This window comes from Nyctereutes procyonoides, unplaced genomic scaffold (assembly GCF_905146905.1).
Source record: "Nyctereutes procyonoides isolate TBG_1078 unplaced genomic scaffold, NYPRO_anot_genome, whole genome shotgun sequence".
NCBI classification, from domain to species: Eukaryota; Metazoa; Chordata; class Mammalia; order Carnivora; family Canidae; genus Nyctereutes; species Nyctereutes procyonoides.
In genome coordinates this window covers 13500037-13706783 of record NW_026575037.1, presented here as the reverse complement: position 1 = coordinate 13706783, position 206747 = coordinate 13500037, and the positions used below count along the sequence as shown (strand labels likewise).

Below are 206747 nucleotides of genomic sequence, written 5' to 3'. Positions count from 1 at the left end.
ATGCCATGGGATACTGGTTTTTTTCTGGTGGAAGCAAGGATTATTAGTGAGGGATCCCTAAGGGGAAGGTGAGTGGTAAGAGAGAAAACTGGGAGGCCATGAAGTCTTTATGCTGAGATTTGGAATTCGAGTTTTCTTCGAAAAGCTAAGTTTCCTTACATCTTTTCATATTGCCTAAGAGGGTAGTATCATCCAAATAAGAGATGGAGAGAAGATGGATAAGAAAAAATATTGAGGTAGAAATAACAAATGTGGTTAATTGAATATGTAATGTTAAGAGAAAATACCTCATAGAGGACTTTTCAAAATGCTGTACTGCTAAAAAATACCTCTTCATTGAATTTAGCTCAGATCTTCTGTCCCCCAAATACTAAGTACACAGTGGTAGACTAAACTCTTATCTCTGCATGTCTTTGTTGACTTTTAGCAGTTTGAAGTAGAGATAGACACGTATTTAGTCAGGAATTGTTTGATTGTAAAATACCCTGTCTAACCAGAAGAGGAAAGGAGGGGAAGGGTGGGTGTTGTAAGAATGCATTTCAGCCTCCATGACAGGAGACTGGGAACGAGTGGACTGCTGATGACAGCTCAGCCGCCATTCCCTCTGCTTCTACTTCTGGCTTGCTTCACCTTAGGAACCTTGCTGTTGTGACTTAACCACACCCAGAGGGTGAACTTGACTGGCTCAACCCAGTGTATGGATGATCCCTGAAAATAGGTCACTCCTTTAAAAGGGGCCACAGGATGGGGCTGGGGAATGGCATTCTCCTGAAGCCAGGCCAAGAAGTGGGCAGATCTGGTTAAGGGACAACTAAAAATATCTTCAAATTTATAAAGACCTTTCTATGACATGATGCTGGTTATTTCATTTTCACTTTAAAAAATGAAATAAAAGATGATGGAAACATTGTGAAAAGTTTAAAATCTGGGTCTTGATCATGGCTCTGTCTAGATAAAATTGACCTAAGCAATTCCTTTGTGTAGCTCTGCTACAAATGTGTTCTCATTTCTTCCCACTGCTTCTGCGTTTTTTATGCTGAAAAAGAACATTTACCAAAACTTCAGGTACTACATTAATATATAATGGCTATTATTAGTGATAAGTCCCTCAAAAGAACACTGAACTTTCTTTAGTTTTCAGGCTATGTCTTGGGCAAGTGCGGTGGTAGGAGACTATGTACCTGATTCAAATTTGATATTTTGAGCTCCTCCCACCCTCACCTCAATTTTAGAGCGTACCATTCTTAGGCTAAACTTGAGAATCGACTCCATGCTATGTAGCCCTTTACAGAGAATATTCACTGTAGTTATTCTTGATGGGCAATTTAAAAAAAAAATAAATCTCTCAGTTTAAGTGGACTTAACTCTCATTTTGTCTACCATATAGATGGAAAATATCTACATGAAAGTCTTTATATTTGAATATGTATTATCTGTCACCCTTTCTTATATTTTGTCAGCTACTTACTATTTATTATTGCTCCCAACACAGTTTCAAGTGCTTCCCATGTATTAACAGGCTCAAGTCTTACGATAACCCTGTGACATAGCACTGCTATCCCAATTTAATAGACAGGAAGCTGAAGCACAGAAAGGTAAAGTGACACTCAAGCATATTCAAGTAAGAAGTGATGAAGCAGAGATTGGAATTCAAGCAGTCTGGCATTAAAACATCTACTGTCAACCACTATGTACATAGTCTCTAGAACCCCCAAATATGGTACTTCTCCCCAACCTCCAAGTTGAAATGTTTTTCTATTTTGTAGGTCCTTATTGTGGCTCTCCTTTAGGCCCCTGTCTTTCCTCCTTGCCCAGCTTTGTGGAATCCAATATTGCACACACTAAGAGTCTGAAGAATTTTGAGTAGGGTGAGACAGTCATCACAGTCCTACCTGTTGACTCATCGTTGCTTACACTGGCATCATGCTTCTGTAACTGAAGACCTGCAGTGTAGACTCACAGTTGATCTGTTTTGAAATCCCTAAATGTGACCTAGGTGTTAGCTATCCCTGCATACTTCTGTGTTTGCCCTCTCTCAGTTTTGATGCAAAACGGCACCTCTTTGAATTGCTGAAAAAGAGTCCGTTTGCATAAAAAACATTGGTAACCATCCAGAAAGAGAGGGGAAAGTATGATTAAACCCAACCCCTACAGTCTGGAGTCTGAAGCCTGAGCCCAAATCCCAGTTCCACACCTTTCTCAATGACATGGGCAAATTACTTTGCTTCTCTCTGACAGTTTCCTCATCTCTAAAATGGGGAAAATTATGTAAATACTATCTTATAGTGTTGTTGTGATGATTAAGTCGGTTGATCTATGCAAAGCACTTAGAAAGTACTGAGGACACCAAAGGGTACAATGTTAGCCATTTTTGTTCACTTAAATTCTTACTATCAATTCTCTCTTCTCTGTGACATCAACTGACTGGCTTCTATTTTCACCTTCCTAAGCGACCCTTATGCATAGTACTTGGGCTTTTTCCTAGGTTACACCTTCATTACAAACCCCAACCCATCACAGTTCATTAAAGGGCTTCTAGTTACCAGAATCCATCCTCTCTAAGAATCTGAGGGATTCTAAAGAATGGGAAAGCTTTCTGTAACACAGAACCCCCCTTCTCCTATGGCTTGTTCAGCTTCACTGTCCTACTTTTATCCTTAAAGACCTAACTTTTATTCAAGAAATTGTAATTGGTTGAGATGATTTTCCAAGATCTACCCAGTATTGAATGAAAGATGTACCATCTAGATCCACTTCAAGGAAGACTGTGTTGCCCCAAATGCTGGCCATGTGGGTCAGTGAACAGCTGTCACTATTACCTATTACCTACTTCATGGATTACTTCACCTGCAGAGAGTCATTTTGCCCAAAGTCATGCCAGGTTATGGGGAGAGCAGTACGTATCCGATGACTGATAAAGAGAATATAAAGGCTCGGGCTTCTCAGCCCAACACAGTATAATTTAGATGGACCATTTGCATTCCAGAGCTTTCCCATGGGGTTGGCTGAGGCTATAGGACCTCCATTATTATGTGATTCCCCCCTCAACCCCATCTTGCTTCCTTGGCTCCTTTCCATAGGTGTTCATATCAGGAGCATTCTCTAGTAAACATCCAGCACATTAAATTTTGTCTGAGTCTGCTGCTCAGAGACCCCAACCTGTGTCACAGTCTAACCTTAGTGTAGTCTATAAATGGAGTGAATGATATCTAATGTTTTTTGAGTACTTAATATGTGCCAAGCACCACAATTGGCACCATAAATATAGCATCTCATTTAATTTTCACAGTCTTTTGAAGTAAATACTATCTCCCTGTTATAGATGAGAAAACAAAGACACCAGATTATACTTTGGAGATAGAATTCGAACTCAGACCATCTGACTCCAAAACCTACATTCTTAACCATCATACTACAATCTATCCCATCATAATATCTACTTCTTAAAAGTTATTTTTAAGTAATCTCTACACCCAACATGCAGCACAAACTTACAACCTTGAGATCAAGAATCACATGCTTTACTGACTGAGCCAGCCAGGCACCCCAATAACATCTACTTCTTAAGTGTTAAATTACATCTTATAATAAACATATACTGGATATAATTTAGGGAAACAGTACCTGACTTACAGAATCACTTCATTATCTAACGAAATTCACACCTCTCTGTAGAGATAAAATCTGGCAAACAGGTTTGGAACTCTGTTAGGATACTATTCTAATAACAAAGGCAGACTATGGTTCTGATTTCCTAACTTAAATGTACATTGAACTGGATATTTAAAATCTTGGCCAATGCTGGTTCTATAAAATTGGTAAAAGTTCAAATATCTGAAAATACTGTAAAGCCCAAAGTATTTTGCTTGATGTCTCCTCTGAAAGAGTCTTTATCTCTGGCAATCCATAATCTGTCCATTCATTGTTCAACAGATGACTCAAACTGTGGTTGTATATACTGTAATACTTCTGTTTGAAATAGAACATCTTCGTGGGCAGATTCCAATGAAATCTTTCTCTTTGGAATTAATCCCAAAGAATTAACCGGTAGGTCCAAAGACCAAAGGTTTGCTCCTCTGGAATATTTTTATTAGCCTTAGATATGCAGGTTGACAAAGGGAATGAAGTGCTTTTCTGTTCAGGAAATGAAGCCAACTTTCTACCTCTGACTTTGACTTCATCTCTAAGTGCTAATTGTTGTTGAATCAACAGCCGTGCCTTTTGAGTCATGTGGTTATTCTTTAAGTAACTATTTGACCTTTGCCATTTTTCCTGAGGAGATCAATGTGTATTAGATGATTAGACTATGGGTTAAGCTCAGATTTAGTTCTAAGCAACTAATCTTTTGCCTTTATATCATGTTACCTCATTCCTCTAGGAAAGTGGCACAAACATCAAAATTTACAGCAGTCTCAACATCTGCCTTCAATCTTTCACAAAGTGTTCAGGGAGGAATATAAATATATATTCCTAAAATACATACATCCTAAAAATTACCTTTTAATATAAAATAAAATATAATTAACACAAACAAGAGGGATGGATGGATAAGGCCAATACAATTCACATAGCTATAGGTGTCTACATAATTAGAAAGTTGTTTAAGTGCTATATGTTTCAATATCAGAAAGGGACACAGAACATAAAGACTCCTAACTCTGGGAAACGAACTAGGGGTGGTGGAAGGGGGGGAGGAGGGCAGGGGGGTGGGGGTGAGTGGGTGACGGGCACTGAGGGGGACACTTGACGGGATGAGCACTGGGTGTTATTCTGTATGTTGGTAAATTGAACACCAATAAAAATTAATTTATTAAAAAAAATAAAAAATAATAAAATAAAATAAAAAACAAATGTTAAACATATGCATACGAGCTTAAACAAACAAAGAAACCCAAACCAAGCAAACTGAAGCATCGTCTCATGGTTACTTCAAAGCATCAACTCTCCTCAAAACAATACAAACAGCACAATGAAGTCAAAATATGTAGAGTATAAACAGAAGTGAGTAAATCCAGAAAGCAGTTGAACAGGAAAAGTTTGGAATTAAGGTGCTGAGATAATCAGCAAGCCTGGTAAAGTCCATTTTTCAGACAGTATGAGGTCATGCTTAAGATAACGACTTACTTGTGGCGCCTTTCATCTGATGTTCTCCAAGTACTTTGCTGACATTATCTAATAGCAAATATTATTAGCCCCATTTTGTAGGTGGAGAAACTAAGATACCAAGAGATTAAATAACTTACTTGAGCATGCACAATGAGTCGGTGATGGAACCAGAAATTTATTTCAGGAATCTAATCTACTTCTCTGTTCATATCACATATCAGCTTTCCAGATCCAAAGACATTTATTAGTGTAAATTTGTATTAAATGTACTTTTAAAACCGATATTATCTTCTGTAAACAATTAAATGAAAATGCTTTTTTTTGGAAGTCATGAATTTCATGGGAGAAACTTAAGAGGTGACTCAAAAATAAATTATCCCAGATTCAAAAAAATGTCCATATTAGGTTTAGGTTATTTAGCAGAACCTATTACGGTATGTAATATAGAACCATATGAAATTATATCAGTATTCAATGTTCTAATGGTTATTTTGTGTGTGTGTGTGTGCCATACATTATTTTTGGTAAAATAGGCATGAACAGGGATTATTCTATACTTTCTACTCCCACTCAATTCAAAACCATCCCTGAAAATTCTGTAATTTCTATGAGAACAAATTATGGGTTGTTCTTGTTTGCTGTCCTTTCAAGAATGTTGCTCTGACTTTAGTTCTAGTCTCCAAGCTCCTTTAAATCGTTTATAGTCTGCTTCATGAACACAAACTTTTTAGTGCATAGTCAGTATTACTACTTCTGACAAAAAAATGACAAATACAGGGGGGCCTGGGGGGTGTAGTGGTCAAGTGATTCTTGGTTTTGGCTCGTCATGATCTTAGGGTTGTGAGATCAAGACCCATGTCAGGCTCCATGCTGAGCGTGGAGTCCACTTGAGATTCTCTCTCCCCCTGTCCCTCCCACTTGTGCTCTCTCCCTCTCAAATAAATAAAGCTTTTTCAAAAATAACAAATATAAATATATATACTAATATTAAATTCTTGTGCTAAAAGTAAACTAATCATAGAATAAAAACAAAGTTTGATTATATTAACTGCATGTGAACTCTAATTCTATTTCAAAATGGAGAATCAATAAATTTCTCCTTCATTTTGGCCTAAGTTTAGGATTGAGGTTCCTGATGGGAGATTAGGTTAATTTAGGGCAGAGAGCTGTATATAAACACCCACAGATATACACATCCTTTCTTTTATCACCTGTGTGGACCAGTTAAAAGGTGACCAGACAGTTGTGGAAAGAGAGGAATCACGAACCCAGCAAACAGAACTATTTCTCATTTAGTCACTCCTGTCTTCTTGGATTGGCCAAAGCACAGCAATCCACATCCCAGTGTTCTTTCTAAAGAGACCCAACTGCTTTGAGCAGCCACACTATGTGGTGGAACAGGCATGCCTTCCTGATTCAGAAGATGGAGCCTCCACATGTAACTCTACCACTCATTAACCTATGACCAAAAACGAGCCACGTCATTGCTCCATGTTTCAGCTTCCTCATCTCTGAGAGAGTGTGGTGATACTGCACAGATTTTTGTGAGAATTGAACAAGACAATGTCTGGGAATAAATGAGGTTATTAAAGGTTGTACAAGAGTGGGGCACCTGGGTGGCTCAGTGGTTGAGCATCTGCCTTTGGTTCAGGTCGTGATCCTGGGCTCCTGGACTTGAGTCCTGCATCAGGCTCCCTACAGGGAGCCTGCTTCTCCCTCTGCCTGTGTCTCTGCCTCTCTCTCTGTGCCTATCATGAATAAATACATAAAATCTTTTTTAAAAAAAGATTGTACAAGAGTTATTTATATATATGTGTGTTATATAAAATTAATTATATAAATGCATATATATTAGTTATAACCACTTATATATGTAAAATAATTATTAGCGTATGTGAGAACAGTATATATGTTTGCACAAACTTTTTCCATTCATACTTAATCTATGCAATCACTTCTATTTCCAAAACCATCTCTCTCTTCACTACCTCTCTTATTCCTCCTGCCTGTTGGTTTTTCTGTCAGGCAGTTCCAGCTGCTTTTGCCCCCTTATAGAGTTTTGTTAATGCAGGAGGATTTGTAACCAAATGCTCACATGTTCTCATTTCTTGTTTCAACAGGTGGAGAGCACCCAATCCTGGGATTCCAGGAGTTTTTTTAGTGGCTGATAAGCCTCATTAAAACCTGTGGGTCTTCTTCTAGGCTGGGCACCCAGCTGCCTTTTTCTATTTTTGGAAGGGCCACAGAAAATCTCCTGTCAAGAGTTTAAAACTTTCCACAGCCTGTAAATCGGGTGGTTCACCCCTTGTAAAATATAACTTGGTTTGGTTACATGTAACCTTATTCTGACTTATATTCTTCAGCAATTTTTAAAAATTGCAGCTGGTCTTGCTATGCGATGTACCCCTGCACATTTCATTTGTGTTATTGGTCCATTAAACAGCATCGAAACAGAGAGATGCCCTAAAAAGAGACATTCTTTAAGAGTGTTCTGAGAAAAAGGGTTGCTTTTGTACAGTAAAGGGATTACCATGTCTGTCAGCTAAGCTATTTAAAAGAAATGCCAGTAGGGAAAATACTAAAAAGAAGGCACTCAAAGTTCAAAGAGACTAATCTTCGAAGGTTCACAGAGATAAAAATAGGAAAATATAATTTTTAAAAAATATTTTATTTATTCATAAAAATATATATATATTTTTTATTTATTCATGATAGACAGAGAGGCAGAGACACAGATCCTTATGATAAAACATCTCAGGGGATCCCTGGGTGGCGCAGCGGTTTAGCGCCTGCCTTTGGCCCAGGGTGCGATCGTGGAGACCCGGGATCGAATCCCATGTCAGGCTCCCGGTGCATGGAGCCTGCTTCTCCCTCTGCCTATGTCTCTGCCTCTCTCTCTCTCTCTCTCTGACTATCATAAAATAAAAAAAATTAAAAATAAAATAAAATTCCCATATAATTAACATAGTGTTATATTAGTCTCAGGTGTACAATATAATTATTTAAAATTTATACATCACCCAGTGCTCATATCACAAAAAATGTGCTCTTAGTCCCAGTCACCTATTTCACCCATCCCCTGCCCACCTCCCTCTGGTATTCACCAGTGTGTTCTCTATAGCTAAGAGTCTGGGCTTTTTTCTTTTCTTTTTTTTATTTTAGAGAGAGAGAGAGAGTGAGAGAGAGCACATGAGAGAATACCAAGCTGACTCCACAATGAACATGGAACCCAATGCAGGGCTCTATCCTAGGACCCTAAGATCATGACCCAAGCTGAAATTAAAAGTGGATGCTTAACGAACTGAGTCACCCAGGCACCCTTGTTTTGTTTTGTTTTTTTTAAACAGGTTTGTTTCATTTGTGATCATGAAGAAGGGGCGTACCCTTTGTGAAGGACATATTTATCCTTCTCATGTTAATTTACACAATACAAGATGTACTTCCTAAATTCTAGCTAGCTTTACCAATCAGTATGAATGAATAACTCAAAAATAGGGTGGGAGAAAGTGTAGACCCTACTGCTGATTTAACTACAGTCCCATTACATCTTCAAACCGTACCATATGTCTCAAGAAAAAGATACCTACCCTAAAATCAGAATCCCTACTAACATTAGGTCCTTCCAGGTTAAATTCCTAGAGTCATAGTGTAAGTCAGCGTGAGTAGAGGGTTTGGAATCAGATCTGGGTTGTATCAATAATGCTCTGCTACTCAATATGAAAGTTTCAAGCCATTGTAAACACTGAGGTGTTTTTTTAAGCTTTTATTTATTTATTCATGAGAGACACGGAAGGGGGGTGCAGGCAGAGACACAGGCAGAGGGAGAAGCAGGCTCCATGCCGGGAGCCTGATGTGGGACTCCATCCCTGGACTCCAGGATCACACCCTGGGCTGAAGGCAGGTGCTCAACCGCTGAGCCACCCAGGGATCCCCTGAGATGTTTTATCATAAGGATCTCATTCTCACTACTTGGCCATCAAAAAAATGAAATCTTGCCATTTGCAAGGACGTGGATGGAACTAGAGGATATTATCCTAAGAGAAATAAGTTAATCAAAGAAAGACAGTTATATGATCTCAATCATGTGGAGTTTAAGAAACAAAACAGATAATCACAGGGGAGGAGAGGAAAAAATAAAGCAAGATGAAATCAGAGAGGGAGACAAACTATAAGAGACTCTTAATCCTAGGAAACAAACTGAGGGTCGTAGGGGGAGGGGGAGAGGCATTAGGAGGGCATGTGATGCAATGAGCACTGGGTATTATGTAAGACCGATGAATCACTGCCCTCTAACTCTGAAACCAATAATACATTATATGTTAATTAATTGAATTAAAATAAAATAGAAAAAAATTTTAAAAAGGATTTCATTTTCAGCAATTGGTTTGTGTAGTAAAATCAATATTAATTGTATTTATAGATTATTTTGAGTGGGTTTTTATTTTATTTTAAATTTTATTTTATTTTAGAGACAGAGAACGTGCACATGCGGGAGTAGGAAGGAGGGGTAGAGGGAGAGAGAATCTTTTTTTCCTTCTTTTGGAGAGAGAAAGAATCTTGAGCAGGCTCCACACTCAGTTCAGAGCTGGACATGAGGTTCAATCTCACAACCCTGAGATTATGACCTGAGCCAAAATCAAGAATCGGACGCTTAACCAACTGAGCCTCTCAGTCACCCCTGGTGTGGAGTTTTAAGATCTTTTTTAATGTTAGAAAATAAATTCCCAGGCCATCTAAATATGTTTGTGCTTACTTAGGCTTTTTTGATTGAAAATATCTCTGATCTCTTAAGAGTGATATCTTGGCTTTCCCAGATAAGGATAAACCTTTGCCTAGCAATAAAGCAGAACCAATCTGCTTTAATATTTACTCAGGAGTTTGTAAGTAAGTTAAGTGGAGTAAAGGGTTCTGTTTTAGTTTTACTAGACCTCGTTTTGTTAGAATTTCTTTTCTTCCAAGCTATGGCATTTTGCAATGGTCAGGTAACTTTTTACATTGAAGAGGAATGAGATTCTGAGCCACTAATGAGCTCACATCCCAAGTTCCTCTTTTTCAGTGAGGTAGACAAACACTACTTGCTGCCTTATTGGTATATTTTATCTGTGACTAGGAATGACTGAATCCTCAAAGAACTTTCAGGTGCATTCCACATTATGTATTTCTGGCAGCAATAGGCTTCATCATGTACCATCTTACACAATCTCAAAATCTCAGTGCAATTCTGCTGAACTGAGTCATGGTCTCAGGACCCAATGGCATCAAGCATGAGAAGCACAATGTTGTTAAAGCATAGACTTATACCTACAGGTTTGTCCAGTAAAAAATAGACTGCTGAGATGGTCCAGTGTGTTCTTATCAAAGACAAATTTTTGCCATGTTTTTCATCTAGTGCTCTAAGGATGATTAAACCAGTGGGCCCAACACTTGCAATAATATCATAACATTCTCAGCTGACATCCAGTCTGCACTGGTTGTTTGTTAAAATGTTAAAAGTTCTGCATTAAATGACATATCTGCTAAAGGGTTAGTAGCCAAAATATATAAAGAGTTTATAAAACTCAACACCCAAACACAGTAATAGATAACCCAATTAAAAATGCACAGAAGACATGAATAGACATTTTTCCAAAGAAGACATCCAGATGGCTAACAGACACATGAAAAAGTCCTAAACATCACTCATCATCAAGGATATACAAATCAAAAGTACAATGAGATAGCACTTCACATCTGTCAGAATGACTGAAATCAACCACACAAGAAAGAACGGGTGTTGGCAAGGATGTGGAAAAAGGGGAACACTCCTGCGCTGCTGGTGGGAATGCAGACTGGTGTAGCCACTCTGGAAACAGTATGGAGGTTCCTCAAAAAGTTGAAATAGAACTATCCTATGATCCAGCAATTGCACTACTAAGTATTTACCTAAAGAATACAGAAATACTAATTCAAAGGGTTATATGCACCCCAATGTTTATAGCAGCATTATCTACAGTAGCCAAATTGTGGAAACAGCCCACATGCTCATTGATTGATGAATGGATAAAGAAGATGTAGTGTATATATACAATGGAATATTACTGAGCCATCAAAAAGAATGACATCTTGCCATTTGCAACGCGGATGGAGCTAGAGAGAACTGTGGAATAAGTCAGTCAGAGAAAAACAAACAGCATATAATTTCACACATATGTGGAATTTAAGAAACGAGACGGATGATCATAGAGAAAGAGAGAGAGGCAAACCAAGAAACAGTCTCTTAACTACAGAGAACAAGCTCATGTTTACCAGGAGAGAGGTGGACAGGAGGGATGAGCAAAATAGGTGATGGGAACTAAGGAGTGCATGTGTGATAAGCACCAGGTGTTGTATGGAAGTGTTGAATCATTAAATTGTACACTTGAAACTAATATTATGCTGTATGTTAACTAACTGGAATTTAATAAAAACTTAAAGAAAATAGTTCTGCCCTGGTTGCTAAATAGCTGCTATCCCTCAGCAAACTGATTCCAAAGATCTAACAACTAAGGCATTTATTCTGGCCAAAAAGGGAAGTCTCTACCCCTGCTACATTCGGATTGGCTCCCAAACTTACTGGTTGTTGTAAAGTTTTAGTATCACTCCTGCCTAAAACAAATGTAGAAATAAAATTGAATGACGTAACAAGTGTGTGTGTGTGACATAACAAGAATGTGTGTGTGTACATGTACAAAGAAAGAGCCACAGAGAGAAGATGTAGGTTGGATCAACGATCTCTGCTACTCAAATATCAGAGTTTCTTTTCTGTCTTCTCGCAAGGTTTTCATTCTTAGCAACTGGGTTATGCAAAATAACCCAGTGTTAATTGTATTTAGAGATTATTTAGAGTGGGAATTTTAAGACTTTTTTCAAAATAGACTTTTTAATATTTTTAGAAGCATATATACTCATAAAAATATGATATATTTATGTTACAGTGTATATTTAACATTATATTACATATTATATTGCACAAATTATAATATTACATAGGTATATATTTCATTATGTATTTTGATGTATACATATATACATGCTTACACATCCTACTGCTTCTTTTTTTTTTTTTTTTTTCATCCTACTGGTTGTATTAGACCTTGACTAATACAGATGGGAACCAGAATTATCTGGAATTATCTCTCCTTCATGTGCCTGGAAAGACTTAAACAGTTTGGAAGAGGAATAGCTGGGGTTCTTTGGGCATTTTCATCTCTATGTGGTCTTCCAGCATGGCAGCTTCATGTCAGACAGGACTCTCTCAAGGCAAGTGTCGCTAGTGACGGAACACCAAGCAGAATTATATTGCTTTTTATAACCTAAACTCTGAAATTACATTTTATCACACCTGTTGTATTCTCTTGAGGCAGTTATAAAAGTTCACCAAACTCAAGAAGAGAAGACACAGACCCCATGTCTCAATAAAAGAATATTTATATCATGTTATAAGAAGGGCATGTGGGATGAAGTATATTGGTGCTCCCACTCTGGAGAAAACTATCTGCCACATTAACATTTCAACTTCTGAAATATATTTTCTAGTGCTCATTTCGGCAGCACCTATACTAAAATTGCAGTGAAATACATTTTCTATTTATTTAGAATTACAAATACTTGATGCTCTACTTTTCAGATGGGTCCACTTTTTGACCGTTCTTTTATTTTCTCTTATTTTTTTTTTAAGATTTTATTTATTTATTAGAGAGAGAGAGAGAGAGAGAGGCAGAGGGAGAAGCAGGCTCCATGCAGGGAGCCTGACGTGGGACTGGATCCCAGGGCTCCAGGATCACCGCTTAGGGTGAGGGCGGTGCTAAACTGCTAAGTCACCGGGGCTGCCCCGTTCTTTTACTTTCTTGACTTGAGATAGCTATTATCAGAGAAATGTATACATGAAAGCTTTACTTCCAGTTTTAGTTTCTTGATTTTCTTTTAAAGTTACATAAAATAAGTCTCTAGTGTAACTAAGGATTTGTATGTGACCTTTAGGCCCAGAACGCTTTTGACGAAAGAACATGTAATAGGAATGCAATTAATAAGTGTGATAGAAGATAATTAAATTGGCTTGAGTTAATCAAAATTTGGACAATGTTAGTATTAGCTTTGGGTTTCTTTTTATTTAGAACCAGCCATACTACTTTTCCACTGACCTATCTTCCTCCCCTAGGAATGTGGGTAGAGGAAGGCTGGGTTGAGGGGAGGAGATGACCTCTCTTTGCTGGTCTGGAACAGTGGCTTGGAGGCAAAGACAAGTTGGACTTGACTCTGCTCAATAGTGGTTTGTTCCTTATGTGATCTGATTTACTCCCAAGGAAGTTGCTGCAGCTTTTTCTTGGATATAAACTCTTGTCTTGGCTTAAACTCCAGTAAAAAGAGAATACTTTTCTGTTCAGTGTTACAAAGTTGAAAAGTTTCTTGAGCCCCAAATCAGTAGGATATCCTATCCTTTCTACTAAGTAAAATTACACTCTTGTGTTCTTTTACCCTTCCATCTCAGCCATTCTTCCATGTTTTAAAAATTCTCATTTATTTTTTATGTATAAAATATATTATTAAATATTTTGGAAATATAAAAGCTATGAAGAATACCAATACAAGCATCCATAACTAGCTTGAGAAATAAAACACTACCACCGATGCCATTGAAGCTTCTCACGTTCACTCATACCACATGTTAATTCCCCTTCTGCTCCCTCAGATGTAATCATATTTCTGAGTTTACTCCTTTTTATTCTTTGGCATTTAAAAATATTTTGCTACAGGAATGCCTGGTTGGTTCAGTGGTTGAGTGTCTGCCTTCAGCCCAGGGTGTGATCCTGGAGTCCCCAGATCGAGTCTCATGTTGGGCTCCCTGCATGGAGCCTGCTTCTCTGCCTATGTCTCTGCCCCTCTCTCTGTGTCTCTCATGAATAAATAAATAAAAATATTTTATAAATAAAAAAGAATTTGCTATATTTTTATGTATTCCTAAATAACATTTACCAGTATGGCACATGTTTTTAAACTTTATGGAAGTGGCATTATACCATATATATCCTTTTGTAATTTGCTTTTTTAAGGCAATTTTTCACAAAAATATTTGTGAGATTTATTCTTTAACTTATTTTCATTGCTGCTTAGTGTTTCATTGTGTGAATTTTCCTCTGCTTACTTACCCATTCTCTTACTGATGGACATATTATTTTCTATTTTTTTCTATCATAAATAATGCTTCTGTAAAAATTATTGTATTTGTCTCCTTTTGTACCTGGGTTTCTTATGTTAGTTAGCTATTAGATACAAATCTGAGATGGGACAAGGAGCTTGGGTCAGAATATACATCAATATACCATCTCCTTCATCAAGAAAATCTTACCTCAAAAATAAAAACGTCAGCTTACTTAAAGTGTGCTTAGTGGTACATTTGATTTATATGCTTGAGCAAGCTCTTCATCTTATTATGGTCCAGTAACGATGAGTTTGAGAATGTGGACCACTTTCAGTGAATTGTTGGGTCATTCCACACTACTACATATTTCCAAACTGTTTCCCAAATCATTATACCAATTTACACAGCTATCAGAAGTGCATAAAAATTCCCATTGCTTCATGTCATTGCCAACATGTGATATTATCAGACCTTTAAATTTTCGCTGAACTGGTGGGAGTGAGATGATTTCTCATTACGGTTTTATTTTCTTTCCCTGATTGCTAGTGATATAGAACATCTTACAATTAAAAATTTTTTAAATTATTTTTTATTGGGATATAACTGACATAAACATATTAGTTTTAGGTGTACAGCATAGTGATTTGATATATGTGTATATTTTAATCATACAGTATTTGTCTTTCTCTGTCTGACTTATTTCACTTAGCACAATGTCCTTAAGTTTCATCCATGTTGTGCCAAATTATTGCCATTTTTAAAAATTGGTTTTTAGTTTTTCTTAAAAGATTTCATTTTTAAATAATCTCTACTTATGGAGCTTGAACTTACACCCCCAAGATCAAGAGTCACACGCTCTACTGACTGACCCAGCCAGGCACCCCAGTTTGGTTTTTTAATCACTGAACTTTTCTGAATTGTTGATACTAATCTACAATTTTTTCTGCATTTGCTGATTTTTTTAAAATTCAATTTTCCATAGGTGGACCATGTGGCCTTACGGCTTTTTCTTTATTATTATTGTTATTATTTTTTTGGTGGTGGTATTTTTATATTTATTTATTTTAAACCCAGTATAGTTAACATAGTGTTATATTAGTTTCAGGTGTACAATAAGTGATTCAGTAATTCTATACATTACTCCGTGCTCATCAAGATACATGTACTCTTAATCCCCTCCACCTATTTCATCCATTGGCCCCCTCACGCACCTCCCCTCTGGGAACCATCTCTTTGTTCTCCATAGTTAAGGGTTTTGTTTTTTTTTTTTTGGTTTTCTCTTTTTTTTTCCTCTTTGTTTTGTTTCCTAAATTCCACGTATGAGTGAAATCATATGGTATTCATCTTTCTCTGACTTATTTCACTTAGCTTTAAAGTCTAGATCCATCCATGTTGTTGCAAATGGCAAGATTTCACTCTTTTTTTATGGCTGGGTAATACTGCATTGTATGTACCCCACATCTTCTTATCCATACATCTATCAATGGACACCTCGGTTTCTTCCATATTTTGGCTATTGCATGTAATTCTGCAGTAAACATAGGGGTGCATATATCTCTCAAATTAGTGTTTTTGTATTTTTAGAGTAAATACCAGAAGTAGAACTACTAGATCATATGGTAATTCTCTTTTTTCATTTTTTACTCTTTACTACAGTACTGGTTTCCTTATGGTTTTTAAAAATCCCCTCCTCCTTCCCTCCCTCTCCCCATTTTTGACCATTCCATTCTTTCCTGTGGAATGTTATTGATGTTCCTGTGACTGCCCCTCCTTCAGCTGGCTGTTCCCAATGTCCCCTCATCTTCTGCCCCCAGCCAAATACTCTTCTTTTTCTGTGTTCCACTCACCCTGGCAGGCTACCCTTCAATTCAAAGGAGGATTCCTTCAATTTTAATTAATTTCTATTATTATTTTTTTAATTATTTATTTTTAAAGATTTTATTTATTCATGAAAGACACAGAGAGAGAGGCAGAGACATAGGCAGAGGGAGAAGCAGGCTTCCACCAGGGAGCCTGATGTAGGACTCGATCCCAGGACCCAGGATCATAACCTGAGCCAAAGGCAAACCGCTCAACCACTGAGCCACTCAGGTGCTCTCTCTCTCTCTCTCCCTCTCTCTTTTTTAAAGGAAAATGACCTAATCTTTATTTAAAAATACTTATATTTTTAAATGGCTAGTATTTTCACATGGTTCAAAATTCTTAAAGTACAAAAGAGTACAACTGATAAATCTCCCTCTTATTCTTGTTCAATTTCCTTCCATGCAGCCAGTGTTAGCAGCGTCTTCTGCATTAATGTATAGATGGCTCATACATGTACAAGCAAATATTATATATCTCTCCACTTTTTCTTAACTCAAATAGTAGAGTACTATCTACATGGGTTCAGTTACCTCTGACTCCTTTTTGGAGCGGGAACACTTAACGTGGTGGGTACCATTCTCACTTGGCTGGTAAGGCTCCTGTATGTTTTTCAGGCTGAATCCAGTGTCTGGTTCCTCTGGCTTCCAGATTCTGATGCACACATCAAGCTTTACATGTTGTCTCCTTAAAGCCCTTCTCACCCCTCTGTCTATTCCCTTCAGAAATCTTCCTCTCAAATTCTGTGAATCTACAGTCTCTCAAGCCTTTCTATATCACTGACCAGGTTGTAGAGTCTTGGGAAAGGGGCCAAGAATTACATAACTGGTGTCATATTACCTCTTTGCAAATTGGCTACTTGGACTCCTGTCCGACAATTTACTTGCTGCTATCCATTTGTCTTAAGCTCTCACTCAAAAAATTGCAATTTAGGGATCCCTGGGTGGCGCAGCGGTTTGGCGCCTGCCTTTGGCCCAGGGCGCGATCCTGGAGACCCGGGATCGAATCCCACGTTGGGCTCCTGGTGCATGGAGCCTGCTTCTCCCTCTGCCTGTGTCTCTGCCTCTCTCTCTCTCTCTGTGACTATCATAAATAAATAAAAATTTTAAAAAAATTGCAATTTAATATTCATTATAGTAAAATATGATGAAACGCTGCAAGAGTCAATGTGTAGGGTACAAACAACAGTTATGGCATGTCAAAATGGAGAGAGGTGGCTGTGTTTGAGGTATTAGGGGGGTGAAGGAGAGGCAGGGATCTGCACAAGGTAGGACTAGTGGAAATCGCGCATAGGCTGACATGAGGATAACATCGCACTCCACACAGTGACGGGAACTTTTGGTGTTTTCTGTTACCCAGGAGGCAGCATGGGGGTGGAGAAGCATAAATAGGGTTTAGCGAGACCTCAAATCTTACATTTGCCTTTTGCTTATGGTATAGTATTGGGCAAACTACTTAGCTTTTCACAACCCATTTCCTCTTCTAAAAAAAAGTTTTATAAATACTAAACAAGGTGGTTGTATAATGGATGGGGGAAATAATTAAATAACTCTTTCCTTATGTTGTTTTTCGTGCCACCGCTGGCACCACTGGGATACCCACATTTCCTGTTCTCTCCAGCAGTTTCCTAGAGACACAATACATACTTTACATACAGGATTTTATACATCCACGTAGGTCTTATCCAGGCACAGCCAAAGGCCCTGCAAAGAGGGAGCAGTTACTGCCTCCTGCTTCTACTGTTGAGGTCTACCCAACAAGCAGGGATCGAGCCCCTAAAACGTCCCAGTTACCGACCTAGGCCCTATTGGGGTAGAGAGAGACAAAAGGGTCTTCAAGATACTTAAAGATGAGAAACAGTCTCTGGATAAACAGCTATCGGAGTTCAGAAGGTGGAGAAAAGGTGATGGGCAGAGAGCTTGTGTGAAGTGAGCACCTAACGGAAGGTGGCATTATTTGCAGAAGAGGTGTCATTTAAGCTAAGTCCTGACACATGTTAGAATTCACCATACGGAGACTGGGGAAGGAGGATAAAGGTGTCAGAAGACCTGCTGATCACAGACTGCACCGTTCATCATCGATGCCTATACCCAACGGGAGGAAACACCGTTTTACTCGCTCTGGATTAGCCGTCAGGCTGCAGGCTGAGCACGACTCCAAATCTCCAGAATAAAACCGCCACAGTGACAGCAGCGGGGGGAACTGCAGCAGCCGCAGAGCTGCAAAGACTCTGAAACTGACGCGGGTAAAGAAGATTTACTTGGACGACAACTGGTGGGAACGCCGTAAATTCTGAGAAGCTGCACATTCTGACTCCTGAGTTCACCCTGGTCAACCCCCCACCCCCACCGCCCCACACCTTGTTTTTTTTTCGCCGGGGTGAAATGCGCAGCCAGAAGGCCCAATTAGCGTCCGAAGAAGGAGGGCGGGGGAGGTCTCCGCTGCGGATCTGCTCTGGCTCCTCCCGAGTCCCGCCGGGCACCAACTCGCCACGCCAAACATGGCGCTCTCGAGCGTCCTTTCTTCGTCTTATCCCTGCCCGTACATCTTAGCCACACTCAACATGGCCCCAACTAAAGGCTGTATTCCTGTGGAGCCCACTCGGGACAGTTCTCGCGAGGTTTGCCTGCCCCCCCCGCCCCCCCCACCTCGACCGCTCCCGCCCTGCCTCGCGCGGCCGCCACCGCCACTGCCGCCGGCGCCGCTCCTCCTCCGTGTCAGTTGTTGGGCTGTAATGGCGACTGGGCCGCCGCCGCCGAAGTGACTCCCGGGCGGGGGAGCGGGGCCGGACCTGCGCCAGAGGGAACTGCAGAGAGCCGCAGCTCAGGGGGAGGCTTGCTGTGGGGGAGGGGAGGCAGCCTTTCCGCCTCTCCTTCCTTCTCTGCAGCCCGGCGGATCCGGGGAGCCGGTGCGAGGCGGGCACCCGGTGCGTCCCCGGAGCGGGGAGGCCAGGCCCGGCAGCCCTGGGGCCGGTCGGGGCGGCATCGCTGCACCCTCCGCCAGGCCCCGCGGGATGCACCGTGGGAGCCGAGGGCGGAGGCGACACTCTCAGGTGAGCTGCGGGAGGACGTGGCTGGGACCGCAGACGTTCGCTTAGCTTCTGCCTCTGTCCGCGGTCCCGGGTCCCCGGTGGCGGCGAGAGAGGCGGGGCGGGGCGCCGGGAGCCCTGGCCCAGGCTGGCGTCCCCCTCGGGGACCCTCCCTGGGCCCCCCGCTTCTGCGGGGAGGGCTGTCCTGACACCTCGATTTCAGGTCCCACCGGTGCCTGCCCAAGACGGATTTCCTTCCTTACCTGCCAGGGCGCCCCCCCCCGTCCCGCCGCCTCCCCCCTCCCCCCCCCGCGCCCTGCTCCCCCGCCCCTCCTCTCCTCTGCAAAAGATGTAAGATACCTCTCGCCTTTGGTCTCCGGAGAACTGCTCCTCCTTCACTTGCAGATCAGGCGTATTTTAGGAAATTCCGGGCAACTGGCTCCAGTGGCAAGGATGACTGGGTTTCTGTTCCTTTTTGGTGGGGATAAACATTCTCAAGTATAGGGGAAAACTTTGATCTGCTCCAGTCAAGCAGCTGCTGAACGTAGTCTACCGATTTATTTCACAGATGGTTTAGTGTGTGTTTGTGTGTGTGTGTGTGTGTGGGGGGATTTCTTAGGCTTTAAGCTTTGAAAGTTTGTCAGTATTTCTCCCCCTCCCCTCCCCGCCCTCTTTTTAAATGTGGCCCAACATGGTAAATAATATTTAACCGGTTTCACAGATACGGTTTTGGAATTTCGCTGGGTTTTTAGTTTTCAGATAGGAGGTTGTACATAGGTATGAGATTTTAACATGGTTGTTAGTGTAGTAGCAAATCTTTCCTAAAGGAAAAGATCCTTCTTATAGGACAGGTTGTCAGGAGTGGTAATCGGTATCCGTGCACTCCCATCTGATTGTTTTTTTTTTTGTTGTTGTTGTTGTTGTTTGTTTTGAATTTGGAAAAGTCGTTAATGTTATGTTGCCATGTTAGCGATGCCTCCTCCTGTCTTGTGCTTAAAGGTTTTAAAGGAAAAGGCTATCTTAGGCAGACCTAGCAACAGTGCGAAACGGTTTGTAAAAGCGATGATAAAATACGGAAAGCTGCTCTCCACTTTAAGCACTTTAGTTTAAAATGCTGCTTTTAATTAAACAAGGGAGTGTGTTGCTTATAACATGAGATTGTGACTTTGGGGGATCGGTTGTTAGGCCAATGGTACAAGTTGCTTCAAACCCATGGATGTGTAACATGAATTAATTTCGGTGTGCAAAATTGAGGAACTCCACCTAGTGTAATAAAGTAAATCTGAAGCGTTGAAGCGTCATTGGATTGAATTTAAGGTGCTTTAATCAGAAAATAAACATCAAGCCAAAATACATTGTATGTGTGGATAAATAGTATGTATCTCATTTTTTCACGGTAGCAGGGGGGTTGGGTTTGTAACGATGGTGAAGTCCAGTAACTAAACAATTTCATACATGTGTGAGATAATTTCTCTGACTCTCTGATATTGTGTAAGGGTGTTACTACTTAACCAACCTCCTGTGGGGAAATCAATTTATGGATTATGAAGTTTAGAATTTTTTCCTTATGCTTTTGATTGCCAGTCTTTTGCCCATTTGATAATACTTCTGTCATATCATGGACAGTAGAAAGGAGATGGAGTCCCTATCTAACCAATTTTTATTTGTTGAATTACTTTGTTATAAAGGCAGCAAAAAAGAAGGAGCTGTTTAAAATAATTTACATCACTTCTTTTGGTGTATCTCCACATATTTTATTTAGTCTTTATAGCTGTACGAGGTAGGTTTGGCAAATATTTTTGTTTTGCAGTTGTGGAAATTGATACACAAGGGAGTTTATTTATATGAATGATGGTCTTATTTCTGCAGATCTAGAATTGTTTATTTTTATTGAGGTATAATTGACATTAGTTTCAGGTGTACAGCGTAATGGTTCTGTATGTATTGTGAAATGATCACAAGTCTAGTTAACATCGTAGAATTATTTTTATTTTTAAATTGAATATATAGATACTTCTGGACCTTAGTTTTTTATTTTTTATTTATTTTTTTTTTTTTTTATGATAGTCACAGAGAGAGGGAGAGAGAGAGGCAGAGACACAGGCAGAGGGAGAAGCAGGCTCCATGCACCGGGAGCCCGATATGGGATTCGATCCCGGGTCTCCAGGATCGTGCCCTGAGCCAAAGGCAGGCGCCAAACCGCTGCGCCACCCAGGGATCCCTGGACCTTAGTTTTTTAAAATCTAAAAAATTGTTTTTGCTCCTTTTGACATGCTGTTAGCTCCTTTATGCTGATGGTTGTCGTTCTTTAAAAACAGTACTTTCAATAATTTTTGTTAATAATGAGCAAGTCATGAATTATTATAATAGATGGCTTCACTTCTGTGTGTACTTTTTGCTTGAACAGTGTTCTTCAGAAATTGTAGTTGACTGGTCCTCTCTCATTTTGTTTGGATACTCACAGTTATGTCGTCTTTGATAATTCAAATGATTAATACTCTTGGTTATGAAAACCAGTATTTGGGCCACATAGTAGCATAACTGGAAAGTAGTAACATCTTGGTGATTTTATTGTAGAACTGATGATTTAAAATGTTAACTTGCCATCTATACTTGTGATTTGTCTTTTTGCAGCATGGGACAAGTTGTGAAATAATTTTCTTTATTGACGTTGTCTTCCCATGTCAAACAATTTCTAGTGTCGCAAATAGTCCAGAAACACAATCAAAAGATTGTATAGTGTATTTTTTTTCCTGCACTTATGGCTTTTTGTTTATTATCACAAGTATGATTTTACATTTACTACTGGTTATTTTGGTTGGTTATTTGCCTTTCTCATTTAATCTAAGTTCCATGATGGCAGAGATCCTCTGTTAACTATTGTACCCCCAATGCCTAGCATATAGTAAACTAATCAGTAAATATTAGTTGAATAAATTGACTAAACAGTGGTTTTGGCATAATGTATAGAAAACAAAACAAACACTAGTTCATGTTCCTAGGCACACATCAACTCTAATTAAGAATATACTCCAGAGATATGTTCAAGTTTGTTAGGTAGCAGGGAATGACAGCCTGGGATTAAAAACCACTGAGAATAAGCCACAGGTGGATCCTGAAAACTTTATTGGATATTTTAATGATTTGCTTAGGTGTTCTGGCAATAGTTATTATAATTTAAAGAAAATAGAAGGTTTAAGACCCTGACCTAATTAGTACTATAATTATAGGCTCTTAATAACCTTAAGTCACTTCTTAATTACAGCATTGGGAGTTTTAAATCTTAAAGGCCAGCTAGTCCAATTCCCACGTTTTGCACATAAGTGAACAGTATCATATAGGGGAAATATCTTACGCAAAGTGGTTTTATAACTGGATGAAGAATTCATTATACAGTTGCTAAGTCTTCACTGTTTAATGACAGATAGTTATCAAATCAGATGATGATTGTGACCAACTGGGCAATCTATTCATTCTACATCAGGGTAAGTTAAAAAACTCAAAATAGACCTCTCCCTGAATCAAAAATATTTGTTAACTTAAAGATGAACCTCAACCTTCCCCTCTGCCATTGGGACTATAAATTGGTACAACCAGGACAATATTCTGGAAGGAAATTTGTTGTTACTTATCAAAACTAGGAGTGCATGAATTTGATGGTCATTTTGTTTTTAGGAGTTTAGCTTCCACAAATTTTGGCATAAAAGCACAAGAACAAATCTACAAGGATGTTCGTTTTAACATTATTATAAGTAAATGCTGGAAGTATTTATAAATAAAAAATATCCTAAATGCCCCATTGGTAGAGGAATAGTTGAAATTATAGTATATTTATGCTGTGAAATACTGTGCACTTGTTAACAGGTTGAGGGATACCTCCATTTACTTCATGAGAAACAGCTGAGTGTATCATCAAGTGCAAGGACCATGCAGCTAACTTTCTGGGTTCAAATCCCAACTGCATCATTTATTAGATATAGCCATTAGCAAATTACTTAAACTCATCCATAAAGTGGATATAATTATAGTTCTCTTTTGACAGGGCTGTTGTGAGAATTAAATGAGTTGCTATTTAAGCTGCAAGTAAGCATAGTAAACACTAATAAATGTTTAAGTGTTTGCAATTACTATTATATACTGACATTAAAGAACGTTCATGATATAATATTGAGTGAGAAAAATAAGTTGCATAACACTGTGGAATATTCAGTTTTGAAAATGCACATGGGCAAAGAAAGAAATTTGATTTTATTATGATTTTGTATGGGAATAGGAAAGAGTCTGTAAGGATAGATGTTAGACTATTAGCTATGTTGTCCCTGGGGGAGTGGGTGACTTTCCTTTTTTTTTTTTTTTTTTTACTTTAGATACTTTTGTATTGTTTATTATAAGTCCCACTTTTACAGTTTTTGAAACTTTTTTCTAAAAAAACTGAAACAATTTTTTCTATTATACAGTCATATAAATGTATTTTTTAATTTAGTTTTTCAGAGATCTGTAGATTTCATCAATATATCACAGATTATATTTCAAAACTTTTGTTGATGGAAGATTAAACTTAAAAGTGTATTTATTTTCCACTAGCTTAGTGACCTTAGGTGTCATTTCTTAATTTACAAAGTAAGTACATACATAGCTCAATCAGTGTTTCTTAAACTCAGGATTACCAGACTGTGCCAGGAGGTGCCTTGGGGCACTGTAGTGATCTCACACAGGCACTGTGGAATATTTTAAAGTTTTCGAGGGAAACAACATAATCTTTGACATCTGTGGAATATCTGTGTGATATTTGACATCTGTGGGACACTGCTCCAACTATTATTAGTTTGAGGTAGTGTCTATGAAATTGTGTTACATTACTTTGGAAGACTGGATGTCTTCAAAAAGCTGGGTTTGGGGGTGCTGCTATGATAAAAAGCAAGTACTGTGCAAAAATCAGTATGAATGTAAAGGATAGTGGCAGTGTCCAAAGTGATTTCAAGGTTTGAGAAGTTGTATAATGTATAGTAGTTGCATACATCCCATTAATAAGTAATTGTGGTTATATAGTAATAAAATATTTCTTTTAATATATATGTATTTTTCAAACTGCTACTAAGTTGTTAGGACACAAATACTTATTAGATTACATGAATCTAATAAATGTAACTGGTAGGTATTTTTTTGGTGCCTGGGGGCACCATGAAAAAATTACCGAAACGCTGAGAGTTCTCTTAACTGAAAAAGCTTAGGAACCTCTCCAACTCTTTTGACTAGGACACTCACAGTAAGAAATATATTTTTCATAGGGATATAATATATACATCTATGTATATATCTGTATATAAATAAAATGTAAGTTGCGCTAAGCTAATACCCTTACTACTTCCATTACAACGCCATTTGGTTTCATTAAAAAATGCTAGCTTCAACCCACCAGATTGGGTTTTTAAAAACGATTTATTTAAGAGAGAGAGAGAGATGGAAAGAGTGCACATGATTGGGAGGGGCAGAGGGAGAGAGAATCCCAAGCAGACTCTGCACAGAGCTCAGAACCTGCTGTGGGGTTCAATCCCACAACCCTGAGACCACCATCCAAGCAGAAACCAAGAGTTAGATGCTCAACTTACTAGGCCACCCAGGCACCACCCCACCCCACCCCCCAATTGTTTTTTTTTTTTTTTACCTACTATTATTACATATTTGAAGAACATGTGATTGGATGACCTCTGATTTCTAGCTTTAATATGCTTTGTTTTCTGATTAGTTATAAATGAAGTTGGACTACACTTAATAGGTGTGTTTCTGAAAATTTGTATAGGTACTACATTTTTGTATGATGAATTATTTTAAATGCTATAGAGAAATAACGAGGTAAAGGAGATGTTTTTACAAAGAGAAGGATATTTTTTCAGACAGAAGAATATGATAAGTTTGGGTTTTGATGATTTTTTTAAGTTAACCACTTTAAGTTTTTGTTCTAAGTGAACTTTTGAAAGCTGCTTATGGAATCCCTTCTTAAAACTAGATTTAACAATCATTCACGAGTAAGAGTACTAGGTATAATAGGCTTCATTTTCATGATTTTCATATCTAAATCTATAAAATAAAAGTTAAAGAATTGCTGGGCTTGTTTTAAATTATAAAATGCATATGTATACATGTAATTATTTATCTTATATGTTGCCATAAAATACATTTTCTGCTTAGGAATGGTTAACCTCTTCATAGTATATGAAACAGCTGTATCCCTTTTCCTACTTGCATTTAAGAATTGGATTCTGAGACTTATCAATGGGACCATCAGTCAGCAAACAGGTCTGGTGTGTGTTGTGTATGGTGCATGGACTAGGGATATGTAGGGGACTAAAACATGTAAAACTAGAGTTCCATGTAAGAGACATATATAAGTAATATACAAGTTGGTGAGAGGAATGATAAAATACTGTGGATACACAAAGTGGGATCAACGGACACTGCATTAAGGAGTCAATTTAGTTTTCCAGTGAAAGAAAAGTAGTTGTCTTTGTTTCTTTTACAGCCGTAGCTTAAGTTAGCTAAGTTATTGAATATGGAAGGAAACTTCTCAGAAAAATTTTTCTCCCTCAAATAGTGACAAGCACATATGCTTTTAAAATATTCAAAAACATATCCATGGAAAAATCTGCTTTCTCTCCTGGACCCTTATTCTCTCTTCTCAGAGTTCATCAGTGATAACAGTTTCTTAGGTATCAGAGAGGTTTTGTCATAAAAATTTTATACTTTAGGGCAAAAAAATAATCCTGACTTGCAAACTGGGAGACACTTTTATAGACATATACTCCTTGAAATTAATTTGAGAGAGTAAGCATTCAAGATAAGCAAAGTCTAGACTCGTATTTGTAGGACTTCCCCCCCCCCCCCATTATTCTTGATCTTGTTCATTGTCTTCTCCTTATGTAAAAGACTAGGGACACCTGTAGTCAATCTCTAGTTTAGCTCATTTCTTGTCAATGGGGGGATATGTTCTTTGTGAGCCTCTCCCTGTTACTTATGTTCCAAAGGCCAAACTGGCACCAAATGTCACAAAGTTGTCTTCTGGATTTCCTAGATGACAGTAGATCAGCCTTGTATTTGTAAAAGTAGTTGTTGGGGTTTTTGTATTTTAAATGTGAAAAGAGGTGAGGCTAAGTTCTCAGGTTATTTGTGTTTATTATATTGTGAGAGTGTTGGTTATTCTGAGAATTTACTTGGAACAGTATAGTAGATCTGACCTAGAGCTGGAATGTTTTCTCCTTTTTTCTAGCTTGGTCCCTACTAAATTCGTCCATTTTATATTTAGGTGAGATATTATGACTATTGCAGGGTTGTTTTTTTCTCATTCTTTCAGGCAGTGGTTGTTACATGGGATCCAAAGAGATGAGAGAACTGAAATGTAGCAAAGGTATGGAAAATTTCCTTTGTGAGAGCCAAAACAAAGTAATTTCTTTAATCTTTATCCCTAGGGCCAGGCACATAGTACCAGCCCAGTAAATAATGGAGCCAAATCTATGTGACTTGAGAGTCTTGTCAATAAAATGTAAAGGGCAAATTTGCCACTAGAAGATACTTGAAAATTGTCTATTTTATAAAATGTCATCTTGTATCTTATTTGTGTACATACCATTAGTATAGATCAGCATTCCTCAATCCTTCTGGTATCCAGACCACTGCATACTCCTTCAGTTATTAAAAACTTAAAGAGCTTTTGTTTATGTGGGCTATATCTGTTGATATTTACCGCATTAGAAGTTTTAAATGTATATATTTTTAAAAATTTTAATTCCAGTGTAGTTAAGTGTTATATTGGTATCAAGTGTACAAAATAGGGATATAGTAATTCTATACTCAGTGTTCATCATGATAAGTTTACTTTTAATCCCCTTCACCTGGGCAGCCTGGGTGGCTCAGCGGTTTAGCGCCACTTTCAGCCCAGGGTGTGATCCTGGAGACCTGGGATCGAGTCCCATGTCAGGATCCCTGCATGGAGACTGCTTCTCCCTCTGCCTGTGTCTCTGCATCTCTCTCTGTGTGTGTCTCTCATGAATAAATAAATACAATCTTTTAAAAAAAATAATCCCCTTCACCTACTTCACCCATCCATTTGTTCTCCATAGTGGAGTCTGTTTTTTGGTTTGTCTCCTTTTTTCTTTGTTCGTTTGATGTTGTTTCTTAAATTCCACATATGAGTGAAATCATATGGTATTCATCTTTCTCTGACATCACTTAGCATTATACTCTCTAGTTCCATCCAAGTTGTTGCACGTGGCAAGATTTCATTCTTTTTCATGGCTGACTAGTGTTCTATTGTGGGCGAATGTGTGTGCACACACCTCTCCCCCCCACACCCATATCTTTTTTATCCATTCAACTATCAGTGGACATTTGGGCTGCTTCCGTGTTTTGGTGATTGTAAATAATGCTACTATAAACATAGGGGTGCATATATTTTTCAGATTAGTGTTTTTGTATTCTTTGGGTAAATAACCAGTAGTGGAATTATTGGATGGATCATATGGTAGTTCTACTTTTAATTTTTGGAGGAACCTCCATACTGTTTTCCACAGTAGCTGTACCAGTTTGCATTCCCACCAACAGTACAGTGAGGGTTCTTTTTTCCCACATCCTCACCAACACTTGTATCTTGTTTTAATTTTTTGCCATTCTGACAGGCATGAAGTGATAACTCCTTGTGGTTTTGATTTGCATTTTCCTGATGATGAGTGCATCTTTTTATGTGTCTGTTGGCCATCTGTGTGTCTTCTTGGTAGAAATATCTGGTTCATGTCTTCTCATTCTTTAATTTTTTAATATTTTTTTTTAGAAAGAGAGGAAGGAAAAGGGGGCAGAGACAGAGAGAGAGAGAGAATCTTAAGCAGGCTCTATACCTAGTTGGAGTCTGATGCTGGGCTCAATCTTACAACCTGGGGGTCATGACCTGAGCAGAAATCAGGAGTTGGACACTCAGTGGACTGAGCCACCCAGGAGTCCCCTCTTCTGCCCATTTTTAAATTATTTGTTTCTTGTGTGTATTGAGTTGTATAAGTTCTTTTTTTTTTTTTGAGTTGTATAAGTTCTTTTTATATTTTGGATGCTAACTCTTTTTTTGAATATGTCATTTGCAAATACCTTCTCTTATTCAGTAAGTTGTCTTTTAGTTTTGATGGTTATTTCCTTAGCTGTGCAGAAGCTTTTTTATTTTGGTGAGTCCCAATAGTTTGTTTTTGTTTCTCTTGCCTTAGAAGACCTACCTACTAAAATATTGCTATGGCTGATTATTCCTTGTGCTCTCTTCTAGGATTTTTATGGTTTCAGGTCTCATGTTTAGGCCTTTTTTTTTTTTAATTTTTATTTATTTATGATAGAGAGAGAGAGAGAGGCAGAGACATAGGCAGAGGGAGAAGCAGGCTCCATGCACCGGGAGCCCGATGTGGGATTCGATCCCGGGTCTCCAGGAGGATCCCGCCTCCAAAGGCAGGCGCCAAACCGCTGCGCCACCCAGGGATCCCCCTCATGTTTAGGCCTTAATGCATATTGAGTTTTTATTTTTGTGTATAGTATAAGAGAGTGATCCAGTTTTTTTTCTTTCGCATGTAGCTGTCTAGTTTTCCCACTGCCATTTTTTGAAGAGACTTTTTCCTATTGCATATCCTTGTTGAAGATTAATTGACCATGCAGTTGAAGTGTTGGGTTTTTTTTGTTTGTTTGTTTTTTTAGGTTTTCTATTCTGTTCTATTGATCTGTGTGTCAGTTTTTGTGCTAGTACCAAACTGTTTTGATTACTACAGCTCTCTAATATATCTTGAAATCTGGGATTGTGATAACTCTACTTTTGTTCTTTTTTGAGATTGCTTTGCCCATTTGGGTTTTTTTGTGCTTTCATACAAATTTTAGTATTATTTGTTCTAGTTTTGTGAAAAAATACTGCTGGTATTTTGATGGAGATTGCATTCAATCTGTAGATTGCTTCAGGTAGCATAGACATTCTAACAGTGTTTGTCCTTCCAATCCATGAACATGGAATATCTTTCCATTTGTTTGTGTCATCTTCAGTTTCTTTCATCAGTGTTTTATAGTTTTTAGAGGACAGGTCTTTCACCTCCTTAGTTAATTTCATTCCTAGGTGTTTTATTATTTTTGTTGCAATTTTAAATGGGATTGTTTTCTTAATTTCTTTTCTGCTGCTTCATTATTATTGCATAGAAATGCAACAGATTTCTGTACAACAGATTTTATATCATGCAACCTTACTGAATTCATTTATCAGTTCTAATGGTTTTTTGGTGGCATCCTTAGGGTTTTCTGTATATGGTATAATGTCATCTGCAAATAGTGAAAGTTTTATTTCTTCCTTACCAACCTGGGTGCCTTTTATTTCTTTTTCTTGTATAATTGCTGTGGCTAGGACTTCGAGTGAGAAGTCCAGTCCTAGTCCAGTGAGAAGGTGAGAGTTCCTTGTTTTGTTCCTGATCTTAGAGGAAGAGCTCTTGGTTTTTCTCATTGAGTATGATGTTAGCTGTGATTTTTTTCATATGTGACCTTTATTATATTGAGGTATGTTCCCTGTAAACCTACTTTATTGAGGGTTTTGATAACATGGATAGTTCTGATGAATGTATATTGTACTTTGTCTAATGCTTTTTCTGCATTTCTTGAAATAATCATGGCTTTTATCCTTTCTCTTGTTGATGTGCTGTACCACATTGATTTGTGAATATTGAACCACCCTTGCATCCCAGGAATAAATCCTGTTTGGTTATGGTGAATGATTTTTTTTAATGTATTGTTGGATCCAGTTTGTCAGTATTTTGTTGAGGATTTTTGCCTCTGTGTTCATCAGAGATATTGACCTGTAGTTCTCTCTCTTTTTGTAGTGTCTTTATCTGGTTTTGGCATCAAGGTAATGGTAGCCTCATAGAATGAATTTGGAAGTTTTCCTTCCTCTTTTATTTTTTGGAATAGTTGAGAAGAATAGGTATTAACTCTTCTTTGAATGATTGGTAGAATTCAGCTGTGAAGCCATGTGGTTCTGAACATTTGTTTGTTGGGATTTTTTTTTTTTTTGATAACTGATACAATTTCATTGCTGGTAATCGATCTGTTCAAATTTTCTGTTTCTTCCTGATTCAGTTTTGAGAAGTTATAGGTTCTAGGAATTTATATCTTCTAGGTTGTCTGATTTGTTGGCATAACATTCTCTTAGAATCCTTTATAGTTCTGGGGTTGATTGGTATTTCTCCTCTTTCATTTGCGATTTTATTTGAGTCCTCTCTCTTTTTTTTAAATAAGTCTGGCTAAAGGTTTATCAGTTTTGTTGATCTTTTCAAAGAACCAGCTCCTAGCTTTATTGATCTGCCCTATTGCCATTTTTGGTTTCTATTTCGTTTATTTCTGCTCTCTTTATTGCCTTCATTCAATTGATTTCAGGTTGTGTTTGTTGTTCTTTTTATATCTCCTTTAGGTGCCAGGTTAGGTTGTTTGAAATTCTTGATTCTTGCAATAGGCCTCTGTTGCTTTGTACTTCCTTCTTAGAATACGTTTTGTTGCATCCCAAAGATTTTGGACCATTGTGTTTTTTATGCATTTTTAAATTTCCTCTTTCATTTCTTGGCTGAGTCATTTAGTTTTTAGTAGCATGTTAATTAACTTCCATGTATTTGTGTTTTTTCCAGATTTTTTCTTGTGGTTGATTTCTAGTTTCCTAACATTGTGGTTGGAAAAGATGCATGATATGGAAGTTTTAAATCTATTTATTAATTTATTTAAAATAACAACAAATCCATATTTAAATAAATAATATTTTTAATGAAAGATAATTATATTTTCCAAAATAAAAAGGTTTAGTGAAAGGAGTGACATTGTTTGACATTTTTCAAATCTTTTTAATGTCTAGCTTAATAAAAGACATCTGGGTTCTCATATCTCCTTCTGTATTCAATCTGTTGTGGTATCACATGTCATGTAGCCTTTGGGAGACTATAGTATATGTTCTCAGAATGAAAATGAAAAAGAGGAATTATGTCTTAATGTTATGGAAATAGTTTTGATTTCAAAGACTCCTCCTGAAAGGTAGGCCATCAGAGATCCCTGGAGCATCGTTGGGCTTGGTGGTATAGATTGTAAATTTAGAGTAGAATAAGACTTTAGAAGACATATAGTTATAATCACCTCTCATGGATATTTCTGGCTTGTACATCTGAACTGTGATAGGGAATACCTCAAGTTTGTTTTTTGGAAATGATCTTCAGTTGGCTTTTGGAGATGTTGAATAAGATGTGCCTTTGAGGTTCTGAATAAGCAGCTTGATGTGTGGGTTAGCATATTAGAGATATGGGCCAGAGTTTGGCAGTCTTTGGCATATACATGGTATTTGAAGCCTTGGGCATAGTCACGTCCCCCAGAGTAGAGTGTTAGAAAAGAGCCCATGGTCAAACCTGCTTGAACCTCTAGATTTAAGAGAGAAGGACTAGCTAGCAGAGAAGACTAATAAGAGAACTAGAGAGAAGATGGAAAATCTAGAGTGTAGTATATGGAAGTCAAGGGAAATGAGTGTTTAAGAGAGTAGTTAACTGTGATGAATGCTGCCAAGAGGCCAAGCAAGATGAGGACTTTTTATTTGGAAATGCCTGGGGGCACCTGGGTGGCTCAGTCGGGGCTAAGCATCCAGCTCTTGATCTCAGCTCAGGTCTTGATCTTAGGGTCATGAGTTCAAGCCCTGTGTTAGGAGAAAAAAAAAATGCAATTGCCCATTAGCTTGAGAGATGAAGAAATCTTTGGTGATTTTAGTGAGAGCTGTTGTGGAGAGATGGGGAAGCCAGCCACATTGGAATTGCTTGAAGAGTGAGTGGAAAGTATCTCCAGAAAGAGACTGAGTGTATTAGTCAACTTTTTTTGAGAAATTTGTAAAGGAAAAAAAGAGCAGTAGTGGAGAAGGGTGCTGGGTTACGGGACTTTGGTGTTGTTTAAGTAAGAAGATTAAGTGTAAATGCTGATAGGAAGAATCTTGGTGGAGAGGTGTAGAGATCACATTAAGGGAAATGTAATTGATAATTGAAGTTTCTTGAAAGAACTTGGAGGTGGGGAGATCTTAAAATAGATGAAGTATTCGTATGGCTCCTTTCCTCTAAAAGTTACTTTTTGTGTTTTTTCCCCGCATGCTCCCTCTTGATGAACTCTTAGCCTGCATAAGTAGGGAAGTTAAATGGTAAATATAGTTCTTTTAAATTTCTTGACTATCGTTATTTTCCTCTGAGACTTTGTGGTTCTCTTATGAGGTATTTGCATGATACTTTGAAGTGAGGGCTTCAAGTAAATAGTTTTTGCTATCAAGTAAATAGTGTTTTTTTTTTTTAAGTTGCATACTTATTTGTTAGAAGGTGCGTCTGCTTTTTATATGTTTCATCTTAATCAGATTCTTTTATGTCATTTTTATAGCTTTATTGAAATTCTGTTTCTGTTTTCTTTTGGCAAGATAGAGTCATCCTTAGCTAACTTTTGGAAGTTGATTATTGTTTTGAGTTTTTCATATTTTGTGTGATGTAAATAGAACCATGTCAAATATAATTTCTTTTTTAGTCCTTGTGATATTTGACTTTGGTCTGAACAAAGCAGCATTGTTCATTTATGCTTTGACTTTTGCATGAAACAACTTGCTTCTCTACAAGATGCTAGTTAAACTCACTGTAAAATGGACACTAGAATGAATTGAGTCACTTAAATGAGTAATAAAAGTAGTCTTAAGTTTGGGGCTCCTGGATGGCTCAGTTGGTTAAATGTCTGACCCTTGACTTTGGCTCGGGTCATGTTCCTCGGGGTTGTGAGATCGAGCCCTGTGTCAGAACCTGTACTGGGCATGAGCCTGCTTGGGATTCTTTCTCTCCTTCCCCTCCTCCCCTGCCTTCTGTCCAATTAAAAAAAAAAAAGTGTTCTTAATTTTTCTGAAATTTAAGAAGGTTGCAGTATAGTAAGGAGACAAAATGAAATGGAGTGACATAGATTCTATGTTATTGGTTTCTCAAAACTGTGGTCATAAGAGAGGAGTGGCCAATAATTGATCCTTTAAAAACAAATCATGTTGGAGAACTCCCATGATGTTCCTTTCCTTCTCCAGCTTCGTCTCTTGACATTTTTTTTCTTTCCAACACATGGAACTTTTTGGTTTCTTAAAATGTGTCCTGTCTTTTTTGTCTCAGGATTGATCCACATATTGTTCCTACTGCCTGGAAAGTTCTTTCTTGACTATTTGTGTTTATCCTTTAGATCTTGATTTAATGACACCTTCCAGATTAGATGAATTTCATTTTATTGTATGCCTCTATGGCATTTCCATTTTTTTCCCCTTAATTATTTTCATCCCATTTGTAATATTTGTTGAATATCAACCTTTTGAATAAACCTTTAGATTTCTTTAGAGTGGGGGCCATGTTTCTCTTCACTGCTCTATCCCTGGTTTTCATTCCTACAACATACATGGCACTCAGCAGATTGAGGGAAAGGTTTTTCATGAGTGTGGAAGAATACAGTCTGGTGCAACACCAAGGAAGTTGCTGCAACATCTTACCTGCCCTGTTTAGAATGGAGGGTGGAATAAAATGCTTTATCTGTAGACATTTGTGAGGAAGCCCTGTCCTTTCTGGTGAGTTTGAAAAACAGTCAAGACGTGTGGGTTAAATGAGTATTCTCTAAAGTTAAAGTGGATTGAAGTTAATGGAACAGAGGTTCTAAAGATGATAGAATTGAGGCGAGAAAGCCGAGTGCCTGGTGATGAAATTATGAAAGAGAATAGGGGATAATGATGGGGGCTGAGTTTGAATGAGAGGCATTATATGGATGCCTTTTAGAAGCTTACAGAGTATTGAGAGATCTAGGTTTAATTTCTACATCTGTCACTGAATGACTTTGGACTATGTTCATAGTCTTTCTGATACTGTTTCTTCATCACTAAAATAGCTATATAAATACCCCCCCACACATTTAAAATACTTCACATAAAAAACTCATTTGTTTTTAAGAACATTAACAAGAGAGAAAGAAAAGTAGAAAAAGATACGGAGCAGAGTGTTTGGTGGGGAGGTAGTATTTTTGGTTCTATGCAATTGAATGTTTAGTGTTTTTATAAACGAAGGAAAAAATTGTTAAAGGCCCCCAAAAGCCCATGGCTGTTCTGTTACATACACCCCACTGAGAAAAAGAGCACCAGGAAAAGAGCAGAAGTGGACAAGAGAAACCCAAGAGTGGAGCCAGGTCCAGATGAGGGCAATTTTCCTGAGCAATATGTTCTTAGAGTCACAGAGAGGAAAATACTCTTTTTTTGCCAGAAAAACAGTGGGAAGAAATAGGAGGGGGGAAGAGGGTAAATAAGGATTTCAATGCATAGGGGAAAGGGTAGGGGGTGGTGTGTTATGGACTTTTCTCCTATCCTGTAGCCTCAACATATAAGTGAAGGGGGACAGAGAAGAGAAAAGATTTCCATTTGCATTGAACAGAGCTTTAGGTTAAGGGGAGGAGTAAAAGGCAAATAAGGAAGAGGATTCTGGGTTGTGATGGAGACTGAAAATAAGGTGGAAAACAATACAGTTCTTGGTCCACAGAGAAAGAACACAGAAAATGGTAGGTAGGATGATTAACTATTAACTGCCTTCATGGTCGCCATAGAGGTCTGTAACTTAAGCTTCTGGCTTAAAGATATTTTTTTTTGCTCTCAAGTATTCTGGAACTTCAGAAAAGAGATGGTCTTAGGTGGTTGGGGAATAGGATTAGTTCTTTCCATTGATGCTCATGTTTATGGAATCATAAAATATTTTTGGAAGTTTCAGGCCTCAAAGAGTAGAATTGAAAATAATCTCTAGAGCTGCAGTTCTGAAAGCTGGCAGTATACTGGGATCCCTGTAGACCTTTAAAAATACAGGTTTTGGAAAAAAAAGAATACAGGTTTTGGGTCTCTCCTCAAACCTACTGATTGACTCTCTTGGGGGTGGAGCCTCAGCGTTTCAGTTTTTAATGTTATTCAGGTGATTCTCCTCCTAGAGTTGGTTGAGAAAGTAGCTCAGGAGACAAGAACTCTGTAGCTGCTTGGAGGAGAGCATTAAGTAGCTACTCTCAAAGTCATTTGCAGTGGGAATGATTGGGAATGTATATGTGGGTTATTTGGGAAAGAATTATTTTTATAGGCTTGAAGACTAGCTACAGAGGATAAGTAGAGGGAGTAATGATTTTAAAGTATTGTATTTAAAAGCTGTTTAAATACAAAGAATGTTTTCCGAGTGCTTCTGTTTGCTATGGATTAAACAGCTATGATGACTTTATGAGTAAAGGTACATGTTAAGACCAATATTTTGTACATTATCTTTAATAGTCATTCACATTATGTGCCTACATTTTTAAAAAAGAAACCAAATATATTATCATCATATGTTTAAATAAATGTGTATTTGTGTGTATGTGTGTTGTGTATCTCATTCATTGCAGTAATGGTCTTTTTTGAGTTTTGAGAGATTATGTTGTAGGTTTATTCATACCTTTTTTCAGATTTAGAGAAATTAATTGTAAGTACGTTGGTAAAAATATGAATAGTAGATATAAAAATAGGGAAACCAAGGTGAGAAAGGGAGGAGAGGAAGTCAGATAAGAGATTAATATGGAAAACAGGAAAGGAGTAAGATGGAAAAATATAGAAGAAAATGGGAGATAAATGGGGAAAAGGGAAAATATACTACTAATATTTGAAGAGAATATAACAGATTTGTTTTTTAGTGAATGAATATAGATGTTTCTCTAATTTTAAGCAGATTTTAACACTCTACTAGTGAGTGAAAGAACCAGAGATGATAATAGGGAAAAGTATTAGGAAGCCCATTTTTCCCTTTCAGCTCACTTTAGATTTTAGGATTTTAGAAGGAATGTTATAGTATGGGTTTTAAGAGAAAGAATATGTTGTTTACTGATTGAATTAATCATATATGATTTAGGACAGTGTGCCTAGATTTCTAATTCTATTTAATTCAATTTCTGTGTTAGGATTCTGGCTTCTTACTGTCCATTAGAGACTCTTGACATCTTGGAATCTTTGGTCACTAGATTTTACTATAAGTCAGAGTTCAGGTGTGTTGAAGATAGCACTCAGCAATATCACAATATTTCCAGAATCAGGGAATGGGATTGCTAACAAAGTATTCTTTTTTTTTTTAAATTATTTATTCATTCATGAGAGACATAGAGAGAGAGGCAGAGACAGGCAGAAGGAGAGGCAGGCTCCCTTTGGGCAGGAGAGCCTGATACAGGACTCGATCCCAGGACCTCGGGATCATGCCCTGAGCCAAAGGCTCAACCGCTGAGTCACCCAGGTGTCCCACTAACAAAGTATTCTTAATGAGGTAGATGTGTTTGTCAAGTTGTAGCCTGGTAGTTAATGGTACCCTTCTGTTCATTCCCACAAAGATTGTTCAGATGGGGCCATCTCATTCCCCCTCTGAGAAACACTAAGACTTTATATGAGGTTGAAGCCATGGGTCTAGTGATTAATCTTTGCACTGGGTGAGTAGCTGGGAGAAATGCCTTCCCTTTCTGAGTAGTTTCTGCTTTTCATGGGCTCTACAGGGTAATGTATTACTGCTCCACTTTAACTGCTCCTTACTTTGTTCATGTCCAGAGTGAATAAATGCACTTCAAATACGGTTTACATAATTCTTGTACTTTTTTTTTTAACCTAATCATAGTAAGGCTTTTACCTGGTTTTATAGACAAAGCAAAAGCATTATGTTTTGCTTCCGTCATCTGATTGATTCCATATTAATGATATGCTTTTAGCAAGTGACTCCCACTGTTTACATATCATGTATTTAGTTTATTATATGGTCCCCTGTAGCCCTCTTCTTTACACTGTTATCATCAGCAAGGGCAATTATGCTTGTGTGGCTTGTAGTTTATTTTACCATATATTCTTGTAGGCTACTTGCAAAATAGTATATGGATTTTGTTCCCTTGTTTTACATTTCTTTTTTTTTTTCTTTTTTTCCTGGTTTCCTTGCCTAGTGATGTTTGTTAATTGTGTTACTTTTCTTTCTTTCTTTCTTATGAGTAGTTTTCCAGCCTGGCTTTTTAAACCATCTCTTCTGCTTCTCTGATCATGTTTCTTGTTATTTCTGTTGATTTAACCCACTCCTTTCTCTGGTTGTCCTTTTACTGGCAGCCTTGCCTTTGATTCCTCTATTCTTTTTAAGTTAAAATTATAACAAGCTTTCAACGTTGCCATTTGTTTTTCTGTTCATAGAAGGTCTCTTTTGATGGGAGGGTAAATAAGATATAGTCCTTAAGGACCATACAGCCTTGTGGAGAGACTGATAGACATGTGCTATTTGTAACTTTATAATTTTACCACATTGTATACTATTTGTTGATATGCGTGTCACTACATTGTGATCATTAAATGCTCAAGGAATATTCATTGAAGAAATGAATGATGTTTGTGTGTGTCTAATGGTAAGGGCTCTAAAAAGTTAACAGTGCTATTGGGGAAATATATGATGTGGTAATTCTGTTAAGGAACAGTGGGAAAAGATTTATAGTAGATGGCATTAACATTTGGACTTGAAGAATATTATTGCCAGAGAAAATTTAGGAAAAGAAGATATGGAGGTAATGAAAATTTCTGCATGTTTAGGGAATGCACTCTATGGCTTTTTTGACAAGAACAACTGGTATACAGTGAAGATAACAAAGAGGCCAACACTGTAAATTAAGGTTGTGAAGGTTTCCAAGTTCTGTCAGGCTAAGGAATTTGGAATTTTATCCCATAGGTAATAGTCTTTGGAGAGCTATACAAGCAGAATTGCTGGGTTCTGTTTTTAGAAAGATAATTGTGATTGTAGTATGGAGAATAGATTAGGAGCAGAATAATTTTGGAAGCTTTTACCACAATTTAGGCTAAAAATAATGCTCTGAACAGAGGTAAGAGGGAGAGAGAGGGGAAGAGAGAAGTTAAAAATATCTTAAAATTTTTTTTCAACATCTTTATGGAGGCTATTTTATGTATCATAACAAAGAAACGTCTTTAGGATAGTATTGACTTGTTAACTCAGTAAATGGTGGTGAGGAAGAGGCAGAAATGGCAAAGATGACAACCCCATTTGCTAAGAGAAAAAGAAGGAACAATTTTGAAGATAGACAATACTGAATTTGGTTCTGAACTTGATAAATTAGAATTGTAGCAGGCTTTGGAGGTAGACTATCTAATAGACTGAAAACTTGGGTCCAGAGTTCAGAGAAAGACCTAGGGCAGAAATAGGATGACTTTTAAGAAGTGATTTGAAACCAGGAAAGTGTGTGCGATTGCCTGGGAAGAAGGAGCTGTAGAAGATGGGCCTAACAATGGAACTTTTGAAAATGTTACTGTTGATGAATTGGACAAAAGTAGGGAAGCCATCAGTTAAGGAAAACAAAATCAAGAGGGTAAGGGAAGTAGGACAAATATGTTTTACTAAATCCCAAGAGTAATGAGTATTTCAGAATGAAAGCTTAAAACCCCAAATGTAATAATTTTATAATACCCAACTGGAAAATTGTGTTACTACAAAGGTGTATTTTAGATTTTCTGGACAGATGGACTGTCTGTATATCTATATCTACATCTATATCCATGTATATAATGTTTAAGCTTAGTTTTAGGATCTTCATAAAAACAAACATAAGTCAGGAAAAATAGTTTTTTAGACTTTAGAAAGTATGGGCTTTTTGGGGTGCCTGGGTGGCACAGTCGATTAAGCATCAGACTCTTGATTTTGGCTCAGGTCATGATCTGGCATTGTGAGGTCAAGCCCTGCAGTCTCCATACGCAATGTGGAGTCTGCTTGAGATTTTCTGTTTCCCTGTGCCCCTTCCCTCCCTGCTCATGCTGTTTTTCTCTCTTAAAAACAAAACAAACAAAATAAAACAAAACTATGGACTTTTTAGTTGAAGGGCTGTTTACGAGAAAATGAATTTGAAGGATAAAGGGAAATTTTCTCACTGGATTAAAAAAATGTTTTCTGGTGGCCAGAGATAACCTCTCAAAAAACTGTCCTAGAAATTTTCTGTATTTTGTTGTTCTTTTTAAAAACAATATATTTGACACATTTTTTCCTGTCGTATATTTGAAATATATTTCACATATATTTCTCTTAATAACTTACTTCCTCCAGGTCTATGAGTTAGAGGTTTGAAATGATTTCATAGGATCCTCTTTTTCTGTAGGGTTTTGTCCCCTTTTCCCCTTAAATAAAGAGAAATAAAAGGAAGTTTGTTGTAAGACTTCACAGAGGCCTCAAGGAATTCAGGGACAGAAAATGAGGTAGTGGTATTATGGGAACTGGAAAATTGTTAAGAACAAGGCCACTTTTTCCCTTTTTTTTTTTTTTCAGAGGCTATGTGATCTCTCCTTTGTTTTTCTTCGATCTTCATCTTGCTTTTCATCATGATCTTTCATCTTGGCTCCTCACAGCTCATTGACTCAGTTGCTTAACATTCCATTTCAAAATTCTTAGCTCTTTTCTTTCCAGGGACTGGATGAGGCACTCCTCCAATCAGCTATAGTGGGGGTGAGGGGTTGTGGATGAGAGTGGGGATGTTCTTCAGAGAGGAGCTGTGAGTGGGCAGACACACTGATTGACGTCTGTAATACATTCATACACAATTTCATTTAATAAATCTTTTGGGAACATTACATATATATGTATGTATGTATATGTAGTTGCCACACAATGTTATATTAGTTTCAGGTGTACAACATAGTGATTTTAAAGGAACATTTTAAAGGTATAATTTGCGATCAGTGTTTTGTGCTGAATAGGAAGGATTGCCATTTGTATTTTGGAAAATATTCAGAGTCCAAAGAGGACGTATATGATAAGCATTGAGTTTGGGATAGTGATTCTTACTTCTGAATAGGGGGAAATGGATATGAGTAGAGATACACGGGACTTCAGCCGAATTTCAGTAGTTTATTTCTTAAACTGAAAGGTGAGTACATAGCTGTGTATTATTATTTCTTAAATATATGCCTTAACTATAGGATATTAAAACACAGTAAAGAAGAAAATCTACTTCGTGGATGACTAATGGTCATTTAAATTTAGACTTTGACAGATGACAAGTCTCAGAAAATAAAGCAGTCTGACAGGATGTCGCAGATCTGTTAACCCTCTCCTGAATGTCAGAGATATTAACAGTATGACACTAATACAATTCATAAAATAACTTTTAAAATATCAACTTAATGAGATGGTTGAATCTAACTCTTAGAAGCATTTGTAAGAAAACCATGGCTATCTGCCATTGTAGTAGTGAAAGATGGTGACAAACTTATTACTAGATAACAGAATACTTTTATGAACATGGTATGCTGATGCCATTAGGGCTCCTGATGCAAAAATTGCCCCTGTCTCTTCTTTCTCCTTCATATCAAACATATAGTAGGCATGTCCTAACTAACGTGGTATCTTTAAGGATATACTCCCAAGAAGCTTTAACAGGTCTCTGCCAGTAGGATTAATGTTTCCTTTTGTGATATATGTACATGTATTATGGTATTGTCCAGATTGTTATATTTCTCAGTTATATATGTGTTTACTTCACCTACTTGTTTACTGGATTCCTTTCAGAATGTCATTAAGGCCAGGACTTCCCTCTCTGGAAAAAATGTATAGAGATGATAGAAAATTTTGCGTACAATTTCAGAGAGTTTATATATTCCTTGAATATCACTCATGGATCCCTAGATTAAGAATACTTATACTAGATGGTGAGATAGATCAGGTCATTTCATCTTCCTTTTCTATAACACACAATACTTTGCAGTAGGTACTCAAAAATGTAGGTACTCAAAAAATGTTATCACAAGGTTATTGATATGCAAGTTTATTTTCCCTGTTCTTAGTCTTAACAAAGACTTATTACACTGGACTAAAAAGTTCTAACTATTTTCTGTATACAGGATACATCTTAAATAAAATGTTCCAGAAAGCTGAGAATTGAAAGGGTAGGGCAAGTGCAATAGAATAAAGCAATTCTTGCTTTATATTAATAGCATACAAAATAGAATTGAATATTAAAACATAGTTTTCTAGGGACAGTGATGGTCATTTTTTATTGAAGAAATATAAAATCCACATGACAATGTAACAGCCATGAACCTTTATGTGTTAAATAATATTATCAAACTATATAAACATGAATTTATAGAAATACGAAGAAGAGACAAAAGTAGTTTTGGTAGCTTTTGTCCGCCTCTCTTTAATTCTGGACAGATTAAGTAGGCAAAAGAGAATACACAAATGTTCAATAAATAATCCCAAAATTCCTATATGGCTATAGAATAGAGTTGTCATGTTGCCTATAAAACATTTAACTAGGAAGATAGTTTCATTATTCCCTAATAAATGATCTTGAATAAATTTAATCTGTTTGACTTGGTCATCTTTAAAGTGGTTGGAAAATACATTTTGCAGATTGGGATTTATAGTTTAAAGATAAGAGTTTTGACAGATTCTCTTCTTTCTATAAGGAGATTTTTTTTCAGTGTACTTTTTCCTCAATTTTTTCTATTTCTATAGAAAATAGTGGTATTTTACATATATATTCTTACATAAAGAACTGTCCTACTTAAATAGATTCTGTTAATAATACTTATTAGATATGGGCTAACCAGGGATTTTGAAAGGTGAATTATTGAAAAACTGACATTTATGAGACTAGACATATTATGGAACTGAATTAAAACTGAAATTATAAACCTAAACCAGGCATGTTACCAGAAAATACTTTGAATTGATGATTGAAAAAGCATGTAAGTGCACAGCTTGGTGGAAGTCTCAATCTGAACGCACTCATGTAATTAACACCTATATCAATAATATTATCAGTACTTCAGAAGTCCTCCCTGCCCCAATTCCAGTCACCCACCCTCCTCACCACTATCCTCACTTCTAATGCCATAGATTACTTTTGCCTGTTTGATACTTTATAAATAGAAATATACAGCATGTACACTTGTTTCTGGCATTCTTTACTTAACATATTTGTGTTCAACTATCTTGTTACAAGCACTTGTAATTAGTTCATTTTTATTGTTAAATAGTGAATATACTCTATTTACAAGATGAAACTTTACATATGTCACACTCCTGATAATTGGATTATTTGCATTTGACGATGATTAGCCATTAAGAGAGTTTTTTTTTTTTGAAGTAGATAGAAATGCATTTCTTTTTACATCTACTTTGTTTCAGCCTTATCAGTACTAGCCTTTAAATTATGGACATATATATAATTTTTGATTTTTTAATCTATTTCTCCTTCTCTTTGGAAAATTGATAATTACTATATATTTTAGCATTTTAGTTTTAAAGCAAAGGGAAGTCTGTCCAGAGAAAAGTTTTGTCAAATTGTTGGCAAATCATTTAGTAATATAGAATAACTTATGTTTGTTACCATTATTTTGATAGTTAGCTACACCAAAAGTATTTTTATGAGAAGGAAAGTAAAGTGAGTTAATTTTTTGAACTATGTTGGTATCACTGATAGAAGTTTTTATAGTTGGACGAATTTTAAGCTATTGGCAAAATATAGTGATCTTAGTTTTTCTATCATCCCTGTATATTTTTAAAAACTTAGATTGGCATTTCCTAGAGATGTATAATTTATAAAAAATTTTATTTTTACAACATTTTTGAATTTTTAAAAAGGATTTTCAAGCAAGAAAAAAATAAAGCAAGAATTATTTACTGTAGGTGAAATTAATTCCCCTAAAAATTAATTATGCCTTCAGTTTTATATGTTTCTATTTTAGTAGGTAGGTTTTTCTTTATAATTTTTTTCAAGATTTTATTTTATTTTATTTTTATTTTTTTAAAGATTTTATTATTTTATTTATGAGAGACACAGAGAGAGACAGAGAGAGGCAGAGACACAGGCAGAGGAAGAAGCAGACTCCATGCAGGGAGCCTGACATGGGACTCGATCTGGGTCTCAGGATCACGCCCTGGGCTGAAGGCGGCTCTAAACTGCTGAGCCACCCAGGCTGCCCAAGATTTTATTTATTTTAGAGAGAAAAAGAGAGAGAGAGCACAAGCATGTGGAAGAGCAGAGGGAGAAAGAGCATCTCAAGCAGACTGTGCTGAGCACACAATAGCTCACAATGGGGCTTGATCCCACAACTCTGAGATCATGACCCTAACTGAAAACAGGAGTCGGTGGTTTAACTGACTGAGCCACCCAGGCATCCCCTCTTTTCCTTAAATTTAAATTGGATTCTTTAATATACAACAGACTGAACTGCCTTTGCAAACACTAGTTGAAGAATATTATTTTTATCAAATGTGACAAAGGTCATATATTCATAATGTAAAGAACTCATCAAATTGATAAGAAAAACATGATCCTGGTAGGTAGATGGGCAAAGGACATGAAAAAATAGTTCATGCATGAAGAACTAAGGTTAAGATCTATGGTAGAATGTTTAGTCCTGCTAGCAATCTATTGAATTCAAGCTAAAACAACCATTTTATTCCCATTCTATCAGCAAAAGTAAGCAGAATAGATATATGCTCAATATTAAAGATGTTAATGAAAACTAGTAGGCTCATTGTAAATGAAAACAGTTGTATCCAATAAAAAAAAGTTGTGAATTTTAAGTTGGAAGACAGTTTAACATTGCATGTCAAGAGCAGCATGTTCTTCACATTCTTTAGTTCAGTTTTAGTATTATACTTTGTAGATCTTGTTTTAGATAAATAATCCAAATAAGCAAAAATTCACAGATACACAAATATGTTCATTTCAGTGTTATCTGTAATAGAGAAAATGAGACATAATATTGTACTGGTAGTCTTTTGCTATGTAACTCCAGAGAAAAAGCAATGCCTTTTGTGACCTAGACTTAAAAGTCACTCACTTCCACCACATTGGATTTGTTAAAAGTATATTGCTAAGCCCAGCTTACCTTCAATGTTAGAAAAATTAAACTCTGCTTCTTGAAGAAAGGAGTATGAGAGAATTTGTGAATATATTTAAAAACTACCACAAACATCCAGCAGTTAAGTAAGACACAAAAATGAAAAATTTTTACTTTTTATACAAATTAGAGTAAAAAAATAAAATTATAAAGAATAGAAGGTACTATGCAAAATAACTTAATGATCATTTTAAGGTTTGGTGAGTAGGAATGCGTTTTACCCTCCTGTGTTTTCTAAATTTTCAGTGTTATATGAGTTTTATAACAATAATTCTCTCTATATAGGAAAATATGACTATTATCAAGCTGTCAGCATAAGCAGATCATGATCGTTCTGATTCATGATATATTTTTTCTTTTTTTATTGTGATGAAATACATAATATAAAATGGACCACCTTAATCATTTTCAGTGTATAATTTAGTGATGCTAAATACATTTATAGCATTGTGCAACTATTATCACCATCCATCTTGTATTACTTTCCATCTTACAAAACTGAAATTCTGTACCCATTAAATAAAACCTCCTATTCCCCCCCTTTCTATCTCCTGGCAACCATTATTTTACTTTTTGTCCCTATGACTTTGACTACGCTAGGTGCCTTATATACAATGGATTCATATAGTATTTGTCTTTGTAACTGGTTTATTTCACTTAGCCAATGTCCTCAAAAGTTCATCTGTATTATAGAATATGTCAAAAATTCACTCATAATGCTGAATAATATTCCATTGTATATATATATACCACATTTTGCTTACCTTTTCATCTGTTGATGGACATTTTGGTTCCTTTCACTTTTTGACTATTGTGAATATGCTGCTATGAACATGGATGCACAAATGTCTCTTTGAGACCCTATTTTCAATTCTTTTGTGCTGTATCATATGGTTAATTCTATTTTTTTTTTTGAGGAACTGACATACAATTTTCTATAGAGGCTGTATCATTTTACATTCCCACAAACAGTTCAAAAGAGATCCAATTTCTCCACACCACGTTGTTGTTTTTGTTTCTTTTTGATAATAACCATCCTAATTGGTGTAAGGTGGTCGTAATAGATTTCTTAATGGTTTAGTTTTCCAATGGGGAAAAAAAGTTATTAGATTATCAGGGCATAAAGATAACTTTTAGAGTTGACAAAGTCCTTTTCTGACTTTTATGAAAGTTAAGATAAATGAGAGTATTTTCTAATATTATAATATTGATGTTCAATGAATGCTGATGGTATGATTGTAGGTAAATTGGCAGGATGAAGAGCAGCAAATCAAAAGAGGTGCCTTTACCAAATCCAAGGAACTCTCAAAGCAAGGATACTGTTCAAGGTATGATTTGTTTTCTTTAAAGTTTAGAACTTAATGCCTTGTTTAGGTCATGTGTATAAAATTATGGGCTAATTAATAAATGAAAATTATATGTATTTGATTTATAAAAAGTGGATAATTTTTAAAATTCAATTTGTTTTAAATATACAAGTTACCTTACCCTCAAAAGTGTCCTATGGTAAACTGTCTTATAAAGGAAAACATCTATTTTAAGAAGGAACCAGTATATGTAAAATTACTTTACACAGTTTTGTGGAAATTCTGATTGTCAACAAATGGTATAATATAGCTTCTAATATAGTTTTAGACCTATATAGTACACAGATAAGAAAAGGAAAAATCTCATTGAACTCTTTTTTTTTTTTATGATGCATTGGAGGTTACTTTAATTTACAACATGATATATTTTGAGGTGCACTGACAACCTGTAGTACATCAGGAGGAAGATTATTTGGTTTATGAGGGATCTGGAAATTATGTCACATGAGGACATTTGGAGGCAATGAAATTGTTTATTCTAGAGAAGGATGATTCAAGGATCTAGGTGGTTTTGTACTATTTGAAGAGCTGTTAGGTAACTAGATTTTACCTTTGTTTCTATTGGTAGATTGAAGTCTGGAGTAATTTTCTAATCTTTTCAACATCATAATGTGAAATACACTCCAATACAAAATTTTGTGTTTAGATCATTGGGGAAAACTGAGGATACTGCTTATTGTTGGAGATGTCTGATGTGGCTTTGAGCAAGGAGGTTGTCGTAAGAACTAATAGGATCAGTGTCTAATACAACTCTAAACCATATATTAGGAAGCGTGGCTTTACAGAATGGGAAAAGAACCATGTTTTGGTTCGATATGATAAAGTATTGCTGAGAAATAGTTCTGCCTAAGAAAATGGTTCTCACACTTTTGAGTGCATTTAGGAGCTTATTAAAATACAGATTTTGAGAACTATTTCAGAGATTCTGATTCAGTAAATATCAATGTTCCCCAGCAGATATAACCACATCGTGGGATGCACTTTCTCAGACTAAGGCTGCTGTAAGTAGTTAGAGCTTCTATTTATTTCTTTCTGGTTTAAAATTGATTTCCTGTTACGATTGAATAGATGACATTTTTTTCTGTAGTACTTTTTTCATAGGGAAATAAAGATTTTGGTAAGAAGTACCATATATTACAAAATTTAAAAATAAATTATATATTACAAAATGAACATTAATGATGACTATTAAATAGTAGAGGGATAATCAAGGTACTTCTTTAGGTGTCAACATTAATGCTATGGCATATAAAATATTAAAGTGACTTGTGCTATTATTCTCCTATAATAAATTTATTCATTTGGTATATTGAAATGAAGATTTAAAACAAAATGAATTTGGGAATGTGGGACTATGTCTATGTAGAAGGCTCAGGGTCAGAGAGGAAATGACAGGAACAGCTTCTTTAATAGACTAGGAGTTACCTCTTTTGTGGCACTGTTTTCTCTCTCAGTACTGCTGAAGACTGACTGTGGGCAACTTGTTTTCATTTGTGTTCTGTCCAGGCTTGTGTGGAGTTTAGGAATCCAAATTTGACAAGTGATACCTAGTCCCTTCAAAGGGAAATTCTTTGCTTTTTCATTTGCTCTCCAGGAAAATTACTCTTCTATATGTCCTTCTTTTGTTTTCTTTTGTATCTTACCTGAATGTGAGTCACCTATTTCTTTACTCTGTGAATATGGTATTTTCTGTCCCCTAATCTTTTGAACTAGTTTGAAAATGCATCTGGAAAAGGTGCTATAACCTAGATTTAGTCATAATGTAAGGCCAAGTACAACATTATATATTTTCTCTCCTACATGAGTATCATATATCTACAATGTAGGAATAATTTTTATTTCCAGTTTAAAGTTAATGTAATTTATTTATTTATTTTTTCAAAAGTTAATATAATTTTTTTTTTTTATTTATGATAGTCACAGAGAGAGAGAGAGAGAGAGGCGCAGAGACATAGGCAGAGGGAGAAGCAGGCTCCATGCACCGGGAGCCCGATGTGGGATTCGATCCTGGGTCTCCAGGATCGTGCCCTGGGCCAAAGGCAGGCGCCAAACCGCTGCGCCACCCGTGGATCCCAAAAGTTAATATAATTTAGAGCTGGACTGTTAATAGTCGTTTTTTCAAAAACTATTGTGTTTTTAGAAATAACTTTTAAGGATGATAAGGGGCTTATAATATAAATACGAGAAAAAGCTTAATACAGATTATAGAGGTTTATTCCAATTTGTGAGTACATAGTGCCACAAAAATCTGAGAGAAGATAAATCAGAATTCTACAAAGTATTTACCTCTCTGTGGTAGAATTTTGATGATTTTAGTTTCATTTTTTATGCCTTTTCTGTGTTTTCCAAGTTTACTCTTGTAAGCATATAATTAGGGGAAAATGCTTTTTATTTTTTTTATTTTTTTATTTTTTGAAAATGCTTTTTAAATAATTGAGAACATTGGTGGTCTTACCAGAAGTTGACTTATATTGTAAAGTGTATGGAAACCTGAGTTTTCTATCTTCTGAATTTTATCTTTATTGTGAAACTTATTTTATAGGCATAAGACTATTAAAAAGTTTGAACAGTTCTAAATTTTAGTTCATCTGAATTGTTCTTTCCTAATTTCCCACGTAAAATGCATAGGATGTGTGACATAATGGTATGTGCCATATAATGTCAGAAAATGTACTGCTTTAAAAAAAACTCAACAATAAAAATGTAAGTTAACAAGACAAACGTTTCGATATTCTTCAGAATCGTTTTTGGTTTTCTTGTCCAAAAATGGGCAGCATTGTATCACTTGTTACTACAGCTGAAGTAATAAGTAATTAAAAAACTAATATTGCAAAAAATCATCCCTGAGTTGTTTTGAATTTGGAGAAAGGTATTGGACAACATAGGTTAAATAACTTTGTAAATTGGGGTGTCTGCCTGGCTCAGTCAGCAGAGTATGCAACTCTTGATCTTAGGGTCATGAGTTCAAGCATCACATTGGACACAAAGCTTACATTTAAAAAAAAGGTAAATAAAAAATTAACTATGTAAATCAATGGTAGGTAAATGATGGTGTGTATTTACGGAATTAACCCGTTTGTTGTGATGCTGTTTAAACTTTAGCTGAGACACATTGAAAACAAATTAGAAGTAGCCCCTACAGGTACAGCTGTGTTTGATTCTGTCATGGATACCAAGAAATCTTCTGCAAGTGCTACCAGAAAAATAAGTAGAAAAGGTATGTATAAAGTTACTTCCAAAGATACAAATATATTAAATACAAATTTTTGATGTTAGTTTTGTTTCACTTTAATTTCACCACCTCATATATTTGCTAGCTCTTGTCAGAGACAATACCTCATCAACATTTAGGGTTTTTTGTGTTTGGTACTAAGCAATTATGAAGCAGCCTCACATTCAGTGACTGGAGATGATGTTTTCACCATCTCTGTCTCTTTTTTTTTTTAAGATTTATTTATTTTAGAGAGCTAATGAGCAAGGGCAAGAGGGGGGAAGGGCAGAAGAAGGAGGGGAGAGATTGGATCTCAATCAGACTGTCTGTTGAGCATGGAGCGCATTATGGTGCTCGATCTCACACCCTGAGATCATGACCTGAGCCGAAATCAAAAGTCAGATGCTTAACCCACTGAGCCACTGGGTGCCCCATGTTTTCACCTTTGGCAATGGGTCTTCATTGCTTTTTAGTGATGAGAATTTGATTTTAAGCCTTTGGGATTATATAAGTCTTTAAAAAAATTCGTAGATCTATCAACTTTGAAATTTAGTTAGCTTCATGAGATGTATGTATTTTTAAGGGGGTTTAAATCATAATTGGAATAGCTAACAGATACTGTCATAAATTGACAAAATGCAAATACTTTCTTTGGTTACCTTCATATATGTAATTCTGTGGTTTCTTAATTAGTGGGCTAAAACCTGGAGGTTAGTACTTTCCATTAAAACCATTTTTTTTTTTTTTTTTTTAGCCTATGTGTCTCTTGGGTTTTAGATGAAAAGTCTTTTTTTAAGTGGGTGAGAGCCTTCTGCAAAAAAGACTTTTATATGTAGAGTTTTTCTTTTTTTGTTCAGAATAGTTTTTTTCTGTATAGATTGAGTTATTATAATAATTTAACCTGAATTTTTCCATCTATTTATATAATATCCAACTAGAGATGCCAGAAATAAGAGACACCTAAGTTATTTTCATAAATACTAGCCAAACTCAGAGGCAATAATATGTTCTTACAGATTTTCTTTTTCTTTAGATGGTAGATACCTGGATGATTCTTGGGTTAATGCTCCAACCTCCAAATCTTCTAAGTCATGGAAAGAGAAATCTCGGAGTCCTCTCAGAGTTACCACCCTAGAGAGTAATGTAAAGAAAAATAACCGTGTGGAGTTTCGCGAACCTTTGGTTTCTTACAGGTTTGTGTTTAAAAATAAATTATCATATAGGATTAGCCTGTTAAGATTATAGTTTATTTTCTGAGTTTTTCATAGTACTCTGACTCTAGTATTATTACTTTTTCATTTTCCAAAAAGATAAAGCAATAATCTTTTATATTATGAAATACTGACTTTCTACTCTTTAACAGATTAAATATCTGGGGTGGGGGGGGGAGGGAGGAGGAAGAATGAGTGGCCCCAGGCTACCAATATTGTAATATGTTTTCTGTAGATAGATTACTCAGTCTCTGAAAGTATGGATTTTTTCTTTCTTAATGTCTCAGATTAGGTGTTGTGCATAATGAACCTTGTATAGCTTAGTTTTCATCTTTTTTTTTTTTTTTTTGGTGGTATTAATCAGTTACCTAAAGTTTCTTCCCTGTTGAGAATGTGAGTTGGTTTATTGTTTTTCACTTTGTTGTTCGTGGCTCCTTTCAGCAACTTAAACTGTCAGATAGATGTTCAGGACTAATATATGAATTCTGATAGTATGGATAATATCAAGTAATGTGTATTTTTATTAGCCGATAATTTAGGATATTCATTAAATAAAGTTATAGAATGTTTTATTTGAGGAACATTTTACTAAATATATAAAATATGTGTTAATGGTCTCAGTATAGCAAATAGTAATAGGTAATAAACATTGGTCCTTATATTTCTTTGTTTCATTTATTAACATTTTTAGTGTTATAAAATGTCAGTAAGTCCAGGAATTTCATGATGGTGCTAGACACTACTGGGTATATGTTTGTACTCTTAAATTTGAGAAAAAGAATTTGGGAGATGGAAGTAGATCAAGAGTTCGTATCAGTTCATAATATCAATGTTTGATTTGATGCAATTTTGAAATATTTAGGTGAAAATAATCAGTAGACATTTGAAAATTTGAGCAGGAATGTGTGTGGAAAGGTCAGGGCTGGGAATATAAATTTGGGAGTTTATACTAGTTTTGAAGTGATAAAAATGGTGAAGAAGATATAGAGAGAAGGCCAGGGAATTAATCTGGGTAAAAGTTTATAGTTTAGTAAAAGGAGAAAGAAAAAATAAGAAAAATAATCAGAGTTCAGAAATCTTTAACCACACAACTATTCAGCAACTTGCCTATAAACATATCACAATTGGAATTGAAACTAAATTACTCTTTTCATATTCTAGTATTCTTTTTGCAAAGAATACTGCTTGATATTTAAAATTTTGTAAATAGTATATCTTTTAAGGTAAAAAAAATACCCATAGGATAGCTGTGAATAGAACATCCTTCATCTAGCTGACTCTATCATGTAAGACTCGTCTTTTAGCACCTTTTTTATGAAACCTTGCCAGATCTGTTTCTATCCCACTCCATTCTTGCAGCCTATTTAGCCCTTCCTGTATGCTCTTATAATACTGTATAACATCCTCTGTTAAAGTATATTCATCTTACTTTATATTTTAATTCATTATCTACCCATTATATTAGTTTAGGGCTGTAAAACTGTCTTATTCTCAAACATTAGCTTAATGACTGTCATTTACTAAATATTCCATAAATATTTTTTCCTAACATTTATTATGAAAATTTTCATATTTACAGCAAAGATAAAAGAATTGTGTGATAAACACGCATATATATTCAGTAAATATTTAATGAATGAGTTAATGAAAGACTGTGAAATTACTTTTTTCTTTTTTTGGTGGCACAGATTGTGACATAATCTGTAAACTACCTTTTTGTGCTTTATTTTATTCTTTACATGTGTTAATTTTATACCTAAATCATTTTAACTATTAATTATTATGGTCTGGTAAAGGTAGTGCAAAATAACTGAATTTAGTCTTGATCTCTAGTAGAAGCTACATGAGTCAGTTCTCAGCCACCGTCTTTTTTTATTTATTTATTTTTATTTTTTTATTTTTTATTTTTTTCAGCCACCGTCTTGTTTAATAATCAACCATTCAGAACAGGATCTAATATTTTTTGGGTCATAGTTTCTAATGAGAATTTGATAAAAACCGTAGACTATCTCCAAGAAAAACCCACATACTCATAGACTTACAATAGATATAATTGCCATAGTATGCTGTAACAAAAAAAAAAAAAATGTATGCTGTAACAGAGTTATGGCTTTAAGAATTTTTGTGGTATTTAGAGTTTTATGCCCTTACATGAAACATCTAGATACATGCTATATAGTAGAGTTGTTAATGTGAACCAAACATATAATTTAAACTTTTTTAATAGTCACATATCTAGACACATGAGGATGTTTTATATTCTTTTTTTGTTGTCATTCTAAGTCTTTAGAATCTGGTATGTAATTTACATTGTAGCACATCTTCCATTTGGACTAACCACATTTCAAGTGCTCAGTAGCCACATGTGGCTAATGTCTACTCTTTCAGACATTGCAGATCCAGATTGTAATGTTCACTTTTATAATTTTGTTGAGTATTTTTTCATAAATCATGTGCTCTTACTGCTGAGGCTTGTCTTCATTTACTTCCCTTTTAATAAACTGTTTCTTTTCCTAAAATATAATTTATTAGAATGATAATATAAAACAAGTATTAAATAGTTAAATAAAATAAAAATCTCAGGAGGAAGACTTTTGCTAATGTTTTTATGAATAGGGAATATAGACTTTGTGATATGTACTTTGGCAATGCCTAATCTTTGCTTACTCCGCGATTTCTAGATGTGCTTTACAGAGTTTGAAGCTACCAAAAAAAAGTGGTCTGTGGTTCAGACAAATTCAGCTTTACTAACTACATTTATTTGGAGGAAAATATTTATTATACCTCTATTTTATTTCTACTCCCAATCTGTTTGTTAATTTGGTACATTATTTAGAAGTTACAAATACAGAATTTGAGAACTTTTTTCCCTGTATTTAGGATTTCATAGAGAAATAAAATATACATTTTGGTAATAGATGTCAAGTGAATATCCAAAGTCAGATTGTAATCCTATTTTCTGGGATTTCTTAAGGAAATTTCTCTATATATCTTTTGCATATTTTTTATTTTGTAATATGCAGATTAATGATTTAGGTTATTTGCCATCTAACTTGATAGAGAGGGGGCATTGAGCTTTAAATCTCAATATTAGTAGTGGTTATTTTGTTACTAACCTACTGGAATTCCTAAACTTTTTTGGGATCTCTGATGTTAGCTTAGCATTCTCTCTTCAGTTTGTATGACTGGTTTCAATTAGGTTTTTGAAATCTTGATTCAAAACGTATTATTTTTTAATAATAGGGAGATCCATGGTACACCTTCCAATATAAGTCCTAGCCATCTAGAGTCAAAGCATGTTTACGTGGATATTAATGAAGAAAAGCCTGAGAGCAGGAACCGGATGATATATAATCGAGAAGAACGGAATATACATTGCTGTGATTTTGAGAGCTCTCAATCCTCTGTCATCAATGATACGGTGGTTAGGTTTTTAAACGATCGACCAGCAATTGATGCATTACAAAATTCTGAATGTTTAATTAAGATGGCAGCTCCTGTGAGAACTGAGGAAGAAAATTCTAATAGAGCAAAAGGAAATGAGAAGACTTCTGTAAGTAACATGGGCCATGAGGTTGATCCAAAAGTGTTACGGATAACTGACTCTTCTCCATCCTCTACTAGTACTTCTAATTCCCAAAGGTTAGATATCTTAAAGCAGCGACAACATGATGTCAAACTGGAAAAACTCAAGGAGCGAATTAGGAAACAGTGGGAACACTCAGAAGAAACAAATGGCCGGGGCCAGAATCTGGGTCATATTGACCATCCAGTAATGGTTGTTAATGTTGATAACTCAGTGACAGCAAAAGTCAGGAAAGTGGCAACAGCACCACCTGCTCCAACATATAAAGGTTTGTAATCAGTCTTTGTATTTTTCTGTTTTCTTGTCCCCCTTTCTCCCTAGGATGTATTTGAGTAGAAAGGCTCATCTTTATAACAGGGTGTGATTCTCAAATCAAATGCTTAAGAAATTAATTCAAAGTGCAGGTTAAAAATGCAGATTCCTGGATGCTACACTGTACCTAAATCAGAATTCTGGGTATAAAGTCCAGAATTAGAATTTTTAACAAGTCACTTAGGGGATTCTTATGGTTTAAGAACCCCTATCTGAACAGTTAATAAGGTGAACAAAAGAGAAAATAAAAGAATTAGTACTATTTTCAGAGAACTGAAAGAATATTACCCTTATTCTGGCATTGTATTTGAATTGCTGTTAGGAAGTCTTTCAGAAGTAAATATTTAAAAGCTAATTTAGTCAATTCCAGTTACATTTAGTTACAAAATATTTTGGCACTGATAATCCTGTTACTATTTTAAGCTTTGAGTTTTGACAGTAACTGTTTCTCCCCTATGTTTGAGAATACAAATATTTAAATCAGATTTATACCCTAAAAAAAGTTAAATCAGATTTATACCAATATAGATAGATTTTCATTGGGAAAATACTTCTACGAGAGAATTTCTGTTTGTTTATTTATTTATTTATTTATTTATTTATTTATTTATCTGTTTATTTATTTATTTATGATAGTCACAGAGAGAGAGAGAGAGAGGCAGAGACACAGGCAGAGGGAGAAGCAGGCTCCATGCACCGGGATCCCGATGTGGGACTCGATCCTGGGTCCCCAGGATCGCGCCCTGGGCCAAAGGCAGGCGTCAAACCGCTGCCCCACCCAGGGATCCCCGAGAATTTCTGTTTTGTAGGCAACTCAAGTTTTTATATATGGTGGTTTAAGAATTTGTATTTTTTTGTTCCTGAACTTGTTTTCAGGTTTATTCGTATTACGTTTTTAATATAAAGAGTTAATTTCATTGCTCAGATTACTCTCTGTTAGGCTTTTGTCATTAAACTTTCTGCTACTGTAGCCTTTCTTTTGTGAATACTTTTTAAAGTTCAGTTTTTCAGGGCACCTGGGTGGCTCAGTGGTTGAGCATCTGCCTTTGGCTCAGGTTGTGATCCCACGTTCCGGGGGTCAAGTCCTGCATCAGGCTCCCCACAGGGAGTCTGCTTCACCCTCTGCCTGTGTCTCTGCCTCTCTCTGTGTCTCTCTTGAATTAAAAAAAAAAAAAAAATTCAACTTTTCTAGATAAGTGTCTAAAGATCAAAATATTAAAAAGATTCTTTTTTTTTCCTGTGAATTTTAAGTTGTTAACAAACTAGGACAGTTTTGGCATAGTTAATTTTGTTTTGTAATTTTCTACCAAGTACTAACTTTTCTCTGACCAGCTTTGCAGTTCTTTGTAGTCCTAAGGTGTTTTAATCTTTTTCTCTAGAATAAATTTTATATGTAGAGTTAGAGCAATTTTCAGTTTTATTTTGTGTTGCTTATTATGTGTTAATAGTGATATTCATTGTAAATTAAATAAAAGATGGGTAATTTACGACAATTATTGGATGGATATTAGCAACAATTTTATCCTTGCTAATTTGTGATAAAATTATGAGCAGTTCCCTTAAGAATACTGAAAACTTGCTCTGTTATCCAGGATTGGTCTAATGTAATATTAATTAAATTATTTCATATCCTTCTAGTCATTTGTGTACCATGTAGTTATCCATGCTTTTAACAAAACAAATAGCAAATGGTGGGATCAGAATGTTCTTGTTGGTTCTGAGATAGTGATTATCCAGAACTTTTGCTATACTAATGTCAGATCCATTAAATGAAGATTGTACATTTAAGGTTGTCATTATTTGCTATATTAATGTCAGATCCATTAAATGAAGATTGTACGTTTAAGGTTGTCTAGAAATTTATTCTAGAAATCAAAGTTCTGAAAGTTATTCCAATAAGGGAAAGTTAAGATGGCCAACTTAGATCCATATTTTATTTAATAATTTATAAAAATCTAAAAATTAAAAATAGAAAAAAAACAAAACACAGCTCTAAAGAACTGGAATAAAAATCTTCAAATCTTAACTTCTTTTGAGCTGGTGACTGGATTTCCCATATGCCTTTGACTTACTAATTTTTTAACCTGTTTTTGTATTAAAATATTTTAAATTCGAATGCTTGGGGACTATTTTATGAAACATAGCATGCATTTGAGAAATCATAATATGGTTTCCAATGTCCTGAACAATGGATTTATTTTTCTCAGTAGTGAAAAACTTTTTTGTCAACTTTTTGGCAGTGTAAATGAAAAGGATCTTAATATACTATATATATATTTTTTAATATGCTATATTTTAAAGTGACATTTTAATTTCATTTGTTCAAATACATAATAATTCACTTGGTTCACAATTCAAAAGATGAAAAGGGTGTACCTTGAAAAGCTCCTGTGTTCCAACTACCTGGTTCCTTTTCTGATTACTTGTGTTAACAATTTGTATATCCTTCCAGCAATAATTTTTACATACACAGAGTGTGTGTGTGTTTATTTTCTCTTTTTATACAGTTGTTAGTATACTAAGCTCATCCAAACCTTGGTTTTTCTTTTATGTATTTTTTTCTTTAAAGATGTAGGAAATGTTCTATGATTCTACTTCAAAATCTGAAGAAGTAAACACAGTGTGTGTGTGATTTTTGTCTCACACAGTTGTTTGCATATTGCATACATCTTTCTTCCTGGTATAAATGCCTTGAAGTTTAAGATCTTATGTTGGTCATCCTTATTTTATTTCAGAGCCTAGTACAGTGTCTTGAACATAAATGCAGTAATTTTTAAATTCTATTTGGTAAGTTGAATTAATAAGAAAAAAAGAGGGACAAAGAATGAAAATACAGTAGTTCCCCCTATCCTTGGGGATACATTTGAAGACCCCCATAGTAGATGCCTGAAACTGGACAATACTGAACCCTATAAATACTATTTTTCCCTATACATATGTGCCTGTAATAAAGTTTAATTTATGAATGAAATACAGTAATATGTTAACAACAATAGCTAATAATAAAATAGAGCAATTATAACAATATACTGTAATAAAAGTTACGTACTGTCCTTATCCTTCTTGTGATGCTGTGAAATGATGGCTTGCAGTGTGAGGAGATGAAGTGACTGATGTGGGCACTGTGATGTAGCATTAGGCTACTACTCTTGACCTTCTGATGATGTGAGGATCATCTGATCCTGCACCATGGTTGGCAGTGGGTAACAGAAACTGCAAAGTGTAAAGGGGGAGCTACTATAAAATTGGGGGACGGAAAAAGAAACTATTGGAAACTATTGTAGATATTGAAAGCTTCTTAAAGTTAACTTATAAGTAAAGATGCAACAAGGAAAAAAGGCTTCTACAGAGATAAATGTTTCCTCAAGAGTAGAAAAAATAATAAGAGTTGAATGTAGAGACATGAATTGGAGGTGATTGTGATGAAAAGTTGAAAGAGAGAGAGATTGTCATGGGATTGCCATACTTTCTTATTACATACTATAACTTGCAACAGACGACACTACATTTATAAATTTTTTACTTGAATAGGCATGATCACATGTCCCTTGTCACCAATGTCCGGTGAAATTAAGTTTATGCTATTGCACTGAAGAGCTGAATAGATTAATTTCTATTAGACATTTGATCAATTTAGTATATTTAACACTTCTAAGTGCTTTTACCAATTTTTGACTCTAGTGTTCTCGATTCAATTTTACAAATATTTATTGGCTGCCAATTCTTTGGTAAGTTGAGCCTATCTGAAGATATAAATCTTTATACTACTATGGTTACCATCCATATTCATTATTTTATTATTTTGTAAAATAACATTCCAAGTTCAGTGTATTTCTTAAAGAGCACAGATAAATTCAAAGTAAGAATACTAATCCCTAGGAAATAGCACATGTATATAATGTTTGTTGAGAAATTGAACAAATATGTTTTAAAGACCTGTTTTCCACACTTTGGGTGCATTTTGTTTGTGTAGATAGCAACTTGTCCGTTTGTTCAGCCATAGGCAAAATCAGACAGATGGTGGCAATTAATGTCTGTCTTCAAAGATAGAAGAATTAGTGTTGTTTCTTTCTTAGTCCTGAGAAGAGTAGTTCTGTCTCTGAAATCCATAATTTATGATTGACATTCTCTTGTCATTTAGTTTAGTGCTTGCTTCTCCATTTCTAGTCTTTTTAAACAAATGTATATTACTTTATCTCACTGAAGCTTACTTTTTCCAAACAGTATTTGTCAACACATTATGTGGTTGCTAATTATGCATCCTTCTTTTAAAAGCTTTTATAAAGCTGCTAAACACCATTTGTTATCAGAGAAACACAGATTAAAACCATAGTGAGATACCATTCACAACCACTGGTTCTTACAAAAACAAGAGACAATAACAAGTGTTGGTTCTTACAAAAACAAGAGACAATAACAAGTGTTGATGAGGAAGTGGAGAAATTGGAACCCTCATACGTTGCTGATGAGAATGTCAAATGGTGCAGCTCCTCTAGAAAATAGTTTGGCAGTTCTCAAAAAGTTAAACATGGAGTTACAATATGACTTAGCAATTCCACTCCTAGGCATAATACCCAGGAGAACTGAAAACATATGTCCACTGGATAACTTGTATGTGAGGGTTCATAGCAGTGTTAATACTAGCCTAAAAGTAGAAGCATTACAAGTGTCATCAGCTGATGAGTGGATAAACAATGTTGGTATGTTATTACAATGGAATATTATTCAATATAAAAAGGAATAAAGCTTTGATACGTGTGATACAGTCAATGAAAACATTATGTTAAGTGAAAGAAGGCAGACACAAAAGGCCATATATTGTGTGATTCTATTTATGACATGTCCAGAATAGGCAAATCTGTGAAGATGGCAGGTAGATTAGTGGTTGCCAGAGAATAGAGGGAGTGATAGAGGAGTGGCTATTAATGGGTACAGGAAATTAGATAGTGGAGGTAGGTCCCTAACTTTGTGAATATACTAAAAACCATTGAACTGTGTACTTTAATAAAAGTGAATTTTATAGTATGTTAATTATATCTCACTTTAAAAAGTATAACAATTTATAAAGCAGCTTTGATAAGAAAGTTTTGTATTGTTGGTGTAAATTAGGCTTCAATCCTTCAGAGACCAAGATTCGAACACCTGATGGGAAAGTGTGGCAGGAAGCTGAATTTCAAAGCATGAGTAGAGAACTGTATCGAGACTTAGCACTTCACTTTGCAGGTGAGAGTAAAACTTTCTTAGATTTTGTGTATTTTATCATGTATGCTATCTAACGTCAGTTTTTAAACATAAAATTGTCACCAAACTAAAGATATTTCTCTTTTTTAACTGCATGGTATACAAAAGTAATTGTGGTTTCAGTCATAAGGCTTTCTTAGCCTCTAGGCTCTGTTCCAGAATTAAAATTAGCATACATGGCTGATGAGACAGAAACTAGGCTATTATTAACCTGAGGGACTCTTAAGTCAGGCCTGTCTGATTTGAAGGAAACATAGCTGAGTCTAATTGAAGTTTACCTCTACTAGACCTCTGAGATCTTTCAGATGGTCAGTAATTTGGCAGATACAGATAAGATGATACTAACATGAGGGTAAGATGCAGAATGAAAAAGCATTGTAGGAAGGGAATACATTTACAGAACTGGAAATAGGAGGGACTTCTGGAAGATTGGAAGAAGGAAATAGGAAGGTTATAAAAGAACGTCATTAGTTATTGAACACTTGGTACAATTTGGGGCAAGATGCTGCATTCTTAGACTTCTGGGGTTTTTTGTTTGTTTTTCTTTTTACAGTTGTGGAAATGGAGGCTCACAGAGTAATTTTCCCAAGGTTGTATAGGGTAGTTGAGAATCGAAGCCAAGATTCAAAGCCAACTCTGGCTGACTCTAAAGCCCAAGATTTTTCTACTAAGCCCCTGTAGAGATTTTACTAGTAAATTTTACAGTATTAAGTGTCCAGTCCAGTTTTCCTACTATTATTATTGGAACACTATATTCAGAATTTTTTTTCCTCCGTGGAAAGGAAGTATATAATATAATAGTTAAGGGCAAAGATTTTGGAATCAGCGTAAAAAGAATCAAATTCTGGCTCTGCCTCTTACTACCTATATATACTACCAGTGTTACGTAACCCCTCCTCCTTGGTTTTCTCATCTGTGAGATAGGGATAATAACAGTATACTTTAATACAGCAGTATCTTTACAGACTAGAATAATGGCATATGTCAAAGAATTCTTCAAGAGGTCTATTAAGACTGCCTTCTTGGGGTGTGGAGCCTGCTTAAAAAAACAAAACAAAAAACAGCCTTCTCTCTCACGATGGTTGAACTCTGTTCTTCTAGCTAGGACTGACCCATCTACCTGTGTTTCAGATTCCATTTACTCTTGTGTATTTAAGGGCATTATTACTTTGTCCTTATTTCCTTTCTTTTGCTTCATGTAGTTTTCCCTCTCTACAGGGTCATGCCCATTAACAGAGTGTTTGATCACGTGATATTATCTCAGCCATCATAAAGGGCCTCTCTTTTGGCCCTGCTCTCTTCAGTTACTGCCTTGTTTCTCTTTTTTCAGCACAATCAGAAAGTTGCCTTATACTCACTGTCTCCAGTTTTTCTCCCCCGTTTCATTTTTGAATCCTTTCTATTTGGTTTTTGCCCCAGCTTTTCTGTGGACTGCTAATATTAAGGTCATTAGTGACTTCTACATTGCTAAATCCAAGGTTTAATTCTCAGTTTTCTCTTTATCTCTTTGCAACATTAGGCATAATCAGTCACTTCTTTTTTGAAAGTTCTCACTTGACATCTAGTATATCTTAAATGTTTGATTTTCCTCCTGAGTTTAGGTGTCCTTTTCAGTGGTTGGTGGTGGTGGTTTTTTTTTTTTTTTTTTTTTTCCCTAATGAACTCCCTGATACCTAACCATAGTCATACCCTGGTCTCAGTACTTGAATCTATCCTTTTTTTTTTTTTTAACCCCACTTTTTTTTTCTCTTCCTCTATCTCTCTTTCTCCTCCTCCTCCTTCTACTATTACTACTACTACTGTTTGTTTATATACACACTAGGCAAGCTCACCTAGTCTCAGGGCTTTAAATATTTTCTGTTGCTGATGATTCCCAAATTTATGTCTCTGGCCCAGACTTCTCTGAACTCAAACTCATATCTAGTTGCTAACTCCACAACTCCCTTTGGATATGTAATGGGTTTCTCAAGCTTAATATATCCAAAATGGAGCTAATTAAACGGGGTCATGATATACCCCTTAAACTACTCCGCCAGTAGTCCCTCCATCTCCGTTAATCCTCTTTCTACTTGTTCACGCCCCAAATCTTGAGTTGTCCTTGACTCTCCTATTTTTCTTAGACCTTATTTTTCATATTGTCTAAAATATTTCTAAAGTATAACCACTTTCTCCACCTCTGTCACCACTACTCCCTGGCTCCAAGCCACTATGTGTCTCTTGCGTGATTTTTGCAGTAGCCTTCTCCCTGGTATCCTACTTCTGTCCTTTAATTAATTTGTTCTGATCACAGCTGCTAGAGTAAGCTTGTTAAAATTCAATTTAGATCATACCATTTGTTTGCCCCCAAACTTCCAAAAACGTCTCAATCTCATTCTTAAGTAAAACCTGAAGTTCTTAAAATGACGTGTAAAGCCCAGCACTATCTGGCCCTCAGTTATGTCTTGGACTCTAGTTCTTTCTACTTTTCTCTTTGTTCATTTCACTCACACTGACCAGCTTGCTGTTTCTCAGGTATGCTCCTGCTTTATGGCCTTTGACTCACACTTCCACTTTACCCAGAATGCAGAACTCTATATGTATTTTCAAATTTACACTTTAGATCTGTAATTGAGGTTGATTTTCAAATTTATATGTATAGCTAACATGTTCCCCCAGATTGGAATTTAAAAAATTAGTGATTAGTAATTTATGTGTGAAATACCTTGACATAATTTGAGAATATTATATTGAGTATTTTATAAAGTTTTATTCTAGAAGTTCATGAATATCTTCAGTTACATAAGTGAAATAGGAGTCTATGAAAGTGCTTACCTATGACATTCTATAAATGATATGACCCTGGCTTGGAAAGCATTACTTTTGTAACTTCTTCCAGTTTGTGAAAATGAGGTAAATTTCTCAAGGGTTTTCTGAAAACAAACAAACAAAACAAAAAATAAAGAATTTGAATCTAACAGTGGGGGATAGTGATAATCTTTAGACCTTTCTGTATGAGGAGTTGACATTCATAGCTTATGGTTCGCAGAAGTAGCCTCAGTGAAGGGTTTTTTCCTCCCTGCCGAATCATATACTTTATACTGATTTTTTCATCCTGGGGAGAGGATGAATGGGTAGAAATCATTATAATATTTACTATAAATATTTCTGCTTTCCAGATGATATCTCTATGAAAGAGAAACCTGCTGAAAAAAGTAAAGAGAAGAAAGTGGTCAAGCCAGTAAGAAAAGTCCAAAAGGTAACACAGTTGTCAAGTCCAGAAGGCAAAACAGGTTAGTTTTCTCAATATCATGTCCACCCTAAAATTACACAATGCTGAAATGTCATTCTATATGGAAATAAATGTTTGTTAACCAAATGGCACATAGAAAAAGTCAGTACATTTTTACGTATCATTATTTTGCATATGTGTTTTATTGAGATATAATTAACATTAGAATAAGTTGTATAATATATATTTAGAATGTTAGTTTGATAAGTTTTCACATCTGTATATACCCACGAAATCTTATGTTCACCATAATACTGAACACATTCTCTCCCATTTTTATATCATTATTTTTAATGGAAATTAATCAGATTAGGGGCACCTGGGTGGTTCAGTAGTTGAGTGTCTGCCTTTTTAAGTTCCAATCTGGGGGAATATGCTAGCTATACACATAAATTTGAAAATCAACCTCAATTACAGATCTAAAGAAGTGTAAATTTGAAAATACATATAGAGTTCTGCATAAATAAATTTATTTATAAATAAAATATTTTAAAAAATCAGATTAAAGGTAATCTGTATATTATGTATTGAACTTTTATATATAAAATGACTGCTTATAATTGTCACTTAGTCCCTTCACTTATTCTCATAAGAGAATAAATGTTGCATGAGAAAGCCTGGCAGCCCGTGCCAGTAGTGGTCAGTCCAGACTCTAAATAGATCAGGACTGGGAAAGAGAGAATTCCCTAGTTTTATAGTAATTAACACTTCAGGCTCAATTCAAGTTGCTTGGATTTATAACCTAGTTTTGTCATGTCTAGCTTTGTTCCTTTGGTGAGTAAGTTAATTTTAGTGTCCCTTGGTTTCCCCATATGTAAAATGGGAAAGCAGTAGTACTTCTCTCACAGGGTTCTTGTGAAAACTAAAATAGTTAAAACCTAAAAGCATTCAGTATTTGACACATAGTAAGCACTCAAATGTTAGGTATGATTCCATTAATAGTAATTATTTCTGGCTGTCCTGAAAATAGCTATTTAGCTGTCCTATTCATGTTACTTGGTAATTTGGGCTAGAGAGTAGAGGAAGTTGGGAATTTGTCACTCAGTTTGGAGACATTCAGAACCAATCACTCTTACATTCATTCACTATGCAGATACTTGTGAGCACTTGCTGTATGTGAGGCACTGTGCTATTCTAAATTGGGCAATACAGTAAGCAGGATACACATGGCCCCTGCCCTCTGGGGTCTTATAATCTTGTCAGGAAAATAGTAGATACATAGTTACAATAAAATGTGAAGAATGTATCATAGGGACTTTACAAGGTCTTATGGGAATATGGAGCAGGAGTGATGGGACATGGGATTTTAACCGGGCGCTTGCTTTTCTGGTCATAGGCTAATCGATAGAATGTCAAATAATGTATTTTGTGACACTCATTAATTCTAGATGTCAGAATGACCTGGCTGTATAAAAATAAAAAACAACTTTTTAAAAAAGATTTTATTTCTTTATTTGAGAGAAGAGGAGAGAGAGCACAAGCCTGGGTGGGGGGAAAGGCAGAGAGAGAAGGAGAAGCAGACTCATGGCTGAGCAAGGAGCCCAGTGTGGGTCTTGGTCCCAAGACCCTGAGATTATGACCTGAACTGAAGGCAGATACTTAACTGACTGAGCTACCGAGTAAAAAAATAAAATTTTATAAGAACATGAATGATCAGAATATAAACTAATTTTTACATGAAAAAAATATGACAAACTATTATTTTTCATGTAGCATTATGTGATACTCTTGTTAGGGGCATAGTTTGAAATGAAGCTTTGGGAAAACTACCAACTTACAAATACCCATTTTGGATTGTATTTATTCAGCTTTGTGGTAGGCTAATTCCTATGTATGCACTGTGCGGTGACCCAGAGACAGAGTCATTAAATGTGCTAAAGCTGTATTAATAGTTTATCTATAGTGAAAATCCTCTTTTTCTACCAATGACTGTTTGAGACTATTTGCGAAAGACAGAATTTAGAAATAACTGCACGGCATATTCAGAAGCCAACATTTATAAATAACTATCCAGTATGTTCATGGTTGCTTGCTTTTGATTTGGAAAATTAAGCTGAAATCAAAGAGAAGCCTGTTCTCTCATTTTGCTTAAGAACATAAAGTTTCTTATAAATAGATTGAACAATAAACTTAAAGCCATTTAAATATTTCAGATCATTTAAGGTTAATAACAAGATACAAAAACATAAACATACACAGATTTATAATTCATGTTTTTCATACTGGGTATTTTCATTAAGCTACACTTTCACTTAAACCTTTTTTTAACTTTTTTATTTATTTTTTTAAGATTTTATTTATTCATGAGAGACACAGAGAGAGAGAGAGAAAGGCAGAGACACAGACAGAGGGAGAAGCAGGCTCCATGCTGGGAGCCCGATGTGGGACTCAATCCCGGGTCTCCAGGATCACGCCCTGGGCAGAAGGCAGGTGCTCAACCGCTGAGCTACCTAGGGATCCCCTTGCTTAAACTTTTAAATTGAAACCTTTTTAAAAGAGCTTAGGGTGCCTGGGTGGCTCAGTTGGTAGAGCATCTGCCTTCAGCTCTGGTCATGATCTCAGGGTCCTGGGATCGAGCCCCACTTTGGGCTCCCTGCTCAGCAGGGAGTCTGCTTCTCTCTCTCCCCCTGCCTGCCACTCCCCTTGCTTATATTCTCTCTCTCTGTCAAATAAATCTTAAAAAAAAAAAAGCAACTCTAAATAGTCTGTCTTGTATTATAAATTTATTAAAATAGCATCATAGCTTAAAAATGGAAGAAAACCACCATCATTTAAAGTACCAGTATTTTATTTCCTTACAGCAGTTTTAAAATAATAAATGATTGTTATCATTGTATTCATAAAATTTTATCTTTTTCTCTTACCGCAAGAATGTTTCTCATATTTCTTATGGAAATTATAATTTAAAAAACGATATGCAGTACTGCACCTGTGTTGGAGTATGATGGTCTGATTTTAATTTCTTTATAATCTGAAAGTAGTAAATGAAAAGTTTTTCTCTTAGTCATGGACCATACTTTTATTTTTATGAACTTTTATAATGAGGGCAATTTAAAATGATATTTGCTTTTTGAGTATCATTGTTTTATGCTTAAAAAGGTAATACGTAATAATGTATCTGTAAAATACAATGTGAAATTCCCTATGATACCATCCCCTTCAAAGGTAGTCACTGATAACTGTGATATGTTTCTTCAGATTTTTTTCCTATGCTTAAATTAAGTCATTTGTTCATTCAACAAACATATATTTTACTATGTGCCAGGTACTGTTGGTATACCAAACATTTATTATAGTTAAGACATATTTTTGTTCTGTGCCCACACTGTTGGATTTGGTGCTCTACTTCTTGAGATTTTGGGAATTGTCAATATTTGGTACTTAACTTTCAAAGCATTTTATACTTATTTGAGTGAAATATATGGATAAATCAAGATTTAAACAAACTGATATTTGGGGACATTATGTTAAAAATTAGATTGTAATCCTTTTGACTTTGGCGTAAGATAAGCATAAGATTAGTTACAAAATCTGTGTGGTTGTCTAGATATACTTGTTAGAGATAAACTTGAAGCTTTAAATTCAACCCAGTATATATATATATAAATACATACATATATATATATATATATATATATATATATATACACACACACATTTTTTTTTTTTTTTTTTAGGTAGTAGTCGCCTGATAAGTACATCCTCTTGGCGAGATGGACAAAAATTAGTAAAGAAGATTCTGGGGCCTGCACCCAGAATGGAGCAAAAAGAGCGAAGAACAGTGTCAAGTGACAGAAGTGGAAGAGAAAGAACTACTAAATCTGGTGAGTAATTAAATTATTAAATTGTTTTTCAATAATTAAAATTGTTGAGAAGAGCAATTAAAAATTGCTTGTGTAAGTACTTAGAGGAGGTGAAAGTACTCTTTTGAGAATGCTTGGTTTATGGGGCACCTGGGTGGCTCATTGGTTGAGCGTCTGCCTTTGGCTCAGGTCATGATCCCAGGATCAAGTCCTGTATCAGGCTCCCTCTGGGGAGCCTGCTGCTCCCTCTGCCTGTGTCTCTCCCTCTCTCTCTCTGGTCTCTCATGAACAAATAAATCTTAAAAAAAAAAAAAAAAAAAGAATTTGGTTTATAATTGTGAATGTAGCTCTTAAGAAATTTTCTATTGGGCTTCTCTGTGGATAATTTCCACATATAGATGTTATGGTGACTTTTATTAAGAATTCTGTTTGTTACATTAATTACATTTAGCTGCCATGTGACTAGAAAATCATCATTTAATTAGATTTTATTAGACTTAAGGGAATTAAGTCCAATCTGTCTTATCCCCGTATACAAAAACACAGGCACACATTCACAATATTGGGTTTATTTGACAGATTAGGACACAGGCCCTAAGAGAGAAGTGATTTTCTGCAAGGGTATATACAATAAGTGAGTGGCAAAATTTGATCTAGGTTCTATAACTCTTTGGTTTGACCCTCAAGTCCATTGCTTTTCTCTTTTTGAAATCTCTTAAATGCTCTTTGAAATAATTATTTTTTTCATGAACACTAATTTTGGGAAATGAAATATAAGTACCTATAGGTCAGCTTTCCTTTTCAGTAACAAAATTTGCTTTGACTAATTTGAACTTGAATGGATTTAGTAAGAAATGCAATGACAACTATAATTTGGTACGTAGAAGTCAATATATATATATACTTTGCATTTACTCCTCTTCACTCTCCTCTAGCTTGTAAATAAACTCACATACATTCTTAGTTTAAAATTAACCATATCAACAAACACTTAGATTATAAAACAAGTTTCATATATATGTTTGATTTTTTTTTCGTTATTTGTTGGAGAGTTGTGGCCCTTTAACATTGTTGATTTTTATTTTTTATTTTTATTTATTTATTTTCTTTAAAGATTTTATTTATTCATGAGAGACACACAAAGAGAGAGGCAGACATAGGTAGATGGAGAAGCAGGCTCCATGCAGGGAGCCCGATGTGGGACTCGATCCCAGGTCTCCAGGATCATACCCTGGGCTGAAGGTGGCGCTAAACTGCTGAGCCACCCAGGCTGCCCAACATTGTTGATTTTTAAACACCTGTTTTAGGGCTTGGGAATGGAGAGAGATGGTAACATTAAATATGCACATGGGAAATAAATAGTAATTCTCTATTAATATTAATAGTTAAATATTCATGTCAACAATAAGATCTGTATTTCAGAAATATTAAAAGTGCATTTTTAAAATACCAAGTAAGTATAGTTTTTATAAAGATTGAAATTCTTCTCTTCTATAAAAAAGTATTTTTCTTTTCTTCTATAATATTCTTTAAACAACTTCATAGGATATTTGAATTTGAGTTTAAAATAAAGTGAAATTCTCTAATTTTCTCCTCACTGCAATAAATCTTAGGAATGAATATAGGATTTTAATATATCACTAATAGTTCATACTTTGCAGGCTGTCATATTGGAAGAGCAGAATCTGATCCTAGATTGGATGTTTCACATAGACATCTTCCACGAAACTCAGAACGTTCGAGAAGTAGAGCTCGGTCTGAAAATAACACAAAGAAATTAGCTCCATCTCTTCCAGACAATAAACAGGAGGAAAATACTGCCTTAAATAAGGACTTTTTACCTCTTGAAATTCGTGGAATTCTTGATGACCTACAGTTGGATTCTGCAGTTCAGGCTGCAAGGCAAGAGACAGGAGAGTTACAGAATCAGAAGTCATCAGCACCAGGGCAAGCTGCTAGGAGTCATAGCCCAGTAAAAAGAAAACCTGACAAAATAACAGCTAGTGAAGATCCACCTGTTATTTCCAAAAAGCGCCACTATGACACAGATGAGGTACGGCAGTACATCGTTAGACAGCAGGAGGAAAGGAAGAGGAAGCAAAATGAAGAGAAAAAGGCTCAAAAGGAGGCCACTGAGCAGAAGAACAAACGATTACAGGAGCTCTATCGGAAACAGAAAGAAGCCTTTACTAAAGTAAAAAATGTGCCTCCCTCTGAGCCATCAGTAACTAGGCGACTGCAAGACACTTACTCCAAACTGCTCCTAGAAAAGACCTTGCTCGAAGAGCCGCCACATCAACAAGCTACCCAGGAAACACAGGTAACAGTAGTGTCAGAGATGCAGAGGGAAGTCATTTGTGATTAGAAAAGGCTTATTTGCCATTTCATTACCCTCATTCCTGATGTTCAGACAATATTTGTAATAATGTTGACCTTTTCATGAAATTTATTGTATGTGGAGAATACTTTGATAAACATAATTGAAAACAAGTGCGCAGCATTTCCCAGAATGACTGTTACTGATCTCTGTTCCTCTCATCATTGCTATTAGTTATATCCTTGCCTAGTTTTCACTGTATTACTAAGCAAAAAGATTGTTAATAAAAGCCTAGTTTTGTGATCTGTGCTGAAATTAGAGGATATCCTAATGTATGTGATAATTTTTTGAGTATTGCTGTTGTTTTTAAAAATAACATTGAGTGTACCACAGACTGTTTTAAAGGCTTTAAACTTTCAATAAATCCACATGGCCTGGGGCAGCCCAGGTGGCTCAGCAGTTTAGCGCTGCCTTCAGTCCAGGGCATGATCCTGGACACCCGGGCTTGAGTCCCGCGTTGGGCTCCCTGCATGGAGCCTGCTTCTCCCTCTGCCTGGGTCTCTGCCCCTCTCTCTCTCTCTCTCTCTCTCTCTCTCTCTCTCTCTCTCTCTCTCTCATAAATTAAAAATAAAAAAAAAAGTCCTCATGACCCTGAGAAGGTAAATGCTACTAGTATTTCTAGGTGAAAAAACTGAGGTTTAGAAGAGTATTATTTCCTTTAGATGATGCAGTTAGTATTAGGTGCCTTTCTTGAATATCAGATGTAATTTTGCTGTTAATTGTAGTGGCTGCGTAAGACAAACTAAATATGAACTGATTTTATTTAAGAGAAAAAGCCCCCATATTTCACTTAATATTTGTCTTATGTACTCCCTGAGTATATGTTTGTGATTGGAGTCACGTAATTTTGATATCCTTTTCTCTTAGACTAAACCCGGGTATCAGCCTTCTGGAGAATCCGACAAAGAAAACAAAGTACAGGAACGTCCCCTAAGTGCATCTTCCAGTAGTGACATGTCTCTGTCAGAGCCTCCACAGCCTCTTGCAAGGTAAGAAGGGGAGAATGAAAGATGATTAAGGTTCTCTTTTCCCGTGTGGTTTCATACTTAATGAATTTTGTTGACTGACCTTGTACATGAGCAAGAAGTTTATTTAGAAATTGGTTAATATCTTCTGGTGGATATTTAAGCATGGTGTACATCTATACTTATTGCATACCCTTTTACCTGTCTTTTTATATCCAGTGTAAATGTAAGTCCTTCCAGAGATCCTACAGTTGGAAGCACTGTTGCTTTCTCTGAACTAAACACACAATAAAACTTTATTGGTTGAAAATCACGGTGAAATTAATATTTTAAAGTATTTGTGGTGAATAATTTTCAAAAGGCATATCTGCATTACTAATCAAAATGTCTTCATGTGACTCATTCCAGTTTATTATTGTAACTGATATTTGGATATGCATGTGAACGTATGAACAAGGGCTAGATTGCTGATTGGGGACTTTTTTACCTTAAGTTCTTTTCTTTTCTTTTTTCTTTTTTCTTTTCTTTTCTTTCTTTTTTTTCTTTGAGAGAGAGTGGAAGAGAGCACAAATAGGCAGAGCAGTAGGCAGAGGGAGCGGGAGAAGCAGGCTGACCACTGAGCAGGGAGCCCAATGTGGGGCTCCTGGGATCACGACCTGAGCTGAAGACAGACACTTAACTGAGTGAGCCACCGAAGCGCCCCATACTTTTAAGTTTTCTTAAGAAAATCTTTTTTTTGCTGTAATATGTTGTTTGCAATAAAGTAAAAGTAAATTATGCATGGAATTTGAGGTGGTTTTGAGATGATATGGTTTTAAATACTTTAACCATTTTAGAAAGAGAAAGATTTTAAAGCCCTTCTTTGAGAACACACAAATAAAAAATCACTTCTCAATTATGGGTTAATACACATGGTCCTTTCACCCCATCCTTCCTCCTCCGAAAGAATAAGAATACTGATAAAGTTAGCTAACATTTATTGAGTACTTGTAGTTTCCAGGCACTGATCGAAGTACTTTGCATTTGTTATCTTATTTAATTCTTGTAATTTCTTGAGTTAGGCACTCCAGTTATTCCCATTTTACAGGAAAGACAATTGAGGCCTAGAATTTAACTTTCTCAAATGTCAAAACATTAGTGGTGGAGAGGGATTTGAACTTAAGCAGTCTTATTCCAGAAACCTGTGCTTTTAACCACTCTACACAGTGCCTCCCAATAAGTTTCATATGATTTATTTAAGGTTGTAAATACCTTTCAAATTTCAAGCATAAATAAACTTTAAAAATGTTTTGAACTTGAATACCTTTAGGTAGGTATACTCTGTAGTTCATCTCAGTCCCATTATTATTGTCAGACATTCTGCTGGCTTCCTGTCTTCTGTTTTACATTTCCCTGAATTTCCTTCTAATTCTAAACAAATTATCCAGTGTTAAAAACAAACCAAATGTAAGACAGGTCTACTATTACTACCTTACACATGTTCCTTTCCTTTTTTTTTTTTTAACCATCAGGTTTCTGCAACAACCTGTGATATATAATCTGTTGCCTCCACTTCCCCTCTATCCATTTCTTAGGTTCCCCATTTCTGTTAGTAGTTTCAGCATATCTCAGTTACTTTATGCTTGGAAGCATGACATTTCTTTTCCTTGCCCTTCATGTCCCCTATTCTTCCTTAGGTACCTGGGAAACTCCCAGTTACATATCTGACCTTGAAGACCTTGAAGATCTAGCTCAAAAGCCATTTTCCTTGGCTAGCAGACTTTATGTTTTCTATCCACACTCTTTTGAACTTTATATATATTATATTAGTACGTATGACATTGTATTTTAATTCTTTTTTTAAATTCTTTATTAGTCTCTTATCCCTGCTAGATCTTGAGAAACTAAAGAGTAAAGAATAATTTTTAACTGGATTAAATTTTTGTCTGAAAAAAAATTTTGACTGAATTTTTGACTCTCCTGTTCCTCTAGCATCAGCATAAGGCCTGGCACATAATTGGCGTTCTAAATACTTAAATTTAAAAATCTTGGATTTTGGGGCACCTGGATGGCTCAGTGGTTGAGCATCTGCCTTCGGCTCAGGTTGTGATCCCAGGATCCAGGATTGAGTCCTACATTGGGCTCCCTGTGGGGAGCTGCTTCTCCCTCTGCCTTTGTATCTGCCTCTCTCTGCGTATCTCTCATGAATAAATAAATAAACTCTTAAATAAATAAAATTTTAAAAAATCTTGGATTTTTACTCAGCAGTATCTTTTATATTTATAACTTCCTTTGTGTTCCCATTACTACCAGCTTAGTTTGAGTCCTAATATTTCGTGGCATAGAATATATGCATTGGTTTTCCTTCATTCCATTTTCATAGCAGTCCCTCAATATGAAAGACTGTACAAAGTAACTTCCAACCAGACCTTGCATGACATGCTTTTCAGTTCTCTTATTACTCTGGTTACTCTCCTCCAGATGATTCTTTTGAATTTAATTGGTAGACCTCACATTTATCCATACTAGTTTGCAGCCTGTCTAAATAACTTTAAATCATAATTTGATAATTTGTTGGGTTAGCCATGCCTCCTAGCTTTCTGTCATCTGCATATTTGATAAGCGTATCTTTAGTCATCATCCAAAAATTATGGACAAGACCAAGGACAGAATTTCATGTTATTTTTCTATAAGCATCTACTTAATAGTTAACATTGACCTTTAATTTTTTTATAATACCCCTTAATATACAGAGTGTCCATGGTCTGGAAACATAGACGAATAATAATGTCATCTGAGACATCTTTATTCTGTTTTTAGACTTTATGGACTCCCTACTCTGTATTCTGTATTTATAATTGGTATTCATAGTTTTGCATTGATACTCATTGATATTCATTAAGTTTTTTAACCGGAGATAATAATCTCCTTATTTCTTCAATATGTACAGTGTTAAACGTTTATTAAATATCTGTTGATTAGAATAATGAATATCATGCCTATGTTAGTATTTAGCAATCTTAAGCATTTCTCTTTTATATAACATTGTTTTTCTTAAGAATTTTTAAAATATTTTTTAAAGATTTTTATTGAGAGCATGAGTGAGAGAGCACAAACGGGAGGCGGGGGGAGTGATAGTAGGGGAGGGAGGATCAGGCTCCTGCTGAGCAGGGAGTCTGACACAAGTCTCTATCCCAGGACCCTGGGATCATGACATGAGCCAAAGGCAGACACTTAACATACTGAGCCACCCAGGCACCCCTATATAACATTATTTTTAAGGGAAACAGTAGAACCAATGTTGTAAAGAATTTTGTTTACAGAGTTTTAAAGGTTATGAAGCCTTCTCTTTAATAATAGTTTAAAAATATGTGTTAAAGAAAGTTTGAATGATAACGGTCCGTTTTTATGAAAATGACATCAAAAAACTCTCATCACATGTAGAAAAATATTTGGAAAGTTATAATTCTAAATGAAATATTAATAGTGTCTCTTTCTCATTGTTTAGCTATGAGTGATCTTCATCTTTTTTATCCTCTTTGTCTTTCTTTTGTTTTTTTGTATGTTTGTTTGTTTTGGTGGTAAGTGTGATAAGAAAAAAAAGTAAAAAAAACTGATGGGTTAGTCATGAGTTACTGTGTTAACTAACATACTGTGACTTTCATTTCCAGAAGGGACTTGATGGAACCTACATGGATGCAGCCTGACAGATTGAGCCCACGAGTCCAGAATACTCAACCACAGCCTCTTATTGGAACAGCTGGAAATTTACTTTCCCATCTCTTGAGTCTAGAACATGCAGGAATTTTGCATAAGGATCTTGAATCTATTTTACCAACCAGGAAGAATCATACTGTGGCCTCAGGGCCATTAACTTTTACACCTCAACCATACCTGACCTCACCAGCTGCTCATCCAGATGCCTTGTTAAAACCTAGTGCCAGCCAGTATAAGAGTAAACTGGATCGTATTGAAGCCTTGAAAGCAACAGCTGCTTCTTTGTCCAGCAGGATTGAAAGTGAAGCCAAGAAATTAGCTGGGGCTAACATAAACTATGGGTCAGCATGGAACACTGAGTATGATGTACAGAAAACACCCCAAGAAGATGAACCTTGGACCAAGGCTATAAGTCCACCTGTGAAAGAGGATACTGAAGATGTTTTCTCTGCCCGAATTCAAAAGATGATGGGAACCTGTGTATCTCATGCAACTTTTGATGATGATCTTCCTGGTGTAGGCAACCTCAGTGAATTTAAAAAGCTTCCTGAGATGATAAGACCGCATAGTGCCATATCAAGGTTCAGAATCAGATCCCCTGGTCCTAAACCAGAAGGGCTCCTGGCACAGTTGTGTAAGAGGCAGACTGACTCTTCCAGCTCTGATATACAAGCTTCTCAAGACAAAGCTAAATTGTCTCTTGGTTCCAGCACAGATTCAGTCAGTGAAGGGCCTCTTCTTAGTGAAGGGAGTCTCTCTGAAGAAGAAGGAGGACAAGATGTACAGCCTCCGTTGAAGGTAGCAGAAATCTTAAAGGAAAAGGAATTTTGTGCTGGAGAAAGAAATGGTTATGAACCCATCAAAGAGTTTCAGAAGGAAGCTGAAAAATTTTTGCCACTTTTTGGGCACATAGGTAGTACAGAAAGCAAAGGACCATGGGAAGAATTGGCAAAGGGAAGTCCACATAGTGTCATTAATATTTTTACAAAGTCATATCAGCTGTATGGAAAAGGTGAGAAAAATAAGTAAGCTTTGTGCTAGTTGTATGTTAGGTTAAGATAAATCATTTAATAATTCTGTACAAGATAATACTTAAGTACAAATTTTCATTGTTCATTATGAGGATGATAGAGACTTCTCTAAATTAATCTAAGTTATTTGCAGATTTCAACTAAACTATTACAGTTTCATCTTTAAAATTTCATTTTTTAGTTATTGTCATGAACCAGTAGTTGGTAGGTGTAGAAATTTTGGTCTAATTTAGAGATATTCATTTCTGGTGTTCAGAATTGGTCTGTACCAAGTGTATGCTAGATTTTCTGTGACTGTCGGTATGTATTTAGATAGTAAATAACGTGTATTTCTTTTTTTTTTTTAAGATTTATTTATTCATGAGAGACACACACACAGAGAGAGAGAGAGAGAGAGGCAGAGCACAGAGTCCCTCCATACAGGGAGCCTGACATGGGACTCAATCCCCGGTCTCTAGGATCAGGCCCTGGGCTGAAGACGGTACTAAACCACTGAGCCACTGGGGCTGCCCATGTATTTCTTTAATACCATGATTTGTGAGTCTTTGGGAATGTAGTGGTCAAGAATTGAGAGGGGAAACTGTGGTAACATTTCTGATATGTAAACCATTACTGCTTGTCAAAACTAATTTTAAAAATAGTCAGACTTTGGAATGCCTGGGTGGCTCAGTGATTGAGCATCTGCCTTTGGCTCAGGGCATGATCCCAGGGTCCTGGGATCGAGTCCCTCATTGGGTTCCCCATGAGGAGCCTGCTTCTCCCTCAGCCTATATCTCTGCCTCTCTCTCTGTCTCTCATGGATATAAAATCTTAAAAAAAAAAAAAAAAAAAGAGGACGACTTTGCTCTTGATCTCAGGGTTGTGAGTTTGAGCCTAATGGTTTTAGAGATTACTTAAATAAATTTTAAAAAATGGACTTTGAACAGAAATGTAGCTACATATATTTGGCTCATGAAGCAATTGACTTCTGAAGTTTGTTTCTTATCTTTGAAATTCTGCAACACAATTTTCCTTTTCTATGATGAACTCAATTCCTTCAAGTCCCTCTTTCTTTTCTTCCTACTATAGGTAGATTCTACCCATCTTATGCTAATATAACTTTAGAATTTCCAGATTAGAGAATGAAGCCGAACTTTAAGTCAGATCAGTACCCTGTGGGTTTTTATTTCCATTCTACATAGTGAACAACTTACTTGATAAATGAGTTGATTTCATCTGTTCATTGTATGCTGAACTGGATATCACATTGCATTTTCCTAGATTTCATATTTAGCTACTTGTTATGATCTTGTGCAGACCTCTGTATGCCATTGATCTTTTATTAACATTTATTTATTCCTGTAGGTGGTAATTTTGAAGGTTTTTTTTTTTTAATGAAAGCGAGGTGCTTTTAAATCAACATTCTCTTTTTTTTTTTGGCAAGAGAATTGTGTTTTTTCTTAAATCCTATTAGATTTTCATTAAAATTTTACCGTTATATTGAAATACTTACGTTGAAATGGTATGTGTTCTAGGATTTGCTTCAAAACAGTCTCAGAGGAGAGTGAGAAATGGGGAGAATAGGAAGTTTAGTTGAGACTAGATTGGTCATATATCGATAATTGTTAAATTGGGGGGTGATGGATACCTTAGTTTCACTATGCCATTTTTTCTACTTTCTTGTATGTTTGAAAATTTCCCTAATAAAAAGTTATAAATATATTGTTAGTTATAAAGATGGATTGGAAAGAAACACTAATAAAGCGAACTAAAATGTTTCTGAATCCATGTTGTTAATCCATATGTCATGGAATGCTTTGCTTGTAGTTTGTTTTTGTTTTAAAGCACATTTCAATGACTATTTTTAACAGGGTTTGAAAGAGGAACCTCAGCATCACGGCCTTTAAATGCCATCACAACACCTCTAAGCAGTGTTTCATATGAAGATGATTTTGTCTCCTCTCCAGGGAGTGGGACTTTGACAGAAAGAAAATCAGCTCTCGAACCTAAGTAAGAATATGTTGGTAATATGGGATAAAATCCAAAGAGAAAATTTTACAGTGAGAACTGTGATGTGACTGTGAGTCAATTTTGTTGGTTTAAAGATACATGTAGAGGCTGCATAGCACAGAGCTTATTAAGAACATGGGCTCTGGATCCAGACTGTCTGGGTTTAAATCCTGGCTCTCCTGATATTAGTTGTTCGTCTTTGGGCATATTACTTAACTCCCTGTGCTTCAGTTTCCTTCTGTGTAAAATGGGGAAAATAACTGTACTGCTTCATAGAGTGTTGTGAATATTCAGTGAAATACAAACTACTTAGAACAGGGCTCGGCACACAATAAGCACAATATACGTTGTTAAGTTGATCTGTGAATCCCTAGTAGAGGATGGTATTGGGAAACTCTTTCATGGTATAACTAATATAAGTTAAAGGTTAATTAAGTAATGATTTTTTGTGATAGAATTGAGGAAGGATGACCAGATAGATCATTAACTGCATGATGCTAGTAAATAAGTACATTGTTTTTTTTTTCTAATTAGGAGAATATCTAAGCATTTGCAAGGCTTTGATAAAGAACAATATTACAATATTAATATTTATTAGACACAAGGTGCAAGGAACTGAGAGGACTGAGGCGGTTTTGCTTGTATTAACTCATTCTTTTTTTAATTAATTAGTTTAATTAATTTTATTTATTTTTAACTCATTCTTAAAATAGCGTGATATGATAAGTATTTTTGTACTGTTCCTTCTTGAGGGAGGAAACTGAAGCATCCAGGTTATGTTGCTTGTACAAAGCTATACAGTAGGTGAATCAGATTTTGCCAGAGAGAATTTCCTCCCTAAATTTTGTTACCATATAAAATAATCCGTAATTACTCATATTCAATATAATTTTCTTCACAAATTACAAATTTTAATCCACATAAAATTATTGGGTGATCTTTTGAAAATTCTATCTTGTTAGACCTATGAAAATAAGAACTATTAAAATTAAAGTAGGCAAAGTAGTATAGTTTTAAATTTTGAACTCTAAAGAAAAGATTAAATTTTTAAATCAAAACTTACAAAGATTTAATTGTGATGATATTTAATAATATCACCAATAAGGATAATTTATTGCATTTTATTTCTAGGTTGAAGAACATATCAGGAGGAAAATAATTATAATAAATGATGAATTTCAGTAGAAATCGAGGCCACATTTTCCAGTATCCAACATTATATTTTTTCTTTTATGTGTCTGAATTATCCATTTTTACTAGTTTTGCTTCAGTAGACAACTCCCTTAAAATTTTCTTAGTAATAAATTGAGCCAAAGGGAACAATCCAAGCTTATGGTAGTAAGAAAACAAAAAAAGAAAGTGGAAGGCATCTTCGATTATAGTTATATTCTCCTTGTGATTAAATAGATTTAAAAATATCCATAGTTTTAGCTATATCTTAAGACTTTTTATTTCATTCTTTAACCACTATTGCTTGTTCTTTGACAGTATCAGTGGTAGCAATTTGGGCATTCAGGAGGACCATTCTAGCAGGAAGTCTGCCTATGATCTGTCCTCTGTGGAAGTTACCTCCCAGCATTCATCAGGGGCCCAGTCTGCTACATCATCTCGTTCATCTACTTCTTCTAAAGGGAAGAAAGGAAAAAAAGAAAAGATAGAATGTAAGTGGAATTCTACGTACTGACTTTTTCTCTTATCATTTTGTGGTAGTAATCTAAAGTTACAATTTGATTTCATAAGATGTTAGATGAATTTTTTTATGATAAAATGTAAAAAATCATTACAACATTACCATTTGCTATATAACATTATAAATCCTTTGCTTAATACAGAAGGAATACATTTGCAATGATAAGAAATTAAGGATTATAGATAAACAATTATAAAAGAAGTGTAAGTCTCCATTAATCCCTCTGCTCAGAGATAACTACTGTTAACATTTTTGGTGCCTATTTTTCCAGTGTATACATAAAACCATGCACACACACCTCTTTATTTAAAAAATAGAAATGAAATCATTTAGTTTTGCAACTGCTTTTTGAAAAACTGTACAGTATATCCTGTACATCTTGAGTATAATTAAAAATACTTAAATTTTCTTGTCTGTAAAAGAAAGATATCAATAAATCATATCAGTAGATGCTTCATATGATAATTTTTGAAGCATATGTGAAATTAACAGATATAACGTATACATCCCCGTATGTGGCCACAGTAGGTGTCCTTTGGCACTGAGTGTTTTTGAGTGATTGAGGAGAACAACTATCATTTCCTTCAGTTCTACTTGTGGGTATAATTTGCACTGTAAGCCTAGAGGTAAGAAGATACAGTAATTAGGCAAAGCCTCTTAGACTCACTGGATGGCTGCTAGGGAATGATTTTGCTCCCCCAATTTTTTTTTTCTAATTGTAAAAATTGCTGATTGACTTAAAAACAAAACAAACCAGAGCGGGAGAAGTCAGTAAAAAATAGAAAACTATTTAAAAATTAAAATTGCCTGTAATCCCTCTACCTGAAGATAACCAATGCTAATGTTTTTTTTTTTAAACTTTGTTTTAACAATTTTGGTGAAATAGACATAACACAGACTTAACATCTTAACCATTTTCAAGTGTACAGTTCAGTGCTGTTCTTTTTCTTTTTTTTTTTTCAGTTCAGTGCTGTTAAAAAACATTCACACTGTTGTGCAACCATACCATCCATCTCCAGAACCTTTTCATCATCCCATACTGAAACTCTGTATCCATTAAACAATAATTCTTCCTTCCTGCCATTCCCCAGCCCCTGCAAACTATTGTTCTACCTTGAGTCTGTGAATTTGACTACTCTAGGTACTTCACATAGCCACATAGTGGCATCATATATTTGTCTTTTTAGTGTTTGGCTTAGTAGCATAATGTTTTCAAGTTTCATCTGTATGGTAGCACGCGTGAGAATGTCCTTCCTTTTTGAGGCTGGATAATATTCATACCAGCGTATGTATACCACATTTCATTTATCCATTTATCATTTGATGGGCATTTTGGTTGTTTCCACCTTTTGGCTATTGTGAATAATAGCTAAACATTTGGTATACAAATAACTGTTTGAGTCCCTGCTTTTTTGTATATATAGTCAGGTATGGATTTGTTGAATCAGATGGTACATCTCTGTTTAACTTGTTGAGGAACTGCCGTATTGTTTCCTTTGGTAATTGTGGCATTTTACATTAACACCAGTAATGCACAAGGGCTCCAGCTTCTTCATATCCACATCCATGCCAACGCTTGTTTTCTTTTTCTATTTTTTTATAAGTAATAGATATTCTGATGGGTATGAAATGTTAAGATTTTTAGTAAGAATTCTTCCACATAATTGGTAGGTATATGTAAATAGGAAATGTTACATGTAAGGGACCACGATTTTTTAATGTTCTTTTGTTCTGTCAATGTGTTACAGATATCTTTGTCAGTAAATATGGATCACCCTTGTAATGACTATCTAGTGTTTTATTATTTTAACATATTGTAGTTTGTTTAGCAAATTGCTGGACGTTTAGGTCACTCTGTTTTTTTCCGTTATGAACACTGCTATATTGAATATCCTTATAAATGTGTTTATACATTAATCTAGTTCTTTCCTTGAAGGTAAAATTCTAGAAGTGACGTAATGGAGCAAAGAGTATGTTTAGAATTTGGATACATTTTGCCAAATAGCCCCTCAGAAAGCTAATGTCACTTTATACACCCAGTAGAGAATGCTAGGAGAAATTATTGCTTAATCATTAACCTAGTATAACTCTATTCCAGATTGTTCCGAAACTTTTTGGTGGGAACATTAGACATCATTTTACTAGCACTTCCTAATGTCTGCCTTTTCTTATAAATACTGTTTCAGTTGGATAAGCTGTTTCATAAGTGTTTTGAGTATAAAAGAGCTCCATGGTTCCATAAATTTGGGAAATGCTTTTAGAGTGAAACAAGCTTCTTTTGTACAAGATTAATCAACACTTTTAATATGCTAACATGCATTATTTATTTTAGGATAAAGATGAGGCTGCAGTTTGAAGTATTTTCCAAATTTATTTGACCACAGAATCATTTCTTCCATTGGCATGTTAATACATTTGAATACAACTGAACATATTTTGGGAAATGCTGAAATTAGTTCTTTTATTTTGCAAGTGTTTTGCTTTGTTTTATTAGTATCTCACCTTTTTATTGGAAAAGCCTAGATTATGACTTCTGACTCCCAAATCCAGTTTACCTTCTACTATAATATTCTGTATGACTTAAAATATGATATATTGAATATATGAGTATAAGCAATATGATTCAATACAGGTTTTTAAAAATGATTATTTAAAACATAATTAGATAGGGCAGCCCGGGTGGCTCAGTGGTTTAGTGCTGCCTTGAGCCCAGGGCGTGACCCTGGAGTCCCGAGATCCAGTCCCACGTCGGACTCCCTGCATGGAGCCTGCTTCTCCCTCTGCCTGTGTCTCCGCCTCTTTCTCTCTCTTTCTCTTACTCTCTCTCTGTGTCTCTCATAAATAAATGGATAAAATCTTTAAAAAAAAATAAAATAAAAAAATAAAACATTATTAGATAAAGTATAGGTAGTGTTTTGTGGCTTTCCATTTCTCTGATCCCCTCTCGCAGTGCCTTTAAAAACCTCTATGTATTGTACTTAATACAGTGTTATCTAAAGCTTAGTTTCTCCTTTATCCCCAAGTTCTAAAACTAGTGTAATTTTGGTTGTATATGCTCCATCTGGTGGTGACAAATAGTGTCTGCTTGCTCTGTACAGAAACTTCCCAATGTGATTGAAAGTAGTTGGTAGATTAAAGTGGCAAGCAGAAGAAAAAAAATTTTATCTTAATTTTAAAACCTATAAATATACTTTCGATTGCCAAATGAAAAGTAGGGGCGAATGTTTTCTTTGTGTATGTGTCTCTTGGCTGGAGTTTATAGTTTGTTCTGGCGTAGACCTTTGTATTGTCTACAATTTCTGTTTCTTTGAAATCAAGAGCAATTTTTAAGTTGTGTATTTATTTTTAAAGACTAATGTTAAATGTGTAGAGAAATGCATTTTTATTATGAAAAAATTAGAGATACAGTATTAACCACTTGCTTTTAGTCTAGGGATTATAAATAGATTTTAGATTTTAGAGTCCATTCAAACTGATTGATAATCCTTTAGATTATTTGTATGTTCCCTGCCCCTCCCCATCGTGGTAATGCAGTCAGTATATATAATTCATGATACACATCTTTACATAGCTTCCTAGGATGAATTATTATGAATTCATAATATGAGGTGAAATTTCTGTGGCAAGGGGATCAAAAATTATTTTTATGCATATTTTAAGTTGTTTTACAGGAAGAGTATATCAGTTTGCACTCCCATGAAAACAATGTATGAGTATCTTTTTCTGTGTGTACTGAATAACACTCAAGGCTTTATTATTTTAAAAATATTTGCTAATCTAGTAATGAAAAATGGTGTATCTTATTTGAGGTGGTTTTCATTTCTTTGATTGTTAATATTTTTCATATGCTATGTTTTCATTTTGCCTTTTTTAAACTAAAGTTTTTTAAAGTTTTATTTATTTATTTGACAGAGTATATAAGCAGGGGAAGTGGGAGAGGAAGAAGGACATCTCACTGAGCAGGGAGCCTAACACGGGACTCAGTCCTAGGACTCTAGGATACTGACCCAACCCGAAGGCAGACACGCAACCGACTGAGTCACCCAGGCACACACCCCCTCCCCGCTTTTTAAACTTTAAAAAAAAAATAAACTAAATTTTAATGAAAAGTTGTTCTCCTATTACTATCACTACAGCAAAGTATAGTGTAGAATACTTATTTGTTAATTTATTTTTTATGTGGTAAAATATACCTAACATAAAATTTGCCATCTTAAATATTATTTTCTGTATTTCATTTTCTACTTTTTAAAGTTTTTTTTTTTTTTTAAGATTTTATTTATTTGTTCATGAGAGACACACACGCAAAGAGGCAGAGACACAGGCAAAGGGAGAAGCAGGCTCCATGCACAGAGCCCGATGTGGGACTCAATCCTGGGACTCCGGGATCATGCCGTGGGCCGAAGGCAGGCGTTAAACCACTGAGCCACCCAGGGATTCCCGCCTTTTTAAAGTTTTTAATCCAAAATGTGTTCATTGGGCTAGTATCCCACTCATCTTGATTCAGGGTGCTTTTATTGCTGCTCCTGTCTGAAGGAGCATCCTTCTGTAATTCTTGCTTTTCCTCCTGTAGACTGGCAGAGGACAGTAGAGCAGCCAATACACAAAACTACCATTTTGCTAAGTGTATAGTTTGGTGGTATGAAGTTCATTCATGTGCAGCTGTTACCATTGTCCATCTCCAGAACTCTTTCCTCATCCCAAGCTGAAACTTCATTCCTCTTAAATAATAACTCTCATTTTCCTCTCCCCCTTGCCTTTGGTAATAAATGTCTACTTTGTATCTCTATAAATTTGCCTACTCTAGGGACTTTATATAAGTGTATGATCATATAATTCAGTCCTTTTGTGATTGGCTTATTTTAGCTTAATGTGCTTTAAGATTCATCCATGTTGTAGTATGTGTCAGAGTGTCCTTCCTTTTGGATGTCTGGGTGGCTCAGTCAGTTAAGCATTGGACTCTTGATTTCAGCTCCATTCGAGATCCTCAGGGTTGTGAGATGGAGCTCAGCTACAGGCTCCATGTTCAGCGCTTCAGCTTGGGAGTCTCTCCTTCTGCCCCTCCCTCCCTCACATCTAGCATACACACTCTCTTACAAAAAATAAAAAGAATGTTCTTCCTTTTTAAGACTGAATAATATATCATTGTATGTGAATACCACATTTTGTTTATTCATTTTTTATTGAAGGATACTTGGGTTGCTTCCATCTTTTGGCTACTGTGAATAATGCTGTTATGAACATGGGTGTATAGCATAATTGTTTCCTTTTTCATTTTTTTAATCTTTATTTTATTTATTTTTTAAATCTCTAATCATATATCTACATTAGAAAACTTTTTGCTGCCATTAAAATGTATATGCAGTTCTTTTTTCTGCTTTTTTTTAATGTAACAAATATAGTCCCATGTTGCTATTGAAACACACCATCAGGATAGAGTCATGAGGGCTGTGTTTATGTTTTATTTCTCCTCTGTGACCATGTATCCTCTAGCAAGTTATGTGGCTTCATAGATTTCTAGTTACCCCATCAGTAAATTGAGCATATGGTATTCAATTCATAAGATTTAAGAGCAATAAGATAATACATGTGGAGTGTATTTTAAATACAAAGTGTTAGTTAATGTTCAGGTTACTATTAACTATGTAATTTAGACAATTCTTCAGTTGTTGAGATTTAGGTAATTTTTTAAATTATAAAATCATACACTGGGGGCACCATGGCTCAGCTGGTTAAATATCTGCCTTCTGCTTAACTTAGGTCATGATCCCGGGGTCCTGAGATCAAGCCCTGCATTGGGCTTCCTGCAGAGAAGGAGCCTACATCTCCGTCTCCTGCCTCCTGCTCCCCCTGCTTGTACTCTCTTTCATTCTGTCAAATAAATAAAATATTATTAAAAATAAAATTATATATTGAATATCATGCATAATTTTTATTTATTTCAATAATCTTTTTAGGATACTCCTAGAAGTAAGATTATTCTGAGTCAGAGAATATGAGCAGTTTAATGAATCTGGCAACATAGTTCCTTATCATAAAGTTTTTCAAAATGATTCTGTAGTTCATTTGGCATTTGATACTGGTTTTCTCCCAGCTCTTGATTTTATCCTTAAAAATCTTCTTTTTGGCTACTTTTTCATAGGAATAGAATAGTACTTCATTCTTAACATGCTTGTCTTTTTTTTACCATATGATTTAAGAACAATTTTTTTAAAATTAAAATATGTATTTGTTTATTTTTAAAGATTTTATGTATTTATTCATGAGAGACACAGAGAGAGGTAAAGACCTAGCACAGGGAGAGGCAGGGTCCCTGCTGAGCCAGCAGCTTGATAAGGGAGTTGATCCCAGGACCTGGGATCACGACCTGAGCCAACGGCAGATGCTCAGCCACTGAGCCACCCAGGTGCCCCAAAAATAATTTATTTTTTAACAGCAAATGGGGGGATGTTAATGGAAGAAACTTTATTCTCCTTAAATGGAAACAGAAGGATGAGCTACTTTATTTTATATATGAAAAATAACTTCAAAAAGTCTGATCTGTACATTTTATTACTTTATTGAAATATAAGTATCAATGATTTTTCAGTAGCTTTTGACATTGGGGATCAGTTTTATAAGAGATTTTCTTTATAGGGCTGGATTCACTCACTGGAAATGTTCAGAACTCACTTCTTGATGAGGAGAAAGTACATTCTGGCTCAGAACGTGGCTCTCATCAAGGAAAGAAATCTGGGACCAGTAGCAAACTTTCTGTTAAAGATTATGAGCAGACCCTTGACAGTGATAGCATTTTGGAGGATCTTTCTGGGCATTCTGTGAGGTAAAGTAATATATGTTTTATAACTGTTATTCATATTTAATTAAAATTATAATATCATTGGTGTTCAGGGAATCCATTCAATAAATTGCTGTATTTTCTGAAGAGATTTTGTAGTTTTGCTCATAGTTTGGGTCTTCATATTTAAAATATAGTTGTCTTTTGCCTAAACTATTGCAGCCTCTCTCAGGAATACTCTGCCTCTAGCACAAGCCACCTCTCTGTTCTAAATGCCATTGCCACTGTTGTTATCTTGAATCAGTCCTTTGACCAAGCTTGTTCTCCTTAGGGTACCTTGGGAGCTCAGAACTCTGTAGATGAACTCCCAAGAATGTAACTTTATTTGAAGTGTTTTCACTAGGCGCTCACAGACTATCTCATTTCCTTTCTCTATACATTTCTTCTTACCTGTGTTCATCCCCTCTTACAGCACAACTACTTAGCATCCTTTTGTCTCATTATTTATGTCTTCCTGTGAATGTTTCTCTCCTGCTCAACTTATTGATGACTCAAATAGATTTTGAAATTTCACTCTTATTTTGATTGCAGATAGCTTGCATACTTTTTTTCCTTGTTTTTAATAATACAGTATACACTGAGCCTGTTGCTTCTGTGATTATCCACATGGCTTTTATCTGTTGCACTTCTTTCTGGAAATTTAAGCTCTGAGAAGACATGGATTTATTTTTTTTCTTTTAAAGCTGTTTGCTTTTTCTAGTGCAGTGTCACATACAGATAATCATTTTTAATGCTTTCAAATCTTACATCGTTAATACCATCATTGCTATATTTAAAATTGAAGTTTAATTTGTCAATGATTTTGGAATTTAGAGAATTTTACCTTTCTTTAGAAATATTCTGATGATTTATTTAACAAAATCTACAAAGTTAAACATTTCTAAAACAGAATCCATAGCCAAATAAGTTTGATAAATGCTCCATTCTATAGAATAGACACCCCCTGCCCCCCCTTTGATTTGAGGTTTTGATGAAGAGGTGCTCAGATTTAAAAAAATTATTTAACCCTTTTTTTTGTTTGCTTATTTGGCTGTCGTCATTTTCTTTACCTCTCTGTCCTTTGGAAAATTGATTAACATTGTTGGAAGCTTAGTTTTGGAAATGCTAGTCTAGGTCAGTCTTCCTTGCAGAGCAGATACAAATATAGCTTGTAAAAACCGCAAGGTAAGATTCAGGCATAGTACTTGGTTTTGATATTGTGCTTGAATTCTTTCTTGGAGATCTATTAAGAGACAGAAGTAATAAAATTCTTTTTGTATTCCATAAATGAAGTTGTCAGACTATTAGAAATAGTATTTCTCTAAACCACCAATAGTAAATTAAAGGACACTGTAAACAAGTGAGAGCCTCTCAAGACTGCTTTTATTCAAATATTTATTTACTGGGTTTAAGAGAAATAAATGTCTTCTTTTGAAAACTATTTCCTGGTTTTACTGAAGCTAAAAGTAAGCTTGTTTTACTATGTTAGAAATATGTTAACGTGCTAACATGCTTTATGGGGTATCTTTAAGTAATTTATTCAATAAATAAATGTTTAGTGCATGGCAACATCCTTTTGTTCTGAGAAACAGTAACTTTAATGAGCCTAATTTCTCAGAAGGGCTAGACATGTGCTTTGTGTTGAAATAAATACCATTAGAATTATTCCAGTCAGACTGCTTTTGAGAGGTTACTTCCCTAGTTCGAGAAAGAACTATAACATTAAAAGGTAGATGGAAACAAATGATTTCATACAAATGAGTACTGAGAGGTGATTAGTAGGAAAAACCAATTTTTTGCTGTGACTCTTTGGGTTAGGAGGAATAACAAAAGAGTGTTTTTTGTCATTTCTTAATTTTTAATACAAAATGATACTTTATTCTCTTTCAGAGATATATTTTAAGATTTTTTTATGTGATAGGCTTGACCTTACCTTTTATATGTGGCTGTAGTTTTATTGCTATATGAGGTCTATGTAACTTAGGTTTTGCCTTGTACTGTAATAAGTGATTCGTTATATATGTACATTTTATTTTATTTATTTATTTTTTTAATAAATTAATTTTTATTGGTGTTCAATTTACCAACATACAGAATAACACCCAGTGCTCATCCCGTCAAGTGTCCCCCTCCGTGCCCGTCACCCATTCACCCCCACCCCCCGCCCTCCTCCCCTTCCACCACCCCTAGTTCATTTCCCAGAGTTAGAAGTCTTTATGTTCTGTGTCCCTTTCTGATATCTCCCACACATTTCTTCTCCCTTCCCTTATATTCCCCTTCACTATTATTCATATTCCCCAAATGAATGAGAACATACACTGTTTGTCCTTCTCCGATTGACTTACTTCACTCAGCATAATACCCTCCAGTTCCATCCACGTTGAAGCAAATGGTGGGTATTTGTCGTTTCTAATGGCTGAGTAATATTCCATTGTATACATAAACCACATCTTCTTTATCCATTCATCTTTCGATGGGCACCGAGGCTCCTTCCACAGTTTGGCTATTGTGGACATGGCTGCTAGAAACATCGGGGTGCAGGTGTCCCGGCGTTTCATTGCATCTGAATCTTTGGGGTAAATCCCTAACAGTGCAATTGCTGGGTCGTAGGGCAGGTCTATTTTTAACTCTTTGAGGAACCTCCACACAGTTTTCCAGAGTGGCTGCACATATATGTACATTTTAGAAGAAGGAGTTAAATGCCAATTTAATCGAGACTCCTTTTCTATTTCATAATTTTGGTCAGGGTTTGTGCCTAGCTCATTCACCACTGTAAATCTAGCAAATGAGAGAGAGACATACTCATTCATTCATTCAGGATGGCGACTATGTTGAATAATTAAATGCCTGAATCACAGCCTTGCAAAAATGTCAGTGAAGAATGTAATGCATACTGTTCTTATGAGTTGTTTAGCTGGCTCTTGTAGTAGTTTTCCTTTCTCTAATGTCTTTGAAACAAAACTTCTAGTGTCTCATCAGACAAGGGAAGATCTCAGAAAACTCCAACTTCTCCCCTGTCTCCAAGTTCCCAGAAGTTTGACCCTCCAGGAACTTCATTAGAAAGATCTAAATCCTCGGTAATAATGCCTCCATCTATAACAGGATTTAAGCCTAATGCACCTTTTACTGATATGAACCTTGCTGCCAGTCGAACAACTACAGAGATGGCCTCAACATCAGGCAAGTAGATCCATACAATTGTAATTTAAGATACTACTTTTGTTCCTTAAATCCCCTTTCTTTTAGTCAAATTGTAGGGAAATGTTATCCATCAAGTGAATGTGATTACTTTTTGAAGTATTAAAGATTTTGTAGGAAAGGAAATACTGAAAAGCCTGACAGGTTCAACAGTGGTGATTTTTCCTGTTTAGCCAGCATGAGTCAAAACAAACCTGAAAAATATATACTGTGCTAATAATAAGTCACTGTCTTTCCTGCAATGGAAAGCAAACGCTTTTTGGTTCTTAAAATGAAAAATGAATTTCAGAAATCTGAGAGGTTGGTTCATGAGAACTTTTACATTTGACAGTCACTTATGCCTTCCAGGTTCTAAGCGCCTTTCTCCTGCTGGTCTCCAGCATCGCATGGCAGCAGAACTCAGCTACTTGAGTGCCATTGAGGAGTCGGTGCGCCAACTGTCCGATGTGGAAAGAGTTAGAGGCGTATCGCTTGCTCAGCAGGAGAGTGTGTCTCTAGCTCAGATCATAAAGGTATTTGTGGAGTTTTCTTCATTAGCATTCTGTATTTTTTTCTCTTTTCTTTGCTACTTAAAGTCGTTTCAGTGATGAGGTCAAAAAAACAAAGGAAAACACACAACTTTAACCTGCCAGATAGAGAAAAGCCTGCCAAATAGCACCTATAAACAACCCTGCAGAAAAGTGTCATAAAGAGCACTAAAAAAGTTACACATAGAATATTTGGCAGCAGAACAATAATTCAGTCATTCACTCTCAAGTATTTCATTTTTCTCAGTCTCTCTTTTTTTAACTGTCTCTGAAAAGAGACTATAATCAAGCAATTCACAATTTTTTTCTCTTTTCACTGACAAACTAGAGATAGATAGTTCATTGTATTTATTGTTTTCTTTTTAACACTTTATTTGTACCAAAAAGAAAAGTTTCTGAGATCCAGGTATCTGATAAAGCCAGCATAATGTAGACGTCTCCCTAGCTAACAAAAATCCAGTAAAGGTCTAAGCAGTGTTCTTACGTGGAGTTGCTGTTGCTGTCTTTTTAAAAAAAAAAAAAAACAACAAATTAGTATTTACATGTAATAAAACATACAGATTTAAATCTAATGAGTTTTGATCAATGTAACTACAATCCTAATCAAAATATAGAACACTTCTGTCACTTCAGATGATTCACCCATAGACCTTTTCAGTTAATCTCCTCTCCCATAGGCAGTTAACTATTCTGATTCCTAATCGCCATTGTTTATTTTTGCTTGTTCTGCAACTTCATATAAATGGATATATACTTTGTACTTTGTCATATTTAGCTTATTTAATGTGTCACAATGTTTTTAAGATTAATTCGTGTTGTATACATTGTTTTGTTCATGGTTCCATTGATCATTATAACACAATGTGTTTATCACTTCTCCTGTTGATATACATTTGTATTGTTTCCAGTTTTTGGCAATTATAAATATTCTTGTTATGAATGTTTTTTGCAACTCTGTATTCACCATGTTTTCATTTTTCTTGCTTTAATACCAGGAGTGTAATTGCTTGGGTCAAGTAAAAGTATATGCTTAACTTTTATGAAACTGTTAAATTATTATTATTTTTTTAATTTTTTAAAATTTATTTATTTATGATAGTCACAGAGAGAGAGAGAGAGGCAGAGACACAGGCAGAGGGAGAAGCAGGCTCCATGCACCGGGAGCCCGATACGGGATTCGATCCCGGGTCTCCAGGATCGAACCCTGGGCCAAAGGCAGGCGCCAAACCGCTGCGCCACCCAGGGATCCCTGTTATTTTTAAAAGTAGTTGTAGGGCAGCCCTGGTGGCTCAGCGGTTTAGCGCCGCCTTCAGCCCAGGGCCTGATCCTGGAGACTGGGGATCGAGTCCCACGTCAGGCTCACTGCATGGAGCCTACTTCTCCCTCTGCCTGTGTCTCTGCACCTCTCTCTCTCTCTCTCTGGAATAAATAAATAAAATATTTAAGTAAGTAAGTAAGTAAGTAAGTAAGTAAGTAAGTAAATAAATAAATAAATAAATAAATAAATAAATAAATAAATAAATAAATGTGGTTGTATTATCTTACACTCATATGACAATCTGAGAGTCCCAGTTGCTCCACATTCTTGCTGTCATTTGATATTCTAGGCATTCTAGTGAGTGTGAAGTAGTATCTCATTGTGGTTTGTTTTTTTTGTTTGTTTTTTGTTTTCTTTAAAGATTTTATTTATTTATTCATGAGAGACACACACAGAGAGAGAGGGTGGCAGAGACACAGACAGAGGGAGAAGCAGTCTCCATGCAGGGAGCTTGATGTGGGACTCGATCCCGGGTCTCCAGGATCACACCCTGGGCTGAAGGTGCCACTAAACCGCTGAGCCACCTGGGCTGCCCCTCATTGTGGTTTTGATTTGCATTTCTTTTATGACTGATGAGATTGATAGTCTTTTTGTGTATTTATTATAAAATTTATTACATCATCTTTTGTGAAGGTCTGTTCAGATTTTTTGCCTATTTCATAATAGGGTTGTATATCTTTTAATTATTGAGTTGTAGAAGTTCTTTAAATACCCTAGAAACAAGTCCCTTTCAGATATATTTCAAATACTTTCCTAGTCTTTAGCTTACCTTTTAATTTAAAGAAATTTATTTTGTTTTTTCATTTTTAAACTGTATCCTGTTAAGTGCAGAATATTTTCATTGTAGTGAGGATTTCATTTTTTCTTTTATTGTAATGAAGTTTTAAATTTTTTTCTTAAAATTTTTTTTCTTTTATGGTAGTGCCTTTTGCTTTCTAAGAAATCTTTGCCTACTCTAAGATTTTAAGATACTTTAACAAAGATATTCTTTTATGTTTTTCTAAAAAGCTTTATAGTTTTGACTTTTATATTTAAGTGTTTGACCATCTCCAGTTACTTATGGAGTGTGAAGGAACCAAAGTTCATCTTTTCCCCACCTGGATTTTCAGTTGTTCCATCACCATTTTCTTAAAAAGACTTAAATTACCTTGACACTTATATCAACAATTAAATGGTCATTTATATAGAGCTCTATTTCTGCACTCTCTTCTTTTCCATTGATCTATGTTCTATCCTTAATGCCCATACCATACTGTTTTACCATGTCTTTAGAGTGAGTCATGAAATCAGGGTGTAATTACTTCAACTTTGTTCTTTCTTAAGGCAGTTTTAGCTATTCTAGATTATTGCATTTCTGCATAATTTTTAGAATTAGTTTGTCAGCTTCTACAAAAAAAAAGGCCTAGTTTTAATTTTTATTGGTTTTAATATGACTGCCATTGAATCATAGATCAGTTTGGGGAGAGAATTTATATCTTAACAATATGGCATTTTCTAATTGGTGAATATGATACCTTTTTCTGTTTGGGTTTTAAAAATATTTCTCTCAGCAGTGTAATTTTCAGTGTAGAGATCTTACACATTTAAAATTTTATTCTGAAGTATTTTATGTGTCTTGATGTTGTTGTAAATATTTTTTTAAATTTTATTTTGTATTTGTTTCTCCCAAAATATCTAAAGACCATTCTTTGTGTGGAACTGTCCATACTTTGCAAGGAGTTCAGCATTTCTGCTCCTCTCCCAATAAATAACAGTAGTGCCCGTCCAGTCATGACAGCAAAAACTCCCCAACATTTCCAAGTACTCCCAATGGAGACTGAGGAGGGACTGATAACCACTTGGTTAAAAATCACTGGATGGGGGAAATGGTCCCATTGCAGTGGCCATGCTTACCTTGAAATCCAAAAAGCACTGAGATTTTCTACCATTTTAGGAATACATTATAATTCTGGGCTTCCAGATTTTTACAGGGCATTATGCAACTTTGTATACAGATTTTTCACCTTTAGAAAGCCTGTATTTAGCACTATTCCAGAAGAAATGACAAAATATAAATTGATAGATAGTATTATATGGAAGAGTGGAAAGAAAGGGTCCTGGTGAGAAGGAGACCTTTTCTGGGGCAACATTTTTATGAAACCACTTGTTTAAAGCCAAAATAAAGGAATCATAAAATGCTGAGGTGTGAAGAATTTTTATATGTAGAACATTTTATCTCTTTTTAAGAGTTAGGTACTATAGCTTTTGCTTTAAAACCAGCTTTTTGGTATGGGTTCTTAGCCCCATATGCCTTGAAAAAGTTTTATGTTACTACATTATTTGATTCATAATAGGTGGTGATTAATATTTTAATAAATGATTTAGGGCTATCCTGCTTACTGTCTTTCCTTTAAGCTCTAATTGATTGCTTCAAAAATTATATTAGAAAAGTAGTCATTACATGTAATATAGTCACTGTATTAAAATGGTGTAGTGTCTTAGAATTAATAGTTGATCATTTTTTTTATTTTGAAGGCACAGCAGCAACGCCACGAAAGAGACTTGGCTCTTTTGAAATTGAAGGCTGAACAAGAGGCTTTGGAGTGTCAGAGGCAGTTAGAAGAAACCCGAAACAAAGCAGCTCAGGTACTTCTTTTTGCAGCAGGCACTGGTTCTTTAAATTTGTTATCTTTGAAATCACTTTAGTATTTTTGTACTTACATAGAAGTAAAAAAGAAAAGATACAATAATGTTTTAGTACATTATGCCATATGGGTTCATTTCATGTCATTTGACTCTTGTAGCAATCCTGTGAGTCAAGTTAGTCAAGATTTATCCCCAATTTAGAGAAATGGAAGCTGAGGTGTATAGTAGTTACTTGTCTAAAGAAATATCGACTCATGAACGATGGAGTTAAAAATTAAACTCCAGCAGTAATTTTAAGACTCTATAGATTTTAAGGCCGGAAATCCGGATAATAGTCAAGTGTTTTGTTTTACAAGGCATTTGATCCATGAAACAGTTTTAAAATTAAAGCTAATTTGGGGTGGGAAGAGACTGAGACATAACATAAGTTCTCTGTTTACTCCCTTTTATTTTCAGGTCCATGCAGAATCCTTACAGCAGGTGGTCAAATCACAAAGGGAAGTAACCGAAGTCCTGCAGGAAGCAACTTGTAAAATAGCTGCTCAGCAAACAGAGACTGCTCGTCTCACCACAGATGCAGCTCGCCAAATCTGTGAAGTAAGAGCCATTGAGAAGCCCTTTTCTTTTTAGTCAGTTTGAGTAGATTTGGTCTTAGCAGTAATGAGCTTCTAAAGTCTAGCAAATATGTACTTAAGTGACTTTTCAGTGGGAGCCATACAGTATTGAATTAAGAGGCACCATTCATTGCAGTATGTTGTACATACGAGTGATATGGCAGCAGAAAGAAAGATGGAGAAGAACTCTAAATGTCTGCCCTTGAGTAAACTTCTTAAAAACTATATTGATTTTATTGATGTATAATTTACAAATAATAAAATATATTTACTGTAAGTATATTGTTTGATGAATTTTGACAAATATATAGATACAGGTGTCTAATCAGATATAGGTATCTCTACCTACATATTTCTGTGTCTTTTCTTACCTGTCCATCCCTATAAACACCACCATAACCAAGAAATAGAATACAGTTGATTCTTGAACAACATAGATTTGAACTATGAAGGTCTGTTCATGTGCAAAATTTTTTGAAATGTGCTCTAAGTGTAATTTTTCTTTCTTAGGATTTTCTTAATAATATTTTTTCTTCAGCCTACTTTATTATAATAATAATACGGTATGAAATACATATATATAGTGGAGAAGATCTGTGTTACTCACCTGTTTATGTTATGGGTAAGGCTTCCTTCCAGTCAACAGTAGGCTATTTAGTAGTTTAATCAGAAGTTGTCCACGGATTTCGAATGCTTGTGGATTAGCACCCCAACCTTCATGTTGTTCAAAGGTCAACTGTTTTTCCAACACTAAAAAGTGTCTTTGTACCCCTGTCTTTGGTCTCAGGAAGCCATTGATCTGCATTGTATGAAAATGGTTCCTTTTCACCTAGAGTGATGTTAGTGTCTTGTCTTTTACTGTACTAAGGATAAAGCCAGAAATAGATTTACTATTGTCTGTATATAGGATGTGATAATCTGTAGATATAGTTTCAGTTTATTTTAGCAGGTACAATTTAGGATTGTTTGTGAAATGATTTTGTTATTAATATTAAAAAGCCAGGAACCTACTGTGTTAGATACTGTGGGATTGTGCAAATAAATATAGATTCTTTTAAGAAAATTTTAGGCAGCATTAACAAAGATTTCAAAAACACTTTAAGTTGTTAAGATGGTGATTGAATGAACACCAAATATACATACAACAGTTGCAGTAGTGGCTAAGAGTAGGGAAAATACCTCACATTGTAGGTCAGAAAGCAGATAGGCAGATAAGAAGTAGTAATTGAATTGATTCTTAAAGAAGATTTATTTTTGTTTTTTTTTTAAATATTTTATTTATTTATGATAGACATAGAGGCAAAGACACAGGCAGAGGGAGAGACAGGCTCTATGCCAGGAGTCCGACGTGGGACTCGATCCTGGGGCTCCAGGATCACACCCTGGACCAAAGACAGGCGCTAAACCACTGAGCCACCCAGGGATCCCTATTTTTGTTTTCTTATGGCTTATTATATGACTTGAAGATTTTGTTTTAATTCGTCGATTGCTATAGCTAGGTGAAACCTTAGAAATCATGTGGTCCATCCAACTCTTTATTTTTATAAGGAAGCTGTTGAGAACTTAATGTAAATGACTTGCCCACAGTATTTTACCTATTATGGTAGATCCAGTGATCTTTCAAAGACACTGTGCTCCTTCTCAGTTTTTTTGTAATTTTTTTTCATAACTATTTTTGCCTTGTGTGTGTTCTTATTTAGATGGCAGAGTTGACTCGAACTCATATCTCAGATGCTATTACTGCTTCAGGAGCTCCCCTCGCCACACTGTATGACCACCAGCGACAACATGCTCCAGACTTTGTGAAACAGCTGAGGACCAGAGCTGAAACGGATAGGTTAATAGTTATTCATGCAAATATGCAAATATGGAATATCTACTATGTCCCAGGCACTGTTAAGGGTACTAGAATATAGTTATGGACATATGGTGGAGTGAGAGAGATAGGTATTGTAAGCAAATATTTACCTTAGTGAATAAACACTTACAAACTGAGATAAGTGTGAGGAGCAAAGAACATATATCCATGGTATCGATATGTAGCAAAGGAATTTGGATAGCCTGGGGTACAGTGATGTCAGAGGTTTTCCAAGGTAGTAAAGCTTAATGTTGAGATCTAGGGGTTCAAAAGTGATCAGTGGTATAAAGCAGGTGAGGCCAGTCAGCGCATACAGAGGTAGAAAAAGAAAATGAAGGAAGACTGATGTGACTGGAGGCAGAGAACGAAGAGGAGAATGGTAGGAGATGATGTGGGATCACGTGATGGTAGGACATGGCAGACCTTGAGGACTTTGGAGTTTATTCTAGGAACAATGAAAAGTCATTAGAGTTTTTTAGGCAACCTGGGTGGATGTGATCATAGTTTGTGTGTATTTTTTTACATCATCTTTGATCCTCTCTAATTCATAGATTTTAAGTCCTCATTCATATTTATTTATACTTGGGGTGATTTGTGTTTATTTTTCATAAAGCAAAAGATATTCTTTTCTATGAGTGAATGCCTTTCTTAAATACTTTGTCATGGCTATTTCATAATTTCTGTTTATTTAAGATTTTATCTCATATTAATGTTAAACGGTATTCTCTTAGACTTTAAAAGTTTAATCAGTTTTTATTGTACTTGCAGAAAAAGTCAATCCATTTCACTATCTCAAAGTAAAGAAGGGACTCTTGACTCAAAGCATCAAAAGTATTCCCCTTCATATGAGAGTTACTCTGAGTCTTCAAGATACAAGAATCATGATCGAAGGTAAAAACACTTTGATTTAGAAAAAATCTGATAAATGGCTTAGACATTGCTTTTTTTTTTTAACTTCTTAATGTCATTTCTTTAAGTGAAATAGAATCTTCGCCTTCAGAGTTCTGACTTTCCCCATTTGATTAGCTGATTTGTAAAATTGTTCTATTCCTTGAGACCCTGCCTTGTGCTTGCACTGTGTCGGTTGTTTTTCCTACATTTAATTTTCACAACTTTCTAAAACAGATATTGTTCTCATTTTATAGTAGGGAACAGAGCCTCATGGAGTTGCCAAGAAATTCACCCAAGTTCACACCAAGGAACTGAGCCTTGGCTTATCTGGCTCTAAGGCCTATGCTTATTATAAATTGCTTTACTAACATCCATATTTCTTGACATTACTGTATGTATAATTTTTATCATTATAAAAGAAGATCGAATACTTTGTCATTGGTTCTTGCCTGGTATTAACATCTATAGTTTTCAATTACGGTTCTGTCCTTGGATTAGAAGATTTTTGAAGCAACTTTCCAGCATTCTTAGAGGTGGGATAACTACATTGTCAAAGTAAAACCTCATTTTAAAAAATTAAATCAAAATAAATAAGTAAAAAATTAAATCATGAGGGATGCCTGGGTGGCTCAGAGATTGAGCATCTGCCTTCAGCTCAGGGCATGATCCCAGGATCCGGGATTGAGTTCTGCATCGGGTTCCCCGTATGGAGCCTGGTTCTCCCTCTGCCTATGTCTCTACCTCTCTCTCTGTGTCTCTCATGAATAAATAAATAAAATATTTGAAAAAAATTAAATCATGAACCTAAAAAACATTAATGTGGGGTATTAAGTACCTACCACATCCCTGGAACTATATGACTTTGATTTAATCTTCAGTGACCCTTAGTTCATTGAGACTGTCAGCTGGGTCACTGCAGGGAATTCCTAATAGGTTTCCCAGTCTCTTCCCAAACCATTTCCCAATCTCTTCACTAGCCACATGGTAACTAGAGGGATTTTTCTAAAATTTGCAGCCAATTTTTTATTCACCTGTTTGAAACCTTCAGTATTCCTATAGAGCCATTCAGTAGGTCATGAAAGTTCCCTAATTATTGAGGCTTTGGTCCATCTTCAGCCCTGTCTCTTGGCATTTCTACTCGTCATATTCCACTAATTGTAACTATTCTAATGCAACTCTCTAAACGAGCCAAGCTCTCTGTGTCTTTTGTGCCGTTATACATGATATACTTTCTTTCTAGACCTTACTCCCTCTGTTTCATTTAGTTTACTTGTATTTCCCCTCCATGAGTCAGTGTTACCCTAGTCTGCTTTACGTGTCCCTTCTGTGTTCTCCCATAGCACGCCAATCATAACTGTTACAGCTTTTACCACCTTCTATATCCTTTTCCTTTACTTGTTAGTTATGGACTAGACTAGAAGTTCTTTTGAGGTCTTCATTTTCATCACCCCAAAAAGAAGCCCCATACCCTTAGCAGTCACTTCTTATGCTGTCTCTTCTCCAGCTTCTGGCAACCATTAATCTGCTTTGTATTTCTGTTCTCTGTGGATTTATCTGTTTTGGACATTTCATATAAATGGCATCATACAACGTGAGTCCTTGTGACTGGCTTCTTTGACTTAGCATAATGTTTTCAAGGTTCATCTATCACATATTAGTATGCTGTTCCTTTATATGGCCAAGTAATACTCTGTTGCATGGATATGCCACATTTTACTTCATCAGTTGATAGACTTTGGATTGCTTCTGCTTTTTGACTATTACGAATAGTGCTGCTACATACATTTATGTGCAAGTTTTTATGTGAACATAGGTTTTCATTTCTTTCGGGTATACACTTGAAAGAGGTGTTGCTGGGTCTTTAATTTTTTGAAGAGCTGCCAAACTTTTCCAAAACAGCTGCTCCCAGTAAAAATACAAATTTCTTTTCACATCCTCATCAACATTTGTTTTTCTCTCTTTTTTGTTAGAGCCATCCTAGTGAGGACCATGCTATACTGCTATCCCCAGAACTTAGTAAAATGCCTAGCACACAGTAGGCAGTCTACTACATGTTTACTAAATGAATGATAGGCACATAACCGCTAAGTGGAATAATTGAGTTTAATCCCTTATCCTTATGACTCCAAAGCATTTGCTGTCTCCTGCATTATATCTTTTACATTATAGCTATATTATATGGTTTATACTTTCAAAAACATCTGCTAAACCAGACAAATAATTGCACAATATCCTGATAAATACTATTATAGAAACATACAAAAAAACAGTATAAACACAGATACAGGGGTGAACAAGCCTTCCTTAGGAGTGGGAGAAGGTATCCTCGAGCACTTTGCAGAAATGATACTTGAATTGAGTCTTAAACTAATAGTTTCTTAGGCAGGGAAGGGAGGGCATTTCAGAAAAGGAGATGGCTTATGGAGAAGATGTCAAAACATGGCTTGTGATAGGCTCTCTCTCTATGTATGTTTACATGAATAAATAAACTAAGGAAAGCAAAGAGGAAGGAAGGAGAACATTGACCTTAAAAACAAGTTCACTAAGCATTTGGAAACTTGAGGCTTAAAGTCAGGGTAAGGGCAGAGCTAGCTGATCAGACTTGAGACTCCATCTAAATGATAGTAGTTAAAATTACAGAGATGCATAAGATTGCCAAAAGGAGAGTATGTGGCACAAATGAGAAAGTAACCAAAAACAAAACACTGGGAATCACCATCATTTTAAGGAAGCCAGGAAAATTCAAAGGATGTGAAAGAAAGAGAAAAACGAATTCGGGAGATAGAAAAGCAGGTGAGAGTAGAACCAGAGAATGTAAGGAAGGAGAATCTTTTTCTTAACATTTAATTTTGATGTAATATCAAGCTTACAGAGATGTAAGAATAATATAAAGTTCCTGAATATCTTTTATACACATTATACTGATGTTAGCATTTTACTACATTTGCTTTAGCAAGTGGAGCTTTTAAAGGAGATAGAGACCAACACCATATAATGTTGCAGAAAAATTATCTGTCAGATTTGGCAATTCAAGTTTAGGTAGAGGTTTTAAGAACAATTCCATAGAGTAGGTGGGATTGAAGCAGATTGTGATAAATTGTAATGATGAAAAATAAGGAGGTTGAAACAGCCAAATAGAAGCCCCTTTTCCTGGTAACTTGACTTTAAAATGAAAGGAGATAAGAGAGTGATAGCCTGAGAATAATGGTGACCTAGCGTGACTATTTAAGAGTGAAACCTTCCTCTTTTCTAGAACAGTTTCCTTTCAGACTTCTATCTTTAGCATTTTATGTTTTATGTTACATATTTCATCATTTTATATCTTGATCATAAGGCACATTCCCCTAGCCAAATAAATTTACTTTGGATTTATGACCTTATTTTATCACTTTATTTATTTATTTATTTGGATTTGTTTCTATAATACCTATAAATAGAAGTAGTAGTGGTAGCAGCCGTCAAGAAAGTCCCTCAGTACCATCTTTTAAGGAAAATGAGAGGAAACTTCATGGTGAAAAGATGGAGAGTTCTATTGATGAACAAATTCAGACTGCTGCAGATGATTCTCTACGAAGTGACAGTGTACCATCTCTTCCTGATGAGAAAGGTAACATTCCTTGCACGTGTATGTATATTTATTTGTTTAGGGAGGCTTCCAGAACCCTTTGAGATATTTGTGACTGAGCTAGTTAGTATAATTGGAACATGGTAGTAACTCTGTGTATCTGAATCTGATATTGTGTCCCAGTGAAATTATTTCAAGGCTATATACTATGCCAGTAACTCTTGCTAGTATTTTAAACATGATTGTGTGTCTTGATCCTAAGGGAAGGCAAAGCTAAACCTAGGAGAGCATGTATGTGAATGGAAATTAGATGTTCAAAAAAATTACTTTAATCCTATTATCGATATACAGCATAATAGTAAAGAGAATAAATTATAAACAATATAATAAGGATACAGTTTCTTATAAATAATGATAACATCTGATGTAGTAATTAGATTAAAATTTGTTAGTTACCTCTTCCTAGATCATAAACAAAAGCTGTATCCCTATCAAATCATGGGTAGTAAATAACATAATGAAGAAAACAGAGTTTGGCAACAAATGACACCTTTAAGAATTTTTTTTAAGTGACTGACTCTTAAGCAGTGTATTTGATCAATGGCCTGGAACCGTAGTTTTCAGAGCAGGATGGGCAAGATAGTCTTTAGAGTATAAGAAGATGTTTAAATTTAGATTTTTCTCTTTTTTTAAATGTTTTTGTAAATTTATAATGAATGTAATTCATGGATGTAGCAGTTTGTAGTTAATGAAAAATTAACAATTAATATGGATCTTGTTACCCAGAAGTAATTAATTAATACAGTCTAGCTAATGAATATAGATCCTGTTACCTAGAAGTTGGGTCTTGCTATAACAAATGCCAAATATGTGGAAGTGGCTTTAGAATTGGGTAATGAATAGAGACTAGAAGAGTATTGTGGCACATGCTAGAGAAAATCCACATTGCCTTGCAGAGACTGTTGGCAGGAATATTGATGATTAAAATATGGTTAAAAATGATTCTGATGAAGTCTCATGAAGATAGAAATTAGGAATATATTATTGGAAACTGGAAGAATGGCAGTCCTTTTTATAAATTGACAAAGAATTTGGCTGAACTGTGTTCTAGTGTTTTGTGGAAAGTAGAAGTTAAAAGTAGTGAACATGGATAGTTAGCCAAAGGAATTTCTGAGCAAAGTGTTGAAGGCATGGCCTTGGTTTCTCTTCTTACTACTTTTAGTAAAATGTGAGAAGAGAGATAAAGGAATTGTTAAACAGGAAAGAGAACTTAAAGATTTGAAAAATTCTCAGGCTATCCTTGTTGTGAAAAATGAGAAAGTATGTTCTGAACAGAACACCAAAGATATGACTGGACACTCACTCCATAAAGAGATTATCCATGAATCTAAGCAGCCATCTCAGCTGAAGCCAGGAATAGAGATGGGATTATACTAGCAGAGATACTGCCAGTTTGGATAAAAGAGCATAGAGATGGGATGAAATATGGGAAGGCTTTCAGACTTGTGGGATTTCACAAGATGAGACAGATGAGACAGATGAGACAGATGAGACAATAGAGCTAGGCTGCAAATACGCCTTATCCTTCAAATAAAGGGAAAAATGACCCTGAGGGTGATTCAGAGATCAGCAGGGCAGCCACTGCCACCATAGGCCCAGGCATAGTGGCCCAGGGGACAGGGCTGTCCTCTCATTGGTTTCAGAGCATATGGCCACCTCCTTGGTTTCATTTGTTCACGTTGCCTTTGCTTACAGCCTCAGGAGCAAAGCACTGCCAGTGGCTGAGGGGATGCTGCTGACACACAAAACTGAGAAAGCAAGGTCACCCCATTGGGCCTGAGGGCAGACCATCCTGCCAGAGGATCATTCTTGAGCCTTAAGACCTAATGGAATTTGCCCTGCTAGTCTTGGACTAGCTTGACACCCATCACCCCTTCTTTTTGATTTATTCCTTTTAAAATGGGATTTTTTGTTTTATGCCTTTCCCACACCATTGTGTTTTGGAAGCACGTAACTGGTCTTGTTTCACACGATTGCAACTAAAAAAGGAATTTTGCCTCAGGATGAATCATACCTCAAGTCTCACTGATACCTGATTTAGGTGATACTAAGATGAGACTTTCAACTCCTAGTTGGTGCTGGAATGGGTTAAAACTTTTGGGACTATTAGGATGAGGTGAATGTGTTTTGCCTGCAAGAAGGAATTAATTTTGGGGAGCTAGAGGGTGAAATGTTGTGGACTTAATTATATCCCCTCAAAATTGAGGGGATTGTTTAAGTCAGTAGGTTGTGGTTAATGCTAGCCCAAGCAGACTAATACAGTAGTAATAAATATTGAAAGGCATACTCATATTTTTATACTGATCGATGAATGTTTTTCAGATTGTTTTCAAAAATGTTTTATGGATTGCTGGATTAAAAACTAATGAAATTCATTCTAGGATCAGACTTCATAAAGACAACTTCTATGTAAAGAGAGAAATAAAGGACATAGGAAAACAAAGAAATTATCCGTTAAGTTTCTCCTACAGGATGAATTTAATCTCTACAAAATCTTACCTTAATAATAGTACTTGTAATTAAAATAGTGAAAGCATTGGTTAGCCTGGGTGGCTCAGCAGTTTAGTGCCGCCTTCAGCCCAGGGCGTGATCCTAGAGATCCGGGATCGAGTCCCGTGTTGGGCTCCCTGCATGGAGCCTGCTTCTCCCTCTGCCTGTGTCTGTGTCTCTCATTCTCTGTGTCTCTCATGAATTAATAAATAAAACCTTTAAAAAAAATAGTGAAGGCAAATTTATTTATTGAAAGTGTGGGTCTCAGAAGGAATAGATAGTAACCATCTGTGACTTGTTTAATGATGTTCTCAAGTGTTTGCCATGGTACCTGGCTCCAATAACTGCAAATTTCTAATTTTCTAGTGACTAATCTGAAATATCATGAGCCATGACTTTTTGATATATTTAACTTCTTTAAGCAATATAAAATTAAATTACTTGAACTTCTACTTCTGGTCACAGTGGAAGAACAGGACCAGATTTGTCATCCCCGCCAAACAAATATCAGACAAAATAATATGAAATAACCATTTTCAAGACATTGAACATCAGGCAGTGAATGCTATTGATTCATGAGATGAAAAGCAGATGAGGTGAGCTCTATGACTGTTCCAGCTTACTGCCTGAAGGTAGTCTCCAGGTTGTACAGCATGGAGCCCAGTAGTCTTCCCAAGTTGAGGAAGGGGAATTAGGAGTCCAGAGAGATGAAGGTGACTGATATTCATAGGATGACCAAGATCCAAAGAAACAACACCATTTTAAAAATTTGTATGTAGAAGAAAAGAGGAGAAAATTCAGGTTACATTTTGTTTAGCAGTGACTTCTTAGATCCAACACTAGAAGTACAATCAAAAACCTCTCTGTGAAAGATACTGTTAAGAGAATTGAAAAAAATAAGCCACAGACTGTTAAAATATTGTAAATCACATACTGGATAAAGGACTTATATCCAGAATTATATAAAGGACTCTTAAAACTCAACAGCAAGAAAACCAACAACACTATTTAAAAATGTGCATAAGATCTGACCAGATACTTCATTGAAGAAACTATACAAATGGCAAGTAGACTTAGGAAAGGTGTTTAATATCATGTGTTATTAGGGAAATGAAAATTGAAATCGCAATGAGGTGCTACAATATGCTTATTAGAATGGCTAAAATCCAAAATCTGGCAACAGTGTGGTGGCAGGAAGGATGCTGAGCAGCAAGACTTTGAATTCATTGCTGATGAGAATGCAAAATGGTATAGCTATTTTGTAAGACATTTTCACAGTATCTTAAAATGATCCAGCAGTCACATGCCTGGGCAAACGAATTGAAGACTAAGGTCCTCACAAAAGCCTATACACTACTGTTCATAGAACCATTTTTCATTTTGCTAAAAACCGGAAGCCACCCATAAGACATTTATTAAGAGAATGGATAAGCCAACTGGTAAATCTGTACAGTGGAATACTCTTCAGTGATTAAAAGGAACAGGCTATTATTGATTCATGCAACGTAATGGATGAATTTTAAGTGAATTTTACTAAGTGAAAGAAGCAAGCCCCAAAAGGCAACATATTGTATGGTTCTGTTTATATGATATTCTGGAATAGTCAAAACTTTAGGGAAGGAAAACAGGTTAGTGGTTCCAGGTGTTAGGTAGAAGAGGAAGTGGTTTACTACAAAGTGGACACACAGGAGAACTTTTAGTGTGAAACAACTGTTATGTAAGAGATGTCCTGTATGATTCTTTGTGTACTGATGCTGGTGCTGTGCATTTATCAGAACCCTAGAGCTGTACATCACAGAGAGTAAACATGTGCAAACTAAATGCACACACACATCAACCAGGATGTTGGGGGATCCTAGAATGGAATACAGTCTGTGACAGATGAATCTATCTTTATTACCAGTGTGTGGCATAACCACACTTAAAGAGAGTGGAAGGAAAAGGAGCTGACCTAAGTAAATTTGGAAGATAGCATTTTTGAGTGGAAATTGTAAGCCTAAATATAAAAAGAACAGTATATAAACACTGTATTCTCATTGGTAAATGAGCTTTTCACAGGGTTACAGGTAAATGGTGCTTACATATGTGTTGGGGTTGAACAAGTAAGTAAATGGATGTTTGATGGTAGGAGCCAGGTTTCTCAGGTTTCTCTTGTGTTAAGATACACAAGAAAGGAAGACTAGAGTGAACCCTATGGTGCCCATAATTGTAGTTTCTAAATATTCTCCAATGAAAGCTGTTAGAGCTCTTTGGAGAAATGACTTGATTCTAAGACTGGGCAGGGAATATACAAAATGAACCTAGAGCATCTTGTAGTACTAGAAAGTAAGGTTGGCTAAATAAAAGAATTGGGAGAGAGGAGTGCATGTCAGAGGCACACAAGAACCAACCTAAAAGAGCCATCGTGTTTTAATTACCATGGAAATGATGAGTTCTTAAAAAATTTTTAATTTGCATTTCTTTGCTAGTAATGTTAAACTTTTTTTGAACTTTATTTTGGCCATTTATATTTTCTTCGTGAAGCATTTGATCAAGACTGTTTCTCATTTTTCTATAGGAGTATTAGTTTTCTAATTGGTTTGTAAGAGCTCTTTATATATATTACACTTTTGCCATATTTCCTGTACTAGTATTTTTAGATAATTAAGTGAATTTTTATTATTCTATGCCTATTAACTGTTAGCAATCAATTCTATGAATATATGTTAGATTGTCCCATAAAGAGGCAGCAAGGGCTACTAATTGAATACCTACTGAAAACTGTTATAATGAAAAAATCTACTTGTTCCAAATTCTTTTAGATTCCACTTCTATTGCAACAGAATATTCCCTGAAATTTGATGAATCTATGACAGAAGATGAAATAGAAGAAAAATCATTTCGATCTTTATTACCTTCTGAGAGTCATCGCAGATTTAACATGGAAAAGAAAAGAGGCCATCATGATGACTCTGACGATGAAACCTCTCCAGAAAAGACAACACTTTCTTCTACCAAGGTGTGCTTCAATTTACCTGTGGAGATTACTTCATAAATAGTTGTGGATGTGTTCTCTTTCTCAAAGATATGGCCATATGTTTTGTGCTTTAACTCAGATGTCGTCTAGTAGAATGATTTTCCTAAGATAGTAATTTTATATTATATTTTTGCTGTAGAGTGTGGTTTTGCTTTCCTTACAGAAAAGAACACAGACTTACTCCTTGGAATGATTCAGAGGGCCATGAGGATTAGAGCTAGTGTAATGTCTCTAGTGTTTCATTTGCTTCACTCTTATAACACTTAATCTCTTTTAAAAGTTTATATCATTCTTGCCAAATTGTTAGCCTTTTGGATAACAGGGACTTTTCTTACCCTGCTTCATACTGCTGGGAAAGTACCTGGATTATGCAGTCATTTGTTAGTTAGCTAAATAAATATGCAGTCATTTGTTACAATTTCGTTAGCTGAATAAATTAGCTGAATGAATGTTACTCTCTCTCATGTGCCTTTTTTGAAGTGTTCTGTGACATGGTCAGCAGTCTTTATAAGTGCATGCCTTAACAATGTTAATTAAGTTCCAAAGGCTTAGATAATAATAAACTTGAAATAAAATCTCCATTTTAGGAGCTGAGTATGCCATTCTCTGGAGGACAAGATAGTTTTTCTAAATTTACTATGGAGATGGTTCGACAGTATATGAAAGAAGAGGAAATGAGGGCAGCTCACCAGTCGTCACTCCTGCGTCTCCGTGAGAAGGCCCTGAAGGAGAAAACAAAGGCTGAATTAGCCTGGCTAGAGCATCAGAAAAAGTAAAATGTTTCAGTGAATGTAGTTTTCTCTTTCCAGTTTCTTCTTTCACTGAAAGGAAATGCTTTGTTTTTAAAGATACTTTTGTTTCCTAATTTAATTTGTTTTGATCAATTCAGTTTCTTGACTTAGAAATATGGCAGTCTTCTTTGAATCCTGTTATCAACTCATAACATTTTTTTCACATTTCTCTTTTATCACCTGACTCTCATGTTGTTATTTAATACTTAATTCCTTTACTGTGTTGGAACTCTCTCTAAGCAATTTTATCTTTAAAGGACACAGTCTAGGGGTTGTATATAGTATATGTGCAATAAAATATTTGGTGGGGTAGACATTGCTGCATGTTTTCCACGTTTGAAAATAATTAAATTGTTTTTAGAGACTTTTTAGTGGTTGACAATCCTTGTCATTATCATAGAAATTTAATCTCTTTGTCTCAATGTGCAATCTTTGCAGACATCTACGAGACAAAGGAGAAGATGATAAAATGCCCCCTCTTCGGAAAAAACAGCGTGGTTTACTTTTAAGGTTGCAGCAAGAGAAGGTATGTTAAGAAAAATCACTCTTTAAGAGAATTTCTCCTAAGGCAAGTTAGATGGTAGAATATATTATTTTACTTGATCTCTTTTACTTGCTATCAGCTTAAATTAGATTTAGTTGATATTTACTACTGTTTTTGCTGATAGTTATAACTACAGAAATTGCTTGGTAGTCTTCTATATTTCTAATTTTGTGTCACTGCTACTTAATACAATATAGAGTCAAACCTCCCTTCATTTGTTAAATAAAATAGTATTTGAAAAGCATATTTTAAAAATTAAGATATTTGTGAAAAGAGTCTATTTGAATTAATTTTTTAGTCACTATTTTCCCAAATAGACTTTCAAGACACACTCGTTACAAATTGACTAATATTTTGGCTTATTGAGCTCAGAAACACCTGGAATTTGAGTCCTGGAGAAGTAACATGGTATAGTGGTTAAGAATTCAAGTTTCAGAGTCAGATTTCCTGGGTTAAAATTCCAAATCTACCAGTTATTAGTTTTATAATCCTGGACAAGTTACCTAATTTCTCTCTGCCTCAGTTTCCTTATCTCTAAACTGAGGATAATGGTAACAGACTTAGTAGGGTTGTTGAGAAGAATGAGTTAATTAATACATATAATCTTGGCACAGCTGCTATTATCTGAATTCCAGCTTTGTCACTTGCAGCTGTGTAATGGTCAAGTTTAAGTAACTCTCTGAGACTTAATTTCATCTATAAGAGTAAGATTATACTAAGATTATGCTTCATATGGTGGTTGTGATGATTAAAATGAGGTAACATGTATAAAATGTATTTCACAGTGCCTGGTAAGTATTCAGTGGATTCTAGTTTTTGTTTCCCTTATTGTCCTGTTGCTAGGTGTACTAGCTATTATGTTGGATAATCTGTGTGAATTTAATCAGTTAGGTTATAGATTGGATTATTACTCAACTAGGTTTTTTTTTTTCTTTCTTAAATTTGCCCTAAGAAAACATCACTTACTGTATGAACTTTAAAAATTTGGAATTTTGGGGCTGCCTGGCTGGCTCAGTTGATTAAGCTTCTGACTCTAGGTTTCGGCTCAGGTCATGATCTCAGGATCATGAGATTGGGCCCTGCATCAGGCTCTTTGCACAGTGTGGTGTCTGCTTGAGATTCTCTCACCCTTCCCCTGCCCCTCCACTCCCTCGCGCATTCTCTCTCTCTCTCTCTATTTGAAATAGAGAAATAATAAAATTTATTTTATTTTAATTTATTTTGAAATAAATAAATAAATCTTTAAAAAGATAAAAGTTTGGAATTTTTTTAAAAAAGAAATTATGTCTTTTTAATCCAGAAAAATTGGTTTTCAGAATCACCTAAAATTATCTTTTAGTTAAAATAAGTAAATAACTTTTTAGAATGTTACAGTAGCTTTCTGTTTATAAAGTAGAATAAAAGCTAGATTTACCAATATTTTCTCATTCTATGGGGTTGTGTTTTCACTTTATTTATTTATTTAAAGAGAGAGAGTAAGCAGGGATTGGGGGTAGTGATGGAGAAAAACTTATACAGCCTCCGTGCCCAGTGTGGAGCTTGATATGGGGCTTGATTTCATAACCCTGAGATTATGAACCTGAGCCCAAATCAGGACTCTGATGCTTAACCAAACATCACCATCTAGGCATCCCATCTTTTCACCTTTTTTTTTTTTTTTTTAAGATTTTATTTATTTGAGACACAGAGAGAAAGCACAAGTAGGGGTAGGGACAGAGGGAGAAGCAGGTTCCCCGTTGAACGGGGAGCCCAATGTGGGACTTGATTCCAGGACCCTGAAATCATGACCTGAGCTGAAGGGAAACACTTAATCGACTGAGCCACTCAGGTACCCTGTTTTCACTTTCTTAATAGTGTGCTTTGAGGCACAAACATTTGGATTTTGATCAATCTAATATTTTACTGCATGATTGCTGATAGCCCATTCAGTTTTTATTATTTTGAAAATTTACTTGCTTCATCTTCATTTTTTTTCACCTTCATTTTTGAAAGATATTTTTACTGGGCAGAGATTTATATTCTTTCAGCATTTTAAAAGATATTTTCCATGTCTACTAGTTTCTACTGTTTTTATGGAGAGGGCAATTGTCTTAATGTTTTTTGAAGGCTGCTTTTAAGATTTAAAAAAAATTTGTCTTAGATTTTTTCAGTAGTTTTACTAAGATGTGCTTAGGTATGGTTTCTTTTCTATTCATATTGCTCAGGATTTGCTAAGCTTCAATCCATTGTTTGTTAGATTTCGGTTTCCGAAAACTCTCTCTTCATGTATTGCTTCTGTCCCACTCTCTCTCCTTTTCTTCAGAGACTCTAAATAGAAATATGTTAGACCTTCTGGCCATTTACCACATCTGTCTTCTGCTCTGTTTTGTTTTTATCTCACTCTTTAGAAACAATAAAAACAAACCACTGTGCTTCAATTTGGAAAGTTTCTACTGATCTGTCTTCAAATTCATTAGTTACATATTCTTCACTGTCATGTGTCCTGTTAGTCATTCAGTGAGTTCATAATGTGATTTTTTTTTTAGTTCTATAATATCTATTTTCTTTTCTCTATAGATTTTTTAAAAATTATAGATTTCATGTATTTTTAGAGAGAGAATGAGAGTAGGGGAAAGGGCAAAGGGAAAGAGAGAGAATCTCAAGCAGACTGCACTGAGCATGGAGCCCAATGTGGAGCTTGACCTTGATTACCTGAGCTCATGACCTGAGCTGAAACCAAGAGTTGGACTGTTAAATGACTGAGCCACCCAGGCATCCCATCTTTTTTTTTTTTTTAATAGATTTTCTTTGTTTACCTTTCCATCAATTTTTCCATTTTTTCCCATTTTTTTGAACACCTTATTCATTGTCATTTTAGCTTTCTTGTCTGCTAACTAGATAGTTGGACATGTGTGTGTCTGCTACTGTTTTTTTCTTTATATTTTCCATTATGCGATTCTTTGTGTGTTTAGTAGTTTTTTTCTTCAAATTTTTATTTACATTCTGGTTAGTAATGTATAGTGCCATATTGGTTTCGGTAGTACAGTGATTCATCACTTAAAATATCCAGTGCTCATCACAACAAGTGCCCTTCTTCATACTCATCACTCATCTAGCCCACCCCCACCCTCCTCCCTCCATCAACCATCAGTTTGTTTGTTCTCTATCATTGAGACTCTCCTATAGTAATTTTTTATTAAATGCTGGACACTGGGTAAATAACTGCAAAGGCTCCAGATGATGTTATCTCCTCCCAGAGAGGACTTATTTTTCCCTCTGCTATTCAGTTAAAGTGCTTAGCTATTCACTTTAATTCGTTAAGGACTGAGCTCGGTTAGTGTTAGATGGCAGAGTTGGTAGGCCTCAGACTACTTCTGCTTTGCATTGACCCTAGGTTGTAACCTAGAAATTTCAGTTGAAAGCCAGGTACACCTTTTTCACCAGCACAAGAGACTGGCGATTTCTACTGTGCTGTTGAGAGGTTTCTTTTGTGTAGCTCCTTAGCCTTCTGTCTGTACTGCTTAAGAATCAAATGCTTTGAGGGAGGCACTGAGTTGGAAGCCTCTTAGGTTTTGTCAACTTGAGATCTATATACCTGTGAGAGTGGTGACAGGTATAACCTCTTTGAGAGCAGTTTGACTTTATCTAGTTATGTTGACAACACATTTAATCTGTGACTTAGCAGTTCTTTGTCTTGGTATATATACTAGTGAAGTGTTCACACATGTACAGGGGAATTGGAAACAGCTTAATTCTTTAATTAAGAGAATAGATGAAGCAAAGCATCTTCCTGGAAGAAAGTACAATGCTGCAGAAATGAATACATTACATGTCAGCACTATTTAATAGAGATTTCTGGAATGATATTAACATTCTGTGTTTGTGCTAATACAGTAGCTACTAATCACATATAGTTTTTTTTTAATTTTTTTTTAATTTTTATTTATTTATGATAGAGAGAGAGAGAGAGACATAGGCAGAGGGAGAAGCAGGCTCCATGCACCGGGAGCCCGACGTGGGACTCGATCCCGGGTCTCCAGGATCGCGCCCTGGGCCAAAGGCAGGCGCCAAACCGCTGCGCCACCCAGGGATCCCTATAGCAGTAGATCTTTATAAAAAATCATAATATTGGTTTTTATGGAGAAGCAGGATTCAAAAAAATATAGTATGGTACCATTCTTGTAAAAAAAATTTTTTAAGATTTTTAATTTATTTATTCATGAGAGACACAAAGAGAAGCAGACACACAGGCAGAGGGAGAAGCAGGCTCCGCACAAGGAGCTGATGTGGGACTTGATCCCGGATCCCAGGATCACGCCCTGAGCCGAAGGCAGATGCTCATCATTGAGGCACCCAGGCATCCCATTCTTGTAAATTTTTTAAAAGATTGTTTATTTGAGAGAGAGAGAGAAGGAGTATGCAATCTGGGGGGGAGGGGCATAGGGAGAGGGAAAGAGAATCTTTAGGGAGACTCCCGACTGAGTATGGAGCCTGACATGGGGCTTGATCCCATGACCTGAGCCAAAATCAAGAGTGGGCCACACAACTGACTAAACCACTCAGTCGTTCCTGTAGTACTTCAGAATGTTTAAGTAAATGTGCAAAAAAACACTCTGTCTACCCCTGGAAAGCTGCCCTACAGAAATAAAAGCACCAGTGTGGAAGGTTATATTTATTGCAGTTGTATCATAAGAATTATTTTGAGGGGATCCCTGGGTGGCTCAGTGGTTTGGCGCCTGCTTTTGGCCCAGGGCGCGATCCTGGGGTCCTGGGATTGAGTCCCGCGTCGGGTTCCCGGCATGGAGCCTGCTTCTCCCTCTGCCTGTGTCTCTGCCTTTCTCTCTCTCTCTCTGTGTCTATCATGAATAAATAAAAAAAAAATTTTAAAAAAAGAAAAGAATTATTTTGACTGGTGGTGGGGATAGATAGCTATAACCAATTGGGCTACATATCCTTGCACACCTGTATCCAAAAGAAGAGCATATTTTCCTATGTCGTCATCGTCGTCTTTTTTTTTTTTTTTTGAGAAAAATTCACCTAACATGAAATAACCATTTGAAAGTGTAATTCACTTATACTATTAACCATTTTAAAGCGAACCATTTGCTTGTACAATGTTACGGCTTACTCTGTGAAAACAAAAGCAAACGTCTTCCCCCAGAATCCTCTTGAAACAGTTTCTTTACCCTTCTGGTCTTAGATTAGGTAAATTTATACATTAATTGGTTAGAAGCTCAGGCCTAAGCTAATAGCAGTTTTTCAAAATGTGCTGTGTGGAACTCGGAGGTCCCTGATACCCTTTCATGGGTCAGGGAGGTCTAAACTTTTTTTCTAATAGTGGGATATGAATTTGCCCTTTTCATGGTTTGACATTTGTACTAAGTGGTGCAAAAACAATGGTGAGTAAAACTGCTGATGCCTTAGCACAAATCAGGGTAGTGGCACCAAACTGTATTAGCAGTCATCATATTTTTCAGTGCCACATACAGCTAAAAAGAAAAAAACAAAAAACCAAAATTAATTTCTCTGAAGAATATCTTGATTAAGTAGTGACAATTATCAGTTTTGCTGAGTGTTGACCTTTGAGTATTTTCATCTTCATATTCTGCATGAAAAAAATAGGAAACCCACAAGTAAGCACTTTTGCCAGATAACAAGAGGACAGTGATTAACTCAAGGAAAGGCATTTGTGCAAGTGTTTGAGTTGCAAGCTGAACTAGCCTTTTTTTTTTAATGGAATACCATTTTTCCTTGAACAAATTAGCAACAATATGTTTATTCAGATTTAGATATGTGACAGTCATTTTCTCAAAAATGAATGAAGTGTGTCTGTCACTTTATAGAAAATAGCTGTAAAAGTATTTGTTGCCAATGATGAAATTTGGCCTTTCAAATCAGAATTTTGGAAAATTTCTGTCCACCAGAACTTTTCTTTTTTTCTTTTTTAATTTTTATTTATGATAGTCACACAGAGAGAGAGAGAGAGAGAGGCAGTGACATAGGCAGAGGGAGAAGCAGTCTCCATGCACCGGGAGCCCGATGTGAGATTCGATCCCGGGTCTCCAGGATCGCGCCCTGGGCCAAAGGCAGGCGCCAAACCGCTGCACCACCCAGGGATCCCCTCCACCAGAACTTTTCTTTTGAGATCTGTGGTGATGTGAAAGAATGCGATTTTTAAAATACTGTAAAATGAAATGTGTAAACATTTGGAAGATCTGCATAACTCAGTGAACTGACATTGTCCAAATGTCCAATACATGATGTTTCAAAAAATTAAACCAGACAGAAAGAGATTTGTAAAAATTTAAATACTGATTATTTTTTTTTGTTTTGGAGGATATGGTTATTTTCTTTAAAATGCATACAGTGCCATATGATACTTATGAGAGAGTAAGAATGAACAAGGGCAAATAATGTCTTAGTATTATGAAGATAGTTTGACCCTGAGAGTCCTCTGAAAGAACCTTGGGAATCCTCTACGGGCCAGGGACCACACTTAAAGAACTACTGTTCCAGAGAAATTCATACATCTGCCAAAGACAAAAAGTATAAGGCTGTTTATTGTAGCATTGTTTATAGTAGTGAACAACTTTATCCAAAGGTAGGGGTAATGGATAACATGAAATATTATATGCCTCCAGTGTTACATAGTATGTAGGGGTTAAGTCAATGCAGAGAAGTATCAAAAGCAATGTCTAGTAAAGCAAGATTGAAAATATGTATGTGTGATATTCTTTATAAAATATTTTAAAACATACAAATATGTTATTTGTAGATAAGTACAAATATCTGTAGAAGAATTTTAAAAGAATGTGCAAAAAGGATATATATACACCATGGTAGTGATTACCTCTAATGACTTGGAATTGCATACTGATTTTATCTGTAGTGTTTTATTTCTTCACAAAATAAGAACTAGGATAAAATATGACAGAATATTAACAATTGTTAGTATGAGATTTTAGAAATTAAATGTTTTGTTTCACTTTTCTGCATTTTCAGATAGTTTCCAAAAATCAAACATGATTAAAAGAAGTTATAAGTTGCAGATTATTACTGTCTTTATTATGTTTACATTATTGACAGAAACACAGGTTAAAACAAATTTATGGGGGGAAAAGGACAGTCTTAAATTTTAACGGTTATTAACAGTGAAGTGTATTATCTTTTGCCCACTTCATTAGTAACAAAAAACGTAAAGATACCCTGTGTGGAGAGAGTTTGGTGCAATGTAGTCTTGTGGCATTTTAAGTGAAGATTATTCTTTTTTGAAAGCAATCTTTAAATGAGTTTAAGGGCCATAATATGATTTGGCCTCTTTGACTTGTTTGTCCTACATTTTGGAATCTCTCCTAAAGAACAAACCCATAGTTTGAGACAGTTATAGGTATCAAAGCATTATTTGGGTTGGTAAAAAATTACAAGGGCCCTAAGAATTTAGCAGTAGAATAATGGTTAGTTATATTAACTACTTTACTTGTTATGCATCTATTAAACAAATAAGAGTAAAGACCAAGTAGCACTATGGAAAAACGTGAAGGATGTAAGTTTAAAAGGAGGATAGGAACTTCTCAGTCTATTGTAATTATAGTTATTTAAATTAAGGGATCATGTTACGTTATTTTAGCATGATGGGTTTATAGGACTCTTTTCCTTCACTACTTTAAAATTTTTCAATATTACTACTTTTATCTTGACAACTATGTTTTTATTCTTGATATATGTGATGATTGGGCTTTCTTAAAATACTCCTTTGGACTTGTAGCCTCTAAATCTCCATCACTCTTCTCTTTAAACCTTAGGCAGAAATTAAACGTCTTCAAGAAGCCAATAAGGCAGCTCGGAAGGAAAGACAGCTAATTCTAAAGCAGCAGGAGGAGATAGAAAGGATACGACAGACCACCATAAAGTTACAGGAGAAGTTAAAGTCAGCAGGGGAGAATAAATTGGTAAGTTACATGAAATTACTGTTTGTTTTCTACCTCATGTTGCTTGCTAATATCTAATCCTGCCTCACTTTCTCATAGGATGGACTGTGATAGTTGATAGATGAACTAGAAGAAAGTTCTACGTTTGTGACTTTATGTATAGTGAGATTTTTAATTTTTTTTCCTCATGGAATAGTCAAGTTTCAAAAGAGATACATGGTTCAAATAATAGTTGAAAATGTTTTCCATATATAAACTCACTTGGGACAGAGAACCTTGTTCTTGCTTATCAATCCAGATATGTTCCTCAAATTGGACTATTTTTGCTCTTGATACTTATTTTAGTTATCCAGTGTTAATATAACCATAAAAAAGTCAAAGAAGGTATTCAGACAAAAGCAAAATTTGGATCTATTCTGAGATTCTGTAAAGTGCCAGTGTAGTGTTGGAGAACCCACACTGGATAGCTCTGTAATGAAGTAAATCTTGGCATTTTCTGCCTTTGATTTTTAAAATTCAGTTTATATTTTGAAACAATCTCAAATTTATAGAAAATTTCAAACATGATAAAAAGGACTGTCTTCCTGAGTTGGGAGTATGACAGTTTTCTAATTGTCAAAATAATGTGCTTTATATCAAAAGGTAAGTTCAGAATCACATATTGCATTTAGTTCTCATGTCTCTCTAGTCCCTTCAGTCTGGAAAAGTTACTTGACTCTCATGACCTTGACACTTTGGAAGAATTGCATGCCAGTTATTTGGTAGAGTGTTTCTCAACTTGGATTCATCTGATATTTCCTCATAATTAGATTCACGTTATGTATCTTTGGTTGGAATATCATGGAAGTGATGTGATGTTCTCACTGCATTTAATCAGGTGGGGCCTGATTTTGATTTATCCCAGCTGAAGATGTTGACTTGATCACTTGATTAAGGTGGTGGCTATCAAACTTCACTATGAAGTTACTTTCTGCCCCTTTGTGAATAATAAGTACTTTGCATGAATTATTTTGAGACTACATAAATGTCTGTTCTTCATTAAATTTATTCTTTTATTTATACTAGTGTGAACTTACAGATTCCTATTTTACTCAACATTAAATCTGTTACTATCATTTGTTTTGATGTTTGCTTCGTCCCAAGTCAGACCATTAAAAGTCTTTTCAAATTTCTGTTCCCTTTTGACATGTCTGCATCAATCTTTGAGCACTTCCATGTTCTCTGCAACAAGATGTCCTAGGGTCATCTTGTACCTTCCCTGCCCCAGACTTGGAAATGGCTGTTTCTCCAAGGAGGAAAGTTATTCAGAAACCGAGATCTGGTGCTAGGCATGCTCATTACTATTCAGGTTTTGGTCCTCCTTTTTTTTTTTTTTTTTTTTTTTTTTATAAATTAATTTTATTGGTGTTCAATTTACCAACATACAGAATAACACCCAGTGCTCATCCCGTCAAGTGTACCCCTCAGTGCCGTCCTCCTAAAAGCAACTAATCTAGAGAATATATAAGTTTATGTAGAAGTAGTAAAAAATACATTTTACATGTATGTTTATTTCTATATGTACATATGCATATGGTATGTATGTATTATGAGTTCATACTGATTCTTCCAGTTCCAATCCTGCACCATAAGATTCCATTCTAGTTTTTTCTTGTTTGAAACTTCCTTTTCTGATAGACAACTGGTTAACATTTTCCTTAATATAGATTAGTGATTTGACCATTCTTCTATGTAACCCATCTCTCCCATAACCACTGCTACCCCTTTCCCCATGTGGATATCCTCACCACCCCTGGATTCTGACTCCCAAGTCAAGCTATTCCCCCGTGGACATCCCTGCTTGAGTTAATACCTGTGTTAGATGCCTTCTTCATCTCACTCCAGTTGGGACACCCCAGTCTTGGTCCTCTTGTCTATCTCTACCTTTGCATGGACCCTACCTTGCTCTGTTCCATCTAATGGCTTTAGGACTGAATCATTTAGGAAGCAGAAAAGGAAGGAGAAGACCTCTGCTTGTGTGTATTGTTCACAAAATAAAAATGGTCAGAACTGTCTCTACTCATCATCCTGAAAAGTTATGAGAATAAATGACTGTGGGAAAGACTTACTTAAGCATTTAAATTACTTTTTGGCCATGAGAACTATCAATTAAACCAACAGTTCTAAATGTTTTCACTGTAAACTTTTTAATTGGGGAAAATGCTGTGTTTCCCACTAGAATTGGCAAAAAAGATCCATCCCTCAATATTATTAATGTTTATGTATTCTCTTCATTCTTATATCTATCTATATATAGTGTTTGTATTCCTTTTGAGTGGTTCAATTTAAAAGAAATTAGGACAAATACTAGACTGACAGCAGAATATTTTTAAATTTTTTTATTATACTTTGTGATTATATATAAACATATGTAAGATAAATGTAACAAAATCTGTGCTGTAGCCACTTCTAAATGTGATACAATTTTGTCTTTTAAGTAATTACCTTAATTGCAGCTATTTTTTATAAATAAAGTTTTGAGGATAAACTTAATTTTGAAACAAGAATGTTTAGGGTCATCTTGAGATCTTAAATTCCAGTAAAATTGTAAAACTTTTGCCCTCTTTTGTTTGCAGGATTCTCATAGTGATGATGATACAAAGGATAATAAGGCAATCAGTCCTGGTCCAACTGACTTGGAGACCCGTAGTCCTTCCCCTATTTCAATCTCCAGCAGCGAAACTAGCAGCATTATGCAGAAACTAAAAAAAATGAGAAGCCGCATGGATGAAAAGTAATCTATTTTTATAAATATCTCCTGTTCACATTGCAAATGATAGCAACAAATATTTTTAATGTATTTCATTAGATTAGATTGATGCAAATAATATTTTATAAATTCAGGAGCATTTTAGCAGAATTATTAAATAAACCTAGAGGTCAGTTAACTATAGATCTTCTTATAAAACAAATTTTCTTGTTTTTAATACAGTCAGGTTTCTTATTTTAAAAACCAACATAGGGATCCCTGGGTGGCGCAGCGGTTTAGCACCTGCCTTTGGCCCAGGGCGCGATCCTGGAGACCCGGGATCGAATCCCACATCGGGCTCCCGGTGCATGGAGCCTGCTTCTCCCTCTGCCTATGTCTCTGCCTCTCTCTCTCTCTGTGTGTGACTATCATAAATAAATAAAAAAAATTTAAAAAATAAAAAAAATAAAAAAAAAAATAAAAACCAACATAGTAATTGCACATATACCCATGACAATGTGTCCATCTTTCTTTATTAAAAGTTAAAAGTAAGTGTGAAATTTATATCTTCTCTGAAATCTGAGGATATGTCTATTGACTTAGGGAAGCATTAATGATATATCCTGAGATCTCATCCTGTGGCTCTTTGACAATTCTCAGGCTTATGTCAAATAGAAATTTTAACCTGTGAGGAGGTGTGGATTGCTCAGTTGAAACCAGAAAAACTGAAATTTTCCTGAGTGATTTGGCAGTCTACCATTCTTCTAAAACATTTCTAAGTATTATTTTTTTAGAGGCTCTTTTAAAAAAAAGCTACTTCTATTTAAATGTAGCTCAATTGTATGTCAACATTGACTATATAAAGTTACATTTATGTGAGCGATTACACTTGTGGGTGTACATTTCATTAAATAGGCTTGTAAAGTAGCTGCTTGTGGACCCTGTCCTTGACTTTATAACCTCTACCTTTAAATATGAGAGACTCGTTAAAATATTTGATCGACTGCTATTTTATTTTGTTAATGGTTTGAACCACAGATTGAACTTAAGGTGTATCTTGATATCCTTTGTCAGTGTACCACACATTACCAAATTTAATAATGGTCTATATTTATGTGACATCAACCTGTGATTTAATTAGTTTCTAAATAGTCAAATAGTTGTAAATCAAACCTTACTTACTGTAGATAATGATGTTATACATTTGCTCTTCTTTGCTTAGTTAAATTGCGTTTCATAACTTTAAAATACCTGAATGGGTTATGAAAATAATTTTTAAAAAATCAACACAAATTTTTAAAATAAATACAGTGAGGTTAAACCAAATATTTATAAACATGTCAATATTCCTTTTTGGATGATTCCATGTGATAGACTAAAGTAAGACTTTTTCATTGAAATGTAGACTAAGATGCTTTCTTCCTTTCCTGATAATATTTCACAATAGTCTGTATAGGCATACTATTTTGCTTCATGGATGTTTGAATTTGGAGTAATCTCTCTTGTGAATTTCTATGACTGTCTTGACATTTTATACATGCCCCCATTATCCTTGAGTGGTAAATGTTGGAGGAAAGACAACTTCAGGGGTAATTTCTTCATTGATCCCTTGCTCATCTATATTAGTAAGGTCTTCATTGCTAATCTTTGTAACTAGTATTCTAATCATTTTAATCACACTTGTAGAAAATCCTAAGTCTATGAGATGAGTCTGTTTATGTGGTGCTTATTTCAGATTTGGTCAGAGCTTTAAAAATTCTAAATAATAAATTGAAGGTTACACTTAATTGATTTTGTTCCAAGTTTTATTAATTATTTTTTCAGAATCCAAAATATTAAACGCATGGAATTTTTGTATTATTGTTCTACCTTCCTTTATCAACTACTACAGGAACCATTTGAGAAATTTATCAAAGAAATAGATCTTTTGACCTATTGGAAGGAAGCACTCCAGTGACTTGATTTGTTTGAAGCAATGCAATTGTTTTTGTGGTAGGGATGTAAGGACAGCAGTAGCAAAGGAATTAGTTTTAATATTTATGATGATGCTGAAATTTGAGGATGACTTGGAGTATTTTTCAAAATTAGCAATGCACTATAAAGGAAGATTATTGTTATGTGATTTTTTTTTTATGTCTAGAACAAAATTATGTGAAAACTGGTTTTTAAATACCATTCAGGGATCCCTGGGTGGCGCAGCGGTTTGGTGCCTGCCTTTGGCCCAGGGCACGATCCTGGAGACCCGGGATCGAATCCCACGTCGGGCTCCCGGTGCATGGAGCCTGCTTCTCCCTCTGCCTATGTCTCTGCCTCTCTCTCTCTCTCTCTCTCTCTCTGTGTGTGACTATCATAAATAAATAAAATTAAAAAAAAAAATACCATTCAGGTCACCAGAACTTTACACTTAGATTTCCTTTAACAATATTGTAATGTCAGTAAGTAAATGTCAGTCAATAGAATGAGTTAATTTTATTGTCATTTGCTACAGTAGACACTTAATAACAAAATAATTTGAGACTTTGGTACTAGACACTAATATTTGGTAGATTTGCAAAGGCAGTCTTCCAAGAGATTACTATTTTATTGATATAAAATAGCTGTCAAAAAGCAATCCTCCAAAAAAATAAACAAACAAACAAACAAATAAATAAATAAAGCAAGCAAGCAAGCAATCCTCCCTCACTAAGTTTAGCTAACTTTTGGGAACTTTTTCATTATATGTCATTGCTTATTGTTAACCTTCTGAATTCTGATTGTGTGACAAATATTTTTCTGAAACTGTTAAACTATTGGCTACAGTAAAGGATTTCCTTCTTTAATGTTTCATTAAGACAACAAAGCTTTTGTTAAAATTTATATTTCTAATCTGTGGCTTTTCCTGACCTTTTTATTGATCTGACATTATATACATTCTATTTCTCAGTGTAGTGAAAAGCAAAAGAAATTTAAGTTGTGAAAAAGATTAGTTACAATAAACATATGTTTGCAAAAGCCACAGACTGCATAGCCTTCTGTCTTTTTGATACTGTTGCTAAATGAGATCTGAGTTTTGTTTATTACTGTGAGGGGCATTATTTACAATATAGGTACATTGCCTGGAATCCTGAAACATGTTCATGAAGAAAACACCATGCAGTGGACTTTTTCTGTTAATTTGCCAATTTCATCTCAGGAAAATTTTTTACTGAGCAAATAAAACACAAAAAGAATGAGGATATCTTCAAGTTTAAAATAGGACACAGGGCATTTTTTTTTCATTTAATAGCAGCTGTTCTTTCATATTATTTATTAAATATATACTTATTCTTAGTAATAAATTATTGGGAATTGTGTGAATGTGTGAGGCTCTGAGAGATATAAAGGTCAATCAAACATAAATGGTGCCCTTAAAGAACAGATAGTCTAGGTGGAAAAGAGCAAGTATCAATTCCTGTAGAGAAATAGATATAAATTGACTTGTAAGGAAGTTCAGAGGAGGAAAAAAATTTTATTGAAAAGAATATATGAAGGCAATTTTCAGTGGATGAGTGTTCTGAGTTTAATAAACTTTTGAATTAGTAAGTACTTTATAGTATAAGAAAAAGCAAAAAAGAATCCTACAGACAAGTTATATTTTGGTTTGATCATTGCAAACCATGTTAGCACGGAAAAATGAAGTCACAAAACTTCTCAAACGTTCATTTTATTATTATTATTTTTTTAAAGATTTTATTTACTTATTCACGAAAGGGAGAGAGGCAGAGACACAGGCAGAGGGAGACACAGGCTCCATGCAGGGAGCCCGATGTGGGACTCGATGCCTGGACTCCAGGACCACGCCCTGGGCCAAAGGCAGGCGCTAAACCGCTGAGCTACCCAGGGATCCCCTCAAATGTTCATTTTAAATATTGAAATACTTTTTTACTTAAAATTTAAATATTTAAAAATATTCCCAGTTAGCTTAGAAACTGCTAAAAGAGCAAATTAACTTACTGGGTTTTAAATAATCATAAAGTTAAACAGATACTGTATGACATAGCCCTAACAATATTTGCGGTATTGTCTGGTCAATATTAAAATCTTCATTAATCTGCTGAGTTTAAAAAGTTACAAATTTGTAGGGGAGACTTTTACTATTCCATTAAAAAAGATATTTTCTTTATAAGTCTAAAAAATATATTAAATATCATTAACTTAAATTAGAATTTGCCAATATTTTTTAAAGTAGGCTCTACCCCCAGCATGGAGCCCAAAATGGGGTTTGAATTCATACCTCTAGCTCAAGACTTGAGCTGAGATCAAGAGTCAGACACTTAACTGACTGAGCCACCCAGACACTTCTGCCTTAAATTAGAAATATAATTTTCTTAGACCAGGTTCTAGTCTATTCAGGTAACTGAATAAATCCAGATAGCCTGATAATGGTTTTTATTTTCTTTACTTCCTAAGTTAGGAATAATATACCTGCATTTTGTCTAAGTATATTTGCAAATTATTGGACAATTTTAAATAATAGAATAAATTTTGCTTAAAAAATACAAGGCTGCATTTTCTTTTTTCTTTAAGATTTATTTAAAAAAAAGATTTATTTTTGAGAGAGAGAGACAGAATGTGCATGCTTGCATGGGCGTGTGTGAGCAGGGGGAGGAGCAGAAGGAGAGAATCTCAAGCAGACTCCCTGCTGAGCGTGGAGCTGGATGTGGGGCTCAATCTCATGACCCTGAGATCATGACTTGAGATGAAAACAAGAGTCAACCAACTGAGCTACCCAGGTACCCGAAGACCAGATTTTCATTTATGGTAATAGTATCCATGTCTTCATATTCCTTTTTGAATGTCGTTAAAAATGCTTAAGGACTTGAAGAATTTTATTCATTTTAAAATTTAAAACACTGTTTCATTTTTTCTTATCACAATATAGAATTAGTTTTTGGTCCAGAAAGAATTTTAAAATACTAGGTTTTTGTTTGTTTTGTTTAGTATCTTTCAGAGTCAAAGGATTATACAACTGAGAATTTCATTTAAAATGTACATCATAAAATAAAAAATAAAATGTACATCATAATTTTGCTCTTTCAAATGATAGCATGGTTTTATAATATGTTGCAACATAGTTTACAATTATATTAGCTCAGTGGGAAAAAAATGTTTTCATTTATGTTACATGGTCTAGCAGTGTGTTGAGATATTTTTTTAAAGTGTGAGGAGGTACTTAAATGGAGAAAGAAAGCATTATAGACTGCTGGAGCTAGAAGGACTCTTAGAGAAGTTATTTATGTATAGTCCCTTGGTTTCACAGGAAGAAATTGAGGCCATGGAAATAAGTTACTGGTTCCAGATCACACATACCACATAGTGGCAGAGCTAGAACTAGGACCCTGCTCTCTGGACGTCAAGTTGAGTCAAGTTAGCATATCTGCTTTCAACGTCATAATTTTTTCAAACAAAACTACAGTGATGACTTAAAGTTATCGCAGTAGAAATTGACCCTCGTAAATAGGATTTGTTTAAATTGGAAGAGTATTCAGTGGCTGATTACTAGGCTTGAATAGCTGCACAGTTCAAGTTTACAGTATGAAGTGTGACTTTAAAAGGGACTTAGGGGTGCCTGGGGTGGCTCAGTCAGTTAAGCATCTGACTCTTGGTTTTGGTTCAGGTCATGATCTCAGGGTGATGAAATCGAGCCCTGTGTCGGGCTCTGTGCTCAGCATGAAGTTTTCTTGTCCTCCTCCCTCTGCTCTCTCTCTGTCTCTGTCTCTCTATCATAAATAAATTTTAAAAGGAACTAACTACCCATGAATTTCTTAAGATAAAACATTATATAAGAACACAATGATTTTTTTACCAGATTAGATCTATTTTATGTTTCATCCTACTCAGTCCAGTGTTCTGTTCCCCTTAGAAGCCTTGCTGGAGGATGTCTTGATACCAACCATAAAGCATGTTGGTAGGCACTTTCTGTTAGTAGGCATTCGTCTCTATAATTCACAAATTTTACTTCTTATTTGTGCAGCATCTTGAAGGATTATTAACTCTAAAGTGAAGTACTACTTCTTTAATTTCAACTTTATTTGGCTTAGCTTTTAAAGGACACTGTTTCTAGATTATATATAAATAAGGAGCATATATTTCTGGGAAGAAGTTTTAACTTTTAAGTTAAACTTTTCTCACACTAATAAACTTTTCTTTCCTTTTTCTGTTAGCTGTATCTTTTGTTGTTCATTTCTAACCTATGACTTTTGAATATGCTTAATCCTTATAAATGAAAAATAAATGGTCAGTACTTGTTCTAGTAGAGAAAATTATTATTCTGTATATCAAACTGGACAAATTTAAATTGTAATTTTTTTACAGTTTATTTTATATGTTCCAATATTTACTTTTTGTACTAGGTCATGCATGCATTTAGCAGTTATATGCTTAAGAGGGTGGGTGATATTTGAATATTATGAATAGATTTTTAGGACCTTTTGTCAAGTACATTTGTTTTTGCGTACTATTTTGATAATTAGCATCAAAATAAGTTTATTATACATTCATAAAGAATGGCAAGGAAGATTGCAGTGTCTTACTAAAATTTGGCAAAATTGTTTTCCCTTGAACTTCAGTGCAGAAAATCAAGGCAATCCAGATATGAATGTATATGTATGTATGTGTGCATATAAGTAAATGAAGGGGAGGTGAAATATTAAGTTGTGGGGAAACAGACATTGAAAGTTTGTGTATCTGAAAATACATGTATAGGCAAGATTGTACATACTTTTTAAAATCCAAGTGAATAGCTGGATTTATACCTAGATTTTCTCACTTCTCTGTGACATACTATTATTCCTTGCCCTTCCAAGGCAAAAAATGTTGCCTTGCTCTAAAGATGATTGTTGGTGTGCATGTGAACAGGAGCATGCTCTGTCAAAGAGAAATAACCTTTCAAACTATTACTAGACTGACTTATACTCTTAAATATAAAAATATTTATATTTAAATAAAAAATTATCTATTTACTATATAAAAAAGAATTTCCTACTTTTATAACTTTAACATATGAAAATTTTCTTATTTTTAAGCTTATGAATGAGCTATCCATAGTATGATTTTTTTTAACCAGGAGTATTTATTGCAACTAGCTTAGTTTATTCTTAATTATAAATTATAATATTTTATAGAATAGATATTGTATTTCAGTCTTGTTAAAGTGGGCCTTTGTTAAATATAAAGCAAAATACCTCCAGTAGGTCCTATGAGCAGTAAATTTTATGTTGTGTAGAGGTGAACAAGGTATTTTTACTCTAAATTTGTTTTCTAAATTATTATTTTCAAACCAGATCACAATGTTAACATTGCCTTATGGGTAAGTAAGGCAAACACAGTGCTTTTTATTTAATTTCAAGCTTAAAATAGATAACAAGATGCAGATAGAAAAATCATTTGCTCAGGATTATATATGTATGTAGAATTGCTAATGTCCTAGGTTCACAGCCATAATTGTTGTTCTTATGGGAAAACTTATTTAGCTCCATACTGTAGTTCTCATAACTTTACTTACAAACAAATAAGTTTACCTGAAACTATAGATGAAGATTAAGCAACATCTGAGGAAAAAGACATGTTTATTCAGAAATCATTGGTAAGATCTATAATAGTACATGTTTTATATGTCACACAGAGTATAACGCTTGCTTTAAGTGAGTAGCTTTTAATGTTATTCAGGAAGCATATTAAAAGTTCTCCACTCAGCTCTTTTGCTTTCCCTTTCTCATTCTTTCTGCCTCTTGATCTCTTGGTTTTAAAATCTTCCTCCTTATTTTGTAGACACTGCTCTCCTGTTCACTACTTCTTCTCTGTCTTTACGTCTCACCACTGGGCCTCTCTCAGTGTCTGTTTTCCCAACCTTCATCCCAAATTCCAGCTGTATATCTACAACCAGTTGGTCAGGTAACTTTGCACCTTTTTCAGTGCACTCTTTGATAGAGCATGCTCTGTTCTTTTTGTTTGGTTTGCTTTTTCTTTCTTTCTTTCTTTTTTTTTTTTTTTAACAGCCTGGAGGCTTCTTGTCAAATGTCCCATAGATTGTACCTTTTTGTTTCCACATTAATTTGATATGCTGATTGTTCACAAAGTGGAATGACAGTTTTTGTGTTTTTTATTAAGTGTTTGTTGAATGTGTGAATGCATTTTTGTTGATTAGTTACCAATACAGATCTAACATCAATAAATGAGCAGCCCACCCTTTACTTAACTTTGGCATCTACATATAAGGAGAACTTAATAGTAACTTTTTAACTACTCAGATAACTTTTCCTAAAGCTGTAATTTCTCTTAACCCTTCGGAGCTAAGATACATTGGGCTATTTAATTTCAGAGATTGGGTTAAATTGAGAAATTTGAGGCATTTGGTGCATTCATTTCCATAAGTAAATAGTCATGTTTATATGCAAAAGGCATCTGACTGTGGTACTCAGTTTTCTCTCCATAATTACCACCTCTAGGCACCTCTTGTGTCTCTTAGGCAATGGGAACCAAAAAGTGGTATAGTGATACCTGAAATAAAACCAGACTGAATTTGAAAGTAAAAGTCAAAAAGGGACATGGATATGTTTTTATGTTTGCTTGCTGGTTTGGGACTTTGAACTTTGTTTTTGTTGTTGTTTTGGTCGTTATTGTTTTGGGTTTGGGTTTGTGTGTTTTCTGGTCTGAACCTTCAGAATAAATTTCTTGTATCTTCTGTTATGAAAAAGAATCACCTATGAGAAGTGAATATGTAAGTATTAATCAGTCATCATTGTCCAGATATTCTAAAGATTTTCTTTTCTGAATTTGCCACTGTTTTTTCTTTGCTAATCTTTACAAACGATTACAAGTAAAACATAAATTTTCATTTTCTGAATGAGTTGACTCATCACAGCTTCTGTTATTTCAAAGTTTTTCAAAGAAGTAGTAGGAATGTCATGTTTTTACACAGCTTGTTGATAAGGCAATGAATGGTAGAGCCCTGAGTAATTTCTGCCTATAGATTCATTCTGACTGTTCTTCATGGTGTGATCATAGGTTTCTGACAAAGCGAGAGCAAAAACTAATGCAACGACGACAACATGCAGAGGAGCTGCTAGAGTGGAAGCGACGTTTGGATGCAGAGGAAGCAGAAATCCGTCAAATGGAAAAACAAGCTTTGGCTGCTTGGGACAAAGAATTAATAAAACCTAAAACTCCTAAGAAAGAACTTGAGGACCAAAGAACAGAACAGAAAGGTAATAAATACTACCCCTGTTCAGACTACAAACCAAAGCCTAACATAACTGGAAGGTTTACTTCATTATTTTTAAAAAGGTGAATGATTAAGTGTGAAGAAGGCAGAATTTATTTTACTCTAGTAAATTGCAAGTGCCACAAATATTGGAAATATGAGAATATTGTGAATAATCTTTATGCTAGTATACTTGAAAACTTAGAAGAAAGGGGTAAATTCTATGAAATGGAAATGGGTTTTTCCATGACCAAGTAGGGTTTAACACATTCAAAAATACCAGTAATGTGGCAAATTACTTAAACAGATTAAAGGAGAAAAATTATATGACATCTTCATGGGTTTAGAAAAGGTACTGGATAAAATCCTAAGAGGATTTGTGATAAAACGAATTTCAGATAAAGTAGCAATAGAAGGGAGCTTTCTTTATCTAAGATATGCTAACAAAAATGAAAAAGCAAACATACAACAAAGTACCATACTTAATGATAAAAAAAAAAAAACTTTCCTTTTGAATTTGGAAATAAGACAAAGATTTTCATGTAAGGAGTAAAAAGAAGCAAAACTCATTATTAGAGATGATAAAGTTGTGCACATGGAAAATCCAGCATTTACAGGTCAGTTCTTAGAATTAACAAGTGAGTTTAGCATGGTTGCTAGATATAAAATTTATAAACAAAATTCAATTACATGTCTATAGAGCAGCAGAAATTGGTTAGAAAATCTAATTTTTAAAAGAGATACCACTTATAGAAAAAAATATGAAGTACTAGGAATAAATTTAAAAATAACCAAGATCTTTCTGGCAAAAACTTTAGAATTTTATTAGGAGACATTAGAAAAGATCAAAACATACAGAAAGCTTTTCCATATTCACAGATTCAGTGTCATGAAGATGTTCATTCTGCCTGAACTTATTTATAGATTCAAGACAATTTAAATCAGAAACCCAGCAAGACACTGGGTATTATACTATATGTTGGCAAATTGAATTTGAATTAAAAGAATGTAAAGAAAAATAATAATAAAAATAAAAAGAAAGAAACCCAGCAAGATTTCTTTGTAGGATTTGACAAGCTTATTTTAAAACTTGTATGAAACAACAAAGGACCAGAAAACCAAGACACTGCTAAAGAAGAACCACAAAACGGAGAACTTACTTTACTAGATATCAAAATTTATAAAAGTATAGTAATTAAAACAGGATTATTTGTACAGAGATAGACAAATAGACTATGAAACAGCCAGGGAAAATACCCATGTATATGACAAATTGACTTCTGACATAGGTAACTTTGCAGAGCAGTGAAGAAAGGAGAGACTCTCCCAAGAAATTTTGGGCACAGGAAAATACGAAATCAGATCCCTACATTGACAATCTAGAAAGATCCAGCTGAAGGGTTAAAAAGCGGGGGTGGGGGTAAAAATTAGAAATATAGAACTTTTAGAGGACATATAAGAGAATATCTGACATCAAGGAATGGGAAGATTTCTTTAACGTGGTAATACAAAGCAAAACCATGAAGGGAAAGATCAGTAAATTTGACTTTAATAAATTAAGAATTTCTGTTCATTAATACACCATCAAAAAGGCAACAAGAGTATTCATAACACATATAACTGGCAAAGGAATAGTATGAGAATATGCAAGAAACTCCTGTGAATCAAAAATAAAATGACAAACACATTTTTAAAAAATGGGCAAAAGAGCAGGCAATTCATAAATGAAGAATTCCAAATCATCAGTAAACATCTGAAAAGATGTTCAACTTTATTAGTAATTAGGATATTAAAACCATAAAGAAATACTATTTCATACCTGTATTCATTTCCTAGGGCTGCTATAACAAATTATCACAAATTTGGTAGCTTAAAAAAATGTTTTGTTCTCTCCCTTCTGGAGGCCAGAAGTACAAAAGCAAGGTGTTGGTAGCACTGTGCTTCCTCTGAAGATTCCAGAGAACAATCTTTCCTTCCTTCTTTGAGCTTGTGGTGGCTGTGCTGTAGGCATTCCTTGTGTCTGGATAACTGCAGTCTCACATTGTCTCTCCTCCATGTCTGTCTGTTCCTCCCTTGTCAATTAAGAGAACTTATCAGTGGATTTAGGGCCTACCCACATAATCCAGGATGATCTCATCATGAGATACCTCCATTGTTTTAAAAAGATTTTACTTACTTTTTTCGGAGTGAGAGAGAACACACAGGGTTGTGAGCAGGGGCAGGGGCAGAGGGAGAATCCACTCAGACTCTGAGGTAAGCACAGAGCCCAATGTGGGGCTCAGTCCCATAATCCTGAGATCATGACCTAAGCTGAAATCAAGAGTTGGTCACCAAACCAACTGAGCCAACTCATCATGAGAACCTTAATTACATCTACAAGGACCTTTTTTTGAAATAAGATTACATTCATAGGTTCTGGGGGTTAAGACATAGACATATCTTTTTGAGGGCCATTATTCAACCTGTTCAAATACCCATTAAACCTGTTGGTGTTTAGGTAGAACAAGGAACTGCTCTACTGGTATTATTAAACCTATTTTGAAAAATAGGTTGAAAAAAAGAGGCATTAAAAATAATCAAGGGGCACTTAGATGCACAGTCATTTGGGACTCCGACTATTGATTATGGTTCAGGTCATGCATGATCTTAGGGCCATGAGATCAAGCCCTTCGTCGGGCTCGACTGGCTGTGTAGCCTGCTTAAGATTCTCTCTCTGCCCCTCCTGCCTCTTGTGCACATGCTTGCTTTCAAATAAATAAATAAACATAAAAACAATTGATAAAAGAGTAAAAGTGAGCTACACATATCCTACAATTCAGTTGTTCCATTCCCAGGTATGAATCCTAGAGCAGTGGTTCTTAAAGTATGGCCCATGAAACTCTGAGGGAATCTCTGAGATCCTTTCAGAGGGCCTGGGAGGTTAAAATTATTTTTATAATCCTAATATGTTGTTTGCCTTTTTCACTGTGTTGACATTATACTGATGTAGCAAATACAATGGTGGGTAAATTTGCTGATGCCTTAGCATGAATCAAGGCAGAGTGGCACCAAATTGTTAGTAGTCATTGTATTCTTCACCACTTTGCACTAATGATAGCATGCCAGTTTTATATTAAAATGTTCTTAAATAAGCATTTGCAAATACTAATTTTGTTGAGTTTCAACCTTTGAGTACCTTTTTTTTTTTTTTTAAGATTTTATTTATTTATTTGAGAGCCAGTGAGCACAGAGAGAGCATGAGCTGGGGGAAGGAGAGGAAGAAGCTGACTCCCCTGCTAAGCGGGTACCCCAATGCAGGGCTCTATCCCAGGACCCTGGGATCAGGACCTGAGCTGAAGGCAGACGCTTAACTGACTGAGCCATCCAAGTGCCCCTGAGTACATATATTTTTAATATTTGTGTGACAAAATAGGAAATGCGTATAGCATTTGCATGTGCCAAAAGATGATGGTCTTAAAGAGAAGTGCTTAATGCAATGATTTGAATTGCAAGCTGAAGCCTTTCTTTTCCATGGAGTACCATGTTCACTTAAATGGTTAAAAACCATGGTTATTTATACTTGGGTATTTGGCAAACAGTTTCTCAGAAATAGATAAAGCACCTCTGACACTTCAAGGAAAACAAGTGAGTTTTTACTGCCAGTGATAAAATACAAGCTTTCAAGTGAAAGTTTGGAATTTTAGAAATGCTCTTTTCCCTATTGTGAGCTGGACCACTTTCCAGTACTTAAAAGACTTTCCTGTTATAATGGGTGATGATATTAATCAGCCATCTTTTCATATTGTATGATGAAATACGTCAACACTGGGAAGATCTTCATAACTCGGTGAACCAATGCTTTCCAAGTGACCCGTGATGATTTAGAAAATCATTCATGAGTAAAAATATCCATTGAAAGTACAAAGATGACCGAAGGATGTAACAGATCACAGAAAGTTTATTGATATGATTTCAGATTCCACGTGACAGCTAACATGGGAGAAACTACCAATTGTCAAGTTTTGGTGTGACATCAAAAAAGAATATCCACAATTATCCATAGAGACTATTAGAATACCCTTCCCTTTCTAATTACATATATTCTTTGTGAGGCCAGATTTTCTGCATATGCTTCCACCAAAACAACATACAGCCACATATTGCAGACAGAAGGAGATATGAGAATCCAACCGTCTTCTGTTAAGTCATTAAAGATATTTTTAAAAATGTAAAACAATTGCTCTCCTTTCCACTAAGCCCTTCTCTGTTTGCATCAGCCAAAATTCTTACTTAAACTAACAGACTTTATAGTAATGTGATTCACTAAGTCATGAGATTCAAAATTGTATCTAAATGCAACAAGTGAAATTATATAAAAACAAATGTAAATCGTAACAGTTAAACATTTCTTTTGACCCAGATGGTGGGCTTTTTCTTGTTTTTACTCTCTCTAGAAATAGCAAGTGAAGCAGAATCTCCAGTACCTTCCTACTCTCACCTACACAGTGAAAGCTCTGTTCCAGAAGAATTGGGCAGCCCTGCTGTTGGATATATACAGTCTGAGTCTGTAGTTCAGGAGCAGCCAGGGAGTCCAGATCATAGTGTACTTACTGAAGAAATGGTTTTTTCACAAGAACTGGAATCTTCTACCTCTCCTAGTAAACATGTAAGTTAATATATGTTTATTCCTCAAAACTTCTTTAGACAAAAGCCTGTCTAAAAGGTATATTATTAACAGTTGTTTTCTTTTTTCTTAACAGTTATATTCTTGCAATTCATGACAGTGTTGACTATCACCCATACCTGCAACATGCAGTATGTGATATTTGAACAGGAGTAAAGCTTTTTATTGACTTGTAAAGATTTATAAATATATGAATTTTAGCTTTAGTGGCAGTTTTAAATTTTATATTATTAGGTCTATTAATGTTGAAAGGCTAGAAACTTCTAAAATCTTTAAAAGATAATTTAAGATTGGGGCACCTGGCTGGCTCACCCAGTAGAGCACATGAGTCTTGATCCCACGGTCATGAGTTCGAGCCCCACGTGTATGTGGAAATTACTTAAATAAATAAAACTTTTTAAAAAAGATAATTTAAGTTTAATTTAAATTTAAAGATAATGTATAGGAACAATACAAGTTCTTATTAAAATCTGTATTCTAGGGATCCCTGGGTGGCGCAGCGGTTTGGCGCCTGCCTTTGGCCCAGGGCGCGATCCTGGAGACCCGGGATCGAATCCCACGTCGGGCTCCCGGTGCATGGAGCCTGCTTCTCCCTCTGCCTATGTCTCTGCCTCTCTCTCTTTCTCTCTCTGTGACTATCATAAATAAATAAAAATTTAAAAAAAAAATCTGTATTCTATTATATAATAGAAACAAAGAGATCTTAAACAGCAATGTGCCTTTTCTATAATTTAGCTAATAACTTCCCTTATAAATCAGAATAAAAGTAGTGGTTTCGTCTCTTTAAAACAGGTCTGAAATGGTTATTGACTCTAAATTAGAGTAATGGTCACTGTTAGAATAAGGTTTTCCATATTTCTTTAATTCTATACTTCATTAAAAAAAACCTGATAAAAGCTTAAGCTAGAAGCTTAATTTTTTTAAATTTGATTTTATAAGGTATATAAAGGAATTAGCATAATATTAAATATGAAGTGAATACAAACTTTGTTAAAGTCTTTCTTTGTCTAAAAAATACACTTAAATTCAGAAGGGAATATTCTTTGGTAGAGTCTTCATTTTATTGTGGGTTTAAAGAATGAATTGCATTTCCCCTGTTGAAAAATCAGATTCGTGTGTATTATGACACCTAAAAGATTTGGGGAAAAAAACATTTTTTATCCAGTAATCCAATAAAAAACCTGTTCCGCGCTATGTTGGAAAAGACTCCCGTGCCTTGGGCACAAACCTGAAAACAGAGGTTTTAGATTATAAAAGGCTTCTATTTAAGTTATCATGTTAGCAAATTCTTAGTTATTATGTGAAAATAGGCTTGTATATAATTGTATGTGGAATTTACAAAGCAAACTACGTTTTTTGCCCCAATCGTATTTCCTGTGAATTGATTAGATCCTACCTAGCATTGTTATTGAGATTCAAAATAGCCACCACCTGATCAAACACTAAAAATTAGCTTTTTTTCCTCACAAAAAAAGTCAAATAAAACTAGTGTGCCTTAGAGTGATTTTTAAAATAAAAACCAATATTTATTGATTGCTTATTACCAAATGCCAGCTAATATGCTAAATGTCTTATGTGGATTATCTTTACAACAATTCTGTAAATACTGTTTTAAGCCCCTTTCTGAAGCTCAGCAGGCTAGGAAGCTTTCCCAAATTCACAGATGCAGGAAGTGATGATAGCTAGGAATCAAAGTAGGTGTTCTCAGGGTAGAAATTATGTCCTTCATAATAATCTATGGACATAATAATCTTGTGGACAATCTTCTTATGTCCTCTTTTCTTTCATTCCTCCTTTCTTCTCTTTTTCCCTTCTTTCCAAAAAACCAGTACATATTTAGTGTTTTTAAGATTTATTTTTCAGTTTTATTGAGATAAAATTGAGACACATCACTGTATAAGTTTTGTGTACAACATAATGGCTCGACGTACATATATTGTGAAATGATTATTACATTAAGTTTAGTTAATATCCGTCACCTCATATAGTAACAAAATAATGTCTTTTTCGTTATAATGAGAACATTTATGTTCTTCTCTTAGCAACTTCCACATAATACCATGCAACAATATTAAGTATAGTCATCACATTGTATATTATATCCCTAGGACTTGTGTATCTTAATGACTGGAAGTTTGTATCTTTGCCTACCTTCACCCAATTCCCCCCACCTCAGATAACCACAAACCTGATCTCTTCTGTGAGTTTGAGTTTTTTTAGATTCTACATATAAGTGAGATCATACAGTATTTGTCTTTCTCTGACTTATTTCTCTTAGCACAGTGCCCTCCAGGTCTATCCATCTTGCAAATGGCAGGATTTCCTTCTTTCTTTATGGCTGAAGAGTATGCCTGTGTGTGTGTGTGTGTGTGTGTGTGTGTGTGTGTGTACACGCATGCACGTGCACGTGTGTGTGTGTGCAAGTGCACATAAATGCACCGCATTTTCTTTATCCATTTATCTATCAGTGGAGAACTACCATATGATCAAGCAACTCCACTTCTGGGTATATATCTGAAAGAAATTACTATGTCAAAAAGATACCTGCACCATGTTTAGAATTCTTTTAATTAAAAATTAAGATGGTAAATATCACTTAAACAGTAACCACTCCTACATTATTACAAACTTTTTTAAAAAGTGTGCTTCTTTATAACTTTTTTCTGTAATTTTAAAAGAATTGAGGTTTTATCCTTTGTGTAATTTGTAGACTTTTTATACCATAGAGTTATTTAAAATTAAAACTCTTGGTAAATATTATCTTCAACTGTTTGGTATCTTGAATATTAAATAGATTTTACAAATATATCACAAAACAGTTCCCACTTGGTTTTCTGTTTGAACAGTCACCTCCTAAGAGCTGCACATCTGTGTCAAAGCAAGAGTCTAGCAAAGGAAGTCATAGGACTGGAGGACAGTATCGTCTACCTGTCAAGTCCCAGCAACACTGTTACAGTTGGTCAGATGAGTCACTGTCTATGACACAGTCAGGTAAGACTGATAACAAGGAGTTAGTGTTCTTTGTATAATACGTTTTGTTTATCCATATGTTAGTATCATGTTATCCCTCATTGCATTTGTAAAGGCTTTTTGCTTGCCAAGATTAAGTCACATAATTTCATGGCTTTTCATTGATAATCATTTCCCTAACTACATAAAATACGACACACTGTTATATTCTTGGGTTGTTAATAGGCAGTCATTTATTCATCAGACATTGTTGGATTTTTTTTTTCAATGTGCCAGATACTGCTTAAGTGTTCCCTACTGCTCTGTGCATAACCTGTGAAACCAGACAGCATATTACTGTAATCAGACTTTACCCAGTGGGTCTTCCTAACTAGCATAGAAACTCCTGGAAAGGAGAGTCCATATCTTGTTAACAGGTGTGGCACCAGACCTAGCAGATACTTTACATTGCACATGCCAGGTATTTATTAAATGTTTTTTTAATGAATTAATGATGACCATGAGGAGAGGTAGCAGGAGGTAGTGCAGGATAGTTTAAGTTTTAAAGGAGAAAAGGTAGAGAATAGATTGCAAAGGGCAGTGGGGAACATTGTCTATTTTCCTGTAACCTCTATTCTATAATCTCTATGGTGTTAGATTTGGAAGAATGAACAACCTCTATCTATAAGACTTAATCTTGGGAAGCATATCTATATAGGCAGTGTTCAGTTTATATAGTTTATATCCCAATCTTCCTTGGAAGATTAATACTGTACTGAGTGTATGCCTTTTGAGCTCATTTTTAGTTTGCATTTGAGAGTAGACATTTAATAAAAAAAAATGAAAATACTATTCTTGTTTTGGTCTCTGATTCTATTCTGTGCCCCCTGTTTTCAGTGTTTCAAATGATAGTAAATCATGGGATATTCTCACATTCGTAATTATAAACTACTCTTTTTCTTTGAATAACTGCATAGTATTTCAAATAATAGATATTTTGCAACTTAGTTAACCGTTTCCCTAGTGATCATTTAGATTTTCTCAAAATTGCCAATAATGCTGTAATGAACATCTTCTGTATATTGTTGAATATTTCAGTAAGAATACATTCTTAGAAATGGAATTACTTAAGTCAAACCAGTTGAAGAATGTTGTCTACCATATTTATCTGTTGAAAATTATTATTATTATTATTTTATATATTTGTTTTCATGTGCTCTGGTGAAGCGTTAGTGCCAGTGGAATAACATGTCAGTAGACATAAACTTGATACTTGGAAACATGGATTCTTTTCTTGGCTTTATTACTCACTGGTGACTTTTTCCAAGTTTCTTTTCCATATTAAGCATCATAACCATCCTTGCATGAGTTATGGACCAACAATTAATGCTCATGTTAATAAGATACTATTTTATTGGTAAAATGTAATTGAAGTAAGAATGGTTTTAGAGAAATAGCTCTGAGATTTCTAAACTATAGATCCCATCTACCTATTAATGATGATATTATAGGCAGTGTTTGTGGTCAGTTTTAGTGTATTGGAATTATATAATGCTTTTCTCACTGAGTGATGGAGAGTTTGTTACTAGCCAAGTACCTATTGGCTGCGTGTGTCAAATAATCAGGAACTTAATTTTTTCAATTAGAGTATTCTGTCCATCAAGTTATTCTGTCTTGACATGTTTAAACAAATCAAAACAGCATTTACTTGTCTCCTCCTCTCTCCCCCACTACCCAAAAAAAAACCCTGTGGGAGAGAATTCCATAAAGGCAATAAATTAGAGTTGCTTGGGTAAAAAAAAAAAATTTCTAAAGATTCTTTTAGACGCTACTAATGATGTACTATGCAGTAATACTATATTAAGGCAGATATATAATATATTCCCATTCGCTCTCATAGACTTTAATTTCTACCTTTCATTTGTATACTTTTGGTTTCTTTAGTACTTAAAAGTAGAAACATTCTCCAAGGTCTTTCATCTAAAAGCTCCAAGTTTTTCATCAACCACTGTTAAATCTTCACAACCATAGATGATAAATATTTTTATTAGAAAAATCACTGCTGGGGGGCGCTTGGGTGGCTCAGTTGGTTAAGTGTCTGTCTGCCTTTGGGTTGGGTCATGATCTCAAGGTCCTGGAATTGAGCCCTGCATCGTGCTCCCTGCCATGCTTCTCCCTGTCCCTCTGCCTGCCCCTTTCCCTGCTTGTGCTCTCTGTCAAATAAATAAAACTTAAAATCGCTGCTGGTATATGCAATTTTAAAAATATATTTAAAATAATCATTTTGGAAGGGGGACAAAGTTGAAACTAAATCTGTGGGAGTATAGTGGTCCTGTTTACAATTTTATCAAAGTAATGTCTCAAGTTTTGGAAGCACATAAAAGTTTATCAAGCTAAAAGGAACACAGTTTTAAAAGATGCAAAGGTATGGGTTTATACTTCATTTTAGAAAGGTTTTAATTTTTAAGTCAGCCTGCAGTCCTGTTCCTAATCATTATACTAGAATCATCAATTGAATCTCTACAAAGCCTGTCACTAAGGATTCAGGGTCTTTTAACCCTGAAACCAATTGATTAATTTTTTTTTCAGAAATTAAAACAAAAAACAAAAAAAAAAAAAAACAAAAAAAAAACAAGGGACATAGTTGCTCTTTCCCACCCACCACCATTTTTAGTTTTAGACCAAAAAGTATATTACCTAAAGTGTAGCTACATAAAATGTTTGTCTTAAGTGAGAATGAACCCTACCACCGTTTATTGAGCTTTTATGGTAGTCGTGGTGCTGTGCTGTATACTTTATCCACCTTACTTAATCTTCATATCAATTCTAGAAATTGGTAGGGGTCAAACCACCTTATGGACTACCAGTAGTAGATCTAGAATTGAAAATGGCTTTTACTACTACATTATTTTGTGAGTGTTGATCAGTAAATAGTGAGCTTTGCCCATATGAAGGGCTTGGTATGATGCCACCATGGTATAAGATGGGTATAACTTTCTTGAGATACCTTAGGTCCGCAACATAGAAGTGACAGGAACTTGGATTTCATTATTTCTAATCCAGATACTGGGATCACATTATCAAAAAAGACTATCCTCCTTTTGCACTTAAATAAATTCCATAACTAGTTCTTGTGCAATTTAATCTGAAGTACCTGATAAACACCTGGTTATTTACAGCATAATGTTGTAGTATACATCTGAGTCTTCAGATATGTATACATAGTATTTCTATTTTAATAGTACTTCTATTGCTGTTAAATGTCTCACTCAACATTAGTGTCTGGAAATAACACCATTGTGTGATTTTAGGAAAAGGTGTGAGGAATAGTCATTTTTATTCTATGTAATTTCCAGGTGAAATGAAATAAGCAGCATCTTTAAATAATACTATTTTCATATCAAGTGGCACTTATTATAATGAAATGTCTTTTTCATGATTTTGTTATGACTGGACATCTACTTTGTGTATGTGTGTGTGTAGGGAACTATTGGGAAGAAAATAAGATTTAACTAGCTTCATTTCAGTTATTTTAAATATTTTAAGAGCTTCTAAAGAAAGGTTACAGCAGAGTATATTTCTTTGTAATTTCTCTCTTTCCTTTTATGTGGTATTAAGACATCATCTGATGATTCACAATCAGTTTAAAATGACAGAATTTCAGGGCGCCAGGGTGGCTCTGTTGGTTGAGAGTCTGATTCTTGGTTTTGACTCAGGTCATGATTTCAGGGTTGTGAGATCGAGTCCTGAAGTTGGGCTCCACACTCAGTGGAAAGTCTGCTTAGGATTCTCTCTCCCTTTCCCCCTCACTCTGCTTGCACACTCCCTCTCTCTTTCTTTCAGATAAATAAATCTTTAAAAAAACAATAAAAATAAAATTACAAAATCTCAGGGTGTCTGGGTGGCTCAGTTAAGTATCCAACTCCTGATCTAAGCTCAGGTCTTAATATTAGGGTTGTGAGTTCAGGCCCAGTGTTGGGCTTCATGCTGGGCATAGAGCCTACTTTAAAAAAAAAAAAAGAATTTCAATTTGATTTTAATATGACTTAAAAACAACTAAGGGGAGGGACAGGTAAATATTAATTATCTTATCATTAGGGAATAATTCCTTACAATTTCCAAATTTCTCTAACCTAAAAGTTTTTCAACTTCCAGTTGCTTGTCTCACCAAGACAGGATACCTTGAGAGATTTATTTGCAATTTCAAATAGTACAATTAGAAAGTGAAGATAGGGATCCCTGGGTGGCGCAGTGGTTTGGCGCTTGCCTTTGGCCCAGGGCGCGATCCTGGAGACCCGGGATCAAATCCCACGTCGGGCTCCCAGTGCATGGAGCCTGCTTCTCCCTCTGCCTGTGTCTCTGCCTCTCTCTATCTCTCTGTGACTATCATAAATAAATAAAAATTAAAAAAAATTTAAAAAAAATAGAAAGTGAAGATAAATAGGAGGAGACTCCCCTCCTCACCCAACAGAGATTTAAGGGAAAAGTGGGGGGATGCAAATCACTAATAAATTTTTTTCAAAAGCTCAAATTCTTTAATTTTAAATGATAGATTGACTTTATTTAAGTGTATTATTTGCACTGCTGCTTTTCATTAATAGTTATTGAATTAACTATTTTTAAAAAGATTTATTTACTCACTTGAGAGAGAGAGGGAGTGAGGGGGACTAGGGGCAGAAGGGGGGGGCGAGAGAGAGAGAGAATCTCAAGCAGACTTCCTGCTGATCTGGGAGCCTGAATTAGAGCTCAGTCCCAGGATCACAAGTTCATGACATGGTCCGAAATGAAGAGTCAGTCACTTAACCAACTAAGCCACCCAGGTACCCCAAATAAACTATTCTGAGTTAGGGATCCCTTGGTGGCTCAGCGGTTTGGCGCCTGCCTTTGGCCCAGGGCATGATCCTGGAGACCCGGGATCGAGTCCCACGTCGGGCTCCCTGCATGGAGCCTGCTTCTCCCTCTGCCTGTGTCTCTGCCTCTCTCTCTCTGTGTGTCTCTCATGAATAAATAAATAAAATCTTAAAAAAAAAAACTATTCTGAGTTAAAGCTAAATAAAAGATTCTGTATCTCTTTCAGAAACAACATCTGACCAAAGTGACATTGAAGGTAGAATCAGAGCCCTAAAGGATGAGTTGCGGAAAAGGAAATCAGTTGTGGACCAGCTGAAGAAGGAACAGAGAAAACGGCAGAAGGAAAGATTGAAAGCCCAAGAAGCCAGTCTGATCAAGCAATTAGAGGTTAGACACAGTAGGAAGAGGGTTTAATATCAAGGCTAATGTATATGTAAAGTCTAAATGTTTTTAATATTGTTAATAAAGTAATGGATTAGAAGTTTTCAGTATTAGTTTGGTACATATTTTAACCTCTTTTTAAAAAATCTGAGGCTGGCTATCTAAACTCTTGCTTAAAATATTAAACATTAAAATAATAAATCTTATGAAGTAGTAAGTAAATATTAAAATCAAGTATTAAAGATTTTTTTCCTGAATAAGAAAGGTTATTAGGCCTATGAAAGATTTATATCCATGCCCTCTAAAGCAAAGAATCATTAGATAAATAATTTTATTTTAAAAAAAGATTAATAATTCTAGCTATTGAAATTATTACTGCCTTTTTAAAAACAATTTGTTTTTTAAGCAGAGTGTTTTTTTAGCACTTTATTAAAGTGATTCTGTACTACTTAAATGGCTCCAAAATGATGATTATAAACTTGACTCTTCTCCCAAGTTTTAGCAGCCTTTCCTGATTCTATCCCAGGCTGGAAACCTGGTTTTGATAAGTTCCTTATTCTATTTTCTCCTATCCATTTGATCACTGGGTCCCATTAATTCTTTTCTTTATAAATCTTCTTGCTTGTCATTTTCCACTCCAACTGCCATTACACTATTTGGAGCCTCATGACCTCTCTGTATAGCCTCTTGAATGTCCTTGTCTCTGGTTGCTTCCCTGTTGCTTGTATACCTTCTGCCAGCCTAGTGTTCCTTAAATGCCACATTCATCATAGAATCAATTTAAACTTCCTGCTCCTCACAAGGTTTCCTTCTCATGGCGTTACCAGGGAAAACCATTCAGCTTCTATATGAACACTTTCAGTAATCAGAAATTTCAAATTTTGAAGGCAATTGATATCATTGTTGGACTTTAGGTTCTCCAAATGTTAGAAAGCTTTTGTTATGTTTAGCCAGTATTTCTGTCCCTGTAATGGTCCTTGTTGTGGTCACACCAAATATGTGTTCCTCTTACCTATATTAGTTTAATCATCAGATATTTAAGTGCCTATTTGTATACCAGGAACTTAGCTAATAACGTCACACATATTCTTCATTTATCCTCAAGCAACAAGGTATGGCTTTACTATCCCTTCTTACAGATGAGGAAACTGAGTTTCAAGGAGATTAGTGGTATTCAGGAACACAGCTCTTAAGTGGTAAAGCTAGGATTTTAATATATCTCTAATTCTGAATTTTGTACCCTTACCATTATGCTACACTATCTTCCACATGGAAAATAAGGCTGTTAACAGTTGTGGAGAAAATAGACATTTACACAGGTACACGATACAGAGAAGGGAACAGGGACTGTAACTTGCACAGATGTTTAGAAGTAAGAAAAGTGACTAAGGTAGAATGGCCATACCAGCAAGATCATGTTGGAAAGTAGTGGGAAACACAATTTAAAAATAAAGATCATGTTCAGGACTTTAGAATCAAATGAGTTTGGACTTCAGGTCAGCAGTCTTCAACCTGACCACACATTAGAATTAACTGAGGAGCTTTTTGAAAAATATGAATATCCAGGCTCACTCCCAGAAGTATTGATTAGTCTAGGATGGGGCCTAGGATTTAAAAGCACTAGTGTAGGTAATGAGGTGCCATTGAAAATTAAATGAAATGCTTAGATTGAAAAGCCTTGCACAAAAATGTTCATTAATGGATATGCCAACCAGAAAGATCTCTAGAAAAGTGCCATAGAATCCATGTCATTCAGCATTTTATTAAGTGGTTTACAGACAAGAGAAAGTTCTGTATTTAGGTTTTAGAATTACAGAATATGTTGGAGAAATACATAATATATAGCATTTCATATACAAAATCATTTGGATTTTATATAATCACAAACATAATGAATCAACTACATTCATGTAAGTATAGCTCTTAGATCAGAATTCAGAGGAAGATAATATGGATAGTGAAAGTTATAAAAATAGGGATTTTAGCCCAAGTTTTAGGGATCTATAGCAATTGAGTAGCATGTGTATATTCATTCATTCATTCTTAATATTTAGTGATAGCCGGTTTGGGACCAGACACTGAGTAGGTATTGAACATACAGCATTGAACAGAACAGATGTAGTCTCAAATAGTGATGTAAAAGTAGGAATTTTAACCCAGAAAACTAAGAAATATAGTAGATGAATTATTGCTTCATAGGTATTAAATGTCTGTAGAGTGGAGACTTTGTCATTTCCTAATTGATTTAGGATTATAGTCACACATTTTGCTTATTATACATAGACTATTTTAAGAAGGATCTATGAGTAACTATTGATAACACTCTAGGGAATGATATGATATTGGGAGAAAGATTTTTTACATTATATCTTCTTCACTATTTGAATATTTTATCATAAAATATACTATTTTCTAATTTAAAATAGTTTTTTAAAATTCTGTATAGTGACTCCTCTGATTTTTCTAAACTTAGTCATATGATGAATTCATTAAGAAAACTGAAGCAGAACTTAGCCGAGATTTGGAAACATCACCAACAGCCAAGCCTCAGATTAAAACACTCTCCTCAGCTTCTGAAAAACCCAAGATCAAGCCCCTCCCATTACACAGGTAGAAATTTGTGATAACTTATCTATATTCTGCCTTCTTTGAGAAAAGTTTGTGAAAAGCATAAGACTTTTTTAGTAGAGCTATCTTTTAAGTAACTGTGAAATTGTAGAAATAAAAATAATGGTTAATATTTTTATTTTCACTAAAGTAAAATTGTTATGTATGATATAATCAGATCAAATGATATAAGGTACAGATTTAAAAATATATTTTGAATTCTGAAATCTGGTGGTTGCAATGAAAATAGTAGCATTTTAAGTTGTTATAGACCTTTTGAAAAGCAGTTTGTCAGTGTTTCTTTTTTTTTTTTAATTTTTTTTTTAATTTTTATTTATTTATGATAGTCACAGAGAGAGAGAGGGAGAGAGGCAGAGACATAGGCAGAGGGAGAAGCTGGCTCCATGCACCGGGAGCCCGACGTGGGATTCGATCCTGGGTCTCCAGGATCACGCCCTGGGCCAAAGGCAGGCGCTAAACCACTGCGCCACCCAGGGATCCCAGTTTGTCAGTGTTTCAAAAGTAAAAGACAATCTGTGACTTTTGACTCAGTAATTCCACTTCTGGAAACCTACCTTGAGAAAATATGGGCTACCAAAAATCTGTGTTATCTAACATCCTTTATCAATATAACACATTGGAGCTTGCTATATCATTGAAACCAAGCATAATAGGATGTTGCTAAAGTTAGAATAGACTGGAAAAATAAAAACTAAATTGTGAAAACCTTGAACTCAGTCATTCTTAGTAGTATCCACTTTACTTTTCAGAAGAGGTGAAGCCTTTGAAGGTTTTTAAAGAAAATATTTAGGAATTTTTTTGTCTGTTACAAAAGTAATGTATACTCATTATAATTAATTTCACATTACCTGAGTTTGAATCCTGACTTCAATACCACTTAGCTATTTAACTTTGTCAGGAAAGTTATTTAATCCCTCTATGCTTTGTTTTTTTTTTTTTTTAGTAGGGATTTATATCCCTATAATAACACCTGGCTAATTAACTTGTTATGAGGGTTAAAAGACAACTTAGAACAGATCTTAGCATACAGTTAGCACTACGTATTAATTACTATTATTATTTTTATTAGAATACTGAAGGAAGCAGTAAAAAGAAGAAAGGCTTAAATTATATACCCGACTACCTCAAAATTGCAAATGTCAACAGTATTTCCTTTTAGGACTTCTTATGCTTAGATTTTTATGTGTATTTTTTCATTGTTATAAACTGTACATTTTGTTTTTAGATTTCTACATAATATACTATTGAATGGTTTTATAGTTTTATTTTCTAGGCTATTGGAGGATTTTAACCAGGGAATGATACAATCACATTTGTGTTCAGAGAGATTTTTCTGACTATTCTATGAAGGAAAGATAGAAAAGAGTAAGCTTGGAAGCAGGGAGAATAGGAGTCTAAACCAGACCTCAAATAATCAGTGATAATAAGAACAGAGGAGATAAATTTAGAAATATTTAAGAAATAGGGGCATCTAGCTAGCTCAGTGAAGCATGCAACTCTTGATCTTAAGGTCATAAGTTTGAGCCCCATGTTGGGAGTAGAGTTTATTTTTAAACAAAAAGAATTTATCCTTAAAAACACTTAAAAAATATTTAAGTAGACTTGACTAATTAAAGTTCTAGATAGTGAAGCAGGAGAAATCTAGAATGACTTACAGATTTGTCTTAGGTAGTTGCTTGAGTCAAAGTTCCATTAACCTAAATGGAAAACCAGAGATATTCTTTTGTGGGAAGTGTATAATTTTCATTTTAGACTAATTGTGCCCATAGTTCACTTAAGGGGAATTATACAGGAAAGAGGTCAGGGTGAGATATATGGGGATGATCAGCATAAAGATGGTGGTTGAAACCATACGTATAACAATATCACCCAAAGAAGATACACATTCAGAGAGAATAAAAGGGAGCCAAGTACTAAATAGGATAAAATAGCATTTAAAGGCATTATAAAGAGAGTAGAAGACAAATACTATAACTTCACAAATAAAGAGAAGGCAAGAAAATGAAGAATGTAATTTTTCCTGTTAAAGAATAAGAAAGGGGCAAAATTTTGAGGCTTATGGCATAATTACAAGCTAAGAGGAAAAAATTAGTTGAAGGACTAAAGATGATAGGAAAGAGAATATACATATAATTGAAGAGTACCATTAATGATCGGTGGAACTGTGTGAGATTTTAGGCAGAAAGAGGTTCAAACAGTCAACTTTGAATAAGGGTGAAGGACCCCCTTTTTTCTTCTTCCTGCAGACAAGGAAAGGCAATTGGGATAGCTATGAATATAGATATATTTGTAGATGGAAAATTTGACAGTAAGAAAGTTCATGCTGGTGGACTCTGTTTTTGTCACTAAAGAAGCAAGATCATCTACTGAGAATGATGAGGGCCAGAAATAGGCTTGATGAAAGTGACAGGATGGGACACCTCCCGTGAAGCAGAAGTAGTTGTCTAAGACTTGACGGCTTTTTGTTACTAGTTAGTGTAATGTCAGCAATACATTTGTTTCTGCTCATTAATTTTTCTGTTTCAGATCTGAAACAGCAAAGAACTGGAAATCACTAACAGAATCAGAACGCTCCAGAGGATCGTTGGAGTCCATTGCTGAACACGTTGGTATGTAACTAGAAAAAAATAATTCTGTATCTACAAAGACTATGGATTTATGCAAATGCCTACACAATTCTACCTCTGTAGTTTTTTTTATTAAAAAATGAATTTCTGGGGATCCCTGGGTGGCGCAGCGGTTTGGCGCCTGCCTTTGGCCCAGGGCGCGATCCTGGAGACCCGGGATCGAATCCCACATCAGGCTCCCGGTGCATGGAGCCTGCTTCTCCCTCTGCCTGTGTCTCTGCCTCTCTCTCTCTCTCTCTGTGACTATCCTAAGTAAATAAAAATTAAAAAAAAAAAAAAAAAAACAAGCTTGTTCAAAAAAAAAAAATGAATTTCTTGGGGATCCCTGGGTGGCTCAGCAGTTTAGCGCCTGCCTTTGGCCTGGGGCGTGATCCTGGGGTCCTGGGATCGAGTCCCACGTCGGGCTCCCTGCATGGAGCCTGCTTCTTCCTCTGCCTGTGTCTCTGCCTCTCTCTTTCTCTCTCATGAATAAATAAATAAAATATTTAAAAAAAATTCTCTACAGGGCAGCCCCGGTGGCCCAGTGGTTTAGCTCTGCTTTTGGCCCAGGGCGTGATCCTGGAGACCCGGGATCGAGTCCCACATCGGGTTCCCTGCATGGAGCCTGCTTCTCCCTCTGCCTATTTTTCTGCCTCTCTCTGTCTCTCTGTGTCTCTCATGAATAAATAAATAAAATCTTTAAAAAAAAATGAATTTCTTAAAGATAGTAATTATTGGGATTTTAAGTTACTTTGATATTTTAAAGTGATTTGGTTATATATAAATTTTGTTAATAAGTCTTTGTTGTCTCAAATTCATGATAAAAACTGAAGCATAAAGGCATTACTCTAAAATGGCTGAATGTATCATTGGTTTCATTAATCAGATTTTATAACTGATTATATATTTTTTAGCCTATACTGTTGTTCAGAATTAAGTGGTCATATATATTTTTTCAATTTAATCCAAAGAAATATAAGAATTATTGAAAATAAAGTATAATTCAATGAGGAAATAAAGCTGAGACATAAAAGCAATGACAAAACAGATTTGAATTCAAAACTTTTAATTCTTGATTTGTTAGCTCATCAAATCTTTTTTTTCCTTCATTTTAACTCTTAAGGTGCTTTATTTGAGGTACCTGGGTGGTTCAGTTGGTTAAACAGCCAACTCTTGATTTCAGCTCAGGTTAGGGTCCTGGAGTGGAGCCCCACATCAAGCTCTGCGCTCAGTGGGGAGTCTTCTTGAAGATTGTCTCTCTCTCTCTGCCCCTCCCCCTAGACTCGAGCTCTTTCTCTCTCAAATCTTTTTTTAAAAAATGCTATATTTGCAGAAATAATTATCTTTTTTCTTGTGTTTTTTTACATTTGAGAGCTTAATTGAATTCCTCAGGAAAATTCATTCTTTTTGAAGTACATATAGAATACTTCCCTTCCTTCCTTCATTGTTTTTCTATATGAAATACGTATATGATATCCATCGTACAGTTCTGATTTTGCATGGTTGAGGATGATCATGCAAATCAATGTCTCCATAAACTGAGAGACATTTTTCTACACTTCATAAGTTAAGACAACACTTATGAAATTATTTCAAACTTTAAATTTTCAGTCATTCTACTGTTCTGGATATTGTTGGTTTAATATATTCTTTTAAAGGAAAAACTTACCTTATACAGTAACCAAAACAGATTATATTTATTGACCAGAGTTTTTCCTAATGAAAATTTAGCTTTTATTTAACCTTTCATTCCTGAAGTTAAAAGATTGTGGTTAAATAATTTTGATATGATTTTTTTTCTTTTCCTTTAAGATGCTGCATTGGCAGGTTCTGAGAGATCAGTACCAGAAAGGTCACTGTCTGCATATGCAAAGAGAGTGATTGAATTGGATAGACAAACAGAAGAACATTTCCAGACTTCGTCTCCAATTCTTAGATCATCAAGAACTAGAGCAGAATCTGGAGATTCTCTGGAAAATGTACCTTCCTTACCTCTTCTCAAAGAATTGAATGTCTCTAATAGAATTCTGGATGTGTCAGATGCCAAGGTTGAGGAAGACTCTAGTCAAAAATCAGAAATACAAGAAGTAGACTATACAAAATTGGAAGAAAGTGTGATTGAAGAGGCCTATTCGAAACAATCTAGGAAGTCTGATGTCTTACTGAAACTAGACCTAGAACAGGGAGACTCATCTGAAATTCTTTCAAGGAAAGATCTTTCTTTAGATTCTATAAATGTTCAGAAAGACTTAGTTAGATTAGCCATTGAAAATCTTCATAGAAAGGAGTTGAAAGAGTCAGATCAAGATATGGATCATAGTCCAAACATCCAATCAGAAAGAGACATTCAGGAACAAAAGAACATAAAGGAAAGGGACTTGTCTTTGTTAGAACATCTTTTTGCTCCTAAAGAGATTCCATACTCTGAAGATTTCGAAATGTCTTCCTTCAAGAAAGACATTTCAGCTGAATTGTACAAAGATGACTTTGAGGTGTCATCTTTGTTGTCACTCAGGAAAGAACCTCAGTCCTGCAGAGACAAATCACAGCCAACCAGGAACTCTACGAGTAGAGCCATTAGCTTTGGCAGTGATGATGAAATCAGTGAGTGCCTCAGTGAGAAAAGCCTTTCTGTTCAGAGCAGTGTCCACTCTGAGAGGCTGTTAGAACTCAAGTCCCCTACTGAACTTATGAAAAGTAAGGAGCGCAGTGATGTAGAGCATGAACAGAGAGTTACAGAAACCCCTTCCTTGGTTTCAGTTTCTGTGGCAGATGAGTTACATGATTTCCACATTGGTGATAGGGTGTTGATTGGCAATGTTCAGCCAGGAACTCTTCGATTCAAAGGTGTGACTAGTTTTGCAAAAGGATTTTGGGCTGGAGTAGAGTTGGATAAAGCTGAAGGAAATAACAATGGAACATATGATGGCATTGTATACTTTGTGTGCAAAGAGAAACATGGTATTTTTGCTCCTCCTCAAAAAATATCTCACATTCCAGAAAACTTTGATGACTATGTAGACATAAATGAAGATGAAGAGTCTTACTCAGATGGACAGTATCAATACTATAATCAAGAACAAAAAGATACAGTGGATTCCAAGTTTGATAAAGAAAAGGATGCAGTTGATTATTTTTATGAGAATTCTCCATCTAGTATGCACAATATAGAAGCCTCACTTGGTAGAAGCCTTAAAATAGAAACAGACAACATTCAGGACATCTCCGGGGTACTTGAAGCCCATGTTCACCAGCAGTCTTCAGTGGATTCACTGATCTGTTCACAGGAAAACAAAAACCTTGTTTCTAGTGCCACAGAAAAGATCTCCATTGCTGTAGAAGACGATACTTTAGATAATACCTTTTCTGAAGAATTAAAGAAGCAACAACAGTTTACAGAAAGGGAAGAGAACCTATATCCCGAGGTGTCAGAGAAGCTTTCTACTCCACTTCTGGATCTTTTAACGAGAGAAAAGAACCAATTGGAAGCCCAACTGAGGTCAACTCAAAGTGAGGAAAAAAAGTCAGAGCAACAGCTAGAAAGAGTCTCTTTACTGACAGACAGTTTACTAACAGTCTTTGTGAAGGACACAGTCAATCAACTACAAGAAATCAAAAAATCTAGGAATGAAAAAATCCAGCTTAGCAATCAAGAGCTTCTTGATGATGATCAAAAGAAAGTTCTATCCCAAGCCCTATCCCCAGATCTTGAGGAACAGTCATCAACTGTTCCAGGTTGCTTCTTAAGGTCTGAATTGGAAGATGAAAAAGAAGAGATTTCTTCACCAGATATATGCCCCAGACCTGTAAGTATTTTATCTAGACAGAATGTCAATTTAACAGCTCTTGAGAGTTTTTTTTGTGACGTGTTATTTGATAAAAATCACTAGTACTAGTTTTTAAAGGCCTCATCGCTGTTTTCCTGTCTGAAGTATAATTGTCCTCTGTTATGTCATGAGTGGTCACTATAGGGTTGTCACAGACACTAGCAGCTTTATGCTGGATTGATGACCCTTGTTTGCTGTCCACAGGTTAGAGTCCCTTCCAGGATTCACTGAACAGATTTATTTCCTGGAGCTTTCCAGTGGTTCTCAATCCAGTTCATTTTGCCTATGAAATAATTTGTCCACCTAGCTACTCAGTCATAGTTACCCTGCAGATATTAGCAGTTGTGATGTTGATTCTGATAAAACTGAAATATATCCACTATGACATATACTCAGACCATCAGCTTACTTAGGTGCCCATGGACATTTGAACAAAAGTAATGATTTTGAGTAACTTGAGATAACAGATAATCACCGAAGGTGAGAAATTTTGTATACCATTAACATACCCCAAAGATAAGAAAGTCCCTCAGAAAACAATGATAAATCAAAAAGAAAAAAACAACTAATCAATAAACATTGTATAAAAATTCAAGTATAAGGCTTATGTAAGCACAGTTATGGGAAACCAGGTAGTTTTTTCTTAACTTGTTAATTGGCAGCCACCATATTGTTTTTATTTTGCTTATAATAGAGAAGTAATAAATATACAAATAATATATTTGCTTTGTCTTTAAGAAAAAAAAACCCAAATGAGTGATCTGAGGTCACTAAATGGTGGTCTATCTGAATGGTTCCAATTCTGTAGGAGAGTCCAGTATTTGGTGCCAGTGGGCAGGAAGAACTTGCGAAGAGACTTGCTGAACTTGAGATCAGCCGGGAGTTCCTGAGTGTGTTAGGAGATGATCAAGATTGGTTTGATGAAGACTTTGGTTTGAGCTCTTCTCACAAGATCCCCAAAAATAAAGCAGAAGAAACAATTGTACCTCTAATGGCAGAACCTAAAAGAGTTCCCCAGAAGCCATGTGAAACACTATTGGCAGTCCCACATACTACAGAGGAAGTAGAAATTCTGGTACATAATGCAGCAGAAGAACTCTGGAAATGGAAAGAATTAGGTCATGATCTTCATAGCATCAGCATTCCTACAAAACTGCTTGGCTGTGCCAGTAAGGGTCTAGATATAGAAAGCACTAGTAAAAGGGTCTACAAACAGGTATGTAACATGGAACGATAATTTAATCTTTGAATTTATTTCCGTTGTCTGAACTTTGGATTCTCAGCCATTTTGTTTTACTTTTCTCTTTCAAGGCGGTTTTTGATTTAACAAAAGAGATTTTTGAGGAAATATTCGCAGAGGATCCCAACTTGAATCAACCTGTCTGGATGAAGCCATGTAGAATCAACTCTAGTTATTTCCGACGAGTGAAAAATCCAAATAACCTTGACGAAATCAAGGTAAACTGCAAACTAGACAGTATCTCCTCTTTTGACTTGCTATTCATTTATGCAGATCTATAAATGCCATGAAAACAGATACTTTTCTGTGTTATTCACCCTCTGTCCTCAAGGCCTGTCGCATAGTGGGTATTGAATAAATGTTTGTTGATTCATTGAATCCATGAGCAGTGGAGGGACGGGGTGAGAGGGAATCCTGAATTCTCAAGTTTTTGCAAAGCATAGTTTTAACAGTCATTTCCTGTGTGTGTGTGTGTGTGTGTGTGTGTGTGTGTATAATTTATAAAATTTAAGTTCTAACATTTAAGAAAAAATTAGGAAATAGGGAAATAAATTATTGTGATTCATTGGAGTTTTAGGTAAATTTTTGGTGACTTAGAAATAGATATTCTAGAATTACACGTGAAAAGATGTCATATATCAAACATGCCAGCCCTAGACAGGTGTTACCTTTTCATCTTTGATTTTGGAGGTTTCAGATTAGTAATGTGGTTTTGAAATATGTGGGATAGTAATATGATATATAAAATATATTATTATCTAAGAAGCCTCTGAAAAGATTAAGTACCCTAAAGCTACAGTAACTCCCAACAAAACTTTAGAGTCACAATGATAGCAGTTCTCTGCCTCTTCACATGTACAAATATATATATAAATATATTTATATATTTATACCCACAAATACTATATTTTATAATGCAAATTTATTTTATTAATTTATTAATAACAATGAATAAGCTGAAATAAGATAAAATACCTAATATTATATCTATATCTGTAATACCTGTGTATGTATGTGTGTGTGTGCGTGTGTGTATACACACACACACACACACAGGTCATATAACAAACAAAGGTTATATTTCCAGTATAGTGCCTCTCAGACTGTAATGTGAGTATGAATCATCTGGAGATTTTGTTAAAAATGGAGATTCTTATGCAGCAGATCTGGAGTAGGACCTGAGATTCTGCATTTCTAACAAGCTCCTTAGTGATGTAGCTTCTCTTGACCCTAGAACCACTCCGAGTTGCAAGGGTCTGGAGTTGTATTTTGCAGACCTTATTTGATCATGGAAAGCTGATTTTTTTCCCTACAGATAGTGTACCTCCAACTATAGTTGATCCTTGAACATTGTTGGCGGTTAGGGATGCCAACCCCCTACTCAATTGAAAATCTTTATGGAGAGTCTACCAGAAAGCTTACAAGTAACAGTTAACACATACTTTGTATATGTATTATATACTGTATTCTTACAATAAAGTAAGCTAGAGAAAAGAAATGTTATTAAGAAAATCTCAAGAGAAACTACATTTATGGTACTGTAATGTACTCAATTGAAAAAAAATCCATGTGTAACTAAATGGACCCACAAGAGTTTAAGAGTCAACTGTACTCATCTTACTGGTATATTTTTCTTAAAATCATCAAAGATTAGAATACAGTAAAGAACATATACAATATTCTGGTGTATAATGTGGAGGCATTGCCTAAACAATTTAGTCTTTTTTTTATTAAAATGTAATTACCATATAACATTAGTTTCAGATGTACAACATAATGATTCAGTATTTGTATATATTGTGAAAAGATCACCACAAGTCTAGTTAACATCCATCATCACATATAGTTACGAATTTTTTTGTGTGATGAAAAGTGTTAAGATCTATTCTCTTAGCAACTTCCAAATATACAGTAACACAGCATTAACTATAGAAAGCTTTTGAAAATATTTTGTACTCGTAGAACACCAGTGATGTTTATGAGATGCATTATATGCTTACATTGAAGTTAGGCAAACTATGGCCCACAGGCCAGTTCCAGCCTACCACCTGTTTTTATAAATGAAGTTTTATTGGACCACAGCCACACCCATTTGTTTAAATATTGTCTATGGCTGCCTTCCTGCTATAAGAGCAGAATTGAGTAGTTGTGACAGAGACCCCATGGCCCATAAAGCCTAAAATTTTTATAGTTCGGCTCTTTACCAAAGCTTGCTGACTTCTGCTTAAATTGAAGTAAGTAGCACCAAAAAAAAAAAAAAAAGTGCAAAGATTAATTTTTTTAAAGATTTCTTTATTCATGAGAGAGAGAGAGAGAGGCAGAGACACAGGCAGAGGGAGAAGCAGGCTCCATGCCGGGAGCCTGACGTGGGACTCGATGCCAGGACTCCAGGATCGCGCCCTGGGCCAAAGGCAGGCACTAAACCGCTGAGCCACCCAGGGATCCCGCAAAGATTAATTAGATTTTTAAAAAAAAACTAAAATGATTTTCAGCTTTAAGAAATAGAATATCAGAACCACCTGGAGAGTTTTTGTTTTTGTTTTTGTTTTAAACACAGGTGTACTCCATTTCTTTCAGCCCTCCAAAGTTAATACATCCATTAGTAAGAGAGTGTATGTGTATAGTGGTAGAGTTCGGAGACTCATTGGTTTGAGAATCTTCTCAAATTATTCTGATTCTTAAATGTATCTTTTCCTCCATTAAGGACATTGTTTTTTAACAGAACTGTAAAAAGTAGTAAAAACCCAAATTTATTAATAACAAAGAACAAATAAGTTGAAAGAAGGCAAGGCACATAATATATATCAACCATCATCAGAATGCATATGTCAATATAACACACTGTGATGCTACCCACCAATATTCATACTGAAATAGCGTTTTGTAAAGTTTTTTCTAAGGGTGATAGTTTAAATATTGTTAGTAAAACTATCATGTTTTTTATACTGAAATGTTGATTAATATTTTTTTAATTCAACAAATTCAGTCATGGTGCTTTAGAATAAACTATCCTAGCCAAAGCCTGTACTTTGCTCACATGGCATTGCCTCCAACATTTATATGGAATTTTTCAGATGCAGAGATTATTTTATGCTTCTGTTAGTAGTTTTCCCAGCTTGAAGTTAGCCAGTGGTAGTAGTTCTTGGGTAGAGGGGACTCTCAAGTGATTTTTCTTTGCAGATTCATCAATGAGTTTTACTTTTATATGTTGTGTAAAAACAAAAATTCTTTAGTGAATAAGTCTGAGCATTTGGAATGCTTGTGTCTTCAAATTGCTAAGTGGAACTGTAAGTGGGAGAAATTCGTATGATCTTTTATTATAAATTCTATATTCTTAGCACAAATCTGCATCATAAGCACTAAATCTCAGGAACTTTGTTGTTTTTGTTTCATTCCCTCTTATTTTCACAGAACTTCATAGCCACAGAAGTACTCAAGTTGTTTAGTCTTAAAAAGGAGCCAAACCACAAAACAGATTGGCAGAAAATGATGAAATTTGGAAGAAAGAAAAGAGACCGAGTGGATCATATCCTGGTCAGTGTATATAACTGAAATATTTTTTATTTTGACTGTCTCTTCTAAAATCAGAATGTGATTAGATTCTAAAAAGAAAGAGAAGAGGTGGCTGGGTGGCTCAGTTAAGTATCCTCCTCCTGGTTTCAACTCAGGTCATAATCTCACAATTGTAGGATCGAGCCCACCCACATCAGGCTCTGTGCTCCGCGCAGAATCTGCTTCAGATTCTCTGTTCTTCACGTTCTCTCTGTGTCTCTCAGATAGATAAGTGAAGTCTTTTAAAAGAGGGGAAATACAATTGCTTTTAAGTCTATGATAGTAAAGCCTTAAATCTTTCATTTGCTGCATTTCTGCCCCTCAGTTTTAGGACTTGCTTTCTTTTGAACTTGATAGATCAATATTTAACTTAACAGTATTTTGTGGGTGTGGAGAATTTGAGAAAAAGTTGAGTGGATGCAAAGTTTAAGGTACTAAATTAAAAATAGAAAGAGACCAATAAAGATTCTGGGGCCAGATGGCCTGAGTTTATTTATTTTTTTTATTTTTTTGATGGCCTGAGTTTAAATACTTGTTCTGCCACTTACCTGATGTGTAATCTTGGACAAATTGTCTAACCTCTTTATGTCTCATTTCCCTGTCTGCAGCCTACCAATACAGTTATTAAGGAATTAAAATGAGTATTTATATATGTGTGTATAGAAGAATTCCCTGTATATAATACTCAATAAAAACTAGTTGTTACTATTTTGCCATTATTATTATTATCCAGAGCTTTAGCTGGATAAGATTTATTCCATTTTGCAGTATATTTCTCTAGCACTAGAAAAATGTTTATCAAGGTGCCTGGGTACTCAGTTGGTTAAGCATCTGACTTTGATCTCAGCTTAAGTCTTGATCTCAGAATCATGAGTTCAAGCCCCACATTGGGCTCCATGCTGGGCAGGGAGCCTACTTTAAAAAAAAAAAAATGTTTATCACACCAAAAAAAGAAAAAGGAAAGTAAAAAAAGGACTTTTATTCTTTTCTTTCTTCCCTAAAAGAATGTTAAGTAGTAGCAAACTTTAGGAAATGCATTACTTGATTCAGGTTTATCTCTAAACATTTTAATTCTGAACTTTCAGTCTTGTTTATATTTATATTCATATGATGAAAAACAAGTTTAATCCTTAAATTAATCAGTTTTCCCCAAGTATATGTCTTCCCATTGCTTCATTGCTCAGTAACAACTATACTAGATAAACATTTATTTAATAGCTTGCCATTCTTTTTCATGCCTTTTTTCATGCATGAAAAGAACACACTATAAAACACAGTAATTATATGAGGTAGGAAGGAGTCATGTTATTCTGTTTTATAAATGAGGAAGTTTAAACTCAAAGATATTAAGTGACTTGCCCAGCAAATGAGAGCCAAGATTTTAACCAACTAGTTGTTCATAGATCTTTGCATCTCAAGAATGTGAACTTGTTCTCATATTTCAATAGTGGCTTAAAGTTTGAGTTATTGTTAATTTCCAAGATGTTGCTTCCAGCACTTCTGTAGTAATTAAAGGGCGCCTGGGGTAGTTTGGTCGCTTAAGCATCTGCTTTCAGCCCAGATCACGATCTTGGGGTCCTCAGTTGGAGCCCTGCATGATGCTCCCTGCTCATGCTCTCTGTCACTCTCTCAAATAATTTTTTAAAAAAGATTTTATTTATTTGAGATCAAGAGCACAAGCGGGGGTGAGGAGGGGCAGAGGGAGAAGGAGTAGCAGATTCTCTGCTGAGCATGGATCCCAGCCCAGGTCTCCATCCCAGGACCCCAGGAGCATGACCTGAGCTAAAGGCAGAGGCTTCAACTGAGCCACCCAGGTGCCCCTCAAATAAATAAAATCTTAAAAAAGAAGAAGAAGAAGAAAGCATGTCAAGAAACGTTCATTTATCCTTCTTTTTATCCTTTTTTTATCCTTCTATCAGTTAACTTGATAACATCCTCTACCATCATCTCAGTGTAAACATTTGAATCAAGAACTGTACTAATTAAGGGCTAATGTGACAGTAGTAAGCAAGACAGGTATAGATCTTGTCTTCGTGGATTTACAGTTTGCTGTCAAAAACTAGCCATTTGATATATAATTTACACAAGTGTGTAATTCTAAATTAAACAATAAAAATAAAGGAATACAGAGCTGTTGTAAAAGCATAAACCAAAGGAAACTGATCTAATAAGGATGGTCAAGGTAGGCTTCCCTGAGGAGGAGACATTTGAGCTGAGATCTTAAGGATGAGTAAGCATTACCTGAGTTCTAAGATAGAAGAGCATTTCAGGGGGAGCAAACCACATTTGCCAAGACCTGAAATGAGGAGGAGCTTGGATTTGATCTGAAATGTTAGTGGTTGGAAGTGGCATAAGATAAAACTGGAGGGGTAAGATCTGCATCCTCCAGTACTTTGTAAGTCATGTTAAGGCTTTTGGATTTTATGATGAAAACAAACTTAAGCTAGAGAAACTATAAGACCAGATTGGCAGTTTTAAAAATGCAAGGTGAGTGGGACACCTGGGTTAAGCATCTGACTCTTGATTTCAGTTCAGGTCATGATCTCAGAGTTGTAGGATTGAGCTCCCCACTCAGCAGACAGTCTGCTTAAGATTTTCTCTCCCTCTCCCTTTGCCCCCCCCCCTAAAAATAAAAATAAATCTTTTAGTTGTGTATTTTTCTAAATATGTATATAATATATGTATGTGTATGTATGTATATACTGGGAGAATTCTTCAAAAGAACCAAGTGTGTGGAGGAAGAAAAACCAGGTAGAAGGATATTAGCCTATACAGCACAGGTGGCTGTTGTTTATTAAAGCAAAACTTCTTAGATAAGTTTATCTTGAGCATGTCAAAGCAAATGAGGAAACTAGCATAGTGTGCCAGTTCAAAAGGACACAGAAAGTGAAGACTTACTATATCCAGCTTCCAGCTAGTTACAGACAGCTTTTACTTCACAAGTATATAAAAATGTCATCTTAATAGTCCAAGGATTAAATATATTGGAGGGAGAGGCAACAATTTGGAAGCATCCTCAGACTTGAATTATTAATCCGAAATGACAAGTAATATATCTCACAAGTGAAGAGTAAGCAGATTGGTTTGTGACCCTTTATTAGATGTACCAAAAAACAAGAAACTGTCCTTGGACAGCAAAGGCTTTCAACAGTGCCATATAGGATCACTTATATAGAAACATCTGTCTCTCCAGCAGTTCTCAGAAAAGTCTCAAATAGCAAACAAAAATTTCTTTAGCTAGTATAAGATTATTATAACTTTGTTGAAGGTGACATCTGTATGTATAACAATTCAAGAGATTTAGGAGTTGGGAAACAGTAACAATATATATTATGTGTATGTCCCCTTTGCTGGTCATAAAATACTTTTCACTTTCCTGCAGAGAGATGTAATTTGTTTCATGAGTTCACTCTTTTTTTCTCCCACTCTTCTGAATGTGTAGCTAAATGGTACTGCTAGCTTCTTGAGTTAATTATTAAGAGATGCTTAATAAACTCCTCTCCCACAATTATATAGCCAACCTGGCATTTGGAGATTCTAATGTTTTTGCACTCAATATTTTTTTAAAGATATGTTTATTTATTTTGGTGGGAGGGCAAGAATGGGGGAGGGCCACAGGCAGAGGGAGAGAGAAATTTAAGCAGACTCCATGATGAGTGCGGAGCCCATCTCAAGACTAGATCTCATGAGCCTGAGCCAAAACCAGGAGCCATTTAACCGTGCCACACAGGTGCCCCTCAAAACAACAATTTTTTATAACACTCATATGAACCAAAAGTTCTTCCCTTAGTACAAAAGAAAAATCGTGTTTATTATAAAATAATCATGCTCATTTTAGAGAATTTACAAAATATTGATAAAAGAAAATCATGATAATCTCAACATCTAGATAACTCCTAATATTGTGATGTATATAGACTTGGAGTCCTTTTATACACAAAATTTTTTTAAACAAATGAGATCATTGTCTCTTTTTTTGTGATCTGATTCTTTTTACTTAATAAAATGAACATTTTTTATTCTCACTAAATGTTCCTCTATTTTATATCACTTTTAATAACTTTATGCCATTTTATTTTCCTGGAAATAAGTAATCCACTAAATGGATGTACCATTATTTTAACCAATCAATAATTTTTTTGCTTTTTTAAACAACAGTGTTGTGATAAATATCTTGCAGTATGAGATTTTTGTACTTATTGTCAATAATTTCCTTAGAGTAAACTCCTAAAATAGAATTACTGATTAAAAATATATGCAGAATGTTAAGGCTTTCGTATGTGTTATCAAAGTGTTCTCCAAAAAGGTTGTACCAACTATACATACTCACCAGCAAGATAACAAGAGTAGAGTTTCTCGCCTTTGCCAATACCTAGCTATTACCAGTTTTTAAATCTTTATCAAAAGAATTAGCTGATTTTGCTCTTTATAATTTTATTATTAAATGTGATTAACTTTTACCTGTTTATTAGCTATTCTAAATCTTTTGCATGTTTAATTATTAAATATTAATATTAATAGTATATAATGTATTATATATTATTAACATTCTTAAATATTCCAAAATTACAAAAAAGAACAGATAATGGTATAGAACCCCTTCCTCCTCTTCCACTGAGTCCAGTTTCCACCATCCTAAAGTATGAACTCATAATCTCATTAACTTAATGTAAGCTCTGTCTTTGTCTGCAAATGTCTTTATTTCAGCTCTTACTCTTGAATTATAGTTTACTTAAGTATTGAATTCTAAGATGATAGTTCTTTTACTTCAGCAATTTGAAGGTATTCTTTTATTGTAATCTGACCTCTCTTGTTGGTCTTGAGAAATCTGCTGACAGTCCTTTATGGGGAATCTCTTTTCTTGTTAGTTTCTATTGAAGGTTATGTGTGTGGTGTTTGTGTGTTCATTTTATAAATTCTCTGGATATGTCTAGATGTGGATTTCATTTTATTTTTCCTGCTTTGGACTCACTGTGCTTATTAAATCTGTGGATTCAGGGGGGATCCCTGGGTGGCTTGGTGGTTTGGCGCCTGCCTTTGGCCCAGGGCGCGGTCCTGGAGTCCCGGGATCGAGTCCCATGTCGGGCTCCTGGCATGGAGCCTGCTTCTCCCTCTGCCTGTGTGTCTCTTTCTCTCTGTGTGTGTCTTTCATAAATAAATAAATCTTTAAAAAAAATAAATCTGTGGATTCATATCTTTACCCAATTCTGGAAAATTCTCAGCTATTGTCTCTTAGAATATTGCTTCTCCTTAAGTCTCCATTTCCCTGTGGCACTTCTCTGGACAAGTTCTCTTTCATGGCTCTTAATTCTTCCCCTAATTAGATGCAACACTTGCTGCTCTTTTAAATTCCTATTTGTTCTAGTACTTAAGATTTTCCTCTTTTTTCAAGATTTCTTTGTGCATTGCAAGTATTTTTTGTTACATTTTATCCAGTATATCTGTGTTTATATGAGAACTTTTTTGCATTATCTTACTCTCCTGTTTTTACTCTGCCAGTCTTGCCATCTAGTGGTGGTGGTGGTGTGGTGCTTTAATGCACTCCAGGAGTTTTTCAAATTTTATTTCTAAATAAGATTTGGATATTATAATTTTTTTTAAAGATTTATTTGTCAGAGAGCACTAGCAGGGGGAGTGGCAGACAGAGGGAGAAGCAGGCTCCCCACCGAGCAAGGAGCCCGATGCGGGACTTGATCCCAGGACCCTGGGATCATGACTTGAGCTGAAGGCAGATGCTTAACTGACTGAGCCACTCAGGTGTCCCTGGATATTATAATTTAAAAGAGCAGGGGAAGACAATGGTTAATATTTTGGTCAGCCCAACACTATAGATAAAATGAAGCCATCTGTTCTTATAAAATTGATGGGTATTATTGTTTTTCTAGAATTTTGACTATTGGTAATTTTGCTTAGGATCTTTAGTTTTTAAAGGTCCTGAAACTTCCTGAGCCTCATTTAATATTTTTGGATATAATGAACCCCCAAATACTTCCATGGATGTTAGTGAGAAAATATGGCTTAGCAGTTAAGAGCAAGATCTGTGGAATCAGACCTCTTATAAGGTTCCAAACTTGTCTCTACCACTTACTAACAATGTGACTTTGGGTAAGTTACCTCTGTGCATCTCAGTCTCCCCATTTGTAGAGTGGCAGCCTCATAGAGTTGTTGTAATGACCAAATGAGAGACTCTTTGTGCTAAGTGGCATATAAGAAGCTCTCAAAAGTATGAAGTTATTAATATAATAATTTTTATTGATTTATAATCATTTTCTTACTTGATCCCCACCCTTCCTGTCTGCAAACAGCAGAGTCTAAATTATGTCAATTAGAATATGGGTCAGAAATTTGACTTTGTGCTATGAGATATAGAACTATGAAGATTTTTGGCTTTTCCATCTTTTTATTAAAAATGTACATGCCCTGGGACGCCTGGGTGGCTCAGTGGTTGAGCGACCGCCTTCGGCTCAGGGTGTGATCCTGGGATCCGGGATCAAGTCCCACATTGGGTTCCTTGTGGGGAGCCTGCTTCTCCCTCTATGTTTCTGCCTGTCTCTCTGTGCCTCTCATAAATAAATAAAATCCTTTAAAAAAATGTACATGCCCTTCAGCTATGGTGGTTTAAATCTGCCACCTATGCTTGATTCTTGAGGATAAAGATATTTTGACTCAGAACAAGCACACGCTGTCACCTTTGCCTAAAGATCCTAACAATACTAGTAGATTTAATTCCCAGAATGTTGTGGCTCCATCTTTCTATATTAGATCATATAATGTGTCAGCCATATTGTCAGGTTTTTCAGTACAATTTTCTGCCAGTTCAGTATTTTCTTTCATCACGCTGGTTTGTCACCACGCAGTCCAGTGTGATTTAAAAAAAAAAAAAAAAGATTATTATTAGCACAGAATTAAATCATGTGAAAACAGTTTAATTAGAAAAGGGACTCTGTGTGTATGCATAAACACTGTGCTTCACAACAGTTAAGAAAGAACTAGACAAAACTATTCCCTATTTGCCTATTGAATTATTGAAAAGGATCCACTGAACTCCCAGGGGCATCCTTGGCCAGTTCAAATTAACCCAATCAATCAGTTATTTCTTATACACCTGCTATGTACTAAGCATAGTACTCTAGACCCTGGGAATGCATTAATGAACAAATCAGACGAAATGCAAGGAGCTTTCATTCTAGTGAGGGAGATGGATACACAAGAAAAATAAGGTAAATATATAGATGCAATAAGGGAATATTGGGGGTTGCAGTTTTAGATAGGATGTCTGGGGAAGGTCTTGCTGAGAGATGACATTTGCTTAAAGGACTGAGGGAAAGACAGCCAAGCACTCACCCAGGGGAAGAACATTCTGGAAAAGATACATTGGGCCTTGATTACTAGGGGAAGGTCACTAGGTGTGGAGCAGAGTGAGAGGGGTCAGAAATAGTAGGAGATGATGTTCCAGAGGTATTGGCGTGCGCGTGTTTGTGTGTGTGTTTGTGTGTGTGTGTGTGTGTGTGTGTGTGTGTGTACAGACGGCCAGATCATGTAGGGTCTAATAGGCCCTTATAAAGACTTTAGGTTTTACTCTGAATAAGATCAGCAGACATTTAACAATTGAGAGGAAGAGTGATGTGATGTACATTTTAACAGGATCACTATGGCTGCTGTGTTGAGGATAGATTGAAGGAATGGTAGCAAAGATGGGAGCAAGGAGACCAGTAGGATATTGTGATAATCCAGGCAAGTGATAATAATGGCCAGATTGAGGTGGTGAGAAGTTGTCAGATTCTAGACATATTTTCAAAATAGAACAGCAGAACTGCTGATATGTTGGATATGGCATATAAAAGAAAGAATGATATTAAGAATAATTCCATTGGATTGCTGGGAGCAACTGGAAGGATAGAATTGCCATTTGCTTATTTGAGAAAGATTGAGAGGAGTGGGTTGGGAAGGAATATCAGGAATTCTGTTTTGAACATGCTAAATTTGAGGTGTCTGATAAACATTCAGATGGAGATACTGAATAGGCAATTGGATATATCTGTCTGGAGCTCAGGCAAGAGACTTAGGCTGGAGATAGGAATTTGGGAGTCCAGGACATAGCGATGGCAGGCAGAGCCATGAGGCCAAGAGAGTGCAAACTAATAGAGAGGGGAGGTCCAACAACTGATTCCGGACACACTCCAATGTTTCAAGCATTCAGAAGATGAGGAAGAACCAACAAAGGAGACTAGAAAGGAGCAGCCAAAGAAGTAGGAGAAACCCAAGAGAGTATGGGGTCCTGGAAGCCAGGTGAAAGTGTTTCCAGGAGGAGGGAGGAATCAACTGCATGGAATACAGCTAACTGGTCACGTAAAATAAGAACTGAGGATTTACCATGGGATTTAGCAATGTGGAGGTCTTTACTATCTTACATTAATATAAATAATCCGGGTGGCATGCCTGAGGTCAGCACTGGATTTCAGTAAGTTTCAAAAGAGAATAAAAGATTAGTGAGAGCAAAAGTGGACATTTCAAAGGAGTTTTTCTAGTAAAGTGAAAGATGGAGAGGGGCATGGTGACAAGAGAGGGTTCTTGTAACTTGAAAGAAATAATGCTGAGAGGAAAAGTTCACTAGAGAAAATGTGATGATGCAGAGGAGCAAGGAGGGGCTGTAGGAGCAGGGTCCCTGCGGTGGCACAGGCGGCATCCACACTGTGGAGAGGTGCCCTCAAATGGAACCTTAGCGCTTATAATTTGAGAAACTATTGTATTAAACATTTCATAATAAACAGTTGCTTCCTCCATACAAAAATGTGTAATTTAGGGGCACCTGAGTGGCTCAGTCGGTTAAACATCTGACTGATCTTAGCTCAGGTCTTGATCTCAGGGTCGTGAGTTCAAGCCCTGCATTGGGCTCCGCATTGGGTGTGGAGTCTACTTAAAAAAAGAAAGAAAGTGTATAATTTAGCTGTCATTGCTCAGACCAGGAAGGTCCCTAATCAGTCTAACTGTACATCTGACTGTGGCATTATTTGAGGTGAGTAAAACACAAAGAATGTTTTTTTAGGCAGAAAGGCCTCCATTAGCCAAAAAAAGAAATATTTCTTTCAGCTGCAGTTCGCATTCACTGTCCCTTTACCACTTCATAAGGACATTGGTGAATTTGTATCTTAGGTGAGCTAGAAATATGATGAGCTATTTTTAGCAATGCATTCTCAAAGTAGATGTGATGTGGAATGAATGACAAATTAGACCAACTTTTGTATGTCCTTTATACACAGTAGGCTTGGAGAATCTCTCTACTGTAGGTAGAATTGCACTTAAAATGACAAATCCTGTAGTGAAAGCCCCTAGCTAATGATTGAATCTCCTTCACTGCTTAAAATCTGATGAAATACTAGCTAGATAGCTCCTGAGTTTCTACTTACTGTTGATGAGTGCTTTCTCCTAGTAAGCCTGAAAAGTTTTTCATATAATGAATTATAATTGACTTCACTCACTTTTGGGTTTTATATGACAATTTTCATTCTTCCTGCATGCCTTTGAGACAGCTGTCATGTTGTACCTGAGTCCCTCCCTGTTAAATGTGGGTATCCTCTCCCCTTGTCTGATAGTGTTTTTAAGTTCCTTTAACATTTTCAGCTTTACCTCTTTTTCAGTTTCCCTCTTTAGACACCATACTCGCAATTAGCCATATAATATTTTGTGTATTGATTAATTAGTACAGTCATATAATCTCCTTTTTCTATTAATCCAGTTTATAATCACATTTATTTTTAACATCATTCACATGAGACTCACAAAAACTTAGGAAAACCCCAAAACCAAAGGCTCAACCTATGCCTTTCTAGTTATTCTGGGGGCCCAAATACAGGATTTTATTCTCTTATTCCATCATCTTATTGAATTTGGCCCTTTGTTCCAAGCTACCAATACATTTTCAAGTACATTCTTCCAATGTAGTTCTGTTTTTCGACCTCATGTTACCTCTAAAATTCATCCACACCATTACCAAAAATGATGAACTGGACACAATCCAAAGACAGCCTTTTAGCACTCACTAAAAAACCCACATGCCAGATATTTATTTAACATTCTATTTGCACTGTCCTTGTCACTGGAAAATTAAAAATGAAAAATCTTGAGGAGCTCATAGCCTAGTAGGAGAACAGATACATAGAGTACAATTTCGCCAAATAATGAAATATGAGCAAGATAGATGAGGGCACAGAGGAAAAAGCTCCTGAGTTGTTCAGGTGGAAACATCCTTGCAGGTTGGTAGTTGTTTTGTCCTTTAATCAAAAAGGCACAAATCCATTTAATTGACCTGTTTCTGTTTCCTCATCTTATTCACAAGGATATAGCGAAAGACCCTGCCATATGCTTGCTGAAATCTGGCCATATTTTATTTCCCACCTTTCTCTTTTCCACCAGCCTTATACCCTGTCAAAGTAAAGGAAAATGGAGTTATTAGACTGACTTTTTAATGTAATTTAATTAACTTACATAGTATATATTAACTTGCCATATATGCCTAATACATGTGTAGGAGGAGGGGAAATGTGTAATAAAATAGAAGAGGCTCTAAAAGGGAGCCTCTTTCCAGAAGGAAAAAAATGGAGGCAGATCTGCAGGCTCTGAGATCCCTTGGTTGCCATGTTGAAGTTCGAAGTTGTGCTTTTGGATGGCCACAGGGAAATGGAAAGCATGATGTTGGTCATCACCATCTGAAAGGAAAGTGGTTCTTACTCTGAGGAGGAGCAAAGCTTTTGCTAAATCTGACAGAATGCTGTGGGGGCTTATCGTCTCTGTGCTGAGATAGCACATGTCCTGAGCATATATTCTACTGTAAGGCCACAGATGATTTCATCAGGACCGTGCCTCCTAAATTTTGTCACCAGGGAGGAAATTGCTCAAAGAAAAGGTTTAATATTAAAGGCTGAAAAACTTAGAAAAAAGAAAGCTGTGCAACTTTGTTTGGACAAAATTCATGGGAGATAGGAAATCTTTTGTGGGGGCACACCTGTTAGTTCTCCCAGAATATGTTTTTCCCTCAACACTGGTTTGAGAAGTGTTGCCTCAGGCTGTTGTTTTTACAGCATCGTTCATGAGAAGAATACCAGCTCCTTGGTATGTGAATAATATTTCTTACACATCAATACAAAATGATGCTTTGTTGAAATAAATATAGGAAACTCTGAATTAAACAAGTTTCTTTACTGATGGACTTCTTTTTAATAGGCTAATGTACAATGTGAACCTCCAGAGGGAGTTTTCTAAAACTTATTTGACTTTTTGGTGGCAGATCTGTTCATGGATCATAAATTAGGGAACAGATGAAATGGATATTTTGCAAATCCTTCAAACACCCTCCTCAAAGAGAGAGAACATGACAGCCACTGTGTCATATATTTGTTAGCCCTGACCAAGGTCATAGATTGGGAAAGGCTCTTCTTCCTTCATGTGCTCTCAAACTCCAGGGCGATATGGTCTCTCTCTCCTGAGAGTCTTCTTGTTTGCTCATAACAGGAACCAGAGTACAAGTTCCTGTTTTCACACCCTCTACCTTTTTCGAGATGAAGTTATCATGGCAAGTCAGGCGTTTGTGGTCGCATGACTTTTTCACCAAGTTAAGACTTCTGGTTAGAGAACCCCATCACTGCGGTTGACTTCACTGAATTCCTCACTAGATTGGGGGTTACAGTCCACTTTCTCCACCTGGCCTCCATGCCACACACAGTATCATTGCATACTATTAAGTCTCATATGTTTCTTTTCTGAGTATTTTTTTTTAAGATTTTATTTGTTTATTTGACAGAGAGAGAGAGAAAACACAAGGAGGGGGAGTGGATGACAGAGGGAGAGAGAGAAGCAGGCTCCCAGCAGGACAGAGAGACTGATGCGGGACTTGATCCCAGCACCCTGGTATCATGACCTGAGCTGAAGGCAACCGCTTAACCAGCTGAGCCACCCAAGTGCCCATGAGAAGTCTTTAAAAGTTATAAACAAGCAAAAAATCTTGGACATTTAGTTCTAATTTGATTAGTTTGGGTTTACCTTAGGAATTTCAAAACTGTAAAATGTAATTAATATTATAATAACATTGTATGGGGACAAATGCAAGCACAGCATAATATATGGAGTTGTTGAATCATTATGTTGTACACTTGAAACAAATATAACATTGTGTGTCAACTATGCTTCAATTTTTTAAAAAAGCAAGTATTACATAACTGATACTTTTCAAAATGATTTATTTTAGAGTGAGAAAGGGGACAGAGGGAGAAGTTGAGAGAGAATCCCAAGCAGACCTCCTGCTGAGTGTGGAACCTGACACAGGGCTCCATCCCATGACTCTGAGATCATGACCCAAGCCAAAATCAAGAGCCAGTCAGTCAACCAACCGAGCCACCCAGGCACCCCACATGACTGATTTTTAAAATAAACTTAAGCAGGGATCCCTGGGTGCCACAGCAGTTTAGAGCGCCTACCTTTGGCCCAGGGCGCGATCCCGGAGATCCGGATCGAATCCCACGTCAGGCTCCCGGTGCATGGAGCCTGCTTCTCCCTCTGCCTGTGTCTCTGCCTCTCTGCCTCTCTCTCTCTCTCTCTCTCTCTCTCTCTCTCTCTCTCTCTCTCTCTCTGACTATCATAAATAAATAAATAATTTAAAAAATAAAAAATAAAAAAATAAACTTAAGCAATAATATATTTTAAAAATAATATTAAACTTCACTTATTTATAATACTCTAGAATCACATTCAGTATTTTCTTTGGATATATGTATTTTATAAGTGTAAATCCATATATGTAATAATTTACATTCTTCTCTTCCCCTTAAATCCTTATACACATTCACTTATGTTGTCATAGAAAACATACTTGTAATTCTTAATATCTATAAAATCCTGGAATACTGTCAAATTCCATTTTGACAGATTTGAAGCCATTTCGACAGTTTTGAAGGCACTTTTATTTGGCAGTTGAGGTTTTTCAAACTTAAAACTTTTAAAGGAGTATTGATATCATCATATAAACAACCTTTTTCTCTGACTAACTTCCTTGGGCTGTATTCTCATGGATGGGAATATAATTAATATGAATATATAATAGCAGTACAATTAACTTTCTAGCTTTTATGTGACAGTGACTTTTTAACCTTTCTGTTCTCTAAATTCTAGGTCCAGGAGCTCCACGAAGAGGAGGCACAGTGGGTGAACTATGATGAGGATGAGTTGTGTGTGAAGATGCAGCTAGCTGATGGGATCTTTGAGACCTTGATCAGAGATACTATTGATGTTCTGAATCAGATCAGTGAAAAACAGGGGAGAATGCTACTTGTGTGACATCTTGCAAATAAATCGAACACTGAGTGCTAACATGAGTCCTGGGCCTTTCTGCCTCCTGATACACACCCCATCTCCATCATAGCAAGAGCGCTTCTGGACTTGTTACCTTTTCTTAAAGACTACTGGTTTGGAGTTCATGGGACAGTGCGATATATCTGGTATGACAGCCTTTGCCTTTAGAGACTGTCCACTGGATTAGTTGGTTATTTTCAGTGGGCAGGGTTGCACTCCTGATGTTGACACACAGTATAATCCTACACCTCTTGTTAACACCCCTACTGGGTCTCAGCTGTGGGCTGAAAACACCAGACTGACCTCTTAGCTTAGACTAGGCTATTACTTTGTTGAGGCTGAAGTCAGGCAGGAGAGGTATATAGAATTCTGCATCTTACCAATTTTGAAATGTAATCCTGGTCTTACACCGTGAAAGTCATAAATGGACATTATAGTCTCTAAACAGTATTAAACCCCTAACCACTTCTACATAGGCAAGCCTAATAACATGTGCCTATTTCACATTCTGGAATTCATTTCATTTCTTTTTGAAGATCATTTTCTTCCATTATTGCAGTTGAGCAGCACCAAGTGGACTGTCGAGTTCACAGAAATCCATGGTAGCCTTGCTTTCTGAGCACCATCTAAAGAATTTTAAACCTTTGCATTATTTTGAGTTTTTTCTCTGTGTGGGCATGAAAACAAAGAATGCCCCCACTGAAGACGGGGCTCAAAGGACTGATGCAGGGCTGGGTCTTCTCCCCCTTCTTCTCTCCCTGCACTTTTCTTACTCCTTCTGAACCTCTACCAGCTGCTCCTAGAATCACGGATCCTCAGGACCATCTCAGGCATCCAGGCATGGCAAAAGTGGAAATAATTCATTTTGGCCTTCAAACTTTCAACTCCCATCTCTCCCCCAAGAAGTCAGAGACGCTGTTACTTGAATGATTTAGGAAATGAGTGTGTGCACCAAAGACAAAAAGATATTGTCTATCGTTCATGTGCTTGTTTTGCGCTATGGAACATTTTTTAATTTATTCTGAGATAAATTATTAAGTTGAAAATGTGTGTCCCCATTCAGAAGTGAGAGATTCTTCTTGTAATAGTTAAACCTCTGTCTTGAAGTTTCTGTGGTTCATAGTCTTTGCACAGGAAATCTACGGTTTTAAGAAACCCATACACATATCGAAGAAGGCAGTTTAATTCAATGAAAAGAAGATGAGCTTTTACAAGATCACCTGCAATAGCAGGAATGGAATAAGATGATTAAAGACACTGTAAAATTCAGTTCTGCCTCTCTTGCAGCATTGCTTCTCACAACTATTACCTGTACCTGAAAAAAATATATATATAGACGCCAGCTGCTACATTAGAGCATACGTGATGCTCTCCAGGACCTCAGTACCCTGCCTTCTTGACTGGTTTCTCTTAATCAGTCCTGTCCTTCTTCAAGTAATCCAGAAGAATGTGGATAATCTTAGGCGTGAATGTAAATGCCTTAATATTGAAGGTCCTGATTAGAAGCATGATATAAGACATCCACTGGATTCATATTTACAAATATCCCGGAATGTTAGTAGCTTCAAAATATGTTAGAAAAACCCCAAAGATGGTATAATCTTTAAGTGCGCACGTTCGTTCATTTCTGCATCTTTCCTCCCAACCTGCCTTTGCGTCTCAGATGTTTCACTATGCACACTTCCATCCCTCCTTGGTTTCATCTTGCCATCATGAGAAACTTAGCGAAATAATCATTGGAATATTTGCATTTTGCACAATGACTGGTATGATAGCTCTTGACAAATAAGGAAAGCACTGAAATGTGGTGATTGGGTCTCGGGAAATGCGCAGATTGATGTATCGCCAGCATTTCTTCTGGGCTTTTGATGTTGAGCTCTAGTCTTGTAGCCATATGAGCAGATCCACTAAGAGAAGCTAGGGTTTCTTGGGGTTATTAACCAGTAGTGTGGAGATAGTGTTTTCACGTTGGCCAAGGAAAAGCAAAGGCCTTTCTTTTTAGTTTGTGTTATTTGGAAGACAGAAAAACATCTTGTCTACACCCTTTGGCTGTTTGTAGGATTACATTGTCCTTATGATACTGAAACTTTACAGCTGCTATAAATTTTTTATAAGTGAATATGAAAATAATATAATAGGAATATAGGTTGTTTTTCTACATTCTCATTATTTGGACCTAAATCAATTTTTAATAAGAAAGTTAATCTTTACTCTTTATGACATTATGATTCCAGAAAAGGAAAAAAATAGATAAGTGTGTGGAGTCAGCTCTCCGGACTTGGAGTTCTGTGGTGAGGATGCGGCCGGGACCATGTGTTGGCCCCCCTCGTGCACTCCCGCTGTCTCCACTGTCTTCAGAATCCCAGGCTCCAGATGAGAGGCAGCAATCAATCCGTCTTACTCCTTGTTAGAAATGGTTGTCCGTAATTTGGTAGAGAAAACAGAGGAATCTATAAGTAGCAGATTTCTTATTATTTTAACTATTGGATATAATTGAAAGGTGTTTATTGTTAGCATTAGAATTGGTGACTACGGATAACCCAGCCACTTGTTCCATATTGGGATCTTTTTAATCAAGCTCTGCCTCTTAATCAAGAATCTAAATATTCCCTCTTTATAATCTTTGTTCCTTCTCCCCATGCTCCCATCCTCTTTCACTCTTTATTCATAATTCCTCTAAGAAAAAGATCTTTGCATCAGCAGTAATATCTTTTAGAATAGCACTATCAGAATTTAGTAGTAAACCAACATAGAGGCTTCAGATTTAGTTCTGAGTCCAAAATAATTTGTGCTATCCAGGGTTCTGAACTCTGGGTTACAAGTACAGGGTATAGATTCCCTCTTCAGGTCTAAACAGGAATTTTTATTCTAGGGAAAAGTGGGAAGAGCTCAAAAGTAGTTAATAAGGAAGGTAATTGGTTTTTCTTTTACCCAAAAGAAAAGAAAATTCCTTCTGTGACTACAGGTCTCTGAGAAATTATCTTTCAAAAGAGATTTCATTGCTCATAAGAGTGTTGTGGCCTATTGATAAAAACAATTTTGTTCACTTTCTTGTCTTGAAAAAAAGTGGCCTTAGCTTTTTGCAATACTTGAATAAAGTGTGTCCTCGCACAGCATTAGAGACTCATAACTTTTCTGCAAGAAGTTCAAACTTACATCTTCTTTTACTACCTTAAGAATACTAGTGAAGAAAACATTAATTCAAAGAGCAAATGATAGAAACTACAATGATGTTTAATGCAAATTGTAGGAATTTACATGTTTACAAATCATCTTGAACTGGTTGTGCAGCAATTCAATAAAATATCTTTGTATTATAAAATGTGAAGAAAACAATGTAAACTGATGTAAAGGAGGTACTGTCATTTTAATTAACCTATGTTTAATAGCTTTTCCTTCCGGACTTTGCAAAGCCTTCTTGGGAAACACATTGCAAAGCATTCTCTGGGAGGCCTGGCCTCCGTGTGTGTACTGTACTGTGCAGACATGAAAAACAAACCCGTTTACTGTGTACGTGTAAATAGCCTGGGCTTCAGGCCATTTTCAGCCAATAGTCACATCCAGTGCAGCTTTGCACAGAAGACTTGGGGTGTGGTTTGTAAGTATGATCTGTAAAATAAGTGGGATGAATTCCCATGTATACCTGTGTAAATAGATTTGTTAACTGAAATGTACTTTAAGAAAAGATAAAATCTGTAAATAAACTGATTTATAAATTAATTTTGTGTCACGTTGTCTGTTTTTTCACCTTTTGAGCTGAGATCAGAGAGCCAGTCCCTGTGAAATTGCGTATTGGATAGAGCACGTGTGCTCGGGCCGCGGGGGAAGGCACGCTGTGCGTAGGAGCTGTTCCCTTGGTTTCTAAACGCCATCGCCACATACGTCTGAGCAGCCTGGGCTCTAATATTCATCACTCGTGTGTACCATCCTCGAGCACACCTGCATGTTCTGAGCACTGTGTCGAGTGCTGGGGCAGAGGCGACAGAGATGGTCCCTGAGCTCATGGAGCTGGAAGTCTAATGAAAGAGTCATCAGAAAAGAATTTCAAAAACAAGACATAACAAATCTCAGTTAAGTTCTGCAAATGAAGGACACACAGGGTTTGAGGCTATATGATAATAAGAACCCAACGGGTGGGGATGGGTTAGAGAAGGGCTCCCTGGTAAATTAGAACTTGGTGTTCTATGGGCTTCTTCCCTGTAATTCATGGCAAACATCTTTTCTCCCAGATGACTTGAATTCTGAGCACCCTTGCAAGATAACATACAGAAAAGTCGCAATTAAGTGGGCCACAAAAGAGCGCAACCATCTGATGACTAGGTGTGGGGGCTATAATTTATTTCTAGAAATACAAGCGTGGAGAAAAATGGAGCTAGAGATCTAGAATAATACAAGAATTTCCAAGATGGAAATGTATGGCATTCAGGGTAATGAATCCTCTCTGGCCCAACAGATTAGAAGTAACCACCACGGTCTCGCCTGAATTCCTCTAGGAGCCTCCTGATGACCATCCCTGCTGTGCCTTCAATTCCTACACAGCCAAGAACATTAAAGGAATTCTCAGAAGAGGACTGGCCCCAAACTGCTGCAGATTCTAAGAAATCCTTCTGACTTGTAGACGAGCTGTATATGTGCCCACTATGTGCCACATACTGTGTCTGGTGCTAAGTAGACACTGTAGTAATGACAGGTTGAATGGGGAGAAAACCCCCCAGATATCTTTATCCTTGACTCCAAATATGTGAAAATGGCAGATAGTGCTGGTAGATGGCAGAGCAAAGAATGGTGAGACCAACATGGATGAGATCTACGGTGGTGAGTGAATGCTGGAGAACCAGCCAGTGCCCTACAGAATCCCAGAAAAGCTCAGAAATTAAACACAATGACTGCTGCTGCTGCAAAACAAAAAGGTGTGAAACATGGGGACTCTTCCACCGTTCACTGGGTGGTCAGGCTACGTGTGGCCAAGGTTAAAAGGCAGATGAGTGGCATCCGGGGAAGAGACCAGGACACGAGAGGAGCTCACTGAGCCCAGACACCATGCACCCCCGGCCCACGCGGTACAGCGTTTCCTTACTGCCAGAGAGGAAGTGCACAGGATCCGGCCCCTGGCGATGCCCGGGGCCCCCAGGGCCAGCAGGTCCACTCTGCAGAGGAGTGGGAGGTGTGGCTGTACGCACCCCACGTTGTGCCACGGTGGACAGAAAGCTGGGGCTGTGCCTGAGGGCTACGGACGCAGGCACTTCAGCAGAACAAAGCACAGGTGTGAAGTGGGGACAGGTATCCCCACACAAGGTGATGAGCAGCCCAGCATGGGGTCGCCCGGGTGGCTCAGCGAACGAGCATCTGCCTTTGGCTCAGGGCATAATCCTAGAGTCCCAGGATCGAGTCCCACATCGGGCTCCCTGCATGGAGCCTGCTTCTGTCTCTGCCTATGTCTCTGCCTCTGTGTGTGTGTGTGTGTGTCTCATGAATAAATAAATAAAATCTTTAAAAAGAAGAAGAAAGAAGAAAGAAGAAAGAAAAGAAGAAAAAAGAAGAAGAAAAGAAGAAAGAAGAAGAAGAAGAAGAAGAAGAAGAAGAAGAAGCAGCCCAGCACAGGCTGTCGGCCTCTAGCTCTTGGTTTAGGGAGTGTGCCGGGCCCAAGGCTAATTTTATGAGCCTGTGCAGGAGGCAAGAGGCTGTACGACTGCCTTTCCCAGCAGTCCACCCCACGAAGCCTGCTCAGCCACTGACAGCAGATAAGGCACATCACATCCGGGAGGACCATCGTTTGCCCCAACGGTGGAGGTGGAGCTGGGTCCCTGAGTCCCCAAGCCCCTGAGCAATGCACACGAATGCATTCCCAGAACCTTCCGTCATTCTGAGACATTTACCAGAGTCCCCAGGAGAACCAGACCCCAGACGACGATCAGGCCTCTCTGGGGGATGGTCCTCAACCGGAAACCTCCAGAGCCTGGCCGAGGCCAACCAAAGAGATTAAAAAAATGAGTGTGATAACCATCCCACCTGAGCACAGGCTTCTCCTTCCCCTGCATTGTGGATACGTCCGCAGCAAGAGGCGCCGGCAGGGCACACAAGCCCCCCGTCCTGCCAGCAGGTAATGAAGGCCCCTCGGGTGTCCATCACTAGCTTGGCTAGGGAGTTCCGTGCTGCTTTTGGTCTAGAGGGAAGTCCAAGTCGTTGTGTACCAGCCAAGCCATTAAAATGGGAAAGTGAGACAAAAGGAACTTTATTCCGGGATGACAAATCCGGCATTGTTGGAGCTCGCCTCCTCTCCCCACGGCTGGGCTGGTTCGTGTGACTGTTGTGTCGTCGTGCCAGGCGCAGCAGAGGCTCCTGTAGGAGGGAAAAGAAGACACGTTCAAGTTCCCACCTCGCTCCCCCACCGTGAGCCTCCCGCGGCCCGAGATGCTCTTGTTACTGCCTCCTTGGGACCCACTGCCCCATTGCTTAACCCAAATCTTCTGGCCCCATCACCCAACCTGGGGAGGGAAGCCACAGTCTGCACGAACTTGATCTTCTAACGTCAGCGGCTCGAGTCTCAGGTCCCAGAGTGACCCAGAGAAGCCCGGGGCCCTGAGGCTCTTTTGCCCCTTCCCCCATTTCCCTGGTGCCCCCCCAGAGTGAGGCACCTGAGGGTACTGTTGCCTCCACGTTTGGACTGGGAGGCCCCACGGTGACACCACTGTGGCCCCGGCGACACGTCACAGCACGGGGCTGTGTCCCAGTGGGAGAGAAGAATTGTTGTGCATCCTGAGGCCGGGATTCTGCTGGGGCAGCCTCCTCAGGTGGCTGCCTGGCCTTCCACTCCAAGTATCGGCCACCACGGGCCAGAGCCTGCTGTCAAATGTTCAGTGACTTTCCTTTTTTCTTTTTTTAAAGATTTATTTAGTTGAAAGAGGGAGAGAGCGAGAGAGGGACAGAATCACAAGCAGACTCCCCAGTGAGCATGGAGCCCGATGCAAGGCTGGATCTCAAGACCCTGAGATCACGACCTGAGCTGAAATCAAGAGTCAGCCGCTGAACCAACTGAGCCACCCAGGCGCCCCCTGTTCAATGACTTTTCTCAAGCAGAGATGCCATCTGGTAAGTTGGGGTTCTTTTTTTAATGGCGTTTGTACAGTTGCTGTGTAAGCTGCTCACTGTGGGGCATTTCCCCCAGTCTGTCTGGGGGTTATAGGGGACATGAAAGCTCTGCTTATGTCACAGGAACATGTCTGTCACTGTATTGGGGTAGGGGGCTATGACTTCAGTGTCTTGATTAGATGGGAATTTTGTTGGATTTTTTTAAGCCACAATAGTGATCTCTGTGCCTATATGGCACCACACGATGAGCACCGCTGGAATCCAGGTCTGGGGACTAGTGGCCCAATGTGGCCAGTGTGCCATATTCGTGTGAGGCCTAAGCCCGCTTGCCATGGCTCTGTTCACTATGTTGCATGGGTGCGTTCAGTGTGGGAGTCACACGACTGTATCTGGTTATCTTTAGCCTTATCTTTAGCCTTCAGGTTTTGGCCACTGTGATTTGGTGCAGTGGATCCGATGGGTGATCATGGTGGTTTGCCAAGCACACGTTGGGTTGGCTCATAAGTTCCATTTGTGTTTTTGTTAATGGTTCTTTTTTTTAATGGTTTTTTACTATAGGCATTAATATGAGTGATGACCAGGGTTGGGTTGGGTTTTTTTCCCAGTCCACAAGCTGTTGCACGGTCCCTGTCCCTATGCAGGGGGAGCCCTCACATACAGCTAGGCGGTTCGTAAAGGCCCATGAATCTGTAAATAAGTCGCAGACCTACCCAGGGAGCGCTGTGCAGCCATCATCATCCATGGTACACAATTTGGCCCGTTGGGGAGGATGTCCTCATCTGGTCTCAGTTAAGAGGTGGTCCTCCTTGGAGAAGGTCATCCTTGGAGAAGGCGGCTACGGTGGCCCAGACGACTTTGCCAGGTTCGAGCTTTGCAGCTGGGACATCCTTGAACTGTGGCCCCACTTTGCAAAAGGAGACACAGGAGCGGCCCCTGCAGCAGTGAAGCCTCTGCTGTCAGAACAGCTACTCGGTTATGGAGTCGCCCGGCCCCTGGGGCCCGAGTGGGCTTGACCTTGCTTGTACTGCTTTTCCTTAATGTAGCAGCTTTGTTGAACCTGCCCTGTTTTAGTAGTGGGATTAGTGGGTGCTCACATCGGGGTGGGCCGCTGAGGCCTTACAGTCACACAGGTTGTCAGGCTCAGTGTCAGGCAGCCTGTTTTCAGTGAGGCCCAACATCACGCTAGAAGCTGCCATGTGAGGGGAGGATGCCCAGCAGCTGCCTCAAGTGATTTATGTGCCCGAGACCCAAGGGACCAAGGCACCTCGACGGCAGTCTCTCGTTAGGGTAGGAGTGGATGAGACCCACAGGTTCATAAAGCTGCTGGGCTCCTCTGGCCCCATGGCAGGGCCTCGTGTGCTGTGTGGCCCCCGGGACCTGCTGTCAGAGGCCCCATTCAAAGGAGCCACAGTGCAGGTCTCCTTGACAAAAGGGAACAAAAGAATAGTGCGATGCACGGTTCTTAGTAGCCACTTAGGCCTGCCAGTCGGGGAGTCTCTTTTTTTTGTCACTAGGAACTGTCTAGGACAGTAACCTCTGCTTGCTCCTATTAGGAATGTGTTTCTGATGCCTGGGCCATGTGGCCCCCCAGAGCTGCAGTTGTCGAGCAGGTCCCAGACCTTAACCAGGGTGGACGGCCCGGCCTACGTGTGTCATTGTTGCCATGACCTTACATGGGGCCGGGTCAGCTTGTTTCTGAGTTAGGCAGGCAAAGAGGCTGTCCTCAATCTGGTGATGACAAGCACTCCTGGGAGCAACTGGGCTGGCTTGTCACAGATCTCGCCCTACCCACTGCTGGCAGATGGCGGGGGGGAGTGGAGGTTTCCCTGCAGAGCGGTGGCGGAAGTACACTAGAGGCCGTTCCCTGTGAGTGCCAATGGGTCCCGAGTCTTATCCTGCTAAGGGATTGAGAAGACGACATTGGCCAGATCAATAAGAGCATACCAGTCTCCCAGGTGCACCATCACCACCCAGGTGACAGCGATGACATCAGGTTCTAAGGGACCAAGTTCTGAGGCACCTCAGCATTTACTTTGTGGGGACCCACTGGTGGCCTCAAGCTCCTGAGGCATTTTAAGGGGCCACATTGAGTTGTTCAGTTGCAACAAAGTGGTAGGTAACGTTCCTGCCTACAGTAGGAACTGAATTAATAATGGATTGTTGGGGGATGCCTGGGTGGCTCCCCAGCTGCGCACCTGCCTTTGGCTCAGGTCGTGATCCCGGGATCCAGGATCAAGTCCCACATCGGGCTCCCTGCGAGGAGCCTGCTTCTCCCTCTGCCTATGTCTCTTCCTCTCTCTCCCAGTCTGTGTCTCTCATGAATAAATAAATAAATCTTTTAAAAAAATAATGGATTGTTGGGTTTTTCTCACTTGGTGTATGGTACTGCTTTTATTGGATATTCCGTTGGGGTTTGGGTGACTCAGTGGCCGTCCCGCTGTTAGGGCTTGAATTCTTTGTCATGACGGGACATCCACCCTCAGCACATCAAATGTGGCCCAGACGTCAATGTCTATAACACTCAGTGATGGGACCCATGATCACTGGCACCCAAAATGGCCAAAGGTCCCACCCATAAGCACATGTGAATCCGTCTGCCACAGATCACCAAGTCTGTCCACAAACTCCTCGGTGTCATCAGTTAACCATTATCCCTACGAGAACCTGTCACTGCTACTGTCCTTTGAGTGCCAGTATCTGAAAGCTCCATAAAAGCCTGAATCCTTTTCTCTTTTATATTCTGACAGAGGTATAGGCCTGCGGGACCCTGGTAGGGACACAGAGACTTAGGCCCATCCTTAATGGTGCCACTGGACCTGGGGCATTTGGGTGTCAATGCTCCTTTACCAAACAGACATACTAACCAGGCTGCATGGGACTCCCCTGGCTCTTGTCCATATCTGTGTTTTGGTTTTTGTATTTTATGTTCAGAGAAGGTCCTCATGTTAAGCAATACCATGAGTTTTTGTGTTGAGAGAAAGTAGGTCTTCCTCGAGACCTGTAAGTGACCCAGACCCGGCACAGCTCCCTGCTCAGGGGCCCCAGAATTCCCTGGGACATGGTCTGTGCCCCTGGGAGGCTGGGGAGTTGAGCCCAGGCCTGGTTTTCCTACTCCTTCTAGGACTCCTTTCATGAACCTCCACACCCATCCAGCTTGGCAAGTCATCAGGGTTCACAGGGAGATTCTGGTGCTGCATTTGCCTCTGTTGGCAGGCCAAAGTGTTCCTAACCCTCCTCGAGAGCCTCAGCACCCCCAGGGGAGCCAGCATCGCTCTGGGATGGTGGCTTGGGGAACACGCTTTTACATCCCTACTGTGCCACGGTAGGAGGTATTCTTACAACCCTGCTCAGAGCACCGAATCTGTTTCACTGTTCACTGGGTGGCCAGGCTACGTGTGGCCAAGGTTAAAAGGCAGATGAGTGGCATCCGGGGAAGAGACCAGGACACGAGAGGAGCTCACTGAGCCCAGACACCATGCACCCCCGGCCCACGTGGTACAGCGTTTCCTTACTGCCAGAGAGGAAGTGCACAGGATCCGGCCCCTGGCGATGCCCGGGGCCCCCAGGGCCAGCAGGTCCACTCTGCAGAGGAGTGGGAGGTGTGGCTGCACACACCCCATGTTGTGCCACGGTGGACGGACCAGGACCCGCCCTGTGGGGTCTGAAATACAGAAAGCTGGGGCTGTGCCTGAGGGCCACGGATGCAGGTGCTTCAGCAGAACAAAGGAGCACAGGTGTGAAGTGGGGACAGGTATCCCCACACAAGGTGATGAGCAGCCCAGCATGGGGACGCCCGGGTGGCTCAGCGAACGAGCATCTGCCTTTGGCTCAGGGCATAATCCTAGAGTCCCAGGATCGAGTCCCACGTCGGGCTCCCTGCATGGAGCCTGCTTCTCCCTCTGCCTATGTGTCTGCCTCTCTCTCTCTCTCTCTCTCTGTGTGTCTCTCATGAATAAATAAATAAAATCTTGAAGAAGAAAAGAAGAAGAAGAAGAAGAAGAAGAAGAAGAAGAAGAAGAAGAGAGAGGAGGAGGAGGAAGAGGAGGAGGAGGAAGAGGAGGAAGAGGAGGGGGAGGAAGAGGAGGGGGAGGAGGAGGGGAGGAGGAGGGGGATGGGGAGGAGGAGGAAGAAGAGGAAGAAGAAAAGAAGAAGAAGAAGAAGAAGAAGAAGAAGAAGAAGAAGAAGAAGAAGAAGAAGAAGAAAGAAGAAGAAGAAGAAGCCCAGCAGAGGTTGTAGGACTCTAGCTCTTGGTTCAGGAAGTGTGCCAGGTCCAAGGCCCAATCTTATATGACCCTCTAGGAGGTGAGAAGCTGTATGACTGCCTTTCTCAACAGGGATGAAAAGAGAGAACTTGAATTCTGAAAGGAACAGCTGGACCCCTTTGGTACCCATACCTGCGCAGTGGATGCAGGTCACTGCCAATCCCCTCTCTAATACCCTTTGTTCCCTGGAGAAAATGAACCAGAGAGTCCCTGAACTTGAGGACTCCAGGCACAACAAAACACAAACATGAGGCAAAAAACTGAAAATAAAAATTAAGTTAAAGTCTGTGAGTTGAATGAGATCTAGTCAGGCTTATCCAGGACCCCCTCCTCCAGGAAGACTGGAGGACCATCTCTGAAAAAATGGAATGGCTTTGGAGGAAAGCCCTTCAGGTACTGCCATTTGGAGATTTCTCTAGAGAAAAAGTTGGTTGACTGATCTCCTTTCAGGAAAGCTGACCAGTCAAAAGCCCCACAAACGCCTAGCAAATTACTCATCACATTTTGCCACATCACCCAGATGTGAACAAATAACAAGCCATCTCCAGACTTTTGAGGAGAGCCACCAGTATGAACTAGACCAAACCGAAAAGAAAAAAAAAATGAAGAAACAAAGAGAAATTCTGGTGAAACAATGCATGGCTCAGAAGGAAACATCACAAGACACAAAAAGACACAATTACCATGAAAACCCTCAGCTGCCGCAATACTGTGTCCATGAAATAGGAACAGGATGCTCTAAAAGAGTGATGAATCAGAGAACAAGATGAAACTCTTGAAAAGTGAATGTATAGGAGCCATAATTTAAAATTCAGTAGAACGTTAGAAGACAAAGTTGAGAAATTCTCCTAGAAAGACAAAAAGGTACATAAAAATAGGAGAGAAACAGATTCAGTCAGAGAACCAACCCAGGAAATCCAACATCTAATTATTTGGAATCTAGCAAAAACTGAGAAAACAGGAGGAAATTAGATAAGAAAAGAACTCAGAGGGCAGCCCCGGTGGCTCAGTGGTTTAGCGCTGCCTTCAGCCCAGGGCGTGATCCTGGAGACCCAGGATCGAGTCCCACATCGGGCTCCCTGTGTGGAGCCTGCTTCTCCCTCTGCCTCTCTCTGCCTCTGCCTCTCTCTCTCTCCCTGTGTCTCTCATGAGTAAATCAAATCTTTTTAAAAAATTATTAAAAAAAAAAAGAACTCAGAATTCACCTATGTGAGTTTGCCATTGGAAATGGTCCAATGAGTGCCCCACATGAGAAATAACCCCCCCCGCAAGGCATATTATGGTGAGATACCAGGACTCTGTGGGAAAAGAAAAGCATAGGAATAAAAATGTCATCACTCTCCTGAACAGAAACATTGGAGTTCGGAAGAAAGCACAGCAGAATTTTCAAAACCTAGCTGGAAATCATTCTCATCCAGAAGTCTACACTTGGCCAAATCATGCATCAAGCATTAGAGTAGAATATGGATGTGCTTGGGAAAGTCTTCACTTCTCAAGCATCCTTTCGCAGGGGGCATAAACTCTGAAAGATGAAGCCTTGAGATCCAGAAATAGGGGATCCACCCAGAAGACTGTGAAGGAAATCCCCAGGATGACTTGGAAGGCATTCCCAGGATGAGGGCTCTCTGACGCACCCAGAAGGCCATCGGTCTCAGACTGGAGCAAGGGGGACAGAGAACTCCAGAAGGAACGTCTCCAGGAGGCACGGCGGGGGAAGAGACAGGAATACATAACATATGTTTTGAACAACATGAAATTTTTATTGAGAAGCTGCTGGAGAGCGAGGAAAGACTGAGTAAGAGGTTCAAAGGGTGAGTAATGAAAAAAAAAACGAAGAAAAGCAAAGCATTGTGTAAGAAACAATTATAATAGCACTTCCTGGCTCACCTATGAACAACATTTATAGTTACAATAATGTAAATACTGTGATATCACTAAATGAGAGGATGAGGAAAGGGAAGGGAGGTATCAAGAGAGCTAAATCTACGTCTACCATGTAAGGAAGTGTAACGATTCATTTTATATGTCAACTTAGCCGGGCCCTCCATGATGTGGTGGGCCTCATCCAATCAGGTGAAGGTCTTAATAAGACCAAGGTCCCACAAGGAAGAGAAAATTCTACCTCTAGACTGCTTTTGGACTTGAGCTGCAACCTCAGCCCTTCCCTTGGCCCCCAGCCTGCCAGTCTGCTCTGCACATTTTGTGCTTGCCAGTCTCTACAATCCCAAGAGCCAATTCCTTCTCTCTCTCTCTCAATCTCTCACCAACCCCCTGGGCACACCCTCTCTCCCTTGTTCCCTCCATACACAATTCATTGGTTCTGTTTCTCTGGAGAGTCTGAGGAATACAGGAAGTCAACAGCTATTAAAGTATAAATCTAGTGATTCAAGATATAGCCTATTTTCTTGGATACAGAGGTAAAGGCCAGAGCAAAAATGCTGAAATGAAGTGATTAACAATGGGTGCCTCTGGATGAAGAGGAGGAGAGGTGGGGCTAAAGATGACTTGTGTGTTCCAAGTGTGTGTACGTGTGTGTTTAACTAATGACCTTTTTTTTTGTTTTGCTATGTACAAGTATCACCTTGACAATAAAAATGAATCATCCTTCCACCAAGAAGTAAAGCCTCCCCAAAAAGGACAAATTTAGTATCTCTTCATTTACTTCCGGCTAAATGTGAAGAGGGCTTGTTTATTTATTTAATTAATTTATTTATTTATTTATTTTATTCATTTATTCATGAAACACACACAGAGAGAGAGAGAGAGAGAGAGAGAGAGAGAGAGGCAGAGACACAGGCAGACTCCATGCCGGGAGTCCGACATGGGACTCGATCCTGAGGCTCCAGGATCAGGCCCTGGGCTGAAGGCAGGTGCTAAACCGCTGAGCCACCCGAGCTGCCCAAGAGGGCATATTTAGATGAGATTATACCCACCTTCCTCTTATAACTTCAAAACTATTCCAATACTATTGTCTGTAGAAGCTAAATTTGGGTTACAGCTTTTCAACCTAAATATTTTTCTATTTCAAGTAAGAACTTGACTCGCAATAATTAAAATGTGTTGCTGCGAGGCATAATTTAAGTGGTGCATTTAACATAATTAAAAATATTTTAGTACTTCTGCATATTAGAAAGGGTTAAAGACGTGCGTTTGATGGTAGGTAGATAGTGTAGGAAAGGAATCACCGTGTTGTATCACTAACTAGTGGCCTTGGGGGATAAACTTGCCTGGAACTACACTCTCTCTGGACACCAAAGTTCCTCTTAGGGTTGTAATTCTATGACCCATTCAAATTTATTTTTGTCATGACCCTGCCACCGTTTCCAAGCAGATATCAAATTTTCTTGCACTTTTGTTTTGAACTGGAGTACCATTTAAAAACACGTTTTATGCAACTTTGTCTTCTCCACCGAAGAATTCAGGTCAGGAAACTCAAAACCACTCTTCTAGCTCCAAACACATTCCAGGATTCTGAGTTTCCACAGCACAAAGAGGCATGTGTGATGACCCATTTTAAGTACAGTCAAAATATTTTTTTAAATAATAATCATCTAAATAACTTCCCTGACTGGTCTGTCCATATGATTGCTACTATTTTGAGAAAATTAATTCAGACAATTAGATGAGCAAAATGGAATTAAACTTCCAAATTCCTACTGTGAATCTCCAGGTTGAGTTTCCTCACGAAAAAAGGGGGCAGAAAAGGCATTTACTCACCAATTCCTTGAGAATTGCAATATTGATAATCCCTGCGTTTGGCCTTTGACATGATTATCTTGTTAATTCTACTTCCTGGAAGTGGTGTTGCCCAAAATATACATAACGAGAGAGTTTGTCTTAAGAAGTTTCTGTACTATTTTTATCATTTTGGAGACCCAGAATAGAAGAGAGGAGAATCTACTGGTTTCTGGGGAAGAAGTAGAACAACTTAAGAGTCTTGCTTCCACTCCCACCCCCCCCCCCGGCCAAAAAAAAGAGTTTTGCTTTCCCAAGAGGGGTCAGTGAATGGACACAAGGTCATTTTGATGAACAAAGAAGATGTGATGTGTGCATATACAATGGAATATTACTCAGCCGTAAAAACCAATGGAAACTTGCCATTTGCAACAAATGGATGGAGTTAGAGAGTATTACGCTGAGTGAAATAAGTCAGAGAGAGACAAACACCATATGATTTCACTTGTATGTGGAATTTAAGAAACAAAACAAATGAGCATAGTGGGAAAAAGAGGGAGGCAAACCAAGAAACAGACTTTTTAGAGAACAGACTAATGGTAATGGGGGGAGGCGGAAGGGGGATGGGGGAAACAGGTGATGGGGATGAAGGAGGGTGCTTGCTGTCATGAGCACCGGGTGCTGTAGGGAAGTGTTGAATCACTAAATTGGACACTTGAAACTAATATTACACAGTAGCTTACCTAACTTTTTTTTTTAAAAAAAGATCATTTTGGTTTCTACGTCTTTATGTATAAAAAGAGCTAAGAATCTCAGTGTGTGAAATAACCAAAATGAAAAGTAAATCTTACTGAGAAGAACTACAGCAGCTAGTGTGCATTCGGCTGCAAGGAACACAATACTGACTAAAGGTAGTGCAACAGTAGGGGCTTATCCTTCTCACTCAACAAGGAATCTGGAGGCAGACAAGGTCAGGGTTGGCCGACGACTGCAATGTCAGCGCTCTGTGTCTGGTCCTCTCTGACTCTGTTGGTCATGATGGCCAGGTGGCTGCAGCAGCTCCAAGGACCCTGTTCTAAAGCTCAAAATATAACATTTTAATATGTTAATTTAAAAAATACTTGTGGGATGCCTGGGTGGCTCAGTGGTTGACCATCTGCCTTTGACTCAGGTCATGATCCCGGGGCCCCAGGATGGAGTCCCTCATTGGGCTCCCTGCAGGAAGCCTGCTTCTCCCTCTGCCTATATCTCTGCCTCTGTCTCTGTATCTCTCATGAATGAAGAAAGAAAGAAAGAAAAAGAAAGAAAGAAACTCTTTAAAAATAAAAAATACTTTCAATTATTTCCGTAAGTCCCCAGCAAACACCCCTTCATGTTTTGCTGACAACGATGCCCTCCTCCAATTGTAAAAGAGACTCAGAAAGCAAGTATCTAGAATTTTCCGTTTCTGAAGGCAGGTCCCATGGGTAAAGAGGAAGAGTGGTAATGTGGCTGCTTATTTCACAACCAGCAGTGCCTGCAAATGTACATATCCTGAGCTGCTGACTTTCTTGGAAAAATTATGTGTCTGTGACTAAATAAAGGTGTAACTGGGTAGCCCTTGCTGGCCTTTTGCAGTCATCATGCCAACACCCTTCCGTGTGCTCTATTATGACCAGACCTGCCTTGAGTGCTCATCTCCATCCCTCCACCCTTGGGCACAGCCATATGCCCAACAGCCCCCAAATGAAGCAATTTCTCTAGCTTTCAAAGCACTAGAGAAGAAGCCATCATTCTTGATCTCATTCATTAGCCAGAGGGTCTTCAAAGTTCTCTTGCATGACATACAATCAGGGTGTGGAGACAAAACACACGTGTTAATAAGTAAAGGGCACCAGGGGGTGCCTGGGTGATGTGATCAGATAAGAGTCTGACTGGATTTCGACTCGGGTTGTGATCTCAGGGTCAGGAGATGGAGCCCCGAGTTGGGCTCCATGCTCAGCATAGAGTCTTCCTGGGATGCTCCCTCTCCCTCCGCCCCTCCCCCACGCATGCACGCGTTCTCTCTCAAATAAATAAACTTTATAAAAAATTAAGTAAAGTGCACCAATAGGCAGTAGTCAAGGCTAGGTTCATCCTCCATTCATTCATTGCACAAATATCTACTATCTCCTGGCACTGTCCTCTACACTGCAGATCCCAACATAAGACAAGAAATCCCTGTTCTTATTGCTGATATTCTAGGGCACCTGGGTCGCTCAGCTGGTTAAGTATCTGCCTTCAGCTCAGGTCATGATCTCAGGGTCCTGGGATAGAGGCCTGCATGGTGCTCCCTGCCCCGCAGGGATTTTGCTTCTCCCTCTGCCCCCCCCCACCCCGCCCCGGCTCACTCTCCCTCTCTCTCTAATAAATAAAATCTTAAAAAAAATAATTGCCTACATTCTAGTGTGAGGAGACAGACAAATAAATAAACCAATGCATAAAGAGGGTAGTCCTTGGGAAGTCTGCAGGAAGACTCTAGAACAGGTGAAGTGAGACAGGGGATGTGGGCAGGATCTTCTGTATCCAAGGTCAGGGAAGGCCTTTTTCTGAGAATCTAACATTTGAGCTGAGACCTAATGATGAGAGATGGAGCCACACGTGAGGAGATCCGACGGAGCATGTTCCAGGCAGAGGGAACAGCCAGCTCAAAGGCTCTATGATAGGAGGAGGACTAGAAAGAAGACAGGTGTGTGCAGCCCCATCGAGCACAGGACAGGGATAGAGGCTGAGATCAGGCTATGTGACAACGGGCCTCGCAGGCCCGGGTGATGGGTTGGGATTTCTTCAAGGCACAGTGTGTCACCTTGTCAAGTGGTCCCCAAGGGAGTGACAGGGCAGGTCTACCCAGAGCCCATTCTGGCTGCTGGGTGCAGAATGGATTTGAAACGCTGAAGTGGAAGAGCGCATTCAGGGGCCTCTGCAGGGAACAATGGGCACATAGACCAGCCTGTGGGCTGGAAATGAGAGGAGTGGGCGGCGAGGGACCCCGGGACTGCGCCCCCTGGGGGGGCACAGAGGGGCTTGGGCGCTGCCCCAGGGGGCTGGTGGGGCTGGAACGTGTGGCACTTGCAGGTTCAGGTTGTTCAGCAGGGGTGGAGCCGGGCAGGGGGTGACAGCTGTGGTCTGTGGCACCAGGAGACCTTTCAGCAGGGCGGGTCCTGAGGATGTGGTTTGAGGCAGAGCCATCTGGGAGGGTGTTTCCACGGAGGCAGAAAGGAGGCCGGGCCTCTCATGGGAGGCGAGGCCCGGGGAGACCACAGGGCAGCTGGTTTTAACCTCATCTAGCAAACATTTAGCAAATGAGGCCTCTTGCCAGTTCCTTAGCCTCTGTGGGGAGGTGGTGACAGCTGGGGGGGGCCGGTGTGAACATGAGTCGGGGGAGGCATGAACACCAGGGGTAACCCCAGCCTGAGAGCTCTGGCCACTGGAAAGTCAGTTCCCCCGGGGCGGAGCAGGTGCGCTGGACCTGCCGAGTCAGTCTCCTAAACTGGAAGAAAAAGCCAGAAAGCCTCCTTACGAATTGACAGCGGAGGCATCATTTTCCCACGACCCAGGGGCCTCCATTCTGTCCCCGGCCCCCCCTTCTCTCCTCAGAAGTTCCATCGCTAACGCAAAGGTGGGTGAACATGTGAAGGAGCCCAAGTCTTCTCTTCCCCCCACCCAGAGGCTTTACGTACACGATCGCATCTAATTGTCCCAAAAACTAACAAAGTAAGCATTTCATTTTGAAACTGAGAAAACAGAGAGACGCGATATAAATTAGATGAGTGGCGGACAAAACTCTTGGATCCTATTTCCGACCCAGCCCTTTCTCTTCTGCATCCTCCGTTTCTCTTACTGGGATGCAACTGACATACAACATTACATTAGCTTCAGGTGTGCGAATAATGACACGACCGCTGTGTGTGTCGGGAAATGACCGTGGCAGGGAGTCTAGTTACCATCTGTCACCGTACAAAGCTACCAGAAATGGGTGTGGTGTTGTTGGTTTTTTTGCAATGGGAACTTTTTTTTAATATGTATATATTTTTTATTGGTGTTCAATTGGCCAACATACAGAATAACACCCAGTGCTCATCCCGTCAAGTGCCCCCCTCAGTGCCCGTCACCCACTCACCCCCACCCCCTGCCCACCTCCCCTTCCACCACCCCTTGTTCGTTTCCCAGAGTTAGGAGTCTCTCAGAATCTGTGACCTTCTCTGATATTTCTCACTCATTTTTTCTCCTTTCCCCTTTAATCCCTGTCACTATTTTTTATATTCCCCAAATGAATGAGACCATGTAATGTTTGTCCTTCTCCGATTGACTTACTTCACTCAGCATAATACCCTCCAGGTCCATCCAGACCGAAGCAAATGGTGGGTATTCGTCGTTTCTGATGGCTGAGGAATACTCCATCGTATACATGGACCACATCTTCTTTATCCATTCATCTTTTGGTGGACATTGAGGCTCCTTCCACAGTTTGGCTACTGTGGACACTGCTGCTGTAAACGTTGGGGTGCAGGTGTCCTGCCGTTTCACTGCATCTGTATCTTTGGGGTAAATCCCCAGCAGTGCAACTGCTGGGTCGTAGGGTAGCTCTATTTTTAACTCTTTGAGGGACCTCCACACAGTTTTCCAGAGTGGCTGCACCAGTTCACATTCTGCAATGGGAACTTTTAAGATTTCCTTAGCATCTTTCAGATTTGCAATACAAAGTTATCTACTGGAGTCGCCCTGCTGTCCACTCCATCCCATGACTTAGCTGGACGTTGGAACCTCTCAGTCCTTTTGGCCCATCTGCCCCCGCCCCCACTCGGCCTCCCCTCTGGTGACCACAGATCTGTTCTCAGCTTCCATGAGTTTTGTTTTGTTCATTTGTTTTTTGGATTCCATATATAAGTGAAACCATACAGTATTTTTTTTCTTTATTTGACTTATTTCCCATCTCATTATACCTTCAAGGTCCATCCATGTTGCTGCACATGGCAAGATTTCATCCTTTTTTCTGGCTGAGTAATATTCCATGGTGTACCACTTCTCGCATGCCACCCAGGCAGAGTGGGCCCAGAACATGCTCTCTCTTCTGCTCATGCCTGAGTTGCTCCTGTCTCTGCTCAGAATGCCTCTCCCCCACCTGGACAATCCTGACCCTCACAACCACCGTTTGCTTCTCAGACTCTCCAACAAAAGCCCTGACAATAGACAGGATGGGATCACTGAGCACAAGCTTACCCACTATGTGCTGAGCACTTGGCACACATCCTTGGCTTTGGTCCTCACAACCGCCCTCTGAGGCAAGCCCTGATTCACAGGTCAGGAAACCGAGGTTTCAAAGGGTAAGGGCCCTGCCTGAAATCACGGAGCTTGTGAGTGACACACCCTGGACTTGCCTGGGTCTGTCTGGTTCCCAAAGCCATGCCTTTTATCCTCTATTTCTGATCACTGTCCCTTCACCTGGATGTTGTCCCTTCCTCAGGACTCAGGATGAATTCCATCTCCTCCCATGTTAACTCTGGGAGGGTGAACTCAGGCCTCAGGTCACCACATCCTAGATAAGACTGCAAGACCTGCCTACAGCAAAATTTAAAAAACAAAAAACTTTTTTAAGGATTTATTTATTTATTTGAGAGAGAGAGACTGCGGAGGTGGGCAGAGGGCTCAATCCTATGACTCTGAGATCATGAAGACAAGAGCCAGATGCTTAACCAACTGAGCCACACAGGTACCCCAAAATTAAAATTTTTAAATACCTCCCCATTTGTTCAAAATAGAAGCAAATCACTTAGCAAGGCTGCAAAGCGCCACAGCCTGGGCTCATGTCCTCATCGCACACGTACGCTCAGGTCAGCATCGGTATCACTGGGGGGTTTGTTAAAAATGTCACGTGTGGCCCCATTTCCCAAGGCTCCAGCCTGATCCCTTTGGATGATTAATAATAATGATAAGCAACATGACTCAGTATTTACTCTTGCAGCCGCCGTTCTAAGCGCTCTGCTTTTAAGTGTTTACATGTATTAATGTATATTCACTTAATCTGAAAATTACCCTATGAAGAAGATACTATTAGAAGATCCATCTAATAGATGAGATGACTGAGGCATAGGGAGGGTAATTAACTTGCCCAACTTCAGCCAGCCAGCCAGTGGTGGAGCTGGCTTGGAATCCAAATAATCAAACCAAGAGCTCTATGCTGCATCTGTCCCACCGGCATTATCTCTCAGAGCCTGCATGCAGGCGCTTTTTTTCTTCTGAAAACAGGCTGCGGAAGGCTGACTTCCATATATTGGCCCAGAGAAAAGAGAAAACCACCTGGGTCTGCAGCCAGCACCTTGACCAGGCCCTTCAGAGAGTCTCTGGGTCCCGATTAGGACCACAAAGGTTCAAATCCTATGAAGTCGGACCCCATATCTGCCCGAATAGGGCAAAGGAAGGAATGCTAGCTTCAACACCCTATTCTGTAGAAATCCCTGGTGCTTTCCTCCTCAACCCCACCCTTAGTAACATCTCACTTGAGAAGGGTTTCAAAATGAGTTAAAGGGCAACCTTCATTTCCCAATAAGAATATTAAACTCTTGTCAAACAATGATCTATGTTTAGCCACTAAAAATTACTTCATCTAAAACAATTTGCATGTCTATGGATTGGTGCATGTGTGTGTGTGTCTGAGTGTGTGTGGTGCAATCATCATTAGTAAAGGGGAAGGCCACAGACCGGCACAGCTCACAGGGGAAAGAATTTTAAAGGGAAGAAGAATTCTGAAGGTAGAATTGGACCATGGTGTTCCAGGACCGCAGAGGCTCCTGACAGCCCACAGAATCCTGCTTTGGGGCACAGCATGGGAAACCTGCCCCACGCCCCTGCCAGCTCAGCTGTGCCCAGGCCCCAGGACTTAACCATTAGGGGTCCCTGCCGCTCTTCACCTTGGTTCCTGCCAGCTCTGTGCTTGGGGTCGGTTTGGGGCAATTTCCCAGACAGGCAGCTGAGCCATACCCCCAGACCTCAGAGCAAAGGGTAAGAGGGTATGATGATGGTGATAAAGATTACCGAGTATGTACTTTCCATTTAATCTTTGAGAGTAGAATACAGACTAGGCTAAGGGGAATTAATTTGCCCAAGGTCACACAGCTTATAAACCGTGGAGCTGGGATTTGAACCCAAGGCTGAGGCAGCACCAGGAAACCAGCCAGAGCAGGTGTCCTCAGCCTCGGAGGCACCCATGATTGTATCCCCGGGTTGGCTGGATACGGTGATGACTGGTATTTGAGCTCCCACGGGAGGAGCAACTGGAGGGTAGGACTGGGCAGCCACTGGGCTGAGGGTCCAGACCTCTGGGAAGGTGTACAGCTCAGAGCGCAGAGGCTCCCCAGGTACATCTTGGGCCGGAAGTCCTGAGCCAGGCCGCCTGGTCCACTCAGACCCACTCCCAACATTTGTGGGGCCAGGGCTGGAAGGCAAATGGAGGCCAGAGACCGTATGTCAAAATATTTAAAATATTTTAAAGTTTTCAATCCAGCTAACAAGTAAAATGTGCAACTGTCAAGTAAAATGTGCTCTCTTCTCCTACCTTAACATGGGAAGTTTCACAAAACACCTGAGAGGCCTCATCTCCCTGAGGGTGGATGGTGACCCTGCATGAGCTCAGACGGTACCCTAATCCATGGAACCTGTGAATATATTACCTTACGTGGCAAAAAGGATTTTTTTACCCCATCACCTTCCCCCCTCCCCTCCAGTGACCCCCAGTTTGTTTCCTGGAGTTAAAAGTCTCTTATGATTTGTCTCCCTCTCTTATTTCATCTTATTTTTCCCTTCCTCACCTAGATTGCTCTGTTTTGTTTCTTAAATTCCACATATGAGTGAGAGCATATGATAATTATCTTTCTCTAATTGACTTATTTTGCTTAGCATAATACCTGTAGTTTCATCCACATCATTGCAAATGGTAAGATTTCACTTTTGACGGCTGAGTGATATTCCATTGTGTGTGTGTGTATGCATCAGATCTTCTTTATCCATTTGCATTTTTTTAAGACACTAAATTTGTGATAATCTCTTACTGCAGCAGTAGAAAATGAATTCATGCGGTTTAAAAGCCAAAGAAGAAGTCATTTTGGGGACAAGGGTGGCATCAGCCGTGTCAAAAGCTGTGTGAGGTTGAGTAAGAGGAAGACAGGTGTGAGCTTTGGATGGGGCAACACAGAGCTTGTTGTCAACCTTGATAAGCAGTTTCAGCAGAGTGGTGAGGTCAGAGACCAGGCTGGAGTGGGTTGAGGAATAAAGGGCAAAGTGAGAAGTGGAGTAGTGAACACAGACAGCTCTGTTGTGAAGTTTAGTTGTGAAGGGAAGGAAGGAGATAGGACAGTATCTGGGGGAGGGAGTGTTTCATCCAGGAGTCTTGCTTTCTTGGTCTTAACAGGAGCTAAAGAGAATGTTTGTTTGCTAAAGGAACCAATCTCGTAGAGAGTATTAGGTTTGCAAGGAGGTGGGGGTGGGGATCAAGAGCAAAGTCCTTGGGTGATAAGAGGAGCCTGACCCAGGGACCCCTGGGTGGCGCAGCGGTTTGGCGCCTGCCTTTGGCCCAGGGCGCGATCCTGGAGACCCAGGATCGAATCCCACGTCGGGCTCCTGGTGCATGGAGCCTGCTTCTCCCTCTGCCTATGTCTCTGCCTCTCTCTCTCTCTCTCTCTCTCTCTGTGACTATCAGAAATAAATAAAAATTTTAAAAAAATTAAAAAAAAAAAGAGGAGCCTGACCCAGAATACACGTGAAGGGAGGAAAGAGCTGGAAGGAAAACAAAGAAGACCAGCACAGGTGCAAGATGCTTTGTAGTTTGATGGTGGGTGAAAGGAGTTCCTGTCTGATGGCTTCTAGTTGGTCATACACATGATGAAAGTGAGGTCCCATGTGAGGGTGTGTATGGAGAGGGAGGTGTGTGGGAGGTTTGAGGAGAGAGAAACAGACATGCTTTCTTTTGGGTTGTGGGAAGCCCCCTGATGACAGAGATGGAGCAGTACTGCTCCAGGAAGGGACTAGTCTTTGCTATGTCTCTCTTCTGCCCCTGACATGGAGACTGTGAGGGGTCTGCTGGATCCAAGTTGGAGCCTTGGGTATGTGACATATTAGACACATAACCCTAAGCAACTTTCTTAGTCTGCTGGGGCCTCAGTTTCTTTAGCTTCTGCACTTTAATCATGCTTGCCCCACCCACTTTCTTCAAGGAAACACCGTGTGCCAAAGTGCTTCGTGGCCTGTCAAGCCCTGTATTTCTTTATGGGTGGGGCCAACTTCTAACACGGGGCCACTGAACGTGGAGATCCCCCGAAGGCTGGAAATGATTGTAGGGAAGGGTGTCTATCCAGCAGCAGCTCTGCATTCTGAGATCACTCCCATCCAAAGCATGAGCAATCCCTTCCACCTCCACCCAGTCCCAAGAAAAACTCAGGCTTGGGTTTGCTCTCCTGGTACCTGGAAACAAAGGGAGTACTAATCTGTGTCAGGGCTTGGTCTCCTTGGGGAGCTTCTCCAGCTATACTGTCTGCAGCCGTCATCTGGCTCACCTGCCCTGCCACTTGCTGAATGTCTGCTCCCTGGGATTGCCCCTGAGTGCCAGGAAGTATTCTAACTTAGGTTCCCTGTGAAAGCTCCCTGGTGGATTAGGCGTTGTTGTGCAGGTGGTTAGGAGAAGGGTTGCTTCCTGAAAAATGAGATAAGCCTCAGTGTGATGAAAGAGAGCAAGCTTTCTCCCAGTGGAAAGCACGCATCAGAGAGCAAGAGGACATTATCCAAGGTCAGACACAGATCAGCTGAGGAACTGTAAGTTCAAATAATGTCTATTTGCTGTCAAGCTCATGTTTTTCTCCACCATGTAACACTGCCTTCCTGGATCCAACAGGCCTGCCTGCTTCCAGGAAAGCACCAGCATTTACAGTGTTTGCATACAGTGTTTGCATACCAGAAGGGTCATGCTTCCCTTCTGGCCCTCTCTGCAGGAGGGAAGGAGAGAAGGCACACCTCCAGGTGGCTGAGAGCTTCTCAGTAAACCACAGACAGAAGTTGTTTTGTGATTAAGCCCTGGCAATCAGAGGTCTATGGGAAACAGGTATGCTCTGGTATGGAAGCTATGCTGAGTTCAACATTTGGTTCTGGTCACCTAAAACAGAAGAACCAGGGAAAAAAAAATAGGGCACCATGTTCTTTTCTCCAACCACCTCCTCTACTCCTCCTGCCAGACCCCTAATGCCATAAAAATGACCCATTTTTTTCTCCAAAGTAGGATGCAGCAGACAAAATAAAATTTTCAGGGGAGTGAAGATTAAAAGGAACTCCTTTAAAACTCACAGAAACATTCAAATGGTAGAGAAGGAAGTACACTGATGTTGAGCTGATTCCCAAGGAAAGTGTTTATAGTTTATGTCCAGCCAAGTCAATTACTTGTTAAAACCAAAACAAACTAAAAAAAAAAAAAAATCAACTCTTTATATTCCTCCAAAAAATCCAGAGTCTCCAAAGCATAACACAATGTCTAGGGAATATTAAAAAATTGGCATATGAAAGACAAGGAAATGTAGCCAATTCTCAATAGAAAACTACCACAAATGACTCCGAAGCTGGAATCAGGAAACGAGACCTTGAAGCAGCAATATATCTATGTTCCATGATGTAAGGAAAACCAGGTTTGTAATGAATAGAAATGTAGGGAATCTCAGGAAAAAAACAGAAATCCTAAAACATAACTAAATGGCAATTCCAGAACAAAACATTGCAACCTATGAAATAAACTAAAGATTACAATATCTGAAATTTAAAAATTATGGAATGGGTTTAACAGCAGAGTGGAAATGACTGAACAAAAAATTCAGTGATCAACAGAAATTAATTTAAGAACAGAGAGGAAAAAGAAAAATTTGTTTAAAAATCAAAAAAGACTCTCAGAGACCAGCAGAACTCAGGGAACATGTGTCTAACACACCTATAATTGGAGTCACAGAAGAGCATGGAGCAGAAAAAAATATTTGAAGAAATAATGGCTGAACCCTGCTCAAATATGGTGAAAGACAAATTTATAGATTTAAGAAGCTCAGTGAACCAGAGGCAGGATAAATATGAAGAAAACTATGCCTAGGCACATCAAACTATTGAAAAGCAAAGAGAAAAGCACCTGGGTGGCTCAGTCAGGTGTCTGCCTTCAGCTTAGGTCATGATCCTGAGGGTCCTGGGATCGAGCCCTGCATCAGGCTCCCTGCTCAGCAGGGAGTCTACTTCTCCCTCTCCCTCTGCCATTCCCTCCATTTGTGTGCTCTGGCTCTTTCTATCTCTCTTTCAAATAAATAAGATCTTTAAAAAAAAAGAAAAGAAAAGGTAAAGAAAAGCAAAGAGAAAGAGAAAGCAGTCAGAGAAAAACAACATGTTAATACAGGGGAATAGTGACATGATTGACTGCTAACTTCTCATCAGAAGCCATGGAAACATCTTTAAAGTGATGAAACAAAAAAGAAAAGTGTCAATTCTCATGCTAGTAAAATATCCTTTAAGAGGCAAAGACAATTTCAGATAAGATAAAATTAAGAAAACTCATTGACAGCAGAGCTCCACTCCAAGAAATGATAAAATTCTTCATGCTAAAGGAAACAATACCAGATTGACATTCAGATCTTCAAGAAGAAATGAAGAGTTTTGGAAATATAATAATAAATATCTTGAGATAATAAATACCTTGACAAATAGAAAAGTATTTTTTTCCTCTTAATTTATTTAAGATATGTATGACTTTGAGGCAAAGAAATATTTTCTTGTGGGTTTTATAAGTAGATATAATTAATACACATGACAATACAATATAAAGCACAAGATGGCACACTTTTCCTGTAAAGGGCAAGAGAGTAAATGTTGTGGATTTGGGGGCCATAGAACTTTTGTCACAAATACTCAGCTCTACAATGGAGTGTGAAGCAGCCACAGACAAATGCAAGTGAAGGAGCCTGGCTATGCTCCAATCAAACTCTATGTACAGAGATGCCTGGGTGGCTCAGCGGTTGAGCCTTCAGCTCAGGGTGTGATCCTGGGGTCCAGGATCAAGTCCTACATCGGGCTCCTTGTGGGAGGGCCTGCTTCTCCCTCCGCCTATGTCTCTGCCTCTCTCATGAATAAATAAACGAAATCTTTAAAAATAAAATAAAGTAAAACTCCATGTACATAAGGGATCTCATAAGGCTGTATTTGGCTCACTAATCACAGGTTTGTTAATCCTTAGTATAAAAGAAAATGGCAGTAGGATGGCAAAAAGTCTTATACAGGGGCAAAGTTTCTCCCATTAAATGAAGTGTTGCAATAGTCTAAGTGAACTGTAAAAAGTCAGTGTCTCTCAAAGGTGGCAATTTTGACCTTTTTTGGTCAGATCATTCTTTGCTCTGTGTGTGTTGTGGCAGGGATGTCTCAGCATTGTAGGATATTGGGTAGCATCCCTGGCTTCAACCCACTAACTGCCAGTAGCACCACTCTCCCCAGTTGTGACAACCAAAAATGTCTCCTAACACTGCCAACTGTCCCCCAGGGAGCAAGTACCTCCCCATTAAGACCAATGTCCTAAAGCAACCACTAAAACTTAATATTTTTAAAGATTTTATATATTAATCATGAGAGACACAGAGAGAGGCAGAGACATAGGCAGAGGGAGAAGCAGGCTCCCTGATGCGGGACTCGATCCCAGCACCCCAGGATCACAACCTGAGCCAAAGGCAGATGCTTAACCACTAAGCCACCCAGGTGCCCCACAATGACTAAAAATTACAAAAAGATAGAGATAAAAATCCAACAGGTAAATTAAAATAGAAGTCTGGGGGCACCTGGATGGCTTAGTAAGTTAAGCATCCAACTCTTGATCTTGGCTCAGGTCATGATCTCAGGGTTGTGAGTTTGAGTCCTGGATAGGGCTCCATGCTCAGTGCAAGCCTGCTTGAGATTCTTTCTCTCCCTCTCCCTCTGCTCTTCCCCATAGTGCTACATACATACATACATACATACATACATAAATCCTTTTAAAAAATTAAATAGAAGTCTAGAAAACATTTAAATAGAAGGCAGGAAAAAAAGAAGCCAGGAAAGTTTCCTCCCTTGTGTCTCTCTCTCTCTTTCAAAGGAAAAAAACAAGGGAGGAAAAACAGAAAATAAATAATAAGATGATAAATATAAATCCAACCATCTCAATACTGCATTGTATGTTAATGGAGGCTACATGCTCCAAAGGCAGATATTGTGAAAATGAATAAAAAGCAAGACCCAACTCTATGCTGTATCAAGAAACACACTTCAAATATGAGGGCATAAATAACTTGAACATAAATTAACAGGAAAAGATATACTATGCAAACAGTAAGCAAGAGAAAACTATAGAATATATTAAAGATATACAAATAAAATCAAATTCAAGGTTGAAGGGCATTAATAAGATAAAAAGGGGTATTTTGTAACGTAAAAATTAAAAGGAAGATGAAAGACCTGTCCCCCCAGAACTATAAAATATTGATGAAAGAAACTAAAGATGACACAAACAAATGGAAAGATATTCCATGCTCATGACTGAAAGAACCATCATTGTTAAAATGTCCATACCACCCAAAGCAATCTACAGATTTAATGCAATTTCTATCAAAATATCAACATCTTTCACAGAATGAGAACAAATAATCCTGAAATTTGTACAGAGCCACAAAAGACCCCAAATAGCCAAAGCAATCTTGAGAAAGAACAAAGCTGGAAATATCCTAATCCCAGACTTCCAGATGTACTGCAAAGCTCTACTAATCAAGGCAGTATGGTACTAGCACAAAAAGGACACATAAGTCAATAGAATAGGATAGTCAGCCAGAATATATGTGATTAATTAATCTACAACAAGATAAGCAAGAATATACAATGGAGAAAAGGTGGTCTCTTCAATAAATAGCGTTAGGAAAACTGGACAAAAGAATAAAACTGGACCACTTTCTTACACCATATGCAAAAATAAAATGTATTAAAGACCTAAATTTGAGACCTGAAACCATAAAACTTCTAGAAGAAAACACAGGCAGCAATTTCCTTGACGTTAGCCATAGAAACATTTTTCTAAACATGTCTCCTCAGACAAGGGAAACAAAAGCAAAACTAAACTACTGGGACTACGCCAAAATAAAAAGTATTTGCACAGTGAAGGGAACCATCAACAAATGGGAGGAGATACTTGCAAATGATGTATCCTATAAGGGGCTAATATCCAAAATATATAAAAAACTTACACAACTCAGGGTGCCTGGCAGGCTCAGTGGTTGAGTGTCTGCCTTTGGCTCAGGTCGTGATCCTGGGATCGATAGGATCGAGTCCCCAATCGGGCTCCCCGCATGGAGCCTCCTTCTCCCTCTGCCCATGTCTCTACCTCTCTCTCTGTGTCTCATGAATAAATTTTTAAAAAATAACTTATACAACTCAATACCAAAAAAACAACCCAGTTAAAAAAATAGGAAAAAAATGGACAGAGGACCTGAATAGACATTTTTTCCAAAGAAGACATATAAATGACCAAAAGACACATGAAAAGATGCTCAGCATCGCTCAGCATCAGGGAAATGTAAATCAAAACCACAAGATGTTAACTCACCCTGTCAGAATGGCTAAATTAAAAAAGACAAGAAATAACTAGTGTTGACAAGGATGTGGAAAAAAGGAACCCTTGTGCACTGTTGATGGGAATGCAAATTGGAGCCACCACTATGGAAAACAGTATGGAGAGCCCTTAAAAAATAAAAAATAGAATTACTATATGATCCAGTGATTCCACTACTGGGTATTTACCCAAAGAAAACAACACCAACTTGAAAAGATATATGCACTCCTATGTTTATTGCACATTGTTTACAGTAGTCAAGACGTGGAAGCAACCCAACTGTCCATCAGTAGATGAATGGATAATGAAGGTGTGGTATATGTGCATAATGGAATATTACTCAGCCATGAAAAGAATGAGAGATCTTGCTATTAGCAACAGCATGGATGGGCCTACAGGATATGATGCTAAGTGAAAAAGCCAGTCAGAGAAAGACAAATACCATATGATTTCACTCATATGTGGAATTTAAGAAATGAAACACATGAACAAAGGAAAAAAGAGACAAACCAAAATACAGACTCTTCACGATAAAGAACAAAGTGGTGGTTACCAGAGGGGGGAAGGAGAGGGGATGAAGAGAGCACCTATCTTGATGAGCACTAAGTATTATATAGAATTGTTGAATCGCTAAAATGGTACACCTGAAACTAATATAACACTGTATATGAACTATACTGGATTTAAAATAAAAAAAGTAAACTGTGTCAGTGAGCACAGGCTTGTGGCATGGCCAGTGAGGGGGAGAGCAGCAGGGGCAGGAGACGGGGTCAGAGTGACAGGCCGTGCCTTTAGGCCAAGGTACAGATGACAGATGTGGATTCTCTTCAGTGGATGAGAAGTCATTGGAAGGTGTCAAGCAGGGAAGGAGGTGCTCTGGGAAAGGGTACAGAGGAGAGAGTCCGGGAAGAAGTCTGCAGCTGCCTCTCTGCCCTGTCCAGGATCACTGCTTCCCATCTGGGCTGTGGGGACAGAACTCTAAGTGACAGGAGTAGCAGCGGCATTAACAATCCCCAGGGCACCTGGGTGGCTCAGGTGGTTAAGCATCTGCCTTCAGCTCAGGTCATGGTCCGGGGTCCTGGGATTGAGTCCCACGTCGGGCTCCCTGCTCAGCGGGTAATGTGCTTCTCCCTCTCCCTCTGCTTCTCCTCCCTGCTTGTGCTCTCTCTCTCTTTCTAAGAAAAAAAAAAAAAAAAAAGAATCCCTTCCCCTTGCCTCATTCCATTTTCTCGCCCTTTAGGTCTCAGCTCAGGGAAGCTTCTTTGACACCTTCTGTATTATTTTATCCGTGATACTCCATAGCTCTCCTTCATAACCTTTTTACACTTTAAAATTATATATATAGTTGTGCAATTCTTTGATCCATGTCTCTTCCTTTGAACTATAAACTTGAGAGCAAGGACCATGTCTTGTGCTCACCACCAGGGGCAGATGAAAGTTTTGTGGGGGTGGAAGATTTGATCATTTGGTGGGGAGAGCCTCTTTAGGAAAATAAAGATATGGGGATCCCTGGGTGGCGCAGCGGTTTGGCGCCTGCCTTTGGCCCAGGGCGCGATCCTGGAGACCCAGGATCGAATCCCACGTCGGGCTCCCGGTGCATGGAGCCTGCTTCTCCCTCTGCCTATGTCTCTGCCTCTCTCTCTCTCTCTCTCTCTCTCTGTGTGACTATCATAAAAAAAAATTAGAAAATAAAGATATGGGGATCTCTGGATGGCTCAGCAGTTTGGTGCCTGCCTTCGGCCCAGGGCATGGTCCTGGAGTCCCGGGGTCAAGTCCCACGTCGTACTCAAGTTCCACGTCGGACTCCCTGCAGGGAGCCTGCTTCTGCCTGTGTCTCTGCCTCTCTCTCTCTCTGTGTCTCTCATGCATAAATAAATAAAATCTTTAAAAAAAAGAAAATAAAGATATAATTATAAATAAAAGATTAACTACAAATAAATGTTCATTTAGAGTGAGGATGGGATTTGCCGCAAACTCCTAGAGCTTAGGAGCTGGAAGTCCCTTCTGAGGAGCTCACTTGGACATTTAGTAGACATATAGAGAAATGCTTCCTGGTGGTAACGAGGCTTCCTCTGCCTACTTACAACATTCCACAATTCCACAATTCCCAGCACTCACGCGGGCTGGACAGGAGAGGGGCCTGAAGCTTCATCGTCATTAGATGCTCAGTACTTCCATCTCTGTCCATCACCATAGTCCCAGCACCGCGCTGTTGTACAGGAGATGCTCAATGATTCACAGCTGCTGTAATGGTAACGATTATCTTCTTGCCCACATCTGAGTGTCGACCAGGATATGCAAAGACAAGAGAGGAGAAGAAGACGTCTCATCTCAACTCATACAACCAGTAAATGAGTGAGGTAGACAATCACAAGTGTGATGACTTTTTAGGACAAGATTAATATGTCACCAGGAAGGACAGGAAATTGAGTAACTTTTCTTCCAGATGGCGAAGCAAAGTTGGGAAGAGAAGACCACGAAGGTCAGTTAGGAGAATTCAGGCACACAATGTGGCTGATGGGGCATTTTATGTTTTTATGAAAGTACAGTAGCAGCTAACACAAACTTCCATTTTGTTTTTTATTTCTTAAAAGATTTTATCTATTAGAGAGAGCATAAGCAGAGGGGAGGGAGAGGCAGAGGGAGAAGAAGATTGCCAATGAGCAGGGATCTCGATGCAGGGCTTGATCCCAGACCCTGAGATCATGACCTGAGCCAAAGGCAGATGCTTCACCAACTGAGCCACCCAGGCACCCCTTATTTTTTATTTTTTTTAGCAGTTTTTTAAAGAAGGCTCCATACCCAGCATGGAGCCCAACTCAAGGCTTGAACTCATGACCCTGAGATCAAGACCTGAGCTGAGATTAAGGGTCAGACACTTAACTGACTGAGCCACTCAGGCACCCCCAAATTTCCATTTTAGATCAGAAGTTACAGCGCCTAGCTGCGGATGAGACAGGGTGGACCACCATACTAAAAAGCTTGGCACTCAGAGAGATGTGATGGCTATGTGCCCAGACATAGCCCATCTAGAAAGCCAAACTAACAGAGCTTCCTCTCCAGGGGCTGGGCAGGAGGGTGGAAACCAGGGCTGAAGGGGTGTGGTTGAACCACAGGCAATAGCATGGAGCAAGTAGTTTTCATAAAGAACGAGGGTGGAGCCTCAAGAAATCTGTCAGGGTGTTTGCTGATAGCAAGGCCATCATAAAATAAGAATGCAACATCTGGATTCTGATATGGTCACCTGAGAACATAAAAACACTTAATATTTCATTTGGGGAATTCATGCAACAAGCATTGAAAGCCTTCCGTGGGCTAGGCAAATACTTGCTTTCTTCTTTACATATGTTTCTTCTTTCTTCTTTACATATGTTTCTCTCCATTTTTGTACCTAAATAGCTTAAGTCAAGTTTATCTGGACACTTGCAAATAATGATACATCTTAACATAGGTATTGTGCCCCCCCAGACGTGCTCAGACCTCAGCCTTCCCTACTATTTTTAAAAACAACTATTAGGTGAGCCCCGCTGTCCCAGGCACTGTGCTAGACTCTCACATTCTCCCATTTGATCCTTACACCTATGCTTCCTAGTGGTGGTCATCATCTGCTCTGGTCTGCACAGCCTCATCTGATCTGTTTCCCAGATAACAGTAATTCTTTTTTCTTGGGAAAACTGTTCCTTTCTTACTCCACACATGTAGTTCTGGTGGAATTCCAGAACTATGCCAATTCCTATGCTCACTCTGCTACCAAGAGGAATGGATACATTGCTTGGGATGAGCCAGTGGTGATATACCATCTCTTTGTTCATAGTGAGTGTTCTGGGAATGAACACAGAACCCAAGCCTGGCCAGGGTTTTGCCCCAGTGTTTTTCAAATTAGGGTCAGGAGAGAAGTTCTGTCTTTAACCTCTGACATCAAAGATGAAAGCATAGGACTACAGCTCTAGACTTTTGGAAACAGCCAGGCTGAGAGAATAAAGCAAATGTGGAATCTAGAAGTACAGAGACAGATGGAGCCAAGCTGTCTCTGAGGCCACATATGACTTGACCCTCCCCTTGATTTGGTTCCTCAAAGCATTTGATTCCCCCTTCCTGCTGTAGCTAGTTTAGTTTTAGGATTTCGCTGAATGTAACCAAGAGTCTTCTGAAGGTGTTCTCTATTGGGACAAATCCCAGAATCTCAGGCAGCCCCTGCAGCAGACCTAGAGTCTCAGATCCTGTTCCTCTGAGTTTTGACATGCTTTTGAAATTCTCTTCCTTCCTTTATAGCTGCTACCCCAGCACAGTAGAGCTAGAGCTCACAGCTCCGGCTTCAGCTCATAGCACTACTAAGATAGGCTGGAATCTTCAAAGACTTCATTAAAATTCTGAGGTAACAGCAAGCAAATAAATAATATGAAGTAAGAAATGTACAAAATAGATATGATTACAGAGCAGAAGAATTCAGCTAGCCCATGCTTCAGGGCCTGTTGACCTATTCTACTGCATGCGCTACACTGAGATTGCTTCATTCTAACCCTAAAGATGTGGCAAAAGGTTTTGGCAATCCAGGTTGGGATCCCTGCTTCCTAGCTGAGTCTGACTACACATAGAGAGCATTGTTTAAAACATTAGCTAATGGAAAAATATTCCATGCTCATGGATTGGCAGAATTAATATTGTGAAAATGTCCATGTTACCCAGGGCAATTTACACGTTCAATTCAATCCCTATCAAAATACCATGGACTTTCTTCAGAGACTTAGAACAAATTATTTTAAGATTTGTGTGGAATCAGAAAAGACCCCGAATAGCCAGGGGAATTTTAAAAAGGAAAACCATATCTGGGGGCATCACAATGCCAGATTTCAGGTTGTACTACAAAGCTGTGGTCATCAAGACAGTGTGGTACTGGCACAAAAACAGACACATAGACCAATGGAACAGAATAGAGAACCCAGAAATGGACCCTGAACTTTATGGTCAACTAATATTCGACAAAGGAGGAAAGACGATCCACTGGAAGAAAGACAGTCTCTTCAATAAATGGTGCTGGGAAAATTGGACATCCACATGCAGAAGAATGAAACTAGACCACTCTCTTGCACCATACACAAAGATAAACTCAAAATGGATGAAAGATCTAAATGTGAGACAAGACCCATCAAAATCCTAGAGGAGAACACAGGAAACACCCTTTTTGAACTTGGCCACAGTAACTTCTTGCAAGATACATCCACGAAAGCAAAAGAAACAAAAGCAAAAATGAACTATTGGGACTTCATCAAGATAAGAAGCTTTTGCACAGCAAAGGATACAGTCAACAAAACTCAAAGACAACCTACAGAATGGGAGAAGATATTTGCAAATAACATATCAGATAAAGGGCTAGTTTCCAAAATCTATAAAGAACTTATTAAACTCAACACCAAAGAAACAAACAATCCAATCATGAAATGGGCAAAAGACATGAAGAGAAATCTCACAGAGGAAGACATAGACATGGCCAACATGCACATGAGAAAATGCTCTGCATCACTTGCCATCAGGGAAATACAAATCAAAACCACAATGAGATACCACCTCACACCAGTGAGAATGGGGGAAATTAACAAGGCAGGAAACCACAAATGTTGGAGAGGATGCGGAGAAAAGGGAACCCTCTTACACTGTTGGTGGGAATGTGAACTGGTGCAGCCACTCTGGAAAACTGTGTGGAGGTTCCTCAAAGAATTAAAAATAGACCTGCCCTACGACCCAGCAATTGCACTGTTAGGGATTTACCCCAAAGATTCAGAGGCAATGAAACGCCGGGACACCTGCACCCCGATGTTTCTAGCAGCCATGTCCACAATAGCCAAACTGTGGAAGGAGCCTCGGTGCCCATCGAAAGATGAATGGATAAAGAAGATGTGGTTTATGTATACAATGGAATATTACTCAGCCATTAGAAACAACAAATACCCACCATTTGCTTCAACGTGGATGGAACTGGAGGGTATTATGCTGAGTGAAGTAAGTCAATCGGAGAAGGACAAACAGTGTATGTTCTCATTCATTTGGGGAATATGAATAATAGTGAAGGGGAATATAAGGGAAGGGAGAAGAAATGTGTGGGAGATATCAGAAAGGGACACAGAACATAAAGACTTCTAACTCTGGGAAATGAACTAGGGGTGGTGGAAGGGGAGGAGGGCGGGGGGTGGGGGTGAATGGGTGACGGGCACGGAGGGGGACACTTGACGGGATGAGCACTGGGTGTTATTCTGTATGTTGGTAAATTGAACACCAATAAAAATTAATTTATTAAAAAAATAAATAAATAAAATAAAAAAAAAACATTAGCTAATGTAAAAAGCCGAATTGATTTATAGATGCAATGCAATCCCAATCAAAATCCCAGTAGGCTTTTTTTTAAATTTTAGACTTCATAAGCTGATTCTAAAATTCACAGAGAAATGTAAAGAACTAGAATAGCCAAAACAAGTTTGAAAAAGAGAAACAAAATCGGAAGGTCTGCTCATTAAAGAACCACTACAGCAATTCCTCAAAAAGTGAAACATATGTAAACAAATGTAAAAGTTAAAACTATAAAACTTCTAGAAGAAAACGTATAAGAAAATCTTTGTGACCCTGGAGTAAGCAAGGATTTCGTAAGCCCAAAAGTACAACCTTAAAAGAAAAAAAATAAATTAGACTTCATGAAAATGAAAAAGTTCTATTCAGCAAGAGACACCATTACAAAAATGAATAAGCGAGCTATTGGCTGATAGAAAATGTTTGCGAAGTGTATATCTGACAAGGATTGGCATCTAGCAGATACGCACATAGATATAGAGATGCAGAATTCTTGCAACTCAGTAATAAATCAACCCAATCTTTAAAAAGGTACACAAAGGGGTGCCTGGGTGGCTCAGTTGATTGAGCATCTGACTCTTGATTTTAGGTCAGGTCATGATCTCAACATTATGGGACTGAGCCCCGCATTGGGCTCCATGCTTACTGTGGAGTCTACTTGAATTCTCTCTCTCCCTCTCCCTTTACCTCCTGCCCCGCCCACCACTCGTACTCTAAATAAATAAATAAAATCTTTTAAAAATAAAAATAGAAAGGTACACAAAATTTCAATACTTCATAGACACAAGAAGATTTAAGAAGAGCCATGAAAAGATATCCAACCATTAGTTACCAGGGAAATGCAAATTAACCCAAAATGAGATGCCACTAACCACCTACCAGAACGGCTAACATTAAAAAAAAATGGATACCGGGATCCCTGGGTGGCGCAGTGGTTTAGCGCCTGCCTTTGGCCCAGGGCGCGATCCTGGAGACCCAGGATCGAATCCCACGTCGGGCTCCCGGTGCATGGAGCCTGCTTCTCCCTCTGCCTGTGTCTCTGCCTCTCTCTCTCTCTCTCACTGTGTGCCTATCATAAATAAATAAAAAAATAAAAATTTTTAAAAAAAAATAAAAAAAATAAAAAAAAAAAATGGATACCACCAAATACTGGCAAGGGTGTGGCGCAAGCTGGACTCCCAGTATGTTGTAGGTAGAAATATAAAATGGCACAACCGCTTTGAGAAAAAGTCTGGCAACCCCCAGTACTAAATACTGTAATCCTCCTGCGTCTATGGGGGGGGTTGTTTCAAGACCCCCAGTGGATGCCTGAAACCACGGGTGGTATTGAACCCTACATATGTTATGTTAGGTTTTTCACATGCATGCACACCTATGATAAAATTTAATCAGAAATTAGGCACAGTGAGAGATTAACAACAATAACCAATATTAACATAGAATAATTATAATAATACACTGTAATAAAAGTTATATAAATGTAGTCCCTTATAGTACTGTCCTCATCATCCTTCTTGTGATGCTGTGAGATGACATGAAGTGAGGGGAATGATGTAGGCATTGTGATGCAGCATTAGGCTACTGCTGACCTTTTTTTTTTAAGATTTTATTTATTTATTTGAGAGAGAGTGAATGAGAGAGAGAGAACAGGGAGGGAGAGAGGAAGAAGCAGCCTCCCCACTGAGCAGGGAGCCCGATGTAGGGCTTGATCCCAGGACCTCAGGATCATGACCTGAGCCAAAGGCAGACGCTTAACCAACTGAGCCACCCAGGCACCCCAATTATCATTTCATTTTTAAAAGAAAAAAAGATTTTATTTATCTATTCATGTGAGACACAGACAGAAAGGCAGAGACACAGGCAGAGGGAGAAGGAGGCTCCCCCCACCCCTGATGTGGGAGCCTGATGTGGGACTAGATCCCAGAACCCCGCAGATCTTGACCAGAGCCAAAGGCAGATGCTCCACCACTGAGCCACCCAGGTGCCCCATAATTTCATTTTTTAAAAGGTACTTAGGAAATTGGAAAAGAACTTCAACATAGACATTCTTAACCCTTGGACTGGTGAAACTAATCTGAGGACAGGTGAGACTGCATAAGACGATCACCACAGCACTCAAAGACAAGAACTCCGCAGAACTCACGTAGCCCCTGTGCTCATTTCACAGACAAGGAAACTGAAGCAAAGTGGAGGCACCTGTCAAGGATTGAAATCCAAGCATCTTTAACTCCAAAGACCAAGTGTTCATCTGCCACACCCCAGCATCTTCCAAGAGTTCCCAAACTAGGAGCTTTGAGGTAGGAGGAGGGGGTCCCCATGCTAGCCTCAGGTGACTTCTCTGACTCCCACCTGCTCCTCCCATCCCACTCCACAGGCACATGCAATGTGCAGCTTCCAACATGTATGATATCACTGTATTCATCTTCTCTCCAGGCGAATTCTGAGAAGGCTTTTGTTTTTTGTTTTTGTTTTTGGTTTCTTTTAAAAGATTTATTTATTTACTTATTTACGGTAGAGAGAGAGAGAGAGAGAGAGAGAGAGGCAGAGACACAGGAGGAGGGAGAAGCAGGCTCCATGCCAGGAGCCTGACGTGGGACTCGATCCCGGGACTCCAGGATCGCGCCCTGGGCCAAAGGCAGGCGCTAAACCTCTGAGCCACCCAGGGATCCCCCGAGAAGGCTTTTGTATATAAACAAAGAAGTTTATAAATTCTGTCCCTTCTCAGGACTAGTGCTACACTTTATAGTTACGTGTATTTCCAGGAACCACAGGACACACCCTTAAGCCATGGCACAAAATATTTTAAATTAAAACACCTACTCCAGAAACTTGAAGTTCCCCCAAATAAATCTCACAGGATCACAAAGTTGGCCAAGTCCCCAGAAGCCTTCTTTTTTTTCCCCCCAGAAGCCTTCTAATGGGGAACACTGGGCAGCCTCCACGCCAGCACTCAGACATGTGGTCTTCTTGCTTATGACCTCAGGCCTCATTTGATGACTTGCGGGTTCCCAGAAGGGTTTCACTCCTGATATTAGCCAGAGAGCCCAAACAAACAAGGCCTTGCATTTATAGCCTTTTATCTTCATTTCACTTTAAATAGTTTGTCCTTCTGTGTGTCGGGGGGTGGGAGGAGGGGGGGCTGTTCCCTCTGAATGGCCATCAAGTGACCTAGGGGCCAAGGAAGCTCCCCGCAAACACGGGGTTCTGTCCTAGGTACCGCATTCACACAGTCCCCTTCTCAATAGTTCAACAGTCACGTTGGAAAGCCTGACTCCAATGGACCCTGCCATTGCCTTGCTGTTGGGGAAGGTCATCATAAAGACATGACTGCTAATTGACCCGTGAGCTGGACCCCAGCACTTGGAGGCTCATCACCCCCTCCCCTGTCCTGGGAATGTGGGTTCTGCTTGCCTTCCCCACTCCTACTAGAGACTGCTCCAAGGACAGAGCCTTGAGGGAGTGATGTGGTTTTAAGAACACCTACATGGTTTATGTGACTGAATCCAGTTAAAGGGCCTCTTTATACACTTTTAAGATTTGGCAGGCGAGTGCAGGAATCCATTAGTCTTGGTGCCGCCCAAGACAAGTCTCATATGTAAGTTCCCTTGGCTTATTAAAACTGCCACCTGCCAAGCTGGAGCGGCCTGACTCTTCTGTTTCTCCCTGCCCTCTGAGTACAGAGACCAGTTTCCGATCACACCCGGGAAGTTTCTGGCAGGATTATGAACCCGTACTTGCTGTGTGGCCCTGACCAAGTCTCTTGACTTCTCCGGGCCTCTCTCTCCTCTACAGATGAGAACAAGCCAACTGGACCCAGTGTGAGCAGTGTGAAGCAGGAGCTGGGAAGAGACTGCCCCCACCCAAGAGATTTACAGAAACACAGTCAGGGGTTTTCACATTTTTCATTCTCATCTCTAAGGCCTCGAGGGGCTCACGTGGCCGGACCCTGGACGAGGGTATTCTCTACTAGTAGTAGTCTCTGCCTGCTCTCCACCTTCTTCCGACCTGCCTTTGGTCTCAGAAGCCAACTTCCAGAGACTACAGTCAGGGCACCCTCACCTCCAGCTTTGATTGGGTTTGGCCAATGAAGGAAGAGGAAGAGGTAGGGGTGAGACTCCTGGCACCTCCCCACTCTCCTCTCCATTTCCCTGTGTTCCTGGCAGTGGCAGCCTTTTGCAGATACAGATCTGGTTGGGCGGCCCCTCCTCCTGGACTCCAGCTCCCAGGGGTTTCCATCACAAAGTTCCTTTTACCTTATCTCTCCAGGGGACGGGCGTTAAAAAGACTTCTTGCCGTTGTCAGCCACTGTCAGCCACCGGGGACCTCACACCTCTTATCAGTTCCCTTGACCCTGCAAACACCTCTGCAGACTGTCCTTCCATGACCAAACCCTCTGAATGGGCTCTTTCCTGTCTTACCTATCTGACGCAGACTCTTACTGGTACCTTTCTTCTGGCATTCAGAATTGGTGTTCTAACCAACCCTGGCTCCGGACAGGTTCCCCTATAAGACCAAGAGGCGAGTTTCAAAGGGACAAAACAAAGATCTCTTTGCTGCCAGGCACTTTGTCTTCCAGCTGCACACACCCTCTCTCATCCTGGGTGCAAATGAGTGAGTGGAAAGTCATCTAATGGTCGGCTACCGGGTGACATGT

General features: G+C 37.4%; 1 protein-coding gene across 3 annotated transcripts; it reads left to right on the top strand.

The window, feature by feature from the left end:
- Window positions 1-18803: 18803 nt before the first annotated feature.
- On the top strand, window positions 18804-169804 carry CEP350 (centrosomal protein 350). Of its 3 annotated transcripts, none has more exons than XM_055319114.1 (38): window positions 18804-19175; window positions 45373-45458; window positions 46455-46498; window positions 48600-48714; window positions 49742-49901; window positions 53163-53773; window positions 58927-59040; window positions 62214-62327; window positions 66004-66150; window positions 67791-68449; window positions 69374-69495; window positions 73122-74179; window positions 76049-76187; window positions 77676-77848; window positions 84514-84700; window positions 87663-87874; window positions 88241-88404; window positions 92252-92362; window positions 92819-92959; window positions 94677-94813; window positions 95603-95725; window positions 99163-99332; window positions 104642-104838; window positions 105444-105628; window positions 106086-106173; window positions 113973-114119; window positions 116714-116871; window positions 125851-126050; window positions 130480-130691; window positions 133556-133700; window positions 138736-138896; window positions 141364-141500; window positions 144045-144127; window positions 145937-147930; window positions 148760-149167; window positions 149263-149409; window positions 152603-152725; window positions 165905-169804. In XM_055319114.1, exons 2-38 carry the CDS (start codon window positions 45386-45388, stop codon window positions 166067-166069), a joined length of 9324 nt encoding a protein of 3107 aa, XP_055175089.1. In that variant the 5' UTR covers window positions 18804-19175; window positions 45373-45385; the 3' UTR covers window positions 166070-169804. The 3 variants fall into 3 exon arrangements, with proteins under 3 accessions (XP_055175089.1, XP_055175090.1, XP_055175088.1); XM_055319115.1 differs by having other exon boundaries at window positions 46452-46498; window positions 58942-59040; XM_055319113.1 differs by having other exon boundaries at window positions 46452-46498.
- Window positions 169805-206747: the final 36943 nt, after the last annotated feature.

Coding starts and splice junctions, on each gene's coding strand:
- CEP350 (XM_055319113.1), top strand. CDS start 45,386: ATGAAGAGCAGCAAATCAAAAGAGGTGCCTTTACCAAATCCAAGGAAC. Junction 66,151..67,790: donor AGAAAGAACTACTAAATCTG/GTGAGTAATTAA, acceptor CATACTTTGCAG/GCTGTCATATTGGAAGAGCA. Junction 130,692..133,555: donor CTACCTCTCCTAGTAAACAT/GTAAGTTAATAT, acceptor CTGTTTGAACAG/TCACCTCCTAAGAGCTGCAC.